At 40.2% G+C, this 288358-nt stretch overlaps 1 protein-coding gene across 3 annotated transcripts; it reads left to right on the forward strand.

The window, feature by feature from the left end:
- Positions 1-39563: 39563 nt before the first annotated feature.
- Positions 39564-159899, forward strand: LOC126259667 (ubiquitin carboxyl-terminal hydrolase 35). 3 transcript variants are annotated; one of them, XM_049956607.1, is made up of 10 exons: positions 39564-39751; positions 49581-49725; positions 83638-83843; positions 109024-109350; positions 112963-113330; positions 115376-115534; positions 140178-140368; positions 141034-141219; positions 155503-155750; positions 158182-159899. In XM_049956607.1, the coding sequence occupies exons 2-10, from the start codon at positions 49586-49588 to the stop codon at positions 159159-159161; spliced, it is 2805 nt and encodes a 934-aa protein (XP_049812564.1). In that variant the 5' UTR covers positions 39564-39751; positions 49581-49585; the 3' UTR covers positions 159162-159899. The 3 variants fall into 3 exon arrangements, with proteins under 3 accessions (XP_049812564.1, XP_049812565.1, XP_049812566.1); XM_049956608.1 differs by having other exon boundaries at positions 39564-39746; XM_049956609.1 differs by lacking the exon at positions 39564-39751 and adding an exon at positions 40067-40178.
- The last annotated feature ends 128459 nt before the right edge of the window (positions 159900-288358 follow it).

Below are 288358 nucleotides of genomic sequence, written 5' to 3' on the forward strand. Positions count from 1 at the left end.
CATTTCCTAATCTAATTCCCTCAGCATCACCCGACCCTATTCGACTACATTCCATTATCCTCGTTTTGATTTTGTTGATGTTCATCGTATATCCTCCTTTCAAGACACTATCCATTCCGTTCAACTGATCTTCCAAGTCCTTTGCTGTCTCTGACAGAATTACAATGTCATCGGCGAACCTCGAAGTTTTTATTTCTTCTCCATGGATTTTAATACCTACTCCAAATTTTTCTTTTGTTTCCTTCACTGCTTGCTCAATATACAGATTGAATAACATCGGGGAGAGGCTACAACCCTGTCTCACTCCCTTCCCAACCACTGCTTCGCTTTCATGCCCCTCAACTCATAACTGCCATTTGGTTTCTATACAAATTGTAAATAGCCTTTCGCTCCTTGTTTTTTACCCCTGCCACCTTCAGAATTTGAAAGAGAGTATTCCACTCAACATTTTCAAAAGCTTTCTCTAAGTCTAGAAATACTAGAAGCGTAGGTTTGCCTTTCCTTAATCTAGCTTCTAAGATAAGTCGTAGGGTCAGTATTGCCTCATGTGTTCCAATATTTCTACGGAATCCAAACTGATCTTCCCCTAGGTCGGCTTCTACTAGTTTTTCCATTCGTCTGTAAAGAATTCGCGTTAGTATTTTGCAGCTGTGACTTATTAAACTGATAGTTCGGTAATTTTCACATCTGTCAACACCTGCTTTCTTAGGGATTGGAATTATTATATTCTTCTTGAAGTCTGAGGGTATTTCGCCTGTCTCATACATCTTGCTCACCAGATGGTAGAGTTTTCTCAGGACTGGTTCTCCAAAGGCTGTCAGTAGTTCTAATGGAATGTTGTCTACTCCCGGGGCCTTGTTTCGACTTTCAGTGCTCTGTCAAACTCTTCACGCAGTATCATATCCCCCATTTCATCTTCATCTACATCCTCTTCCCTTTCCATAATATTGTCCTCAAGTACATCGCCCTTGTATAGACCCTCTATATACTCCTTCCACCTTTCTGCTTTCCCTTCTTTGCTTCGAACTGGGTTTCCATCTGAGCTCTTAATATTCATACAAGTGGTTCTCTTTTCTCCAAAGGTCTCTTTAATTTTCCTGTAGGCAGTATCTATCTTACCCCTAGTGAGATAAGCCTCTACATCCTTACATTTATCCTCTAGCCATCCCTGCTTAGCCATTTTGCACTTCCAGTCGATCTCATTTTTGAGACGTTTCTATTCCTTTTTGCCTGCTTCATTTACAGACTTTTTATATTTTCTCCTTTCACCAATTAAATTCAATATTTCTTCTGTTACCCAAGGATTTCTACTAGACCTTGTCTTTTTACCTACTTGATCCTCTGCTGCCTTCACTACTTCATTCCTCGAAGGTACCCATTCTTCTTCTACTGTATTTCTTTCCCCAATTCCTGCCTTTTGTTCCCTTACGCTCTCCCTGAAACTCTGTACAACCTCTGGTTTAGTCAGTTTATCCAGGTCCCACCTCCTTACATTCCCACCTTTTTGCAGTTTCTTCAGTTTTAATCTACAGTTCATAACCAATAGATTGTGGTCCGAGTCCACATCTGCCCCTGGAAATGTCTTACAATTTAAAACCTGGTTCCTAAATCTCTGTCTTACCATTATATAATCTATCTGAAATCTGTCAGTATCTCCAGGCTTCTTCCATGTATACAACCTTCTCTCTCGTATATCGTGCAAATAGTAAATATTCGCTGAATACGGCATATCCACCTAACGTACCATTGACATGTAAACACCATTCGATCATTACGTAATACAACATTAATCGGAATGGTAAGACTAGTATCGTCAAAACATGCGAATGTGAATGATGTATTCCTTCGAAGAACAAGTCGATATGCTCCTCATTTATGGAGAATGCCAACGAAATTCAGTGAGAGCTAGAGACTTATACACTGAAAGATATTCTCAATGTACTCTCCCTACAAGTCGTATATTTAAATATGTATATAATAAATTGAGAACAACTGGATCTTTAATGCATCGAAAACATATCCGGCAAAGGAAAGTTACTAACGAGGAAATAAAAATTGGTATTCTGGCCACTGTGATTCAAGATCCTTGTGTTAGTTCGCACAAATCGTTAGGGAATTTGGCGTGAGCCAGAATAGTGTTGTTCGTGTTCTGCATCGCCACCATATCAGTCTCCAACAAGAATTAACTGCTATCGATTGTACGTATTGCATTGAATTCTGCCGTTGGACTCGAACTTCAGATTCAGTGGGATGACACACTTATTAATTTGATTTTATTTACTGATGAGGTGACATTCACGAACCATGGAAATGTTAATCCGAATAACATGCATTACTGGTCAAATACAAATCCATGTTGGCTGCGGTAGGTTGCAAACCATAACCCGTGGTCGGTGAATATATGATGTGAGATTCTGGAGGACAGAATTATAGGCCCCTATTTCATCAAAGGAAATCTTAATGGTAGGAAGTACACCACATAACTTGCAACAAACATCAGGTCTGTTAATTGAAGAAATACCTTTAGGAACAAGGAACAATATGTGGTATCAACACGATGGGTGTCCGGCACATTTTTCACTGATGGCTAGAAATGAGTTAGATTGGACACGGAGGAGATGGGTCGTGGCCGGCTCATTCGCTAGCCTTGGCGCCTCTGGATCTTTTCTTGTGGGAATTCGTAAAAGGCATTGTTTTTAAAGACATTCCAACTACACCTGAAGCTATGCGAGAGAGAATTGTCAGAGCATGTGCTTCGATAAGTGCTGAAGTGATACGGAATACCACTCAATCAATGATAAGAAGATTGCAGCACTGCATTGATACCAATAGTTATCACTTCGAACACCTTCTGCAAATGGACGTCCATGCTATCTTTGTAACATTCGTTGACCTTCAAAGACCTTACTGTTACACATCATTGGATTCGTCCGATGGCTGCTATAAGAAAATAAGTACCAAGCTATAGCAGCCCATTAAAAAAAATGATCTTCATATATCTGACGCGAACCCACCTAGCAACAAAAAAGCAACGTCATAGTATGGCCCCCATTGTACCATGCAACTTTAGTCCCACTAACTTTTCAGCTTCTATCATACTTTCGGAGTTATTCTTGGTCGCAATAGTTAGTGACTCACCCTTGCGCATTCAGCTGGCTCTAGCTTCAATAGAAAATGGACATATATTATTTACGATACTTACGCGTTACGCAAACCGATTAAATAGTGTTGTTCCATTTTATTTTGCAATTTATTTTCCCTTCTACACAGATCGAGCTAACCACCATGAGCAGCAGAGAGGTACTGAACGCCGCTATGCTTCTGGAAGTGCGAAGCGTAAAGCAAGAATTGAAAAGGAGAGAGAGACTTATGCTGTTATATCTAAAACACGTAAACTGAGTTTGATTCTGCCAAATATACAGAAAATGAAGTACAAAATACAAAAGCTGTAGTTGATTGTAAGGATGATTGTTATACTACAGAAGATTCATCAGAATATGCAACTTTTTCCGATGTAGTTACGTTTTCCATAAGTGATATAACAACTGAACAAACGGCAAGTCTTCCCAGTTCAGCCATATCGTCTCCAAGCCAAACTGAATTGAGAAGCATAGGAACTCCTATTGGTCCAGAGACCTTGTCTTCAAGACAAAGAGAAGTCGAAAAAAATGTTACAGGTTTCTGATGTTACTGCATCTTCAACAAGTGAAACACAAAGTGAAAGTAAAATGTATTCTAACGATATTGGTTAGTGGCCAAACAACTCTGACGGACATTATTGGATTATGAAAGGCAGTAACGAAGTTCAACATATGAACAGTATTTTTTTGTCTTCAATGAAAATATACGAGAAGGAAAATAAGCCAAGATTATATAGAAAGTCGTTTTTCACATATAAACATAAACTAACGAATAAAACTTTCATGAGAGATCAGTTGTGCAATTGAGAAAGCACAGGGCGACTGTTTCGTGTTGTTTGCAAAGTGGCAGATTCTAATGGCTCGCCTCGGTTTGCAAAAGTCTGATTAGATGACTGGAAGAATGCAAATATTTTGCTGAAGAGACATGAAGAAAGCAGTTCGCATACAAAAGCGATAATTTTCCTGTTAGTTCGAAAAACAGGGATTCACTTGTCGATTCTCAACTTGTAAGCCAAATTGAGAGTGAACAAAAGTAGTGGCGAACACTGTTAGAACAAACTGTTGCAGTTATAAGTTTTTTTAGCTGAGCGAGGGCTAGCATTTCGAGGGAATGATGAAATTGTTGGCTCACCCCGCAATGGAAATTATTTAGGGTTATTAGAATTACTAGCGAAATTTGATGTGTTTCCGGCCCAACATATACATATTCATGCAATTAAAGCAAAGCGACATATGTCATATTTGTCAAAAACAACAAGCGAGGAATTTATCCATCTAATTGTATCAGCCACACTGGATCATATTATTTGCGAAGTTAAGAGATTCAGATACTATTCACCCTCATTGGATTCTACTCCTGATATATCTCATGTAGATCAACTGACTCTGATAGTGCGCTATTTCCTACCATCTGGATCAGTGGAAGAATTTGTGAAATTTTTGGGCATGGAAGGTCATACTGCTTAACAACTCTCCCAAAGCTTACTATCATTTTTAACAGAGAATGGCATTAACATCAAAGATTGTTGTCAGCAAAGCTATGTTAATGCCAGTAACATGAGTATGCTGAATATACAGAATTGTACAGAAGCAACCATTTCCTGTGATTTCCTTGAAAGCCTCTATACATTTTTTTCCGCTTCTACTTACCGACAGGGGCATTCTTTTCAAAGTACTGAAAAATGATAGAAATAAAAATCCGATTTTGAAAAGGTTATCGAACACTAGGTGGCCAGACAGAGTTGATGCTACAAAAACGCTTTTATTTGGCTTTCATAAAATCAAACAAGTTTTGAATGACATATCTACTATTATGCATCAGAAGGTAGAAACGGGAATAATGTGTGTCGCATGGAACAGATTCGTAGAATGCTTGCAAGCGACTAGTGTTTCGCTGCAGTTGTCTGATCAAGATCTGAGCACCGGATATGCGCTTTATAAATCCTTACATGAATATAACCAAGCAATGAGGTTCACATTTTCAAAAATTGAGGCAAAAGCCAAATCCATGACTAGTTGCAAAGAATATCAGCAACAAACTTCAAGATGACACAAGTGAAATACAAAGTACGACCATTTTAGTAAGTCAGCTACACTCGATAAAGTTGTAGAAAATCAAACAGCTGGAAAACCTTTTTAATTTCAGATGTTTATTGTGATAATTGACTATGTATTGGCTGCATTAGCTAAATGCATGGAGAAATACCATCACCTGACTAATATTTTCGGAATATTACGGGACTTTAAATCTCTTATAGCAGAAGAGATCTTGAAAGAACTAATATCGTGAAAGCTTACACAGATGATTTAGAAGAACCGCTAGGCAACGAAATGGTACAGTTTGTTGAGCTACTGAGAATGGACATCGCTGCTGCCATTGACAGAAACAAGAACGAAACTTTGGAACTATAAATTTACAAATTTTAAAGGAAATTCGTTAGGATCATGTTTTCCAAATTTAGCAATAGCCTTACACATTTACGAATCTTTAATGATCACCAATTGCAGTGGAGAACGTTCTATTTCACTGTTAAAGTGCATTAAAAATGAATTAACAAATATAATGTGTCAGAAAAGTCCAAATGACCTCAGTATAATGAACATTGAATACGATTTGCTCAGAGGCATTGATCTAACTTGCATTATTTCTAAATTTGCCGAAATTAAATCGAGAAAAGTTTATTTCTAACGACTTTGTTTTATTTTTCATCATAAACCAAACGATCTAAACAAGCCGTGGTCGCCGGCCAGGGTGGCCGAGCAGTTCTGGGCGCTACAGTCTGGAGCCGCGCGACCGCTACGGTAGCAGGTTCAAATCCTGCCTCGGGCATGGATGTGTGTGATGTCCTTAGGTTAGTTAGGTATAAGTAGTTCTAAGTTCTAGGGGACTGATGACCTTAGTAGTTAAGTCCCATAGTGCTCAGAGCCAAGCCGAGGTCCCTTGTCAGAATTTGCTAAGAGCCGCATGTTTGATTAATCCGGCACTGCCAAGAAGCATTGTAATCGCAACACCGTGTTTATTTTTTCACAGGTCTTGCAGCTCCCTATCATCATTTTGTTTGTCGGGTATTTCTTCCCACTGCATTGTACTCAAGGTAGCACAGTTTCACTGTAGACAATCTGCCACGGTGTTCCGTGCAAGCAAGTTGGGACATATGTCGGTCATAAACTGAGTAATAAATCCCGCCCAGCTACATTATCTCTGAGAACAATGCTCTGTTAATTGTTGGAAAAAAACATGTGAGAGTCTTATGATCGGTGAAAACTATAAAATTCCTGCCTTCCACAGCTGAACGGAAATGTTTGATCGCCGCAAAAATTGCCCATAGTTCACCATCAGCTGCACTCCATTTCGTGTGTTGCCTTGAGTGGCTTTGCGAAAAAAATACCAACGGTTGCTAGTGTCTGTCTGTCCTTTGATGCAGAGCCGCACTGTGCTGATTGTTGTCTGGCTTGTGTATATCATGAGAGGTATTTGAGGCTCACTACAAGGGGGTGCTAGAGTTGTAGCCTGAGCTACACATGATTTGATCATGTTAAAAGCCCCTTCACCTGCTGACGTCCATGGAGTTTTACGGTTTCTGGATGATTACTTGCCATTGAGTAGTGGATTAAGCGGTTCTTCAAAAAATGGTTCAAATGGCTCTGAGCACTATGGGACTCAACTGCTGTGGTCATCAGTCCCCTAGAACTTAGAACTACTTAAACCTAACTAACCTAAGGAAATCACACACATTCATGCCCGTGGCAGGATTCGAACCTGCGACCGTAGCAGTCGCACGGTTCCTGACTGCGCGCCTAGAACCGCGAGACCACCGCGGCCGGCAAGCGGTTCTTCTTACTGTGCTAAATGTGGAAGGTGGCGTCGGTAGTAATAGACCATTCTGAGAAATCTACTCAATTCCTTGAAAGTTGTCATTAGTCGCATGTTTTTTGTTGATTTTAGTCGGGTCAGAAGTGGCGAAAATCCTTTCTCAGGTACCGCGTTCGGTAGTATGCGTTAGGCAGAATTTACCACTATTCCATACTCTTACAGCCGTTCAAAGAGTAGGTTTAAGTATGACTTACATTTTTCCTTTGGCGCCGACAAAACGAATGTGTCATCCATGTAGCAGAAGAGAAAAAACGGCGCAGTACCTCTTGCATCAAGCTTTGCCAAATTTGTATTGCCTTTCTTAACCCAAACGGCATGATATTATACTGGAACAAGCTGAAGGGTGTAATTACTATGGTTTTCTGTATATTCTCTTTGGCTACTGGTATCTGTAAATACGACTTTACACAAGCTATTGTGTTGAATACTTTTTTGTGTGCAGCAGCACTACTCAAATCTGTGACATTAGGTACTGGGTACCTCTTAGGAATCGCATATGCATTAAGTACCCTATAGTCATCACAACTCTCAAGACCCATCTTTCTTACATACCAGATGTAATGGTGAAGCCAAAGGACTATTGTAACAAATTATGTTAGCTGTTGTGATAGTTCTTCAAAAGTGGTTTGTGCTGCTTGTAGCTTGTCTGATGGCAGTCTCTTCAGTCTACTGCTGCTGGTTGATCAGATTTTACGTTGATTTCGTTCACCATCGAATGTCTGAATCCCCTTTCCATTCTAAATCTATGTGAGATCTCTTGATATTTGTTCCAGAGATCAATGAATGTGTTGTCGTTGCTTGCAATTTTAATTTGTGTATCCACCTGCTGAACCTTCCACACTGCCAGGCTCACTGCTGTGTGACTTTGCTGGGATGCCAAATCGATTGCGACCAGTTTCCTGGAGGCCAGATCTGGTGTCGACGTGACAAAAGTAATTATTGATTATTTGATCTGTGACACCGGTCGTGATGAAGTTCCAGTCGATTTCGTGCAGAAATCCAAGGTGTACAATCCGTTCCTGCTCTCCAAATGTGACGATCCTTAATTCCTTCAGTGCAGTGATATGATGATGTGCCAGTACGATCGGCCTTTTCTTCATACTTATCATACTTTTTAGGGCACACACACACTTCCAACCGTGAGTCAATCAGGAAATTCTTACCGGAATTGTGATCATACACGAGAAGTCTGAACGCCTTGTGTGTCACTAATGTGCCACATATATTTCATTCTTCGCCGAGCGCACCCGAATCGGTGGCGGACATCGGGGCTCTTTACGAGGTGCATTCAAGTTCTAAGGCCTCCGATTTTTTTTCTAATTAACTACTCACCCGAAATCGATGAAACTGGCGTTACTTCTCGACGTAATCGCCCTGCAGACGTACACATTTTTTACAACGCTGACGCCATGATTCCATGGCAGCGGCGAAGGCTTCTTCAGGAGTCTGTTTTGACCACTGGAAAATCGCTGAGGCAATAGCAGCACGGCTGGTGAATGTGCGGCCACGGAGAGTGACTTTCATTGTTTGAAAAAGCCAAAAGTCACTAGGAGCCAGGTCATGTGAGTAGGGAGCATGAGGAATCACTTCAAAGTTGTTATCATGAAGAAACTGTTGCGTAACGTTAGCTCGATGTGCGGGTGCGTTGTCTTGGTGAAACAGCACATGTGCAGCCCTTCGCGGACGTTTTTGTTGCAGTGCAGGAAGGAATTTGTTCTTCAAAACATTTTCGTAGGATGCACCTGTTACCTTAGTGCCCCTCGGTACGCAATGGGTAAGGATTACGCCCTCGCTGTCCCAGAACATGGACACCATCATTTTTTCAGCACTGGCGGTTACCCGAAATTTTTTTGTTGGCGGTGAATCTGTGTGCTTCCATTGAGCTGACTGGCGCTCTGTTTCTAGATTGAAAAATGGCATACACGTCTCATCCATTGTCACAACCGACGAAAAGAAAGTCCCATTCATGCTGTCGTTGCACATCAACATTGCTTGGCAACATGCCACACGGGCAGCCATGTGGTCGTCCGTCAGCATTCGTGGCACCCACCTGGATGACACTTTTCGCATAGAAATGCCAACTCTGGAGGCGATATGTTCAACAGTCATTGGGCGATCCCCCAAAACAATTCTCTCCACTTTCTCAATCATGTTGTCAGACCGGCTTTTGCGAGCCCGAGGTTGTTTCGGTTTGTTGTCACACGATGTTCTGCCTTCATTAAACTGTCGCACCCACGAACGCACTTTCGACACATCCATAACTCCATCACCACATGTCTCCTTCAACTGTCGATGAACTTCAATTGGTTTCACACCACGCAAATTCAGAAAACGAATGATTGCACGCTGTTCAAGTAAGGAAAACGTCGTCATTTTAAGTATTTATACAGTTCTCATTCTCGCCGCTGGCGGTAAAATTCCACGTGCCGTACGGTGCTGCCATCTCTGGGACGTATTGACAATGAATGCGGCCTCATTTTATAACAATGCGCATGTTTCTATCTCTTTCCAGTCCAGAGAAAAAAATCGGAGGCCTTAGAACTTGAATGCACCTCGTAATGTATCCCAATACCATTTGGGTACAGGCAACATTGCGGTGCATTCTTGCCTACCTCCTCTTTGTGTGTCCCGATGGTGTCATGTGCGTGCACGTCAGTGTTAGCTGTCTCGTTCCATGTGCCGATGGCTTAATACTGCGCAAAGTGGCATTCATGCCACACTGTTAGCCACTTTTGTCAGCCTTATGTGACGACTCGTAGTGTCAGGTCTGGATAGGCGGCAACTACCTCATTAATTCTGCTACTGATTTTCGTGGCCATAATACTTTTAGAGACTGTTCTGGTATTAGGTCAAGTCCTGCTAAAGCGTGCAGGGCCCACATCAGTTGCTATGGTGAACCATTGCCCAATGGTTCATCCTCATCCTCGAAAACTTTCTAAATCTGAAGTTCTAGCGACAAAGTATCTTGAAGTATCAGCACTTCCTTCAGAGCCGCGTAGCTTCGCTGTGACAACACGTCTACTACTTCGTTTATAGAAAAAAATTATTTTATCTTATAAATTCTCTTAGCTTGCTTCACTTTATTCACGTAAGCAAGCAACTAAGATAAAGAATAACAAGACGAAAGCTCCATCATAATAATCACTCTGTGTTGCAGCAAGCGATCGACGTCTACTGCATCGTCCATTTTGACATTTGCGCTTGTCTATCGCTACAACTTCTACTCAGTTGTGGATTACTATACATATTCTGATTAATTAAATCAGTTCATGCCATGTGTCAACTGAGTTTTTTCAAATGTGTTGTTCACTTTTTATTTTGGTCACGAAATGTCCATTCCAAGATAATGTCCAAAAATTTCTACCGGTAATAATTTTGTGTCCATAAATTTCGTCCATACCATACATAATTTCTTGATAAAATTTAACCCCAGACTTGCTGCAAACGTGTACCATTGATGAACATCACCAAAGGTTTGTGATGTCTTCACAGAGATTAACGTGAGTAGCTATTAGGGAGCAATGCGAGAGGACAGTCGTAATAAGAGAGATGTAGAACTAATTTTCACTTAAGATGGAGTCAAGTCTTATTCTGATGTGTGATCTGAGGTTTCCTGGGGTACAGAAATCTTGAAAATTTCTCGGGTATTCAGCTGGGTAGCGTCGTCCAAAAGGCGCGATATTTCGGCAAGACGACTTCTTGCCATCTTCAGGTGTTCTTGGTGTCTGATTGATTTCTGATGGATGCCGACTATATATAATCTCCACCACTCTCCCGCAGCCTCCGTCTGGGCGCTTCCGAGTGGTCTGCGGCCGGTGGTGGGGGAAGCGCGGCGCCCCGCGACAGATTACGGCCACAGTCCTTCCGCGGCTACGGCCGCTTGCGGAACTCTGCCGTCGTGGTGACCATGCTTCTTCTTCTTCTTCAGGTGTCCTGACAGGAGCGGATTTCCGTGTAGACCGTCGTTGTGTTTTAATCACACTCAAAGATGGATCCCAGGCTTGGCTTTGCTGGAAACCGCTGTCTTTATTTATTAGTTCGTCATGCAGCCGAATCTCCACTGCCTCTTTGAGGAGACAATCCCAGAAGGTGTTCGATTGCTGTAACACCTTTGGCCATCGTAGTTCATGTCATGTCCATGTGAGATGCAGTGCTCTGCCACGGCGTACTTGGTCGGCTGTGCGTTTTCTGTGTGGCGTTTATGTTCACTACATCTCTCCTGTACCGTCCGGATGGTCTGCCCTATATACATTTTCCCGCACTGACAAGGGATGCTGTAAACTCCCGGTTTCCAGAGTCCTAAGTCGCATCCCTTGCCAGTGCAGGAAAATGTATATAGGGCAGACCATCTGGACGGTACAGGAGAGATGTAGTGAACACAAACGCCACACAGACAACGCACAGCCGACCAAGTCCGCCGTGGCAGAGCGAATTTTATGTTAGGGCTGGTTCACACACGCAACTAGTGTGGCGCCACAGCTCGTGGCTTTCTAAGGTGGCATCGTGAGCTACCATTCACACAGGATTCTTTAAATTCTACGTAGCTTTCAATATGGCGTCAGTTGAAATCCCGGTTATGGCATTAGAGCTGTGACAAGGGTTAAATACAAGGAAGGCGAAACCCAAATGTTGGATCTGAAAATAAATTTCGCACAGGGATAAATCAGGGGGCACAAACGTGTTTCTAAAAGAAATAACTCTCAGAGACGAAATTGCTGTGTGCAGTGGCAACAACCAACAGCTGGCATGTCAGTGTCATTTACAGATACTCCACTCTTTCAAGATTTTTGGATGTTACTGTATTCATCGATATAAGCATTTCAGTGACTAATTTTTAGTTTAATAGCTGCCACATCGCACTAGCGAGCTATTTGTTGCATATAATCCACAATTTATATAATGCTTGGCCTCACAAATCACAAAGTTTATACGATTTGCTTTTTTGGTTACATATATTAAGTTTATTTATTTATACATCCAAAAATCTTTCAAGTTAGGGTTATGTAAGTGGTTTGCAAATAATGACCGCAAGCAGTGCATGCGCCCACACACACACACACACACACACACACTGCTGCAGAAAAATCAAACATATGTTGCTTCTGTTCTTGTAGTTCCAGAAGCTGAGAAAGTGTCTGCCAACTACTGTTTTCACTTTTTTCAGTATTAAAATGAAAACTCACTGAAATGGAATGAATTACAGCAGTAATTACTCCACGATAACTGCAAGAGAATCCTCGTGTTTTGGAGTATTGCCATTAGGGAGCAGTGGTGGAAAGTACAACCAAGTTGCACTTTTTGTAACATTACAAAAGTTGCGTCTCTTGAGTTGCGCCACAAAAAATTGGGAGTTCACACATGCAACTGCAATATGCCACCAGCTGTGGCGACACTTTTGCTGCATGTGTGAACATTGCTTTAGACTGTGGTTTATACAGTAACCAACATTGGAACCTTTGTGCTACAGTGGCGTTTCCCAACATTTACTGAAATACATTTAATGACTGGTAGTTCAGATGAAGAAATATTAATGTAAAAATTATACCATTTCATTAATTTTTGGTTGATGGGACAGTGGAGAACTGCTGTAATGTAGCACTCTAGATGTAGCTGTAGAACTTTCTATGAAAGTTTATAATCAAAAGAGTGTGTGAGGTATGTGTGTAATGTATTTTTTCCCCATTAAGTCCAGGGAATGCCAATGCACTCATATAGAAATTATGATGAGAGAATAGATGGAAGACCACCTTCATAAGGACTTTGTAGTAACTGACTGATTTGAAAATACTGCAGAAAAACAGAAGAAAAACGAATAAGTCCCACCTGACAAAATAAAATGATAATTGTATATCCATTGGATTTTGACGATGTGTATGTTCTTATCTCCTTGCTATCTGCATCCCTTTGGAATTTACAGGGAACATGCATATGTATTTTCAAAAAAGCATTATTCCAGCCCAAATGCCAGCTATTGCAGAGATACTGTCTGTAATATACAATATAATATACAAGACTTAAAGTGATATTCCGTTCCCTGAATGCTGTGTTTATATTTGATGATTATGTAGTGGAAAGTCATGATCAAATATGAAAATACTTCTATTTCAGACGTCATTTAGGTTTAGATGTTATTTTATTTGAGTCAAAAGTACCCTAGGATTCCAAAGCAGCTAGTAAGTGATAACACACACATTATTGTTGCCTTCAATCAAAATAGTATGAATTTACAACACATTCATCAAGCACACATATTAAAGGACATGACATTAAATGGATTTACCACTTTTTATTGTAGAGAGTTGGCATCAAACACAACATACGTTGTAAGTGGTTCACATAGTAAGACAATCCAATGACTGTCAATATGGGCGAAATTTTGGGGAAAATTTTATATGATGGTGGTGTATATTGTAAAACATAGGTATTTATACCATTATACATCACGCTATGGACAAATTTGCATTAATATCCCTCCCCTCCACATTTAGTCTGAAAGGAGGCAGAACATCTGTCTATTTTGACATGAAAACTCAGGCCCTTGCTGTGAAAATTAAGACATTCAGCGATAGTATAAAACGTCTTAACATGAGAATTGAAACACTGAAAAAAAATCTCTGGGGTGCTAATACTCCAATCAGTTCTCAAGCCTTTCTGAGGTTGATCAACGAGTCTTCTGCAACCTGCTCAGTGTGTAACATGTTTGCAAAACAAATTTGTTGAAGCGCACAATGCTAACTAGAGAAACTACGATTGCTAAAGTTCAAGCCATTTGGAAAGATACCAGTTTCTCAGAGAAACGATTAAGACTGTTATGCTTTTGCTGCAAGTGGGCATACAGCGTTAGATACAACACTCTGCCCTTATGTTTGCTTATGTTGAACGCATCATGGTAGTAAGCATGTTAAACATAACAGTGATAATCAGATAGGCTTTATGGAGTCAGCTAGGAAAACTGTACTATTGGGTATAGTGGGTATGCAGCCATATTTAACCAGACATGTAATATTCTTAAGAACTTCAAATATCGACTAGTGCTTACGAAAATATACAGAAATTACAGTTAAATATTATGTGTGACTGATATATTGGGTTGGTCGATAAGTTTCTAGCCTTTTTCTATAAGTTTAATAAACACAACAGATACACATAACAGAGACTTTACTCATCAGTGGCCGGCCGCTGTCGCCGTGTGGTTCTGGGCGCTTCAGCCCAGAACCACATGGCTGCTAGGTCGCACGTTCGAATCCTGCCTTGGGCATGGATGTGTGTGATGTCCTTAGGTTAGTTAGATTTAAGTTGTTCTAATCTAGACACTGATGACCTCAAATGTTAAGTCCCATAGTGCTTAGAGCCATTTGAACCATTTTTAGTCATCAGTAATATATTGACCTCCACTATTTACAACAGTCTACCAATGCTGAAGTAACTTTTCGATTCTGCAAATCATATGGTTGTGATCAAAGAACTTAATGAACCACATTTGGAGAGCATTTTTATACACAAAGGAAGTTTCTTAAAGATTGTTCGACAGAGAGCAGAAAAGGTGAAAATCTCAGAGTGCAAGATCAGGTAACTAAGGTTGGCATGGAAAGACTTCCCAACCCCACACACTTATAATGCTTTTTGTCAGTCTGGCAGAATATGGTTGGGCGTTATTGCGAAATAGCATCACTTCACGCAGTGTTCTTGGTCACTGTTCGTGGATTCAGTCTGCAAGACGTCTCAGTTGTTTATAATAAATGTCAGCAGTGGTGGTTACACTTTGTAGATTATGTGGGCTCAACCATTCCTGTCTTTTGCCTATGTTAGTATAAATACACCATTTCTTATCACCAGTAACAATAAATAATAGGAATGGTCGGTGTTCACGAGGTAATTGAAGATGAGCTAGCAGAGATATACATATGGCCACCTGCCGATTTTTGTGATTTTGGCTTAGAGCATGTGGTACACATACACCCGTTTTTTTCTGAACTAATGTCAAAACGATACTCCTCAAAACGAAAAAAATTTCTTACAGTGCTCTGTCCATTAGCATTATCCCCATATACGGTGCAAGTGTTTTTGGCTGCCTTTGCTGCTGCCACCCCTCCAGTAAACTGAAAGAGAAAAATATATTGGAGATCTTGCAATCTCTCTACTTGCCACACCATTTTCTATCGTCCACAGCTCCACTCACTATCCCAAATTGAAGAAAAATAATGCATGTAAACTCAAACAACAACGGTGAACTACAAAAAAATTACAATTGATAAATAAACCCATAGCAGAATTCTAACATGCAAAACAAAAGTGCTCAAAACTTAAGTATCAATGTAATATATAAGAAAGAAAGTGGAGGAACAAAAAGCTCAAACAGTGCAAAATACAAAAACATTATTGAACTGGCAGTAGAGTGCAGAATTGGCAGCATCATTATCATTACATGATAAAAATTGACAATGATCTCCATAACGTTACAAGCACCCTAACGAAGTCTTAGAACAATTATGGCTGCTTCTAGCATTGGCCGCAGCTGGGAATACATCTCATTGGAATGAAGTCATTACAGAGCTTCTCATGTTATCTAATAATAGAGACCCTAGAACAAGAGCTCAACAAACCAACATGCAACACATCCCCACAAACATGTATTACAATATGACATTTAGACAATTTTGTTTTGTATATATGAGATAGTATTCATGAGACATTAAAGGTTTCAAGTATATTTTAATATTATTGATTCATAATTCAAATTCCCCAGGACCTTACCTGTGAAAACAAAGACTGGAAAGAAGTTTCACATGTGATGGATCAATTATTGCAGATGGCTACAAATCACATACTGACACACTTCAAACCAATCATGGTGGTGAGTTTTACAACCGATATTTCAAGGCAGTTCTGGAACAGTGTGGAATACACCATCACCCAACATTCTCCAAGAAGACGGCAGGTATTGTGGAAAATGTGAACACAATGATAAAAAAAGCATGTAAATGTGGTTTAATCTTCATGGCGTATATAAATGGAGTGACATTTTGCTGCAAATGGCTTATCAGTATGACCAAACTGTACACCAAACAATTGAAATAAAACCAAATTCCATTTGCGATAATGAGCTTCTGAATACTATGTAATGTCATACTAAAATTGTGGATCTATGCAAACAGAAATTGAGTGTAGGTGATTTACTACATATCTGAAACTACAAGACTGCATTCGAAAAATCATTTGTACCAAAATGGTCATCAGAGATATTAACAGTATCCAAAATTTAGCACAAATCGTGACAAGTGAATCAATCTGCTGAACGAAACTTGCAAACAACGCAATATTGCATATGTGAGAAAAATGAAGACTGTGAGACTGCAGAACGAATTTTAGCTGATAGATACAAAGAAATACACGTAGGAAGAGATATTGTTATAGGTCAGTATATTGTAGCACTTCTTGTTGATAGGGCGATCTGTGCAGTACTTAACTTGAGTTTTTGGTTAAATTTCAGCGAAATTACAAACATTACTCGATGTCCAGTGAATAATAATAAGAACAAGAAACTGTATTCAATCACCAATGGCAGCAACTAAAAGTGCCATGAAAGGAAATTGAATATAGTCATATAGTTTTATCACTATCTAGGACATCAGGTAAATTTCTTTGATTCATAATTACAGCATGGGTATGAATTTCTGGTATAGGATCTTTAGCTGGTGGCACAATAGCAATCCCTAAAAGAGCAAAATTGCAGAAAGCGCTCTGACAAAATGAAAGACATAACAGGAGATGGAATCTGTAGCTGTTGGAGCAGGACTACATTTAAAATCACACTGACAGGGGATAGACTGTTTATAAAAATGGAAGCTAGTAGCCGATAACGCCCAAAAAATAACTTCTGCTCAAATTCATCAATACGTTCTCCATTCTAAGATTTCACGGAGTGTTTATGATAGATAAACTACCTCTGGCCATGTGAAAATATAATTAAAGCATAACAGTAAATTTAGATGATGTGGGAGGACCTGGCACTCACTGGGTGGCATGTGTTAAAAGAAACCAAAGTAGTATCTACTACTTTAATTCATACAGGTATTTACAAAGAGTTATACCACTACCTTATCAGCAAAAAGAATCACATCCTCTAAGATTTTCAATGCTACCATAACTTCAATACATACCTGATGTTCCTCCTGTTGGCTACAAGTAAAACAACCATGATGCACATTAGTTTGTCACGTGAGCTTCAGGCGGGATGTCATATGCTCTGAGTTTAAAAACGCTATCATCAGTATTACATACAAATTACTTTCTACCAATTGAATTAAACAAAAGGAATTGGAGTACTGCATTTATAGGATCAGAAATGTACTATAGTGTTCCTAATATAACAGCATCATTCTACTTATGGAAAATAGAAGAGCTGGAGAGCTGTTTAAGTACCCCACAGCATATATGACATTGATGACTTAAACAGTCTATAGCAGATTTTAAACTTCATACACTTAAAATGGAAATAAAAATGATCATTGGAAATGATAATGGAAATGGAAATAAAAATGATCATTGACCTGAGAAATGAAAGTACAATAGGCCTGCTATCACGTTTATCAAAGGAGCAAATTTTGCAGTTGAATCCAGTTAAATTTTATGAGTCAGCTATATCAGTACATATACTACCTGTTAGCACAATATGTGTCGAGTGCACTACTGCAACAAATTCGTATTTCAACACAAATATTTGTGGATTCCTTTACTACAATTGGACAATGAAATAAAATCGTTGATGCATCACCAGTTTGGTATACCTCCCAGTGACTGTTCAGACAATCTGGAGTTAAATATTGTGGATCAAGACAGACATCTCATTGACTTTTACAGCAAAGAAATGATATGGTTACACTTGAAACAGTACGAGTGCATGAAAAAAATCCAACATATACAGCCAACAACACAACATTTCGCAGTGGAAGCACAATGTGTTACACAAAAGAGCTACTAGTGTTATTTAAGTCACTCTTCCTGAAACTGCCCAATATAAATCAGTATAACTATCCCAGTTGAAAACACACATCTGGTATACATCTCACGTAAACCTCTTTCTTCAGCAAGCATATGTGAATCATTTGAAGATAATGATGAAACATTGTTAAAAGTAATGAACAGATTGCTATACTTGAAGAAAAAGACAGTAAACAACCATTAGAGCACACAGCAGAATATAGTTCTCTAGTTAATGAAGTGTAAGATGTTAACGGCTTGAGTGAAGTAGTTAACGATGATGACGAAGATAATTAATTGTGTGTGTCCTTCGAAAGACGGCGTTTTTGTTGGAGGACGTGAAAACAGTTTACCTGTTGTTAACTGCACTGATAAGGAAACTTCAGTATCTAAAATTGAACAGAGACCGTCACTTAAAGGAATTTGTGTGAGGAAAGTGTCTGAATTTTTCAAGAACACATCTTTTTCTGAAAAGTCATTAAAATTTTGCAGTCGCTTGCAGCTTAATTGGTGGACAATTTACGAAAACGTGTTCTGTTGTCAGTTTAAAAACAGCAGCCTACACTTTTGTGATAGCGCTACAAATAATTTAATATTTGCAACACTCAGTTCTGACATACGACTTCAAAACTTCAACCCACAAATTTCAGTGTCTGATAAAGCATTTTGTAAAAGGTGCCACTAAAAATAAAATGATTTTTGAGCTTAGTTAAGTATAATATAATTTGCAGAAATGAAACATATCTGTAGCTGAATGAGAAGCATCAAAATTTCATAATGGAAGAGTCTCAAGTTCGAATCTCATAGGTCCAAACGTATTGCAAATAAGTGAGCGACACTTTTAATGCAACATATATAGAAATGTTTTAAGAGCAGAAATTTCTAACAAATAAAGTTTACTCATGTTGCTGTTGGTGTCAGGTCTAGGGTCTAGTGTTGCAGGGGATACAACCCGTCGGCTTTGAACAATGACGTCACAAGTCACCAGAGAGCATGTATTACAAAGATGAAAGAGCTGAGGAGAATGTTGAGAAACAAAGGAATGCGAGAGAGATAAACTTTATTTCACATATGTAAGGGCCAGTAGTATTTTCACGTTAACGATAACGCGTGTTTGTATCTTAGTATTTCTGTGCAATATACAATGGAAAGAAATGAATGAAATTACTAGCAAAGAATACATCACGTTACATGTATGTCAGTTGTATCTCGAAAGTCTTTCGAACTGTATTGCTTAAGTGCAGTACGGGATACAAGTTCAGCGTACTCGATTTCTTAGTTTCAAGTGGCATTGCTGTCCTGTTGTTCACTTGAACTATGTATCCCCTGCTTCGCTAAACCGCAAATGAAACACCCGATACAAATTAAAAGCTGATTCGAAGTGTGTTGCTTAAGTACAGTCGTAAGGCGATTTCTTTGTTTTCACTAGCATTACTGTCCTGTTCTTCGCCTGAACGATGTATCCTCCGCTTCAGTAAACCCTAAGTGGAACACGGGATACAAATTGTAGATGTGCTGTTTATTTCGTCTCCGCTATTACTAACAGTCCTTTCTTATGTACATATCAGTATTACTGATGACAGAAGGACCTACGTATGTAATATATGTATACCAGACTTCCATTGACCTCGATATATGTACACTGGTAACGAATAGGTGGAAATACACGTACATTACATTTGCAACCTGTTTCATTTTATACGTTTTGATTGTTTATTTAACCTTTGTGTTTCACTTGTTGAAAGGGAACTACACAGTGATTTTGTCAAAAGCCGAGAAGCGATTCTTCTTAGTGTTGTAGCTCCCTTCAGTAGCTGATAAGTGTTTTTTGGCTTTTTTTAAAAAAAATCTCATGAGATAGAATAAACAGATCCTACTTTATTAAGCAATCAGTAAAAAAACGAAACTGAAACATAACGGTTCTATTTGCAGTTTACCATTTTCGCTTTTGCTGTTATGTTTCAGTTTCGTTTTTTACTGATTGCTTAATAAAGTAGGATCTGTTTATTCTATCTCGTGAGATTTTTTTAAAAAAAAGCCAAAAAACACTTATCAGCTACTGAAGCGTCTGTATCTTAGGATCAGTTTATTCTATCTAGTGAGATTTTTTTTAAAAAAGCCAAAAAACACTTATCAACTACTGAAGCATCTGTATATTCTAATGGATGCGGGAGTTCCGATTCCTGGGGAGGTGGGTGGGTGTTATGCATGGCTAATCTATTCTATTTGCAGTTTACCATTTTCGCTTTAGCTATTATGTTTCAGTTTCGTTTTTTTATTGATTGCTTAATAACGTAGGATCAGTATATTATATCTCGTGAGATTTTTTTTAAAAAGCCAAAAAACACTTATCAGCTACTGTGCCTTGGACGCTAATAGTATCCCATTCGTTACTTGAGCTATATAGCTATACGCAACATTTTTATCTTGCTCGCGAATTGACATATATAGTGTCAGTGTAAAGGCGAAGTGAAGTACGGGATACAAATTATAGTTGTGTCGTCAGTGTAAAGGCGAAGTGAAGGATGTTGTTGTGATGGGGGTTTCGGAAGTACACATTCAAAAATGTCATGCTGATACTAGAGCTGGAAAACGAAAAAAGATCGCCAGCTCCCAAATTTCTGTTACGTACTTCGCAACACGGAAATACACATATTGGTGGAATAAGAAAGTGAAATATGGCAAAATAGTGAAATATAGATAAAGAAGGAAATGGAAAAGAGAACTTACCACACGGAAATATCGACGAATAACGGAAGCTCGCCTAAACAGACAGTAATGAAAATCACATAACCACACTCACAACAAACACATTACGAAATCTCTCTCTCTTCTCCCATACACACACACACACACACACACACACACACACACACACACACACACACACACACACACATTCACCAACCCCCCTTCCCTCCCCCCCCCCCTTCTGAAATTAACTGAGATGTTTGGGACGGTACATTTTGCCCACATGTTGAATGAAACATTTAAACGGGCAATATGCGCGCGGAATGCTTTGTCTCCAAGAATACTCATCTAGATGGCTTTGAAGAGTTGAAATCTGGCGTTTCCCTTTCCCTATGAGTGATTTTACCGCTGACCAGTACCCCTCTATGCTGTTAGTGCAGGCGCCTGTCGATAGAGATCTAAATTCAATGTTATAGTTTACTACAAGATGTTGGTAACCCCTATCCCCTAAATCCCAATAAGAAGAAAACCCGTCTGAAATAACAATAGATCCCTCTGCCACCTGATCTTCAATTAACCTAACCAAAACTTCCTTACTTCTATTTGGTACTACTCTAAAAACTACATCATTACAATGCTGACTTGAAACTACTGCCCCCCACACCCATAATCCAACCGGAGGTTCCCCTCTATTGTATTTCCTTTTCCCAAAATGAGATTCATCAATTTCGACCATAACGCCCGGCCCCCCCAACGGCCCCCTATATTTCATATATTCCCCACAAACCTCCCTACAAAACGAGTACCAGTCTACTACGATATGGTTACTGACATGACACTCATGCACACACAGCCATACAGGATATCTTAAACACCAACAATATGTGATTTTCATTATGTCTCTGAGGGCGAGCTTAGATTTCTCGAACCACGTCCCTCGTCTAATGGACCGCCACAACCGATCTTTGCTGCAGCGCCATACGAATAAGTCGTGAGTACGGCGACTCGATACACTCGTAAGGCGCATATGTTCGCCGCACTCACGACATTGAACGTATTCCGCAATGAGACCACACAATTGCAGGAAGCAAATTGTGGTCAACATATCTTGGCCCATAACTTCCCTTAAATCGTCCAGATTCATTGGGATAGACAAATCCATTCCTATAAACGAAAATAAGACACTACAAATTGTTCTATAATAAAAAATTAATAATCCACATTACCTCAATATCATTACGAAAAATATTAAGTACCGTCTGAATAAAAAACAAACAATTAAGTTAATTAAATCACACGTTTAATGATGTAGCGAATATCAAGCGATCGCTTTTAGATTAACATTCAGTTATTTTAATGATCGTGCTTATTAGAACACAGAACTGCTTTATTATCTATGCCTCGAAGTGAAGACATTACTATCAATGACTAAGGAATGACGTCATTGTTCAAAGCTGACGGGTTGTATCCCCTGCTTCACTAGACCCGAACTATCGATGACTCAAACTGGCTATGAATAATTTCGGATTTTAATATTTAAAACAAATGAAAATCAGTTGTTCTGCTTCACACAGCAAAATACTTTGAAAACATTAAGGAAAATGAAAAATGTTTCTGAAGGTGACAAAATTGATTAACTGCTTTTCGAAACTCAGATAGTAAGTCATAACATCAGCCAAAATAATATCTTTTGTAAATTAAAGAAATATAAGTGACATTTCTCATAAGAGATGTTACTTTGATTTAATAGAATAAAATTGAAAACAACATTGTATTTTATAGTTTGTTGTGATGTCACAAAACCTTTGTAACATTGTGTAAACATCCAAAAACACGAATCACACATTATATATCTGAAAATATGTATAACCATAGTTCGAAATAAAGTGGTATTGTAAGTTTCAGTAATTTGAAGAAGTTACATAAGATCTTCGTAAGTTATAATATCTCTGTCATGCATTTTCAGACATGTAATAGGTACAAAATGGTGTTATTTAAGGAACATAAATGAAAATTAATCATCCCATCAAAAATAGTGTATTTCTTTGTAAAATGTTGGCCAAGATTTTGAATGTGGCAAGATATTTGCTTATAATAACATAAAATAAGTCGAAATGTATGTGTTTTCTGAGAACTTTTACACATAATTTTCAGGAAAAGTTAAACAAAAATGAAATTTTTAAACAAACATAGTTCACATAGACTTAGTTACTGACGACGAAACTTGCGAAAATCACAGATTATTGATAATAAAAAAACATTAAATATTTTCATTAAAAACATTAAAAATTCTCATTTCCAAAGCTTTTAAATAGACATTACAGTACATATCTGGGTCTAACATCTCAAAGTGATATGAAAGGGAACAAACGTGAGAATTTTGGTAGGGAAGGCGAATGGTCGACTTTGGTTTATTGGGAGAATTTTAGGTAAGCGTAGTTCACATGTTAAGGAGACCTCATGTAGGACACTGGTGCGACCTATTTTTAAGTATTGATCGAGTGTTTGGGATCCATACCAGCTCAGATTGAAGGAGGACATTGTGGCAGTTCAGAGACGAGACTGCTAGGTTTCTTATGAATAGGTTCGAACAACACATTAGTGTTACGGCTTTGTTTTGGGTACTCAAATGGGAATCCTTGGAGGAAAGACGACATTCTTTTTGAGGAAGGCTGTTGAGAAAATTGAGAGAATCAGCACCTGAGTCTGAGTGCCAAACGATTCTACTGCCACCAACATACACATATGTAAGGACTGCAAAGATAAGATACGAGAAATTAGGGCTGATGTGTAGGCGTTTTTCCCTCAGTCTACGAGTGGAACAGGGGAGGGAAACACTACTAGTAGTGGTACATGGGACCCTCCGCCACGCACCGCACGATGGCTTGCGGAGTATTTATGCAAATGTATTATGTGAAATAGATCCATTGGATCACTATATTTTTTGTTTCGTAATTTTAAGTCATACATAGTCGTGTGAACGAAAATATGTGATACAAAATTTATCTTTTAATACTGTGTAATGAACAAAAACTTTTCATTGTACTCAACGTTTGACATGACTCCTTTTTCACAAAGACTTAGCATTCTTCTTTTTTTGTCATGGTAGGTATTATGGTCCTTTTCTAGATCATTTTAGGTCCGAAAACACTTCCCCTTTCTTGTTATGATGGAGGACTCGCAAATATATCTACCTACAATATATATTATTTCCTTCTGGCATGAAGGTTTGAAGTGAATGTATTTTAACATAGAAAAATATAGAATGAGGTACTTCTCATGAAAACATGTTCTGACTGGGATGTGCAGGAAGAGTCCAGTTAGGTTGGGTCATAGGCAGGCAGAGATTTCAAAATCAGATATTGGATTGCAAGGCATAACCAGGAGCAGATAGAGACTCATATCACAATTTAGTAATGATGAAGAGTAGGCTGAAGTTTAAGAGACTGGCCAGGAAGAATCAGGGAATGAAGAAGTGGGATGAGGAACTACCAAGAAAAGAAGAGATAGGAATGAAGTTCTCTGATAATGTAAATATAGCGATAAAGAATTCTTAAGGGGATCAACAGAAGCAGGCAGTACAACAATGTTCAGGGAAATTCATAAATACAGAAATTTGTCACTTAGGAAAGAAATAAGTAGGAAGTCCAGGGAAACTAACAGTAAAACCTACCTCAAAAATGTGAAGAAATGGTGAAAGGAATGATTGTTGCAAGGACTGACATAGCATGTAGAAAAGTCAAATTAAAGGCATAAAGAGTACAATGGGAATTCCACTGTTAAATGCAGAGGAGAGGCCAAATAGGTGGAAAGCATTCATTGAAGTCCTCTATGAGGGTGAAGACTTGTCTTATGATGTGACAGAAGAAGAAATAGGAGTCGACAGGGAACAGATAAGGGATTCAGTTCTAGAGTCAGAATTTAAAAGAGCTTTGTATGACTTAAGATCAAATAAGGCAGAAGGGATATATAACATTCCATCAAAAGTTCTAAAATCATTGAGGGAAGTGGCAACAAAACGACTATTGTAGTGTGTATAATGCAAGAGACTAGCGATATACCATGAAAGTTTTGAAAAATACATAATTCACATAATTCTGAAGATAGCTATGTATCCACATTGCTGACAAGGATATTACACAGAAGAATGGAAAAGACAGTTGTTGATCTGTTAGATGATGATCAGTTTGGGAAAGGTAGAGGCACCAGGAAATTTGGAGGAAAATAAGGGTAAGCTAAAGGAATGACATCGCTATGCTCAGTGAAAGTGAAGAAGAATTACAGAATCTGTTGAATGGAACGAACAGCTAATGCAAGAGTGCCCAATCAATGGCCTGTGGGCTGCATGCAGCCCGAAACAAATATCAGTAAACAAACGTGAAAGCTTGAACCATTTTAAAACGAACGAAACGTGAACATATTTGCCTGCAATGACGTCTTAATGCCCTAAAAGGCGAAATAGTTTTGAAATGAAGAAAAGAAGAAATTATTGAACATAAAACTTTTAGAGATCAATTATTAAAATTTTTATGTATTTAATACTTTTATGTGGATGGTAAATAACAAGGGCATGCTGAAAAGCAAAGCCTCCGAATTTTTTATGTGAAAACTTTTTAAATAAAACAAAATTTTTAACATTCTACGTCATTATTCTTCAGGCCAATTTATTTGTGGCCATCTGACTTTAAAGGGAGATCCGAATTTTTAAGTTACATGGCAGTGTGTAACACAACTACATTGCTGCATGAGAAACAGCCTGTTGTAATCTAGTTTCGAATTTGATGTGTTTATCCACACATGTAGCACCCTCTCTTTCAGAATGTCAGTGCCAGATCACACTGAGGGCTGTGACATTTGCAACAATCTGACACCTTGGGTTCATGGTCAGCAAACATCCTTCATGTAGTTCTGACTTGGCCCCATCAAATTTTCATCTGTTTCTAAAATAATACCCTTGAGGACTTGACTTTAGTAGTGATGAAGCAGAGCAAGCAGGGATGAGGTTTTGGCTCTGTCAACAACGTCAAACATTCTACAGTGACAGTATCAACAAACTGGTCTCTTTGTGGGAGACATATGTTCACTGCCAGGCTGACTAAGTTGAGAAATAAATATGTAGACATGTAGAACAGAGATGTAGAATGTTAATAAAGTTTGAGATATTCAAAAAGCTTTAAGGATTTCCACATCAGATATTTGGAAGCATTTCTTACCATTATCCCCACATAAAAGCTGCCCAACACAAAAATCGTTTTAAGGTGTTTACATCTTTTGCTAATGAATACACTTTAAATATTTACATTATTTTTATATGAAACTAATAAAAATAGTTTTGGACTTGTCAAAACGAGCGCTGCAGCACAATCAATATGAAAAATCAAAATTTAACAAGGGGCATCAATTTTAAATTTCTTACATGCGTACTTGTACATGTTATGTAACATACATACTCAACGTGACTAGAAATAATCTCATATGATAATTAAATCATTCTCGTTACTTCGAATAAAACATTTCCTTATACTTCCTCTAAAATTTGGTACCAATTGATGGAAATTAAAATATAATTAAAAATATTACAAACTTGCACGTATGTAGTAATAATACTTTCTGCTCTAGTATCTGATGTATTGGTCATGCCTTACATGCAAAACTATAGCATTCTGTTTTAATTTAACGGCTAACTAATGTAGATTTTTTAAATACAATCTCACAGTTTCAATTATGGCCTCCAGTGTTCAGACCTTTTGCTAAAAATCGTTGGTGTGGATTTAAAATTCGCCTTTTATTTCTATTTAATTAGACATCCAGGCTAGTAAGCCCCCTCTGGCCAGGGCACTTGTTCCCCATTTACCCCTCCCTCTTAACACCAGCCCCCCTCCCCCAGATAATATGCATCTGTTGACATATTTATTTTGAATGCAGAGCATGCATGGGGTCAAGTTGTAATCTGCTGCATCAAGGCTAACTGTCCACCTACCTTGTGTCTGGAAGGAGCTTGTATGTTGCAGCTCTACATTTCTTGATGTGAAGCTGAAAGAAACCTACTACTCAGTGGGCTAAGGATTTCAATCTTACTAAATGACAAGTCAAATTCAGATAGGGATGCCAGTGACTCATCAATAAACACATGAATCACATAGCTGCCAAAGCCACAAACTGCTAACAAGCGATGTAGTAAATGTTTGACAACAATGTCACACATGATATAATTTCAACATGTAACAATATGTATACATATAAAATCCATACATTTTGTAAAACTGGGTGTTAGTGTGTGTGTGTGTGTGTGTGTGTGTGTGTTTCACTTCTCCTAAACCACTGGACAGCTTTCAACCTAGCTTGGTATACTTATCCGTTACAGTCAGGCAGTAATCGCTGTGGGGGTAAGAACCACCTACCTGTCAAAGTTCAGGAGCTACGACGGCATAAACACTGAAATGCGTCAAAATGCCCCATCATGCATGTAATTTCAAACACTGCTACCACCGCATAAACTGAAGGAAATCCGTAACACCTAGCAGCGCTTTTGACAGATTTCAACTGTAAAGTGTAAATGTCTGTAGGCGAAAAGAAATAGCTGTCGATAGAGATGTGAAGAGACGTTTACATATTTGCATTAAAGAGATGCGAATCAGCTGCACGCAGTGCACAGAAACTGTTTCATAATGGCAAAGATGTATTGACAAATACATGGAAATGAAATTTCTTCGATATTACACTAGAAACACAGTTCATTTCTTTTTTTTGTTTTTTGTTTCAAATAGATAACTGAAAGAATGAATATCCGGGCAGTGCCAGGTTTGTCAGCTAAATCATATTATAAAAAATAGATGAAGCATATGTGTATTTTTGTATGTGCCACTTCTCCTCCTAAACCACTGGACTGATTTCAATCAAACTTGTTACACATGTCCCTTACTAAAAGGCAGCAGTCGCTGGGGGGGGGGGGGGTGTTTAGAACCACATACCTATCGTGTTTCAGGAGATATATGACATCATAAATACTGAGATCTGTGAAAAACTGCCACATTGTCCATGACATTTAAATTTATTTCTACTTCGCTACTGACTTTATTTACAAGACATTTTGCAGACAGTATCCACGTATGACATTGACTGTACCTACAGCATTATATCAATGTATAACTTACAGATGAGGAGATATAACGTCATAAACACTGCCAAATCATGTATGATGTTTAAATTTAGTACTTCTTTGTGATTTACTCTATTTGCAGTATATGTTGCAGACAGTATTTCCATATGCCACTGAATTTATCTAGACAAATATATCTTTGTTCAACACACAGTTCAAGAGATAAGATGTCATAAACACTGAGATGCGTGAAAAATTCTGCATCATGCATGAAGTTTTAATACATTTTTTCTTTATTACTAAAATATTCTTACAGTTGAATCAGCATATAGAAATCCCTGACACCAGGTAGCACCTTTCATAACTTTCAAGAAATGGCTGAAAGCGAAAATAATACCCATCTATAGAGAAATGAAGAGGCATTGCCATAGAGACATTTACAATACCATGTTGTAGACATGTGAAGCAGCTGCACCCAGCATGCTGGAAATATTTTTTATAATCAAGTTCTGAGTTAAATAAGCATTACAGAAAATTTGTATTTTGGTAGTATGTTTCTTAATTTAGATACTGAAATTATACATTTGTATGTTATGCTTGTTTCCTTGTATGACTGTTTCATAATTTCAAAGGTATTTTCATGAGCATATGGAAATTAAGGTTTTTCGATATTACACTACAAATGCAGTTCATTTTTTGTTTTCGTTACTGATAGAAAACTGGCGAAATGAATACCTGGGCGGTGCTGGGTTTTGTCAGCTAGAACTTAGTATAATTCACACACTAAAATAAATTTCCTATTTATAATCCATTCTGCATTGCAGAGATGTTGTTCATTGAGTTAATTACATAGAAGGTGGCGGTGCACATATAAGATTTCAAATATGTGGTCTACCATCAAAACCAAACCAAGCAGCCGCTCCCACTCGATACTGACCAAAACTCGACTACTACAGTCAACCCAAAATGCACGTTGTTGGTACATCAAAGTTGCATGATGTGCTTCTTCATCTGCATTACCTAATATTAAAGTTATCAAAGAATGTATATAGTGAAGTGATTTTGAATATATAGTGCATGACATCTTACAATAGGGGATCGCTGCAATAATTAACAATCAGATCTGAGTATATATAAAGTAACATTAGTAAACTGAAAATACGTCTACACCTCAGTGCACCTCTTTCGTCGTTCCTGAGTTAATATTTACTTTTCTTAGTTACAAATCGAGGTTTGGGAGTATATAATATGACTTCCAGAATCAGAAATTTTGTATGACCCACACTGCCTCTATTGTAGCATCAGCTACTGGATGTTGTGAGTATCTCCACAGCAGTCTTGCAAGGACTAATCGACCCCGTGCTGAAACGCGCGCTCTTCGTTGGATCTTCTCTCTCTCTCCGCATAATCCAAACTGTTGAGAGTCCGCTACTGCTGAGCAATACTCACGAATCGCTCTGAAAAGTGTTTCTTGGGTGAATTACGTTTCCTTATGATTCTTAATACGAATCTCAGTCTGGGATCTCCCTTTCCTACTATTTGTTTTATGTTGTCTTTCCATTTAAAGTCGCTCTTCATGGTTTCTCCTAGATATTTAAAGATATTTATCGTTTCCAGAAACGTGTCACAAACAGTGTAATTGTCGAGTAGTGGATAACTTCTCTTATGTATGGGCAATATGTTACATTTATTTGTGTTCACGGTCAACTGATAGTCGTCTGCAGGTTCACTTGCAGTTCGCTGCAGTTTTTTGTTGTTGCTACCTCCTTACACACAACTGCATTGTCTGCAAAAAGCAATCGTATGGTTTCCGACGTTATCCACTAGATCATCTGCACTGAATATATTGTATACAGCTGCAGTCCTATCACACTTCCGTGGGTTATCCTGAAATTACCTTTACATCTGTTGATTTTGTTCCATGAAGAGTAAAGTGTTGACTTCTTTACCCAGGGTAGTCATGAATCCAGTCACAAATTTGGACCAATACTCGGTAAGCTCGTATTTTTTTTTAACCAAACGAGAGTGCAGATATGTATGAAACACCTTCCTGAAGTCAAGGGTCACAGTACCAAATTGAGCATTCATCTCATGGACATTGTTTGCGGAATCCTTGTTAATTTTTATAGAGAAGATCTTCAACCACCGAGAACGTCATGATAAGTGAGCATAAAACATATTCCTGAAGTCATCAACTGATTGACATCAGCAGTGTAGGCAAACAATTATGTGCATCTATTCTATGACTCTTGAAAACAGGAATGAAGTGCGCTTTTTTCCGGTCTCTAGGTGCCCTTCATTGCTCCAGCGACTTACGACCTGCTGTTTTCCTGAGGGTCTCCGTTACCTGCCTAACGTTGAAGCTCCCAAGAACACCATATCTGTGCTCGGCATTTGCCTGTGACCCAACAGGAGAGGCATCCTGTGCTGGCTCAGGTGTGTTATCAACACTGGGTAGTACCTCATACCTACTGCTAAGGTGTAAGTAGACAATTGTGTTACAGTTTTCACGTTTCGTCCTCCCCCCAGAGAGACATGAAGATACCAGTGTCTGTCACAGGCCGGTAATACGTTGCCCATCGGAAGATGCAGTGATAAGAGGATTACAAGGTGTTGCAGGTTTCGCCAAGGTGGCCCAGTGTCGCTGCGGCTTTGAGCAATAGCCTGAAGCCAGTCGACTATTTTCAGACAGCTGCTAATTCCCCTTGTGTCCACTCACAACAAGCACAGTCCCTATCCATGTCGTACAGTGTGAAATAAAACTGTATAAAAGTAAAAAATTCAAACAAAGCAGTCAGAACTAACTGAGAAGGAATAAACAAGCCTGAACAAAATATGAATTTACCCAGCTATGGCGTTACTGAAGTTGGGATGCACAGAAAATATAAGTGAAAAGAATAAACAATCATTAAGATCAACTCTGCAAAGCTCCCACCATGGTCGCAAATCTGCAAGTTCTTAAATGAAACCTAAATTTCAATACTGAAAATGGATGTCTCAACAATTACTTTTCACTGGAAAGTCAGTTTGTACAAAGCCTACACAGAGAAATAAAACAGGTAAAAAATCCAAAGTCTTACAAAATGTAAATAAAACCGATACTCATGTCTTGCCAGTCACTACCAATCTTAAGGGCCCCACATATGAGCAATGTATCGCAGAGGACACATGAAGTATCGCTGCAGCCAGTTGCTCATCTCGACCCCGTCACACAAGACCAATTTGTCAAGAAATTTCGACCATTACTACGAACGCCACTATGTGGAGAAGTTCTGCTATGGAAAATGAATTGCTACATTTAACAGCAGCTGCTGTTGACCTCTATATCCACACGAATTTTGGCAAAAAATAAGTTAAAAATGTGAGTTATAGTTATTAAACTCGTTTGGAAACACTTTTTATTGGGAGCTAGAGGTTAATTTACGGAATATATTTCTTTTTTTTCTAGCGCCAAGTGGTTTACATACATTTTTCCAGTGTGCTAACGCAACTCGTTTTTCGTTCATTAGTCTTCACTTATTTTCGTTCAGCTGTCTTGTAGCTTAACTGCAGGTATTTATGCAGATTGTATTGCAATCTCTATGTGTCTTTAGCAGTGTGGTCAATAGCAGGACTGCTGCTTCCCATAACTCTTATTTAAATTGTATGAGGGGGAGTCAGATTATATGAAATGGCAAGGGACATGAGTATAGTTGTGTTATTGATTTGTTCTGAACTTTTAAATTAAAATATCCACTTAATATTATGTTACATCATTCTGTTTAGAAGCCAAAAACTAATTGATTGATAAATAACTCAAAATCATCAGATGGAGTCCAGTGTATCGTGAATATTACATTGAACTTCCCATCAATTCTCCTACTACAGCACAATATTAAAAATGTAATCACTGCAAAACCCCTTCATATGCATGGCAACTCTGGCCTCAACTTCACTCCTCGAAGTGGTTCATAGTCCCTGAATATTTAGAAATTTAAAGTAAAGTTCTTATCCAACATGGGCAAAGTGAAGTGAAACAGAACTACATAAACACATTCCATAACTACACAAACGAGTCACATCCAGAAATCACTGGTAACCAGCCAGGCAGCCATATTGCATGCGTGAGTCATCATATTGCCCAGAATTTCCACATGATCAGTAATCACTGACTGATCACTGCGACTGCCCATACATGTATGATGTTTGAAGCATTCGATCATCCATGAGGTGGGTCACTGTGATCTATTGCTAATATGTGGAGCCCTTTAGATTTCAATATTGTGAGCAAAGAGTACCTTCATTGAATGTATCAATAAATATAAAACATTTCAGATTCAGTATTGTGCAGTATTACATTTCTATGATCTCTGTTCTGTATGTACATCCTCTTTCATTTAAAAGTACATAAATGCACTGACCACAGTAGCATATGCTATATAAGGTTCACTGAGTGATTCACTATCTTTAGATTAGAATGATTTCCAAAACCATCTCTGATTAATATAGGGAAGACTTCACTTGACCGATCGATTTTACATAACTTTCAAGTTTTTAACTTTTTTCCCATTTATTTTTTTGTGAGGAGAAGGGGGGGGAGGGCATTGTGAGCCCCTCATCTTTGGGGGATCCAGTTTATCTAGCCTAGTTACACCCTGGTAATTATGAGACAATTTCAATCAGCATATTACTTGTGTATATTATGTACTTCAAAGATAAACAACTCATTAAAACATCAGTTTGTGTTATGCACATTGCCAATGAAGAGAACATAGTACCTAAAACAAATATTCTGTGGAAACGTCAATCCACAATAAAGTGAAGACAATGTTAAACCACACACATCACCAATTGAATACATGCAAAACTATAAAGAAGACACTCGCCAAACAGGACATGCAATGCACTGGCGGAAAAACAAGCACACAAAGACCATGTAAGTTCAAAAAACTAAAATACTCCACTCTTCACTTTTAAGTGATTGTTTTCTACCAATTGCATCATCACACAGCCCCTGCCACATAGAGTGGAGCTCCTGGGATGAAGGGATATTTCTGCTGTATGGTCCTGCGAACCCTCGTGCAGACTGGACGTAAAACAGAAGAACCTGGTGGATGTTCTGTGGAGCTTGATCTAGTCAGCACAGGCTTGGGGTGTGGAGACTGTTCTTGCGAGATTGTGGGTTTATTGGCTTCTCCTTGAGCGATGTAGGCATCAGGCGACAATAGGGAGCCTGACTCACAGAATCGTCGGCCTGGAGCAGGTAGGCAGCTTGATATGTTCAACGAAACCTGGGTGCACTTGCTGTTAACCGATATCATTACAGTGCACAGTGTATTCCTTTCGTTCCGGTACTGGGTGTGACCTGTGTAAGGCGTTTGTAAAGGAACTTTGACAGAGTCCATATGTGGCATAACGTGAAAGCACATAATGAGACTTTTTGGATGAAAATAAAGGGATCCGTGTGGGAGGATGCTGTGGATGGACGAATGTTGGAAATGCAGTTCTTCATTTGTTGTAACAAGAATGGAGGATTGCTAGATGGGTGGTCATGTTGTTAACTGAAGAAATTTGATGATTTCGCCACACACGAATTCCGCTACTGAAGCACCAGTATTATGTTTTGAGTGCAGCATGCAGACCCAGCAACACTAGAGGCAAAACTATCAATCAAGCAGAATCATGACACATTAAGGCAGATTTTAGAGTTTGATGCCAACGACCCACCATCTTGTTACTGGCTGGGTGATAACTGGTGGAATCTTGATGTGCAAAACAACATAACGACCCCAGTTCATAGAACAAGGTGGACTAAAAGTGACAGCCTTGCATCAGTTGCGTCAGCTGGACAGCTGAACCAAGAGATCCAAGTGCTTAGTAAAGTCAGTGCGGCTGTTTGGCCTCAAATGTGCATGATGGATACTGCTTCTATCAAATGGGTAGATCTATCAGTTTCTGAAATAAATGTACTTAAAAAACTGAAAAACGTCATGTAGGCTCCGTAAATGAACCAATAGGTTTTTGGAAATGGCATCACACCTTTGTTATTTGACAAGTCTTTATTCACAATTCCCGCGCCCAGGTTCCCGGGTTAGATTCCCGGTGGAGTCAGGGATTTTCTCTGCCTCGTGATGACTGGGTGTTGTGTGATGTCCTTAGGTTAGTTAGGTTTAAGTAGTTCTAAGTTCTAGGGGACTGATGACCATAGATTTAAGTCCCATAGTGCTCAGAGCTATTTGAACCATTTTTTTTATTCACAACACGCAGTCACTCTTGGTCGCCAACTGTATAAATCTATCAGTCACCATCCATATAGTGCAACTGGCTGCAGAAAGAGCGAGTCCAAGAATGTAATCAAATACTTGTTTCCGAAAACCTGGTGGAACTAAAGTGTACATTCGGTTTTGAGAAGTTTCACACTGCACTGGAAATTGTCCTGTGAAAGGTTCCACAGATAAGATCCCATATTTTTTTTCGTAATAAGTTCTTGTAACTCTGCATCAGTGCCTTGCACCCCCACCAGTCACCGAAAGTCGATGGTGACGGTCACCACATTAATTCTAGAAAAATAGTCAGCCACAGTATTATTTGCCCCTCATAAATGGCAGATATCAGTAGTAAACTAACTGATAAATTCTAAATGGCGGAATTGTCTTATTCAGAATGAGTTCCATAAAATTTTGAAAGGAAAGCACACAGGTTTGTGGTTAGTAAAAACTGTAGAGAGATGTGACTTCACATTCAGCCTGAAATGTTTAATAGCTTCATATACTCCAACAAATCTCTATCAAGGGTATTCCATCTAGCTTACGATACCGACAGTATGCCAAATAAGAACCCGAGCAGTGCCTTGTATGTCTTATTTGCTATTGAAGATCCGCCTCTCCGCTGTCTGACTAACATTAACAATAATAATGGTCATGGAAGGGATAGGATGCACTAAAAACAACAGGTTCTTAAACTATACTTGACATTGTCGAACACCAGTGACATCTCTGAGTCCAAGTCATGGGGCATTGTTCTCTTGAAGTTGGTCAGCACGACATGGCAGTGAGGGGTTCCTGTAAATTACGTTGTTTTGGCGTTTGTGTTCTTTAAATTCACATTACTCACTTGAAACTTTAATGGCCTTCATCTTTTTTCTCTTTAATGTTCCTTTGCCTCTACTGACAAGCACTCCTTCCATAATTTGTTCAGCAACGTTTTCTCATTAAAATTTTATGATGTTTCATCACCTGATACAGTAGCTCCAGACATCTGTGGTGGATATGCAACATCCAAATATTTTCTTACTTGTAATTCTCTGGAATGCCTTCTTGTTTACTTTTTACAGTATATCATCTCTGGTACCATTCCATTCCCTCAGCTCAGCTGTGATAATTGTGATAATGGATCGGTCAAAAGTCAGGTCAGAACTTACGGACTCCCAACTAGCAAAAAAATCCATAATCCTTCTAAATGAGGTGGATGCAAAGAAGAGATATCAGTCATGCAGTCCAAATAAACAAAACGTTAGGGCAGGCCGCAAAACACTTCCTCGATAAAATGGTGCCATATTTGAGTCACATTATCTAGTGCAATTGGCTTTCTGATGAACTCGAAAGGACCAAAAGGTGTGATCACTTCCATTTTCGATATATCTACAAGTATTATGGAAGTCTGATGATAGGCTTTCTGGTAATCGATGATGCTGAAAGCTGTGCACCTGATAAATCAACTGTAAAGTCCTGGAGGTTTTGAACAGAGTAACAGCCTGAAGTTGTTCCCACATTCAAAGTGTGTCAGCTCCTGATACGATCTTAGGAGCCGCCTTCAGTCTTCACCAAATGGAGGGTCAATGCCTACAGGCTGTTGGGATGTCGAACAACTTCCGTGTTTAATAAATCCTAAAATTCTTTATTTGTTATGGCATAATTTTCAGGTACTATCCTGCGAGCATTGAAAGTTACTGGCGGTCCAGCTTAGTTGGAAAGCGATGGCTAGTGTTGTGTGCCACACCAGGGAGGTACACAGACAACTTATCCCCATTGGCTAAGGACGTCAGGGCAGGAATGTTTTCGTTTAACATCTGCAGTTCAGTCTGAGCTTTTTTTAGGGCTTTGCTGCTTTTTCAATTCGGAAATGTAACACACCATTGTCTTTAACAATACCTGCTTTTAATTTTTTTAAGGTCCCTTATTTTCCAAACAATTCACTGTCAGTGCTGACTATGGGAATAAGTTCCTCTTGTTATTAGGCGAATTCACAGAATCCCACTGCGTTGCTGCTGCACCTGCAGCAGAGGTGTGAGCTTCCAGTTCATGAAGGCTGCTTGAACAACCTTTTACGTCTGTAAGCAATCTCACCATTCGTATGAAGTTCAGTCTTCCACATGTCAACATCAGTGGAGTAGGAAATCAGCCCCAAGAAAAGGTTCAGTGACAATTAAGTTCATCAACTCTATACTTTCTCTCAAAGTAGGAATTTTTGTGTTATTAACTGCACTGAACCGGGAGGCAACAAGGCAACAGAAGATCGCTTTTCTAGCTTCGCCAGTAGAACAGTGATACTGATGCCGAGTTGATTTAATGTCTTCATGTAATGCAGGTGTTAGGGACGTAAAAGTGACATGGTGTACCAAAACCGTTAGCAGCAGACCATCGAGTTGACATGTCAGAGAGTCACATTTTTGATACTAGGAAGCAATCCATTTTCTTGAGTTTGATTTTCATGACCTGACTCTGGATCACATGAAACATCGGATATTTTATTTGATGTGGCGGTGGAGTGTAGATACTTTACATTAAAGCAACTGACCATGCCTATACCTGGCCGCTGCTGTCATTTGTGCAGCTGCATGAGGGAGTGCATTTTCTAGCCAGTCGTCCAAAATGGAAATGATACAAACACCAGTTACGTAATGCCTTGCTTAGTGACGCCATGGCGAGAACTACGCCGGATGATGAGCTGTGGGCTGCTGGGACTCGCTGTAGTTTACCAGAATTGCCACTGGAGGCTGCTCAAGTCGTGCTGGAGCGAGCTAAGTTGCTCTAATCTGAAGTCGTCCACCGTGACTGCACTCACAATGCCATCGCCATTTTATGGAGCCCCACATGTTCTCATGAAACAAAATACTATGCAGTTGGTCAGCAAAGAGTAACTCAGAGATCAAGTTCACAGTATTATTTCAAACCACAGCAGATTTTACAGTGAAAGGCAACTGACTGAAACACACCTGTTATAATGTTACCTCACAAACTTGATGACACCACAATTCAGAAGGCAATTTATTACCAATAACTTCACTGTTCAGAACTTGTTGGATTCGAAGATCTATTGGTTAGCTCACTTGAGAAAGCAAGTTCGTAAAGTGTGTATATTTGCGAACAGATGGCATGTTATGAACAGTGTCAGAGAATAACAAAAGAATCTGAGTGTCTAAAGCACTGATGTTCACAACAAATTAGAGGTTGACATTACAAATACCATAGGCGATAAACGAAAGTTCCAAAAGCCAGAGCTATAGGTCTGGTTGTTATGGTATGTATTGGAGAGACGAATTTTCCTCACAATGCGGAGGATGTGATACAGTGAAGAGGTGAATTGTCTTTGGGCTACATATCATGTGAAGTACCTGGCACTTGTCAATGATTTGTTGCCACTGGAGGAATAGGATACACTTCCTCTGCGTTGCAAATGGACTGTCTAATGAGATGGTATTCACAATAGCTAGCTGAGTATCTTCATATTCAATTTGTTTTTGGTTCTTCATGGTCTTCTTCAGGAACATCACTTGTGGGAACACTGGTCCACAGTAAAGTATGGATGCTATTAAAATAACATGCTTGATTAAATCACCAAATGATTATGTGCGACACTACAAAGAAGATCATGACTAAACAGAATGTGCTATGCACCGGAGTGGCGGGAAAGCAAGTACACAAAGACGACATGAGCTCAGGAAACAAAGATACAATTCACTTTGTTGGTAATAATCTTAGACCAATTGCGGCGCCACAATGCTGATTTAAACTGTCATATAGTTAGATAATTATTTGACTGTTATTGGTAGACGTCTTCAGCATATTATAAGGGCCAGTGGGCTGGAATACTTGCTTATACAGGGTGACAAAGCATGGAGCATGGTGATGAGGGCCCATCAGGCGCTGTCGGCGCTAATGAGATAGCTTTAGCAAATTATACAGTTATTAGCTTTATTTTACAATTGCATTGTCTCCATTGCAGCAGCAATGAGGAAGTCTGCGGATGTAGTATGCAGTGTGGAACAATCTAACACGTGCAGCTCAGTGATTTGGTGAGGTCATGGTAGCTCAAGCAGCAGAGCAGTGCTGCATATTGTAGTTGCGTAACTGGCAACAGGCGTTGCTCTTGCAATATCGACGCCCAATAATGATACAGTGGCAGTATGATAGTTCATCAAACACCATCATTTTGTTCCCAGTGCATTGCTTGTTGAATTCTCCAAGATTTGACATCAGTGGATGAGAGGTTTGCAGCTCACAACAGACCAGGCTGGCTGTGATCCCTAAAGTAGTAGTCATCTGGCGAATGGAAGGTAGCACATTACAGGTCCAGCCTCAGTGTTGGGATCACTGTAACTGGAAGATTAGGGGCTCTGGATCCCTAGTATTTACAGTTGTCTGTTGGAAGCAATGACGGTATGTGTTGGTGAGGATGACTGAGGATGGGTTCGTTTTCTAAGTTCATCAGCAGTCTTCACTGCACCTTGGTGTCCCAACTGTGGCCTTCAGTCCTTCAACTTGGTGCTTTTCTGCAGTGTCAGCAGGCTGAAAGACGTCCTTCTGTAAGATTTATGTGTAGTTTGGCACCTTGAAGTGCTGTCAAAATGGTGTTATGTTGCTTGCATAGTGAGTTCATCTTGCTGAGTTGACGATTCATACATCTTGCTCAAACGACATGTGGCAATGGCTTCTGTCGAGTGTCCGATATTGCAGTATTGGGTTTCTGCCGATTTCTCATTCCGGTTGCGACAGTGCGCTTGAGCCTGCCTTGCATGGTTCAGCACTGGCTGGGGAAAACGTTTAAGAAAATTGCGTTCACCCAGCATATTTCTCTGCGATGCAACAATACACTAAGATACCAGTATATAAAATACTACTGCTTACATCAGTATAATTTAAAAACGACATATTTCCAAAATTTTCAGTTCATTGTCTGAAATCCACCAGTAACATGTTATCGACTTTTAGAATTGTAAGCGGCTGTTTTCTTGTGTGAGTCCTTGCGTCTTAACTTTTCGCGAACACGTATGCATTTGTATATTTCAATAAATTGAGCAATGGTCTCTTTACTGCACTTACGTGTTATTAGCCATTTGAGAATTCATTGTACACGGAAAGACGAGAGACACTATACGCAAGAAACAGATAATTCACACACGTCGCGCGCAAGATTTGCGGGGATTTCCAGACCACACGCTATGATTTATCAGCGCAGATATGATTTGCGACCACAGATTGGAGCATTGTTGCAAACCATTTATTCACTTCAATAATGATTTTGTTGTCATGTGGGAACTACTATACTGTCTCAGATTGAGAGAAATTACATGCTAATGCTTTATGCGGGATTACAAATCATCTTATTTTGTCCAAAAAATAGCTTTCGAGTATTTAACAACTATGCCAATAACATAAGTTTAGCGTAACCTCTGAACATCTCTATTTTATAAAGAATACTACTGAAGTTTGTATTGAAAATTATATGGCATATGCGATGTTGGTAAGCACCTGTCGCATGTATTTTGTTCCAGAGAACGCATTTACTTGAACATCTTTGGTTCGATTGGATTTGACAATTGATGTGATGAGTTTTTCTATTTTTGTGGTGTGTTTGTGTGTAGTTTTTATTTAGTTAGCAGTTAGCAAATCACTACGTACTGCGTGGTGATGTCTGCCATTTATCTTAAGGATTGATACTAGTCGAGGAAAGCCCGAGGCATAATTTATTATTTAGGTGTAAGGTGAGGTATGTTGAAATCTAGTGATTTGTGAAGATTAGTCACTGTAATCTGTTGAATACCTTTTGTTACAATTAGCTAAAAATTGAGACAACTGAGGTTGTAGAGACGGCCGTAAAACTAAGAAAGGCCCTCGGTTCGTAGTGTCATCTTTATTCTGTTTTTGTGTCACTTTAATACGCGGTAAGTCTCAGATGACGTTTCCACTGAGTGACACTGCTTTTTCAACCAGCTCTCTTTTGTGTAGAAAATAAGTTTCTTAAAAGGGCCGAAAGTAAATATTGTAGACGAAGCATTTAGCCCGAAAATGTGTTAATGTTTTATACTAAATGGAGGACATCGTTTAACTCACTCTGTCGCGTTACATTATGATACTAAGCCCTTGGCTTTGGCTCAGCAACCGGATTTTGTGATGCTTCCTTCTGAAACTCGAAGGTAACTGTAATATGCATATGTTACCTGTACTAAAATTATTGTTGAGTTCAATGTAAAAAAAAAGACAACTGGATTCTGCAATTGCAATTGCGTAATGCTAGTAAAAAAATTAGAACGATACTTTTACAGTTGTTGGTTATACAAAGTAATATTTTTTATTCACACAGACCAGATTGTGGGAAAGGTGTTACTGCAAGGATTGTCCATAACGTGAAGAGAGTCATCTAGCTTTTCCCTTGAACAACATTATGTTCATAAGTAATTTTCTTAACAGTGGTCACTAATATTTTATACTGTTCATTGCAGCATTATGTTTATAATCTCTTCTGAAGAGATGGTGGAAGAGTGCAACTGGCTGATAGTTGTGTTATCATTACTGAAAGCAAATGTATGTGGTGCAGTGTCTAGGGACTGATCTGTTGTTTCATTAATATGGTCATCAAACCAGTTGGAGCACTCTATACTCATGTTGTGACTGAGTCTGTGGGTTCTAAATCCCAAGATTGATTTGAGAACTTATAACTGCTGATTTCCTTGGGTGTTTATTTTATAAGATGCCCTGTCTGAAACAATGTGTATACAATGTAATGAACATGTCCCCTATCATGGTCACAGATCTTAATTCACTTATGTTTACTTTGTACACATGACCTACTGCAAATAACATGATGACCATCCAAGCTAATAATTAAGACTATATTCTTTCAACTGTGAATCATAGTTACTGTAAAAAGTAAACAAGAGGGAGTTCCAGTTAATTACAAGGGAAATACGGAAGCGTCCGATCCCGCCCGTCTGCTTTGACCCATGCCGTCACAAATATGGCGGAAACAAAAACAAACACACACACACTTTCCACAAGAAGCCTAATGACACTAACGGGACAAGCGCGGGAAATGGGGTGTTTTGGGTGGGGGGCAAAATAAATTTAAACAAATTTAGATGCCTTGCGTAGCTACAACGTAAGTGAAGACAGCCATGCATGAATACCCACCCACCTCCCCAGGGGTCGTAACCCCCGCAACCCATAGAAGATAAAGATGCTTCAGTAGCTGATTAGTGATTTTTGTCTTTAAAAAAAAAAAAAAAAATCTCACGGGATAGAACGAACAGATCAGAAAGATAAATATAATAAACTAAAACAGAAATTGGAGGAAACAGATAATTAAAATAAGTAATAAGTGTTTTTAAATTAAAAAAAAAAATGTCACGAGATTGAACGAACAGATCAGAAAAGTAAATAAAATAAGATGAAACAGAACTGGAGACAGCCACAATCAAACCAAACTCCGCCCCGCCATGACGTCAAACACGACAACACCCTTACGTCATGGGTCAAAGCCGATGCGTGGGATCGGACGCTTCTGTCGACCCATTACAAGTAAGAAAATGTTTGGATGTTGCATATCTACCACAGATGTCCAGAGCTATTTTATCAAGTGATGAAACATCATAAAATTTTGATGAGAAAACTTTGCTGAACAAATTGTGGAAGGAGTAAATGTCAGTAGAGACAAGGGAACGTTAAAGATTAAAAAGATGAAGGCCATGAAAGTTACAAGTTAATAATATGAATTTAAAGAACAGAATCTCAAAAACAATGGGAGATGAACTGTACAGAAAGAAAATTAACGATAGAGCTAATGTTGTCAAAATGCCTTTAAATTAAGTCCGAGCAAAGAAGAGCATTGAGTGTTATAAGATGTGTTGAATGTGTTGAGAAATAGTGATATCTGATGTGGTCAGACAATACCACTTTTACATTGGTTCCGATTGCTGGATATATATGGATAGCACCAGGGAAACATACAGTTCAGACAGAGTTTCTCAACGATGCTGAAGGTCCTGTAATGGTTTGGGAGTTGTGTTCTTGATTTTTTTTTAATCTCTCTCTCTCTCTCTCTCTCTCTCTCTCTCTCTCTCTCTCTTTTTTTTTTTTGGGGGGGGGGGTGGAGGGGAGATCTTGTGGTCACATTGCAAAGCAGTTTAGTAACTACATCCATGAAACAGAAAATAAAATCTTCTGGCTTGTTAGGCTGCATCATATTTCTTCTATATGACTGATGTCTTCCCCCATGAACCATGGACCTTGCCGTTGGTGGGGAGGCTTGCGTGCCTCAGCGATACAGATGGCCGTACTGTAGGTGCAACCACAACGGAGGGTTATCTGTTGAGAGGCCAGACAAACATGTGGTTCCTGAAGAGGGGCAGCAGCCTTTTCAGTAGTTGCAGGGGCAACAGTCTGGATGATTGACTGATCTGGCCATGTAACATTAACCATAACGGCCTTGCTGTGCTGGTACTGCGAACGGCTGAAAGCAAGGGGAAACTACAGCCGTAATTTTTCACGAGGACATGCAGCTTTACTGTATGATTAAATGATGATGGCGTCCTCTTGGGTAAAATATTCCGGAGGTAAAATAGTCCCCCATTCGGATCTCCGGGCGGGGACTACTCAAGAGGACGTCGTTATCAGGAGAAAGAAAACTGGCATTCTACGGATCGGAGCGTGGAATGTCAGATCCCTTAATCGGGCAGGTAGGTTAGAAAATTTAAAAAGGGAAATGAATAGGTTAAAGTTAGATATAGTGGGAATTAGTGAAGTTCGGTGGCAGGAGGAACAAGACTTTTGGTCAGGTGATTACAGGGTTATAAATACAAAATCAAATAGGGGTAATGCAGGAGTAGGTTTAATAATGAATAAAAAAATAGGAGTGCGGGTTAGCTACTACAAACAGCATAGTGAACGCATTATTGTGGCCAAGATAGACACAAAGCCCATGCCTACTACAGTAGTACAAGTTTATATGCCAACTAGCTCTGCAGATGATGAAGAAATTGATGAAATGTATGACGAGATAAAAGAAATTATTCAGGTAGTGAAGGGAGACGAAAATTTAATAGTCATGGGTGACTGGAATTCGTCAGTAGGAAAAGGGAGAGAAGGAAACATAGTAGGTGAATATGGATTGGGGGGAAGAAATGAAAGAGGAAGCCGCCTTGTTGAATTTTGCTCAGAGCATAACTTAATCATAGCTAACACTTGGTTCAAGAATCATAAAAGAAGGTTGTATACCTGGAAGAATCCTGGAGATACTAATAGGTATCAGATAGATTATATAATGGTAAGACAGAGATTTAGGAAACAGGTTTTAAATTGTAAGACATTTCCAGGGGCAGATGTGGATTCTGGCCACAATCTATTGGTTATGAACTGCAGATTGAAACTGAAGAAACTGCAAAAAGGTGGGAATTTAAGGAGATGGGACCTGGATAAACTGCAAGAACCAGAGGTTGTACAGAGTTTCAGGGAGAGCATAAGGGAACAATTGACAGGAATGGGGGAAAGAAATACAGTAGAAGAAGAATGGGTAGCTCTGAGGCATGAAGTAGTGAAGGCAGCAGATGATCAAGTAGGTAAAAAGACGAGGGCTAATAGAAATCCTTGGGTAACAGAAGAAATATTGAATTTAATTGATGAAAGGAGAAAATATAAAAATGCAGTAAATGAAGCAGGCAAAAGGGAATACAAACGTCTCAAAAATGAGATCGACAGAAAGTGCAAAATGGCTAAGCAGGGATGGCTAGAGGACAAATGTAAGGATGTAGAGGCTTGTCTCACTAGGGGTAAGATAGATACTGCCTACATGAAAATTAAAGAGACCTTTGGAGAGAAGAGAACCACTTGTATGAATATCAAGAGCTCAGATGGCAACCCAGTTCTAAGCAAAGAAGGGAAGGCAGAAAGGTGGAAGGAGTATATAGAGGGTTTATACAAGGGTGATGTACTTGAGGACAGTGTTATGGAAATGGAAGAGGATGTAGATGAAGATGAAATGGGCGATAAGATACTGCGTGAAGAGTTTGACAGAGCACTGAAAGACCTGAGTCGAAACAAGGCCCCGGGAGTAGACAACATTCCATTAGAACTACTGATGGCCTTGGGAGAGCCAGTCATGACAAAACTCTACCATCTGGTAAGCAAGATGTATGAGACAGGCGAAATACCCACAGACTTCAAGAAGAATATAATAATTCCAATCCCAAAGAAAGCAGGTGTTGACAGATGTGAAAATTACCAAACTGTCAGTTTAATAAGTCACAGCTGCAAAATACTAACACGAATTCTTTACAGACAAATGGAAAAACTGGTAGAAGCGGACCTCGGGGAAGATCAGTTTGGATTCCGTAGAAATGTTGGAACACGTGAGGCAATACTAACCTTACGACTTATCTTAGAAGAAAGATTAAGAAAAGGCAAACCTACGTTTCTAGCATTTGTAGACTTAGAGAAAGCTTTTGACAACGTTAACTGGAATACTCTCTTTCAAATTCTGAAGGTGGCAGGGGTAAAATACAGGGAGCGAAAGGCTATTCACAATTTGTACAGAAACCAGATGGCAGTTATAAGAGTCGAGGGGCATGAAATGGAAGCAGTGGTTGGGAAAGGAGTGAGACAGGGTTGTAGCCTCTCCCCGATGTTATTCAATCTGTATATTGAGCAAGCAGTAAAGGAAACAAAAGAAAAATTCGGAGTAGGTATTAAAATTCATGTAGAAGAAGTAAAAACTTTGAGGTTCGCCGATGACATTGTAATTCTGTCAGAGACAGCAAAGGACTTGGAAGAGCAGTTGAACGGAATGGACAGTGTCTTGAAAGGAGGATATAAGATGAACATCAACCAAAGCAAAACGAGGATAATGGAATGTAGGCAAATTAAATCGGGTGATGCTGGGGGGATTAGATTAGGAAATGAGACACTTAAAGTAGTAAAGGAGTTTTGCTATTTGGGGAGCAAAATAACTGACAAAGGTCGAAGTAGAGAGGATATAAAATGTAGACTGGCAATGGCAAGGAAAGAGTTTCTGAAGAAGAGAAATTTGTTAATATCGAGTATAGATTTAAGTGTCAGGAAGTCGTTTCTGAAAGTATTTGTATGGAGTGTAGCCATGTATGGAAGTGAAACATGGACGATAACCAGTTTGGACAAGAAGAGAATAGAAGCTTTCGAAATGTGGTGCTACAGAAGAATGCTGAAGATAAGGTGGGTAGATCACGTAACTAATGAGGAGATATTGAATAGGATTGGGGAGAAGAGAAGTTTGTGGCACAACTTGACTAGAAGAAGGGATCGGTTGGTAGGACATGTTTTGAGGCATCAAGGGATCACAAATTTAGCATTGGAGGGCAGCGTGGAGGGTAAAAATCGTAGAGGGAGACCAAGAGATCAATACACTAAGCAGATTCAGAAGGATGTAGGTTGCAGAGGTACTGGGAGATGAAGCAGCTTGCACAGGATAGATTAGCATGGAGAGCTGCATCAAACCAGTCTCAGGACTGAAGACCACAACAACAACATGATTGATGTTTCAACCCTTCTACCGGGAACTTCTTCTGGATCGTTTGGTGTGCACAGTGGACTGTACACTCGGTGTTTAGTCAGTTGTGGACACCATATGATCCTGAAGAAGGTCCCAGCAGAATTATTGAAATGTTGATCATACAGAAGAAACAGAAATGGCCCAGTGGGCCAGAAGATTGTACCTTCAATGACAATGGCCACAAAAGCCTGCAGACATCTATGAGACAGTTTAACATGACTCAATTCCTGGTGCAGGAGTTATTTTCAGTAGTGATTACATCTTCCTAAACAATATTGCCCATACTCACATTACTATACACCGTATTGGCATAATGAGCATGATGATAAAATCTGATTTTTTTCCCAGGTCAAAAGGAATGTTTGATACAAGTTGTTAGCTGTGGCCAGTGAGGTAATGTTAAAGGCTGCTGCCACATCACCTCTCGGTACATGCATTCACAATTTTGTTGATAGTTGTTGAAGTCAACGAATGTGAAAGGTGGGAAGGGGTAGCTGGTTGTGGTGACACATAGACCTGTAGCTTATCTGAAGTATAGGTAAGGTGTTAGGTTGAAAGGTAACAGTTTGGTTCTGAGTCAGCAAAGCCAATGTATGTGATAACTAAGAAAATCGTGGTTGTGGTGACAGACTGATCTGTAGCTAAGCCTATTTGAAAAAGATCAGTAACATCAAGTTATAGTCGCCATATTGTTTAAGGCGCAAGGGAAATTCCAACTGTGTTACATCCAAGAAAGGGGAGGGGAGTGGGTAAGAGCAAGTATGGTAGTAACTTCTTTGAGTTCACGTAAAACTGTATTTTTATAAATGTTGAGTGAATGTGCAGTTTTGAACCATGTTTGGATCTACCAAGTTTGTGCTGTTGGCTGAACACTGTGCAAATCACTGTGAAGTGTGCAGCAGAGAGTAGGCTATTTTCTATTGTACCAGTTATTTGGGCTTCTTTTTGTTCCATTCAGATATATTATGTAGGGCAAAATGATTGTTTATATGCCTCTCTGCATTCTGAAATTAGCCTGATTTTTATCTCTACTATTCTCTGAAAGTGATATGTATTGTTTTTTAATACTTTCCTACATTAATCACTCGAACTTGGTTCCCGAAAATTTGTAAGGGTAGGTTTATCTTCAAGTATCTGGCAGTTCTGTTTCTTCAGCAACTCCATGGGTGAAACAGCCCTGTGACCCTTTGTGCTGCCTTTCTTTTTATATGCTCTATATCCCTTGTTAGTTCTATGTGATATGGTTACTGCACCTTGAGCAATATTCTTGGATGGGCCATACGAGTGTTTTGTAAGCAACATCCTTTGGAGACTGATTGCATTTCACTAGCATTCTACCAATTTTGGTTCTCCCACCTGCTTTACCTTTGGTGAGTGTACGTGATGGTTCTATTTCATATCCCTACAAATTCTTACATCCAGGTATTTGTATGAGGTGATCAGTTTCAGTTGGGACTTGAATGACTTGCTGATATTGTTGTTGTAGGACTCTGTTATTTCATTTTGTGAAATACACAATTTTACATTTCTGAACATTTAAAGCAAGTTTTCAGTCTTTACTCTACTCCTAAATCCTGTCGATATCCATCTGGATATTTGTGTAAAATCAAACAGTAGAAATGTCAGTTAGGATATCAGCAACATGAGGAAAAAATAGATTGTTGCTTATCGTAAAGATTACATGTTAAGTTGCAGTCGGGCACAACTAAAAAAAACTTACACATTAGCATTCACCAGAAAAAGAAATACACACACATTCATTCATCCAGCAAGCACACCTCACACACACGACCACCATACCTTGCAGCTCGGACCAGAATGTGAGTCATGTAGAATGGAAGCAGCAATCTGAAGGGGAAGGAATAGCAGTGTTTTGCCATCTGCCGTCTGACAGAATGTGCAGGGACTAGACTGCCGTCAGGTTCAGTGTCTGGAAGTTGTGTGGTAGGTAAGTGAGGAAGGAGGGGGGGAGGGAATATGATTATCAACCACGTGTCTACCAAGATGAACGGCCACCACCAAACAGTGGCCAAGAGCATTGTAGACCACCCTGTGACACAACACGCTGCGTAACATAACATCCTTAATTTCAATGGGTGCTTCATTACCTGAGCCACCTGGGTCCTTTCCTCCACCACGACCTATCCTGAACTGCACACATTCTCCACACCCAAAATTATTCCGGCCTCAACCTACGGTAACATACTGTTCTCACACTCTCCACCCAATAGTTTTCACCCACTCTCTCCTGTTACCTCTTCCCTAATCTTGTCTTCCACCCTCTTTGTGTGCAGCCCTCTGCCAACATACCCATCCTCTTCCCCCTTCCCTGCTGCTTTCCTTTTATGCTCTCCATTCCCCCATCTTCTCCTTCCCACCTCCCTTCTCCACAGCCTACTGATGCTGCACCTTAGCAGTTTAGTTCCTGCACACACTGACAGACAGCGCTCTTCTCCCCCCCCCCCCCCCCCATTCTGTACACTGCTACCCCTTCCCCACGCCCTCCAGATTGCTGTTTCCATTCTACTTTACCGGTGCATTCTAGTCTGAGCTGCCAGAGATGGAGGTCCTTTATGTGTGAGGTGTGTGTGTGTGTGTGTGTGTGTGTGTGTGTGTGTGTGTGTGTGTGTGTGTGTGTGTGTGTGTTTCCTGATGAAGGCTGTAGCCGAAAGCTAATGTGAAAGTATCTTTTAGTTGTGCCTGTCTTCAGCTTATGTGTTATCCTTACAGTAAGTAGCAATCTCTTTTTTTCCTTACATTGCTCATTGCTGAATATATGTGTGGCTCCCCCCCCCCCCCCCCCCCCTCCAGTAATACACCGTTATAGGTAACAGCATACCTGTGAGAAAAACCTTTGCAGTCAGTATTGTATGCCAGGTCATTTATATTCTATTTGTAGAGAGAGGATTCCAACCCATCATTTTGGAGAGTGCGTGAAGTTATTTCTACATCTGTTGATGACTCGCCATCGAAGATGACATGTTGTGTTCTCCCACCAAGAAATCATAAATCCAGTGACAAATTTTGCTTGATACCATATGATTGTGCTTTCAATAATAAGCACAGGTGTAGTCAAATACTTCTCAGAAGTCAAGAAACACTACGTCTATCTGACTGTGTTGATCCATGGTTTTCACAATGTCATATGATAGAAGTACAAGTTGGATTTCACATGATTAATGCTTTCGGAACCTATGCTGGTTGATATGAATGAGGTCATTGTGTTAGAGATACCCCTTTACATTTGAACTTAGAATATGTTCCAAGATTCTACAACAAATTGCTGTCAAGAGTATTGGATGGTAGTTTTTTGGATCACTTTTGCTATCTGCCCTGTAGACAGGTGTGACCAGTTACCTACCACTGGGCTTGGTTTTTTGCTAAAGTGATTTGTCTCAAATTATGGTTAAAAGACGGACTAAGTCAGCCATAAATTTGGTATAGAATGTGACAGAAATTCCATTGGGTCCTGGAGCTGTGTTCAGTTACAGAATTTCATCACTTTTTTCCAACAACACCAACACTAGCATCTATGTCACTCATCTTTGCAGTGATGTGGATGTTAAGTAGAGGCAGTACTCCTGGATTTTCCTTTGGAAAGGAATGTTACAATGCAAGAGTTCAGCATTTTTGTTCTGACACCATCAGTTTCAGTTCCTGTCTCCTCCATGACTGGACACAACTTTGGTACTGCTATCAGCCTTTGCATATGACTACAATTTCTTTGGATTTTGTGAGAGGTCTTTTGGTAATATTTGGCTATGGTAATCATTTAAGGCTTCATGCACTTCTCTCTTGAGAGCCTAACGTGTTTAACTCGGTATCACTGTGTATAGCCCTGTGGTATGTTTTACACCTACTGTGCAACAGTCTCTGTTTCTTTGAAAGTTTCTATGCAGTGACTGTTGTGTAAACATGGTAACGACATATCTGCAGTGTTTTGGCAAGCTTCATTTATTTATTTAGTTATTGAAATTTGTAGAATTCTCTTGTTTGTAATATAATTGTATTTGTTGAATAGGCATCATGATACGGGACACCTTGAAAAATATGCTGAGCAGTTGTTTCCCTCAAAATGTCCTCGAAAATGTGGTGGATGCATTACTTGACAATGGTAATGAACTAAGTTCAGAAGACCAGGTAGCAGTATTGCATGCAGGAGTAGAGTGAGTATCAAAATGTGCCATTCTTCTGCTTGAATAAGTTGAGAATGAGTTTGCTGGCACTTGAAATCTATATAAGATGTAAATTTTATTTTTTAATTCGTGAATCTCTTGAAAATGAAGGGTGAGAATTTTGGATATTTTATGTGTATATTATTGCTATGTGCTGGTGGACCATTTAATTAACACAAACCAAAACAATTTTGAAAGATCGAAAATTTTGGTATCACACAGCACACTTGAATAAGTTACTTGGCAGTGATGTTGTTATTTATTATGAATAACAAAAGAAAAGGTGGTGTACAATTTTTTGTTGGGGATATGTCAACAAAGTATTTTTCCAGTGTGTATAGTTGTGCATTAGATACATGGTACTGAGTGCATTAGACCTCTGTGAAATGGTATTCCATAGTTATTGATTGGCAGTGAGATCTTGTGTGTAGCCTGTATGTAAAATGTGTTGTGTGTTAATAAAATAAAAGCTTCTATTTTGCCCCTATACAATTTTTCCACATCATTTTGCTGCATGAAACTAAGAATCCGACAACACTGAATTAAAGTGAAATAATAAATTTCACAGTGACATATTTCTGTCCAAAAGTGTGGAGAGGTTGGTACAAAGTTGCAGTGTGTACACAGTGATTAGATGTAGCTGTTAATGTAACACACAGATACTGCAAGTAGAGAGCGGCTTGTAGGTGATGAGAATTATGTAACTTCAAAATTTCCATTGAGGCGTATTTGCACTTGAATGACCTGTGGGACACCATACGGAATCAGATTTTTCTGCTAAGGATTGGAAGATGAAATCAAAAGTAATTCTTTTGACTGATACAGTAAATTATCTTCACACAGAAAAGGCTACATCAGCAAAGGATGCATGGAACAAACTGGAAAACACATTTGAAGATGGAGGTTTAACGAGAAAAGTGGGATTACTTCGCGAATTGATAACTAAAAAATTGAACAAGTGCAAAAGCATGAATGAATATATGAATAAAATAACTTCAATCTCAGATCATCTGAAGAATATTGGTTTTGAAATTGCAGAAGAATGGATTGGCACTTTATTATTAACTGGACTACCAGAGATATATTCGCCTATGATTGTGGGTTTGAAAAGTTCAGGAATTCCCATTACAGCAGATAGTGTGACGGTAAATATTCTACAGCACGTCAAAAATGAGCCAAATTCTTATGCTCCAAAGATAGAAAAAATGTCAGCTTTATATTCTAAATAAAAGAAGAAGAATCCAATAAAATGTTTCACATTCCAGAGAGTGTGGACATATTTCATCACAGTGTAATGAAAGGTTGAGCATTAAAGAAAAGAAGCACATTAATTCCAGTAGTCATGAGAGGAAAACTACCCATAAAGGTAAGCTACTTTCTTTTAGTGAAGAGAGTGATGAACAAGCAGAATAATTTCTAGATTCAGAAGCATCTGTGCACATTATTAAAGCTCCATCAGTTTTGTATGGTGTTCATTCTAGGACTGACATTAGAATTTTCACAGTTGATAGGTCTAAGTTAAATTGTGAACACACAGGAAAAGTTGATGTTAATATTTTACTGCTCATGATGTAAATTATGAGAAGAATATTGCAGCTAATTTGCTGTTGGTAAGAAAAATAATAAAGAAAGGTAACAAGGTTATCTTTGATATAGAGAGAGCCAAAATAATTGACTCTTGTGGCAATATTGTAGCTACTGCAACTAATGTAAGAGATATTTACAAATTAAATACAGTTCAAGATGCTGCTGAAACTGGAAATCACACTGTTTACGCTGCAAAAGGTTTCTTGTGGCACAGGAGACTTGAACATTTGAGTAGAAAAAGTATGGCCTTGTTGAAGAATATGGCAACAAGGATAGAAAATTATGGGAAGAATAATGTGCAGTGTGGGGTGTGTTTGCAAGGGAAGCAGGCCAGACTGCATTTAAATCGATTCAGAGCAGGGCTACAGAAGTCTTGCAACTCGTCCATACTAATCTCTGTGGACCTATAGGGAATAAATCTTTAGGAGGTAACTGCTATTTCCTGACATTCAAAGATGATTTTTCTCGACACATTCATGTTTACTATATAAGTGCCAAGGATCAAATGAATGACATATTTGCTGTTCGTTGCAAAATAGTCAAAACACAACTTGGGAAGAAAATTAAATTATTGGATCAGACAATGGATAAGAAGATTTAAGCAAACAATTTAAGGAACAGTTGAATGAAATGAGTATCAGGCATCAGACTACCATTCGTTATAGTCCCTCTCAGAATGGAGTTGGAGAATGTGCCAACAGAACCATTATAGAGAGGACAAGAAGTATGCTAAGCGATGTTGAGCTATCAAAGTGTTTTTGGGCAGAGGGCCTGTGAACTGCAATGTATTTAAGTAACAGATCACCTACCAAAGTTGTGAGACAGGACATATCATGAAGTATGGACTGGTAAGAAACCAGACCTAAGGCACTCAAAAGTCTTTGATGTGAAGCCAGGTTTCAGATTCCAAAACTGTTAAGAGGTAAATGGGATGCAAAATCTCAGAAATATACTTTTGTTGGCTACTGTGAAGATTCAGAAGGATACATATTTTGTAATCCTGTGAATAAGAAGATAACAAGCAGCAGAGGGATAGTATTTTTAGAGGATTCTAAACATAAATTAAAGGAAAATAGCCAAACTAATTCAGCCAAATATAAGGTGTGACAGTAATGAAAAAGAGATGGAAAGTGCAACAAAGTAAGGTAATGATAAAGAGCAAACTGATATACTACGTGAGAATGAAATTGAGGAAGAAGATTCAAGAGAGGAAGTCAAATTAAGGCATTCTACATGTGTAACAAACCCAAAAAGATATCCAGAGAACGAAATGTATGTTGCGCAAACCTGCCACAGTGAACCCATCACAGTTGATGAATCCTTGGCAAGTACAAATACTCTAAGTTGGAAAGAGGCTATTGAAAAAGAATTACAATAATTTTTGGATAAAGATACATATGAATGGGTTGACATGCCTGAAAATAAAAAGCCACTAAGAGCAAGTTGGGTATTCAATATTAAAAATCCTGAGAGTTCAATACCAAAATTCAAGGCCAGATTTGCAGTAGAAGGATATTGTTCGAAAGAGGGAATGGATTATAGTGAGACTTTCTCACCAGTGATGAAAAATTCATCATTACGATACCTTTTAGCTCTTGCAGTAAGGGAAGACATGTTGATTCATCAAATGGATATGAAAACAGCCTATCTGAATGGAAAGCTGGAATAGGAAATACATGTTATCCCACCTGATGAAGTTAAAAGATCTCATCAAGGGAAAAGGAAAATTTGACATTTGAAGAAAGGCAGGTACTGATTAAAGCAGAGTGACCATTGCTGAAATAAATGTTTACACAAAACTTTGGTAAAACATGTCACAATCAAAACCAGATCCAAGTATATACTATGAAAGAAGCATGGAAGAAATTACAGTCATGGCCATATGGGCAGATATTTTTTTCTTTGGACTAATAGTGAAAATAAAATTGACCTTCTTAGAAACAGTTATGGTCAAAATTTAACATGCATTACTTAGGAGAAGTTAATCACACTTAGACACGAAGATTCTAAGAAGTACCAACAGAGAACAATTGCGGATTGACCAATCTCTGTATACAAGAAAAATCTTAGAAAAGTTCAGTATGGAAAATTGTGAGTGTATTTCTACCCCAATGGAAAATTAATGCAAATCTATTAACAACTGACGAGGATAAGAAATGTAAGGAAGGTGTACCTTATTTGTAAGCTGTGGAAAGTCTGCTGTACTTGGCGCAGACTTCCAGACCAGACATTGCATTTGCCACAAATGCTGAAACAAGTTTTGTAATGATTCAATAGGAAAACATTGGATGGCAGGGTACAGTGATGCAGACAGCTGGAAACCAGAAACTTCATCACTAGAAGTTGCTTTAAACTAATGTGAGGATTGATATCTTGGTCATGTAAGACAAAGAAGACAGTTGCTTTGAGCTCTGTAAAAGCGGTCTTATCTTCCACTATCTAAGAAGCTCGGTGGGTCAGAACACTGATGGGTGACATAGAATTTCTTACAAAAGTAAAACAAACTGATATTTTGTGATACAGTAAAACCCCGTATTAACTAACCTGTTTTTAAGGAAATCCCACTTTTAAGGAATACTTTCATTGGTCCCGGCGATAACGCCATAAAAACAGTGTTCCTGAAATTCAGTTTTAACGAATTGCGCTTTCTTTTAAATCCCACTTTTAAGGAATAAGTGTGTTACAATTCGCAAATTAAGATACAGTCTGCAGCTGCACTTCTTGTTTTCAGACATTAAATCGTAACGTTAGGCTTTGATCATTTGCATTCTTAAAATCAATGTCCGTGTCAGCGTTCGGATATTGGTCTCGTATCGATAGTTGTGAAGTTATCGAGATTGGTGAATGTTAAACTGATAATTTGAAAACACAATTCTTCCGCACTATCGCGCTCCAGCTGTCGTGTCTGACGCTATAAAGTGAAAGCATTAAGTGTATACTGTAGTTGTGTAGTCTACTTACAGTAGTGTTTTTGTACATGTAATATGGCCAGCAAACAAAGAAAACTGATGATACAGCAGAAGCTAACAATTATTTGGGATTTTGAAGAGAATGAGGACTATATCCCTGAAGAAGATAGGAATGTTATAGATGTTCCTGAGATTGTGATATTCCAAGATTTTATTTCGTGTGTTGATAATGTACTTACTTCTACACCCACTATGGACATGAATGAGCTGTTTGCTGCTGATATTGGTGAAAAAACAAGTTGGTGGTGACAGTGGTGGTGGCGAGGATGTGGACTCACCAACACCAAGTTTTTCTGCAGCTGTGGAAGGACTTGAAGACTATTAGAAGGTATTTCTTATCCTTTGTTGTGGATGAGTCAGTTCTTAACAGTATTAACCAGCTGGAATGACAACTTCTAGCAGTACACTATGCTGGAAGGAAGCAGCAGACTACTCTTGTAGATTTTTTTTCAGAAATAAAGACAGTATAGCAGTTTTATTTATTATTGTGATATCTAATTCATTGAGTGCCATTAGCTAAATAAAATTTTCTCCTTTTAAATCAAGATACCAGTTGATGACTTTTGATGTGACCTAACTACCAAAATATCTTAAAAAAAGGGTATTATAAATATATCGAGTAGTTTTAAATTTGCCAAGAAACATTTTCATGTTCACTGTATTTTGGTGTGCAGCACAAGGTGAGTTTGTGATTATGGAGTATTTAAATGGCCTAAATAGCCTAGGTTCCAGTTTTGATTCTGGAACACTTATTTAGTGTATTTTGTCCTAAACCCTTATTTAAGGAAAACCCTCTTTTTAAGGAACAAATTTGTTGGTCCCCTGAGATTCGTTAAAAAGGGGTTCTACTGTAATATGGGAGCTATTAAACTTCCCTAGAACAGTGTCACCAGTGTGAGATCCAAACATATTGACATAAAACATCTCTTTATAAGAGATCAGCTGGAGAAGGGAAGTATAACCATCAATTATCTATGCACAGAAGAAATGTTATGAGGTCTCCTAACCAAGCCTCTCAATAAGGACAAGTTCGAGAATTTGGTGAAATATTATGGTATAACCTGTGATATGTAGTGTTCAGTACCTGAAAAATTTTTGTTCAGTGGGGAGTGTTGGGGATATGTGAACGAAGTATTTTTCCACTGTGTATAGTTACGTACAGGGTACATTGTGCCATGTGCCTTAGACCTCTGTGGAATGGTATTCTATGGCTCTTGATTGGTAACAAGATCTTAAACATAGCCTATATGTAAAATGTGTTATGTGTTTGTAAAATATAAGTTTTTATATTGCACCTAAACAGTTTTTCCTGGCCTTTTCATAGTGCCAAACCAAAAGAATCCAAAATTTTTGCCAGAAGGAAAAAAAAGAAATGGTCTTGGCAAGTATCTAATGAAACTAAATATTAATTTTATTGTAAATTATCAAACATGAAGGAAATTGTACAGTATGGAATGATCCTAAGGCATATTAGAATTTCAAATGACTGTATACTACTGATATGTGGAAATGTAGATTATGAGAATTTTTTTAAGAATAAGGAGGCATGCCAGATTAATTTACTGTAAGAAATTTAGCAGTTGCTTTACACATATATTTACACAAACCGCAATGGGTGTTGCAGGTGTGAGGAAAGCAAAACAAATCTCAAAAGGAATTAATCAGCTGTTAATGATGAGGCAAGGTTCAAGTATTCTGGGTGGTCCATTGATAGTGACTGGGCCAAATATCTCACGAAATAAGCATCAAACGAAAAAACTACAAAGAACGAAACTCGTCTAGCTTGAAGGGGGAAACAAGATGCTGCTGTGGTTAGCCCGCTAGATGGCGCTGCCATAGGTCAAATGAATATCAACTGCATTTTTTGAATAGAAACCTCCATTTTTTATTACATATTCGTGTAGTACATAAAGAAATATGAATGTTTTAGTTGGACCACTTTTTTCGCTTTGTGATAGATGGTGCTGTAATAGTCACAAATGTATATGTATGTGATTTCACGTAACATTCCGCCAGTGCGGACGGTATTTGTTTCGTGATACATTACCCATGTTAAAATGGACCGTTTACCAATTGCGGAAAAGGTCGATATCATGTTGGTGTATGGCTATTGTGATCAAAATGCCCAACGGGCATGTGCTATGTATGCTGCTCAGTATCCTGGATGACATCATCCAAGTGTCTGGACAGTTTGCCGGATAGTTATGTTATTTAAGGAAACAGGAAGTTTTCAGCCACATGTGAAACGTCAACCAGGACCTACAACAAATTATGATGCCCAAGTAGGTGTTTTAGCTGCTGTTGCGGCTAATCCGCAGATCAGTAGCAGACAAATTGCGTGAGAATCGGGAATCTCAAAAACGTCGGTGTTGAGAATGCTACATCAACATCGATTGCACCCGTACCATATTTCTATGCACCAGGAATTGCATGGCGACGACTTTGAACGTCGTGTACAGTTCTGCCACTGGGCACAAGAGAAACTACGGGACGATGACAGATTTTTTTGCACACATTCTCTTTAGCGACGAAGCGTCATTCACCAACAGCGGTAACGTAAACTGGCATAATATGCACTATTGGGCAACAGAAAATCCATGATGGCTGTGACAAGTGCGATATCAGCGACCTTGGCAGGGTAATGTATGGTGTGGCATTATGGGAGGAAGGATAATTGGCCCCCATTTTATCGATGGCAATGTAAATGGTGCAATGTATGCTGATTTCCTACATAATGTTCTACCGATGTTACTACAAGATGTTTCACGGCATGACAGAATGGCGATGTACTTCCAGCATGATGGATGTCCGGTACATAGCTCATGTGCGGTTGAAGCGGTATTGAATAGCATATTTCATGACAGGTGGATTGGTCCAACGCCTGACAACATGCGTCAGCGATTTGTCAATGCATGTGCGAACATTACGGAAGGCGAACTATTCGCTGTTGAGAGGAAATGTCGTTACACACATTGCCAAATGCATTAAGGTTGATAGACATCATTTTGAGCATTTATTGCATTAATGTGGTATTTACAGGTAATCATGCTGTAACAGCATGCATTCTCAGAAATGATAAGTTCACAATACATGTATCACATTGGAACAACCGAAATAAAATGTTCAAATGTACCTACGTTCTGTATTTTAATTAAAAAAAAAAAAAAAAAACCTACCTATTACCGACTGTTCGTCTAAAGTTGTGAGCCATATGTTTGTGACTATTACAGCGCCATCTATCACAAAGCGAAAAAAGTGGTCCAGCCAAAACATTCATATTTCTTTACGTACTACATGAATATGTAATAAAAAATGGGGGTTCCTATTTTAAAAAATGCAGTTGATATCCATTTGACCTATGGCAGCGCCATCTAGCGGGCCAACCTTCGTGCCATCTGGTTTCCCCCTTCAAGCTACCCTCGACGAGTTTCGTTCTTTGTAGTTTTTTCGTTTAATGCTTATTTTGTGAGATATTTGGCCCGGTCACAATCAATGGACCACCCTGTATAATAACAGAAGCATGGTAGAATAATGTAAATTAAATAAAACTTGCCTGAAAAGTTTTCAGGAAGGGGTGAGATGATATCTAAATAAACTTCTCAGAGAAATAATTTCTAACAATAAGGGTATGAAGAAAATAAAACAAAAACTTATATTGTAACAAAAACAGTCAATTATTGATAAAATTATTTAATTGGATAGATAAAAAATCTACTCACCAAGCTGCGGCAGAACACTCACGCCGAAGACTGTAGTGATTGGGTAGCTTTCAGATCCAGTCGCTCCTCCTTCAGCCTTTATCGGCATGACTACCACCAAATTATTGATTAGTATGAATGGTCATAGGCAGAGGGTACATACTGGCAACTCACAATATCCTGTTTCAGAGAATGCTCTACAACATGACATTTGTGACCTTGGTGTCTGTTTCGCCACATGTGCCATCTGGACTCTTCCCTCAGACATCAGTTTCTTAGAACTCCGCAGGTGGGAACTAGCACTACAACATGTCCTTGGTTCTCACCACCCACCTGGCCTTAATTTTTGGTAATTTCTTCTGCCTCAGCTTTTCTTCACTGTAACTACTCTTTGTTTCACACCATTTTAGTTTTCTACGTCTTTCATTGTCTTTCCCATCTATTTTTCACTGCCCCCTCCACTTCCATTACATACAATGCACGTAGCTTCTCACACTTATTAACTCATACACGATGTTTTAGTAGTAATCTCTGTCTTACATATTGCCCTGTCTTCCACTTTTAAGCTCTCAGGTTTTCAAATCTTGTCCGATGCAGCCCCCAACAATCAGTCTTTCTTTCTCATCCCGTACAGTAAGCCTCCCCTGACCTACAGTTCTGGGTGTCTTTCCCAAAATCTACCCCTTTCCTTCCTAGATCTCTCCAGTCCGTTTCTTTCACCCTTCTTCCTTCCCCTTCAACACTTCTGTCTGAGGAGGAATCCACTGGCTCCAAAAGCTTGCCAATCACAAGTCTTCGATGTGTGTGTTCTGCCACCACTTGGTGAGTAGATTTTTTATTTATCCAATTAAATAATTTTATCAAAAACTTATATTGGATAGATGTCACACTTCTTCAGGTGAGACAGCATGTGGTAAATTAACTACTACGTTTTATAAACTATAAGGTGCTATGGACTACAAGATGCACCTTAATTTTTAAGCAATTTTTTAAAAAAATAACAATTTTGCCAATTTTATTATTAGATTGCAAAGCCAGACAAAAAATACTTAGTTTATAGTACTGAACTGACCTTTAAAATTCATGAAAATCATTTGAACCTCCTCCTCGTCTTCCTCAGTCTTCATTGCCATGTTTCAACTTTTCATACAGAAGTTGGTCTTCATTGCCATTGAGAGTGTTGCTCATGTTGCACTTCTTGAAAGATTTAATATCATCATCTTCTCTCACTCTAGACCCCTACTGTTTTATACACTGACACATTTGGTCGATTGTAGGTCGTTTTTAAGCTTGCTTCAGCATGCATTCTTGTTGGGTTTCATCCATCATCCATTTGTTTCATTCCTCTCTCCTACACACTTCAAATGGTTTGTTTATCAAGGCATTAGGAGGTTGCAATTGTGAAATAAGTCCTCCCAGAATAACAGCAAGCTCTGTATATCCCTGTATCAACTTCTCGTTCACAGAACTTTTCAAATGACCACTAAACTGATCTAGCACAAGAAGAGAACTCTTCTTCAATAAAACACCTTTCCTTCTCTCCCCACTCTGTTAATCAATAATTTCATACAAGCCTCGTCCATCCAAGTCTTATCATGTATGTGAATACCACCACCTGGTGGTATTTCAGAAGCTTTTTACATTTTTTGTGCTTGAAAATGATCATTGGATTAAATTTAGTACTGTGAGCACAGCATGAAAGGTCAACAGTGTAGTGCATTTTTCCATGTCCACTTGTTTTTATAGTTACTGTTTTAGCACCTTTCATGGCAATAGTTCTGTTACACGGAACATCAAATATCAGAAGAGTTTCGACAATATCCATCATTTGGCTTATTTCCACACTGGTTTTCTTTCTGTGGTGAATAATAAAGTGATGGAAAGATAATATTTTCTCTTCATACTCTTGTGGCATTTTCTGAGACACTTTGGTTGTGGTTCGTGTACTAAGTCCATGACACTCCATAAACCTGTTGCACCAACCACCTCCACCCTTAAAGTCTGTTAAGTTCGACTGTAGCGCTAGCTTACGAGCATGTATTTGAATCATTTTTATACGAATTCCATTGCCATTCGGATGATGTCCTTGAATCCATTTCCATATGTCATCTTCTGGTTTTGGCCATTTTGCATTCAGTCCTCTCTTTGCACATTTAGTCTTCCTCATTTTTTCATCTCTTCTTTACTAGGGCACCAATAATGAATGTTTTTTTTCTGTTGGTGGCTGGCCAAAATACCTATCAGCAACTTGGTTTCCATGTTGTTCTGCATATGATATTACTTTCAATTTATAGCCTGCATCATATGAATACTTTTTATTTTCTCCCAGTACAAACCTGGCTGCTAGGTAACAAAAACATTTTACTGTTACCGATAACACAAATCACTTTCAATTTGAGTTCACTGGCACTGTAGACTGCATTGACACATCATAGGTTAGACAGTTCTGGGTTTGTGATAGTGGGGCAGAAGGGAGAGAGTGTTAGCAAGCTTGTAAATCCCCACAACTCATGTTTGTCGCATTGGTGCACTGCTTCTGCCAGTTGAACCCAATGTTGCCAGTTAGACAGAGTTTTCTCGTGGCATTGAATATATGGCCATTTTTAAGATTGGCAGAAACTTTAAATCAAATACTGGACTGATTTGTTTTTTTAATTTTGAGTATAAGGTTCACCTGAATTTTGGAGGCAATTTTTCAAAGAAAGAGTTAGTTATTACAACTATTTCACAAATTTTTAAATTGGTATGGGAGATTTTGTGAAAGGGCTGTGTATCGCCTCTTATGGCAATTTTTATTGGGGGAAAATTATCACAGTGATATGCTTAGAGGTGCAGCTCAGGTGATGTTTGAGCACTATTTAAGATCATTGCCTCAGTCAAACTTCAAAATATCAGATAATCTGCAGAAATCTGAAGGTGAAAACATTCCATTTCTCCAATGAAGAGTAAATCTGTTACCAGCTGTCCTCAGTGAGGGAGGTGGAATGTTCTCTGCACGTGAATTGAGAAATAGTTCAGTCTGCAGACCAGATGCATTTCATCACGTTGCATCATCTGTGCTTTGCCACTGAAAATGCGCTTCTCAGTTGTTTTAGTAACATCTGGTCTCTTAATACAGGGTGGCACAAAAACAACACATGGATTTCAAATTACTATGATTAGGTTTATTTTGATCACATATGAAATATATCTAGACCAGTACAACCTGACTTTTGTCAACCGAGTGAGGTGACGTGGTGGTTAGCATACTGGACTCGCATTTGGGTTGACGACGATTCGAACCCGCATCCGGCCATCCAGATTTAGGTTTACCGTGACTTCCCTAAATCGCTTCAGGAAAATGCCGGGTTGGTTCCTATGAAAGGGTGTGGCAAACCAGTGGGTCCGATGACCTTGCTCTTTGGTCCCCTCCCAAAACAAACCAACCAACCAACCAACTAACTTACTTTTATCCAAGTGTCCTTTAAAACAGCAGTAGCTTATTCACATGTTGCAACCTTCACAACATTGAATGCATGAAGTTTGTGACAATAGACTCTGCACTTCAAATGACCCCATAAGAAGAAGTCATAAACCGACAGATATGGCGAGCATGCAAGTCAGTGGGGATTGCCGAAACATAAGGTCAGTTGTTGAGGAAATATTTCTGGAACAACTGCCATGGATGCATTAGTCATGCCAGCTGTGGCTCCATCTTGTTGACCCCCAAAGCCTCAAGTTGTAATTGCCAAAAATTGCGTAACATTGTAACATAAATTTTATGATTTACTGTTACACTAGTACTGCCTTCTTCAAAAAAATAATGTCCAACAATTTCCACTTTGAAAATTCCACACCACACGGTCACTTTAGTATTGGACAGTGGTTTACGATGATTCTTTTGGGTTGTCTGCTGCTTAATAGCAGTTTTGCAAATTTACAGAACCATTCAGATAAAAGTGAGCTTGATTGCTCATCATTACTAAAACATCATCAGCAGTGAGAATACCAAGCATTCTCTTACAAAACAGTTCCCATAAATCAAGTTTGTGAAGCTTCTGTATGATCATAAATTTATAAGGATGTAATTGTAATGCGCAGTTGAGGGTGCACTGTAGCGAGTGACAAAGACATGCTCAAACTCGGAGCATGTGTCCTAGTGGAGCACCGCACAAGGATAGCCAGTCGACTTTTGCTTCATAACTGATCCAGCTGTGCAAAAAGAGTTAACCAAATGAAGTATTGCATTGTGAAAAGGTATCAAACCATGACACTGAACACTGAACTGTGTGCAGCAAAGCCATAGGACAATGATAACAGACTCATTACTTCTGAACTAACATTCAACAGTGTAAACACAGTGCTGAACGGCCCACCATTGTTAATGAAACTAGATGCTCTAACTGACAGAATAACAGCACTTGTGGGTGACTGACCGCTCCCCTCAACTTGAGCTTTGCAATTGAAATCCATGCTTTTCATATTGTTTCTGTACTATACCCACATCTGGAGACAATACTATTTCCTCCATTGAATGTTATGGATTACTGTAATAATGCAAACAGTTAAATAGTGTGTCACTTTCATCACTTGCATAGGAATCACTCTTGAGTCAATAGTAGTTTGGCGCAGCATATTGAGTCCTCAAATCTGAAACCCTCCAGAGCTGCCTCCAGCGTGGATTCAGAAGATATCGCTCTATCATTGATAATCTAATTTTACTGAAGGGAGCCATACAATAGCCTTTCCTATAACAGAATCACTTAGTATGTTTTTTTAACCCAAGAATGTGTTCACCACTTCGAAATGTAACAAACATCATCAAGATATGTGCTGATTCATTCTTGTGCAGTCATTACTTTGGGAGCACTACTTCTGCTAGAGAATTTGTTATGCTCTGTAAGGCCATTCCACTCAGGAAAAATGTGTTTCTGAAGACAGCATATGAAGTGTCCCTCATTTGCAGTAGACCTCAACGATGTTTATTCCACTGTAAGGAGTCGTGTTAAATGCTTACTGTTCATGGTTGGTTTTGTAGCCTTCTCTCTTCATCCAGCCTACAACTGACCACTGAAAGGCTGGAGGATGATTTGTGGTGGTTGATTTTAAGTTTTCACTGGAGATACATTTGTCTTAATTTTAACCACTCATGCTACATTTTAACCAACTAAACCTTAAATTAGGAGGCACTAATATAAGTTGTTCTGCAGATAGGAGAAAGATGCTGTTAGAAGTAAGGCTGTGACAGAGGGTTGTGAGTTGTGCTTGGATAGCTCATTTGGTAAAGCATTTGACTGCAAAAGGCAGATGTTCTGCAGTTAGAGCCCTAGTGCTGCACAAAGTTTTAATCTGTCAGGATATTGCAGATCAGTGTGCGCTCTGCCCTAGAGTGAAAATTCATTCTGGAGGTCTATAATTACCTGCATCTATCCATTGACCCTTTTTGAAAATGTAAATGAGCCGCAAATTTTTCCCTAATTGCTTTGTACACTTCATTGCTCCAGTGAGTGACCTATGATAAACTGCCGCTAGAAAGTGAAAATGTTATTTTGCTCACAGGTATCTCATTCCCTCGAGTGTCTTTCCAACGATGAATTATCTATTTTGATTTTCTATTTTGGGACATAATTTAGTAGCCATTTGTCATCTTCTGTTTGTGTCAGATTGCTCACTGAGTTGCAGTAGGTGGCTATAATCTCCTTATTGGTTTTATAAAAGACCAAAACTGCTTAGAATTTTCTTTGTCAGATCAATTGGCCAGATTTTACTTACAGATGCATTTAAAGCTTTTTGCATTCATTTCCATGAGCTCATTAGGCAACCTTCAGCTCTCATTTGTTAACAAGACTTTGGGTTTGCTTTCGTCTTGGAAGAAGCTCTCTTTGCTTTCATAGCAACTTTCTAGTATTGTCCAAAACATGCCAAAACAATGAGTGTGTGTTACATTAGTTTTGAGATAAAGGCAAATGAATATTTAACAGGGTCTTAAAGGTCACATAAATGGTAATTTAAGAAATTGATTTGTGTTTGATTTATTGTTACCATAGTTGCAAATTCTGTCGTATGGCATTTCCCGTGAGTTTTTCTTTTGCCTTCAGCTGTGGTTCACTACAATATTAATTTAAAAGACTCCATTGCTTCATATTGTTGCATATTGAGTAAGCGGCCAATTCCCCGTAGCAGCCAGACGAGCAGCCAGTGAGTTGTGTGAAGCCTTTGCGGTGGTGTGTATGATGGACCATTGACACATTTGAGAGTTGCTACAAATGTGTTTTTTTTTTCCATTGTCCTTTGAGGAGTTGCATAGTTAGAGATCAGTGATTACCTTGATTAGCTTCCAGCCATTGACATTTGCAGGTTCAGTGATGATGTGTTTTTTTGCTGATGTTAGCTGTTGCGAAGGGAATATGAGCAGGGACTAAAAATTTCTCCCTATTGGTGATATATTGTTGTGGTTGTGTATTATTCCCTGAGAGAAATTTGTGTGATGATGTTTTTTAAGCTGTGCTTAGCATTGCTCTAGGTGTTCTTTAAATATTTATGTGGTTTTAAGTGCTGCACTGATTAGCATGGCACCTGTTAAGTGTGGAGTGCTGATGACGTGTTGTTGTCATTTTACCATGTACAAGTCCATTCTTGTCAGTAGTATTCATGAAGGACAGTTTTAATTTCCTTAAAAGCATCTCCATTGATGGGGCTTGCCTTTGGTTGCAAGTATATCCTTAAATTGCATGTTAGCAAATAGTAATAGGGTGACATTGCTCTCGGTTGTATGACAGCACACAGTTGCCAGCTCACGTATTGCTTGTGGGACCGAACAGGTGTTTTAAGTGGTATGCTACAGAGTGTGGTTGCTGGGTTATCAGGGCTGTGCCTTGCTGCTACAATGGAAATTGGTAGGGTTATTGGTGTAGCTGATTTGGATTATGCAGTTTGTCAAGTTAGTCAAGTTTAAAAGATGGAACCAAGATTGATTCGTGACTAGATATCTCTGTAAAGAGGAGTTGATGTATGAGATTACAATTAGAGGGGATAAACCTCAGGGAGCTGCCTTGGAAATATTGGAGCATGTGGAGGGTGTTGGATCAAAGCCATTAGTAGCACTGCCAAAGGGGGAACAAGAGATAAAATTTACACTTCATATCATAGATAAGGCATTGAAAGAACTTGATATTCAAGACCTATTGGTTAATAGTGTTCCATTTGCAGGTCAAGTTAAAAAGTTGGGTGTGAAGCTGGAACATTGTAGGAACCGAATTAAGGATTTGTTGTTAGTGACATGCACTGCATCTAAAAGATAACAGTTGGTGGAACTGCAAGAGAGACGTTTTATGTTGTCCTTGTGGTTAGTGAGTTTTAAAGTGGGCCCAAGAAAAGAGGCAGTTTTGGTAGAGAAAACTGCAGGGAATACTGGGGTTGGTCACTTTAGTAGTTGTTGAACCTGTTTCAAGCTTTTTTACAGGAAGAAGGTGAATTTTCAGTAAGTTCCATTGCAGAGGCAATAGGTTTCTATACTTTTTGGTTAAATTGGAAGAGAAGGGTGGAGCCTTAAATGTTAGACAGGAATAATTGTTGCAACTAATAATCATGATGATTAACGGGAGTTGGGGAAGGTGAAGAATAGCATTAGCCAGTGTGAAACTTTGCATGTATTTTGTAAGAGGGTATCCAAGCCATGCAGGAGTTCATTTATTTGCATTATGAGCATGTGCAAGGGCTTATAAGAAAAGTTTACCTGCTATGTAGGTAGTCAGATGGAGTGCGAGAATCTTATACCCAGAATTAGTCAGAATGTTAAGACATGTTCTTGAGGGTATGCAGCCAGAGGACCGGCAGAAACTGGTATTTTGTGAAAAGCACTGTGATTTTGTTACCTTGAGTGATATGGTTAGTCACGTGCCGGGGGGTTGCTTATGACAGTGAGCGAAGGAAAGAGAAAGAAACAATGGAAGCCAACTATGTGAGAATACCAGGTATGCAGTGCAAAGTAACTTAAAGCATTTTCCTCATGGTAGTCTTGGCCACCTAGCCCGGCGCAACCCTATAGGCAGAGGCAGGAGAGTGGAACAGTGACAGCTGACTCATAGCATGTGGTGGCAAGGGGGAGAACTACGGGTTGAGTCAGTTAACAACCATGAAGGAGAGACAGTCCAAGCAGCTTCCATATATATGCTGTTACACTAATAATGAACCAGTGTGTGGGTTTGTGGAGTCTGGCAGCGTCGTAACGATTTTGGGTCAGGGGTGGGTTAGTAGAAATATTCGTTGTTTGCAAATGGAAGAAGATTGAACAGGAATCAATGAAAATAGTAGTACCAGACAACACCCAAATGGAGGTCAGAGGCATATTACTTGACTGTTTGAGAATACAATGCTTTATGTGGAAGGTTAACTCTCACAATTCGGCTCTGAATTGAACTTTTGGGAACGGGCGCTGATAACCTCGCTGTTGTGCGCCCTAAAACACTAATAATCATCATCATCTTTATGTGGAAGGTTAAAATTAGGGTAATTGCTAATTTGTCAACTCCTTTTACTTTTGGCGTGGATGTTTTGAGGAAGATTGGGAGAGTTGTTGACTGTGCCGGCAGTGCTTATTATTTCAGGTTTGTCCAGAATTTCTGGTTCTTGTTGTTTGAGAATGATGATGGCCAAAAGGAGCTGATACAAGGAAATACTCCAGACGTGGATGGGGAGGCAACACCAATAAATGAGATGTCAATGAAGAGTTTGGAGTGTTTGAGTAATAAGCAGAGACTCCAAGTTTGTGACCTATGAACAAGTTTTAATGGTGTCTTGACCATAGAATGGGAATTCACTTAACTTGTAAATATAAAATAGAGCTCACAGGTCAGACTCACATTAGGAAGACACCGTATTGATTATCACCACCTAGAGTAAAGGCCTTTAAAAGGCACATTGAGAAGCTGTTAGAATGGAGGGTTATTACACCATCAAAATCACCTTATGTATCATCTTTTCACTCTGGTGAACATACTACCATCTTTCAGTTCGAGACTGATAACCAGGCATTGAGTTGGGTCCTGGGCAGGCCTCATAAGACCAGGTGAATAGCGCCATGGGTTACCTGAATATTGGCATTTAGGCTTGAGGTTGTGCTCATTATTGGGCACTGAAAATTGGGTTGCCAGTGGTGTTAGTAGACTAGTTAACCCGGAAAATATTGTGGAACAGGATATGTTACCAAGCAAGCATTCTCATCCTGAACAAATTAATTTAACTTCAATGCACTTTCCATTATTTTATGAAGGTATTAGGCAGTATCAAGACCAAGGAATAGTCATTAAGGCCATTAAGGATCAACTAATTAGAGGCGAGTTGGTGACTCCATACTCACTCAGGGAACGAATGTGGGACAGTGAAAGTTGATGGAAAGCCTAAACTGGTAACATCAACGGAGCTAACTTCGCATGGATTTAAATATTTTTGTGAATACCCAATGGGCAGACATGTCAGTTATTTCAGAACCTGGGAAAAAAATCACAATGGTTATTTGGAATGGTATGGGTAAGGATATCAAGGATAATGTAAAGAATTATAATATGTGTATTGTGAGTAAGCCAGTGCAAAAACTAAGATCAATTTCCTGGCATCCACCCCGGCAGAGAGCCCCTTTGAAAAATTATATGTGGGCTTTGTAGGAATGTTGCCTGGAACTCACATTTGTCTAAAGTATATTTTGGTCTATGTTGACATGTTTTCAGATTCACTTGGTTGTTTACCTCTAGGGGAGCCACTGTACAAGCTGTGGTGAAGGGTTCACAAAAAATATGAGCTGTGATTGAGCCTAGTAAGGCTATCATTAGTGAGAACGTAACTTCCTTTTGTGCCCATTTTTTCAGCAATTTTTGTTTTGGTATGGGCATTAACCGCATTACAGCCACTCTCTACCACTCAAACACATCATGTGCCAAAAAAGTTAGCCAGAACCTTTGGGCATCGATTGTGTATCGATGGATAACAAAAGTAAATGGAATCAGTCTTTGCACTTGATTCTGCTATCGGAAGTTTTTTCAGTAATGCCTTGTTAACACACATTTACTGAAGGTTATAGCTTCTTTTTAAGGATACTTTATCAAAGGCTTCTTTAAATTCTCTATTGTAGAACACTTAAAGAGGTTTGTTTGTTTCATAGTGGAGGATACAAATATTGTGCAATGGAATTTTGGGGATGTCTTTCTGGTCACTTTGAAAGTTTAGGAAATCATTGTACAACATAGCTTGGATGATGAAAGGACAAGAATTCCTCCTGCCGCTTTAAATGATTTGGGCCAATCCTTCATGGTGGTACAATGACACATACTTACTTTTCTTCTTCATCTTGGAATGAATAGTCACACTCCATTTCTGTGTGACCTGCTTCAAAATGCATGATCTGTTGACTGTAAATTTGGATGGTTCTTCTTGTACAGAGGTCTTCTGTTGATCTTCACATCCGACATCCTCACTTGTAGTGGTAGTGCTATGATGCGAACATAGACAGATGCATGTGGCAAATTCAGTTGACCCCTTTTAGAATCTATCTTATTCCATAAGTAACAAGTGCTGTCTTGATTTCTCGGATTATATATGGTCAGATTATATACTGTCAGTTTTCTGTGGTAGAATGTTTAGCCACAAGGTCCCTTTGGAATGTTCAACATGGCATGTAGATCAGAATTTACAGCTACAAAACTTGGATCACTTTGTGCTAGCATTCTGCCTTCAATGTGCTTTTCTTGAGCCAGATCACTGCTCTGTAAATGTTTGTCATGATGATCTTGTTTTAACAGCATCTCATTCTTGGTCAGTTAATTAAATGCAGGAAATTTATGACACTTATCTTTCTTTGGTTGAAAGAATCTGAATAATTAGTCACGGAATATATAGCTGTATATTTTTTAGAGATGCTTGCATGCTGTTGTCTTCTTCAAATTGGCTTTATAATCGCCATACACTGATGTAATTTTCAGCCCTGAATGAAAATATCTTCTTGAAGACTTCTGTTTATGATAGTATGACTTGATGAAAGGATAACTCAAGAAGCACCACCTTATAAGAACATCTGACAGTTTATCTGGTTTATGTTTGTCACTTTTGTCTTGTTCAACAATGCCCTGTTTACACTTTCATGACTACTCTGACCTACTTATTGGCCTGACCCATATACTTTTATGTACCCTTAAATTATTTCTTAGCTCTAATGTCAACACTGCTTTCAGTGCCTCGATTTTACCATTAATCTACATCTACGTTACTACACTGCAATTTGCATTTAAGTGCATGGCAGAGGATCCTTCGAACCATCTTAAGACTATTTCTCTACCATTGCACACTCTGATAGCACACAGGAAAACTGAACACTTAAATCTTTCATGCAAGCTGTGATTTCTTTTATTTTATTTTGATGATTATTTCTTCCCATGTAGGTTGGTGACAATAAAATATTTTCACATTCAGAAGAGGAAGTTATTGGTTGAAATTTCTTGAAAAGATATCACCACACCAAAAAATGGCTTTGTATTAATGATTGCCATCCCAACTCACTTATCATATCCATGACACTTTGTCCCCAGTTTCATATACTATGAAACGAGTTGTCCTTCTTTAAACTTTTTGATGTCCTCCATCAATCCTGTCTGGTAAGGATCCCATACAGCACAGTAACACTCTGTAATAGAACAGACAAACGTAGTTTAGGCAGTCTCTTTAGTAGACCCGTTGCATCTTCTACAATCCTATGAATGCTCAAGTCTTGTGGGCCAAGAGGCTTCCTCAGGGTGAGTGAGGGCAGCTGGCTCAGGGTCTTTGTCAGCCACAGATAGCGCCCGAAACCTGTTCATCAGATGAACTGGGGAGGCCTTTCGATCAGCCCCCCTCCCCTCCCCCTCTCGTAAAATATTTCCTGCCTTCCCCACCATGAAACAATTTTGAATTTTGATCATGGGAGAGGGGTTATTCTCAGTGAAGGCAGCACCCACGTCAGCTACAGTAGTGGATTGATTGACGGACACAAGGGATGTGTTGGCTCTTTGTCACATCCCCACGTTTAGCCTCCATCAGCAATGCCCATTGGGAACAGCCTCAAGGTGTGTGACCAACGCCAGCACCGCTGGCTTGGCCTAAGCAACAAGAACTGCAGTAAATGCATTACTTATAATAAATAATATTGACTATAGCAGATAATACTTCCATTAAATTATAAAGTAAACCCTAGAATCTTTTAGAAAACAAAAACTGAAAACAAAAGAATTATAGCTTATGACAGTGTCAACTACATGACAACTTCATCATTACACCATCACCTAAGTTATATGGTTTATAATATCTAAAGGCTGTAATGGCAAATGTTGTTATTTGGTATTTAATTTGACAAATTGCACCAAAAAGGCACACTTTTGGTTAATCATCATTGTGCCATAGTATTGAAACAGTATACTTTTATAGCAAGCAAGTTACAACATGAGCAGCATCAGTTACGAGAAGCCTGGATCTAGTGATATGTAGTTTCCTGTCATTTTATTATAACAAATCCTACCAAATATGACACATTTTCATAAGACCTTCAATGTGCTGGGGCTCTGAAACAGCTTATATTCATACCTCATGCACTCTAATATAACAGCCACCAAATACTCTGTGACTTCATACACTATGGCATATCCTAAATTCTGCTTGTAAAGTAAAACTGTTGCTACATCTCACTGTCCACATTCCTCTCTGACAAGGCAGTCTTCCTTTCAGACTTTGCAATGTAGTGGAACATGGTATTCCCAGCAGTGACGTCAGACATCTCCCCAAAGTTGTTCTTGCCGAGGAGGTGCCTCAATATGGAAGTCCTTTATGAATTGCTAGTGATGCGAGCGCATTCCGAGAACTTCTCACATCACAGATGTGCCAGACATTCAAAAAATCAGTGAGTGCTCTTATTCTCCTTGGATTGGCACAGGCTCGCATCACCTTTGTGTAGGTGCCCCAAGACTGTTATTTATTGGGCTGCAAAAAGTCACATTTTCAGATTGACAGAGGACTGCATTCTGATGTACTTCATGGTTGTTAGTCAGACATAAAAAGACAATGTCTTCCACCATATAGTGAAGACATTTCATCCATTTAAAGTGTTGAAGCAGGCTTTCCATCAAATTTTTGAAGATGGCTGGAGCATTACATAGTCTAAATGCCGTAACTTCGAATTCATGAGAGTCCGTTAGTAGTTATGAAGGCAATCTTTTCCCAGGCAGCCTTGTCACCCTCCATTTGCCAATAACCTGCATCCATGTCCATAGTTGAGAAATACTTTGTTCCATTCAGTCAGTCTAGGACGTCCTCAATGCAAAGCAATAATAGCCATTTTTTTCCATGATTTTGTTCCCTATTCTGGATATGAAAACATTCTTAAATTGGGGAAGAATGGCAAACACCAGCAGACTTTTTCCCTGGGTCTAGTCATATGTTGCTGCCATTTCAATAGTGGCTTCCTCCCCTATGCTGTCTGTCGGGTAGCAGAGTAAGATTCTTAGTCGATGGCACTAAGCTGCCCTTTGTGGACTGGTTTGGCTGTCCCCATACACATACCTTTAGGTATGAACTGTAGCTGTTCGTGACAATCAGTGATATACAGTTCTCCTTGACTACCTATTATGCTTAGTACCTTTTTGCTTCACAATTTAACTGAGCATCTAGACTGACAGCTGGAACTTCTCTTGTTAATGAAAAAATAACAGCATCCTCAATGGCAAACAGCCGCCTACAGCAGTCTTTGTTGTGTGTGCTTTTTCAAACAGTTTTGTCATTCTGGAGCTCTGATTTTTCACAGTCTGTGACTGCTTGTGATGTCTGCAAGAGGTCTCATCAGAGAATAACAGTGTGGCAGTCTGTTCAAATGACAAATTTGAAGAGCTGTGTTCCATCATTAATAGCTGTTCTTGCAATAGATGCGCACCTGTTTGCTGAATGCATTTCCTATTTGCGACTTTCAGAACAGTCGCTTTCTTATAATGGAACAGTCATTTTTAGTTGGCAACAATAAGCACTATACATCACAGAAAAGGAAGCCCTTCAGTCAACTAGCACCCAGACAGGTTGGCTGTTAATGACAACATAAGTGTGATTTTGAGACTTCTTGGTGACTGTTGTGCCCTCACCTCCCTAGATGGTTGCCTTTCTTAGTTTCCTTGAGTTTGACAACCTGGCAATAGCTGGTGCCTCTGTAGGGCAATGAGGAATGGCTACAATTTGTTGACGAGGGATCTCATCCAGTGTACAGCGATCGGCTTTGTCAGTGGGTTGATTATAATCATCTACATTTGACAGGTACAAGTAGAATAGCTGTGATGGTTGACATCTGACAGTGTAGTAGCCATCAAAAACTCATCTTCTTTCTGTGCAGTGGTGCACAATGTGTCCAGACATCATCATCATCATCATCATCATCATCATCATCACATATTGCTATTGTGTTGTCCTCTGTCCTCGAAATGTGTGTTCTTCTGTGGGGCTTTACCTTTGGTGGAGGAGTTGTTTGTAGCCTCATTTTTTGGGGGCTGGGTTGTTGCTTGATGGCTGCTGCAAAAGTCAGAGTTGGCCATTTTCATTCTTCCTGGAGTGCTCAACAGGAGGGAGAGATTGGTGCTAAAGATTGATACACCTCTTCTTCAACAATCTCTATTACCTATTGACATTTATGGTTGCTATCTCTTGCTACTCAGTCTGTCATTTCTGGCTGTTACAAACTGCTATACCTATATGAGAGGGACAAAAAGTCATGGTGGCATTCGACAATAGCAATAAGGACCACATTCTGGGATAGGTCATACATCTTTCATCTGACTTTCTCTGTTGCTTTCCTTGATGTGCTGGCACCACTTGTGAATTCCTCTGTTGCTGTGAAATCCTTTACCAGAAGAGATTGGTACATATCTTCTGTGACTATTTCATCCAGTGAGATTTTGTTGGCTTCTGTCATATTCTGATTCAAAATGTGACGTATGGCTAAATTTATTGTGTATGTAAGACTGTGTTATTTCTCCATGATACTGGAGCCTATTTCACAATAGTTCTTCTGCTAAGTAGACTTGCTGGTGATTGTCATCAAATGGTTTCTTGAGTTCGGCCTGGAATTGGTCTTAGCTATTAAGCTTGTCTTTGTTGATATTGAATAACTTCTGGGCAGTGCCATCCAAGTAAAACTAAATGTTTGCCAAAAACTTCACTTCATCCCATCTATTCTATCAACTTGGTCAAATCCTGTCAGCCAATTCATCTAATCCTGATCAGCATCTCTGGAAAACACCAATGGATGCCTATTCTGCAACCAACATGTTGCTGTTTTGTAATCCATTGGTTTCCTGACCATTTGGACCTTGCGAATGACATATTGTTTGTATTCTGGCTCCTGCCTGTGTAGGTGATGGCTTTTACATTGCCTAATTGGAGCCACAATTGTGTATGTGTTTTGAAGTATCCAGGGGCTCCACCAAACATTGTCACATCATAACCACAATCTGAATCCAAATCTGAAAGCAAGGTCGTCAGTGCAGTACAACACTTATTCTTGATGGGAAGTATAGATGATGTTCGTGCTCACACACTCTTATTCTCTAGCACTTCATAAAAGAATGCTAGAAATATTCAACTTTTGGTCTAAGTCCTTCATCAGACATAGAAAACTTTCATACATTCACAATGCACAATTCTTACAGACATAGCCACTGTCATCACTGGACTCTTTGGGTACTGAGGCCCGACCACAACTGCATCTGGTGGCATGAGCAAGTCTACTTGAGGTGGGTAATGGGGGTATGAAAGAGGTGTAGGGCAGAGTGAGGTGGGATAGTAGGGTCTGTGGGTGCATGCAGGGATCTGTTAGAGACAGGACAGGGCTACTAGGTGCAGCATCAAGAGACTGTACTGTGCCCGCCATCCCTATCCCGCTATCCCTTCCCCTCCCCACCTCACCCATCTTCCATATCTCCACTGCCCACCCCCAAATAAAGTGCTGCTGATCTCAGCCGCAGTCAGGCTTTAATGCCCAGAGAACCCAGAAATGACAATGGCCATGTGTGTGGGAGTTGTGCTTGTGTGAATATGTGAGAATATTTTTTTACATTGGATGAAGGACTTTGCCGGAAAGCTGTGGTCGTGGTGGTGGTGGTGGTGGTGGTGGTGGTCGTGGTCGTGGTCTTCAGTCCTGAGACTGGTTTGATGCAGCTGTCCATGCTACTCTATCCTGTGCAAGCTTCTTCATCTCCCAATACCTACTGCAACTTACATCCTTCTGAATCTGCTTAGTGTATTCATCTCTTGGCCTCCATCTACGATTTTTACCCTCCACGCTGCCCTTCAGTACTAAATTGGTGATCCCTTGATGACTCAGAACATGTCCTACTAACCGATCCCTTCTTCTACTCAAGTTGTGCCACAAACTCTTCTTCTCCCTAATTCTATTCAATACCTCCTCATTAGTTACGTGATCTACCCACCTTATCTTCAGCATTCTTCTGTAGCACCACATTTCGAAAGCTTCTATTCTCTTCTTGTCCAAACTGGTTATCGTCCATGTTTCACTTCCATACATGGCTACACTCCATACAAATACTTTCAGAAATGACTTCGTGACACTTAAATCTATACTCGATGTTAACAAATTTCTCTTCTTCAGAAACGCTTTCCTTGCCATTTCTAGTCTACATTTTATATCCTCTCTACTTCGACCATCATCAGTTATTTTGCTCCCCAAATAGCAAAACTCATTTCCTAATCTAATTCCCTCAGCATCACCCGACTTAATTCGACTACGTTCCATTATCCTCGTTTTGCTTTTGTTGATGTTCATCTTATATCCTCCTTTCAAGACACTGTCCATTCCGTTCAACTGATCTTCCAAGTCCTTTGCTGTCTCTGACAGAATTACAATGTCATCGACGAACCTCCAAGTTTTTATTTCTTCTCCATGGATTGTAATACCTACTCTGAATTTTTCTTTTGTTTCCTTTACTGCTTGCTCAACATACAGATTGAATAACATCGGGGAGAGGCTGCAACCCTGTCTCACTCCTTTCCCAACCACTGCTTCCCCTTCATGCCCCTCGACTCTTATAACTGCCATCTGGTTCTGTACAAATTGTAAGTAGCCTTTTGCTTCCTGTATTTTACCCCTGCCACCTTCAGAATTTGAAGCAGAGTATTCCAGTCAACATTGTCAAAAGCTTTCTCTAAGTCTACAAATGCTAGAAGTGTAGGTTTGCCTTTCCTTAATCTATTTTTTAAGATAAGTATCCAAACTGATCTTCCCAGAGGTCGGCTTCTACCAGTTTTTCCATTCGCCTGTAAAGAATTTGTGTTAGTGCTTTGCAGTCGTGACTTATTAAACTGATAGTTCGGTAATTTTCACTTGCTTTCTTTGGGATTGGAATTATTATATTCTTCTTGAAGTCTGAGGGTATTTCACCTATCTCATACATCTTGCTTACCAGATGGTATAGTTTTTGTCTGGGCTGGCTCTCCCAAGGCTATCAGTAGTTCTAATGGAATGTTGTCTAGTCCTGGGGCCTTGTTTCAACTCGGGTCTTTCAGTGCTCTGTCAAACTCTTCACGCAGTATCATATCTCCCATTTCATCTTCATCTACATCCTCTTCCATTTCCATAATATTGTCCTCAAGTACATCGCCCTTCTATAGACCCTCTATATACTCCTTCCACCTTTCTGCTTTCCCTTCTTTGCTTAGATCTGCGTTTGCATCTGAGCTCTTGATATTCATACAAGTGGTTCCCTTTTTTCTCCAAAGATTTCTTTAATTTTCCTGTAGGCAGTATCTATCTTACCCCTAGTGAGATAAGCTTCTACATCCTTACATTTGTCCGCTATCCATTCCTGCTTAGCCATTTTGCACTTCCTGTCAATCGCATTTTTCAGACATTTGTATTCCTTTTCGTGTGCTTCATTTACATGCATTTTTATACTTTCTCCTTTCATCAATTAAGTTCAATATTTCTTCTGTTACCCAAGGGTTTCTACTAGCCCTCGTCTTTTTACCTATATGATCCTCTGCTGCCTTCACTACTTCATCCCTCAACGCTACCCATTCTTCTTCTACTGTATTTCTTTCCCCCATTCCTGCCAATTGTTCCCTTATGCTCTCCCTGAAACTCTGTACAACCTCTGGTTCTTGCAGTTTATCCAGGTCCCATCTCCTTAAATTCCCACCTTTTTGCAGTTTCTTCAGTTTTAATCTACAGTTCATGACCAATAGATTGTGGTCAGAGTCCACATCTGCCCCTGTAAATGTCTTACAATTTAAAACCTTGTTCCTAAGTCACTGTCTTACCATTATATAATCTGTCTGATACCTTCGAGTATCTCCAGACTTCTTCCATGTATACAACCTTCATTCATGATTCTTGAACCAAGTGTTAGCTATGATTAAGTTATGCTCTGTGCAAAAATCTACCAGGTGGCTTTCTCTTTCATTTCTTACCCCCAATCCATATTCACCTACTACATTTCCTTCTCTCCCTTTTCCTACTATCGAATTCCAATCACCCATGACTATTAAATTTTCTCTCCCTTCACTATCTGAATAATTTCTTTTATCCCATCATACATTTCATCAATTTCTTCTTCACCTGCAGAGCTAGTTGGCATATAAATTACTGTAGTAGGCATGGGCTTCGTGTCTATCTTGGCCACAATAATGTGTTCACTATGCTGTTTGTAGTAGCTTACCCGCACTCCTATTTTTTTATTCATTATGAAACCTACTCCTGCATTACTCCTATTTGATTTTGTATTTATAACCCTGTATTCACCTGACCAAAAGTCTTGTTCCTCCTGCCACCGAACTTCACTAATTCCCATGATATCTAGCTTTACGTAACCATTTCCCTTTTTAAATTTTCTAACCTACCTGCCCGATTAAGGGATCTGACATTCCACGCTCTGATCCGTAGAACCAGTTTTCTTTCTCCTGTTAACAACATCCTCCAGAGTAGTCCCCACCCGGAGATCCAAATGGGGGACTATTTTACCTCCGGAATATTTTACCCAAGAGGACGCCATCGTCATTTAACCATACAGTAAAGCTTCATGCCTTCGGGAAAAATTACGGCTGTAGTTTCCTCTTGCTTTCAGCCGTTGGCAGTACCAGCACAGCAAGGCCGTTTTGGTTAGTGTTACAAGGCCAGATCAGTCAATCATCCAGACTGTTGCCCCTGCAACTACTGAAAAGACTGCTGCCCCTCTTCAGGAACCACATGTTTGTCTGGCCTCTCAACAGATACCCCTCCGTTGTGGTTGCACCTATGGTATGCCTATCTGTATCGCTGAGGCATGCAAGCCTCCCCACCAATGACAAGGTCGATGTTCATGGGGGGGGGGGGATTTTAGGTAGCACTAATCATTATAATCGTACATGATATCTGAGATCTTAACCAACAGTTGATAAAAGCCTTAACTTCTCTGCTGTATGTGTCTGAAAGCTATATGAGAATAATCTGATAGTATATTCACAGTTGACCAGAAACAGTATTGAATATTTAACAGTTTCACTAATTTCATTGATAATTCTATTTTTCCATTTCACGGATTTAATAGCTTACTGGTATTGATGTCACTATATTTTAGCTTGCAGTGGTTTTATTCATAAAGTTACATATACAGTTGATACGGCTCATGCTTTTAACAACCTCAATATTTCTTATTACCGTAGAGTATTATTAATTATTCACACTGATCAGGCTGAACATTATGACCACTTACCTAATAGCCAGTAGGTACACCTTTGGCGTGGATAACTGTGGCGACACACACACACACACACACACACACACACACACACACACACACACACACACACACACCACCTAATTCTGAGGTGGGGGGGGGGGGTTGTTGGGAGGGCGATGAGCACTGAAGCCACGTTCAACAACTATATCCCAGGTGTGTCCAATTGGGTTTAGATCTGGCAAGTTTCCAGAACATCAGTTGGAATTTGACACAGTGTTCTGCAAACCACTCCATCACACTCCTGGCCTTGTGACGTGGCACATTATATTATTGAAAAATACCATTGCTATCAGGAAATATGATTGTCAAGAAGAGGCATGTGTGGTCTTCAACTAGTTTACGATACTCTTATGCTGTCATAGTGCCTTGCATGAGCTCCACTGGACCCATGTATGCCCACATGAATGTTCCACAGAGCATAATGGAGCTTCCAGCAGCTCGTCTCCATCCTGCAGTACAGGTGTCGAGGAGCTGTTCCCCTGGAAGATAACGGATTCATGCCCTCCCATCAGCAGGATGAAGAAGGTATTGGGATTCATCAGATGATGCAATGCTCCACCATGGCGCCAACGTCCAGTGCTGATGGTCATATGCCTATTTGTCACAGTTGTCAATGTTGTGGTGTTGACATTCTCACATGCATGGGTCGTTGGCTGCGGAGGCTCATCATTAGGAGTGTTTGGTGCACTGTGTGTTCAGACACACACTTGTACTCTGCCCAGCATTAAAGTCTGACATTAAATTTTGCCACAGTTCACCACCTGTTCTCTTTTACCAGTCTGCCCAGCCTACAACATCCAACATCTATAATGAGGGGTGCCCACCCAACTCCACGATGTCTGGACATGGTTTCACCTACGGTCCTCCACATCTTGAAGACACTCGCCATAGTACTCCCATAACACCTGACATGTCGTGCAGTTTCTGAAATGCTTGTGTCGAGCTTGTTTACCATCACAGTTGCCCTAGGTCAAACTCAGATAGATCACCCACCTTCCCATTCTACACATGGACAGGATGCTTACTGATACTACATGCACTGTGCATGTGTCTGACTATTAATCGTACCTCGCCAGGTGACACTGCTATCGCTGCGATGTGTTTATATTGATAGTAGGTTTTTGGTCATAATGTTCTGGCTGATCAATGTATATCAACAATATTATGAAAAGGATAGATTGTTACTCACCATAAAGATTACACTTTGAGTTGCAGACAGACTCGATCAAAATACTGTTGCACATTTAGCATTTGGCCAAAGCCTCTTCAGAAAAGAAATAGCACACCCATTCACACAAGCAGGCACAACTCATGTACACACGGCCACTATCTCTGTTCGCTGTGGCCAGAATGCAACTCTCACATTGAAGAAAAGCTGCAATCTGGAATGAGGGAGGGATAGCATGGTGCAAGTGGGAGGAGAGATCGCTATCTAGTGGAAACTGTAAGGACTAGATGCCAGCAGGACAAGGCTGCCTGGCACAGCATTGGAAGGCTGTAGGGGAGGGAGAAGGGGCGGGGGTGGTTTGAAGTGGGATAAAAAGGAGAATAGAAGGGGAAAAGATCAGTGAGTGCCTTGGTAGAAAGTGGTGCACAATGAGGGTGGGGGGATGTGAATTAGGAAGTGGTGATAGGACGGGGGATGGAAACTGCAGGGTGAAGGGTGCGTGACTGAAGGTTACCATTGGTTGTGGCTGAGATAATTTAGAGAGCAGAAAATGGATTGTAAGGATAACTTCCATTTGTGCAGTCCAGAAAAGCTTCCAGTGGAGATGAGGCTCTAGAAAGTCCAGGTGTGAAGCAGCCATTGATATCTAGCATATTATGTTCAGTTGCCTGTTGTGACACAGGGTGGTCCAGCTTGCTATTGACCACAGTTTGGCAGTAGCCATTCATAGTAGTGGAAATCTGGTTGGTAGTCATACAAATATAAAAAGCAATGCAATGATTGCAGCAGAGGCTGTATATGACACTGCTGCTTTCACAGGTGACCAACCTCTGACAGGATAGGCTAAGCCTGTTACATGGCTGGAATAGGAAGTGCTGAGTGGGTGGATTGTGCAGGTCTTGCACCTGGATCTTCCGCAGGGATATTATCCCTATGGCAAGAGGGTGGGATTGGGAGGGGCATAGTGGTGGATTATGATGTTGTGGGGGTTGGATGGAAGATGAAACGTCCCTTAAGGAGGGGTTGGAAGGATCTTGGGTATGATTGGTGTCCTTCATATCAGGGCATAATGATAGATAATCAAAGCCTTGATGAAGGATGCGGTTCAGTTTTTCCAGTCCAGGGTGGCACTGGGTGATGAAGGGGGAGGGGGGGGGGGGGGGCGGCATTCCCTTATACCTGGCTCTTGGGAGTGGTGCAAGAACTGGAGATGTGTGGGAAGATGGCATGGGAAATCTGTTTGTGGAGTAGGTGTGGGAGACAGTGCCTGTCTGTGAAGGCCTTTGTGAGACTCACAGCATGCTGGGCAAGGGAGTTCTTGTCACTGTAGATATGCCATTTCCACTAGGCAGGCTTTATTTTTTGGTGTGCAGGGTGCTGCAACTACTGTCCATCTTTCAATCCCTGCAACGGGAACACTTCTTTGCCAACAGTTCCTACAACCAGAGCCAACTTAATCCCTAAACTGAACATTGCTTCTCCCAGTTCATGCCATCATCCAACTGTGAGCCTTCCTCCCTCCCAACCACCCCCTGGTCCCCTTCCAGGAATTTGTTACCTCCAACTTGGCCTCACCATCAGTCCCTAAGTACCTTTGTGAAAACACCAACCTTTCAGCAGAAGACAGCCACACACAGCTTCAAGACAGATCCTGACCTCATCATCCTACCTGCAACAAAAGTTCCCCACTCTCATTATGAATTGCAGTGACTACCCAACACCTCCACCTTCAAATCCTGCTAGCATGATCCCATTCCAGAAGTCCAACATTACCTCCAATCCCTGCTTAATACCTTGGCCCCTTCCCAGAAAATCTGCCCCAAATCGATTTCCCACCTCACCTGTATGACACCCTATGCATCCACCTTCTATATGCTCTCCAAAATCCACAAACCCAACAATCTTGGATGTCCCATTGTAGCTGGTTATTGTGCCCTGTTGAAAGAATTTCGGCCCTCATTGACCAACACCTCCAATCAACTGCCCAAAATGTAGCCTCCCACGTCAAAGATACCAACCAATTCTTTCAACGGCTCTCCAACAACCCTACCACACCTTCCTGGATCCCTACTCATCACTGTTAAGACTTCCCTACACACCAACATCCCTCATGCCCATGATCTTGCCTCTATGGAACTTTAACTCTCCCAGCATCCTTCAGACTCGAAACCCACTACTTCATTCTTGTCCCCTAACACACAGCTACACACATAAATGCACAGCACAGACATGGGCACCTGCAAGCAACCTTCTATGCCAGCCTGTGTAAGGGCAGTCTAAAGGAAACCTTCCTAGCCTCTCCAAACCCCAAATCCCTGGTTTGGATCAGTCTTATTGACAATATCTTCATGATCTGGACTCGGTGTCAAGACACCCTATCCCTCTTCCCTCACAACATCAACACCTCTCCCATCCACTTCACCTAGTGCTCCTCAGCCCAGCTTGCCACCTTCCTCCTCTCTAGTGGCTTCATCCACACCTATATCCAAATTAAACCCACCAATTTCGATAGACACCATCCTTCCCACACAAAAAAATCAGTTCCTGGCCACTTGGGGACGGTGTATCTGCAGTGACAAGAACTCCTTGCCCAGCATGCTGTTAGTTTCACAAAGGCCTTCACAGACAGGCACTACCCCCACCTACTACACAAACATATTCCCCATATACCCTCAATCCTCCCCCCCCCCAAGAACCAGGTATAAAGGAGCCCCCCCCCCCCCTTTTGTCACTCAGTACCACTGTGGGTTGGAACAGATGAGCCACATCCTTCATCAAAGCTTTGATTATCTATCATCATGCCCTGCTATGAGGGACATTGTACCCAAGATCCTTACCATCCCACCAAAAGTGAGGTTTTGTCTTTCATCCACTTCCTGTTTCAGCCCTGCCACAGACTTACCATATCCCATCAGTTTGGATCACCTTTGAAAGCAGTCATGTCATGTACCAGTTCTGCTGCAATCATTGCACAGCTTTTTATATTGTCCACCATTATGAATGGTCACCAGCAAACTGTGAGCAAGAGTGAGCTGGGCCACCTTGTGGCACAACAAGCAGCTGAACATAACGTGCTTGAGTCCAGTGGCTGTTTCACACCTGGGGCATCTGGATCCTGCCCTCCACCACCCGCTTACCTGAACTGTACAGATGGGAGTTATCCTTAAAAGACATTTTCTGCTCCTAAAATTACCCAGAATCAACCTGTGGTAACGTTCAGTCCCCACATCCTCCACCCTACAGTTTTTGCCCTCTCTGTCATATCACCTCCTCCCAGTCCGTATCCCGTCATCCTCAGTGTGCACTGCTCACTGACTGCCACTGCACCCATTGATATTAAACCATTCTTTTCTCCTCCCCCCTCTCTGTTACTGCTCCTCCCCCTCCCTCCTCCATAGTCTCCTGATGCTGTGCCTGTCAGCCTTGTCCAATTGCCATCCAACCCCATGCTCTGGCAGACAGCGCTCTTCTCTTCCCACACCTGTACTCTGGCTTGTTTCTCTCCCTTCCCCACCCCACTCCAGATTACTGCTTTCATTCAATGTGATAGTTGCATTCTGGCTTCAGTGGCTAGAGGTAGTGGTCATATGTGTGTTCCCGAAAACTCAATGTGTAACAACCTTTTCATTGCTCCTGACACAGCTCAGTGTGTTATCTTTACATTGAGTAGCAGTTTATCCTTTTCATAATATTGTGGATACTCCAACGTGGAATACATATGCCACAAACGGTACCCGAGTTTGCCATAATCTCTTAATATAACATCCACTACTCGGACATGGTATTCTGATAAGTTTCATTTTCAGCATTGGCTGGTTGCTACTGAAGCAATTTCTTTGTTTTATAAACTACGGTAAATGTTATACTGTGTGCTCTTTGCATGTTCTGCAATTGACGGTCCTTCCTAAGTTGCGTGAACAATCCTGTTGCAAGTGAACGATTGACTTTAAATTTGTTGTTTACATTACTCCTGAATTCTGCTTTAATATCTTTCATTTGTAGTATAATTTCTGTGTAATTATTTATTAGTTTGATGTGAAAAAATGCTTTTCCTGATCATACTTCATATATGTATGACATCTGCATCTGAAGTTTACTGGTATAACCCACCCAACAGGTCTTTACTGTTAAGAAGTCAGTGTTCAAGTGTTTCTTGTGACCAGTAAGAAATACTGGTTGCAGCTACATTCTCCTAAACATTATTGCCAATGGGTGATGCAAAATTTGACATACTCGAGAAAAATGAACACTAATTTTTACTCAAATAGAACTTAATTGTATAACAGGAAGGTTCAGTCAAGAGAACCAACAAATTATGAGACAGAATGGCTGCCCATTACTTACTTCCAGGAGACAAAATGTTTAGTATGCTAATGCACACACAAAGTGAAACATTTTCTGACTTTCAGAATCAACTTTTCTGTCCTTAGAAAGGAGTGGAGGATAGGTTGGTGATGGTAAAAGGAGGACAGATCCAAGGTTGAGAGGGACCCAGAAGGGTGTACCTATAGTGAGGGTGGGAATAAACAGTACTATAACATTAAACTTTTTTTTTTTTTTAGCTACTCTGTGTCTGCACTGTATAGTGATTTTTTTCAGTCATTCCACTGTTTGTATTCCAGCTATTATGTTTCATTATGTTACAAAATAATTGATAATTCAATTAGTTGAGTTCATTGTTTGTATACAGCATGATTTCTGACCACTTTTTTTTTCAGCCTTGTACGCAACAGTGAGAATCCCCGAAACATCACTGTAGGGTGGAGAATTTTAAGATGTTTGGCAAAAAAACCAGGTGTGTGCTTTGGTTCATTGCTGAATGCAACTGTTATTAAGGATTTGTTTATAGGCACCAAGCCACCAAACAATCCTCAGGAGATACTTCTACTTGTAGAGTGGTGCCTTGAGAGGGGGAGCGATCTAGGTAGGTTTTCCAGAATTAGTGATACATGTATTGGAATACATTTGTATAATAACTTAGTTAATGTAACACACTTCCAGCTTTCAAGGCGTAATTTCTAAATTATTTAGAGTTAATTGTTTTTGTATTGAGGTAGAAATCTATGCGATTTAATTTTGTTTTGTATCGTTGTAGGAAACGAAAGCCAGAGTAGTGCTCAAAAACAAATATCTGAGAAAAAAAAGCAATATATTTTTAAGAAAGACTCCTTCACAGGTTGACAGGCATATTGTCGTGTAATCCTTTGCTTGAGGAAGAATCCTCAGTAGTATATATTGAGGCACACTAGCAGTTATAAGTCTCCATTCATTGACTTAAATATTGGCAGTAATGCTTGTTGTCTTTATCCCAAAATAATCATTTACTATCACTTTGTGTTCTTATATTAATTTCCTAAACACAGAAGGGCCACAACATTCAAAGAAGATGGTAATTAATTAATTATGCTATTTTTGCTGCCAATTTAAAGTTTTAATAACTGCACATAGAACTGTGGCAATAGTTACCATTTTTCATTATGTCCTTCATTTTTTCTCATTTGTGTATAAAACCAAGTAGACAGCCTTCTGCAATGAAGGAAATACTGAGCTCAGGAAGGTGAAAGGAGATGGGGGGAAGAGGGACATTGTGGTAGGGAACAGTGCAAGTGATGATACAGAGAACTACAGTTCGTCACCCCTTGTATTCTCTGTTGTTTGCGCCAGTGAGAAACATTGAGCTGAACATATTGCTTGGAAACACACACTATTACCACAATGTCACTTTTATTGCAGCTTCTATCAAATTAGAATAATAAAGCTCTATTGTAAATTGTATTCAGAACTTGAAGTTGCATGATCTCCGCTCCAACATTATTCCCAATTAGCAAGTGTTACAGCCAGTTGGTGTGCCAGTTAGTTAAGTGTAAAGCTATTTAACTTAATGACATCACATCACTTTGTATCACTTTGCTTTTAGTGCAGATGACAAAAGAATTTACTGCACCAAGTTTGAAGCTAAGATTGAAAATTAGTTACTAAAGTAATGTACATATGCTTGAAGTGAAGTGATTTTGGCAAAAGTTTTAAAAATTAAGCTTCTGATGTGTCAGAAATGAAAATTTTATATTCAGTGTGTTTTGGCTATGTGGACTTGAATCTTTAAAGTGAAAACTGTTCAAAAACTGATGGTTACCCTGTGAGTAATATGAATGGGTATTGATAATCACTATGAGAGAGAGAAAGTAAATAAAGGGATTAGAAAGGAGACTAGAATGCTAGAATGGAAGATTTAATTGTGGCCACAAAGAAAATGAAATTGTGGTTAGGACAACGTTCTACCAGACAAAAGTGTAGCAGACAAGTCAAGAATGTTCATAGTTGAATTTGATGAGATAGGAAATTATGTAGATGATGATCTATTGGAAGGTGAGTAGATGTCACATGAAAAAATACATTTTATTTAATGCTGTGGACATGGAAGTCTTATGATATAACTTGAAGCTTAAGTACTCCAGACAGCTCGACATATGAACTTTCCAGCGACATCTTCTGGTCCGTTGCTCATGGACCCTCCTCTCGTGTACTCTTTATTTAAGGTAATGTGATGGAGATATTCTATATGTTCATTTTACGCAAGATAACCTTATGCATTTTGGTTTATTTTGCAGCCCTGTAGCAAGTACATGTCAACTGTGGATAACAGGAGGCTGGTGGAATGGACACCAAATTTCGTTTTATCCATTTACAGGAAAAATATGAGTGTGCCGTTTTAAGTGTTCATTGATAACTTAGAATGAAGGACTTCATTTTATACTTTAAATATTTGCTGAAGTATCTGGGCCTCATATTTGATAAGCTACCACACTGCGGGAAACTGTGTGCTCTGTATCTCAGTGCACTTTATATTTAAAAATGTGTTGTGCTTTGGGCATGGGGTGTAGTGTGATTTCTGGCCATGGGCTTTGCAACCCATGATGTCAACATGGTGTTTCAGACCACAGATACTCATGTTCAGAAAAAACAGAACACCTTGAGATAGGATGGTCATATTCACAGGATACATACATTGGTATGTTCTACAAAAATGATTAGCATTGCAGTCACCTCATTTCAGCAAGTGTCCTGTTGCTTAGTAATCACAGTGTCTGCCTTGGGCCCTGATAACTTGTCCCAAGCATGACGGCATCAATGCATGTAAGGCACAGGTGAAGTCCTGTGGTATAGCCATCCATGCTGCATTTACCTGTTCCGAAATTCATCTGTGGTGGTTGGCATTGAGTCTCAGTGCAGCACCACTCATTTCACCACATCCCACATATTTCTTATCGGTGATCTGAAGAGCCAGGGTAAAAGGCTGTCATCGTGTGACACCAAGAAGGCACGTGTTCATTCAGCAACATGTGGACGTGTATTGTCTTGTTGAAAAAAAAAAAAAAAAAAAAAAAAAAAAAAATCTGATGTGTTGTGCAGAAAGGGTATGGCTATGGGTTGCAGAATGTGTAGGTCACACTGGTCACAGTGCCCTGGGCATGCACCCAGCTGTGACTTGTGGTTTGTACCCAGTAGAACCCCACACCATAAGGTCTCGAGTTGGCATTGTATGCCCTGTGTAAATGCAGTCACTGTGATGACGCTCCCTGTGTCCACAGCAAACCAAAATATAGCCATCATTTTCAAATGAACAGAACCCGGATTCTTCCAAAAGCACTATCTGATGCCATTCTTGTTCCCAGAGATGTCTCTCCATACACCATTGGCATCTAGCATGTTTGCACATTTGTCAAAGGTAGGTGGGGAAGTGGACAACACACACATAAGCCATGCTGTAATAGACGGTGATGGGCTCTCGCCCTTGATAGTGTGCGATGTGTTACATTGTTCCACTGATGCGCAAGAGCTGTGCAGATCTGTCCTCGGATGAAGTGTCGATCTTCTCGGAAGGGGGGGGGGGGAGGAATCTGGATGGTACAACCTGACCCATCTCACAGTGTTTGTGGCCTTCTGTGAACCATTCTTCACACACCACTTGCAATGCTGAAACACTTCGTCCCATACGACCAGCAATTTCCCAGATGGTTGTATCATATTCTCTCGTGCCAATAATACCCCATCTTTCACACTCACTGGTTTAATGTTATGGTTCATGCATACATCTCTGAGGCATCCTGATGTTTGCTCAAGTCACACTGATCCATTACCTTCAGTTTATAGCAACAATGTGAGCCATGATATCGATGAGGACATTGAACCTGTAGGCCGACATGGTTCAAATGCTAATCATTTCTAAAGAACATACTAATGTATGTGTCCTGTGAATATGAACGTCCTGTCTCTAGTCTTTCAAGGTGTTCCATTTTTTATCAACATGAGTGTATTGTAGCTGTGGGTTTTCAGACTATCAAAGAAAACTGCAACAGTGGGGCAGGCTCTGCCAGTCGTTTTGTAATACGAACATCCCTTCCCATTTTATAATTATTAAGTTTTTATGTTTTTTTTCTTCTGCAATGTTACTGCAGCAAATGATTAAACTTCTTGTCTTATTTTTTGAATTTTAATTTCTCACTTAACTTTTTCTAAGAAAGCCAGAGATTTTAAACACCTTAAAGCCTACGATATATTTTAACCCTTTGTTTGTGATCTTGTGTATCTTTTTCCTCTGTTTTGAAGAGGAAGATAAATGAGATCTCTTTTAGTTTCAAATATAGCTTTTACTGCTTCCTCTTGTAGCTTATTAATCAGGAAGTATACATTCCAATGTTTTTGATTTATTAAGGAGTTTACTTTCCTAAGCCAACAGCATTCGTGGTTCTGTGCCACTGGTGAAAAACATTCCCCATTTCAATTGGTATTCTGTGGTTTTCAATCTATTGATTGGCAGACTATATGGTCAATTTACTGACCTTTTCTCCACTGGGCACTTGCTCCATTATTAACACCTACACTTCATCATCACTGTTTCTTGGAAGATGTCACAGTGCAACACATATGTGACAAAACAGCCAGGCTTCTTTTTAGTCCCTCAGCTTATCCCAGTTCTTGTATTTTCTTCCACAAACATTGGTTGAAGTGAAAACTGCAAATGGAAAGGGTTGTTTTCATAGCTTTAATTATAGCAATTTCAAAGTCTAGCTCTGTGGTTCTCAGTGACATCCAAACAGCTTGTTTTTCAATCCAGAAAAAGTTTTTCATGTGTGTTTTGACTGTAGTCTGAGAGCAAAGCAAATAAATCAGGAAATAACCTTTGTCTATTCTTCTGTGCTTCCAGTGTCAAAGTGTATGGTGTATAATTGTTTGAACTGTCATATATCCCGTACAGAAGAACAGTCTCATTTTCACACAGTAGTTTTTTCTGCATTTTTGCAGCTGAACACCAGAATTCTTTTGTCAGAAGCAGACTCCTTGTCAATTTTCAAAAAACTATTACCTTCAGTTAATTTCAAAATGTCTTTGCTGAGTTGAGTCTCCGATCTTGTACCAGGGTTCTGATTCCTCCCAATAGCTGTCCTCCTTGCTTTTCATCGGATCATCATAATGTGTCATACTTGTGACAAAATCTAAACCTTTGTCTTTCAAAATCTTGGAATTCAAAATCTGGAAAACAGGTATTGTCTTTTCTTCAAAAACTCTTTTCCTGTAGTTACACATTCATTTCGTAATCTGCACATCTACTATGTGAGGTCGGCAAGAATGTTGCTGATCAGCAGTGATTCTGTTTGCAATTTTTAAACAGCTTCAGCACTTACTCCGTTCAGAATTAATGAATGACCAGTTTGTAGACTCATCACATTTTCTGTGCACTTGGTAGCGATGACCATTCTTGAGAAAATATGCATGTGAAACTATATCAGCATGAAGGCTGTCAGTGAGGGCACTGCCTGACTGATGTGATAACACATCTGCTGCTGGCAGATGACTGGCATAAAACAGCCATGGGGGAGGTCCTGGTCGAAAAGCGTACTACGCAGAACTGATTAATCAGAAGTCCCACAATACCTATGGCACTGCAGCACCTATAAAAGGGATGGAAACACTACAGTCCGAAAGCCCATATAGGTGGTGGTGGTGGTGGTGGTGGTGGTGGTGGTGGTGGTGGTGGTGGTGGTGGTGGGGGGGGGGGAAGGGGGGGGAGGTTTTGGTTGGAAAACCTACAGTGCAAAACTACTTGGTCGGAAGTCCCATAGTGCTCGCGGCACTGCGGCATCTACAAAATGGCCAGAAGCCCACTTTGCTGGATGTGGGAAGGAAGCCAAACATGTATTATTAATTTTTTATAAAATCAGTGTATAGTGTAAGCTTGCGTGTGGATTCATGATGTATAGATCAGCCAGCTCATCATGCCTGCAGGTATTGGATGTAATTCAGTATGGATGAATTACTCTAGCCGCATGAGTATTTAGGACCAGCCCCATTCCCAGAAGCTACATGGAGGCCAGCGAGCTACCATTTTTCAGTTGTCAGCAATTGCACATTATGTAACAAGCATATAAAATTCATAGCCTACTGTTGTGGTACACAACACAAAAGAACACGTGTTTTTTAATCTGTCTATTTGGTACAACACATGACGGCAGAACATAAAATAACTTGAAATTGCTTGATACAAGGTCAGTAGCTTAACAATGTCCAAATCTTGAGGGGTGCATGATGATTAGCAGTTGACAGCATTGTGTAAATTGAGTTCTGGAGGCTTGAGTTGGTATATGTACAGCCAAGTGTAGATATCACTGAGATTGGTGGCGCAAGTTTTGAGTTAGCACATGCAACCAGTGTTGTAGATTCGTGCCAGACAGTGGAGCCGCTGGCATCGATCCCTGCATCTGCAACATCTGAGTCTTAGCTCAGTTCATTGAGTAACATCTGTGGTGTGCTGGCACAGCCAGTTGCCCCTTGGCTGTTGCAGCATATGGATCAGAGTGAGATGGACAACGAATAGTAATGGTAACTGTGGGTTTAGCAGACCTGCCAATGGCATTTGCATTCCATACCAGTGCTCACCTGGCCATGGAGTCATTTTTCAGTGATAGAGCTGACTTTAATTTCAATAATGGGTTTCGTGAATATTAAGCTTTTATTCCAAGGTTGTAGTAAAACTCCCTTTTGGATTTTTAGGAAGCGACTAAATCGTTTTGAATCTGATGAATTTTAAAAAAGGAAGTACCCTAAACTTGATTTTTTGGTCGTACTATAATATTTTAACTGAATGGAACAATTTTAACTCCGTGAGCACAGGCAGGTTAAAACTGTTTGATTTTCTTGTCCTCTCGCTGTCTTGCCATTCTTTAGGCTCCTCATCAAATGTACCCAACAGATAGAATGGTCCAGAACATTGAAATACTCCCTTATCCTGTTACAACAGCAAGGGAAGATACTAGGGCACAAACAGATAAGAGGAAATGGGCAAGCTGATGTTGCGGCCAAGGATTCATGAAGGGGTGATAAGAGTTGAATGTGATATTCCACTGTGGTCTGTTGTCTCCTTTTTGAATAAGGTTCTCCTGTCAATGTGAGCAGGAAGGTTACAGGTGAGTGGGAGGCTGCTGATGGTGCAAGTAGTATTGTAATGTTGCACAAACACAGTGTAAGAATTTCCACTAACCAACTTTCATTTTGCTTCCACTTAAAGGAATATACTAAGGCACTGAGTGATGCAGTAGTTGAGTACACACACACATAACCAAGGATTAGACTAAGGCACAATATAACACTGAAGTACAAATTTACCACATAAAAAACATTAAAATTACCAAGGGCCCAGTGCGTCGGGTTATATAAGGCTATTTTGCAAGTGTCACAGCACTTGGTGCACCATCTGTGCTGATGTGAGGCAGCCCCTTTAGGCTGGCTGTGGAGGTGCTCACTGTTTAATTATGTGTGCTCACTCTATAGGGTTACAACACTCCTTCCCCCTTGGTGGAAAAATGTTCACTGTGGTGATGTCCATGTCTTCATCAGAAGAGTACGACTGCCAGAGCAGGTGTTCTGCCATCACAGGAGAATACGGTGTGGAATGGCACAGGCGTGGACAGTTGTGCGTGGACAGGTGTGATGCTCACTCCCCTGCAAGATGTTGGTAGGAGGCACCAATGGTAGAGGCACTGTATCAATGTCCACATCCAGGTGGGCAGTCAGCGATGGAGGCAGCAGAGAAGACAAAGACAACGGTGGCAGCAGCGGTGGTTAAGGGGCTGTGGAGATAGAGGCTAACTACTTCACCAGGTGGTGGTGGCACCCAGAGCAAACACGGTACTAGAGCTGGAGGGGGTACAGACCATGCTGCGGGGCCCAGCGTGGACATTGGAGGTGGCTGCGGTAGTGGTGGGGCTGTGGCATGTGGTTGGTCAGTGTGGATGGAGCGGATAGTAGTGTCGTGACTCCAAGCCATTGGAGATGCACACACAGGAGGTGTCAGCTTTGACAGTGGCGAATAACTGCTGCTATCCACTTAGGGCACAGGCCAAACCTAAAGTTCCAAGTAGCAGAACCTTAATGGAACTGCTGAGAGACGGATGCCAGCAGGAGGCCAGGTGGCAGCCTGAGCAGATGAAGCAGCGTGCGGCCTGCAGCAGTGAAGCAGCTCTGCCTTGCTACTATTGCCAACCAGAGTGTACCTATACGAACTCGAGAACCTATCGAGTGCTTCCTCAGGAGAAGATTGTACGATATATCTTTTCATCTTAGTTTTTAAAGTATGGGCCAGCCACACCACGACACCATTGGACTGAGGATGAAAAGGAGGGACCATAACATGCCTGATGCCACCCTTTGTGCAAAAATATTCAAAATCCTGCGACACAAATTATAGCCAGTGTCAGTCACAAGCATACTTCCAAGAAAAAAATCTTTGCGATGGTCATGAGCTGTAGCTGCTGTGGATGTGGTCGGGCAGCAAATGATATAAGGAAATTATGAGAAAGCATCAACTATTACAAGCCAAAAGGAGTTAAGGAAAGAACCTGCAAAATTCTAATCAGATGCTGGATTGGGGCCAATCGGCAACTGAGAAAGAGAGTCCACGTTAGTGTGTTGTGCTGTGGGTTGGAAGTGAATCTTGTAGTTTTAGCGTGAGAAAAGCAGAACCCAGCATTGCAGATGATGGGCTACTTTGCCCGTTAGATATGCTGAAGGATGGAAATGAGAAACAAGAGGTTTATGATCATTAATCACATGAAATTTAGGACTTTATAGGAAAACATGGAATTGTTTTAATGTGTACACAGTAGTTGCAAGTTAATTCAGGGTTTTGGAAGCGTACACAATAGGGCGTTTGGAACTGTCCATGTATTTGTGCACAAGAATGGCCCCAAGCTATACTGGAAGTTGTCTGTGGCAAAACAAGATGTCGGCATGGTTGAAAGATAACCAAGCAAGGGGCTAAGTGTAATTTTGACATCAACAGCATAAAAGCACACTTGCAGGTAGGCGACTAATGAAAAGGAACACTTTTACCTAAGAGGGGGCTGATCTGCTGCAGCCACATGGAGAGGAAACTAATGGCAGTATGGAATCTTACCAAGACAGTCATGCAACTTTTTGAGGTTAGTAGGATGCAGCAAAGCTTGCAATGGTATTGACATGCTGGTGTCAAGTCTTCATGCCAGCATGCTAGACTACAAAACCAAGACTGATGATAGATGGCTGAAAAAAACTGTGATTTCAACCTGGCGGCCTGCAGCACCGCCAACAGCCCACAAAGATTTCACAAGTATTCATCTGTTACGGAACTGGAGACAACAATATCATCCAGGTAATCAATGCACCCCAGCACAGAGGCTGTGAGTTTCTTCAAAAATCATAGGAAAATGGCAGGAGCGCTAGTGTCACTGAATGGCAGGCACTGGTATTGGTATATCCCACAGGGGAAATTCACTACGAGGATAATTTTAGAATTGTCATCCAGAGGCAGTTTCAAATAGACTTCTGCAAAGTCTATTTTGAAAAAAATATTGGTGTCCAGAAAGCCATGCCAGGAGTTCAACCTGATGGAGTAAGGGATATGTGTCAATAATATACTGTGAATTTACAGACTTCTTGAAACCACCACAGAGCCAAAGGTTGCAGTTAGATTTTTTTTATAATTCCCACTGGAGTAGACCATGCACTAGAGGAGACGGATGTGACAGCACCCAAGTAAGCAAGTCAATTGAGTTCAGAGTTGAATTGCTCCTGCAAAGCTATTGGGATTGGACGGTCACAAAAAAAAAATTGGTTTCATTGGGATGTGAGTTATGAAATCAGTAGCACACCTGAAACTTCTGGAAAGAGTGAGGAAAACTCCAGGCAGTGTGTGTTCGGTTGTTGGTACAGAACTTGATCCAGTAACAGATACACTTTGTCTGAAATGGATAATACAAAAATTTTGAAGGCAGCTAACTGAAATAAGTTTTCAGTGTTGGCGTCATCCACCACTGAAAAGGTCAAAGGCTGAACAACTTGTTTATGCACTATGGGAGTAGAAAACTGTCCCAATATGGGTGTGTGGTGTTTGTTGTAACTCACCAACCAACAAGGGACAATGCCAGTCTGAGAATTTTACAAAGTCACTAGTGCACCTGTATCCACTTCCATTTTTAACCTTTTGTTCATAACATATACTTAAGTGTAAATTTTGTTCGGGGCTACCATCACTTGTGAAATGCTATTCACATCCCTGTTATCAAGTCTGATGAAAGACGTTGAGAGTTGAATGTAGATGCAATATGCCGCCCCCCCCCCCCCCCAAATTCTTGTTTACAATAGTTGACCATCACCCAGTGCTTTGGGCATGCATCTATTTAACAAAACAATGAGAGCACGAAGGGAGATGAGCACGCGGCCACTTTTTTTTTTACCCTGGCCGCTATTGCTGTTTATCATGGTGCCGCCCCATGTGTTGAAGAGACTGCGATTGCAGGGCTGCGACATCATTCTCCTTCCATGAGGTAACCAACAGTGGCAGAGGAGGAGAAGCAATGATTGCTATTTCACACCAAGGTTCTATCATATTTCCAGCTTCCATGGACACTTCAAAAGACTGGATAATGTTAAAAAAATATGTGAGAGAGGAATTTTCACATTGTAAAGCACTTCAATGATCTTCTCTATTAGGCACCAAGTGTAATGTAGCATTACAAACCATTGGCTCAGCATATGAGTTCCGGTGAGCTTCAGCAGCAAACTGGCAGTAATGACTAAGCCTGTGAAATTCTGCTGCCCGAGCTCTGTATGGCTGTCGCAGCCACTTTTGACAGTGGTAGAACTCAACACAAGCAGCAATAACAAGAGTACATTTGCAGTGATACATACAGAGCATCTGACACACTTCATCCAAAGAGAGACTGGCAGGTTCCTGAAGAGGAGCTAGCAAACCCAAAAGGTGATAAACACGAGGAGCAATCTTTGACAGAAAGAAAGCTTTATGCACATTGGGTTTGGTGACACCAAAAGCTTAGAAATGTTGCCGAAAGAGTTTTTCATATACTTTACAATCTTCTGCAGAATCATCATGAGGGGAAGATGGTGGGGGTTGCGTCAATGGCGGTTAACCCTGCCGTGTCAACATTACTGCCAAATTGTGTATTACCATGGGGAGAGCCTGATGCTGGTTGGTGAGAGCTCGCTGCTGTTCAACAAGAGATTTAAGAAATTCTTCCACTGACATATTGACCATCGTGAACCTTGAAATGAAACACCCAGAGTAGAATACCATACTCATTGCCAAAAATATTGTAACATTGCACAAAAAGAATATCAAAATTATCACCAACCAGCTTTTATTCCCCTTCCATATGAAAGAATATACTAAGGCACTGAATGACGTAGTAATCAGCACACACACATGTAACCAAGGAGTACATTAAGGCACAGTCTGTGAAGTATATATTTGTCATCTAAACATTAAAGTGGCCAAGGGTCTGGTGCACTGGCTTCTATAAGGTTGTTTTGCACATGGTGCAGCACTTGCTGTGCCATCTGTGCTGATGAGATGCAGCCTCTTTAGGCCAGCTGTGGAGGTGTGTGCTGTTCAATTATGCATGCTCACTGTATAGGATGACAAGTAGTAGTTACCAGGTTGTGGTGTTCCTCCTTCCAGTTACAAAGGCAGGATGAAGTGATGGTTTTCCATCTCCATATAGGTTGTGGCCCTGTCGCGGATGGCTTTTTACTCTGTCAGGATATCCCATCCATGTCTGGTGGCTGTGGAGCACAAATTCCAGTTCACCACATTTTAACTGAGTGGATTTGGTGTTCTGATGTGAGAGCAGTAGTAAATTTAACAGTTTTGGTCTGATGCCTGTAAAACATGGACGTGATTGGCCTACCTGAAAATCTGCCACTTGTAATTTCACAGGCATGTTTTCTCAGCATTGCCCTTCATTCCTGGGCATACTTTTATGTTTCCTGAGTGATTGAGGTTATCATTATAGACTGCAGTTCAATTATTAATTGCTGGATAGTATGAGCAAGCTGTGGAAGCTTGCATTTCTTCTTTTCTCTCCAGTATACTATTTCTGCACTACACGCGTTTAGTTACAGTAGTATGGTTACGTTATTCGACTGATAATGGTATTCCTCTGAATTATCGTATGATTTTGAATATATTTAGCATTATTTTTCTTTGGAAAGAGGTGGTGTTAGTTGTTGTTTCGTACAGACCCATTGCTTTTCTGATCCTGTCTGGTATGTCTATGGCCTGGGAATGTGCACCCCACACTCGATTAGACCAGAGTAGTAGACTGATTAAGTTTGAACAAAGACCAGTGAGGTATAATACTTATAAGAGTGCAATCTGACTCCCAATATAGGGAGTTCCCCCTGCAAAATGTCAGTTGTCCCTTCGAAGGATTGCTGAGTTGGCCAGAGGATTGCAGTGTCTGAGCCAGAGTGGGCAATGTAATATACTTTCTAGTAATGATATTGTATTGGTTGCTAAATGTAAAAAAAAAAAAAAAATATTTATCACATATTGATTGAAAGACCAATGAATTGTTAGTTTTTCTCTGAACTGAACCTTGATTTATATCCTAAATGTTATTTAAACAGTAAAGCAAAAATCTGCTTGGCAAAATAATGCGAGTAATACTATGTTACTGTGAATTTCTTGTCACTTTCCACTCAGTAACTGAGATTAATGAATTTGCATTATAACCTCTGTAACATTTTTAAATGCATGTGTTAATGACAGGTTTGATATTGGTAAGAACTCTGAAGCCAAATGTAATGGACTCCACCAGTTTTGTTATTAAATTAAAACAATATATTGTGGTGGCAGTTTGCCTATACTTACACTGCTGAATGTTAGTACTTGTCCAAATACAAGACAAGAGTAGTCTTGAATGAAGGTGGTTTACTCCTTTCACTGGTATAATTTACACTAAAGGCAGATGGTGCCCAGCAGTTTTAAAACTTGGGCACGTTACTCTTTGGAAGGTGGTGATATCAGCTATTCCTACTAAGCAAGTACCCAGTTTTATTATTTAAGTGACACTACAGCGGCTGAACCTGGCTAGGCATTCTTACTACAAGTGTGGAAAGAAGTGTGCGGCTACCACGCTACTGTTTCTTTAGACAGGCATGGTATGGATCTTTGTGTAAAAGATTTCAGAGTAAACATTTTCCACCACTCTGATCTCTTGTGACAGAAAATAAAAACACCTACATCCGTCCTTATGATTTTATTTTATTTTATTTTGTTGCTACCAGTTTCGACGCTTCATTGCATCATCTTCAGCCTTTTTTGATGTGGTACAGGTTGATACAATCCCCATACATAACCCATCTCTGGCTGAGGGAGCCATTGAGGCCATGTACTGTGAGTGAAGTGGGTGAAAGAAAGAAGAAATGGAGTGAAAGGAGAGAAGAGAAAATCATTATGATTGGAATGTGGAACATTCTGAGACTTGTACAGCAAGGCAAATTAGAAACAGAGGGGTAGACAATGGAGATTATAGATTTAACTACTCAGGGCATGAGAGAGCTGATATTTATGAACTCTGACTACTAATAGGCAAGAGTATGAAGGGAAAAAACTATAAAAGGAAGATATGTAAATGAAATATATGATGTGACTGAAAGAAACAATAAGAGACTTAGTACTCATACAAGTATATCTGCCAGCTGAGCAACATCTCAACGAAGAGGTAGAAGAGTGTTTTGAGAAGATAGAAAAACGAATGAAAGAGGATAAAAGAGGGGAGCATATATTAATGTTATGAAAGATGCAAATTCAACAACGGGTGAACGCAGAGGGGGCTAATACATTGAGAGTTATGGTCTTGGAAGAAGGAGCAAGAGAGGGCAGAAGTTAGTAAACTTCTGTTTTCTTTGAGCACCACAAAATGTGATGGTACACTAGGACTGAATGATAAACAGTACCAAATTGACTATTTAGTAAATAGTTTGAGAATGCAAAATGTTGCCCAGGAGCAGTACTTGCTCGGATCACAATTCAGACAATGGAGAGCTGTGTATTAGACTAAAGAATGTCAGTAAAGCTATGAAAAGAGAAATCCTGAATTTAGAAACATTAAAGTAAGAGGGAAAACCTATGGGAGTACAAGGCTACTTTCTAGAAAAATTAAAAAAAAAAATCAGTGTCAGTATCACTGAAAGATGAGAAAACTTAATAATTTAAAGTCAGCAGCAAAACAAATACTAGGAACAGAGAGAGGGTATGGAAAGTGTGGAGAATATATAAAATGGTCAATAAAATGGAGTAAAGGAAGACATGTAAAAATTTAACACTGAACAGGTAAATGAATGTACAAGGTTTTTAGTAATGGATTATGAAGGGGGAGAGACTGACTCAGACAGAAGTGGATTAAGCAGAAATATAATTACATTGAATGATAGAGAGAGATGGCAGTTATGACTTCATGCAGAAAGAAGCAATGGTGTTGATGTGTGGGAAGGAGGGATGAGAGAGTTTCATGGACATAGAGACACAGTACATTGATGATGAATGATCCATGTGGTTTAAAGGAGAGATGGAAAGAATGTATTCAGTGGTTAAATGAAGGTGAAGGAAGACAAGAGACAGAAAAACTCGATTAGAAAATAGAAAGAATAGTGAATGAAGAAGAGAAGAGCTAAAAAAAAGGAAAAGAATATTGGTTGCAGCTCTTAAGAAGATTTACAATGTAAAGGGTAGAGGGACTGATGAGCTTCCAACAGAAATATTAAAAGCCGTAGCTGCAAAAGGAGAGGGAGGGCTGTTGAGAATATGCGGGAATATATACTCAAAAGGAGAGTTGTCTAATGGCTTCTGGCATTCAATCTTGGTGCCCATACAGAAGAAAAACAACAGAAGCAAATGTGAGGAACATAGAACCTTAAGTTTGGTACAATGTATGTACTAAGAGTCCTAAGAGAGAGGTGAATTGAAAAGAATAGAAATATTTATGCTACTTTTATTGGGTTGGAAAAACCTTGTGATAAGTTGAGGTGAGGTAGACTCATTCTCATTCTAAACAAACACAAAATTGATTGGAGAGAAAAAAAATTGATTAAGAAGTTATATCACAAGCAAAAAGCTGAGACAGAGTTGGCGGAGAACTAACAAAGGGAATGGGAATAGGCAGAGGAGTCAGCCAGTGATGGTGCCTTGTACCTACACTGCCTGTCTACCTAGAAGGGATTGTAGCAGAGTGGATGGATGGAATAAGAGGTGTGTGGCAGAAACAAAAGGGTGGAGTGTCCTGCTTTGCTGATGACATGGTAGTAGTGGTGAAATGCAAGAAGGTGCTTAGTAAAATAGTGCAAGACCTGATCAGCAGATGTGAAATGTGTGGAATGAAAATAAATAAGGAAAAAACCAAAAATATATTGGGAGGAAAAGGAGAGAAGACTAAAACAAATTGCAAAATTCAAGCACTCGAGGACTTACAATGTGGCACACAAGCAGTATCAAAAATAACGATAGCTAAGGAAACATTCAAGAAAAAGACGAAATTTGTATGAGGGCCACTGTATAAAAACCGGAGGAAAAGATGAACCACATTCTGTATATGGTGCATAGTTTTACATAGTACAGAGACCTGGAGATTGTAAAAAGATGAGACACTGGAAATGCGTGGATGGAGGAAACTAGCCAGTTTGAGTTGGGATGGCAGGATGAGGAATGAGGTGGTGGTATGAGAGATGGAGAGAACAGTAATTTCAGAGACACTATAAGGAAAAGAGTAAAAAAATGAATAGACTACATTTTGGAATGCCAGTGCTTACTCCAGCAAGGAATTGAATGGGTTCTAAAAGGGGGGGGGGGGTGTTAGAGTATACAAAGAAGATACCAACTAATGGGCAGTGTCAGTGGGGAAGCCTATAACTATGTAGGACTAAAAAGGAAAGCACAAGACAGCGAGAGGTGGTGAAGTACTATGCCTGGACCTGCCCCAGACAGAAATGCTGCTGGTGGTGGTGGTGGTGGTGGTGGTGGTGGTGGTGGTGGTACTCTGCAGATGACATGGGCTATGTTCAAGAAGGAAGTTTGGAAAGTTTAGGAAGACAGTATTCGGGCTCTTACTATTTTTATTGAGATTTCAGTTGAAACTGCTTTCAGTGTGTAATTCCAGAGTAGTTTTATTTTTAAATGCGACTATTTGTGGTAGGGTCATACGAGAAAGGCAGGGGTCATGCCACTTCAAGGACAAGCAGTTAAAGTTTTTCCCATCGTTATGACACTTGAAGACAATGCGAGACCAATTGTGATTGCATACTATATGGAAAACTGGACAGCCACTGATTGTATGCCAGATAAGACCTCTATCAGGATAGATACAGTGTAAGCATAGACAAGAAAAGTGCATGTGCAGGAATTTTTTCTTGTACTTCTGAGCAAATAACAAATTCTATGATATAAACGTGAAGGAACAAACTAAACTGTATGACCAGCTGAGCATAAGGGAGTTACGAAGCACGAATATCAATTCTCCTACCGATATGCTATTGAAGTGAAAGGGAGTTGCCCTTGATGAGATGAGTAGTGTGGGCTCAGAGAGGTGAGAAACCAACTGGAAAAGTATGATGAAAAGATACTAATTGCCAATGTATTGAGTGCAAAGTCACACAGTTTGAATTAAAGTGCTTCAAAGTTGCTTGTACAAAGTAGAATATTTATTTCATAAATGGTCCTCAGATGTTTTTTGGTCCTCAGATGTTACTATTGTACAAAAGACAATCCTATTGCTACTTTAATAAACAATTTGGTTGTTTTCTAAAAAAATTCTGTACACATGCTCTTGATCAAATTTTCCTCTTTTCGTGAACAGTGTTATGAAGAAAGTGCTTCATGGATATACAAGGGTGAGATACGTATCACTTTTAATAAGAAAGTCTGCATTCTGCATTAATATAAAGATTATGAATATGCCATAAACATTCTAGAAACATGCTGATGCAGGAAACTAATTTCTTTCAAGAAGTTTATCATGACTGTGGAGCTTGTTGCAACTAAAATGTTCTGAGTTACTGTAGCTGAAAATGAGGTAAAAGCAGCCAGGTTTTCAGCATAAATTTCAGTGTGGCAGCGCAAAACACAAATTGTTAATCGGAGATTTGCCTTGTGTTTTAGTCAATGATGAAGTGAGAATGGATTTACAGTTTATGGATTCCAGCCTAAATAGAAATTGAATTTTCTTTTGAAATTGACAGACTCACAGTAACAGTATTTTGGCTGTTAATAAATATTGTACTTATCACAAGAGTAAAATATGACTAATAGAAAAGTTCAATAATGGACCTGTGACTTCTGTTTTACTACAATATTACCTGATGGTAATGTTGGTGGGTGTTGAATAAAATAAAGTATTTACCTGCATGTTTTTGTCTTTCTTTGCTCTCTCTTTATTACTTGGTGTTCCTCATGCCCAAGTTTTGTGAAATTTTAGCACGAGTTTGTTTCCCTAGTTATTATGTTGATTATTTTCATATGCAGATTTTGTTTAGTCAGCTCTCAATAATACTGGAACACTTGTACGATGCAGTAAGCGTGTCAGCTGGACAAGACTAGAGGCCTAGTTGGCCTTGCATCTGCAGGAGGCTTCTGGAAACTTAAGGTTAGAATGAGAACGTGAATTGTGGGTACGACTGCATGTTTGACCTCCATAGGAAGGGATTGCCATTCTTGGTCCAGAGCTGCTCTCAGCATGACAAGTCTCTGAGAACAAGACAACGTACAGCGACTTGCCTTTAGGCTGCAGCCCAAACATGTCCTGTGAGATTGAGGAGAGGAGAAAGTACTTTTGTAAATTTCTAAGGCCTCCTGTAGACTCGGACAGTCGTAGCTCATTAGCTGAAAGTCGTGGGAATCTTTGTGTTTATCTGAAGATGTATCACCACAGTTATTGATTTGTAGTGAAATGTAATGCCAAAGCTCTCCCAGGTGATGAGTGGCAAACACATTGCTGGTGATCCCTCATGCATATTTTGAATCTTTCTGTGCTCAGTCCTTTATGATAATACCATTCCAGTGTTTCTAGCAAGCACATAATTGCGTATCAATCATTGGTGCCTCTCATAACTGTTAACTATCCTATACTTAACCTTCTTGCTCTTTAAACAAAGAATGAAAAACATATTTGGTCTTGTACAGGTGTTACATCATTATTGTCAAACTGCTATGTGTTCTATTTTCACTTCCATCTTTTTGGAGCCTGTATTATGCTAGATCTCATAATGTGTTTCACGCAAGTTTTTTTGTCAGCTTGTTAGGAGGAGAAGTCCCCAAGAAATTTTTTAAAGGATTTGATCACTGAAGTATATTGCATTCACATACTGTTTGTTCCATATGGATATAAAGCCAATATTGTAACACGGATTTCATTGGGTGGATATCCAAATAAATTTTAAACAATTAGGTGACTGAAGGTAAAATCTTAAAGGACATAAGGCTACATCATTTTCTTCTTCAAATTTTTCTACTACTTGATTGATGTTTTGGCCCCTCTGTGGGGATATTCTTTAGGATCATGTGGAGTTCATGGTTAGCAGAACACTGTTAGCTGGTAGTGTTCAGATAATGTCAAATGTCAAGAGATTCTAGAGAAGATCTCAGCAGAGGCATCCAAACATCAATTGATTAGAAAAACTTGAAGTGGAAAATGATACAGCCTTGTATTCTAGAAGATTTTTTTGTCAGTGATGGTTTTACCTTCAATGACAGTGGCCACAAAATCCTGCAGACTCACATTAGGTGACCGTTTTGTTGAAAATGAGCTTGGGTTATTTTGATTCAGGAACTCGGGATGACCCATTTAGTTGTGACTGTTTTTTCAGATAATTGCAGTAAAGTCTGGCTTAACTTGCTGACATTTAAACATCATTATTGACAGACTGAATTTTGTAACTTAAACCTAGTTTATGTGACGTCATTGCCTTGTGCCACATGTTGCATGAAATTAGTGGCATGCAAATGGTTTCATATAAGTCTGTAGACATGGCGCTGTCAGTAAGAGCCGTATATTCTTGCGTAAAATGAAAATTTTAGCAGCTGTGTGAGTTGTGGCGGAGTTAATGCTTATTTGCGTGAGACCGCTACATAAGACAAAAGATAAAAAAATTAAGAAACTTGTTTGGGCTAGTGACTGAATCAAGAAAAGACGTCAGCTCAGTTGCTCAGTGACCTAAAAGTTATTTTAAACATCTTAGGACGTTACCAGACCAGTCCATGTTTCTTTTAAATACATTTAACAATCAATAAAGAAAAATAAAAGTTACTGTAATGTGTGAAAAGAATGTGGAAGTGGAGTTCATTGGCCAAGGACATGGAGAAGCATAATTGCTTTGGGAGGGGGAGGGGAGGGGGAGGGGGGGGGGGGCGGGGGCTGATACACGCAAACTGGCAGCAATAATTATTTGAAACGGGTTGCATTAGGAAGAGAATGGTTTTCCACCTACTTGCTTACAGATGGAGCTGTACCTTGACAAAATTTAAGAGTTTAAAAATATATACAAATACTACAAATTTTGCACTACAGATTGTGAATGTGTAGCACTGATATAACTTTTTAAATAAATGAACATTGAATAAAGAATTGAGCTTAGCAGATTTGTGTATCCTTTCCACCTGTACACAGTTTCCCTCAAAAAATGAACCAGCCAACTTGAACCATGGGATTTTTGTCTTGTAGTCGTGGACTATTCCACTGCTAGATATTTTGCGTGCCTGTGTTTTTCTTAGTTCATTTGTACAATATTCCTAATTGAATGCATTATGCCCTGTAGCACAGACATCACCAGTCCTTCAACATTCAGATAGCATAGCATAGGATGGTCTCAAGTGCAGCAACACGTCGCTGCCCGTTTTTGTAGTCAACATAATTGAAATCTCCCGAACACCTGCGCATAGCAAAGATGTCCAGGAAGTCAAGAATTTCTTCCTTTCCCCACTTCATATTTCAATTTGTTTACACTATACTGACACACCCCACCTCAAAACCTGTGCAAGTGGTGTCGCCAAAGTTGGAATGAGATGAAACTGCTTAGTTTCATCAGTAAGTTGTACAAACGTGTTCCGCGCGTGTGCAACAGTCAGGTAGCACAGTCACATGTAACCTAGTGTCTTAGTGCAAACTAGACTTTGGATAACACCATTTTAGAAGCTTTTGCTGTGTAGTAGTTATAATATTTCAACAGTGGCAGTTTGCTGTGTACATCAGTGTTCCTGCTGTGCATGTTCTTCATTTAAATGAAAAGAAAGCTTTTCTGGAATTTGTGCTTTTGTCATTTGCAATGTGCAACAAAATTAAGAGATCACTTTTTTGAAACTGTAGAAATGTCTTCGATTCTAATGTGTGAGTTCAAAATTTAGCTCAAAGGTGCACACAACCTCCCTTTGTAACAGTGCAAAAGCATGGCACCCAGCGACATCACTCATGAGCTCAGCGATGCTTCAAACACCAAGGTGTCAACACATGCAAAAAAAGACCACAGCTCAGAAGTTCATGTGTGCTTTAAGGTGGGTTAATGATGTCACATCGACACTAAATTTTACCACATTTATGCCCAATGCCACCGTGGATGTGTCATAAGATGGGAAGGCCACCACACTCCCTCTTACCCATATTTCACTCCTCCTTTTCATGCCTCTGTGATGGAGATCAGAACCATGACACCCAGCATTGAAATGATGTGATATTCTTATCGATAGCTGAGAAAAACATTTCAGACCTACTGCCACTATACTGCTAGCGTAAAGACACAGTCAATGCCTTCTGTGCACGATAGCAATCGAGATACTATTGAAGACAGTGCTGCCAAAGCAGAGTTACTAAAAACAGCCTTCTGAAATGCCTTTACAAAAGAAGACTAAGTAAATATTCCAGAATTCGAATCAAGAACAGCTGCCAACATGAGTAACATAGAAATAGATATCTTCGGAGTAGTGACACAACTTAACTTAAATCACTTAATGAAAGCAAGTCTTCTGGTCCAGACTGTATACCAGTTAGATTCCTTTCAGAGTATGCTGATGCAATAGCTCCATACTTCACATTCATGTACAACCTTTTGCTCAACGAGAGATCCATACACAAAGACTGGAAAGCTGCAACAGCTCACACCAATATTCAAGAAAGATAGTGGGAGTAGTCCACTAAATTACAGGCCCATACAATTAACGTCGATATGCAACAGGATTTTGGAACATATATTGTGTGGAAACATTATGACTTACCTCGAAGAAAACGGTCTATTGACACACAGTCAACATGGGTTTAGAAAACATTGTTCTTGTGAAACACAAAATTTGAGTGCTATCAACAGGGATTTCCAATTGATTCTGTATTTCTGGATTTCCAGGAGGCTTTCAACACTGTACCACACAAGCAGCTTGCAGTGAAATTGCGTGCCTGTGGAATATCGTCTCAGTAATGTGACTGGATTCGTGATTTCCTGTCAGAGAGGTCACAGTCCATAGTAGTTGACAAAGTCATAGAATAAAATAGAAGTGATTTCTTACATTCTCCAAGGTAGTGTTATAGGCCCTTTGCTGTTCCTTATCTATATAAACGATTTAGGGGACAATCTGAGCAGCTGTCTTAGATTTTTTGCAGGTGATGCTGTCGTTTATCAACTAGTAAAGTCAGCAGAAGATCAAAACAAATTGCAAAATGATTTAGAAAAGATGTATGTATGGCGTGAAAATTGGCAACTGACCCTAAATGATGAAAAGTGTGAGGTCATCTACATGAGTGCTAAAAGAAATACATTAAAATTCATTTACATGATAAATCAGTCAAATCAAAAGGCCATAAATTCAACTAAATACCTAGGAATTACAATTATGAACAAATTAAATTGGAAGGAACACACAGAAAACATTGTGGGGAAGGCTAATGAAAGACTGCGTTTTATTGACAGGACACTTAGGAAAGGTAACAGATCTACTAAGGAGACTGCCTGCACTACGCTTGTCCATCTTCTTTTAGAATACTGCTGCAGAGTGTGGGATCCTTACCAGTTAGGATTGACGGAGTACATCGAAAAAGTTCAGAGAAGGGCAGCATGTTTTGTATTATCGCAAAAGAGGGTAGTGAGTGTCACTGAAATGATAACAGGATTTGGGATGGACATAATTAAAACAAAGAAGTTTTTCGTTGCTGCAGAATCTTCTCACAAAATTCCGATCACCAACTTTCTCCTCAGAGTGTGAAAATATTTTGTTGACGCAGACCTGTATAGGGAGAAATGTTCACCATGATAAAATAAGGGAAATTGGACCTCATACGGAAAGATAGAGGTGTTTGTTCTTTCAGCACACTATATGAGATTGGAATAAGAGAAAATTGTGAAAGCACTTAAATGCGATTTGCAGAGTATCCACGTAGATGTAGAATCGGCATGAAAGTTCTTGATAACGTTTGACACTTCTACCAACCGTTGGCCATTTCAACCCTACTTTAAGGATATCATGGGACTGCATCATCATTGAACATGAGCTGACCTCTTTGGGGTATACTGCGACCACAAATTTTGCTCCAGTATATGGTACCCACATTCCTTAGTTGAGCACATTATGTATGTACCTTTTAGAAACTTCAACACACATTCAGTCTCTTTGTTGCTCAAGCACTTCAGGGTTAGGCAGCCCCTTTGAAACCCTTTAGGTGGGATGTAACTGCCTTTAGGCACTAGATCAGCCACGAGGTTGAATGTGTGTCCCAAGTATCTGAGATGTAAATTTGTAACATGCTCAACAAAGGCTTGTGAGTAACTCCAAGGGTACTGCTGAATTGGGGGGGGGGGGGGGTCTCAGAGGAACCCTTTGCCATTTTATTCATGCTTGTGTTAATATTGCAGCTTTCCATGATCACACCACAGGAGGGTGTGAAAAAGTAAAGATGAAAAGTGCAAATACACATTTCTGCCTTGCATCACATTTAAATTTCATAAAATGGATTTGAAAGGTCCCTAGTGGCTCCACACTGTACACTGGAGCAAGAATTGTGGTCACACTACACTTCAAAGGGATCAGAGCACATTCAATGGGATTGTGGCCCCACAATGTTGTTACAGTAGGTTTGAAATGCCTTGGCATGGAATCAGTGTCGAACCTTGTCAAAAACATCGTCCTGCTCCTCATCTCACTGCCAACTGTTAATATTGGCTGTGAATTTGTGGGAATCAAAGCCCCACAAGAAGGGATGGTTTCATTGACACCCTTTACGTCACCCTCTGTGGTCTTTTTGTGTCGATGTTTTCCTTGGCCTCGTGGTGGTTGCCTCCATCACAGAGGTGTCAAAAGAGGGACGAATTTCAGATAAGAGCGCATGTGATGACCTTCCCATTGTGTGTGACGTGTCCATGGTCGAGTTGCACAGAATTGTGGTAAAATTTCGTTCCAGTGTGATACCATTAACCCACCTTATAGCTCCCATAAATATCTTGGCTGCAGCATTATTATTATTATTATTATTATTATTTATTATTATTATTATTATTATTTTTTTTTTTGCATGTTCGACTCCTAGTTGTTTGAAGTGTTGCTGAGCTGGAGGGTGACATCGCAGGTCATCATGCTTTTGCATCATTACAGAGGAAGGATGTTGGCACCTTTGAGCCAAATTTCAAACTTATGCGTCAGAATGCAAGAAAATTTTGCATTTCAGAAAAGTTATCATTTAATTTTGTTGCACAATGTAGTTGTATGTAGACTCAACGCTGGTGAACATAGAACACGAGGAATAAGAAAGGACAAGTTCACTCTAAGTACTCATAATACAATAATGTAGGACTAGAATATGTTGTTGTTGTTGTTGTTGTTGTTGTTGTTGTCTTCAGTCCTGAGACTGGTTTGATGCAGCTCTCCATGCTCCTGTGCAAGCTTCTTCATCTCCCAGTACTTACTACAACCTACATCCTTCTGAATCTGTTTAGTGTATTCATGTCTTAACATTTAAAACACAGTCAACCAGAAGTATCTGATTTAAGAAATAACAAGATTTCTTTTCTAAATTTTGAAAACAGAATTTGATTTTTCATTATTTAAAAATACGCTATACCTGTCAATTATCTGATATATTGCTGGTGTGAGATGGAGAGCCAATTCACTCTGAATATAGCAGTGGTGCTCAGAAAGAAGGTATTTGTCAACCGACAGAAAATAATGTTCAGGAGTGGGATCAGAATGTGATCCACTTTGCTGCTGACGCATTTGTACTGAAACCTTCAGACTTTTTCGGAAGGTAACTTGTTACATGTTGAAATGAGGGTTGACAGGTGCAAGAGGTTGGAGTGAACTATGTAGTGGTTAATAAAAAAAATAATAAGAAGAGAAGAAAAGGTTGACAATATGGAAGAAATCGTGAATAAAAATGTTTTTTTCAAAATCGTTAATGACCGTGAAAAAGGGGAAAAATGAAAAGCAAATCGGACTTTGTATTACAGAAAAGCTATCGGACTTCGTTATTAGGAAAAGCTATTGTTGGGGTGGTCCTTGTGGCGTTTTTGAGCAAAAGTTAAACCAATTTCCAGTACAAAACTTACTGAAAAGAAACAGAGAATAAAAAAATGTAACTGACATGGGGAAGTGGCGTAGATAAATCATCCTTTACCAGGTTAACTTGTCTTCTTTCGGGCGGCGTCCAGGTCTTCAATTCTGCGTGAAAAGTCTGCTTCGAAATCTTGCAATCGTCCAGGAATCACTAATTTATACCAATTAAAATCATCTTGATACTGTATGCAATTTAATTCACTTTGCTACTTCCATCCACCGAATTTCTTAACAACTTCCACAATGTCTACACATTACAATCAAATCAAGACAAGCTAATAAGTTTTTTTTTAACGTCTTCATCAGATCACATCTGCCTTAAGCTTCGGCTAACAAGAGACAATTGAAACGGTTACAATTTTGGTATTTTCTCGGCCGTCGAGCGCTCATACCGCTGCAACGGGATATTTTTATCTGAGGGAACGAGTGTATCGCGGCGAAATTCAAAGCCCCGCTACAACTAGCTGCAGAGAATCATTCAGCTTTTTGAAAGATGGTGAAAGATTATCATGATATTGTGTGGCAACCAATTAAAAATGATACAGTAGTTCTTGATCTTTGCAAGTCACGCCAAAAAGGAAAAACAACAAAACATCACATGAGTGACGGGAGTATATACCTAGGCTGGTGGAAATGAGTGGGTTTTTCAGCATCTAGGGAAATAAGAGCAAGGACATACAGAAGTACTGAATGCTGAGAAAGTATACTGAAATATAGATTGTGAAATGAAAGAAAAATAGCACTGTGGAATGTTGACAGAAAAGTGAGACAATGCATTTGCTTGGTGAAAGCAGTGAAGAACTGAGAAAAAACAGATAGAAGTGGAGGGGGAAGTAACAAATCTAATTCTAAAATTTGAATATATGTGTGTGGGTGTGGAGGGGGTGGGCAGGGGTGGAGAGACCAAAACTTGACTCCACTAAAGAGGTTCAAATGGATGTAAGTTGTAATTATGCAGAGATGAAGAGAGTTGTGCAGGATAGACTAGTGTCGAAGCTGCATCAAAGACAGTCTTTAAACTAAAGAGCTTGACAGTATGTAAAGTTACTTAAATGCAGTTAAAATCACATTTTTTATGTCTTCATTTTCTGTACACATAACCAAGTTCCAAGAATGTTCGTCGGTTACATTAATTATGGGCTTCTAGTTGTGTAAATTTGCTCTCAGTTCAGTTATTGTGTTATATAAAACTTTTTTGCAGGTTTAGAACCAACGGTGCAGCACTGTTTGACAGACTTTTTACGCTTGGTTTCATTTGATGACAAACTCTTGGCTGATGTTTGTGTATTCTTGAACCGTCATCCAAAATGTTTGCCATGTGAAGAGGAGTTGAAAAAGTTCTGCGAAACGATAGTAGCATGCCTTTCATCCTTTGCAACACCTGCTGCTAAACGTGAAGCAATTCGCCAGTTTCATGAAAATGTTTCAAAAATTGGAGATTTTCTAACTGATGCTTTGAAAAAGCGGCAGAGAAAAGAAATTATTTATTCTTGCCTGAAGATAGTTTATACAGCTATAGCTAATAAAGGTATGTACAGATTTTATAATTATTGTTAATCAATTTCTGTAAACATGTGACATTTCTGAGAGTTGTTTTGTATGAAGATACATACACACAGCATTCCAAGCTAGCAGTTTTAAAAAAACTAAATTCTGTTCAGATAATTTCATTACATGGTAAATTTGAAAAATAAAGTACAGTGCTCATGGAATATTAACAGTGCTGTCAGTGGACTTGTGAGGATAATGCTATAGCAAGAACATAGATGATTTATGGAACATAGTACTTTATAGTGTGATACGATGAAGTACAGGTTGTGCGTAGCACTGAACACATTTACTGGACAACAGTAATACAGGTTACAGATTTGGCTGAGCACTTGTTTTCTAATCACTTAAATAATACTGCTTCTTCGGCAGTGTGTGCCAGGTGGCTGACCCAGGTGACCTCTGTAAGCGAGCTTGTGAACTGTATGGATGCGTGATCCCTCAAATCATGCGTGGCATGAGTGAAAGTACATACCACCTCCCTTCAAGGGGGTGGGAACCCACATATGTGTGCGAAAACACTAGGCACAGAAAAAATTTGTGGTACAGAGAAGAAACATGCTACAGAAAATAGCACTGGTACTGTGGGAAAAAAAGCACTAGTTCCACAAGGGACTGAGATTACGAGTTGTGGAAAACACCAATGATGGCACTGACATCCTTTACACTGCCCAGTGATGGTGACTGCCACAGCATATGGCGGGCAGTCACTGGCGAGTAGGGGCGGAAGTGATATGGGGGAGGTTCGGTGTGCCGGCCCTCTCTTGTGAGAGGCCATAGGGCTGGACTGGGAATGGCATGTGTATAGCGGCATCCTCATTCATGTCGCCAGTCAATGCCGGAGGTGTCTGCGAGTCTGTAGGAGATGACAACCACACAGGACCCAGTAACGGAGGTGGCGGTGGCTTCAGTGTCAGGTGCAGTGGGGGCTGCACCAGAGACGGCAGTCGAGGAGTGGGGGTGGAGGCAGGAACACCAGATAGCAATTTGCCAGGCAACAACCTCCTCTGTGGTGAGAACCAGACCATCTGAGATACAGGAAGAGGCATTGGTGGTGGTGGGGGCCGAGAGGCAGTGGGCGCTTGATGGCGGCAGTAACTCAGGTCAGCCAGAAGCCAAAACCAGGAGCCCAGACAGGGGTACTTGGCTGGAACTATCACAGAGCTGGTGACGCAAGTGGATGCAGCATCGGATGCATCAGGTGAAGAAGGGTCTGCAGTTGGCATCCATGTAGCAGCTCCACTAGGCTCTTGTCACCCACCGAAGTGAAATGGTATGAACTCAAAAAAACAGTCTAAAGCAGCTTCAGGGGACCTGCCAAATATATACTTCCGCATCTGAGTAGTAAATGTCCAAACCATGTGTTCAACCTCACAATAAAATTGAGGATAAAACAGGGGGTGCTATGAGATGGTGAACACCACTAGTCTGCCAAAAAGATGCAAATTTGAGAGAAACGAATTGGGGGTCGTTATTGGTAACCATAGTATACGGAAGTCTCTAAATTGCAAAAATCTTAGGACCGAAATAGTGGCTACTGCAGATGTGGATGATCAACGTGCCACATGGGGAAACTTGGAATAGGCAGCCACTACAGTAAGCCAATACTGATTTAGGAAGGGCTCAACAAAATCAAGATGTAGATGCTGCCACGGGTGCTGCAGTGTTTGCCAGGAGGAAAAAGGTGCCCGTGGGCTGCCTGATGCTGAACAGAGTTAGTGCAAGCAGCAATAAGCCATGTAATGTCCCTCTCTATGCCCAGGTAATACACATGCTGGTGAGACAAAGCTTTGGTGTGAGAGGTCCCCGTATCTTCATTCAGAAGCCGTGGCACAGTATGGCGTAAGGAAGTGGGAATCACAACCTGGGGAGCAGCATTCCCTGTAGCAAACAAAAGAACCCCATCAAACAGAGAAAAACAGTTCTTTAAGTAGAAGCAATTACACGCGAGATCCAAGGCACTGTCCAGGGCTTTTTCCGGCTAGCAGTGCTGCACAAAAAAGATATGACCTGATTAAGTACAGGATCCATGGCAACAGCCGATGCTGTCATGGCACTAGTGATGGTAAAACCACCGACTGCATTCTGGTTCTCAATATCTAAATAGAAGCAAAGCAAGTTGTCCGATCGAACACCAGATCCGGCATTGGCATGTTGTGCTGTCAGCTAGTAATGGATCAGATAATGATAACAGGAGAGGAAAAGAGCCCACTGCTGCAAATGATGCACTGCCTTGTCTGTCATGGAAGCTAGAGAGTTAAAAAGAGCAACCAACAGCTTGTGATCTGTGATTAACTGGGGCTTAGAATTAAACAAAAAGATGTGAAATTTCTTGAGGCGAACACAATCGCTAAAGTCTACTTTTCAGTCTGAGAATACTGCTTCTGAGAATTGAAGTTAAAGTGTTAGAAGTGTAAGCAATGGGTCGTTCAGACCCGTTCGTGTGTTTGTCTGCCAACATCACACCGAGACTCTCAGATGCTGACCTGGCTGACCAGTAGAAACTTAAGATAGTACACAACTTTACCTAGAAACACCTCCAGTTCCCTAATGGGGGTTGGCCGCAGCAAAGCTGCAATTGCATCAACATGGTGATGCAACAGCTTGACCCCTGTGCGAGAAATCTCAAAACCTAAGTACTTGATTGATGGCTGTAAAAGATTGCACTTGAGACCTGCATACTGCAAAACAGAAAACAGTGATCAGAGATTTCTAAGGTGGTCTTTATTGGAAGAACCCAAAACAATATCATCGAGGTAATTGATGCAGTTGGTCACAGGCTGTCATCTATACATACACTCATCTAGATGAATGCTAGACTGGTAGAATATTAGCAAATGATGACAAAATATTTTTCGCAAAAAGGTGCTGTGTAAAGGTGGCAACATATGCTTAAAAGCAAGTGATTTTAAGTCACAGAACAAGTAAAAAAATAGTGTCCTATATGCTTTCTGTGCACTCAAGTATTTACCAAAAGTGAGCTATCAATGGTACAAACTGGAATACAGAGGGAGACAAAGCTTCAATAATTTTAAATTCCAAAAGTAATCATTCATTTACCTAAACATAAAAATTCACAATGTAATGCCAATTATTTTCAATGCCATAAATATGAAAAAGTTCTATTAATATAAATAAATACAACATTTTCATACTACTTTATTTATAGAAATACACATTTTATTTACTTTTCCTTCAAGTAAGATGCACAATTTGTCTCTAAAGAAGTTGGCAACCTTAGTTATTGCTCTTGTACAACCAAAAAAAGTTGAACAAATAGATGAAGATGTTTCTTCCCTGAAAATTAGTGAAAAGACTCATATAACCGACATAACCATAAGAGACTTGTCAGTCATTTGTTTCACATAAAATGAAATTACTCCTACCTGGAGAATAAATTAACATCCCTATAGCTGACATTGCCACAGAAACTAGTTTTATACTTTTCATTTGACTGAAAAACGTGACTGAATGAAGAAACAGTTGACTGGCCAGCCCATTGTTAGTTGTGCCATTGCTAATGAAGATAAAAAGTATTTTATTTTCTCTCTTTCTGATTTTTAATTGTGCTTTGTTTTAATTATTTTTCTAGATGACGGCAGAGAGCCTTCCCCTAGTTTGGCAGTTGTCTTGGGACTTCTTGAGCCGGAGTTCATTAGATGTGAAGTAAAAACTGTGCTTGATAACAGCACATCTCATGATGTAGTGAGAAAGGCATTGCAAATATTTTGTCACTGGCTGACAGTATGGCCCAGAGCAACATATGTCAATCTATGGATAGATGCTCTTATAAATGAACTTGAAGAAAGAGAGATGTACAGCATTCTTAATGAAGTAACTCTTGAAACCATTGATAAACTCTTTGGATCAATGCAGTTACCTGCCTTACGGCAAGGAGTGGAGACTATTGTGTGGCATATGCTATTCTCCAATTTATACAATCACGAAGTGTTTCGCAAGGTAAATTTAATGAATGTGTACCAACTTTACAAACTGAACAGAGTTTGCTTTATAAACTTCATTGTTGGCAGCATATTTGTCCAAAGGGAAAAAAAAACACATAATTACAGACTGAGAAATGATTTTGTATTTATAGAAACTGTGTAGTTTAATATATTAGTTTTGCAGTTTGTGCACTGTGTGTGGAAATTAAAGTAGCATCTTCTTACGGAATATTTAGTCCATACATTGTAATTTGATACTTTACATGGGATCTGATTTTGGATATTTTATAAGAATTCTTTTACCCATTTGTTCAGGGATTTGTAGCTTTTTCATTATGGGATGATTACAGAGATCACATAACAAAAGTTAGTGTAATGTGCACTACAGAAATGCACTGAAAAATGCCCTGTGTGCAATAGTAAGTGCACAGGTCTGTTTCCAAAGTATTTGTTTAAAAACAGTTAATTTATTTAAAATGTTGTTACCAGTATAAGCAGTGATATACATTTTCAAAGAATTGGAGACATCTGTAAATTGGAAAAGTAACACCCGTCTGTGAACACAGTGACAGTAAGACCTTGATTTTACCATAACTTTGAGTAGCTGGCTAGATGTAGTTGTGTACACAGTAGACACGATGCATTATGTAGAGTGGTCAGAAACAGTGTAAAAAGCTTGTGAGAGTGCTGCATTGTTGGTTGTACTGAGAAATAATGTGAAGAAAAAATCAAATGTGTTCTGCTGTTTCTGAGTTAATTAGTATTGACATTAGCTAATATGCCATTACATGTGCAAATTCAAGCAGCTTGCCAGATACCGTTAGTGTCCGTTGTTATAGTGTAGATGATAATGCAGGAGACTACTCAGTCTTTGGCTAGGGTTGCTGTCTCATGCCCAATTTTTGTGTCGTTTTCATGTTTGGTTAAGGAAACCAAATGAAGAATACACTTGGCAACATCATCCCTGGTGAGCTGCTTGAATTTGTGTGTGCAACAGCTTGATTTGCTAACTTAAATGCTAATTAATTTTGAAGCGGCGCAAAGTATCAAACTTTTTTTGTAACAGTTATATCTCAGCACAACCTACTCTCCAACACCCCAAGCTTTTCAGATTGTGTCCGACCACCCTATAGATGTGTACCTGATAGTAATCAGATCAGTGGGGGCAAGCATCCTACCCCCTCCCACCACCACCACCACCACCACCACCACCACCACCACCACATCAAGTGTCCACCACAGGAGCCTCATTCAAAGAATGCAGCTGCTGCCGGTTGCAGTTGCCACACGCCCGCATCTCGTGGTCGTGCGGTAGCGTTCTCGCTTCCCACGCCCGGGTTCCCGGGTTCGATTCCCGGCGGGGTCAGGGATTTTCTCTGCCTCGTGATGGCTGGGTGTTGTGTGCTGTCCTTAGGTTAGTTAGGTTTAAGTAGTTCTAAGTTCTAGGGGACTTATGACCACAGCAGTTGAGTCCCATAGTGCTCAGAGCCATTTGAACCATTTTTTTGCAGTTGCCACAGGGTTCACTGTCATCACAAATTTACTGAATCATAACATTCTGCCATACTGGCTGCCATTGGATGGATTAAAATACCCCTTTATTTTACAATTATTACTTGCAGTTTTGGCTGTGAAGTCATTTTCAAATGATTATATGTCAACATGAGATATACTTGAATTAGTGCAATCATTAATTATATTATTCACTGGTAGAAATGTAATAGTAAATAATATGTGAGTTTGCTACTATTATAAGTTAGAAAGATTAAAGTATCTTTAATCATTTCTGCTCAACAATAAATGATTTAAATGTACAGCATTGTGATTTCAGTTAATATTAATATAAATGATTGCAAATGTAATGTGATACATACTTGTAAAAGTGTTGCAAAATATACCTTCAGGCATATTTTCTTGATTGTATAATTGCAATAAAACCCTTTAAAAGTAGTAACATTTTGTAAGGTGAATTTTGCTGTCTGCGGTGTTACAGATTCTACTTAAAATGTGTTACATGCTTCACCATTTTACCAATTACTACAGAAATTTGTTTGCTTCCAGATTTCATCAAAAATTCCGGGTGTGGTAGCACAGTTAAAACTTGAAAATAGTAATAATGCTAGTGCTTCCCTTCGTTTTCTGTACAATTACTGTTGCATCATGTATGAAGAAATACCAAATTTCAAGAAAGATTATGAAGAAGTCGTTAAGGCAATGGAGGTATGGATGCTAAACATGTACTACTCCTATGTTTCAAATGAAGAAGGTACCTGACTATTTAAATCATCTAAAGAAGAAAAATTATGCTCATGCTCCTAGATACAACATACTATTGTTTGTCTTCGTAACACCACGATCGTCTTTGCCACAACTGCCAATGTTGCAAGCATTTTTGTTTCAGTTTTTATAATGTGTAATTGTGTATTAATGCTCACCATGTCCATTACTTTTATTAAAATGTATAAATTTGCCAAGTGCCAAATACTTCAGGGAACTCAAACAAAAACTACTTGATAAATATGATAATCAAATTAATCATGATTTTTGGGCTGGTGAGTTGCGTCTTTGAGATGGACCTGTTTACTGGTAGCAGTTCATGTTTGACATCAGCTCTGTAACAGTTATAATATTTTGTGATAAGGTTGGAAAGTGATGGAGGAAAATGATTTTGTTGACAGGCCTGCGAAGTAGAAAAGGTAAAGCTTTTATAAACCTGAATATTGGCCTTTACTGGGCATGATGTTTTGGATATAGTATAGCATTCCTTTCCCCCAATTTTTGAATGGGCGTACTAAGCCTGTTGTTAGGTGGATCTACAATGTGATATGACTCCATATAATGGTACAACTTGGCATTTTTCACATTAAAAAATTGTTGAAATAGGTGAAAGAAGTGATAAGTAGCAAAAAATTGCAAGACTAGCTGGGTATTGAGCCCAAGGCCTTTAGATTTGTAGTGTGGAAGTTACCCACTGCTCTACTGACTCACCCTCTGCCCAATGCCCCCTTAGCAGTATGCTGAGGATATTACAGTTGTTATGTTGCTGAAGCTTAGAGAGGATCTATCTTTCCGTATATGAAAGCCTGTGTCATCAGTATCATTCAATATTAATTGCACGAATGCAAAATGATTTTTACTGTGAATGGGAAATCTGTCTTGTGTGGGCCGTAGTGATAGGACTGCCACAATAGTCATCACACCCATTAAGAAGGTTGTCAATTTTACTGTTACGGAGAGGAGTGCATTTCAATGGATAGACAATTTTGCTGGTAGCTACTCTCCAGCCACTGCAATGTACTGTAGTAATAAAAATTGTATTTATATTAGGACTTCAGTACAACCTAGTGAGTTCTTGAGAAACTGTAGTTAAAGAAAAGGCCCCTCTTCCCTCGCCCAAGATTGTACCACAGTACTGAGGCGGTCATACAGTTGGACAAAGATATTAGCAGTGGAAGTTACAAGGTGAAACTGGGACGATATAACTGGGCATGGAAAATTACAGTCCTTCTGATGGTAATGCTGGACGATTACGGTTAATTTATTTTTCAAGATATTGCTATATAAACATTGATGTTCCGTTAATTGACTAAATCACACGTTTAACTGAAATGACAAACCCAAATGCAGCTGTCTTAATGCACACTTCTAATAGCCTAATTATATGCCTGCCAAAAAAATAATAAAAAAATTACACTGAAAGGTGAAATAAATTTCAAGAAATGTTGTCAGAGTTGCTGACACTATCTCTGATTGACCACTGCCACTGTGGTCTTCTTGTTACCCTACTTCAAGCTTTGTCAGAGATGTAGCTGTTATTACAGCTGTGAATACTCCAAACCTGTAGTCTTAATTCAATGTAGCACTGTAGGCAGTATTTTGCTTCCTTGCCTGACGAACTGCAATATGCTCATGTAGTGAGAGCACCAGTTCATGCTCAGCACCAAATAAGAGATTTCTTCCACGCCGGTGACGATCAGCTGCACTTCACAACTTCAACTACATACCTTGCCATATTTGTGTACTCCTTTTGAACAACACACACTTTGATAACAAAATAATCAATTTTTGACAATATAATGTAAATGGATGGATAAAAAATTGGCTCACCAAGGATGCCAGGAGAACACGCACATTAGGAAAAAAAGGTTTTATTTATGCAACTTTCGGAGCCAATGGCTCCTCCTCCAAGTAGAAGAGTTAAAGGAGAAGGAAGAGGGGTGAAGGGAAAGAACTGGAGAGATTTAGGAAAAGGGGTAAAGTTCGGAAAAGTCACCAGAACATTGGGCCTGGGGAGACTGACCAGATGGGATGAGAAGGAAAGACTGATTGTTGGGGACTGCACCGGGTGAGATTTGAGAACTTGAGAGGTTAAAGGTGGAAGACATGGTAATATGCAAGACAGAGATTACTGCCAAAACATTGTGCATGAATTAATAATAGTGAAGAGCTGCGTGCATTGTATGTAACAGAGGCAGGAGGGGGACAGCAAAAAATAGACAGGTCAGAAAATGAAAGATGTAGAAAAAACAGAGTGAAGAAAGGAGTAGTTACTATGAATAAATGCTGAAGGAGAAGAAATTAACATAAATTAAGGCCAGCTAGGTGGCGAGAACCAAGGACAAGTTGTAGCGCTAGTTCCATCTGCGGAATTCTGGGAAACTGGTGTGTCTGAGAAAAATCCATGTAGTGCATGTGGTGAAACAGGCACCGATATCTTGACCGTCATGTTATGTAGCATGCTCTGCTACAGGATATTGTGTGTTACCAGAATAAACCCTCTGCCTGAGCCCATTCATCGTGACTGCTAACTTAGTGTTAGTCCTGCTGATGTAAAAGGTTGAACAGTATTTACATAACATCTGGTATATGATATGTTATTTCACAGGTGGCTCTTCCTTTGATGGTATGTGTTTTGCCAGTCACTCGGCTGATATGAATCGTGGTAGGAGGGTGCATAGGGGAAGTCTTAGTGGGGATGGTCACAGGGGTAGGAGCCATAGGCTTGAAGATGGGTGCAGAAGGAGCATAAGGTCTGACAATGATATTGATATTGTGGAGATTGGGAGGGTGACAAAAAGCTTTTCTAGGTGTGGCGGGCAAAATCTCAGACACAATGGATCTCATTTCAGGGCATGATTTTAGGAAGCCTTGTCAAAGTAGCTGATTAATACATTCAAGACCAGGATAATTCTGAGTGACAAATGGAGTGCTCTGAAGCTGGTTTGTTTGGAGGGATAAGCAGTAATAAGACTGGATGTGATGGCCAGGGGAATCTGCTTTTGAACTAGGCTGTTGGGGTAATAACATTCAGTGAAGGTGGAGGTGAGAATGGTGGCATATTTCTGTAAAAAGTGTGCATCCAAACAAGTATGTTTGCCTCGAATGCCAAGGCTGTTTGGGAGGGAATGTTTGACATAGAAAGGATGGCAGCTGTCAAAATGTAAATACTGTTTGTTGTTAGTAGGTTTAATGTGGACAGAAGTGTGTAGCTGGCCTACGGTGAGGATGATATCAACATCAAGGAAAGTGGCATGGGATTCAGAAGAGGACCATGTGAAATTTAAATGGGAGAGAAGGTATTTAGAGATTCCAGGAATTTTAACAGGTCAGCTTCACCATGAGTCCATACGGCAAAGATGCCACCAATGTATCTGAACCAAACTGGGGGCTGAAGGCTTATGGATTCCAGGAAACCCCCACCCCCTCCAAGCAACCCATAGAAAGGTTGGCATAGGAAGGGGCCGTCCTGATTCCCATGGATTTTCCCCTGATCTGTTTTTATGTCCGTCTCACAAAGGTGAAGTAGTTGTTGGTAAGTATAAAGTTGATTAAGGTGAGCAAGGATGGTGTAATAAATTTTGAATCAGGTGGATGCTGACTGAGGAAATGTTCGGCAGCAGATAGACTATGTACGTGGAGGACCTGGTATAAACGGAGGTGACATCAGTGGTGACAAGCAAGGTGTATGGTAGGAATGGAATGAGCAAGGATATCAAACAATCTAGGGTTGGTGTGTTTAATACAGGAAGGAAGTCTCTGTACTACAGGTTGCTGGTGCAGATCAACTAAGGCAGATTTACGTTCAGTGGGTGCTTTGAAGCCAGGAACTGTAGGATGGCCAGGATGATAGGGTTTGTGGATCTTACAAAGAAGGTGCAAGATGGAGGTGCATGGTTTGTGTGGGATAAGAAGTTCTATGGATTGAGTTGTTAGCAATTCTGAGGGGACTGAGGTTTTAAGGAGGGACTCCAGGTCAGTTTGAATCACAGGGCTGGTATCTCGATGGCAGATGCTGTATGTAGAAGTGTCAGACAGCTGGCATAGACCTTCACTAACCTACTCCTGTCAATCAAATACAACAGTGGTAGATCCTTTGTCTGCTTGTGGGGGGTGGGGATATTGATGGAGTCATCAGCTTTTAGGGAACACAGAGCCTGGAGTTCTGCAGAGGACAGGTTAAGGTTACAGGGATGTGAGGAAGGTTTGTGAAGAAGTGCTGGATGGGAGAAATTCTTGGAAGGATTGTAAGGAATGATTTTGAGGTAATGGTGTTGAATCCACCAACACAATTTGTCAGAACTTGGCTGGTGGGAACTAGAGCTACTATGTGTCCTTAGTTCTTACCACCTACCTGGCCTTAATTTAAGTAATCAGCATTTCTTCATAGTAGCTACACTGTTCTTCACTCATGTTTTTCTACATCTTTTATTTTCTGCCTTGTCTATTTTTTCGCCACCACCCTCTCACTTCTGTTACATGCAATGCACTTAGCTCTTCCAGGGTTGCCACTAGTTCTGGAAATCAGGGAATATCAGGAAATTTCAAACATGTCAGGGAAATCAGAGAAATATCAGGGAAATTAAAAAATGCTGGTAAATCTTGTTTTTGTTTTTGTTTCTGCAGATGAAATGGCTTGTTTACTGAGATGTGATGCATCATCACTGGTGGCTTGGCACAGCTGAGTACGTGCACTGCTTCCCTACTCCCTCATTCTTACTGCTTCTCCCCTTCCCACCATTCCCGTCAGCTTGCAGTCCGTGTTGCCACCACTTCTTGCTGATAACGTAGCAGCTGCCAATGAGAGGCAGGGAAGTGTGAGGAGTGGTTTGTTTGTATATAATTCTCAGAAACTATTGACACAGCGGCCGGAGACGGCAGTCATGCGTGTGAGTTGTATTGGAGTGATTATGTGAAAGTGTGTGTGCTCTCGCTTTTTGACAAAGGCCGTGGCCGAAAATATAACTATGAGAGTATCATTGTCTTTTCTGTGTGCCTGTCTGCGGCTCAGCGATCATCTTCATGGTGAGTTGTTACCTATCCTTATTAGTACTGATTCTCAGAGTATTCACGCAAGCTGTTGCTTGGATTGATCACCGCAGTCTCATTTTGTCATCGTATCTGTGACACGTGAATAGTTGGTCACATGATTGGACTTCCATGATGGACCAAAACTGCAGGCCATTTCTGTGGGTACCTCTAACGGATGGGGCCTGCCAATCTGAAGTCTATCATTCCCATTAAGGCCCTGCCCATCAGATCTAGTCTCACTGATCTGCCCACAGGCCAGGTCTGTTTGTGTGTGGCGTAATGTGGCGGATTTTTGTCTTGGACCCAGGACTGTGGTGCTCCTCGGCAGGCCAGAAGCCACAGGCGATGGTTTCAGGAATTGTGACTGTCTCATCGCAAGTACATTGTACAGTGCAGCATTTTATAGACATTTTATTTATTCTAATACATTTTGGCATTTTGAAAGTATTCCGTATACTAGAAAGTATGAACACAGTAAGAAGAAGAAAATTGTGACAGTCACTGGCAGTTTGTGCTCTATGTATTAATATATTTCTCGAAAGAAAAATCACATAGTATCTGTAAAATAAAATGATTGTGTGGCATTGATGGCCGGGAGGCCCCATCCAGAGAATTTCGGGCACTGGGTTGCAAGTCTTCATTCAGGTGATGCCACATTTGCCAATTTGCGTGTCAGCGATTGCGAAATGATGATGAGGACAACACAATACCCACTCCACGAGCAGAGAAAATCTCCAACCCACCTGGGAATCAAACTCTGGCCCACTGTGAGGTAGGCAAACATGGTGCCACTCAGTTAAGCAGGCGGACACACAGTACCTCTAAAATAATATATATAATGCAGTGGGTAATAACTGACAATAACGAACAAATAGAACCAACATTTTATTGGTGGTTATCTATAGTGTTGATTTACACAACTATTTCCCGCTTTATACACTTCTTTCAAGAGGCCTACTTTTCTCCGAGGTTATTTCTGAAACCAGTGAAGGTATTTTAAATCTGTCTTGCAACTCTAAGGAAATGCATATTTTTGTCACCAAATGTGTTTTGTTTTATTGAAGTCAAATAACATCAGTGGTCTTAATGAAACGCACATACCGTTTGGCTAGCTTTCTCATCTAAATACAGTTCATTACAAAAGATTTTGATGTTAGTACTTAAGATTTTTGCTCACACAGTTAGAAATGCAGAACTCCCTACATTTTTTTGTCAACTTATGCCTTTACTCACCCATGAGATCTCAAAATTTGTCATGGAAAAGTGCTAAAACTTGTCTAGAAATCAGGGAATTTCACTTGGGGAAATTTGTGGCAACCTTATTTACATTCTTACTAACTCATTCACGATGTTTTAGCAATAATCACTGTCTTGCATAGTACCTTGTCTTCCACCTTTAAGTTCTCAGGTTTTCAAATCTTGTCCAGTGGAGTCCCCAGCAATCAGTCTTTCCTTCTTATCCCATCTGGTAAGTCTCTCCTGACCCAGGGTTCTTGGTGACTTTTCCGGATTCAACCCCTTTTCCCAAACCTTCCCAGTTCCTTTCGCTTTAGTCCTCCTCCTTCCCCTTCAACCCTTCTGCTGCGAGGAGGAGCCACTGGCTCCAAAACCTTGCATAAGCAAAACTATTTGCGTGTGTTCTCCTGCCACCACTTGGTGACTAGATTTTTTTATCTATCCAGTTACATAACTCTCCATGAGAAGTTATGTTTCTGATACTTACGAGTATATAGAGACCAGCTACAGAGTATAGTATCTTCATTTAGCATGGATATTGATTCAGCTAATGTGTCAGACATGTCTACTTCTAGCTTGTGAGATGGGTTGAACTTCTGATTTGTGGGACAAAATAAAAATTGGTGCTGTGCATTGGATAGCAGTTTGTTCTGTCTTGCGAACCTCTCTCCTTTATGTCATAGTGGTATTGTACTATTATCTTACTGTTTTTACTGCTTTCTGTTGTGTTTTTATTTCGGACAGACAGATTATGCTCAATATTTTGCTTGCACTTTGGTTTTCGAATTCCTTCAGTGACTTTTCCCCTATACAACAAGATGGTTGCAGATCAGCACATGCAAGGGACTGCTTTTCTCATTCTGTCCAAGGTATGCTGCAGAAAACAAGGAGCTCCTTTTGCTACATGAAAACATATTTTGTGCGCAGTCGACACCAATTCACGAACAAATTGGTGTCCGTCTTGCACTGGTGCAACTGTAAAAAATGCCAATAGGACTTATCTTTTGAAGTGAAGTGTTTACTGCAATGTGCTGGGATGTTATTGGCACAACTCACACAGCTGCTTGGTATTTTGTGAAAATAGCTATCTGGTCCTGATGCTTTATTGATCGCTTCGTACAAAGAAGGCTCATGCCTGCGTCATATGACCAGCCCCCATGCTGTCAACCACTATGCTGTCTGTTGCTCCCATCACTGTTAGTAGCATAGCAAATTTTCTACCACATGCACTGTCTTGATACTGTATTTGACGTGTGTAGTGTATTTGATCCAGCAGAATGTAATATTTCCCGAGGACTGCTGTTAACTAGTTTTTTCCCAGAAATTGTAACACAACTGTATCTGTACCTATGGTTCTTCAAAAATAGCTTTCCTGCTGTGTTCTTTGCACTTGATACTTCTTGCAGTATTTCGATTAGCAACACTGCAAGTACAGGATAATAAACAGTCCCCATTATCTCTCAAGTACTGGAAGATGAAGCTTGCACAGGATAGAGTAGCATGGAAAGCTGCATCAAACCAGTCTCAGGACTGATGACCACCACAACAACATCATAGCCGTTTATTTTCCAAGACATCTTTGTATGCAACACTTTGTTACCGTATTTACTCGAATCTAAGCTGCACTCGAATCTAAGCCGCACCTGAAAAATGAGACTCGAAATCGAGGAAAAAAATTTTTTCCCGAATCTAAGCCGCACCTGAAATTTGAGACTCGAAATTCAAGGGGAGAGAAAAGTTTTAGGTCGCACCTCCAAATCGAAACAAAGTTCGTCTAGTTGTAATATGAGACACAATTTAGGTCGAATGAATGACGATACAGCTGCAGTAGTTTGGTTCGAGTCGTAAGCTTAGCAGTTACAGTTGACCAGGTAGCCATTGCTACGCGTCACGCGCTCCGTCCGTATTTATACGGATATCCTTCCTTTTTCACGTGCTTCGTCTGGTTTGAATTGATTGCTTATTTTTCTTTGATCTGGTAAGTGCCGTTCTCTTTGTTATAGGTGTTTACATCACTCCAAGCTGAAAATGCATTACTGCACTGTGTCATGCATTGTTTGACGCTTTCTGATAGTGCGTGTTTACGGCCTGTCGCTGCTCGCGGCGTGGCTTGCTTTTGTGCGCGCTACCGCCGCTTACAAATAAAAAATAGAGAGGAGTCGTCTCATTAGCGAAACATTTGTTGTTACTTACACTACTGCTTTCTTCGATAATGATCAACAAGAACCAAATAACAGACTGCGTATGATAGATGATGTTCTGAACGAAAGTTTAGCGAAAATTTTTCCCCGTTCCAAAATCTTTGCAGGCGCCTCTTTAGTTCATTACATTCTGCACAGAAATTAGAGTCATCTTAGATTTTTAAATCTAGTCAGTTGCCGTGCTTCATTTCTGACTGTATCACTATCAGGCATAAGAATAATACGAATATAAACATGACATGATATGTATATTCTTCCGCGTTTGCTGTTGTCTCACTCTAATTTCGTAGTTTATTAGGCAGACAGGATTTAAATGAGATAGTAGCAAACACGAAACAATACATGGCAAAATGTTTATATTCGTATTAATCTTATGGCGAAGAGAATACTACATGTGATTCACAATTCATAAAAGTTCCTATTAGCAACCATCTCTTCTCACAGGTAGGAAAAAATTCAGAACGTAGAGTTGGCCATATTGACAAACATCCCAAACAGTCTTGCCAGTCGGATTTTCGTAGTACATTGAAATGCTGCTACGTTTGAAGAACAACAATACAGAATTTGTATTTACTTCATTGGATAATGTACCAAAATGCAGTGGTCGAAACTCTGGGCGGAGGAAAAAGGCTCGTCTTCCACTTTTTTTTTTTTTAATTTATTTACTGACGCAGAGGTTTTGGTGCCAGTATTTATCTTTGTGCCTACAAAGCATGCCTGTGTGGCACTACATATATTCAACGGCAGAAGTTAGTTGTGGCGGCACCCACCAACATTTTTCAGAACTCCCGCTTGCTTTGCACTCGATTCTAAGCCGCAGGCGGTTTTTTGGATTACAAAAACCGGAAAAAAAGTGCGGCTTAGATTTGAGTAAATACGGTAATTCATAAAATCACCCCTCTTTTTGAAATGATAAAGCCAAAAGCAGCTGTTGTAGTGCTCATTTCCAAAACTGTTGTTTCTTGACATACACAAACTCTGAAAATATGCTTACTAACAGAATGAATTTGTTTCCACCCATTCACTACCAAATGATAATAAAGATATTTAACCACTATTGCTACTAATGAGGCCTCAGAGTATACATGCAGCCTGAGTGGGTCAGCTGTACTAATTTAATCCATGTTGTACTGTTGCCAGATCTCAACTGCCTCACTGTAGACAGGAAGACACATCTCATCCTGAAGATCTAAGCTTGACTGTCACAGTGATACAAATTATGACATCACAGAATTACTGAATTAAGTGTTCTGCTTTTGTTTTCAATTTGCAGTAATTTCTCTAAAAGAATTTTAAGAAAATCATCATTCTAAACATTCTCTCAGTCTTTCTCAGTGTGATTGATTAATGGTGTGCTTCTGGCTGTTTAGCCGAGTTATTAATTTCCACTTTATGCATGTAATTTTACAGCTGGCCCTACCATCTTCTACATGTGCTATGAGTTATGCTGTTCTATATGCTCACTGCCTTGGCTGCATCCATCCATCACAAAGATATTCGGAGCTGACTAGTCCATATTTTCAGTGAAGGAGAGCCTTGCTGAAGAATTACAACATGCACGAATATTGTTCCCAGTGAATGGGAACAGATGTTGGAGTCAAGATCAATAATGCCCGAAAAAATATCGAGACACACTAATGAAGAGAAGCTAAGAATTTCTTATCTGCCTTATGCTGGCCCAATATCTGAAAGGATTGGTAGACTTCTACAGAAACATGGCATCTAATATTTTTCGCTCCCATCAACAAACATAAAAAGTCTTTTGCAATTGCAAATGCAATGCGTTATAGTATTGACGATGATCTAGGTCTCAGAAAGCAGGGTGTGTACCATGTTCCATGTGAATGTGCCATGTTTTACTTGGGGCCGACTGTGAAAAAAGTCAAGGACAGAGAAAGGTATATCAGTGCCACACTGGAGTAAAACAACCATATAAATCACTTATCACAAGAGTGGTGCCTTGAATATAATCATGAAATGAAATACAACGAAACAAGGATCATATTGCAGACCTAAGTTCCTGGGACTGTGTGATTACATCTACACCTGTATTTTGCAAATCACCATGTGATGCATGGCAAAGGGTTTGCCCCATTGTACCAGAAATGATGGTTTCTTTCTGTTCTGTTCACATATGGAGTGTGGGAAGAATTATTGTTTGAATGCCTCTGTGTATGCAGTAATTATTCTAATTTTGTCCTCATGATCCGTATGTGAGCAATAAATAGGGGATTGTAGTATGTTCTTAGTATCATCATTCGAAGCTGGTTTTTGAATCTTTGTTAATATACTTTCTTGGGATAGCTTGTCTATCTCATTTAGTATCTCTGTGACACTGTCCCACAGATCAAACAAACCTGGGACCATTTGTGCTGCCCTTCTCTGTATATGTTCAATATCCCCTGCGACTGCTATTTGGTACGTACCCCATGCAATTGAGCAGTATTTTAGAACCGCTTGCACAAGCGATTTATAGGTAGGGACAGGAAAAAATTGGTGGAACACTTAACTTCCATTCGTATCGTAAACCACGAAACTATCGGTTACGTCGCGGCTTAATCGTTCGGCTACTGTCTTGTCTCAAGTGATCACATTTCTTCAAGACTTATATCGTTGCTGTGTTATTAACCACATTTAATAAACATTGGCGATGTGTTTGAGATAAATTTTCATTGTGCCATTGCTTTGAAATGAATTTTTCCTGACCCTTTTTATAGGCAATCTCCTTTGTAGACTGATTGCACTTCCCCAGTATTCTGCTAAAAAACTTATGTTTACCATCTCCCTTACTCATGAATGGGCCTATGTGATCATTCCATTTTATATCCCTACCAGGTGTCACACCCAGGTATTTCTACGAGTTGAACATTTTCAGTGATGATTTGCTGATATTATAGGATACTACAGTTTTTCATTTTGTGAAGTGCACAATTTTACATTTAAAGGAAGTTGCCCATCTTTGCACCACTTTTAAATTTTATCAAGATATGACTGAAAATTTATGCAGCTTCTTTCAGATAGTACTTCATTATAGATGACTGCATCAGCTGCAAAACATCTGAGATTACTATTGATATTGTCCACAAGGTCGTTAATATACAACATGAACAGCAAGAGTCCCAATACACTTCCCTGAGTTGCACCTGAAGTTACTCCTACATCTGACGATGGCTCTCCAACTCCCTACCATAAAGTCCTCAATCCAGTCACAAATTTCACTTGATACTCCATATGATCATACTTTTGGCAATAAGCGTAGGTGTGGTACTGAGTTAAAAAATTTTCGGAAATCCAGAAGTACTAAATCTACCTGCATGCCTTGACCAAAGCTTTCAGTGTGTGACGTGAGAAAAGTGTGACTTGGGTTTCACATGTTCGATGATTTGGAATCTATGCTGGTTGGCATGGAGGTGGTCATTCTGTTCATCATACCTCATTCTGTTTCAGCTCAGCATTTGTTCTAAGATCATGAAACAAATTAATGTCAAGGATATTGAACGGTAGTTTTGTAGCTCACTTCTACTACCCTTCTGCATCTACATCTACATATATACTCCACTATCCACCAAGCGGTATGTGGCGGAGGGCACAATTTGCGCTCAAGTTATATTTACCCTCCTGTGTTCCACTCGTGGATGGTGCGAGGGAAAAACGACTGTCTGAACACCTCAGTATGAGCTCTAATTTCCCTTATCTTTGAATGGTGATCATTGCACGATTTGAAAGTTGGTGGTAATAATATATGCTCTACATCCTCAGTGAAAATCGGATTTCGGAATTTAGTGACCATCCCCTTCTGTTTAGCACATCGTCTATCTGCAAGTGTGTCCCACTTCAAACTTTCTATGAGATTTGTAATGCTCTCGTGATGGCTGAATGTACCAGTCACAAATCTTGCCGCTCTTCTTTGTACCTTCTCAATTTCTTGAATTGGGCCCAATTGGTAAAGGTCCCATACGGACGAACAATACTCTAAGACTAGATGAACTAACGTACTGTAAGCAGTTTCTTTTCTTGAAGGACTGCATCGCTTCGGGATTCTGCCAATAAACCACAATCTAGAGTTCGCCTTGCCCATTACTTGCGTAATCTGATCATTACATTTGAGATCATTTCGAATAGTCACATCCAGATACTTGACGGATGTTACCGTTTCCAAAGACTGGGAATTTATTTTGTACTCATACATTAATGGGGATTTTCGCCTTGTTATACGCAGTAGGTTACACTTACTAATATTGAAAGTTAACCGCCAGTCATTACACCACGCATTTATTTTCTACAAATCCTCATTGATTTGTTCACAACTTTCGTGTGGTACTACTTTCCTGTAGACCACAGCATCATCAGCAAACTGTCTAAGGCCGCTGTCAATACCATCAACGAGATCATTTATGTAAATTGTAAAAAGCAGAGGACCTATTATGCTGCCTTGGGGCACACCTGAAGTTACACTTGTTTCTGTTGAAGTCACCCCATTCAGGACGACATATTGCTCTCTGTCTGTTAGAAAACTTTCTATCCAACTGCATATGTCATCAGATAGACTGTAAGTGCCCACTTTTTGGAGCAAGCGACAGTGCAGAACTGAGTCGAACGCCTTTCGAAAGTCTAGAAATGTGACATCAACCTGGGAGCTGGTATCTAGAGCCTGTTGTGTATCATGCACAAAGAGGGCCAACTGTGTTTCGCATGACTGCTGTTTCCTAAAACAGTGCCGATTTCTGCAGATGAGCTTCTCAGAGTCTACAAAGGTCATAATGTCTGAACACAAAATATGTTCCATGATTCTACAACAAATTGATGTCAGTGAAATTGGCCAGTTCCCCTTTTTATAGATTGCTATGACCTGGGGCTTGTTGCAGTCCCTTGGAACTTTCTGCTGTTCCAATGCTCTATGGTAGATGATGGATAAGAATGGTGCTATATTTGTAGCATAGTCAACATATGATGTTATGGGGATACCGCCTGGGCCAGATGCCTTCCTTGCATCTAAGGATCTTCACTGTTTTACAATCCCAAATACACTATGTCAGCCATCCTTGCATTTGTTCGATAATTGAAAGAGGGAATGATGCTGCAGTCCTCTACCGTAAACGAGTTTTTGAAAGCTAGCTTAGGGTTTCGGCCTTCTGTTTATCATCATCCGTTACATTACCCATACTGTCAGCAAGAGACGGTATTGAATTATTTGTAGCATTCGTAGATTTCACGTACGACCAAAATTTTTGGGGTTATTTTTAGAATCTATAGATAAAATATTGCTTTCAAATTTGTTAAAAGAATCTCTCATTGACCTTTTGACAGCTGCTTTCATTGCGCATAATTTCTGTTTGTCAGCTGGTCAGTGACTATGTTTAAAATGACTGAAAAATTCTCTGCTTTCTCAGCAACTTCCTAATATGTTTGTTGTACCGAGGTGGATCCTTTCCCTCTCCTAAATTTTTGCTAGGCACATACTTCTCTAGCACGTGCTGGACAATATCTTTAAATTCTGACCAAAGATGCTCAATATCTTTGTGTCCCGCGGTGAATGCTTGGATCTGTGGATCTTATTCATTAATGACACTTTTATTTGCTTTCCCGAACAAGAAAACTCTATACTTTTTTTTGCAGCTTCCACTGACATAGAAGCCACGACGACATTATGGTCGCAAATACCTTCTTCTAGATTAACTTCCTCAAAAAGATCAGGTCTGTTTGTTGCCAAGATATCTAATATGTTCCTATCTCGAGTTGGTTTTCTAACCAATTGCTCAAGACTTTCCCTGAGACGTTCTGCGACTGTTGTTGCGGACGCTGTTGGTCTATAAAAACATCCTAATACATTGGTCAATCCTTGTCTGATTGACTGCTTTACCCAGACTATTTCACAGTCTGACCCAAAATTGATCTCAACTGTGTTTAAACAGCTTTTAACTGCAATGAACACACCACCTCCCATAGCATCAGTCCTATCCTTCCCAAACAGTGTCCAAACTGAGTTCAAAATTTCACTTCTATTTATGTCTGGTTTCAACCAGCTTTCGGTATCTAATACAATATTGGCATTGCTACTGTTTATTTTGGAGAGTAACTCGGGTATCTTCGACAATTTATTAACATTAAATCCTTTGGAATGACCTGTTTAGGTAAACTAACAATTTTTACAGTTGGCACACCCACATCAGTGTCATGAACTGGTAATTTTTCAGGCCAACGGTTTGTATCCCATGGGGAGGAACCTAATCTAAAAAACCTCCATATGCACACCACAAGTACTGTGCTACCCATGTAGCTGCTTCCTGATATGTTGAGGGGCATCCTATAACCTTCCACCCCATAGCGTAGGTCGAGGAATCTACAACCATTTTCGTCACAGAGTCGACGTAGCCTCTGGTTTAGATTCTCCGCTCGACTGCAAGTCAGAGGACCCTGGTCCACCCTGGGTACGATGCTGCAGATCATCAGCTTGGCTTTCACTCCTCGAGAGATGGAGGCTGCCTTCACCAGTTTAGCCAGTCATCGAAAGGACCCAAGGCTTTCCTCGGAACCCCGACAACAGGCATCATTGGTGCCGACCGTTCATGTGGATGCGTGTGACATAAGCTTTTTTTCCAAGAACTGGACACGGGTTTTTGTTCAAGGGATTGTAGTTGAAAAGAGAGGCTAACTCAGCAGCAGATTCAGTTTAGAATCTGACGGGGATTTCGTCGGGCCCTGGAGCTTTGTTCAGTTTTAATGATTTCAGCTGTTTCTCAACACCACTGAGACTGATACTTACTTCATTCAGCTTTTCAGTGGTACGACAATTAAATTGCGGCATTTCTCCTAGGTTCTCCTTTATAAATGAACATTTGAAAATGGAGTTGAGCATTTCAGCTTTTGCTTTGGAGTGTTTATTAAGTGGCTGATGACTGCTGTATTTGGCTAGTGTGGCAATGTTTTGACTGCTTAAGCAATGTATGTCTGAGACCTATTACTACATGCAGCTACACCTACCACCACCACCTTAACAATCGTTTATTAGATTGGTGTAGATACTCAGCCATGCAACTCTAATGATTTACCACACGGTCCAGCTATGCTGTGCCCTGTTCTTCCTCGGCTTGAACTTCTTTCTTTTGTGCAGTGAAGTGGCTGTAGAACAAAACACTGTTTCTTTACTTAAATAAAATGTAGACTGGTTCCAGTTAACTCTGTGTATTATCACAAACTTTCACAAATGTTACATGGGAATCAATTAATATTACTGTCTCAAAGACTTGTCGCTAACATTCTGTCTGTTAATAGTACACACATCAAAAAAAGTTTTGCATTACCCCGGTTGCTAGAACTCTTGAAGATACATGTTTACTGTGGATATTGTATCACAGACACAGTGTCTTTGACTGTTCCGAGATGTCATTAAACTGCCCAAAGATGTAAACAACCATGCATGAGCAGTATCTATTAGACGGACAGGGTCCAACAGCCGATCAGTTCCAGTCATTCCACCAGGAAGGAGGTACACAGCTCTTGTTGTCTGTAGTGCACCCATGCCTGGACAGTCAGTACCGCAGTTTGATCGTGTCCACATTGTTACTTTGTGCCAAGAAGGGCTCTTGACAAGGGAAGTGTCCAGGCATCTCGGAGTGAACCAAAGTGATGTTGTTCAGACAGGGAGGAGGTACAGAGAGACAGGAACTGTCGATTACATGCCTCGCTCAGGCTGCCCAAGTGCTACTACTGCTGTGGATAACAGCTACCTATGGATTATGGCTCAGAGGAACCCTGACAGCAACGCTACCATGTGGAATAATGCTTTTTGTGCAGCCGCACGACATTGTGTTATGTCTCAAACTGTGTGCAATAGGCCGCATGATACGCAACTTCACTCCCGACGTCCATGGCAAGATCTATCTTTGCAACTGTGACACCATGCAGCATGGCACAAATGGGCCCAACAACATGCCAAATGGACTGCTCAGGATTGGCATCACATTCTCTTCATCGATGAGTGTGGCATATACCTTCAGCCAGACAACTGTCGGAGACGTGTTGGAAGGCAACCCGGTCTGGCTGAATGCCTTAGACACACTGTCCAGCGAGTGCAGCAAGGTGAAGGTTCCCTGCTGTTTTGGGGTGGCATTATGTGGAGCTGATGTCGCCACTGATGGTCACGGAAGGCGCTGTAACAGCTGTACGATACGTGAATGGCGTCCTCCGATCGATAGTGCATCCATATTAGTAGCATATTGGTGAGGCATTCGTCTTCATGGATGACAATTCGCGCCCACGTCATGCACATCTTGTGAATGACTTCCTTCAGGATAATGACATCGCTCGACTAGAGTGGCCAGCAGGTTCTCCAGACATGAACCCTATCGAACATGCCTGGGATGGATTGAAAATGGCTGTTTATGGACGATGTGACCCACCAATTACTCTGAGGGATCTACGCTGAATCTCCTTTGATAGGTGGGACAATCTTGACCAACAGTACCTTGAGGAACTTGTGGATAGTACGCCACAACGAATGCAGGCATGCATCAATGCAAGAGGACATGCTACAAGGTATTAGAGGTACCAGTGTGTACAGCAATCTGGACCACCACCTCTGAAGGTCTCGCTGTATGGTGGTACAATATGCAATGTGTGGTTTTAATGAGCAATAAAAAGGGCGGAAATGATGTTTATGTTGATCTCTATTCCAGTTTTTTTTGTACGGGTTCCGGAACTCTCAGAACAGAGGTGACGCAAAACTTTTTTTATGTATGTATATAACAACAATTGCGTATACACTTCATGTTTGTCTTCCGTGGTGCTGGAGATCTGCCATGGTACCAGAACTCCTTTGTTACTCCTTGCTCTAAAGAGATGCTCTCCAACAGGCAGACTTTGCAGCTGTGGAGCAATATTTTCCCATGGTATGTGGCCTGATGTTTATGAACTAATTGCGATCATGCACATCTTTACTCCAAGCTCTATATTTGACGTACACACACATGCCCTTCCATAAATGGCAAGGGTCACTACAGCTTTGCTACTTTCAATTTCAGTTTCAGTTTCTGTTTCGTCCGTGAGTGACTTTATACTTACTTTGATGCCACTAACAGCCTTCACATACGACCATAATAATTTCTTTGGGTTTTGTGAAATATAATTTGACAATATTCTGCTGCGGTAGTCATTGAAGGCACCATTCTTTGTTTTCTTGAGTGCCAAATGCGTTTCATTCAGCATCTCTCTATCTATAGCCCTATGCTTTGTTTTGAACCTATTATGCAGTAATCTCTGTTTCTTTAGAATATATTTTTTAAATTGAGCCATAGTTCCTCTACATGCTGCTGCCCTGTGCTGAAAGTTTCAAATTTCTCATTGAGATATGACACTACTGATTTTTTATCTAGTTTACTGACATATATATATATATATCTGTTTATTTTAGTGCTCCTTCATACTTTGGTACTCATTGTTGCCACAACTGTGTTGTGGTCATTGATATTAGTTTCAGTGTGGTCATCCACAGAGAAGTCAGGTCTATTTGTTGCCATTAGATCCAATATGTTTCCATTATGAGTGGGGTTCATAACTCTCTGTTCTTGGTAGTGTTCAGAGAAGGTATTTATTAATGTTTCACAGAATATATTATCATGCCCACCACCAACAAAACTGTAATTTTCCCAGTTAATTGTTAGATGGTTAAAGTGTCCACCGATGATTGCAGTATGATTGGTGAACTTAACTGAGATTTTCTCTAAAGTTTTTGGATATATCAGGAGATGAGTCTGGTGGGCGATAGAAGGATCAAGTTATTTTATGCCCATAATACTGACGCGGAGGTGTCCCCAATGGTGGAATCAACTTTTTGAAAACAAATGTGCAGCTGTATAGGTTAAGATTCGGGGTCACACACTGCAGCCATTCATCCTGGTGGACTCTCATTTGTGAGTAATTGATGAAAAAAGTTTTGGAATGTTGTGTGACCCACATCAGCATTAAAAAAGTTGCATCAGTTTGTTTGTGTCGTGTAATGGATAGGGTAGCTTCACGTGCTAGAGGTGTGAGTTCTCATCAGGTGCAGTAATCCTTTTTGTTTTTAAGTGTTTATTAAAAAGACTTTGATCATTATATTTATTCAATTGATTGGTTTGGCCAGTCCCACTGCTGGGGCCAACTCCTTGTGAGTCTTGTCCAATTAATCTCACATGCAGCTTCAATTTCTATCGGGGTGGGTTTGAGTTTCTTGTCTACTGTGACAAATACACCAAGTCCATTTCCCATTTGCCTATCCTTTTGATATATACTTAAATTTCCCCAAAAATCTCACTGCTATCAATTTCAGGCGTCAACCAGCTTTCTGTACCTGGTAATATGTGAGCATCAGTGATTTTCATGAGCGCTGTAAACTCTGGCACTTTGTTACAAATACTTTGGCAGTTCACCATAAGAATTTTCATACTCTCACTTCTGGTAGGCATTTCTCTCAATCTTAACTCATAATCATAGGTTTCCTACAGCTATCATTATCTGGATTGGATGGAGAGTCACCTAATCTAAAACACCCTTGTCTGGTCCCCCCCCCCCCCCCCCCCCCCCACACACACACAGTCAGCTACCTGAGTAGCAGCCTCTGATTGGAGTGCAAACCAGATATATTTAGAGGGACCCTACAGTTCTCAACCGTATGGCACATGTCCAGGAAGCCACAACCTAGATGGCACAGAACCTTCGAAGTCTCTGGTTCAGTCCTTCCACTCAACTCAGAACAAAGGGCTGTGTTCAGTTCTGGAGACTATGCTGCAAATTGTGAGGTTCATTGAAATTTCACGCATAAGGCTGGTCTTCTTGACCTTATCTGCCAGTTGCTGGAATGACCCAAGTAATTCCCTCAATGGCTGCTGGAATAGCCTCTTCAACAAATTGCGTGAGTGCCCTAGGCATATGCACTGGGTGTGCCTGGTGCCCTTCCATGTCCTTTGCTCTGCCATTTCCCTAAGGGATACCATCATTCACCATACATTTGAAATTCTGATGAGTAATAGACCCTACCCTTTTACGTTGGCATCCTCTTGACATGGACAAAGCAGGTTTCCTCAAAACAGATGAAGTAAGTCCCACCAGCTCAGTTTCAGTGATAGACAGCACGTCATATTTGTTGGTTAGGGGGATCAGTACAACACCCTCAGTCCTCTTAGCTCTATTATAAAAATGCCACTTGCAGTCAAGTGGACGAGTAATGGCAGATCTTGTACTATCTGCAGAGGACACAGGATCCACATAGAGGATAGTACTTGAGGTACCTCTCGTACCGGTATCGCAGGTACACGATGCTTGGGAGCTCTTCCAACTCACCAATTCACAGCAGCTGCCAATTGTTTGACAGTAGTCAGACTATTTCCAGCTGCTTATGAATGTCAACCCACTCATCCAGTGTAGGATAGCAGCAACCACAGTGGGGCTGCATTTTGGCTGGTGCAATGTATTACAAGGCAGTGAATGAATAACGTAATGCTTGCTGATTATCTTTTAATCTGTTGAGCTAAAAAGTTGCTAATTCTCTATAAGAATAGAGGCAAATACACAAAATGAGATCTGTGTTAAGACAACACCAAAACCTGTGGTAAAAGCTACTAATTTTTCAAAACTTTTTGAGGTTAATTATAGTTGTTAGCAAAGTTAATTTACAATCACTGCAGATAATATATAAGGCTAGTCCTTTTTAAGGGAAAACTAGATGTAACACAGAATGAGATTTTCACTCTGCAGCGGAGTGTGCGCTGATATGAAACTTCCTGGCAGATTAAAACTATGTGCTGAACCGAGACTCAGCGAAGGTCCCGAGTTCAAGTATCGGTTCGGCACACAGTTTTAATCTGCCAGGAAGTTTCATAGATGTAACACAGTATGCAAAATAAAATATCTGCTACAGTAGCTAAATCACAAATACCAATTTACTACAAATTACTTGTAAGTTGTGCATAGGACAGTGGTAGCTTCCGAAAATTGTCAGAAACACACATTTATTGGCCTTGATATACAATGAAATTCAGAGGTGATATAATCTTTGGCAGAACTGTTAATCACAAGCACTGATTTGCTATGAAATAAGTTACATATCCAAAACATTCATATTGGTAACTTACAAAAATATAGTTCTGTAAGCATCTGAAAATTCTCAAAATTAATCTATTTCTTACATAGTTTTACAATAAAATAGTGTGTGTTTGTTTTGAACGAGGATAGGCCTGCTGTTCTCAAATCTTTTAAAAGAGCACAATTAACTTAAAGCCAATAATTGATGAATGTTCGAAATTTCATGATATATCACATTACAAATGGGTATTGGTATAGTCACAGAAAGATTATACAGAAGCGATGTGAACAGTAAAATATGCAAATTTAGAACTTAAAATTGGCACATGAATCTCATACATGCAGTCTCAAACAAAGGGAAATTCTGAAGTTGACTTTCATATGTATAAAGAAAAATGCATATTGCATGGATTTTTCGCTTAGCTGTTTCTGTGCAGACTCCTACACTGGCATCCCAAAGAATAACACTGCAGCATCAGTTTATCTTGGTCAAAATTGCTAAAATGTGCAACATCAACAAAGCACATCTTCTGCCTGCAATGCAATGGAATTAAGAAATCCTTTGAAATAAAGATGTCCAAAAATCTAACAAACAGGGATGGAGGTTTCAGTTTAAACAGTGCTTGGGGTGCAGCTCTCAGTTTATTAAGATTTTGCGTCATCACATCCACTAGAGCTGCAAAACATTGAAAGAATGAGTTCTAAGGAATGTCATTACAGGCTCTGAAACGCAAAAGAGCTTAAAAGAGTGTAGTGGGCACTGTGAGTTGAACTCGCCTATTAATAGCAATGTGAGACCAACAATAGTCCACAACCTGCTTGGAATCCAGGTAACGAGTAAACACAACATCGCAACTCGCAGCACTTCAAGAAAATAACTGGTTCAGCCATTGAAATATAGTGCATAAAATGGAAACAACATATCAGCAGAAACCCAGAAGCACACCATTAAGTAACTGCAAAGTCATTCATCTTAACAAACAAATTGTATATGAGTTTTAATCTAACTTATTGTAGTGTGAAACTTTATTGCATTGCACCTGGAGCTCAGCAGGTTACAGATTAGCTCAGTATTCATATAAATTTACCTCTACATCTACAAGACACTCTGCAATCACACTTGTGTCGGGCAGAAGGTTCATATAACCACCTTTAGATTATTTCTCTGCTGTCCTGCTCTGATCCATGAGGGAAAAACGAACACTTAAATCTGTGTGAGCTCTGATGTCTCTTATTTTATTAAAATTATCATTCTCCCTATGTAAGTGAGCATCAACAAAATATTTTTTGCATTCAGAGGAGGAAGTTGGAGACTGAAATTTCATAAAAACATCTCATCACAATGAGAAACACCTTTATTTTAATGATTAACACCTCTAATCATGTATAATATCTGTGACACTCTCTCCCCTATTTTACCATAATACAAAATGAGCTGCCCATTATTAAACTTTCTAGATGTTCTGTATCAGTCTTATCTGTTTCAAATCCATATCATGTAGCAGTGCTGCAGAAGAGGATGAACAAGTATAGTGTAGACAGTCTACTAAGGAGACATGTTGCATCTTCTAAATGGTCACCCAATAAAATGCAGTCTTTGGTTTATAGGGTGCAGAAAAATTTCCGCTACCAGTCACAGCGGAAATTTTTCTACACCCTATAAAGGAACAGCCATGGAGATAAACAGCATCCACTACGGATAAAATTCATTTTGTCTTTGGTTTGCCTTCCCCACAATTTTATCTGCATGATCATTTCAATTTAAATTGTTCTTAATTTTATTCCCGTGGTATTCAGTTGAATTGACAGCCTTTAGATTTGTGTGCTTTATCATGTAACCAAAATTTAATCGATTCATTTTAGTAATAATATGGATAACCTCACACTTTTGATTATTTAGCGTCAACAGCTGCTTTTCACACCATGTGGGTATATTATGTAAATCATTTTGCAATTGGTTTTGATCTTTTGATGGTTTTACTAGATCACAAATAACGGCGTCATGTGCAAACACTCTAAAGGTGCGTTTACAACTGTGAACCTTGTGGGTAGTCGATGTGCGGCTGTGCTTTCCCCCTTGTGCACGTGTCTCCTCATCTGGTATGGGGAAACTTTTGCACCCCCTTGCGCACAGTTGAGAGACGTGTGTAATTTTGCACCGGTGCGTGTACACCTTGCCTCTTCGTGCAAAGGCTGCTCGCACCTAGTGCGGATGGGAAGTCGCACAGGTGTAAAATGCACATTAAGAGAGCTGCTCAGATTGTTTTTAAAATCATTAGGGAGCCTATAACACTTCCTTGGTGAACACCAGGTAACACTTATGTTTTACTTGATGACTTTCCATCACTTACTATGAGTTGTGACCATTCTGATAACAAATCAAGATTCCAGTTGTATAAATGACCGAATGTAACTGTTAGCTGTTCTGAAGCAAAATTTCTGTGAGTGTGTTTATGGCAACTTTGATAAGATGAATACATATCTAAAAGTCGGAAAGTTTGGAACTAGAAAATTTGAAGGTATAAGAACCAGTGCATCAAAACTGCACCCTGCACCCTAATAAACATTTTGGAAAAAAGTTTTTTCCCCCTCTACATAGGCTAGAAGTTTACCAGAACCTGTTCATGGAAATGGTCCCATCCATTATTTCAGTCGTGTGGACCAATCATTCTTTTGAGAAATTAATCACACAGACAAATAGATATGCTGTTCCATTATTGTTACAACCAAACAAGAATTCGATATTACTTGAACTGGACAAAAAGCAGATGGGTTGGACAACTGATTAATTATTTCAATTAGGTATTTTGTGAATAGTATGAACAAAAGTTGTTTTATAGTGTCCACTGTAGTGATTAATTACTTTTGAAGTTACAGGAAACTTTCCAATTTACATTACCGGTAACTTTTGTTGGGTGTCAAATTACAAAAACAAAACTTCTACAATCAATTCTAAGACCAGCCTTTGAGGTTTTTTTTTTGTCACCTGTCTATTCCTCCATCTCTGACAATGATTTGTGCATGTGAAACATGTCTAGTTTCACTGTAGTTTCTTGTAAAATTGTTGGTCCCCCAATAATCAGCTGAGAAAATCCCTTCAAATGTTGGAGGAAGGCAAGGACATAACAGCTTCAGTAGACCACACCTTGAAAAGCACTGTGGTATGCAAACCAACCAAAGGGTTAAGAAAAGTTGTTTCATATATGTTCTATCTGCATTTTGAGTTATTTTGTTGTGCTCATCACACACTGCACACAAGTAATATCTAATAACAGATGTAATTACAAATACATTCTTAATGACAACATTTTATTGTAAAAATCATATTTGGCTCTCAGATAGTACTGCCATCTCAGTGATGCAATGAACATATGAAATACTTCATTGTTCATCATTGCTATTGTCACCACCACCACCACCACCACCACCACCAGCCATTTCAAATCCGTGGTAGATAAAAGCCTCATTCAGGCTTCCCAATATGTGACATTTTTAGCTATCCACACCAGTGCTGCCCTTTGTATTTTATATAGTCAAATTTCCACCTCCGGCATGAATATTGTCTCAGTCTTTTCTCATCGGTTGGAATCCAACTGGGAACTTCCTGTATCTATGTACCATCCACTCACCTGGCAACATATCTATCCCCCTCACCATCTCTCAATTTCATTTTCATTGCTGTCAAAATTCCTGACTCATATCATAAATATGCTAAGTAACCTCGAAAGCTGACTTATTGGAAAACCAAGTGACTCATTTTAGAACCTTTCAGAATGCCAGCATAATAATTTAGTTAACTAGCCCCACAGGTCATGTGTACAGTATATCATAAAATTGTGGACTCAAACTGTTAAACAGATAGAAAAACCACACAGTTCTGAAATATAATTCAGAGAAGTAAACTGGAGCACACATTGAACACATTTTCCACCTAACTTAGTAATTCATGTTCTGGAATGAAGGTGTTAAGACACTGAGGCTGTTAAATAGAATGGTTATCATCTCTGCACAGTATTATATGTGAAGATTTTGACAAATGAAATTGATTCTTATTGCTCTAGGAATTGTCAACAATCAGAAGATTTAGTAGGTCCCAGCTTAGTATCAAACAGTGGAAGTCACCTTTAAATGGATTAATGCCTGCTCTTGAAGTAGCTCCTATATATCAACTAACAGGACGTGTTGGTCTTTATAATCTTGGCAACACTTGTTACATGAACAGTATACTGCAAGCACTTTTCATGACAAACAGGTAAGAGTCTTTTCTTTTATTTTTATCTTGAAGTATGTAGATGTAGTAGGCTAACAGAAGGTACCATAGTAGTGCAAATTTAGGCTATTTGGGAAATATCTTGAAATGATAATATGAGAAATCATAGAGACACTGAGCAGTTGTAGAATATTTAAGAGATAATAAATTACTTAGCTTTTACCAAATTTGTATTACTTTTGTCATGTCAGTTGCCACTGATAACAACATTTATGTATTCTGAATTGTTCACAACTGTAGCTTCCAAATTTTTTAAAATATTGTATGAGGATGAACTTAAAATCATTTGTATGAACAGCAATACTGAACCCAGTTAATGTTCCTATCGGCTTAATTTTTAAAAAGAAATCATAACAGATTAGATCATAATTCCGCTCAAAAGATAGAGCTTTTAGATCATAATTCCCCCCAAAAAATGTGTCACTAGGGTTAACTACTACTTATTATTAGTGGTGACGAGAAAGGATCAACAGATATACTCTCCTTTTCAATGCACATTACAGCTGTATTGCATGCATTATGTGCATGTGCTTTTAGCAGTATTAATCAGTGATAGAAATAATTTTTTTCTAGAGTGTGTTCTTTCTTGTTGTTTCAATATCAGATATAGTTTAGTAGATAAATGATGCATTTATACTTACTTCCAGGTTTTGTTTTGGCTTGTTGTCCAAAGAAAAAAATTACAATCAAGAGTTAATATGGAAGCTTCAGACACTTTTTGCTTTATTACTTCATTCAAAAAGACCAGCATTATCGCCAACAGATTTGCTAGCCATATGCCGACCGCCTGGTTTTTTACCAGGTCACCAGCAGGACAGTTCAGAATTTTTAACGTAAGTCTGATTTTGTGTGATTGTGTTCAAATGTTTGATTTATTTAAACAGAAGGTAATATTTTTGTAAGTTATATATACTGTACTACCACCAGGTATGATACATACAACATATTACTCTCACATATTACGTGACAAGGAGTGGAAAATAAAAACAAGACGGATTTACTGTCGCATGTTGGAGCACTTGTTTAAGAATGTTGTTGGGAAAACAACAAATAAAAACTCAATAATGACTCACACCTTGGACATACTGCTTAGTGTTAAATTGATTTACAGATACAAAAATGGTCCAAACACATAATATTGTAGCTTCCACATATCTTATGAGACTGTTGAAACATTTAAAAACATGTTTATTGTGGAAGGCTTCGATAAGAATTTAATTTTCAGCCTCACTTCTCATTGAGAAATTTTATTGCTATTGGTGACTGAAGAACTGACGGTAAGATTTGCAGAAGTCCTCAAAATTTATCAAAATGGCACACTATTTGACACAGAATTTATGATGCAGAGGAGCAATATTCAAACCATGATGTGACAAATCTAAAAGTTGTTGGTGCCTTCCAAATCAGTGATCCGTTTCCTCAAAAAAATCACTTTGCTGAGAAATGACTTTATCTGTAATGACAGATCTGACAAGACATTGTGCTTTAAAGTTTGTTGAAGTTTGAGATTTTTGTCATAAGGGAAAACTACATTGCTTTGTTAACAGATTGTAGCAGAGAGTATGTTAGCAGTTTTCAGCATAAGATTTGGAAGTGAGAGAGAGAAGATGAAGTGCAGTGAAAGTAATTCATGGTGTCAGAAGACTGATTTAGATTAAAAAGCAGCTTCTTACTTGCAGATCAACTGACGTCTCTTAACAATAATAAATGGCAGCTTTTCAAATAATGAGGCCAAAAAGCTTATTAAAATTTGGGGAGCTTCTGTTTGAAGCTGTAGGTTGGTAATTTTCACGTCATCTGTGTTATTTGTAGTCTGCCAAATTTTGTAGTGCTACATCATTGTTTCTCAAAGAACTGCAGGTCCTGTTTTCAAACTGTATTTCCTAGCCGTTAAGACAATTTAACTACAGTTTACAGGAACTATATTTCGTTTGTGTTACCAGTAAACTTACAGAAATATTGGAGATATTTAATTGTAATTTTAAGAGAACAAAAAGTTATCCAACACCAAGATTAAATTCAGAAACCGTTTTTAAATTCTAACCTACCAGAAAAGCAGATAATTGCTGTTTTATGGACCATCTCAGTGTTCTTGCAGATAAGACCTTTATTCCTTTAGCTGCTGCACAGTCCACCCATGCTGCTGCTCTGGGTTCTTTTGGAAGTGCTTTAACTCAGTTCATATAGTATTTCAAGGAGAAATTCCTATTAATCCTGTATAGCTCTTTCATTTCACTTTTCATTGCACCGGTAATAACCTTCTGGTTCATAGGCCCCAATATAAATCCAGTATAGTAAATTATGAGATTAGCTTCTGCAAGGACTTCAGGAATATCTGAAATAATTTTTACATTGCAAGGTCAACTACAAACCTCTCTGTACAAGCAACATTCCAATCAGTACACTACTTCTGGGATGACTCGCAACACACAATGGCTTACATTTGTCATTTTGGTGGAAATTAAGCAGAAATAGAACATTGGGAAATGCTGACTAAAGCATTCTGTACTTAAGTGCAATTGTGATTCCCTACTGGTTATGTTTTCATGTTTTCTGGTGCATTTTGACAATTTATTATTTTCAGGATAGTTCATGTGTTCTCATACAAAGCCGACACAGTTAGATGCAAATGATTAGGATTTAAAACCTGTTGCAACACATTTTCTGTATCTCATTTGACAAGTCTGCAGACTAAGTATTTGTAATTACAATTAATAGTTATGAAAATTATTGTATTATCAAATGAATAAGTCATTGGTGAATCACTAAGCTAGCCTTTTCTGAGTTAGTTGTAGCTCTGTTTGTGATAGTCAATTTTCAGAGCTGCTGCATTGGGTAAAGCCTTGTAATAATTAAGACCAATACTTGTGCTTTGTCAATATAACCATTAACCAGCTTTCCAAATGCCTGAAATGCCAAACACACAACATCTCACAGTACAAGAAGAGACATCTTGGGCACAGATCATGTTACTGGTGATGATAAAAAAATGTCATGAGCTTCATCTTCCAAACATTTGTGTTCACTCTCATTTGAGCTATCCATGAGAACTATTTAAATTGGAATCATTTGCCATAGACATTTCTGCTGCTCCTGTCTGGCTATGTTCCCACTGCCCACTTCACCTAAATCTTCACTTATTGCACATTTTTCAGTAAATCCACCTCATCTTCACTGTCTAGCCAGTTTTCCATACTTAGTATCATTTCAGTGCTCTCTTTGACTCTACAACTGTCAGATGATCTTGCTTCTTCTATGCACTGCTAAAGAAATTTTACATTATTATTATGTAGCGTATGGCTAATATAGACATATCATGAAATTAAATTACATATACATATTATGTACATATTGACACACAAGAAACATAAGTTTGTCTTTACAACTGAATATCCAGTCCTTCAATCCAGTGCATTGCATCTAGAGTTGCTAGCAGGAAGTCCTCGTTGGCGCTGTGATAGGCTCGAATCCTGCATTCACTGACAATGTGGTGAACAGTCTGGTATGGAGCCCCGCAGTCACAGGTTGGATCAGGCAGCTTCTTCCACTTAAAAGAGAGCATCCCTGCATCGGCCATGGCCGGTACAGATTCTGTTGAGAGTAGTCCAGGTCTTGCGTGGTAGGAAGTTTAGCACCTGAGCAGATGTTATGCAGGTGCACATCTGTCACTGCTTCCCACCGACCTTTCCATTCTTCAAGAGGTTTGAAATCCTTAGCAACCATGTCAGCAGCATCTCACAGAGTTGGATGGTGTGGTTTCAGTCTGTTGCGATTTAAAAGTGGCAGCTCGCTATGTACGGGTAGGTTAGAATTCCTGGAGATCTTGTGGAATTCTCTCATAAGGGCAGTACATCTGCGTAGAGCAGGAGGCATTATACTGGTTAACAGTGGAAGCCAATAAACTGGAGTAGATCTGATTGTGCCAGATATTATGCGCATTGTTGTATTCAGCTGTGTATCAACAAGCCTTGTATGACGACTGTTAATCCAAACAGATTAAATTTATTGAAACATCTTTGCACTGTAGTATATGTTGTACTTAATGTGCAGTTCTTGAATGCTTTCCAAGTGTTTTTGCTGAAGACCAGGGATAATTTATGTAGGGCTTTGTCTTTACCCTTTGTCACACACTAGCATTAAATCAGACTATCAGTGTTTGCTGTTTACCATTTGATTTGCCTTGACCATTTTTATCATCTCTCTCCAAGCTATTTGTCGTTCCATTTTATTTAGTCTCCATTGCTGTTTCCACACCAACTCTTATTTTGTAGGTTCTAGTCCCTGTTGTGGTCCACTTTTCTGTGATGGCATTTTCCGCAAGTGTACCAACTTGCTAAAATTGGTCTTGCCATGACTTTGTGTAATCCTTTCACAAAATACTTCACATCTATATGCAATTGCAGGAAGCACAAGCTCTTGGGGCCTGCCCTGCATGCATGCTCCAGCTTAGTGGACTGTAATCTTTCCATAAAATACTTCACTTTTATGTCTGATTGCTGGATGTATGAGCACCTGGGACATGCCCTGCAGGTTTGCTCAGGCTCAACTCACTCACTCCTTCATGCCAAACAAACTCCAGGCATCAATTTCTCCCTTCTAGATGACAGAGCACCCACATCAGCGATGTCACTGCGCTGTAGCAAAGAAGCATAAGGGTAGATTTGATCCTTCAAGTATTGGATTGATATCTATACCCTTAGAAACCATCCATCCATTCCATTCCTTTATCCGGCCAATGCTAGGTTGGGACTGGTATATGATACATTTCCAGCTAACCGGAGAACCAACCATACATGATCAAGTGTACCCAGGCAAGTGGGGCTCTGTCTGACTAGACAGTTACTTCCCTAACTGCTTGTGGAACTTCCATGAAGCCTAAATCTCTTTCCTATACTCCAACAGTTCTGTTGGTCCACTGGGCAGTATTACCACACAAACATAAAGAGACCTCATGTGCATAGGCCGCCTGAGATGACTGAATATGAGAGAAATAAGTAATATTAATGGACCACATCCTGTGGTAAACAATGTACAGGGTGACAGTTATTGAACTATATGAAATAAAATTGTCATACCATACAAACGGTTTGTGTTAAGCTATTCAAACTGCACAGTTGGCCGCAGGGCATATAATGAGTATTAGTATGTGCTGTATGGTTTGGTTTAGCGACAAAGCCCACTTTCATTTGGAAGGGTTCATCAATAAGCAAAACTGGCACATTTGGGAGACTAAGAATCTACATTTAGCAATCGAGAAGTCCCTTTACCCTCAACAGGTGACAGTGTGGTGTGTGATGTCCAGTCACGGAATAATCCGTGCGATATTCCTTGATGGCACAGTGACTTACCGAATGGTACATGAATATTTTGGAAGATGATTTCATCCCCATTATCCAAAGTGAGCCCAATTTCGACAAGATGTGGTTCATGGAAGATGGAGCCCGACCCCATGGAAGCACAAGAGTGTTTGATGTCATGGAGGAGCACTTTGAGGACCACATTCTGGCTCTGGGGTACCCATAGGCCACTGGCATGGGCCTCAATTGGCCGCCATATTCTCCGGATCTGAACACATACAACTCCTTTTTGTGGGGCTGTATTAAAGGCAAGATGTACAGCAGTACCTTCAAAACCATTGCTGAGCTGAAAACAGCTATTCAGGTGATCATAGACAGAATTGAATTTCTGACACTTCAGTGGGTCATGCAGTATTTCACTATTCGTCTGCACCATATCATCGCCAATGATGGCAGGCATATCAAACGTGTTATAATGTAAATCCGAATATCTGTAGTGGTGTTTACATCTTGAATTAAGTGTGTTCACGCTGTAATTTGTAACTCATTTACGTTTTTTTCATATAGTTCAGTAATTGTCACCATGTATATATTGTTGTTAAAAGGTTTCGAAAATTTATTGGAAATATTATCACCTTTTATATCCATAAAGCTGAGGAGGGACTTGAAGGGCAACTTAAATCTGTCAAGAGGCTGCACAGTGTTAACATTCCTGATAGACACACTGAGAGCAACACCAAACTCTTTGCAGAATATGCTGTCACAATGAGCTACACACTGGGCTCCATTACTGTAAATGAGGTGTAACATGCCAGATGGTGGTATGTAGGTGCACTAATGTTACTAAGATTCTTGGAGGAATTCCTTTCTTGTGTACCCTGGGAAGGCCGTATAATCATGGCGGCACTGCTGTTTAATGAAATTACGTGGCAAGCCAGACTCTTAAGAAGAGTCATCACCTTCCTTTTGATTTTACTTGCAGGGTCGACATCTATCTGTCTGTATGCAGTGTTATTCAAAGGCTCGAAAATCAGCTTATTGCAGTCCATACAGTGCCATGAGGACTGTAGTGTTGCCGTTGGCAGCGGGCAGATCTACATCATATTAATACAACCTACCCTGGATTTTGGGACAATGGTAAGGCAGTTTTAAGAGAACTGTTTTGTTGGTGCTACTCTCCTGTCTGTCACAAGTGTCTGTTTTACTTTCTGATGTTTGGTTCTGCAATTATCATAATTTCACTGGTAGAAAAGTTGGTTGTTGGACTAGCGGTGCAGATTTGCACATACTGTTACAGATGCAGGTTGATGTGTCCTGCTCAGTTGTCAAAGTAGGGATGCCAACACTAGTCTCCTGTAGACGATGTTTCATTGCCGGGGCATACGACTCCATGAAAGTTTGAGGCTGTGTTGCCTTAAACGATTCTTCACATCAGAGTGTGCAATGCACGGGCTGACTTTAATCTTCTGGATTTACTTCTCTTCTGTGAAAACAGGACATTCTTAGTCTTAGGTGCAATTGACACACCTACATACCACCATCTGGCAAAGTACCTGAAATGTATTCTCATTGAACATGTGGGGAAGTGTGAACATCACATCCACAACTCCACTGATTTTGTACATTGCCTCAGTCAATTGCGACTCCAGGATATGGATATTATTGTCAATTTTGATGTATTTTCCCTCTTTCCAAGAGTTCCTCTTTCTGATTGCTTTGCAGCTAATCATTAAAAAAGTTTGAGGATTGTTTCACAGAAGTTTCTAGATACATTTTGACAGCAATAACTTTATCTTGGAACTCATCTATTTGGTCTGTGTTTGCATAGAAAAACAACAATTACAGAAATTGAGTGCGCCTTAATGCAAAACACCCTGTTATTTGTTTACTTGTTTATTTTCCCAAACTAGTTTCAGCAACAAATATCACCATCACCAATGTTTTTTTTTTTTTTAATCTCATTTATTGTATGTTATAGCATGTTTTTGAGAATTATTGTCACTGTTTGCGATGGCAAAAGAAAAAAATCACAGAAAATATGTTGCAAACAGTGACAATAATTCTAAAAAACATGCTATAGCATAAAATAAATAAGATTAAAAATACCCACTTATGATGGTGATATTTGTCGCCAAAACTAGTTTGGGTTTGTAAACAAGTAAACAAATAACAAGGTGTTTTGCATCAAAGCAGTCTCAATTTCTCTATATTGTTGATTTTGACAGCAGCTTATTTCCTGTTTGACAGAAAATATTACGAATGAATGGAATTCACAGTTGTGGGTAGTCTGTTATCATATGTTATGGAGAGCATGTACTTCAAACATTTTGAAGCAGACACATTAGAATCTGGCAATTTGAAATTAATGTGTTTCTTTCATACTTAAGCAACATGTTTGTGATGTGACCACATGGAATGGAAAAGCTATAAGAGTTTCTGGAACATTTAAACTCTGACCATCATAATATAAAACTCATGACTGCACGTATAAAAAAGGGCCAACTACCTTTCCTCGACATGTTAGTTAAGAGAACAGTGGAAGCATCCCTGGGTCACTGTGTACATAGAAAATCTACACACACTAACCTATCTCCACACCTCGTGCCGTCATCATCCGTACACAGAAATTCGGTGCTTAAGACTCTGGTCCATATAACTTGAACACTTTTGGTCAAGGATAGCCTTGCCAAAGAGTTAAAACACCTATGAAAAGTGTTTTGAAGCAGAGGGTACTCAGATCATCAAACGGAACAGGTGATGCAGTCAAAATCAAGAACACCTGAGGAAGGGATTGAGACAGACCGAGAAAGAGAAGCCAAAAATCACTTATCTACCTTGTGCCGGCCCAGTATCTGGAAAGATCGATAGACTCCTATGGAAACATAGCATCCAGTGTATTTCACTTCCAAAACAAAACAAAAAGTTCTTTGTAATGTTAAACTCGATCTAGGTATCAGAAAAACGAGTTTGTATCATATGCCAGTGGAAATGTGGCATGTCTTATGTGGGGGCAGACTGTCAGAACAGTCAAAGAAAGATGCCAGGAGCATCAACAATATACCCAACTAAAACAAGCAAGAAAATCAGCTGTCACCAAGCAGTGCCTTGAACATAATCGTGAAATGAAATAGTATGAGACCAGTGACATTGTGCAAACACAAAGTCTTTGGGACCACCTAATCAAGGGGTCTATTGAAATAAGGATGTCAGAAACTTAATAAACAGATATAGAAATGGAGATTTCAATTTAAGTAATTCTTGCGGTCCAGCACTCAATTTATTAAAATCTCACTGGCCATCACATTCCCCTGGGGAGAGAAATGCTGAGAGAATTTAAGTTGATATTCGAACTCGGCTATAAGTAATGGCGAGAGAGCAACAATAGATCAGTCTGATCGTAGTCCAGGCAGTGGGTACACATAACGGGAAAACTAGCAGCACCTGAAGAAAATGGCTAGGTCGGTCATCTAAATGTTCTACATAAAATGCTTACTTATTGTTTATGCTGTTTTTCGTATCTATGCTGCTCTTTTCTATTGCTACGGTATGTGGCATGTCTTATGTGGGGGCAGACTGTCAGAACAGTCAAAGAAAGATGCCAGGAGCATCAACAATATACCCAACTAAAACAAGCAAGAAAATCAGCTGTCACCAAGCAGTGCCTTGAACATAATCATGAAATGAAATAGTATGAGACCAGTGTCATTGTGCAAACACAAAGTCTTTGGGACCACCTAATCAAGGGGTCTATTGAAATAAGGATGTCAGAAACTTAATAAACAGATATAGAAATGGAGATTTCAATTTAAGTAATTCTTGCGGTCCAGCACTCAATTTATTAAAATCTCACTGGCCATCACATTCCCCTGGGGAGAGAAATGCTGAGAGAATTTAAGTTGATATTCGAACTCGGCTATAAGTAATGGCGAGAGAGCAACAATAGATCAGTCTGATCGTAGTCCAGGCAGTGGGTACACATAACGGGAAAACTAGCAGCACCTGAAGAAAATGGCTAGGTCGGTCATCTAAATGTTCTACATAAAATGCTTACTTATTGTTTATGCTGTTTTTCGTATCTATGCTGCTCTTTTCTATTGCTACGATATTCAAAATTAATTTAATCATAACATAACAAATTATTTTAATTGGCTCTTGGTGCGTGTATTGCTTCTGTTTTTCGTTTTATTTATTTCTGCTGGTCATTTTCAGCATGCACTGAAACCTTCAGACATTGAGTGTTTCGGTTTAATTTTGTCAAGAGGCCATGTCCTTAAAACTATTGATATAAATGTACAAGAGATATAGGAGCTCTAAATGCATTACATGTCAAGATTTTCATGAGCTCGGCACCTGAACTATGATTTTATAGCTGTTTAGACTTATGGGAAATGACCAAGATCTCACTGCAAGTATTTCGTTGTGTTATTTATTTATACTATTTGAATGATAGAGCTGGTAAAGGGTTGGTAGGTGTACAGGTTTGGAAACACACAGTAATAATTAGTACTTTAAAAATTCTTTCAGCAAGTAAATTGGAGAGATAAAAGGCAAGAAAATATAATGAGCACCAGTGCAGAAATTGTCTCTGGAGTGACATAAAATGCAAGAAAAAAATGAAAAATAATTCTCTTTGGTTTTTTATTCTGGTGGAACTGTAACATCAGAATGATGTGGAAAAGTGACGTGTAATAGGTTATCATAATGCCATTGCAGTAAATTCTGTTACCCAGGATAATGCAGACTTGAAACTACACAATAACCAAGAAACACACCTTATCCAAAATCTCACTCTCTCTCTCTCTCTCTCTCTCTTTCTCTTGTGAAGACTAGTAATTACTGTGTTAACAAAGTAAGCTATGTGTCACATTTGAAAGTCCACTACATTAATTATGCCTCACTTCTCATAAGCTGACATCTTATTTTGAAACGAAATTTAAAACAAATTATAGTGCATGTTAACAGTGTACAAAAAAACAGATTGCTACTTACCAATAAGAAGACACTGTAAGTTGCAGACAGGTACAATTAAAAGACACTGTGCCTGTCTGTAACTTAATGTGTCTTCTTTATGCTGGGTAGCAATTTGTCTTTTCATACATTGTTGATATTCCTTCCTGGAGTTTCCATTGTTTCATTGCATATTACTTGCTTTCAGTTCATTTTTGGGAAGTAATTGCCTAATTTCTTTTGTTTCTGCTTTTCGTTCACATTTTCCTAATGACAGTCCTTACTTACTGGAGAGTCAAAACATCGCTATAATTAAATGAACTTTGCCTTGTGTATTCTAATAATAGTCAGTCATTTCAGTACTTCAATGTGTGTGATAACAGGTTCCTCCTCCGTCTTGTTTCCTCTACTTAACACTTCTTGTTATATCTGTGTCACATAAGCCACTCGAATCCTGATTCATAGTGATAGCTATTTAATCACTCACAGCTGTTTTTGTCATAATCATCATAACCTGAAGTTTGTTTCACAAGTGCAGTCCAATGTGTAGTGATATCATTTGCTACTCTAACCTCAAATTCCAGTTTCATTAAATGGTTTTGCAGTTTTCTTCCACAAGTTAGCTATTTTTGCTATCTTCGTGTTGTCCTAAGTCTTGCAACTACTGTGGATTACATTGAACACATTCAGGGATGCCCTGAACCATGATATCTGAATCTTCTTGCACAATCTGTTCCATTAAAATTTGACCGTTTATGTTGTTTCATAGCTGTTACCTCACCGTGGTTCATTGGTACATGACTGACAAACGCAAGGTAAAAGATACTTCACAAAAATCATTATGCCATTCAAAATGAGCACATCATCTGCAGGATGATGAGGTCCATTGTAAATTAAATCAACAACTCTTTAGGGTAAATCTTTTCCTTCCAAATAGAGATGCACAGTAAAGGCAAACATAGACCAGAACCAGTCTCTGTAGATAGTCCTGTCCATCCAGGTTCCTTTCTGATGCATGTAATAAAGTGGTAACTTAATTATTCCTGTACATGTGTGCATGTTTTTTCCCCAATGAGTGGCTTCAGTGTTCAGGAACTTGTACTTCCATCTGAGAGAATAACATTCATGCAGGAATCCCCTTCCAGTCCAGCACAGTTTCACACACACACACCTAACATGTCCCAGGAGAAAATAGTTCTATTTCATGTAACTAAAGAAGTCATCCCAAAATGCATCATCTGAATCTTTGTTGGTACTAAGAACCTTGCCGCCGGCCGGAGTGGCCGTGCGGTTCTGGGTGCTACAGTCTGGAGCCGAGCGACCGCTACGGTCGCAGGTTCGCATCCTGCCTCGGGCATGGATGTGTGTGGTGTCCTTAGGTTAGTTAGGTTTAATTAGTTCTAAGTTCTAGGCGACTGATGACCTCAGAAGTTAAGTCACATAGTGCTCAGAGCCATTTGAACCATTTAAGAACCTTGCCCTGAGGAGCAATTTCCAGAATCATGTAGTGTTTTTTAAACTGAGTCTGCCATTCTGATGACTTGAAAAATTTTTCTTCAGTCATCAGAGTTTCGTAGAGCTCTCCTACCTTCTCTGTTAACATTGGACCTTATGTGGAACCTCTGCTTTCCTCACCTGGAACCATAAGCGCAATGCTTCATCTAGTTCCATGTAAGTTGAAGTTTTCAGGCACTTTCACTGTGACGAACTTGGCTGCCATCTTTGACTGTAAAATTTAACATCATTTCTTTATTTCTCTTTCAGTTTCTCACTATGCCTATCCCATAACTCTGATTGAGTTTTGTTGCTAATTGCCCTTTTCTAACTTATTTTTGATACTTAAAACAACAAGTTTGCAAATATTTATCTTGTACCAAGAACATGTAAATCATCTGCAAGTACAACAACAACAAGAAATGTCAATGATTCAGGTTAGAAGCTATGGTATTATAGAGGTATGTCAGCAGGTAGGAAAGTAAGATTGTCACTGCATTTGCCCTGGCGATGTTTAACAGTATACTTTCATTTTGTATCCACGTGGAGTGAGAATTCTAAAGGGAACCATCCAAGAAGAAAACTTAAATCATTTTCTTTCACTGTCGTCCTTGGGTGAGTTGAAATTTATCAACTACTAGCTCCTATGGAATCATATAGACAGGAAATTGGCGGTGAATATGTTAAAAAGTTAGATTCCTGCATTTACAATGAAGATAAAATGGAAAACAACGGAGAAAAAAATCAGGGACATCATATGGTGGGATTGGGGCCCATATTGTCTTCCGGAAATAAAACAAGAGTCTCATGCATAATAATGTATTCGAAGCAAAAATAGTTGTTCTAAACATAACAGAATAGTTACTTACTTTTTTTTTTTCCAAAAAATGTTGAACTATACAGACAATCTGCAAACCAGATAATTTGCAGGCTCATAATTGGGCACTTGATATTTCTTTATTATTTGTTTTCATTTCTTATCTTTTTTCTTTCATACATGGAAAACCATAATTACTGACTTCAGATCTATGAGCCATCACTCATCTGTACTACAACAGTTCTGTTACCATGTGTGTGTGTGTGTGTGTGTGTGCGTGTGTGTGTGTGTGTGTGTGTGTGTGTGTACAAATGCTCAGTTCAGTTTTTATCTACCTCTGCTTTCTTCTCCTACACATCTCTCATTTTTACAACAGGGTGCCCATGTTAAACTTTGGCAGTTGGGGCACAGACAAAAGTGATAAAATAGGCTGATAGTAGTGATAATACAGATTAACTGGAGATTGTGATGAAAGGTTGTAATACAAGAATAATAAAGAGTGAAAGAGGCTTTGCTAAATACTTGGTTAGGAAACTGGCAAATGGTAAACAAGATCAGACAAACTGAATAGTGAGGATGGACTGGGCAGGCTATTTCAGAACTGCCAGTTTAACTATTTTCAGTCAGTGTCATACCAGACAAATCTGTGAGTACGATATTGCAGTGCCTGTGTTATTCTGCTTACAATGCAAAGTTTCTTTGGGCATGCATGCATACATGCAATGTAATACATTAAATGAATTTGCAGTTGTGAACAAGGACAACCATCAGCTGTAGAAGGAATGACGACAATGAAAATTTGTGCCAGACCGGAACCCGAACCCGGATTTCCCGTGTATCATGAGCGATTGCCTTAGCATTTGGCTATCCGTGCATGACTCATGGCCAGACACAAACTTCATGCATGTGTGTCCAAACGAACTTTGCATTGTAATCAGAATAATGCAGGCGCTGCATATCGTATTTAGCTGCTGATACTAGGCAAGCGACTTTCAAATACAATGTCTGACCTGTACAGGAATATACATAATGGATGTACAAGTTCAGGTCATAGATGCATGGTTGATGACATTTGGAACTTCGGGTCTGGCCATGGATAGCCAAATGGTAAGGCGACCACTTGCAATTAGCGAGAAATCCAGGATTGAGTCCCAGTTCAGCACAAGTTTTCATTGTTGTCATACCATTCTACGGCTGATAGTCATCCTTATTCACAACTGAAAACTCATTTAATGTAAACCTGAGACTGAATTATTAAAAGTAGCAAATGGTCACTTATATATGTGTCTAACAGCTGTTGTGCAGTCAGCCTATCAAGCATTGTTGCATGTTTCCTCTGATGCTTGTTGATCAAATGAGTGTTGAGTGAAAACAGCAGTGGATGTGAGATGGTTAATAGCCGGCAAACTTTGGGGCACCTGATGCAGGTGTACGGTACTCCTTCTGTGTTGTTCTGTAGCAACTCTGGGAACATAACTGTGATCTTGAATGTCTAATTGTACTAAGAAACTTACTACAAATAGTACAAACATTAAAAGTAAGTGAGCACAGACTACTTGCTAGAATGTGTTTTTAATGATCAAAATAAATGCTGACAGTTTTTATAAATGTTTTCTTTCTGCCAATGTATATGATGCTGTAAGGAAAACTTCACTTCAGAATGTGATAGGTTCACCTTTATTTATTATTGAAGGTTTATTCTAATGAGCAGTTTACATATATTTGAATATTTTGCACAAACCTTCATTCACATACTTGTACATAGGTATGCCTCAGTTATAAACCTCCAGCCTATTTCAATAATCACTGAGAATAAATAAAGCAATTTCCAACTGATTTTATTAAAAGCAGAGATTCCATCTCATAGTCTTTGGCTCTCTCACACCAGAGCTTGATTTGTGAATCTCTCTAACTGGTAGACATTGACGAGAATATGATTGTGAATATGCTATTTTACCACCTTGAGGTGGACACTTTTTCTCATTGACAGTTGGTTGTATGTGCTTTCATCATATACGAAGAGTTTAAATGAGCAGGTTATATGCCTACAACCTTCTTATTTTATAGCTCGATGTTCGTATTCACAACCATGGCTGTGCCGTATTCAACCTGTGATAGACCATGCCTTAATGTACAACATGCTGCTGGACTATCCAGCCAAGAAACTGCCCTAGGCAATATGCATACTTAATGTTCTCTAAAAGGTGCCTCAATATATTTGAAGTGGAATTAGATGTGATGGCATGTACAATTGTGCCTAAAAGGACTGTCCACTGTGTTTTTGCCCTTATGAACACAGCTATTGCTGTCTACAGATTTTGATTTGGAGAATTAGGGAGATAAGATCATATGCATATCTGATTTGCTTTCGTCTTTATGCCAGTGATGACCTACTCTGAAAGTCATTTTCTAACTATTTGGTTTTCTATTTTGTGGTGTCATTTTATTTCAAGTGCTTAGCCTATGATATACACAGTTTTTTTGGTATGCCATAGTCATTAGTTGTTCACAAAGAAACGTTCAGTTTGTTATTCAGTATTATTTATTCTGTTGTGTTGTAGGTATCTTTTGGATGTGTTGCATGAGCAAGAAGCAAGGTTTGTTAAAAGTGAGGGAACTGGAGTTCCAACTCCAGCAGTCAAAATGGAAGTTGACACCGGAGGAGGAGGAGGAGGAGGAGGAGGAGGAGGAGATGGAAAGGAAGAAGACAATTGTATGGGCTCTATTTCTCGTTGGACTACTGAAGAGGATCTTTCAGATGGTGGGGTGCTTGAAAGGAAGGCACAGTCATTAGCAGACTGTAGTCAAGGTAATTATATGCTATGTGATTAAATGTGTAGGTGTTTGAAGTTAAAACAATATACAAATGTCGAAACACAAAATTAAGGGCACAACGTGCCACTAATTGTACTGTTGAATGTCAAATTAGTACCTTTCTTTATAGCCGAGATGCTGAGTCACGATAGGCACAATAAAAAGATTCACACAGTTATAGCTTTCGGCCATTAAGGCCTATGTCAGCAGTACACACACACACACACACACGCAAATGCAACTTGCACACATGTCTGCAGTCTCAGAGAGCTGAAACTACTCTACATTCCAGCTTGGATTTTCCATTGTTTGATTAGTACCTTTCTTTTAATTTACCAACAGAAATTTGTATTATCATCAAATGGAGGTAGTGTTCTTTTTAATAGTCAGCACATTGACAAAATGGTGTACACTGCACCCGTTAACATGGTCGCTGAAGCATGCTTAGTCAGTGATGCTTGAGCTGGAGGTAGCCTTTTCAAATCTGGGTGATAGAACTTCTTTTAATTACTAGTATTTGCTACCAGTGAGGGGAGAAATTGTTGTACAAAGTTCTTTTTCCAGTGTTAAGTGTTAAATCACTAACCTTCTCAGTGCATATCACAAAGTGAGGGCAAGTATCATTTGACTGTGATCCGTCAGTCCATTGGGAACATTGAGCTTGATGGTTTCCTTGTTAGTGTTAAGAGATGTGCAGGCTGTGTACCAGCTCAAGGTTTCCCTCTCTCCCTTTTTCTCTTACTCATCAACAACACATGGGATTAAACTTCACATGCATTCATTACAGTAATATACACTTGACAAACAAAACAATCTCACAATTTGGAAGAAAGGTGGCATTGAAAGCCAAGAAAGAAAATCTTTCGGAATGTGTGGGTTAACATATCCCTCACGCTCTTCTAGTCAACAATGTTGTGCAGCTTTAAATTATATTATCAAAGTAGCATAAAAAATTGATAAACAGAGTAAGGCAGTATCTTTAAAAATAGAGGTATATGAAGACAAACTTCTTCAGTCTCTATTATATTTGGAGATGAAACTTTGTTTTAGATATTTGGAATTATTTGTTTCATCAGTAATTTATGCAACAAATTAATATTTATTTCTGCATAACATTTATCCTTGTGCTACAGTTATTTGAAATTGATTGTGTTTAATGGGATGAGAAAAGGCTGCAGCCAATATTTTTTTTTAATTTTAAGCTGTTGGTAGATATAAGCTTTAATTTTTATGGACTGACAGCTAAAAAAACGTTTGCTATTGAGTTAACATTAGAAATGTTGTCTATAGTCACTTGCAAATTACAAATAGCAGTGGAGTTTTGCATACATAGTAAATTTTCACCATGTGCCAGTCTTTCTTGCCTTTCATGATTCAGCATCAGAATGCATTTCATAATAAAAATATTGGAAATGTTTTTTGGGCATAATACACAACACACTTTCAAAATATTCCCATTTATGTATCATGCAAAAAATAGTTGGTTTTTAGGTGACATATGATGAAAATTTGTCCTTATATCTTCAGACATTTATTTCAGTGCAAATGGAAAATATTGCTCCTTACCAGTCAATAAAACATTAACTGAGAAGAGCGTAATTGGAGCTAGAGGTTCACTCATGCAGCAGATGTCTATGCAGAGATTAATTAGGAAGTCCCTGGGGATTAAAATTCAGGGAGACATAATAGAAAAGAATGAGAGGGAAATAAACGCGAAAATATTCCATCACTCAACAAAAGTTTGTAATTGTGTTGAATGGCTGGGGGGCTTTTATTTTCGTGCCATTTCTCTAGAGCTGTAGTTTATATCACACCCAGGTTTGTGGCCTGAGAGACAGTGAAATGCCATTGTTTTTGCGATGTAGTTTCCAAGAATGTGACAATTATGTTAACTCAAGTGAAGAAAAAATGCAAATTTTGACAATGCTTTGTTGATCTCTGCCTTGTTTCTCATACAGGATGTGCCCTCTTAGGCTTGATTCTGAGCAACATATGCCCATTGAGTCCCTTCTCCCAATCAGTGCCTCTTTTAGGTAGAACCTCTGGTTCCTAACACTAGGACTGCTGTAGTATATTTTGTACATTCTGTTGGCTATGCTAAGAACTGTGACTCCTGAAGGATAGTATTGACCACCCCACATCTGTCCTTGGAAATTTAACTGTTTTATTAACAAAATGTTCATTAATTTAAAAATGATTTAGAACATATTAATTGTGTCATTTTCTTTTCATAAATGCAAAGTTACGTAACACAGCGTGTCATAAATGTAATAAGAAGGAGGAAAAAAAAAATCCTACATTACTTATATTTAAATGAAAAGGTTCATCATATTTGCAACAATTTTAGATTGTAACCAACATTTTAATGTTAAAATGTTTCATATTAATATGTAAACAATTTTTTGAATTCTTCTTGTTTATTGCAGATGGCACTGACTCAGAGAAAACAGAGATTCTAAGCAGCACATTGTCAGGATCAGCAGATAGTGGAATCCATTCTGTGTGTGGTGATGAAGCAGGTGTTGCAGGAACATTAACAGAGATTCCTAGCTTACACCTAAGCCTTGTTCATCAAACATTTGGTGGAAAAATAGTCACTTGTAATGAGTGTTTGACTTGTCATTCACAGTCCGTCCAAACAGATACATTCACCGATCTACAGTTGTCTTTTCCCCCACAAGAAGAGGACAACAAATATGTGTTAGATGTGCAGAATTTGCTTGATTATTTTGTTTCTGCAGAGAAACTGAGTGGAGATAATTGCTATAGGTGTGATAAGTGCAGTGCATTGACTGAGGGACAGCGGTCTGTTAATATTTTGCAAGCACCGTCTCATCTTATTCTTACAATAAAACACTTTCATTATGATAGTACCACAATGCAACGAACAAAGTTACTTCACAAGATGCATTATAATGAAAGATTATTTGTGCCTGTTGTAGCTGCTGGACAGCAACAGAAACACTGTGAGACATATAATTTGTATGCAGCAGTTGTACATTCTGGAAGGAGTGTGGATTCAGGACACTATTACACGTTCTCACGAGACCAAAGTGGTTCCTGGTTTGTATTTAATGATGAGTCAATATATCCTAGTTCTCTTGATGAGCTAACAAACCTTAAAGCAGCAGATACTCCCTACATATTGTTTTATGCATTACCAAGTGAAAATCTCCAACTGGAAGTAGGCTCACACCCACTAGAAAATCTACAACCTCACCTGTTAGAGGTAGTTCTCAAAGACAATGCTTTATTCATAGAACAAAAGAAAGAAGAAAGGCGAAGATTGTCTATGGGAACTATGTCTAAGACTTGGTATAATCAAAGAAAACCGGATGATGACCCTCCAAGCAGTTGTGGTGGTGGATCATCATTTAGTACATCAGCCAACAGAGTGGTATTTTAAAGATATAGAGTGTTTATTGTCTGTAATTTTTTTCCTGTATTGTATTTTCCTTTGCTGTGTGAATTACCTCATTATATTTATTACAATTGTCTTTCAGCAGATGCAGTTATGATGTCTGTGTTAATACTTGTTATACTTTGCACTCATTTCACAAAATATGCTTTTCATATTTATATGTTTGACAGAGGTACTGAAACTGTCTTCCTTTAGCAATTTATATATGTATATAATGTTCCTGTTCAGCTTTGACATAAGTGAGCTATTAAGAATTGGCAGGAAATGTTCATGAAACATTTATATTGTATAAGAATATTGAAAATTCAGCCTATTTTATATGCAGAGAAAGATTTTTGTGAACCGTATGACATTTGCAAAGGGTTTCTCTTTTGCAGATCAAAATGCGGAGCATAGTAAACATAAATCTTTTTTTTAAGAGCTGTTTGTTTGGTTGGAATTATTATTTCGTAAGTTGATAGTGAAGTGTTTCTTTTATACTGAAGCAGATTTTTCAGTGGATGGAGGGTCTAAATATGTAAGAAGCTGATTCATTAGAAAGGTTTAATGGATAGTACTTCTTGTGGAATAACAGTGATCTGATGGAAGTGAGTATGAAAAAATAGACTGAATATAAAATTCACTTCAAAGCTTTCTGTATATTTTCTAAGGAAGTGAACAAAGTCATCTTTAATATTCGATTGTCTCACTTTTTATGTGAAATAAAGAAGTCTTTTTCTTGTATTCTGATTCTACATCGAAGCTATATGAGTGATGTCTTTTTTCCTCTCTATGTATGTCAGATTTTTATGCGCATCTGCCATATCAAGCAGAAATTTTTGTATTTGTTTTGTAAAGCAAAACAAATCATACATTTACTGACGAATGAAGTGCTAATGTGTCATTTTTCTTAGTGGAGTGTACCTGAGATGTTTATTTGTGGCAAGGTTAAGTTGTTATAACTGGATGGAGACTCAGACTTGAATATTTGCCTTTCATGGGCATTGCTTTACAAACTGAGCTTTCCAAGCACACTCCATGGACCATTTCTAAAGCTTCAGTTTGCCACTAGCTACCCTCTGTACCTTCCAAACTCCATAGAATCCTGCCTGCATTATTGACATCTACGAACAAAGGGCAAGGTAAAATACTGAGTGAGATGTGCCTGGGCAGCAAAATTTCTAATGCATTGCTTGTGAAGAGTAAATACTGAAGTTTGAGACCCCATCCAGATCACAATTTTAACTTGTCATAAATGTTCATTAGTGAATAAATATTGTTTCAGTAACAGATGGTGTTCAACTTGTTGCAAACTGTACACTGAGTGCAAAGATATTTGGGCTAAAAGTTTGGTGTCTAATAGAAAAGAACGTAACTTCTGTGTTCCTATTTTCCATGTCACAGATGTGGCCATTGTTGACCTATGCTGTTTGAAAAGAATACATAATGCAAACAGCAATGTTTTATATACAGTTATCCAAAGAAGGCAATTCTATATTGCATAATTCATATAAATGTTTCACTGACGTTTTTCGCTGTCCAACCTTTACAAATATGACAAAAATCCTGGTGCTGAGGAGAAAATTTTCATGAACAGTGTTTGATTGGTAAGGGGAAGAGAGGTAGTGGCATGCATTTCATAAATGCCAAATTGTTTTTGTTTTAGTTTAAATTCCGAATGTATCTGCAGTAGTACATTTAGAGAAAGTGTGTCAGACTGTTGATAGTGGTCTGTCCACCATGGTAGTAAATGTTAAAACCTCCTAGATTATACAGAGAGATTGTGATGGTGTAGGCTTGAGAACTGTAATACTGTAATTCCCCATTTAAGAGATTTTCATCTTGACTCCTGTTTAGGACTACATTTTCAGATTAAACTCACTTGATGCCTCCATTCTGAAATCTTACTTGGTAACCTTAGTTTCATTTGCAAGTAAATTAAATATTTCATTTGATGTGTAAAGGATTTCTACAAAAAATTTCATAAATAACATTCATTGATTATTAATTAATATCAATATGAAGTGTAAAACTACTTTCAATCAAAGCCATTGTTACAATATTACATTTTGTCTTTACAAGAACAGCGACTGTCTGCCAGTAGCCCTGCAGAAGTTCTGGACTCTCAAGGTATGAAAAAAAGGCATTGGTTCAACGTCTGCTAACGGTCTGGAGAAAATGATTACAAAATTTGAAAAGACAGGTTGTTTTGAAGTGCGATGTGGCAGTGGAAGGATATCAGTTGATCCAATGTCTGTTGAAGATGTGGCCACAATATTAGAGGTGGATTTGAGTGCTAGTGTGCAGGCATGTAGTGCATGGGGAATTGAGCAAACACTGGATAAGATTGTGAGCACTGTGCATTGAAGCATCCTGCATTGCTACCGATATAAAGTAACCCATGTTTAGAAGTTGCTTCCTGCTGACTTTCTGGCAAGATAAATGTTCACTGTGGAATTTCTTGCTCACATGGAATTGGGACAATGAATGGCTTTGGAACATTCTGTGGACAAAGCCCATTTCCATCTCAAAGGACATGTAAATATCCAGAATGTGGGGAACGGAAAAGTTGCACGCACATTAGCTGGTACCAATTCATTCTGCAAAGGCGATTGTGTGATGCAGGTTGATAGCATCGTTTATGAATCTTGTAGATACTGTTACATGTACCATCACTTGTAAATGCTATGAGACACTTTTATGCACCAACATCATACCAACCAGAGTGGTTTTTCACTCTTCAGTGTATGCTGCTATGAAACTTTGTGGCAGATTAAAACTGTGTGCCGGACCAAGACTCAAACTCAGGACCTTTGCCTTCTGCAGGCAGCTCTCTACCAACTGAACTACCCAAGCACGACTTGTGACTCATCCTTGCAGCTTTATTTCGCCCAGTGCTGAAGCCATGAGGATGGGTCATGAATCGTGCTTGGGTACCCCAGTCTGCAGAGCACTCGCCCACAAAAGGCAATAGTCCTGAGTTCAAGTCTCCGTCAGGAAGTTTCATGTCAGCTCACACTCTGTTGCAGAGTGAAAAATCATTCTGGAAGAATCCCCCAGGCTGTGGCTAAGCTACCTCTCACCAATATCCTTTCTTCAGGAAGTGATAGCCTTGCAAGTTTTGCAGGAGAGCTGTGAAGTTTAGAAGGTAGGAGATGAGGTACTGATGGAAGTAAAGCTGTGAGGACGGGTCGCGAGTCATGCTTGGTTAGCTCAGTCAGTAGACCATTTGCCCAAGGCAAAAGTCCTGAGTTTGAGTCTCAGATTGGCAAACAGTTTTAATGTGCCAGGTAGTGTCATATAAACTCTTCAGAAGTGTGTAAGTGTGGGTATGATCATTTTTCCACGCATTATAGAACCACTGAAGCAGCTGCTGCAGAGGCATTTTGGAAATGCTGGAGTTATCAACCATTCTTTCCCTTCAGCCTGGCTCTCCAGATCATTTAATTTTAATCCGTGTGACCTCTGGCTCTGGGATTACCTGAATGATGTTGTGTTCAGTGCTCCGATTATGAACATAGCTGAATTGAAGGGGTACCTTGCACAACACATTCTGAACATGACCCCCAAGATACAAGTCTGTTGTAGAAGCTGCTGTTTCTTGATTTCAAGGTATGGCAGCAACTGGTGGACAGCATACAGAAACATGTCTTGTGCCAGTCTCATGACATTTTGAAATCAATGTCATTTTGCTTTTTATTCAGTTTTTGCCCTAAGAACAATTAAAAACTGATTTATCCCTTGCAATGTGATATGATGTTGCTGTAGTGGATGGGGTTAACTAACTAACTGTACCACAATAGTTGACTGCCAAACTTCAGCAGTCTTGCACATTGGACAGTGCAGATGCAGATGGTGGAATGTGCAACTCAAACTTCAGCCATCAAATTGTGATTCATCTGTCATTTGTAGCTAACCCTATTTATGTTAAGACACGGCTGCATGTTTTGGTAAAATTTTTGTTAAAATTTTGTTCCATCTTGTTTCCCCCCCTGCATCAATAATATGCTATTCAAATTTGACATCTTTATGCAGCTTTTCGAAACTGGAGCTGTAACTACATTAAAGACACTAATGGTTTGTACCCTTATGTGTAGTTCTTCCCAAACAAGTCAACCACACCCTAACACCAATTTATGGTTTGAAAAGTCAAATGATAAAATAATTTCATGGTATATTGTTCAGAAAATCAGACAAATAGCAATTTCATAAAAAAAGACTGCATATCATGTAGAGTTATATACTCACTATGTAGAAACACACACTTCCAGTTCCACAGCCTTTCACTGCCTTGTAAGACAATAGAGAGGGATGTATTGAGCAAAATTAAAAATGAAGAGCAAGCCGCTTAGACTCCAGGATAAGAAGGACTTGTGTGCAAGATGATGGGAGACAAAGATGAAATGGCAGCAAGGGGAAAATATTGGAGAGAGGTGGCATATGTAATTACAAAGTTATTGGCGCTAGCTCGAAGATATTTACAGAACTTAATTAGGTACATTTCAGCATGGCAATAGTAAGGTAAATTATTATTGATATAGTAATTTGTTTACATATACTGATTTTCAGTATGCTGCTCTTTACCTTGACGGAATCCACTCCAGGGTTGGTCTCTCTCTCTCTCTCTCTCTCTCTCTCTCTCTCTCTCTCTCTCTCTCCCCCCCCCCCCCCCTCCCCCTCTCCCTCCCTCACTTTTCTTTCTCCCCCCCCCCCCCCCTCTATCTTTCCTCTCTCTCTAAGTGATGTTAATAATATGAACATCTAATAGATATGATTATTCACAAGACATTATAAAATAACCATATAATCCATTCTGTTTTTCATATTAACCAAAAAGTGTAACAAGATATGTACTACAAAACACTATAACCTTTTTCTCTCAAAGTATGAACCACAACTAACTTATTATCCAATGCATTCAGATGTTCACCTGTAAGCTTCTTCAAACTGTAGTAACTGTATAAACCAATTGTAGAAAGTACCTGTTGAACAGTTGCTTTTGGCTGAGTTTACATGAGCAGAACGTTTGTGGAACAGCAGCTGTGAGGGCCAAAAGAATTAACTAGGCAATGCAGTATGGTAGACTGCGAAGAGGGGCCAGCTGATTCCAGTCTGTACTGGGAGTGGAGTGGCCAGTTGATTGCATGCACTGTTACATTCTCTGCTCTGAGTTCGTGTCTGCATGTGTCTTCCCCAATGCATGCTCTAGATTTACACACACGACACAGAATCTGCTCTGTAGGAATCAACATGGATTCCGGAAACAGTGATCGTGTGAGACCCAACTTGCTTTATTTGTTCATGAGACCCAGAAAATATTAGATACAGGCTCCCCAGTAGATCCCATTTTCCTTGACTTCCGGAAGGCATTCGATACAGTTCTGCACTGTCTCCTGATAAACAAAGTAAGAGCCTATGGAATATCAGACCAGCTGTGTGGCTGGATTGAAGAGTTTTTAGCAAACAGAACACAGTATGTTGTTCTCAATGGAGAGATGTCTACAGATGTTAAAGTAACCTTTGGCGTGCCACAGGGGATTGTTATGGGACCATTGCTTTTCACAATACATGTAAATGACCTAGTAGATAGTGTCAGAAGTTCCATGCGGCTTTTCGCGGATGATGCTGTAGTATACAGAGAAGTTGCAGCATTAGAAAATTGCAGCCAAATGCATACCTCCAGAGGAGATCATGTATGTAAAATTAGAGAGATTCGAGCGTGCACGGAGGCTTTCCGGCAGTCGTTCTTCCCGCGAAACATGCGTGACTGGAACAGGAGAGGGAGGTAATGACAATGGCATGTAAAGTGCCCTCTGCCACACACCGTTGGTGGCTTGCGGAGTATAAATGTAGATGTAGAAAATTAAGTTATGGAGAAAAGATATTGTGTTTCAGACATAAGGACTGATGAATACGAGGACAGAAACTAGAAAGATATGACATGAAATGGCGTTTGCTTTGTATAATTTCTAGATTTCACAGAGCATTCGTGTGGAGAGAGAAAATTTGTTAGTATGTGTTCCTTTTCACATTTTCATTATTGTAATAATATTCTGGATTACACAGTCAGTCAGAATTGGAGAAGAATTAATATTCCAAATACATTACTCATTTTTAGTTATAGAATTGTCGAAGTGACAAGTTTTGAGATACTCGTACATTTGTGTTGTTGTTTACATCTTGCTTCTTCGGACAAAATCCGACTGACAGACTAATTCAATTGCAGTTATGATGGAGATGATAATGTGTTTTTATTTATTTATTTATTTATTTTACATGAAACTAAAAACTGGACATCAAATAATTACAAAAATTTGAAATGATGGGATTTCTGAAGTATTCCGAGTGTGACTGATCGATGGTTGCTTTCTGGGCCAACATGTAATACACTGTAATTGTAAAAAGATAAATATGTAATTTGTTAATTATGGTATTTTATTGTAAATATGCACAATAAATGAAATGAAATGAAAAATAGGATTGAAGCATCGCTGGGGGCATGCATTACAATTCTTTACAAGGTGTGACAAATGATACTGTTCAATCACTCATTTCTCAAAGTAGTGACAGTAATGGCTTGGATGCCTTTGCATCACTAGAATTAAGCCACGATTGCCTTGGGCAGTTCCATTATTGGAAAGAGTGATTCTTACATCAATAGAAATAGAACATTAGTAGGGTTGCCATAGGTTCTGGAAATCAGGGACTTTCACACACATCAGAGAAATCAGGGAAACATCAGATAAATTTGAAGAGAAAAGAAACACTGGAAAAATCTCGTTGTTTCAGTAAATGGTTTGATTATTGAGGTGTTGTGCATCGTCACTGGCTGGGACAGCTGGGTACGTGTGCCGCTTCCCTACTCCCTCATTACTACTGCTTCTCTCCTTCCTACCACTCCCCTCAGCTTGCAGTCAGTGCTGCCAACAGTTCTTTCCGTTAGCCTAGCAGCTGTTTTGGATCTGATCTTCAGAGACTGTAGATACAGCAGGCAGAGACAGTGATCATGTGTGCACGAGTTGTGTGCGAGTGATTGTGTGAATTGTGCGTGAGTGATGTGTGTGTGCTCTCGTTTCCTGACAAAAGCTGTGGCTGAAAATTTAGTTTTGAGAGGGTGACTGTCTTTTCTACATGCCTGTCTGTGGCTTAGCAATCCTCTTTATGGTGAGTTGCTGCCCATCCTCATTATTATCGATTCCCAGAGTATTTTAATGAGTTACCTGTTGCATGGATTGATAACTGTGGTCTCATTTCAACTACATGTTGTCTGTGGCTTGTGAATAGCGGCCACACGCTAGCTTTCTGTGAGGTGCCAAAACTGCTGGCCTTTTCTGCGGGTATCTGTAATGGATTGGGACTGCCGATCTGAAGCCATTCGGTTGCCACTAATGTGTGGGCTCTGCCCATGGAATCTAGTCTCACCGATCTGCGCGCAGGCACAGTCTGTTTGTGTGTGGCATAATGCAGTGGATTTTCATGGTTTATCCATGGACCCAGGACTGTGGTGCTCCTCAGCAGGCCAGAGGCCATGGGCAGTCGATTTCAGGAATTGTGACTCTCTCACCTCAAGTACATTGTACAGTGTGGCATCTTATTGACATTTTATTTGTTCTGGTACATTTTAGCACTTTAAAAGTAGTTTATGTGTTAGAAAGTATGGACGGTAAGAAGAAGAAAATTGTGTCAGCCGCTGGCCGTTTGTACGCTATGTACTCATGTATTTCTTGAAAGAAAAATCTTAAAATACCTCTAAAATAATAGGTATCACACAGTGGGTAATAACCAAGAATAGCGAACATAGTAGAACCAATATTTTATTTGCGATCACCTACAGTTATGGTTTACACAGTTCTTTCCAACCTAATGCATTTCTTTCAAGAGGCCTACTTTTTTCTGAGGTTATTTCTGAAATCAGTCTAGGTATTTTAAATCTGTCTTGTGCATATTGTTGTCGTCTCATGTGTTTCGTTATATTGAAATAAAATAACATTAGTGGCCTTAATGAAACGCACATACCATCTGGCTTGCTTTCTCCATCTAAAAACAGTTCGTTACAAAAGATGTTGAAGTTAGTACTTAAGATTTTTGTTCACTTCAGAAGCACCATCTGCTTGCAAGTGTTAAGACATTTCCTCGTTTGCACTATTGTTTCTTGTACTGTAGCTGCAAAGACAACTTATGTCTTAACTTACCTTTGAGATCTCAAAGTTTGTCAGGGAAAAATGCTAAAGTTTGTCTGGAAATCAGGGAAATATCAGGGAATTTCACTTGGGTAAACTTTTGGCAACCCTGATTAAACAAACCATATTCACTAAACACTGCTCTGAAACAATTTCAGTATAGTCTGATAAAGAGTCAACAGTTGCAGATCAGATTGTTGCATTATGTTTCCAAAGAATTTGTACTTGCACTCCCTGAAATTATTAGTGAAGATGGAACAATGAAATTAACAAAGATAGAACTGTGAAATTAACGAAGCTGTACATGTAAGAAATAATGCAAATGATATCTCATATTCTACATGCAAAACCTTAGATTTTGCTAACCTGCCAAAGCACTTTACCAGCCTTACTTACGTACTTACTCACACACTTCTTTCTCTTTCAGCCAGTTTGTGACAGATTCAAATTTTATCACAATAAATATGTCTTTAAGTTGATGACAGTCTGTCTCACTTACAATTACGCAGAACACAGTATGATATAGTTTGTCAATAGCAAAATCTAGTTACACATTCATTGTTTGCTGGAACACATGCCATTTGTTCAACAATATATGAACAAAAACAGTTACTGAATGAATGTTTCATGAATGAAACTGTTAGCAAAAACAAGAAAAATGATGCATACTGTGTAGATCTAATTCTGCCACTGGATCTGTAATAGCCTACCTCTAGATTTAAAACTCTTAATGTTAGCTTAGTGTGTGGCCTTAGACTCGCGTGGTGAGTCATAGCCTGTAGCGGCTGACCACCAATATACAGTACATCACCTACTTACTTTATATTGGAAACAGGGTGTGGATACCCTTCCAGTTTAAAGAAGATTCCACATTTTAGCTAAATTTAGTGCACATCCATGTGTGACTTAAAATGCATCAGATGTAAATCAGCTAGCGATGTTCTTCACATTGTGAAATGTATGTTGTGAGGTATATAATTTTGATGTATCAGAATAATTATGAGCAATAATGAAAAGAGAGAGCCAGTCCATTGTCAAGGTGTGATCCGAGATCATAAGATGCAAAAGAATCCATTTTCTTATCAATTAATTTCCTCAATGTCAAGTAAGAAAGATATTTAAATTATTAAGTGCCACATAAAAAGTTTTATTGAAAAACTAACTACAGAGACACATTAGCTTTGCATCATTTACTTGAAACAATATTTAGAGACACAGCAAAGGACTCCATATTTTGCTCTCTGCATTCTGTTCGACAGCCAGCAACAGTGTTACAGGACTCAACGTCATGTCGCAGTACATCTGCCACTGCGGAAACATTCCACTTGTATGGCTCCAGTCTTTGGATGGTCTCTGGCTTTGGTAATGTATGGTCAGTCTTTCATACAAGGGGAAAAATTCTAAATTCATGTATCTGTATTGGAACACAATTGATGATTATGAACCAGAACTATATCCCCACATTGAATGTGACTGGTACAACCTTATTTTCTGTGTTTCTTCCTAATTTCCTCTGCTTTCTACAACTGGCTGTAAGTGTTTCTCCTTGTTTCCTCTTTGAAGGTTGTCTCTTGTTAACCTATGAAACTACTTCATCGGACACCATTTTGTTTGTGGAATGTGATAACTCATTCAGTACTTTCTCAAATTCCACAACCAGTTGTGCCCACTATGAATGTATTTCTGAACTATAACTTCATGCTAATTGTTGTAATTCTCATATCACTTTTGTTAATGGATTCACTTGAAGATAGTAATTGGGTATCAGTATGTGTTTCCTTCCTTCACATGCTACAAATTTCTTGAAGGCTTTCCTTTGGCATTATCTGATAAGAGCCTCCCTAGTTTACCAGTGTATTTAACATATTGATTGCCATGCGAGTTAAATATAACTTGCAACCAGTGACCTCTTTGGGCCGCATGAAGTAAATGCAACTAACGGACATTTTTCCATTTAAAGCTCCATGGTGCAGTTGTAACTCACATGAGCGTGCTGTGACTTGGGTTTATAGTAGGTTATGGCCCCAGTAACAAAGAATGTTCATGGCCTACGGTTTTCAAGAGCTCTAGAGTAGTTATTGACATTTGAATTCGTGAGTTGTATATAACTCACATGGCTCAGTCGTATTGGACTTTTCTTCTTTTTATTATTTATTTATTATTTAGTTTGTCATATTACTTACACAGTAGATTGCAAATCACATACAGTTTTATTTACATTCTTCAGCTCTAATTGCAACAACAATGAAACTGAAAAATTTGGGTCATTCCACTTAGTTTCTCTAACACCTGTATGCACTGTGCTTTATGAAAAAACACTCTTTGCAAAAATATGAATCACAAGTCTTACATTTCCCTGCAGTTTGTTTGCTTTTCTTGACAGCTTGCTCTTATCCAAATTCATTCTTCTTGTTTTCGTAGCCCACTGTTCACCTACATCTAGCTGCTCCTATGTTCACAATTGCACAATCTGCAGGAAACGCATTAGCTTTGGTGAGAGATGTCTCAGGCTCATCGGCATCTTCTGTATGGAGTAGTCTCAAAGTCACTTCCTCTTTGAATTCTGTGATTGAGATCATCTCATTATTGATGTATTGGTAAATCACATGAGTATTTACCAGTGCTGACTCTGCCAACAATTCAATTGCAAGCTTCCTGTACCATTTCACACCCCACCTTAGACAATGCGAGTATGACATCATTTGGTCAGAAAGATCTATAAAAGACTTTGGCTGATTATAGTCAATAATCATTGCTGGTTTTTTCTTTGTGCCCTTCCTGGTTAGAACTTCTGCTTCTTCTTCTCCATGAACAGTACCCAGCATCAGAACATCCCTCTTATCTTTCCATTTCAGTACTACTACACCTCTGGTACTTTCCTTTGCTTTGTGTTCCCCCCCTCTTCAGTTTTGCCTGTACTACATCTTGAGGATTCAGCTTTCTGTTTGATATTAGAGTACCAACTAAATGTGTTGCTTGTTCAAGAAGCTGGTGTGCTAGATGAACACTTCTGTAAAAATTGTCTGTGTGTAAGATTCTGCTCTCATTTAGTAATGCACTCATAAGGCTCATAAAAACAGAAGTGGCAAGAGGAACACTAGGATTCACATTCCTCCCACAGTAAACTTCCATATTCCAGGTGTAGCCACCATTTAGACAAAGTTTGAACAATTTAATTCCGAATTTATGGCGCTTATTCTTTATATACAGAATGAAACTTAGTCTTCCTCGAAATGGCCCAAGTGTTTCGTCAATGCAAACTTCTTTCTCCGGCCCAACTGCACTTTGAAATCTCTGCAGTAATCTATCAATAAGAGGTTGAATTTTGAATAAGCGGTTTCCCGGTGGGCACTTGTTGTTATCAGAAAAATGCCACATACGTAAAAGCAGTTCAAAACAATTGCATGACATAACATTTTTTACATTGTTGTGACAGAGCATATTTCTTGACCAATAATTAGGAATCCTCAGTTTTACATTTAGTGACATCCATAACAAAAAAATCCTAAAAATTGTTCAAGTTAAGTTTGAATGACTTTCTAAGTCTTGTTTTGCATACAAATTAGTTTGGTGAGTCACATGTTCTAAAATTTCATCAGTTACAAAATATTTGAAGAAATCATATAGTGTCTTGCCTTTGAGAGTTAGTGCAACAGAAGCATTTACACCAGAACTGGAATGAATAAATGTAAAGTTTTTCATGTTTTTACCCGTAACTGGCCCCCAGACAATCTCATTAGAATTTGTTCTATGTGTGTCATTGCCATCTTCAGATCTTTCTGATATTATACTTTAATTGAACCTGAATCAACTGCAGTAGTTATGGCACTAACACGGTTAGAGGTGCTTAGTTGTCTGGTTTTTACAGCTGTGCTAGATGTCAGTGGTGAGATACGGACGCGCTCCGTGTGGAAGGTGGTTACTAACCACCTTGCACACGGAGCACGTCCGTATCTCACCACTGACATCTAGTATCAGCCGCACACAGTTGACGTCAAAAAGTGTATGGGCGCGAAGATGAAGTTGTTACAACGTTGAAACTAGTTGCCTAAATAAAATTGACACCTTAAATACAGCAGGAGGAATTTCTTCATTTTTAATATAAACATAAGCCTTCTGGTTGTTAGTACCACTTTATCCAGAAGAGGAAGAAGAATTCGTCTGAGGAAGTTGGCATACACTGTGCCGTTTAGACTGCCATTGATGAAATAAGGGCCAATAATTGTAGTATCCGACACCAGACGTTAACTCTCCATTGATGCTGATTTTCCACCTGTCTAAGCCAGCGTGGGTTGTCGCTGGACCATTAACGCATGCTCCTTGTACCTGTCCTTTGTTTGAGAAGGAATATTCATTGGTAAACAGAACATTGCAGAAGTTGTTTGGGTTGGCAAGGATTTGCTGCTGTGCCCACTGACAGAACTGTACATGATTCTGGAAATCATTCCCAAGCAATTCTTGATGTAGGTGTACATGGCAAGGATGGAACCGCTGACGTGTAAGAATACGATGTACACTTTTTTCAGGAATGCCAATCTTGTGTTCAAGCTGTTGTGTGCTCACAAGTGAATTCATAGCAACGGAAGTGAGAACAGTAACTTTGGCAGCTTCATATGTGTGAGTGCTATGACGATTGCGTTGTCATCAGATGAAACTTCCCGTTTCTTGAAGTGTCACAACAAGATGAGAAAACATCCATCGGGAAGGTGGGTTCTTGTCAGGATATTGCACTCTGTGCAGTTCCGCTGCCTGCATAGCATTTCACCTACCTTCAACAACAACAATAAAAGGAATGTTATGTCGATGCAGTTTGTAGGAAGGACAGCCTTTACTGTACGCTTACTCTACACAACAGTATTTAAAAGGACTAAACTACTGTACTAAATGTACCCATACATAAGAAAACAGTGTTGCAATTACTGTTCCGCTAACTTAAATTCCCCATAGATGAGTAGCATTTCTACCTTCTCTTCGTTGGTGTACATTCTACTCACACAACTCTTCAGCTGACGATAAAAACCATAAAACTATATGCCCTGCTGATGGCAATACCCAGCTTTCACATTTGCATCCCACTTGAGTTTCTCCCATATCTACTATTAACATGAGCTTACTCTTAAAGTGCAGTATTCAGAACCTTATTATAATGCAATCCTTGATCTAATGCTTGTACCATTTAAACATGTATGACTGTGTTCATTACAGAAAAAAGCATCTGCACAGAGACTTACGTATTTCAATAGCAAAATAAGCTTTACACATTTTTCAGACACCAACCTGATGCATTTGTTGGACAAAATTATTGAATCACAGCAGGGGAAAATTTCAATGGAGCAGTTGTTCAAGAAAATTGTAGCACAAGATTATATCAATATGCATTTCAGCTACCAGTTGTGATGTTTTTCTACTAGGTGCTTTTTTCTGTAATGAACACAGTCATACATATTTAAATGGTATAAGCATTAGATTAATGATTGCATTGTAATAAGGTTCTGAAAACTGCACTTTAAGAGTAAGCTCATGTTAATAGTAGATACCAGAGAAACTCAAGTGGGATGCTCAGTGTGAAAGCTGGGTGTTGTCATCGGCAGGTTTTATGGTTAAGAGTAATTCTAATAAACTCATCTTGGAAGATTAAGGATGACTCTTTTAAAAGGGGATAGGTGTCCTGTCTCCCAAAAAAGTTTGGCCTGCGAGCTGTAAATTCTTTTAAAGCATTATTCCGGATGCTGCCAGGCAATAGAGTCTCGCTCAGTCCCATGTGTTAATCAAGTAGGCCACTGGGAAGTACTGCTGGCATTACGTCAAACTCTCCAGCCAGGTGGGTTTGGAACACTGCCCACAGGCAAAGTGAATGGAGCAGTTTTGTAATTCAGAGTGTCCTTAACAAATCACAGTTTGGGTTTCAAAATGGTTGCTTTACTGAGAATGCCATTTACACATTCATTCACCAAATTTAGCAAGCATTAAATAATAAAATGGTGCCAGTTGGTATTTTCTGTGGCCTCTCTGAGACATCTGTGTGAATCATAGTATTCTCCTAGATAAATTGACTTTTTATGGCATTGATGTTATAGCGAACCACTGGATAATGTCATGTCTAACAAAAAGTCTGCAGAAAGTTGTACTTAGTAAGTCAAGCAATATAGTCCAGGGACATAATTCTGACTGGGGAGAAATTATGTATGGGATTCCCCAAGTTTCAGTCTTCACTTCTGTTCCTCATATATGTAAATGATCTTCCATCTAGTATATAAGAAGCAGAAATAGTCTTTTTGCAGATGCATCTAGCATTGTAATCGATCCAAGCATAGCACAGAAACAGAAGAAATGGTGAACAAAGTTCTCAAAAGTATCATTGACAGGTTTTCTGTGAATGATCTCACTGTCAATTTTAAAAAGACACAACATATTCAGTTCTGCACATCTAGAGGTACTATGCCAGTGATAAGTGTAACACATGGTGAGGTAATAATAAATGTGGTGGAAACTTCAAAATTCTTAGAGGTCCATATTTACGAAAACTTCAATTGGGGAAAAACTCACTTTGGAATTCTTAAAACAACTTAGTTTAGCCACATCTTGGGCAGAGACAAATAAGTAAGTTGAAATATTTTTCATATTTTCACTCAATAATGTCATAATATGGAATAATGTTCTGGGGTAACTCATCTTTAAGAAATAAAGTCTTCATTGTGCAAAAATGTCCTGTAAGAATAATATGTGGTGCTCATCTACAGTTATCACATAGACGTCTACTTCAGGAGTTGGGTGTTATGATTACTGTTTCATGGTATGTTTATTCCCTCATAAATCCACAACAGTTGAAAAGGAACAATGAAGAACATAACCACAATACCAGAAGGAAACATGACATTCATTACTGCACATTAAGGTTGTTTTTAGCACAAAAATGGGTGCACAATGTTGCAACACAAATTTCTGATTGCTTAGCCAGTGATATAAAATGTCTAACAGAGAGCAAAGTAAAATTTGGTAACAAACTGAGAAAGTTTCTCATTGACAACTCCTATTCTGTAGAAGAATTTCTGTTATTGCATTGCGTAAAAGGTGGAGGGTTGCTAACTCACATCTGCATACCTTTCTTTCTTTTTGGAAAAAGAAAAAAAAACAAAACAAAACTTAGAAATATTCAGAATGTAACTGTATATACAAATAAATTTGTGATGTAAATGTAAAAATCACCCATTCCACTTCATTACAGTTTCTCATGAAAATGATCGATGGAACATGTAACTAACTGACCAACTAACTAACTAGCAGTAAGTGTACAAATAATCAAGCCTAGAGGCTCAGATTATTCACTTGCACCACCATTCTCTCTGCGTCTTAAACCTGAAAGAATGACGGTCTGTTGAGTTTCAGAGACACTGTGACTAACTTTGGTGATGAGCATCACCTGGCTGCTTGCCCACTGATCAACTTGCCAAGTTCCAGTCTGAGGCACACTGAACCCATTACATAGCAGCTGGTGGACTTGGAAACTTCACTACATGAGAAGCTGGTGTGCAGCCAGCCTCTGCCAATGATGGGATGCAAGCTTTCTACAATTTGGCTGGGGGAGGTGTGCTCTTGCGGCCTCCTAGGTGTCATCGGCCATTATCCTTGTCAACCCCTGGTGGGTGATGGCCCATTGCTGCTTGACACTGAACATCGAATGTTGGCTGTCGCACCCAAGTGCATAACATGGGTACTGTGAGTAAGCACATAGGTACATAGCCAGCCAAACTCTGGTGGCCACACTTGTTTCTTTGGCTGCTTGGGGTCACACAGTGCCTGGTAGCTGCCACCCATTACACAGAGCAATGGACATCTCAGGCTCTGTCATGTCATCAGTGCATTTCACGCATGCCCTCTGGGCAGCATAGAGCATGCCGTCCCTCTGTACATTGTTGCTGGAAATAAACATTTGTTAATGTTACCATTGTTTCACTGTGCATCCCAGTGTAAATTGAACCTCACCTGCACCATTTTTCTTGCCCAACCTGATGCGTAGTGGCCCTGAATAGGGCAGGTCCCTACAGTATCAAGGTAGCTGACTAGATCCTGTATTTCCTCCAGAGAAGATATAAACTTTACTGAACATTTACTTTGTAAATTTCCTAGACACATGTTTAGGCTCATGTTTGCATTGCTAAAATGCATATATTAGAAAACTGCTGGAATAACAGTTCTGCTATGTAAATGTTTGTCCTCCTCCTCCTCCTCCTCCTCTTCTTCTTCTTCTTCTTCTTCTTCCTCTTCTTCAATTCTGCAACAGAATCCATGGCTAGTTAATTTGGGAGCATTGGAATAGAACCCTTTCTTGTGAATGAGTGGCTCATGTCCAACCAGCATATACCTAATGATTCAAATGTCTGTGAGCACTATGGGACTTAAAATCTGACGTCATCAGTACCCTATAACTTAGAACTACTTAAACCTAACTAACCTAAGGACATCACACACATCTGTGCCCAAGGCAGGATTCAAACCTGCGACCATAGCAGTTGCGCGGTTTCAGACTGAAGCGCCTAGAACTGCTCAGCCACACAGACCGGCTACAGATACCCAATGAAGTATGTTAGACATGGCACAAGTATAAAACCATGTTCTTTATAAGTACACACTTCAGCACTCTGGTGTAGCATATATGGCTGTTACTTCAATTGTTTTTTACAAGTATCTCAGTATCTGAACCTAGTGTGGTTGCTATTGCCAACATGTGACTTGTAGTTTTTATGTTGCAAATTGTATGTCACCAAATGTAACTCATGCCTTTACACCAATTACAAAACATATATAGTGCAGAATCTTAGTGGCAATTGTAATGAACCAAGGTTTGAGCTATTTAAATTCAATCTTTTGATATCACCTTTCCTTTGAATACTTTGAGGCTGCTTTAGTTGGGAATTACACGATGCTGGTTTTTGTGAGAACTTGATCAATAAAATAGTTTATGGCTGTTACTGTTTCTTCATTTATTTTATGTTGACAAGAATGTTTTGTATTTTAAAATTCAAGGATATGAAGACCCCATTTCTACATAAGATTTTAAAAAAATATGCTAATTGCATTTCACAGTAACATATGAGTTTTTATTTTACATATGTTCAATACAAATTGCAGTTTATATATCTTTCTTTGAAAGCAGTTGATAGATCAGTTGTTACGTAGGAATATTTTTAGTCAAGTTAACATGCCAGGAGCAGGTGAGTTGCAGGCAGCTCGTTTGTTGTATCAGTTGGAAGTAGATGTTAGCACTTGGTGCATACTGCCATGATGATGTACAGTTTGTATATATCATGATTTTATGCTTGGAAGCTATTTCTAGTGATTTTGTTTCCCAAAAATTGAGAGTGTGATTTCATGTTGTTGAATGATATATGGAGTGAAGCTGAATTTCAGTTCATTGGAACATTGTGAAATCACTATTACTTTCATCAACTAAAATGAAATGTTGTATTTCAAGTTATTATGGAAATAAGTCAATAAACGGTTGTATGTATGTGTTGCAACCACAGAGTATTCATTTCTAAAATTAAAACCTGGATCATACCACCTGGATACTGTTATTTCAATGAGCATTAATTCAACATGGAGCCATAAACAGACGAGTACTAAACAACGTTGCTCTTTGTGCCGCCATCTTTCTCATACGCTATGGCTTTACTGTACTAGCAAACACACTTGCATCAAAGGACAGTAATTACTATTTTAAAGATTCTACATTGTGTGTTTATGAGTTACTGAGGAGAGAGTCATCACAATTGTTGGCTCTGTCTGGAATAATTTAAAGATGATTTGATCACAGTTATGGATTTATATGTTTCAGACGAAGAAGGTGACATTACATGTGAATTTTGAATGAAGAGCACCATTAATGAAGGTATTTCTGAAATTCATGAACTTATGGTCAGATCGATCTCAAAATTAACAATCAATAGTGGCAGATAGTAATAAAACAACCAATAATCAATTGGACCGCAGTTGAAGATAAGTGACTTTAAATTTTTATTTTCTTAAGTTTTATTTGTAACCTCGTAGTCATCACTATTGCAAAAACTGGTATCAAAAGACCTTGAAGACAATGGGATTGCTGGAAATTGTTAGGTCAAATTGCAGATAGTTTATAAGAATGAAAACTCTAAATCTTGCAGGTGTATTGACAGTATTTTCCATTCAAGTAAGTGAAAGTTTCAAGTTTTCCAAGCTGAAAACAGTGCCCAAGTAGGTGAATAGTTCGGTGCCAGAGTTAAATAGTGAACAACTACAGTTAAAACTTAAAGAATATAATGACCAGTTAAAATTGAGCAGTGAACAGTTGAAAACAGAAATAACAAGGACAATTAACAACTAGAATCAAGATTAATATAAAGCAACAGTGAATAGTTTCAGGCTTTCAAATATGAAGTTAGTAACCAGGTAAAAGAAAACAGTGAGGAAGTAGCAAACCTGAAGGTGAAATTCTAGCAAATATTAGTAAAATGGAGAAGTTAAAAGTCTTCTTTGAGATTTGCTTACAGGACATGAGTTCCAGGGTGGAGGCAGTTCAAAACAGAATGGTTATGTAGGAGTGACTAATTGATATGTGACAAGTAGAGTTTATCATTAGCTTCTCATGTTCTTTGTTGCTTCTTGTTCTCTCTAGCTCATTAATGTTTTCACACATTTATTTTGTGTCTGTATTTAATAACTTGTGGATAGGTGATGTGCTACAGTCTGTACAGATGTTTACAGTCACGACTATCATCGATAACGTACTGTACGTCACTGATGGCACCATCTAGGGTATCAAAAATGTGATTGAGGTTCTGCAACACACATCTGCTGTACTTCAATCACTGGATTCCACACCACAACTGTGCCAGTCATGGCACCAGTTACAGTGAAGCAACCACAGAACAACGTTTTGGACAGCCATATGATACTGTTAAGTGAGATTAAACCAGTGGTGTCATACACTGTTGACACCACACTAGACATTCTACATCCAGAGGTTGACAATAAAACATGCAACTCCCCTGCCAGTTCACAGCTAGCTCATAGACAGACCCTCTGCTGAACACACGAGTAACCCCACCACAGAGCTGGCTTAAGAACATGCCGCACTGATGCAAGCCAGTCTATTTGTGAAGTTCATTTGGAGCCTTCACCAGTGTTAGTAGCTTGCCTCTCCGTTATTGTTATCATTAATGATGAACGTTCCCGTGTAATGGACTAGTGTGGACTGCTATTTGGACTTGCAGAAGAAAGTTAAATAAACAATGTTACATACTTACAGTGGTTATGTGTGTGTGAGCTGCATTTGCGTGAATATGTTTGTGTCTGTTGTTTATTTCAGATGAAGGACTTCTGGCTGAAAGCTTACGTGTTCAGTAGCCTTTTGTTGTGCATGTCTATGACTACATGGTAAGTAGCAATCTGTCCTTTTCATAATATTGTCATTGTTCTGTTTGGCATTTTCCACTGTTTGATTTCACTTGCATATTGTGTGGTGGTCTTCAGTCCGAAGATTAGGTTGATGCAGCCCTCCATGATACTCTATCCTGTGCAAGCCTCTTCATCTCTGAATAACTACTGCAACCTTCATCCTTCTGAATCTGCTTACTGTATTCATCTCTTCATCTCCCTCTGCAATTTGTACCCTACACACTTCCCCCTAACACTAAATTGGTTATCCCTTGACGTCTCAGAATGTGTCCAGTCAACTGATCCCTTCTTTTGGTCAAATTGTGCCACTTCTTGTCTGCCCAATTCTATTCAAGGCTTCCTCATTAGTTACATGATTGAGCAGTATCATGTGCTTCTAATTGAATTGCAAATTGTTGAAACCAAATAAGTCAAAATTTTCAGTTTTTGTTGTTTGACTGAATAGTACATTTAAGAGTATAGCCTATCATTTACTGTTGAAATGAAACATGTGATTCTCCTACAAATGGCAGAAAAGGAGGTGCACTTTACACTGTTTGTTGTTGAAACCAAATAAGTCACTGAATTATTTCTTTTCAACAGATGCTGCTCATTCCTGCACAGAATCTGTTTTCCTCCAATACTACACATTGTTGGTGAAATTATCCACTTCCTTTGTTGTAGCACTAACAGTCACTGTTGATGTTCATCGACTGGCAGTTGATTGTATTACTATGGCTCCAAAAAGGAAGAACAATAGTTTCGGTTATGACAGAAATAAGGTAAAGACAGCTCATAACAAAGGACTGCCTTATCAAAATTAGAGAGGAGATTAGATTCCAGGGAAAGCAGTTAGAGAATCTTGCCGGTAAATATCAATCTTTCTTGGAACAACCATGGGAAACTGTATAGATATAAATGTTATCAGTATTACCAGCAATACCACTCTTATGTCATTAATTTCCTTTCAGCTGCAGAATGAAATGTTATGACTCCATTGACGTATTCAGCTTAATAATATTTTAGCAAGATTTCTTGATCTTCGTACCAAAGATGCTCAGGACTCACATCTGCAGTGCCTTATTGGAGCAAAGGAAATAAAGCACAGACGTCCTCAGAAATCTGATGCAGAATGTTGTGAAAACTGTAGGGATGCAATGTTTCTTTACCATATAATGCTTGGGAGTGAAAGGAAACTGGTTTGCAAGAAACCTTTCCTGAACGTACATGCAGTGATGAATTCATGTGTATTTCAAATCTGTATGTCGATGGATTAGTAAGACATACTTTTCACTTAAGAAAAAGACATGAACCCATCATTCCGTGATAATGGACAGCATTCCAATGGCCTACCCAAGAAACCAAGTACCTGTTCCATAAAAACATGGGAGAACTGCTGGATATCAATAACTTCCTGCCATGATATTTCGGCGCAGAGTCTTCTGGCCATCTTCAGGTGAATGCCACTGTAGTAGCACTGGCGAGTACGCGCTGAGCTCCGCTATTTAAAGCCTTCTGAGGTGACATTGCGCATGTGCTGCTCAGTGCGCGCATTCATAACGGCTCCGTGCGCTGCGCCTCGCGCCCTCCACTGTGAAAGCCTGGCATATCGGTGTCAGGTCGATTTCCATCTTTATTCAGATAACTACGTCGACTACGAAGTTTCTCTATAACAGGATTCCAAGCAGAGTTCAGCTGATAACCGCTATCTCGATTGATGAGAGTCCCGTTGTCAGACAATGTTATTTCCACAGATTCATTGATAATCGAGCTCCAAAAGTTTGATGTATGGGCCAAAATTTTTGTGTCGTTGTAATTCATGGAATGGTCTGTGGAAATACAATGTTCGGCGATTGCGGACTTGGTGGGTTGGAGAAGGCGAGTATGCCGTTGGTGTTCCACAATGCGTTCCTGCACAGTTCGTGTTGTTTGCCCTATATATGATTTGCCGCATTCACACGGAATTTTGTAAACACCTGGTTTACGCAGGCCCAGGTCGTCTTTAACGGATCCCACCAGCGATGAAATTTTGGAAGGAGGGCGAAAGATGACTCTCACTTGATACTTTCTCAATATTCTGCCTATCTGTGAAGAAATATTCCCAATAAATGGTAGATAAACAGTCGACCTGAAGGCCTCTTCCTCTTCCTTGTTCCGTCGTTTGTAGGTCTTCATCACTCTGTTCACTTGCCTAGGTGAAAAGCCATTCTTCAAAAATACTTTTTGCAGGCGTTCCAGTTCTGTCGGCGTCAGAGATAGTATGGGCATGGTGGACCAAGGTTTTGAGAACGCCCATTGTTTGTGCTGGATGGTGGCAACTAGTAGCTTGTAGATACAGGTCTGTATGAGTGGGCTTTCTGTACACCGAGTGACCAAGTGTGCCGTCACTCTTCCATCGCACCAAGATGTATAAAAATGGCAGACAACCATCTCTCTCTATCTCCATGGTAAACTTTATGTTTTCATGTATGGAGTTCATGTGACGTAAAAATTCTTGGAGACGGTCCAGACCATGAGGCCACACTATAAAAGTGTCGTCAACATACCGCCAAAATACTGTCGGTTTAAAAGTGGCAGAGTTGAGTGCTCTCTCCTCAAAATCCTCCATAAAAAGATTGGCCACCAGGGGAGACAAAGGACTCCCCATGGCGACACCATCAGATTGTTTGTAAAATTCGTTGTTAAATATAAAATATGTGGAGGAGAGAGTGTGCTCAAACAATGCCTATTTCTAGAATGAAGATGGAAGTGTGAAGGAAGTCATTGAATATATGCCTGCTGCAAGTAGATCATTCTATGGAGAAATGCTTTCTTGGCCAGTGATAATATCTATAGAAAAATCCAATGAACAAAATTATATTACAAAACCATTAGTCAATGGCCTCTCAGACCATGAAATGCAGTTCCTTCTGTTGAATGTTAATACTGAACAGGATATAAAATCTGAACTCAAGGGTAATCAATAAGCCAAAAATTGATTATTTTAGGACACTCCTCAGAGACATTCACTGGAGTGATGTTTACAGCACTCAAGGCATGAATGAAAAATCTAACACTTTTGCTAATAAAGTACTTACCTTATTTGAATACTGTTTCCCTCAAAACTAACCAAGGTTAGAGCAAAGTCTACAAAGAAGCAATGGGTTACTCAGTGAGTAGAGGTATCTTGTAAAACAAAAAGAAAACTGTATCTGTCAATCCGAAACAGTTCTGATGTTGATACTATAGCGCATTACAAGAAATACTGCAAAACATTAAAGACTGTAATACAGACATCAAAGCAAATATATTACAAGGAAAAGATAGTCATATCAGATAGCAAAATAAAGACAATATGACATATAGTGAAGGAGGAGACCGGTAGAACCAGACATGAAGAGGAGCAAATAGCATTAAGAGTAAATGATACATTAGTGACAGATTTGTATAGTGTTGCAGAAATTTTTAACAAACATTTTATAACTGTTACGAAAAAGATGTGGTTGTCAGTTTCTGTAGATGCTGCCATGGGATAGCTCAAACCAGACATTTCAAGTAACTTCCATAACATGAATTTGACCCTCATTATGCCAGCAGAAGTAATGTCCATCATAAATTCTTTAAAATCAAAAACATATAGTGGGTATGATGAAATATCAACAAAGTTAATTAAAGAATGTGATTCTGAGTTAAGTAACATATTAAGATATCTGTGTAACCAGTCATTTATCAGTGGAATATTTCCTGAATGGTTGAAGTATGCTGAAATTAAGCCACTGTTCCAGAAAGGAGATAAAGAAATAGTGTCAAATTTCCATCCAGTTTCACTTTTGCCAGAATTCTCAAAGATTTTAGAAAAGGTAATGTACAATTGGCTTTATAACCATCTTATCACAAATAACATACTATCAGAGTCACAGTTCAGGCTTCTAAAGGGTTCTGATATTAAGAAGGCTATCTACACTTACAGTGGAAATGTACTTAATTCATTAGGCAAAAAATTGCAGGCAACAGGTATGCATTGTGGTCTGTCAAAGGCATTTGACTGTGTAAATCACAATATCCTTTTTAGTAAATTAGAATATTATGGTGTAACAGGAAATGCTGCAAAATGGTGCAAATCCCATATCTCTGGCAGGAAACGAAGGGAGTTATTAGGAAAGAGACATGTATTAAACTATCAGGCATCATCAAACTTGGAACTAATTACATGTGGGACCCCACAAGGTTCCATCTTAGAGGCTTTACTTTTACTTGTGTATATCAATGGCCTTTCATCAGTAACATTAACAGATGCCAAGTTTGTTTTGTTTGCCAATGTTACAAACGTTGCAATAAATAGCAAATCAAGTGTAGTCTTACAAAGATCAGCTAATAAAATATTGTGGACATTAATCACTGGTTCCTAGCCAATTCTTTGTCACTAAACTTTGAAAAAACACACTACAAGCAGTTCAGAACTTGTAAGGGATGTCCCACACGTATATGCCTAACATACAATGACAAGCAGGTAGAAGAAATGGACAGTGTTAAATTTTTGGGATTACAGCTTGATAATAAATTAAACTGGGAGGAGCACAACACAGAACTAATGAAGCATCTTAACAAATCTCTATTAGCGATCTGAATTGTGTCAGACACGGGGGATATAAAAATGAAAAAGCTGGCATACTATGCTTACTTTCACTCCATAATGTCATATGGGTTTATTTTTTGGGGTAATTCATTAAGCCAAGCTAAAGTTTTCCAGGCACAAAAATGTGCAATAAGAGTTATAAGTGGTGTGAACTCAAGAACATCCTGCAGGGGCCTGTTTAGGGAACTAGGGATACTAACTAATGCTTGCCAATGTATTTATTCCTTAATGTAATTTGTCTTTAAAAATATATCACTTTTCCAAACCAACAGCTTAGTTCATGGAATCAATACTAGAAATAAGAATAATCTTCACAAGGATTTAAAGTCACTTACTCTTGTACAAAAAAGTGGGCATTATTCAGGAAGACACAATTTCAATATCTTGCCAGTAGCCATAAAAAGCTTAACAACTAATAAAATTCAGTTTAAAAGAAGCCTATTGCCAACTCCTACTCCATTGATGAATTTCTCAGTAGAACCAACTGATTTATGTGTATCTTAACTTCTGCACCATTTCAGTGCAGTAATGTGTTCATTGTAAATAAGTATTGTAGTAGTTCTATTATAAACAAAACAAACAGTTTTGGATTTGAGGTCCGCCAGTTACGCAGATCCCAAAATTTTAACTGTAAACACGGCCAATACAAAAGATGGATAAAACAAACATTTTTTTTTTAAATTTTAAATTTAGTGCATTCATGTGATCCTAGTACATGAGTGTTGTAAAATGATCCTTTCATATAGTATTCATTATAAAAATGATGATCATTCCACTTGGGACCTGTGGAAGGTACATTAGCTTATTTGTTTTAGTTATAAATATTTATCATGTATTTTTTTCTGGCATGTTCTACATCCTGGAGGAGTTCCTCACAATGGATCAATTGGAATGAAAGTAAATCTAATCTAATCTTGACTAAAATTATAACTAATGTACAACTATTCATTATTGCTGTTAAAATAATCAGTTTGTTCTATTTTGCCAGACCATGCTAATGTATTATGAAGTGTTCATACGATTAAATACTAAAAATGTAAAAAATATGATTGTAAATTGCTGAAACCAAATTAGTCAAAAAAACTTTGATATCATTAAATGTTGAAATGATGTACTCTAAGTTAATTATTTCTTTTTCAATAAAAGCAGAATGAAGTCACTTTCAGTTCTGAAAACTCCCAGTAATGTAGCTGTAATACATATGGCAGTATTCAGTTTTTTGTTTCTCCTGAAAAGTGTAAAAAAATTACTTATTTGGTTTCAACAATTGACGATTCAATTATTTTTCTCAGCACCCACCTGTTCCTCAGCATCCACCTCTGGATTGACCCAACAACTGGTGATCAGATAGTACCTACAGGTGTTCCAAGCTTTACCCCATGCTTGCCTTTCTTTATTTTTTTCCTTCTTTTCTGTGCCTCTAATTCATTTTTTTCAGAGGTTGTCCATACTTTCTCATTGTAAATTGTGCATGTATTGATTGTGGCTAGTCCTATGCAAGAAATGTCAGTAGAGGAGATTGTTCAGATTCGGGTGCAGCAGATGCAGAATTTGATGGAGTGCATGAGGTATGGTTCAAGTACTGAGCACAGCTTGATGCACACATTAGAGGCAACCTTATTTTCTAGCAAGTGACAGAGTGTCAGTGTAAAGGCTTGCCCACAAACTTTCCTTATTGCCAGCCCTGGAACTGTTTCTTATGGAGAATTATTTGCAACACCAAACAAATATTTTGATGAACAGATTCATGTGGCAGCTGCATGTTACAAACTCTTTCATTTGCAGAGGCAACTTAATCAGATTTGTAAGCTGTGGGTGTTAGACTTAGAGGGGCTTACACACCATTGCAGATTTAAGTGTGAGGTTATTATAGTGATGCAATGATCATGGATGCCACTATTAAAAATGTGTCAGATTTTTACATATGCGAGCAGATTCTTAAGTATCCTGATCATACTTTGCAACAGGTTTTGGAATTACTGGAGCATCAGGACTTTTATAAGAGTGCAGTGATTGACTTCGATTCTGCTCCTGTTTGTGCTAGACAGAATAATAGTAAACAGGTTTTGTAGCATGCAAAGTCTCAGACAAGGCAGAGATGTAAACATACCCAGTGTGCTAGGCAGTAGGCTAGCAGTGTTAAATCTTGCCCTTGGTATTTAACAGCAGACAAATGCCAGATGTGCCCCTGTCATGATGCTAAGTGTTATCATTGTGGTAAGTGTGGTCACATTCAAGCGGTCTGTCTAGAAAAATGCAAGTCCAACATGTACTTTATGTATTCTCCAAACTCTCAGTCAATGAATGTCAGTACAATTTTTTCAAAGCCAAGTAGTGACTCTAGTATAACACAGTGCAAACCAAGTACAGCACCAGAGAAGTCACACACTTCTTCTATTCAGCATCAGGCAAATAAACTGTTTGTCACACTGCAGATTGCTAGCTGCAAAATACTCATACAATTGGACACTGGTGTATCAGTGACTAAGATGAACAGAACCACTTACAAACTATTAGGCAACCCAAACTGCATAAGTCACCGGCAACTCTTTTTGGTTTGGGTGGGCATGAAATTCGTATGTTAGGTATTTGCAGCCTACTTGCCACTTTTCGTTGTGTTACCAAGACAGTTTCATTTACTGTTGTGTGTTTACATGCCAGTGAAAACATTTTTGGCATAGATTATTTTGATTTGTTTGGTTTGCACATTCAATACCATGTTCTTTCTGTTAACTCTTTTGTGCCTATAGACAGGGTAGCTAAACTGTGTGATGAATTTAGTGATATTTTTCAAGATGGTGTAGGCAAAGCTAAATTTTGAGGCTCACATTACCACTCCCCCTGTGGGATTAGGGGTTAGAATAGGCTGAGGTATTCCTGCCACTTTTCAGCCTAATAATTTATGGTCCCCTTTTAGGGCCTGGCCTCCACATCTTCCATATTTTTCTGAAGTGTGGGCCATTTGGGGAAGGACACCTTATGTGGTGTATCATTTATCCAATATCTCCTGCACCTATTGTTGTCATGGCCCTGCAACTCCACATGTGCTCCAGGTATTTAAGCAAGGACACCTCATGGGGTGCATTATCTGCCCCCATTGTCTGATGTCCTCTTCTGCACCCATAATCATAATGTATCTTTCACACCCGATATCCAGGATGGTATCCAGTCCATAGTGGAGGGGTTATCATGTACCCTTTTGGTCATAGCCCCCTGACTACACAGGGATGGCACTGCCGATGCCTGAGCTGCAACCTCCCACGTATGCCAAGGTGTAGCACTCCCAGAAATGGCCATTGCACAAGGTGGCCTTTGCGGTGGCTGAGTGGTGCCCATGGAGAGAGCCCTGATCAGAGTGGGCGGCATCAGGGCTGATGAAGTTGTCTGTTGCTGGTGGTCGATCTGTCCCAGCAGTCTCTAAGTGAGGTATGGAGCACTACAATGCTGGGAGCTACGACCCCAAGTTGTTCCCTTTCCTGGCTACAATAGGAGGAATGCATGGCTCAAGATCATGAAGAGGCATGTTCTCCTTTATACTTAATTTGCACTAGGTCTGATGGGGAATCCTTTTTAACAACAAAGCCTCTTTTTTTGTTGAGCACTTAGAAGACAATTTTGGTGAAGTGGCAAGAAAATCCAAAATGAGGAACGGTTCAGGTTTGATACGAACAGCATCCCCTGCCCAGTCACATGCATTGTTTACCTGTGACAAGCTGGGTGACGTACCAGTCTCCATCCCCCAGCATAAGAGCTTAAATATGGTCCAAGGGATTATATCCTAGAGAGATCTCATCCTCCAGTCCAACAATGAGTTGTGCACCAATCTTCAGCGATGAGGTGTTGTGAGCTAACATCCCAAAGATGTTCAGGCTCACATGCAGTTTCTCTTTGTAGAAATGTCTTGGCTCAAACTCGTCTAGGGGATGAACCACACATGTTGCATTACACACCATAAATTAGACACTTGTGACCCTTTGGTTAAATGGCCTGGCTGATGGCAAGTTTGTGAAATACAAAGTTACCGAAACTTATAATAACAGTAATAATAATATCGGCAACTAAATTAACGACCCATAAATGATGTAGGCCACACGGTTGCGACTTTGATAGAATAATGTTTATTCAGAAAGCAAACTAATAGCAGAAGTGTCTTATTTAGTGTTACTGCTACACTTGAGCACATATCCATTTGACACAGTTTGATCATCTACAATCTCATCGGAACATACAAGTTGTCTATGCAAAAAGTTAGAGTTCACACCAGGCGTGCGGCTGCTCACCCCTAACAGACTGAGTGCCATGATACCACACAACGCAAAATTTTCTAAGTTGTTTCACTTCCTATCTGCCTAAAGATCAACCATCCGCTTTCACATCTCAATCCGAACTGTCCACTTTGGTGTCTCCAGCCGAACTGTACTGCCGGCCGGGGTGGCCGAGCAGTTCTAGGCGCTAAAGTCTGGAACCGCGCGACCGCTACAGTCGCAGGTTCGAATCCTGCCTCGGGGATGGATGCGTGTGATGTCCTTAAGTTAGTTAGGTTTAAGTAGTTCTAAGTTCTAGGGGACTGATGACCTCAGCTGTTAAGTCCCATAGTGCTCAGAGCCATTTTTTTTAACCGAACTGTACTCTTTGGTGTCTAGACCAGAACTGTCCCTCTCTGCCCATCCCCAACTGCATTTCCCATGCGCTGAACATCTTTGCTCAACTGACTGGTGCAGTTTTCTTTCCTGAAGCCATCCGTCTGATTGGCTACAGCTTATTCTACATTACTTGACATTTTAACATATTTAAATAATCAAAGCTTGACCACTTTCACATTCTAAATAAAGTAGCAATAATATCCATTACATAATGAACATTAAATTTTTAGAGTTTTGGTAGGTACTGAGTCCCATAAGCCAACTTCTTACAGCACAATAACAATTTATTCAGATAACGTTCACAGGTTAACATCACGGTGCAAGAGTAAACACTCGACTTCTACCAACTCTCTAGGCGAAGCAGCTCCAAAGGTCATAAATATAGCAAAGACATATACATAGGTATGCACGAAAGTACAGGTTATTACTGTACGATCGCTACAAATTCTTTTTCATAAAACCAATACAATTTCCTTCTTAACTTTGAATGTCACAGCCAGTAACTTTGCACCAATGTGCTTTCTGACAAATAAATAAAGAACAGAAGTAACTATAATGCACTAGACTTTACAACAAATATTCTATTACATAATGACTCAAAAAGGTGTCATGCTGTCATCGTTCAATGTGTTTTGTGTGGAGGAAATGATGATCTGATGCTTAACTGAAAGTACTGATAAATTAAATTTACTGTATCTATTAAACAAATAAAGTTACAGAGTTGATATTTACAACGTTAGTCATTTTAATGATGCACTTCTACATGAAATGTTGATCGTTAAGATCAACCAAAGCATTAAGATTTTAGCATTCAGGTCTTTGTTACAAAAGTTGTTAATTTCACTTTAACAGTAAATCCTAAACTGTTATAGATATGATCAATATTCAAATTTTATTGGGATTACCATGAAAATTTATGGAGGATGGCAGATTAAAATTACTGTGGCTTGATTCGCTGCATGACTACAGAATTCAATAGTTTTCATAAATATTTCCCTTTATGGCCAATCTTAGGTCCACCACATTTAACACTGCTACATCTCCTTGGCCACAATGGCTTCTGCCATGTTTCCCTATGATGTAGGTTCTCATCTGTCCTACTTGCGCACTACAGCACTTAGGCCTCAATAGACAATAGACGCCTGTGAATTTCCCCATCTCATGGTGAATCTGCGCCCTTTGTGGTACACGGTCCTGGATGACAGGGTTTGTTTCACAATTCCTGTAGGCTGACTCTTTGGGACATATACTTAAATGAGAGCAAAATGCTTGTTAACTCGCAGTGTACACTTCATCAGTTGTGTGTATAGGGTTGGTATCAGTGCCTTCATCTTCATCTAGGCAACGGTAACACCACCAGCGGCACCTCGAATAGTGGGCCCTCAGGGCTGCCAGATTATGCATGCCCTCTTGTTTGCTGCTTCAGGAGAAATCTGCCCAGACATCAGGGACATTGTCCCCACTCCTTGACTGGAGAAGCAACAGCCCCGTCTGGCTCCTCTCACAAGGAAGGGGTCCGTTGGGACATTATCTTCTAAGGCTTCTGTTGTGGTGAAGTTGGACAACAGCCAGTGGCTGAAGGAGCCACAAGCTGCTGATAGGGCATCGCTATCACTGGTTCCTGAGACACAGTCAGAGAAACTATCCCAACCAGAGAAATCAAAAGAAAAGTGGGAGGAGTGAAAGAAGAAGCCTCTCAAGAAGAAAGAGAGCCTGGTGGCCCCCACACCACCACTTCTGGCAGGCTCCAATTCTGAGGATGAGTTGGAGATCCTAGTGTCCCTTGAGGACCTAATTCTCCCCGGAGCCTCAGAACCAATGGACACAGAGGCCACCGGCCCTCCACAGGTGGCAGAAGGTGAAACTGAGGCATAAACTGCCTCCTTGGTGATCTCGTGCCTTCCCAGACAACAGAAAGCATCATCCTCCAGTGGAATTACGGTGTTTTTTTCCCCCAACTGGATGAGTTATGACAACTCTTAAACATCACACCTGCTTTTTGCGTTGCGCTTCAGGAAACCTAGTTTCCAGCAATGTGGACCCCTGCCCTTTGTGGCTATCTGGGGTATTACAAATATTATACTGACTGTAACACGATGTCAGGTGGGGTACGTATATATGTCCTTATCTCTTTACATAGTGAACCTGTGCCTCTTCAAACACCTTTAGAAGCTGTGGCTGTCACGGTGAGGCAATTAAGGAAATTACTGTCTGTAACTTCTACCTTCCTCCAGAAGGTGTAGTAGCCCCATGCCCTATATTGGCTGCACTAATTTCCCAACTCCCTTCACCTTTTCTATTTCTGGGTGATTTTAATGCCTATAACCCTTTGCTGGTTGGAACCAAGATTACTGGCCAAGGTAAAGATGTCAAGCATCTCCTAACTCACCTCAACCTTTGCCTCCTACATAAAGGTGCCCTCAGTCATTTCAGTGTGGCACATGGCACATACTCGGCCACTGATCTCTCAGTTTGCAGTCCTGGCCTTCTAACATCTATCCACTGGACAGCTCACAATGACTTGTGTGGTAGTGACCACTTTCTGCTCTTCCCATCATTCTCCCAGTGTCACTCACCTGGAGACTTAACCAGATGGGCTCTTACCAAGGCTGACTGGCACACTTTCACCTCTGCTCCTACTGTTGGATCTCTGTTGCATAGCAACCCTGATGAGGTGATCCAGACTATTACTACTACTATTGTGTCTGCAGCTGAATTGTCAATCCCTTGTTCCTCATGTTGCCCCTGGTGAAAGACTGCCTTGATGGTTGCTGTAAATAGCAGCAGCCATTAGAGACTGTAGGAAGGCCCTCCAACATCATGACCAACACCCATCCCTGGAGCACCTCTCTGCCTTCAAATGGCTCCATACCCAGATTTGTCAACTAAACAAACAGTAGAGGCAGGTGTGTTGGGAATGATGTCTCCACCATTGGTACATGAACCTCTCCTCCCTAGGTTTAGACAAAGCTGAGACACCTTTATGGATATCAGATCCCTGTAGGTATACCTGGAATTTTCACACACGGCGCTGCATATACGTACCCAGCTGCAATCGCAGAGCATATTTCTGATTGTTATGCTTGAACCTATGCATCTGAGAATTACCACCCCACCTTGTGTACCAGTACCCTAAAACAGCAGGTGGAGTGACAATATCTATCTTTTGCTATACACCACCCAGAGCTGTATAATGCTCCATTCAGTATGCTTGATTATTGTCCTGACACATCCTCTGGGTGAGACCACATCCATCACCAAACGATTAAACATCTGTCAGTGGATTACCAGTGCCACCTCTTTGCCATCTTTAACTGCATCCAGAGTAATGGCAAGTTCCCATCAAAGTATCATCATTCCAGTGCTAAAACCTGGTAAGTACCTGCTAGTTATGGATAGGATAGCTATCATCCCATTAGCCTCACCAGCATTCTGTGCAAGTTACTTGAATGCATGGTGAGCTGGTGGTTGTGTTGGCTCCTTGAGTCATGGGACCTTCTGGCTCCATCCAGGGCAGTTTTCACCAAGGTTGCTCCACCACTGACAACTTAGTATACTTGGAGTCTGCCATCTGAATGACCTTTTCCCTCTGTCAACACCATATTGCTGTCTTTTTTTGACTTGACAAAAGCCTATGACACCACTTGGTGCCACCACATCCTCGCTACATTACACAAGCAGGGCCTCTGGGGCCTGCTCCCTATTTTTATACAGAACTTCTTGTCACTCCACACCCTCTGAGTTTGACTTGGTACATCACACAGTTTTCCCAATATCCAAGAGAATGGGGTCCGATAGAGCTCTGTACTGAGCACTCCATTCTTTTTGACTGCCATTAATGGTCTCACAGCAGCAGTGGGCTGCTCAGTATCACTGTTCTTATATGCTGATGACTTTTGTATTTCGTTTTGCTCATCTACATTTTGTGTGGCTGAACGTCAACTGCAGGGAGCCATATGAAAGGTGCAGGTATGGGCCCCCTCTGATGGCTTTCAGTTTTCAACCACAAAGACTTGCATATTGTACTTTTGTTATCATATCATACCGTTAACCCACATCCAGAACTTTACCTCAATGACCATCTGCTCAATGTGATGGAAATTTATTGCTTTTTAGGACTTGTTTTTGACACCAGCTTAACTTGGTTTCCCTATCTTTGTCAGCTTAAGGAAAAGTGCTGGTGGTATCTTGACATTCTTTGATGCCTAAGTCTTACCATCTAGAGTGCAGATCACCCTATACTGTTGCAGTTGTATGAAGCTCTTGTGCAGTCCCGTCTGGACTATGGGAGAATGGCGTATGGTTCAGCATCGCCTTCAGCATTGTGGGTGCTGGACCCTACACACCACTGTGCAGTTCAACTTGCAACAGGAGCTTTCTGAATGAGCCTGGTGAACAGCCTACTTGTGGAAGCTGGGGTTCCTCCATTGCAGATCAGGTGACAACAATTGCTCACAAATTAGGTCATGCACATTTGCAGCTGACCTCAACATGCTTTTCCCTAACATGGCAATCTATCTCCCGCAATGGCGACCCAGATCAGGGATTCCAGTTGCAGTCAAAGTCCGATCCCTTCTCACTGAACTCGAGTCTTTCCCTCTACCACCTTTCCTCTGCGCCCACTCATGTATACCTTCATGACCTATGCCTTGGCCACAGCTTTGTCTGGACTTATCGTAAGGCCCAAAAGCCTCAGTTCTTCCTGAGACCCTCCGCCACCAATTTTTCCCTCTTCTCAGCAAGTTACAGGACTCGGAAACAGTCTGTCAATGGTCACTGGTCATGGTGACTTCACTTACACTCATGCTGGACATACTGATAATGCTCCTTGACAAATAGTGCAGTGTTTTCACTGCAGAGTAGATAGACAGCTCTCGTACTCTTGAGCATGTCCACTCCTCTCCAGGCAAGTCCTTCCTCGTTTATTGTGACTCCTTAAGCAGCCTACAAGTTCTGGACCAGTGCTCCCCTTGCCATCCTTTGGTAATGACTATCCTGGAGTTTCTTTAAGCCCTTGAAAACTGTGGACATTCAGTGGCCTTTGTCTGGACTCCAGGACATGTTGGAATCCCGGAAAATGAACTTGCTGACCAGCTGGCCAAACAGGCTACCTCTAAATTGACTCTAGAGGTTGGAATATCGGAGACTGATCTCCAATCAGTCTTATGCTGCAAAGTTTTTGGACCTGGAATACCACATGGAGCACCGTAAGTACACCAAATAAACTGTGCACTATAAAGGAGATGACAAATGTGTGGAGGTCATCCATGAGAGCCACCTGCCAATTGTCCTTTGCCAGCTCCACATCAGCCATACTTTGCTGACTGTCAATCATGTGCTCCATTGTGAGGAGTCACCCCAGTGTTGCTGCAGCTCTCGATTGATGGTAGTCCAAATTTTATTGGAGTGTCCCATTCTAGCCACCCTGAGGCTGTCCTTTAATCTTTCGGACATACTGCCTATGGTGTTAGGTGACAGTGCCTCAATGGCTGATCTAGTTTTATGTTTTATTCATGAAGGGGGTTTCTATCACTCAGTCTAAAGGTGGGTGTGTGGCCTTCTCTCCCAGGCCTTCACCTTACCTAAATTTTCACTCTTCCTCACTCCCTCTGGTGCTCTCTGTTTTACTTCATGTTCATCCTTTTACCATCTTTGTTCTTCTTGCCTTTTGCTTTTGGCTTGGAGATTTAGTGTTTTACAGAGTGGCTGGCTCATCCTTTTTTATCCTTGTGATTAACCGGCCCAGGCCATCTGCCATATTGTTTTAACATCTTCTACCACTTTTTTCATTTTAGTTAAATTTAACACCTTCGGTTTGCTTCTTTCATTTTCTCCTTCAGTGTGGTTCCCAATTAGGTTTGTGCCTTTTTTCCTTCTCCAGATTTCAGATGATGAGATTGTTTTGGAGAGTCGTTTTAATCTGAGGCCTGTTGGAATAAGGAAAAAGGGACTGATGATCTACATTTTAGTTCCTTTACTCTCCAAACTAACCAACCAGCTCACACTACCACAAGAGACGATTGACAACCACAGTTTTACTGAGAATGGCACATCCCTCACACTATCAGAAATCAGGTGGCACAAGTACTCTTATCTTGGCAGGACACTGGTGTAATTTACACTGTAGCAGCCAGTCAATGGTGATCACATTTAGTGATAATAAAGAAACCCTCAAGCAGGTTACACTTATTTGCTGATTTCCAGCCAACAGTAAATCCAGAATGTGGCTGACTCTCTTCCTTTGCCATGGCCTGAGGAACTCATACATAAATGTGGTGTAGGTTGTTTCTTGTCCAAGATTGATCTTCATGATGCTTATGGACAATTGCAACAAGTTTTCATGATCAGCACCCTATAATCGTGTGTCCCTTAGGAGATTGCAGCTCCATTACCTCATCTTTGATGAAAGAATGTTCTGTTTGAGTGGATTAGAGAGTGCATTTCAGAAACTGAAAGTTGCTCTACTGAGCAATCATTGTTTGGTACATTTTAATCCTGGTAAGCTGGTCATTCTTGCTGTTGATCTATCCTCTTATATGATTGGTGCTGTCCTCTCAATAAAGTTGGATCATTAGACAGGCTAATTACCTTTGCAAGACTCAGTGCAAATACTCACAGACTGAGATGGAAGCTCTTGCTATCATAGATGGGGTGCCTAAATTCCACCAATAATTACATGGCAGAAAATTTTACTTGATGATGGATCGCAAGCCTCTCACCTCATTGTTCAGCACTTCCAAACCAGTCCCTTTACACACAGCACAAAAATTGCAGCATTGGTCTCTGCTCCTTTCAAATTATCAGTACAAAATTGTGTACAGGCCAACAGCTAAGCAATTGAATGCAGACACTCTCTGTGCCTCTCAGTTGGTGCTTATTTGGCATTTGACACTTCTGAAGATTTATGTTTGCACATTGATGTTCAGGCCAATGAAGCACTTGATGGTTATCCCATCAACCGCTGATGGTTAGTCCAGGCAAGGGCTATGGACGCCATTCTCAAGATATTGTTGCAGTACATCTGCAGTGGCTGCCCACATTCAGTTAAGTAGATTGCTGATCCAGTTGTACTTGCTTTTTTGCTCTGCCCAGCAAGGTGTAATCTTATTATACACAGACAATGATCACTCTTGAGTGGTTGTGTTACACTTTCTTCTGAAGGAAATCCTTTGCTCCTTCAACAAAGACACTGGGGCATTGCACACACTAAGCAGCTGACCCAGCACCACTGCACACTCACCACATGGACACTCAAATTGAACAACTGACTCAATTAACTTCACAATGTTCAGTATGCGTGGAACATCAGGCTGCTCTATCACAGAAATTTTTAATTGCCTTAAGTCTAGCACCTTTGTCAGCAACTGCATGTTGACTTTGCGGGTCCCTTCTGGAATTCTTGTTAGTTTATTGTGGTAGATGGCTTTAGCAAGTTTCTCTTGGTGGTACCCACACAATCCACCACAACAGCTAGTACTATCAAGACTCTGATACTAACTTTTGCATCAAAGGTCTACCAGAAGTGTTGGTTTTGCACAGTGGACACCAGTTCACATCAGCAGAATGTTAGCAGTTTCGTGATGCCAGTGACATGCATGTGGCAGCGGCACCTTTCCACCCTCAATCTAATGCTGACTCAGAAGGCTTTGACTGAACATTCAGGCAACAGAGGAACAAGTTACGCACTTCTTGTATGCAGGAGCAAGTGTTAGTGCTCTTCCACTCATCATACCATGCAACAGCAAGTCACTAGTGGAACTTTTGCATGGATACCAACATAGGACACTGCTTCAGTTATTGCATTCTCCACAGTGGTCGGACCACTCTCCACAATGCTCTAAGTTTAATTTTAATAATGTCATCTTTTTCAAAGTTTTTGGCAGACACAGGCACTGGGAATGAGACATTATCAGGAAAGTCTTGGACCTTTCTCTATATGTCTTACAGGATCTCACTGGGCTGCAGAAGCACCATCAGAATCAGCTTTGCTTGTGTGGGCTGTGTAATACTGTATTGTCATGGATTTTTCATGCAGAATTGGTGCCCAGGAGCCAGTGACCATCAGTGCAACACCATCACTGACACCACAGTGCCAGCAGCCCCAGCAGTAAAAGGTAGGCCCACTCTTGAGTGGGCCACCATGACCCTCCAGATGCTGTTGGGGCTGGCCAGAGGAAGAAGATTTTCTGTCCCTTGCCTTGGACGTGCAACTAACGGCTGGTTTTTGGTATGTGGGCAGCAGCTTGTCATCAAATTAGGCTCCTGCCTCCTCAGTGGCACCTGTGCTCAATCCTCCCCCCACTACTGCTGCTATTCATACACTATTGACACCACACTAGGCATTCTATCTAGAGGTTGACAGTAACATTTGTGACTGTCCTGCTCATCCACAGCTGGCTTGTAGACACAGCCAGTGCTGCATGTGTGAGTAGCCCCACTACTGAGCTGGCTTAAGAAGATGCCACATCAATGCCAGCCACTCTAAATATGGAGTTCATTTGGAGCTTTCACTGCAGTAATAGTTTGCCTTGCTGTTATTGTGATTGTTCTGATGGCTATGCCTGTGTAATGGACTAGTGTGGGTTACTATTTGAACTTGCAGAAGAGAGTTAAGTAAGCAGTTTACATATGCATTACATGTGTTTCTTTTTATTTTACTGTCTGTTGCATCACCCACCTGTTCCTCGGCATCCACCCTCGAACCGACCCAACAAAACCCAATGTGAATACACTCCCGGTCCCTCCAACCGTGCTGGTACCGCAGCCAAGAACAACATACTTTCCACCCATTGGCTCTTGCAGCCCTTCCACTTTGCATTTGCAAATATAGGTCCCACTGTTGATGCAGTATCAACCAGAAATATAGTTTACAATAATGGAGAACATTTTCACCCAGCAATAAGTCTGTAACATCCTCAAACAGTTCACCTTAGTGATCAGTAACCTTGATCAGTCATCTACTTCCTTGGTGTTGGATACCCCTCCAGCATGCCTGCAATGCTCTCAAGGTGGCGCTGATCTCATGGTACCCCAGATCACGTAAGAAACAGATTGACCGTCCTTACGGCGGAACAGGCAACCGTAAAAATAGTTTTCCCGTCGGTCAACAGATGTCGCAGGCGACGCTACAATGCTAACTGACCTGTCCATGTCGCGGAATTGGCAACGCTGTATCTTCGGTGACGTGAATGACGCTGATTTGTGTTCGGCTAGAGCATTGCGCGCGAAATGCATTCGTCACACAGCTGACTGTAGACCAGATCGGCTATGGTTTTTCCCGAGTTTTCAATCGAAGAATGTAAATTAGCTCCTGTAATTCTACAAACCAAGTTTATTTCTACTGTAGGGATACTTCTCACAATCATATGCGAAATGAAATAAATGAAAAGTAACAGACAAATATTTCTCGTGAGTTACTGTTTAAATGCAGACTGTATTGCAGTCGCATAGGTTTTACACTCGCCGTCTATTTCCTCTTTGTTATACAGCTCTTCTGATATGGATTATGGGGGTAAAAAAGATCTCCACGTGCAGGTTAACACTAGAAAGTTTTCAAAACCTTCTCAACGTCTTTGTAATATAATCCGATAATTTACTGACAAATATTGCACTGAGCAGTGGGTTTCACGTCCTGACATTACCAACATAATTATTTATTTTGCATAGAGTATGTATATGGATTAGGTGAGTTATAACGACAATATATTTTTCACATTGAGACTGTAAATAAGTTTAAGAAACAGATTTTGCTTCCTTTTTAAGTATTTCTGTAAGCGTTCTTAAGTATAACCACATTTTGCATTTGATTACAGTTTGTTGTAAACGAATATAATTTCATGTACGCACTTAACAACGATATCTTCGAAAAAAATAAATATTGTGAAATTTTAAATATCGTGAGTTAAAAAAAAAAAAAATCTGTGATGGTAAACATCTTAACTTTGCGGTCAGCACATCTACTATTGTCACAAGCAGTACTGTTTTGCTCAGATCTAACACATTACTTCTTTCTAGTTAAACGTGGTATAACGATCAAGGAAAGGCAACGAAACTTATTTGTGCAGCCTAACGGAGAATCTTTATTTGGTACTTAAATTCAGTATGAATAAACTACATATTTTTTATAATTTTCAGTTTTGAGACAGTTCTACTACACTTGTCTTTGAACATTGTTCTGCAACTGAAATACAATTTACATTTCACAAGATGATTCAAAATGAAAAGTCTGTGTTCTCCACATTCCTCATCGTCCAACCAGTGAAAGTTTTCAAGTTTTGATTTGATGTAATTAACAATCCTAAAATTTATATTTCTCTTATAAATCAACTGTAAAAAACAGGACTCATATGCCTGTAAAGACATTTCAATAATGTTGCTAAACTCAACAGTTGGAGCGCTGAGTCCCACTGAAGAATGACACAAATTCCCAGTTGCGTATTTTTTATGGAGAATAAATAATTCCCTCTTCTCTTGAAGCTCACTGCTACAAGTAAGTGTCTCCTTACATTTCAAACAACCATACCTTTCGATGCATATGTGTGCTAAGTAGCCAGCAAAATATGCTACTGAACACTGTTCAGAGGAAAGGTCTTGCTGTGAGGAAGACAAATACTCGTCGGTCTCGATGGTACTCCCTTCTTCATCCGTAGAGGAACCAGGGGTGTTCGGAATTCCGACCTTTCCAGAGCTCTCCAACAGCTGAGATTCATCACCTTCTTTTTGCAACTCACAGTTGTTCAGTAACAGCATCTTGTCAGTGTCATTCTCACAATTTGAAGCGTCAGAAGGCTTCATTAGTGAGTTAATAGTGCTTGTTCGGAACAAGCACCTTAGTGTTCTAACTGTTGGATTACGGTTGTAGCCTCCTTTCTGACAGTACACAGAAAATAAATGCTCAAGAGCATCTTGATTCATTCTGCTGGTCAGTACAAATTTAATGCCGACAGTTTGTTCCTCAAGGAAAAACTGAGCAATAGCATTCACAGTCTGGATTAAACCCGTAATGCATGGTGGTGTCGTTATTTTACCTGTCTTTTCTTCAATTTTATTTATGGTACTTAAGACATCCTTTGCATTCTGTAGCGTTTCCATTACTACTGGACATTGTTCTGATAATGCACACCTATATGGATTAGAGGAAAATGCTGTCCTGCTGTTCAAAACGTCAAACAAGCTGTTCATAAATTCTATAAAAGTAGCTGTGCTCTCTGCTGTATCACTCTGCAATTCTTTAGTCGCTACACAAGTTCTGATAGCTGCAGCAACAGAGTGGCTGAGGACCTGGACTGCCATTTTTACATTCATTTTCTGGAATGAATCAGGTTGCAAATGACTATCAGTGAGTTTTACCAACATTCTGCTTTTTTTGTTCTTCTTATCAATGTCATATGTTTTCCTGACATCTTCGAATGTAACAACAGCATTGTTGAAAATGAAGTCGCCACTAAGCAGATTGTTTCTTATGCTTTTGAATAAATGTGGGACATCATGAATGTAAAACAATTTCTGTCCATTTACAATAAAATAAGGTTTTTCAGGCGTAACATCTAAATGCTTCACAACACTTCGATTACTAGCTCCCTGATCACAAACGACTAATTTTGGGTCTAGGTTTGCATTTTGCAATAAAATAATTAGTTCCTGTAAGAGTCCCAATAAATCCACATGTTTTACTCCTGAATTAGACAAAAAATATGAAACAGGCAATTTCCAGTTACTGTAGATGCCTCTAATCATAAAAACAAGTGCATAATTTGCAGGAAGTGGTTTCCTTCCCCTATCACCCAAAGCTTCTAGACCTTCTACTAAATCAAGATCTTTTGCATATTCCAGATGACGCATTATCGAGATCTCATCAAAAGATACTACACGTGCCTTTTCTAAATAAGTTTGTGCCTCAAATTTCTTGCTAAGTTGACTAAAAAGGTTTTTATTAAACCCTGGTAGAAATTTTGTGTCGCCAATCCATCGTCTAATTGTGGACAGTCCAGGTAATACGATACCCAATTTTCGCAAAAATTTATATGCTGCAGGAGGTTTGTAAAACAACATCAGAGAGAGATTTTTCTCGATAGAAGACCATGGGCATTTTTTGCTCTTGCACTGCATTGCAGCCAGTGCCCTGGAGTAATCAGATGGGAAGCAGAAACTGCTTAACACATGGGCAATATTATTTGAGCTCCTATAATGCAATAATCTACTCTTAACTTTTGACAAGTAGGAAGTTTTGTTTTTCAGTGATCTGTTCATGTTATGTATTTTCTGTTTCAGTTTTTGCTTTCTAGGGGTATCCTCATCATCACGACGTAACATACAGAGTTTTCTTTTAACTTATCTCGCAGGCATTTCTATTTCTTTCAGGTCTGGAAATGGTTCACACTTTTGTGGTGTTGCGTTTGTTTCTACCAGAAGGTGACTAGCTGCACTGTATGTTCTCCTTGGAATGTTCACTTTCAGTTCAGGTGATGACAAACTATTCTTATCACTAGTTCCCTCACATACTGCTGAAGAACCAGTGTCAGATGTAAATTTTGCAGGAACTGCTGTGTGCATAAGCCGTTGTCTCGTACTGTTTATGAATGACTTTTCATCAAAATGGACATCACACAGGAGTCTATTGTGCAGTTTTCCTGGGTCCATATCCAGCAGTTTGACATTGCCTGTAACAATAACTATCTATCAGAAAAATACGATATATGTATATACCATTAACACATTTAGTAGCTCAGTCTACATTAGCATGATAGAAAGGAATCTTTCATTAAATATTTGCTAAGAGGGATCTTTGTGTGCACCCTTTTTTGGACTTTAAATATTATGATTAATTCTGGGAATGGGGTCCTATGGCGTTTTAAGCCTGGTCAACACTGAGCGAACTAAAACAGGAAAAACAGGATTCTCATATGTGTAGACGAATTTGAGCAAACGTCATTCAGTCGTGTTTGGTTCGTAAACTTTACTCGGTGCCCACAGTGCCTCTGAAGTTCCTGCAAAAGTTAAGAAACACTTGATTTCTAACCTCTTCTGCGTGACATTACTTGCTTCGTAATTTGCCTATAATGTTGTTTCCCCATTTAGTGCTTAGCTTTTCACAGTGAGAAACAATTAAGTAGCGAAAGCATAACATCAATGTTTGCAAGTGTTTGCGTGATGAAATGCTGATTCTGTAGTGTTCAATTCCATTCACCACTGCGAGACAATAACATTCAGTCTTCTTCGGTACGCATTCGGTAGTGTTAGTTAGTGTTCAGCTGGCTGTCAGTTTTTGAGCAAAGCATCAAAAGAAGTTTGCCTCGTGTCCCCTTTGGCGTTACCAGCACGGAGAGTACTCGTCTTCTTGCGAACTGCTTTATGTTGCTGCTAGTAAATTTCCTCGTCAGGTGTAATGAGGAGCCAGCGAAAGGCATCAACCGACATATGTGCAAAATTCTGGAATAAATCTAAAGAAGGCTGGAGCTGCAATTCAGTGTTAAGTGCATTGACACTACTTCCAAGCGTTTCACATCTACATAACAGATTAAGCCACCAACATATATATTTTCCTACGCCACTTTGTTTGCTTTGTCAAAACCTTCGGGCAATATAATCTTACCTCAATATCAAAGATTTACATTGTAGCTGTAACTAGAAGTTTGCGCGGACAGGAAAAATGCCGCCGTCCGTATGTGCACCGCATCCACAAGATCATTATCCACATCTGCCAAGTTGCGTATCCGCATTCTCAGATATTAACGTTTTGTAAAGCTGTTTAACCCACCACTGCTCTGAAAAGAGACTTGTGCCTGGCCTGAAGTTTTGTCTGCTGATGCCCGCACTCAGTTACGATGCGAATTAAGGCTGGACGTATTTCAGTGACAGTCATTTCAAATTTAAATTCGTTTACTTTGCCTGTAACTTATCGTAAATGATATAAGAGTGGCACAAAACGATTAATTTTGGATTGTTGTTGAAAGGGGGCTGCAAACGCGGTAATATATAAGTGAAAGTGTGTTTTTCGAGCATATTTTGGCGGTGTCAACTTTGAAGAGCCACAGACGGCAAACCATAATTAAGTTAAAAATTTACTTTGTACAGTTTCAAGATAACCCGCAAATATTCGCAACAGACGTACGCTTTTATCTGCAACACAGTAATTACTAGGGATATCCGCACTCGCGCAGACCTGTAACTATAAGTAGTGTTTCCAGAATGAGATTTTCACTCTGCAGCGGAGTGTGCGCTGATATGAAACTTCCTGGCAGATTAAAACTGTGTGCCCGACCGAGACTCGAACTCGGGACCTTTGCCTTTCGCGGGCAAGCGCTCTACCATCTGAGCTACCGAAGCATGACTCACGCCCGGTCTCACATCTTTACTTCTGCCAGTATCTTGTCTCCTACCTTCCAAACTTTACAGAAGCTCTCCTGCGAAACAGTTTTAATCTGCCAGGAAGTTTCATATCAGCGCACACTCCGCTGCAGAGTGAAAATCTCATTCTGGAAACATCCCCCAGGCTGTGGCTAAGCCATGTCTCCGCAATATCCTTTCTTTCAGGAGTGCTAGTCCTGCAGTTTCGCAGGAGAACTTCTGTAAAGTTTGGAAGGTAGGAGACGAGATACTGGCAGAAGTAAAGCTGTGAGACCGGGCGTGAGTCGTGCTTCGGTAGCTCAGATGGTAGAGCGCTTGCCCGTGAAAGGCAAAGGTCCCGAGTTCGAGTCTCGGTCGGGCACACAGTTTTAATCTGCCAGGAAGTTTCATATCAGCGCACACTCCGCTGCAGAGTGAAAATCTCATTCTGGAAACATCCCCCAGGCTGTGGCTAAGCCATGTCTCCACAATATCCTTTCTTTCAGGAGTGCTAGTCCTGCAAGTTTCGCAGGAGAGCTTCTGTAAAGTTTGGAAGGTAGGAGACGAGATACTGGCAGAAGTAAAGCTGTGAGACCGGGCGTGAGTCGTGCTTCGGTAGCTCAGATGGTAGAGCGCTTGCCCGCGAAAGGCAAAGGTCCCGAGTTCGAGTCTCGGTCGGGCACACAGTTTTAATCTGCCAGGAAGTTTCATATCAGCGCACACTCCGCTGCAGAGTGAAAATCTCATTCTGGAAACATCCCCCAGGCTGTGGCTAAGCCATGTCTCCACAATATCCTTTCTTTCAGGAGTGCTAGTCCTGCAAGTTTCGCAGGAGAGCTTCTGTAAAGTTTGGAAGGTAGGAGACGAGATACTGGCAGAAGTAAAGCTGTGAGACCGGGCGTGAGTCGTGCTTCGGTAGCTCAGATGGTAGAGCGCTTGCCCACGAAAGGCAAAGGTCCCGAGTTCGAGTCTTGGTCGCACACAGTTTTAATCTGCCAGGAAGTTTCATAGGTAGTGTTGTTTTCAAGTGAAAGCTGTGTGAGGATTATTAGTGCACAGATAAAAAAAAAATGCTATGCTCGTTCTCTTCTATTCTCCTCCCTTCATTCCAGTATAAATGCTTGTTCACACGTATAAACGAATGGCAGTGAACATTGCCGAATTATCTATGAATACTCATTGGCAGCAGTGTAAACGAGGTTTTACACTCCTTCATTTCGTTCGCTCTAGTATATACCAGGATTTAGAGGGACTGATGACCTAGCAGTTAGATGACGGCTATTATTCATTTATTTCACTGTTGCGATTTCAGCTCTAGAGCCATTTTCAAGTACCAAGGGAAAGGACTTGTAAGGTAATGCTTCTTAAATTGTTTACCAAATGTTACCACACTATGCTTTGCATTTTGTTATCCATATCTTATATTGGTTGCAGTTTTCATATTGCACACAAAAATGCCTCTACACCCAAAATCAGGATAGTGAAGTGAATAAACAGTTTAAAAAAGTCCAAATCGCAGCAAAGATTTCATTTAAAAATTATATGATATGATTCTTGTACAGGAAGGGCTGCCACGTTATATCAGAATATAAGATCAACAAAATTTAGATAGGATCGAATGCTTAGGGCTCTTTATTAGTTATTACTCCTAATTTATTGATTTACCTGAATTTAAAATCCACTCGTGTAACCTTTCTTTATCTTTGACGGGAAATCTGAACAATTTCAATTCAGGATTTGTTCGTCTACTCCTTCCACAGTTGATATAATCGCAGGCCCTCGGCATGACGACTCGATCCACTGCCACTGGTATGTCAGAAACAGCTGTACTTCACAGACGCCAAATAGTGGAAAGCTGCACGCGTTCGGCCGATGTTGCCACATTTTTCACAGAACGGAGTGCCATCTAGCGGTTGATTCCACAAGTAAGGGTGTGACGCTGTTGCCGCCTGGTGGCCGTTCCCTGAAAAGGGTTGCCTCCTAGACCAAGCGATGGGGCAATCTGTTTCTTACGTGATATGGGATGGCACACAAAACCATCAGAATTCTGGAGACATTTGTGGACAACAACTGATGCTGGTTTCAATTTGGATGTTTTGTTACTACACATGTGCCAACAATTGCCACCACATGTTCAGCTATCCTTAACTGTTGTCAAATGACAGTCATTTGGAAGTCGCCAACACAGTACAAGCCTTGCTTAACTAACTTGCATGCCATGGCGACTGCCATGACAACTCGTGTTCCTTCTGCCAATTTATTCTGGACCAGTCAAACATGCTGATGCTTCACTGTGACATTGCCTCCACCCAAAAACTGTAGAGCATACCTGAGGACCTCAAAATTTTCCATGCCACAACTGAGAAGCTGGTTAAGCAGTTAGAAGCATTGCAACTACAGGCTGGGGCTGCAGAGAGTGTGCATACACACCATGCCCTTCTGCACCAGTCACACAGTTATGAGCTACCTCAGGTGGTTATTTGCTGGTTTTACAGACATTTTGGTTGTAGGTCTACAATGTCCATAAACAATGTTTGCACCCAAATACCAAAAAACAATCTGGTTCAGCCACAACACAGAGTGACATTCGTGTACAGCACTTACCACAGAAGACCCATCATGGATTTAAGATACACAACCTTTGTCGGACTGCTCACTGTGCTTCCAGCTGCAGTACAACAATGGGTTGTTCACAGCATGGCTACATCTCACTACATGACAGAGTCTGTTTGGCACTGACAACTCATCAGACTTATTGTTTTTAAATGATGTGGTGTCAGACATCAGCATACTGCCAGCCACAAACTAGCTGGATGCTGAACAAATCAGCAGGGATTTCTTAATGGCAGTTAACACTTCTGTCATACACATGTATGGTCACAAGACTTTGGTGTTTGACATAGATGCACCGATTGCTGCAAGTGGACATTTGTGTTAATTGACATTGCCCAAACTGTTTTGGGTACTGATTTCCACTTTGACTGTAGATTTACAGAATGCCCATCTGACAAGTTCCGTCAGTGGTCACACTATTCCTAGTGTAACATTAAATTAGATTCAGTTTTCATTCCATAGACACAAAAAATGAGATGATTCACATGGGTGTGGGAGATTGTCAAAATAGGTGAATACAATGCGGTAAACTGGAACAGCTAGTATTTATGGAATTAACACGCTGTCAGATTCAAACATTGTTATGCATTATTAATAAATTTATAATACACAAAATACCTAATCTTGACTGTTATGACCAAGTGCTATCAAAACTGAAATCTAACAGGCATTTTTACTTAAGCTGGCTTAACGTCTCTGTTAAGATATTCGTCTATAGAGTAGGAGTTACCTATCAAAAAGTCTTTCGAACTCAGTTTAAACCATGCTTTATCTGAAACCAAGTTTTTAATGGTTGCTGGCAATTTATTGAAAATGTATGTTCCTGAATATTGGACCCCTTTTTGAACCCAGGTAAGTGATTTTAGGTCTTTATGTAGATTGTTAGCGTGTAATTTTTTTGAATGAATTAAGCTGAATACTGCTTCATACAATGAAAACTGTGCCATTATTCCCATTGTATGAAATGGTTTTGAAAGTACTCTTTTATATTTGTTAAAAGCCATGGTTAATTTTTCTCAGGGCACTATCGCCAAAAATATCATACATATCCCAATGCAAAGACATCCATCTTACTCACTATGGATTAAAATTCTTTCTTTAATATTATGCGATAATCCATTTAAACAATGCTTAATTATTTTTTCTGTGAGGCTTGATGCTCCAGGCTAGCTGCCTATGTGCAATGGCAGCGTAAGCATTTATAGATATTACTATTAATAAAGAACTGTACCTCTGGCCTGATATGAACTGGAAAATATTACAAGACACTGTTTACAGTTTATTGAGATTATTCTTTCTAATACTTTTAGCCTTAAATGACTGTTAAAAAAACTTATATAATTTTTGTCATCAATGGTGTCACTACAATAATGAGCCTACACAAAATGGCCAAGGCAACATTTAATTATTACATACTGAATCATATGCAGGATAGTTACTCACTACTGACAAAAACACACATTACAATTATTAATTTCATATATATTCAACAAAATTCTATTACTACTACAGATAATTGTATCAGTTACAAACTGTGAACAATTAGTGTCCATCAGCTAGAACATCAGATAATGAAACAAAAAAATACGGTCATTCTTCTTGTACAAAGGGACAAAGATAATAATAACTGCTATTCTAAGAGTGCAGATAGCACTTCTCCACTGTTAAGTATCAACAACTAATTTATACTCTTTTTTTTACCAGAGGCTATGCTATATTGTTCTTATTCCTAGTATTGATACTATGTATCAAGCTATTAGTTGGAAATAGAGAGGTATTACTTGCAACAAATTTCATTAAGGAATAAATATACTGAGAAGCAGTGGTTAGAATTCAAAGTTCCTTGAACACGTTTTTACATGATGTTCTTGAATTTATACCACAAATGATTCTTACCACATACTTTTGCACCATAAAAACTTTTGCTCAGTTTGATGAGTTGCCCCAGAAAATGATCCCATACGATATGATAGAATGAAAGTAAGCAAAGTATACAAAATTTTTTTATATTTGTATCTCCTACATCTGACATAATTCTCACTGCAAATACAGACTTGTTTAGCTGCTTAAGCAATTCTGTGGTATGCCCTTCCCAACTGGATTTAATAGAGTTGTAATCCTAGAAATTTAACACTATCAACCTCTTTGATCTGCAGGTCTTCATATGTTATATGCATGCTGGAAGGAGGAAATCTCTTACAGGTTCTGAACTGCATGTAGTGAGTCTTCTCAAAGTTCAATGACTGTGAATTAGCTTTAAACTACTTATTAATGTCAGTGAAAATTTGATTAGCAGCTATTTCTAAATCTGTACTTGACTTGCTACTTATTAGATTAGATTTTATTTACTTTCATTCCAATTGATCCATAGTGAGGAGGTTCTCCAGGATATAGAACATGTCAGTAAAACAACAATACATGACAAATATTTACAACTGAAACAAATAGGCTAATGTACCTTCCACAGGTCCCAAGTGGAATGATCGTCATTTTTTCTTTAATGAATACTATATGAAAGAATCATTTTACACTCATTTACTAAGATCGCATTAATGCACTGAATTTAAAATTTAAAAAAGTTTTTATTTTATTTATAAGATGATAAACATATAATAGAACTTCTACAACACTTATTTACAATAAACACATTACTGCACTGAAATGGTGCAGAAGTTAGATACACACAAATCAGTTGGTTCTACTGAGAAATTCATCAATGGAGTAGAAGGAGTTGGCCACCAATAAATCCTTTAGGCTTCTCTTAACCTGAATTTCATTGGTTGTTAAGCTTTTTTTATGGCTGCTGGCAAGTTATTGAAATTGTGTATTCCCGAATAATGCCCACCTTTTTGTACAAGAGTAAGTGACTTTAAATCCTTGTGAAGATTATTCTTATTTCTAGTATTGATTCCATGAACTGAGCTGTTGGTTTGGAAAAGTGATATATTTTTAAAGACAAATTTCATTAAGGAATAAATACATTGGCAAGCATTAGTTAGTTTCCCTAGTTCCCTAAACAGGCCCCTGCAGGATGTTCTTGAGTTCACACCACATATAAATCTTATTGCACATTTTTGTGCCTGGAAAACTTTAGCTTGGCTTGATGAATTACCCCAAAAAAGAATCCCATATGACATTACGGAATGAAAGTAAGCACAGTATGCCATCTTTTTCATTTTTATATCTCCTGTGTCTGACACAATTCACATTGCAAATAGAGATATGTTAAGATGCTTCATCAGTTCTGTGGTGTGCTCCTCCCAGTTGAATTTATTACCAAGCTGTAATCCCAAAAATTTAACACTGTCCATTTATTCTATATGCTTGTCATTGTATGTTAGGCGTATACTTGTGGGACATCCATTACAAGTTCTGAACTGCATGTAGAGTGTTTTTTCAAAGTTTAGTAACAAAGAATTGGCTAGGAACCAGTGATTAATGTTCACAAATATTTTATTAGCTGATCTTTCTAAGACTACACTTGATTTGGTATTTATTGCACTGTTTGTCTCATCAGCAAACAAAACAAACTTGGCATCTGTTAATGTTACTGATGAAAGGTCATTGATATGCACAAGAAGAAGTAAGGGCTCTACGATGGAACCTTGTGGGGTCCCACATTTAATTAGTTCCCAGTTTGATGATGCCTGATAGCTTAATACATGTCTCTTTCCTAATAATACCCTTCGTTTCCTGCCAGAGATATAAGATTTGAACCATTTTGCAGCATTTCCTCCTACACCATAATATACTAATTTACTTAAAAGGATATTGTGATTTACACAGTCAAATGCCTCTGACAGATCACAAAATATAGCAGTTGCCTGCAATTTTTTGTCTAATGAATTAAGTAAATTTCCACTGTAAGTGTAGATAGCCTTCTTAATATCAGAACCCTTTAGAAGCCTGAACAGTGACTTTGACAGTATGTTATTTGTGATAAGATGGTTATAAAGCCAATTGTACATTACCTTTTCTAAAATCTTTGAGAATTCTGGCAAAAGTGAAACTGGATGGAAATTTGACACTATTTCTTTATCTCCCTTCTTAAACAGTGCCTTAACTTCAGTATATTTCAACCATTCAGGTAATATTCCACTGATAAATGACTGGTTGCACTGATGCAATGTTTGTATCATCTGCAAACAATAGAATTAGCATCTGGCAATGTAACAGATGAGAGGTCATTAATGTACACAAGAAAAAGCAATGGACCCAAGATGGAACCTTGAGGAACACCACATATAATTAATTCCCAGTCAGATGAAGACAGACTGCTTACTGCACAGGTATTTCACAACGACACCCTTTGTTTCCTGTTAGATAGATAAGACTCAAACCATTTCTTAGCATTGCCAGTGATATGATAATATTCTAATTTACTTACGAGAATGCTGTGGAACACACAGTCCAAGGCTGGGATCATTTGACAACACACACCATTCACAGCACGCAAAACTTAAGTATTTTTGTCTTGAACAATGATTGGTGCTACTATGAGTCCTATTGACGCATCTTGATAGGTGAACATGGAAGAGGATTATGAAACAGTCATGTGTGAAACTACTTAGTTATATCAGGAGAACAGTCTTTTAGAAGATACTCTGCTAGCAACAGAATGTGAACTACAAACAGTCTACTAAACATTAGAGAGGCTTGTGACACCTGCAGTGCAGCCATGTTTATCACAAAGGAGCATCCTCAAAAACACAGCAGACATATTCATACTACCCCCCCCCCCCCACCTCCCACCCCCACCCGGTCTGCCACTTTCATCACATGTCCATCGAATTGCACGGGAATGGGTACATGAAACCAATGTCTCCATTGAGCGGATTAAGCTTGTCTGGGATTTACCATCTGACTAAATTTTTTCAAAACAGACTCTTCCCTCTACTGCCAGGCTATATGTTTAGGGAAACTGATCACTGATTCCAAGTTATATGTTGTTAATAACACTTCTAGTTCACTTTTCCTATCAGAATTACTTAAAAAGTTGACATTGAAATCACCACAGATTAATAACGTCTTCTTTTTGTCTGACAGACAGCATAATAGGGCGTCAAACTTTTTTATGAACAGCTCCCAGTCTCCCAATGGGGACCTGTACACTGTTGCTAATATCAATACTACATTATCTAGCTGAAGTTCACATGTACAAACCTCACAGTGCTGATCAACACAAAATTTGCTTACTTCTACAGTTTTGAATTTATACCCTTGTTTTATGAAAATGGCAACACCTCCTTTATCCATCCTAGAGCTACAAGTGTAAGATGTTAAATTATACCCACTTATACTGACACTATCCATGCTCACAGTTACAAGGTGTTCAGACAGACACAGTATATCAATCTCATTCTTATTTTTGAGATTGATATACTCTGTCTGTCTGAACACCATGTAGACCACACTATCCTTACAGCTAGTGTACAAACAGAATTTATCAAAGAAACTAGTCAAAATGAAGAGAACTGCAAGAAAATTAGAACTGTTATTGAATAGGAGGATGATAATATTAAAACAGAAGTGAACAATGTAAAAGAACATTCAGGAGAGAAATTGTATGCTCAAACTGTTGAAACTAAGGGAAAAATTATTAAATTAGATGTAAAGTTATGTGATGTAGAATAGCTTGTAACCAATGATATGATTGTGTTAGAGAATTAATTGTCCAATACTGGCAAAAAGCTAGTTCAAATTCAAGAGGGTATAGTGTCTACAAATCTGTGCAGTGACAGTGGTGTTATGTGGGCCAACCTTCCAGTGAAAAATTTTACTAGGGACAACTTACATCTCACAAAGGAGCATCCTCAGAAACACAGCAGACAGTGAAGCCACAGGGTGTGACCCACTCAGAATGATGCATTATATTCATGCCACCCCCCGATCTGCTGGTTTCACTGTAAAAATATTTTTATGGCAGGTGTGATAGCCAATTTAAAAATTAAATTGGTCAGAAAATATCTGGGTAAGCAAAGTTGCAAGTGATGTTCTTGTTCGAAATGTTGCAAGACGGTTTGTTGAGGGGAATCCAATTTGTGGATCAATGCTGCTCAAAATTTGTACATTAGAGAGCCAAAACAACTAATGTAAACAGAAAGATGAAAGTTGTTAAAGAGGATGATCTAAGAAGCAGTGAAAATAAGAAGGAACATTGATATATGAATCCTAAGGTAGTCATGAGATCTATTCATGATATGTACTTGGCAAACACAGGTCCACTGCTATGCAGCATTGTTTATGGATTTTCAGTCTACTGTGCTACGTTATTTCTTCAATGTTTCTTTATATGTTATCTTTTGCTGTCAGTCTGTCTTCTCTTCAGTAGGTAATATTAATTTTGTGGGAGAATAAGAATGCCTATTAATAGAACACAATTTCAAAGTATAACAAGGAAACATTTTTACATTTTTTGTCTACTTATTGAGGATTTTTTCTGGTGTTTTTGTTATCTATATTTAAAAAATGCTACATGAAATAAAAATTTGCATACTTCTATATTTTTATTATGTTTGAAGCCAAAAAAGTTCATATGTATTTAAAAATAACTATTACATACTGATGAAATTTTCACTGTGTCAGAGAATAGTCATGTTTCATTAATGAAATGTCATTACTTTGTAGAAACATTGTAGTTCTTCAAAAAGATTTTAGATCTGTCCTCAATTATTTGCATGAAGTGTGGTCATTTTGCCTTTTTGATCTATTTAGTACATAAATGTGGAATATATATGATTTTTGGCTGTCTTTAGGGAACTATTACACTTTTTTCAAGAAAGTATGAGTTGGTTGGTTGCTGTTGGAAAAATATTAAAAATTTTACTGTTGCAGTTCAATTGAAGAAAGCATACTGTTGTGAAACTTGGGTGTTGGATAACATAATTTTTAAGAAAACTTCTGAAATTACTAATAAATTATTTTGAGAATTCATGTAAATAATGAAGCAAATAGGAATATTTTATGTGATTTTCTATGCTGGCAGAAGATTCACTAATCCATAGAGAAAACTCTATGTGGCAAGTATTGCTACCCCAGCTGGGCGAATACATTCTTCATTTTCTGTTTCACTCTCTTCTTCTACTTTTATGTCAATTGTTATAAGAAAATGTTCATTATCTTCTACTTTTCTTTCAGTAAAATTCATTATTGTTTGTATATATTTTGTAGATATTCATTCTTATGTCTCTTTTCTGAACTACTTAAGTGTAACATAATTTTGTCAGTTCCTATGTCTTGAATTCAGATACAGATATTTTTGTGTAATTTTTATTGATTTATGATGGAAGCTGGATGTTGGCAGGTCTGATTCAGAAGTAAGAAAAACTGGGAGTTGGAGAGATTGTCTGTATGGAACAACTTTTTGCTAATGTTGTACAAAAATTACCATTTTTTTTGCTATGTGATGCCTGAAATTGAAATAAACACCTAAGAAGAGTTTTACTGTTCCTGAAAAAGAATTTAAAAGTTATTTTATCACTAGCCCTAAATCTCACCTATCACTCTCTGTGAAAAGGCCTAATTTGATGAAATAGAGCACCACTGTTATACTAGAATAGATGTGTAAATATTGAATGTAATAAAGAGGATATGTAATTATTTTTGACTTTTCAGAGTGAAACTCCTTTGAATATTTTATGTAGTAAACAGGCTGGGCAAATTCTTGTTGCTTCAGAGAGTGAAATTCATCTGGATCTTGTGTAAATTGGTTGCAAATTTTTCTATTTTTTTTTATGTAGCAGAGTGAAATGCCTCTGTCAATATTAGTGCATCACTACTGAGTTTTAAAAAACCCAATGGATAAGTTATGTGTAGTGGATAGATTATTTTGTCAAATTTTAACCTATATTTGTTCTAACATAAAAACACCAGTTTTGTGCTTCTAGAGTGAAGACTTCTGTTTCAGTAATAAATCATGTATATATACTCAAGAGTATTATTTGAAATTTTGCAGACATGCCAATTTTGCATTTGTATTTTCAAATATATATTTTTATGTAGTTTAGCTTTATTGCGTCTTGTTTAAATACTGGTATTTTTGTATTAGAAACTACGTCCATTTTTCTACTTGTCGATAGGGTTTCTCTGAAACTCAAATTTCTGTATAAACCAAAAACATTTATACAAGCCGGTACTCAACTTTTTGATACAGAAATGAAACTTTTTCAGATATGTGTGTAAACAAAATTCAAGTAAAAGACTGCTCTATGAAATGGATGATAACTATACGGAATTGAAAACCACACTAATCCAAAGATGTGACATGCTGAAAAGACTGAGACTTCAATGAGGAGGGAATATGGAGTGAATGGTGATAAAACAATAAAATAATAAAAAATAAAAAAGGCTGAAAGACTTTTCATACAATATGAATAATTCAACTTCATTCAAAATTATTTAATTATTTGTCAGTTTTGTGATACATTTTATTGTGAAGAACAGAAAATTTTCTGTAACTTCTTTCAAGTATTGTGCATACAGTTCCATTGCTGTGCTGGAGTACTGGCTATTCGTCGAAAGGGAACTGCAATTCGAAAATCAGTATGGAATGTATATGTTGTAGAACAGTGTAGTTTCGGTGGTACATTTGGTAATGGTGGAGGCAGTAACAAACAGCAGTACTGTTCTGTAATAGAGGACTGACAAGTGTATTTGTTGACTATACAAAAAAATAGGTTGCGCATCAATTCCCTTGCTCTGCTGTAGTACTGCACATTCATCGTAAGTAAATTACATTTCAAAAATCAGAATGGGTTGTATATGCTGTAGAAGACTATAGTTTTTTAATGGAACATTTGTTAACAGTGGGAGGCAGTACCAAAGAGCAATACTCTAATAAAAAAAGGGGATTGAGTGGTGTATTGTAGACTATCTTTGTTATTGGAGACTCCTACACAGACGAAAAGCAAACTTACCTGTGCTGGATCCTTGCTAAAGTTGCTGAGTCAACTAAGACTGGATAGACCAGATGATGTGCCCAAGCATGACTCACAACCTGTCCTCACAGCTTTACTTCCACCAGTATCTCCTCTTATATCTTCCAATCTTCACAGTTCTCCTGTGAAATATGTAGAGTGAAAAATTCATCCTGTACCCCACCCCCCTCCAGGCTGTGGCTAAGCCACACCTCCACATTAGCCTTTCTTCCAGGTATGCTAGTCCCACAAGTCTCACAGAGGAACTTCTGGGAAATTTGGAAGGTAGGAGAGGAGTTATTGGTAGAAGTAAAGCTGTGAAGATTGGTCATGAGTCACATTTGAGTGCAAAAGATGAAGGTCCCAAATTCGAGTCTCGGTTTAACCTACGGTTTTAATCCACCAGGAAGTTTCATATCAGTGCACAATCCACTGCAGAGTGAAAAATTTCATTCTGGAAACATGCCCCAGGCTGAGGCAAAATATATCACTGCAATATTCTTTCTTCCAGGAGTGCTACTCCTGCAGGTTTCGCGGGAGAACTTCTGTGAAGTCTGGAAGGTAGGAGGTACGGTACTGACAGAAGTGACGCTGGATCTACAGTTGTGAGTTGTGCTAGGGTAGCTCAGTTGGTAGAGCACTTACCCATGGAAGGCAAAGATCCTGACTTGTGAGTCTCATTCTGGTACACAGTTTTAAACTGACAAGAAGTTGCAAGACTGGATATGATGATGATACTGGGAAATATATTTGTTTGCAGTGCTAGTTAGTTAATGATTCTTTTGTGGGATCACAATCATTGAAAACATTGCAGATAAATTTGGGTTTTGCAGTGTGCATCACTTTACTGCACAAGGACACAATATACCTGTCAAGCTACGATATAACTGTCACTTTAATACCTCTAAATTTCCTCCCTAGGTGGCAGTATCTGCAAATACAAGCATCATGTATAATGAAGGGGTTTATCGTCAAGAAAAAATTCAGGGGAGTAGGTTGTGGTGATATATTACTCTATTGATGGTTACATCTTTGTTTATGCAGTGTCTGTATCTTCATATTTTGATGTCATTTGAACATACAAATGTGGCCAAAGGAACAGACACTGTTCTGATCACTATGGCTGTAGTAAATTATATGAAATGGATTTGCATTTTGTGAATACAAACTGATGTCAGCTGTTTGCAGCACATGAAGATATGTCCCCCACCAAACCCAAATTTCCTGCTTATCATGAGCAGTTGCCTTAAAACATCAGCTAGCTGTGGCATATGGAGGTTTGGATTGGTCCTGGGGCCATGCTTGGATAGTTGAAGTGGTTAAGACAACTGCTTGTGATAAGCAGGAAATCCAGGTTCATGTCCTGGTCTGGCACAAATTTTGATGTGTCACAAAAAGCCGACATCAATGTGTATTTGCAAAATGCAAATCCATTTTGTATGAAACACCACTTCCTCACACACATCTTCTGAAATGACTAGAATGAGGAATTATGGCTGTTTATCAACAGCTATTGTTTCCATGTGAATGGGGCAGGAATGGTGTTCTGATTTTCTTGGTATAGACCTGTTATAGACACTAGGATTATCTGAAACAGCTGTTGTACTTTGAATGCCATTTGAGTTCCAAAGAAACATACATAGTTCATACAGGAAGCTAAAGGAGACAAATTTGCACAATGTCAATGTGGGAGGATGGGATCTCTGCTCTAGTCAAAATCAGATATCATGCAGATACTATGTTAAGTACAGTATAATTAAAATTAAAGATTTCTTTGATCACTGCTCTGGAGAACTATAAATCTAGCTCTGCCATTAAAACTATTGTGTTCAAGATATACAGCAAATTTTGTCTTCCTAGTTTTGAAATGCCTTTTTGTCATCTCCAGTCCTATTTCTGTAATTGTTAACACTGAATTTTGGCAACTGTCCAACAGGGCAGAGGGTACTGGGTACAGATTTTCTGTCAATAATATTACAAAACTCCTATTTGGATAAACTTAAGGGGGATAGTTATGAAAGGTGCATCTTGTTATCCCATAGATCTTATAAAAATGTGGCAATGTATCAAATGGACTTAGGCAGATCGTTAATAAAGAAATCACTTCAAGGTTACTGGAGGAGATGGAAGAGAGATATGCTGCTCTACCATAAATCCAACATTGAAGTCATTAACTGTCTGATACCATGTGGAAAAAATTAATACTGTGCTAAGTCTGTACATATCTCACTGCTCTGCATGTAATATTGTTAATGAATACAGACCTTAAATTGTTCTCTCTCTCTCTCATTCCTATTCTCTCTATGCAAGATATAGTGTACCTCAAACACACCCGTATGTTCAAACAAACATCCTATTGAACTGTGAAACAGACAAATGCTAACAAATCTTGGCCACATCTCCCAGCCTTGTCAGTTGCAATTTTTTCTCTCTTCTTCTTCTTCTTCTTTTTTAAATAATGTGGTCTGCATTTCAATGGGAAGACACAGCCAATATTAATGTCACTAGTCAGTGTTACACTAAGAAATAATGCTAGGGTTATAAATGTGTGCACTAAAGCTCAAGACTAGCCAGAAGAAAGGGATGGTTTTTCTACCCTCTCTTGGTGGCATTATAACGCTATTTGTTTATGGTTTATTTAAATTTGTGTAATTTTTTACTTTAAAATTTTCGCATGGTGGTACTATATTTTCTGTATATATAAAGTACGCTATACTGCAGGTTGAAGTTCTTTGCATTGTATGTGAGTAATGTATGTAAAATACTATGTAAATTGTTTATTATGTTAAATAATTTTCTGATGACATTTTGTATTTAAAAATATTTGTGTCTATAAACTGTTCATGTTGATGTAAATTGTAAGAAACAGTCATGCTTAGGAGCAATGTAAGAAATAGGTGTTATGTAAAAGGCAGTGTGTTTTTGTTTGAAATGAAAGTGGCTCTGAGGAGTGGAAAAGGTGGCAAGGGCAAATTGGCGCGCTACTTAGAGTAAGCACGGGAAGTAAGTCACGCTGTCTGTAGGCAGCAGTGATTGATGCAACACTCTTGTGGAGCAGGAGAAGCTTTGCCTGATGATTTGCACAAAAATGCTTCGGATGAAGACTGCAAATGGTTTATGGCATAGCTGTGAGTTTTTGGGTTACTGTATGTAAAACTGAACGATGCCAAGAAGAGAATTTGAGCCCATGCAGCAAGATACCTGCAGGCCATATTGTGGGTAGTTTAGCCACTATAGTTGTTTGCCACACCCAAACCTACAGCCACCAGATAAGATTCTTTTGGTACTCTACTTTTGTACAGTGTTAACGATTAATTTAAACTGTGTTTTATAAGTGAATAATCATCCTTGAACTTTTGAGAAACTTGTTCAATCTGTTATTTCATCCTAATCATACACCTATTAAGATTCCTTCCTGGTGTTTGATTAATTCAAGTATCCTGTTTTACAGACTTATGAAGTGCAAAGTTAATATAAAGAGGTGCCATTTAAACTGTTTCTGTGTATATAATGAGATATATGAGTGAGGGACTACATCCTGTTGTAATGAAATTACGTCTCAGTTGTGGAAGAGTGTAAATTGAATACAGTGAATTTAAATGTAGTTTTGAACCTTAGAGTTAAAGAGTTCATAAATATTTTCATCTCGAGCAATAGTTAAAGAAGAGTTGTCTTAGTTGTTTCACTGAAAGGCGTAATGAAAATTTTAGTTAGAGTAATAACACTGCCATGCTTTAGTACATTACAAAGAAATAAAGTCAAACTATTCTTGTTCTAAAAGTTTTCTTAACTACTGCAAAATGTTATAGTAAAAGTTTTCTTACATAAGATTCAGTCAGAGTGAAACAAAGTTACTAGAATCTGTTAAATGACTATACAGAGTTAGTTCAAACAGTAATAGCTTTTGAAAGTAGATTCCAGTAAGAAAGTTTTCTTGAAGTGAAATGTTCAGTATAAAAAATATGTACTTCAGCATATAAGCATTTTAGTATTCAAATTTATTGGTTATGGAAAGTGCTATTCTAAAGGTCCCCTCTGACCAATTTGTTTTAGCTTCCTTGAAGTTATCTACTGGGCTTTTTCTCTTTTAAAAATGTAATGTATAAGGATGTAGCAGTCAAATAATTCCAGTGTCTGTACCAACATTGTTTACATGGAGTAATATATATTCAAAGAAGCAACTTAAACAGTAGCAAGAAAGTAGGCAAAATTCATACTCCTGCTTTTCCAATACTTCATTGTTTCATTGCCTGGATAGGCTGACAACTGTAAGCACATATTTTAAATCACTAAATGAACTTGGAACTGAGATGTTCTAACTTCAATATAATAAGACTATTCATATTGCGTATCTTTCTAACCAATGGATAAGAGCCTAGGAAAAAGACTTGAATAGTCTGATTTACTTATCCATTAGACACAACACAAGGTCAAATCCTGTAAAAAGGTTAGCTCTATTGATTAGCTTTTCCTAATAAAAGGACTATCCTCCAATACTGTGCTTTTTGGTAAGAGGGTTATACATGGCAACATAGAGACAGGGTTTTCTGTTATTTAGGTAAAAGAATACTAAATTACCATAATAGTGGTAGGGTTATATACGGCACCTGGTGACAGTACCTTTTACAGCAGTTAAGAGTCTGTAAGTAGTTAAGCACAGTTATACATTTTACAGATAAGTAGGATTCTTTTGGAAGAAGGATAAAGGTCTCGGGGACATGAATTTGTTAAAGCAGTTAGGAGAAAGGTACAGCAGTATAAATTATTACATATGTGGTTCAAGCAATTATTAAAAATGGATGAAGATAAGTATATGCAGTATAGAAAAGTAAAGCAGGAGGATACGAGTGATGACACTTCTGTAAACAGTTATCGGGAGCAGGACAGAGAGAATCGATTTTACTGATGGAAAAGCAGGTAGACAATATTAATTTGCAGGATAAGACTTCTATGCTGTTAAGCCCATTACATATTAAGAAAGAAGTAGATTCAGCGGAGGAATACAAGGGGGTAGACAAAATCAACAAAATGAACAACTGACTGATTTGTATGCATTACTTGACACTACGCATACACAGCTGATAGCACAAAACAAGAACATTTCAATTTTAAATGAAAACACTGCCAGCATAAACGAAAAACGTGAGAAACACAGTGAACAAATCGAAAGGAATAATCAAAAGTTAGAAAAAGTTAATAATAAAATAGGTTTTCTGACAGAGGAACTTATTAACACGAAGAAAGATGTGAAAGATTTAGGTGAAACTGTTACTAATATACAGGCAGAATTGTGGACATTGATGACAGGTTTGAAACCAAAGTAGAGAAAATACAGGAACAGGTCAAACCTATGGTAGAGTTGGAGATTGAGGAAAAGTTTTCCCATGTTAAGAAAGCAATAATGGAAGCGAACAAAGAACAGATTGTTACTATCTCAACCAAGACACCTCTAATCCAGAGATATAATTTGAGACAGGATACTATTGAAATGGGCTGCAAGAAGCTGGGTGAAAATCTTAAAATCACAGTGAAGCAAAGTCAATGGCTGGTAATGTTCAACCCACCATCCCCTGGATAGCTTGGGGTCTGGAATAATCAGTCCTTGGATGGGGAAAGTCAAGAGGCATCAGTTCTTGGTACACAGTAACCTGATGAGAGACTATAATGTCATGGAGTGCACAATAAAACCCCAGTGGGAGATCACCTTGCCCCTGAGACTTCTTCAGGGCTCCCATACAGAGAGCATCATCAAACTCATCATTATATTATTTCCCTAGCAGTGACCTGCTGCTTTTGTGGCACCTTGCTGTCAGTGGACTTCGACCACGCCTTTGAAAGGGTGAGCCATGGCTGTGTGACAATATACATATCACCATGCAACTTCTTTGGGAGCCTCTTTGTGGGTTCTGATCAATTGACATGCTGTGCATCACGTTATTATTTCACAATTGGTCAGTCATTCGTTGTCAATGATACTTTTTGCCATTGGTTTTAAGCCACTATTATGTGGATTGTGGAGCCAGTTAACTGTGCTCACGATGAGGGGACATACAGTTATCTGTTGGATATACATGGATGTCCTGGTCTACTTGGTTCAGTCTGGGGGTGAGGTGTGTGGGGCGCTGGAATGGATCACTCAGTTAGAAACTGCTGTAGGCATTCATATGAATTTGAATAAGTCTGGTGCTTTAAATATTGGCGGTGGTATTCTGGAAGGGAATGTGGCTCCACTGTGGTCTATGGACACGCTCAAGTCACCTTCACATGCAATATATAGAGAACGGCCGCAGATGACTATAAATGTATCCTTCAAGTGATCTGAATGAGACTCCATAGTAATCAGCTCTGAGCTTTGGACATGGTATAATTGGCTGATTTTTTCATCTAGCGTCTGGGATACAGCATTTGACACACATCTTACCAATGCCAAAGGTGATGGTGAAGAGGTTGCTAGCAGCAATTGGCTATTTCATGTGCATAAGACTTTTCTTCAAAGTTCATTATGACACACTTACTCTTCTCCTTCAGGAACGAAGCCTTGGTTTGCTAACGTCCATGTTATTATGGCTGCCCTCTATGTCTGCACCATCAAGCTGGCTTGTCAGGATCCCTGATTGATGAAATTGTTGCTCCATAAGCTATTGTGCCACAGTCGCTTCCATTCCCACCTTTACCCCTGTCCAAAGACAAATGCAGTGAACTGGACCAAAGAACTGTCAGTTCATTATTTGTTTTAAGATAGCAACAAGAGCTCCTTGAATTTTGGGCGTTTCTCCAATATCGTCGTACCACCTTAATTCCCCATTCGAAATATCGTCTATATTATGTGAACTTTTTGGGTAGTGTTTTCATGACTCTTCCCCACGACTGGGGTGTGCCAGGTATGAGAAGGTAAATTCTTATTTGGTGTTGTTCCAGGCTTCGAACCATGGACAGGACTAAGGAATATTTATTGATGTGACGTGTCCAAATCAAGCCTGCTGGGACTTGGTGACCAATGTGAAACCGATCATCTCTTATTGGTATGTGGTCGCTATTTTGTTTCGTTTGCCAGGAGAGCTTTCCTGTACTAATTATTGTTGTTTCTTATTTTGATGATATTCTCAGGCCTTGAACGAATCTATTATATGTTGATATTCTGATAATAAGAAAGTGATACTATTAGTGGCACTGTAATAAATTCAGCAGTATGTTATATTTCTGTACATTGTTTTATACTTGCTGCTGAAATAAGTTAGCTGCTGGTAAAAAAAGTGGTTAAAGTGATCGCTCCATATTAAAAAAGATAAAAAACAGTTAAGATGATCGCTGTAAGTTGAAAAAATTGTCAAGGCGACCGATCACACAAGCAGGAAACCTGGATTTAGGTCCCAGTCTTGCACAACTGTTCATTTGTCACAAACAGCTGATATCAAACCGGATTCGCAAAATGCGATTCGTCATGAAGATGCCAATTGAAGGAAGAAGACCAGCAGTGTCCACAAGTGCCCCTCCAACAGACAGTGCGACTACATCCAGATTCCCAGTGGATTAACAGTCACTGGTTGCTGCTGCAGCAACTGCAGCTTTTTCTATGTTCATTGGTCCATCTTCAACGTCATCAGATCATGCAGTAGTGTGTGGAGAGCATCCAGTAGAGCCTCTGTAGCACCCGACAGCGACAGTGTGGTGTTGGAGAAAGAATTGTTATGTCCCAATTACTGTCCATTGACGGGAAGCATGTTGCTAGGTATAATATACCCCATCCGAGTTAGCGTTTGAGTGTGGATGTGCCAAGGACTATATATCCAGACCTATGTTCGAAGACGGATCCACCACACGCCACATCTGCAATAGGGTTTGCAGTTGGACCAACCACGCGTTACATCCGGATACGTATTCTATGTTAGAACTTTGGTCCACCAGCGGAAGGAGCGGGATCCTGGGAGCTGTCTGCGAGGCACGTGTATGTAGGTGCGTTTGCGCTGGACTGTTATTCTCTCCCATGTAGACTGTTCAGTAGACTGCTTCTGCACATTTCGCGCTTTTATTTAGTTGAAGGAAGATCGATTGTGGCGTGTGCATCTAGCATGCGTAAGACACATTTGCCTGCTCTCTAGACATTGGAAAGATCTTAGTTGGCTTGTAAATTATAGGGATGATTTGGGATCTGTTACATCACCAACATCGGTGTCCGAGAGTGGAAATAACAGTTTCCTCTATTTGTTTGTAGTTACTCATTGGTTTAAAGCACGCTGCACCTCGCTAAGTTTGGGGTTTGTAAAGAAATAATTTCCAGTCTTTACCATCGTGGGAATTATGTTGGGCTAGCGATCGGTAGGATGCTGCCAAGTGCTTGATATCGAGAAGTACCACGAAAATGGTCTAATATTATGGCGAACCATGCGAAAATACGTGTGTACTTGCGATCCCCAAGTCTGGAGATGTGCGTAGAAAAGCGAGCAGAAACAGTAACGCGTTTGTGCCAAGGGGAATCGATCCTGAATTTGTAGACCAGTTCTGAGGTGCTGTGGGCACCCGTCGGGATGCCCTAGTGCTGAGAGGAGTATATATACGGTACTGCCCGTCTTCACGGCATATGTGTGAATGATGTAAAAGGGATGATTTTGTATGGCAGGGGATATGAATTGTATGTTTACTACATTGACACGGTAGGCGGTAATATATTGCTGGGTTGGCAATCGGTTTTGTGTACTAATATTCAAGCTCCTGTCCTTGGTGGGCGAGCATTGTAAATGCGTAAGAGTCTTCCTGTATTTGACAATATGTATGACACTTTGGGAGGTTTAGTTGTCGGTGCAGTATGGTGATCAGTGTAAAATAGTTTATTGACGCTGAAAGACTCGTATGCAGAAAGAAAGAAAAGGCTGACGGCACTTCCCTAGGACTGGGGAGCATCGTGACATATAGCTGGTGCGAGTGTAGGCATACTATAATTTTTTTGGGAGCTGTACAGCTATAAAAGATAACTGCACTGTTTGTGTAAAATGTGTATATATTGTATCGTAAAGTTTCCTCTATTTGTTTGTAGTTACGGTACTCATTGATTTACAGTACGCTGTACATCGTTAAAGTTTGTAAAATGAGTATATATTGCATTGTAAAGTTACTATGGTTTATGTTATGGCATGACTAGAGAGGATGACTATGTGTCCTATCATGAGGGACGTATGGATTCAGCACATCAATAACCGCAAGGATATGAGAGAGATTTTTTACGTGAAAAATTATAAACACCATAGATACTGAGATTCGTTTCAGAAGCACAGTCGTCAAGAGGAGTCATTACCTGTACATTGATCGGTGTCAGAATGTAGCAGAAATTGTAATCTTTAATTGTAGTTAAACTGGTAAATATCTTCCTGGCTTCCAATATTCTTGTGAGTCTCGTATGTATTTGATGATCTGTTGACAAGTTTGTGGGTTTAACAGTCGATGGAACTTAGCAATCTGTACAAAGTAATTTTACCTCTGAAAGTCCCAGAAAGAAAAGGTGGATGGTGCTTCGATACCGGTGGCATCAGTAATTCGGCGGGTAAATTCGATAAGAGCCAATCATAATGCTCGATTCATTCGCATCCTTTGTGCTAGGATATAGGAGCCTCTACATAACGATGAGAACATTTGCGTATGTTGAGAGCAGGGAGGCTATCACGTCAGGTCCGCGAGGAAGACTGCATTTGGCGTTATCTTCGTAAATGGGTTCTGTTAGGGTAAAAATTTTCGTGCATACAAGCTGAGACATCAAGAAAGCGAGCGTTAACTATTTCTGGGACACTATACAATTCCCGAGGGGTTGACTTAGCTGTTATTTTTTACAAAGCCAAGTGACGTAAGAATAACATTGAGAACATTTTAGATGGCGAGTCACCACGCGGACATTTCGCAGCGAGACGAAGTGTGAGCCATGCTGGGCCGGATACGCACGGCTGGAACGCGTCACACATGGTCCGTTACAAACACTAGTGGGAAAGCAGCCTGTGCTATTCTGCTATCAGCGGTGAAGAAAAGTGCAGCCTTGAGGTGTCTCGAGTATGAGACAGACGTGAACGTGTCTTGGAGTCCTGTGACGTTGGTATAACCGTGACTGTATACTTGGAAACAGAAACAACTTTCCCCAGCATCCGGCGGCAGCTCGTGGCTGTGCGCACCCCCTGGAGTGTGTGTGCTGCCACCGGTTCACGTTGGCCGCATCGACCACACGTGCACGCGGCTCAGCTTGGAGTGTCTGTGCTCTGTAAATAAGTCTTCGCTCCCATCTGATCGCATCATCGTTGGCGTCTATGTGAACACGTATTGCGATAGGAATTTCTCTGGTGTATGAAGAAAGGGCTGTCATCGCCTCATGCCTGAGGGCACCTGTGTGTAGTTTGACAGCTGATGGCCACCGTCACTTCGCGGGGGGTGCTTCCACGCGTTTATTGCATTATTTTGTGAGCAGGTCTGTAGGCTGCATTATGTGTTACTTGGACAGTTTACGACTACTGAGTGTGTCTACACATCACTGTGCTGCATTATTTAGGATGAGTTTGCCAGTATGTACTGAAATTATTTCCTTAATTTAGGAGTTGTTTGCATTTCTTGAGAGCGTTATTTAGAAGTTGTTCACAGGTCTGTGGGCTGTGTGACCTGCCCCCAATCACATCAAGGCTAGTGTTTTGTATCAGTGTGATAAATGTACTCCATCCCTAAATAAACTGTTCCAAAATAAATAAAGTGCAGTCCTTCCTTACTCTATACAGCAGCCCAATGCAGGCTGAGTCATTTTGGCGCAATTTTCCCCCTAAAGACCACTATATTAGATTACATCAAAGGAGGGATAACAGCACCATCTGGTGGCCGTATTGTTTACTAGGTCAGTTGGAGTCTAGATCTCATGGTGGAGAGACAGCCTGCAAAATAAAGACATGTGTCCAGAGTTGTTTTCCCCCCCATGTCCACCCACCATCTTGGATTACGTCACAAAACGGATGACAGCACCCTCTGGTGGTGGTACTGAGTACTAGACCTCGTGGTGAACACACTGTTTGATGCCATCTTGGATAGCAGTACTTGTGTTGTCACCTGACATCACGGTAGCGCCCTCTGGCGGTGGAAATATGTACTAAGTCAGTTGGGGTCCGGACCTCGTGGTGAACACACTGGTTGCCGCCATCTTGGATTACGTTGAAGATGAGAGCGCCCTCCGGTGGTGGCGATGTGTATTAAGTCAGTTGGGCCCTGGACCTCGTGGCGAACACACATGCATGAAATTGTTTAAATAAAGACTTATCTCCAAGTTCTTTTCCCACAAATCCTTAGGAGGAGGTGGCGGTCGGCGACTGAGGTTAGTTCAAGTGTCCTTTCTTTCGCGCCATTTTCTTAGATTAGCAGCGAAACCCAAGTGACCTTTGTTTACTGCCAAAATTCAAACTTGGGGCCATTTCATAGGAGAAAGTGGCAGTCAGGTGACTTAGGTTAGTGGAGGTAGCCCAAGTGAGCTATCTTCCCGCGATTTTCTTTGCTTAGTAGAGATAACCGTGGCGTGATGCATTATCCTGCTGGAGTTTGAACTTCCCACCATTTTTCTGGGGGAGGGGGCTGTGGAACTTTCCTGCCAAAATTCAAACTTCTCGCCAAAATGCGCCATCTTGGATGACGTCATGGCAGCCATCTTGGATGACATCATGCGCTGTTGCCAAGTCTACATGCCGCCATCTTGGATACATCTGGCAAGAATTCAGTGTGTCCTCGTGTCCCCCTTGCCGAAATACTTTCCTAGTGTCATTTAGAATCATGTCACACACTGTGCCCTTTATTAACTTGACAAACAACACACTACACACTATGGATAGATATATGCCAACAAGATCGTTATAGCCAATCTTAACAACATGTCGGAGAAATTATTCGATTTGAAGTGTTTTCAGACGCGCACATTCACTCGAAAAACTAATCTTCATTGTCGATTTACGATACCAGTATGCCATTCTTTTTCGAAAGGAAACATAGCACGCAAAAATGGCTGAAGCACACAAACAATAGAGTACGAGCTCCACAGCAAGGACATAAAGAAAGACGTCCTTTCAAGTTCACAGTCGAAGGCAGACTTATTTTCATCTGTCTGAATACACCTCCAGGACTGACCCAGACTTGCATACATCACAGAGGCTACAACCCTTTCGCTCGCACATTTCGTGATTCCTGCACAGGGAGAGATAAATATATTGTCGTCATTTTAGTCCATCGAAGCATGTGCTGGCCACCCGGGGTAGCCGCGAAATTGGAGGCGCCTTGTCACAGTTCGCGCGGCTCCCCCTCGTCGGAGGTTCGAGTCCTCCCTTGGGCATGGGTGCGTGTGTTGTCCCTGGCGAAATGGTTTAAGTTACAGTAAGTAGTGTGTAAGCCTAGGTACCGATGATCTCAGCCAATTGGTCCCATAGGAACTTACTACAAATTTAAAAAAAGCATGGGTTGTGGGCTCCATGACACATGAAAGTTTTGGTCGGTCCTAGAGGCATACTTGGAAAGCTGGAATCGACAGCTTGCGTTCAGTGGGAAATCCGGGTTCGAGTCCCAGTCTTGCACAAATTTTCATTTCTCCCAAACAGCTGATATCAATCCAGATTCACAAATTGCGAATCCATTTTGTAATAATTACTACTGCTGTAATAGTCAGAAGAGTGTCATCTGTTCCTTCAAACATGCATGCATGCATGCAACCATCATTAAAGGAACTATCCTAATTTCTACTGCTACTATCGTAGTTCTACAAGAGGCGAATTCAAGGGCGTTTCGCTCTTTAAAATTCGATTGGTAGTTTCGGAGAAAGTCAAATATTTAAAAGTTAGTATTTATCAATTTTGAGCATGGAGCCTAATGCTGTCTTAAGTGGAAGTTCGTGACTTCACACCAAACTAAGGAAATACATCACGTCAGGTAAGGTAGAAACATTATGTTGCACTGCTGTGACACCGGCGTTCATTTAACCTGAGTCACTCACAAGTGTTAAGTGCTGGTTGGTTTGAAAAATAAATCTCTTTCAGAAACCAAGAGGAAGGAAATAGTTTACTTCTTTACTCATAATGGTACCTAAAGAAATGATGTCCAACAAGAACAACAATTCAGCGAATGTGCAAAATATTGGTATTTGAAGATCAGTGGAATACTACGCAGAGAGTGAGGAGAAAGCCTGCTGCAACAATGGAGCAAACCAAATAGATGTTCTGGCAGCCATTGCTCATAATTCACTTGTTAGCTTCAGAGAAATTGCGAGTGTCTCTGGAGTAAGTCAGCCCAGCTTTGTTCGCATTTTGCGCAAACTGCTTCCGTCCACGTCATGCGTCGCATCACCAGCAGATTAATAAGTGGAACTGCAGATGGCGCACGGAATTCTGTTGTTCACTTCTGATGTGATCTTCGGACAACAAGTTCTTTGTTAAAAAATTCTCTTCATTAATGAAGCTGCCTTCACAAACCATGGGAAGCTGGAAGTACGAAATATGTCTTACTGGGCCGCTGAGAATCCACAGAGGCTGAGGCATGTGTGGAGTGTGAGACTAGGTGGCTGGTCCTTACTTCATCGTAGTAACCTTAGTGGGTAAAAGACACAATTTCTTACCAAGTACTACCAGCTGTCCTAGAGGCAATACCACTTGAAATATGCAGATGTATGTGATACCAGCCTGATGGTCCTCCGGCTCATTACCACCTTGTGTCTAGGATAAACGCTCATCCAGCACTTACCTGGTCGCTGTGTAGGTCGTGAAGGCGTTATCCATTGGCCTGCACATTCCACTGATTAGATGCCACTGGGCTTTCCCCAACCGGACCCCGCACTTGTATCGCTCCCATAGGTATTGCTGCGAAGACTATACTAATCACAGTTTTTTTTCTTAATTGTTATTTTGACACCTTATACAAAAGGTGGGCCGGCAGCAGCAATATTACTCCGCTCTTCGGCCAGAGTCAGTACAAATAGCAACAATGAAGACACAGAAAAACATAACAAAATGGTGGACAAGAAACAGTAGACACATGAGCAAAAAAACACGGAGCTGTTCAAAGGTTTAGTAAAAAATAAAAAAAATGGTCAGCACTGTAAGCGAACACTGATGACTGAATAACACACGTGAACGATGGAGTGTGGGGCAGTGAAAACACTGAAGCACTAACACGACAGCACACACACAGAACCGACGGCGATGATCTCCGGCGTGCGAATTTTCACTTGACGTGTGCGAGTCTGGGGACATGCCAAAAGGGGAAAAGGTGGGGGAGGAGGGAGAGGGGAGAGTGTAGATGCCAGTGGCAGTGGAGATGGGAGGGGGAGGAAAGAAGGTACAGGGGTAGGGGAAGCCCGGGGGGAGGAGGGTGGGAAGAAGGGAGGAGGGAGAGAAGGGAGAGAAGGTGCCCTAGGGAAACACAGGGAGGGGATAAGGAGGATAAAAGTTGATAGGAGGAATAGATGGAGGGAATGAGGGCATCATCAGGGAGGGGGAGTTGGTGGAAGCCATCTTGGGAGAGGGTATGGAGAGTGGAGAGATGGAGAGCAGGTGGGACGTGGGAATACAGGCGCGGCAGCGGACGGGGGTGGGAGAGGATGGGAGAGACAAGCACGTGAGGGGGATCAAGTTTACTGGAGGTGTAGAGGATCCGTATCCGTTCGAGGAAAAGGAGGAGGTGCGGGAACGGAATACTAATCACAGCACACACAGACGCATTTAAACAGTTATTCTTCCCGTGCTCCACACGAGAATAGAACTTTAAGAAGCCATAATAAGTGGTATAATGCAAGGTAGCCTCTGCCAGGAACTTTGTAGTGGCTCGCAGAGCGTAGGAGCAAAATTTATTTCGATTATATAGTTATATCGTTTGTAATGCTGTTAAGTCCCTTAGGGCGAGGAGATGAAATTCTTTTGTGCTGTTTTTCCATTTGCGTATACAGGGGGTAGACAAAAGTATGGAAACACCAAAAACACAATACATTACAATATAATGTAGGGAAAACGTTGGCGTTCAGATAGCTTCCAGTCATCTAGGAATGGATAAGTGAAGGTCCTGTGTGGTTTTCAAGGGAATTTAATACCGTTGTCCATGCAAAGTAGTGGCAAAGTCAGGTAACTATGATGGAGATGGAGGTGGACAGCGGTGACGCACCCTTCTCTCCAAAGTAGACTATAAAGGCTAAATAATATTAAAATCCTACCCTGGATGAGATAAAAACCAGAATCAGACACCTTAAACAGAATAAGAGTCCAGGTGAAGATGGAACACAGGCTGAAATGATCCTGGCAGGAGGAGAGAAATTTGCAGAAAAAATACACCGACTGATACAGACAATATGGACCAAAGAAGAACTACCAGGAGAATGGAAAACAGCTCTGATTTGTCCAATACGTAAGAAGGGCGACAAACTGAAATGTGACAACTTTCGAGGAATCGCCCTGCTTAACGTCTGCTATAAGATCCTGTCTAATTGCCTCATACATAGAATTCAGCCAGTGGCAGAATCGGTGATTGGGAAGTACCAGGGAGGTTTCCGGCCAGGACGGTCAACAGTAGATCACATCTTCGGCAGCTCACTGAGAAACTGGGTGAATATGGTAACGATTTGCATATTTTATTCGTTGATTTTAAGAAGGCCTATGATTGCATACATCGCAAGAGCCTGCTCAACTGTTTAAGGAAGTTTGGCATAGCAGAGAAACTCATCAATCTGATAAAGATCTGTCTGAACGAAACACGTGCAAAGGTGAAGATCATCGCGTAACTGAGGAGTTTGAAATTGTGACAGGACTCAGACAAGGAGATGGGTTTTCCCTTATCCTGTTCAACTTTGCCCTCAGGAATATCGTACGCAAGACCTTCCAAGAGAACGAAGGGATTGAAATCGAAGGAAAGAGACTGGCATACTTGACCTATGCGGACGACATCTGTTTACTCTCTAAGTCGGAAGAGGAGTTGGAGCAAATGACCAAAGCGCTAAAGCAGGCTGCCAGAAAATTTGGGCTAAACATAAACGAAGCCAAGACAGAGTACCTCGTTATGACACGTGGTCATTGTCAGAATGCTGATCATCTACAATCACTGCAGGTTGGGGACCAGTCCTATAAGAGGGAGGAAGAATTCAAATACCTATGGGCACTTTTCACTGAGAACTCGTCATGTGAAGCAGAGATCAATGCCAGAATACAAGCAGGAAACCGATCTTACCACAGCTTAGCACAACTGCTTCGGTCCAGATATCTCTCCAGACAGTTCAAGATTCGTCTGTACAAAACCTTGATTCAGCCTGTTGTTCTATATGGCTGTGAGTAATGGAGTATCCGGTAACAGGACTCCCATAAGCTCCTTGCTTTTGAGAGAAAAGTGCTTCGGTAGATTTTACGTCCGGTTCTGGATGCAGATACAGGAGAATGGAGGATCAGATACAACCAAGAGCTTGAGGAACTATACCAGCAGCCCAACATATCAGGAACTGTCAAAGCCAAGTGAATGCAGTGGGCCGGCCATGTGGCCCGTATGCAGGATCACAGATGGCCTCGGAAGCTCCTGGATTTCACACTTACAGGAAAAAGACCGCGAGGGAGACCCAAGAAGCGTTGGAGGCATGGACTCCATGAAGATTTAAACCAAGTGTCAATAGATGTGAACGGATGTCGGATAGCAGCAATGGACAGAATGCAGTGGAAGAGGAAACTTGTAGATGCGTGCGGTCCACTGGGCCTGATCACGTAGTAGTAGTAGTAAATGACTGTTGTGGCTAGGGGAGATGCGACAATTCATCCTCGTTCTCACAAAATCAGTGCTGAACGACACAGGCCGTATGAATAGGGACGCTGCCGTCTTGGAACACAGCCTCACCACTGGAGAACAAAAATTGCACCATGGGATGGACCTGATCAGCCAAAATGAATACATAATTCTCAGCAGTAATGTAACCTTGCTGAGCAACCATGGGGCTCTACGATATTGCTGCTCAAATCACCGCCGAACCCCTGCCGTGTTTCACGCTTGGGTGGTAAAGTGGGCCAGAAATTGCAAACATTGTGATACAAGACTCATCCGATCAAACGACTTTCTTCCATTTCTCCGCAGTCCAGGTTTTATGACTTCGGTGTCACGTTTTCTTGTTAAGGACATTTGTATCACTGATGAGTGGTTTTGGAATTCCATCTCCCCGCTAACGGAGCTGCGATTTTTGCCAGTTTCCTGTATGTGGTATAAGTCTTTGATACGGTGTCTCTTAAAACACCAAACAATTCGGCTACCGTGGTTCTGGAAGCACCCGCCATGCGAGCACCAACAATTTGCCCACTTTCTACTTCACGTACTACACTCACATCTCTACGGAACACTCTTCTGACAACGACCGACACTCGTCGCGTATTGAGGTCAATGCACAGGGGCCGTTCGTGATCAAATGCAACAGCGCAACCTGCGCGCTTGGCTAGAGTCTGCATTTACGTTCAAGCCTGCATTTCCCGCGCTATTTTCATGTCTTTGTCCACCACCTGTAGTTATAGCCTACCTTTCATCTGATTCATGGCTTTGCGCATTTTGTTGACCATTGCCTTATACACTACTGGCTATTAAAATTGCTACACCACGAAGATGACGTGCTACAGACGCGAAATTTAACCGACAGGAAGAAGATGCTGTGATATGCAAATGATTATCTTTTCTGAATATTCACACAAGGTTGGCGCCGGTGGCGACACCTACAACGTGCTGACATGAGGAAAGTTTCCAACCGATTTCTGATACACAAACAGCAGTTGACCGGCGTTGCTTGGTGAAACGTTGTTGTGATGCTTCGTGTAAGGAGGAGAAATGCGTACCATCACGTTTCCGATTTTGATAAAGGTCGGATTGTAGCCTATCGCTATTGCGGTTTATCGTATCGCGACATTGCTGCTCGCGTTAGTCGAGATCCAATCACTGTTAGCAGAATATGGAATCTGTGGGTTCAGGAGGGTAATACGGAACGCCGTGCTGGATCCCAACAGCCTCGTATCACTAGCAATCGAGATGACGGGCATCTTATTCGTATGGCTGTAACGGATCGTGCAGCCACGTCTCGATCCCTGAGTCAACAGATGGGGAAGTTTGCAAGACACCAACCATATGCACGAACAGTTCTACGACGTTTGCAGCAGCATAGGCTATCAGGTCGGAGACCATGGCTGCGGTTACCCTTGACGCTGCATCACAGACATGAGCGCCTGCGATGGTGTACTCAACGACGAACCTGGGTGCAAGAATGACAAAACGTCATTTTTTCGGATGAATCCAGGTTCTGTTTACAGCATCATGATGGTCGCATCCGTTTTTGGCGACATCGCGGTGAACGCACATTGGAAGCGTGTATTCGTCATCGCCATACTGGCGTCTCACCCGGCGTGATGGTATGGGGTGCCATTGGTTACACGTCTGTCACCTCTTGCTCGCATTGACGGCACTTTGAACAGTGGACGTTACATTTCAGATGTGTTACAACCCATGCTCTACCCTTCATTCGATCCCTGCGAAACCCTAAATTTCAGCATGATAATGCACGACCGCATGGGTCAGGTCCTGTACGGGCCTTTCTGGATACAGAAAATGTTCGACTGTTACTCTGGCCAGCACATTCTCCAGATCTCTCACCAACTGAAAACGTCTGATCAATGGTGGCCGAACAACTGGCTTGTCCGTGTTGAAGCTGCATGGGCAGCTGTACCTGTATACGCCATCGAAGCTCTGTTTGACTCAATGCCCAGGCGTATCAAGGCCGTTATTACGGGCAGAGGTGGTTGTTCTGGGTACTGATTTCTCAGGATCTGTGCACCCATATTGCGTGAAAATGTAATCACATGTCAGTTCTAGTAAAATATATTTGTCCAATGAATACCCGTTTATCATCTGCATTTCTTCTTGATGTAGCAATTTTAATGGCCAGTAGTGTATTTAAGTAGTTGTTCACTTGTCCTTTCCCTTGTCCCCAATTGCGACGTACCTCATCCTTCACAACCTTTTTTTTATGACCAATGTGTTCAACATTTTCCACAATTTCCACAGGTTTCGACATTTATAAATAAATATTCTGGCTGCATAGATTTAGTTTTATTGAGGCTAGCGTTGTGTTCCGAGAAACATAGTGACAAAATTTCTGTTGCAGATGGTTTAGACAGTATGATGCGAAAGAAAAGCGGTATGACCTGCTTACTGACTGGTCTGTGTACCCGTGAATGCCATCGTGACATACCTCCCGTCACCCCTCATTTCTAGACTGATAATGAGGCAACCAAGTTCTTCACTACAGTTGAAGTTCGGTGTCTGATCTTTCAGCGACAAAGCTACGAATATAATGAGGTCACCACGATTGTATCGTATACTGCGTGTAGTATTTCAGTTTTACAGAAATATATCCGAGCTTCTCAATTTTGATTTCCAGATGGCACATATAAATTAACGATGGTGGTTCTTGCTGCTACACGAGATATGCCGCGACCATTGTTCAAGCATTTTCGCTTGCGTTACTTCGAATCATTATTTTGTCATTGTAGCAGTCCAGTGGTGCAGCGGTTCCCGAAGTATTATACTGCATCGTAGCCAATTATTTTATGTAACTGTCCAAGAAACACTTATTGCACTTGTGCAGTATCGACCGCCGCAGCAGATAAATATTCCTTTACGCATTTTGTTTTATTTTTTCTTTGCTTTCTGTAGATGTTCAACTTTGCTGTGCAGTACGTTTGTTTCGAAGTTTGTTATGATCTGATGGCATGACAGGAGTATCATGCGCGAATATAACTGGGCTCTATGTATTTCTCTCGATTATTATGGTTCATATTATCTGAACTGGTGGAAGCTCTGCTGCTATTGGGCTGTTGTTATGCAGCCTATCTATCTACGAAAGTGTAATAAAAAGGAGAAGGTTTTAATTTGTGGGTGTAATACGTTCCAGGGGGAAGATGCTAATGAAACTGTCTCCCCACGTCATCAGTCCAACTGAAAGGATGATAGCTGGGAGCGTGGCCGTCTGATTCGACAGTTAATCACCCTTTAGGATCTGTTATTCTTTCATCTTCTTTCTTCGGTTATTCTTTTGTTTCCTAATAAGTTTTTATGCTCTTACTTTAATTCTTGAGACATTTCTCCCTCGTAGATGTGGCGTCAAGATCCCGTACTTTTCTGCAATTTCTTCATGCACTAGTCCACAACCTCAGTATATCGTCTAAATCATGGAACCATTTTAACCACCGTAGCCTGTCAGTTTTGTTCCTTTAATGCACCTTGCATATAACTTACATTACTGGCCAGAGACGGCTTTAGGCCATTAACAAATGTCTGCAATACAATACAAAAAATACAGTACATGGGTAAGACGTATTTGTCGCTAACTGATTGAGGGTATAGAGAAGATCCAACGAAGAGCCGCGCGTTTCGTCACGGGATCGTCTAGCTGGCGAGAGAGCGTTATGGAGATGATAAACACTGGCAGACGTTACAAGAGAGGCCTTATGCGTGACGGAGAGATTAACTGTTGGAATTTTGGGACAGCACTTTTCAGGAGGAGTCGGACAACATATTACTACTTCCCCCCCCCCCCCCACCCCCCCCCCATACACGTTTACAGCCAATACAGAAGCTTACTGACAATCATTCTTCCCACGCACTGGAAAGGGGTTGGAGGAAAATACTCATCGTCATACACCATTACGTGACTTGCGGAGTATTTTATTTAAATTACTTCCGTGATACTGATGATGTTTGTTTCGTGTTGTGCGTTCCCAATTACACACATGTGGAATGTTACAGATGTAGTCTTGTACATACCAATCAGCTTCCAAGAATAACTTTCACAACACCTCATGTAGCCAAAAACCCTATTAACAGGTGACTTCCTGACTCATGCACATTCATTAAGCAGCACAACATGTACTTTTCCGCTCTCATACGTAAACATAACTGTCATAAATCGCGGGAAGCATGCGTGAACCAAATAGCATTCTAAGACCTGTCACTTTGCAGAGACAAAGTTATCGTCAGAGGGAGCTGCAGTCATATGACCTTCAGATTTGTGTGTAAATCTTGTTAATTCTTATAAAGTTTTACATAATGGATATTAACAGTGCTTATAATCATTATATGCACAATTACTGCTTCAGTGATGCTCCATGGTCTTAATATATCTTTTTAATATTGGTCTCAGTATTATATGCCATTGCCGAAAATAACGTCTATGCTTGTCGTCATTACACAAATTATAAAGTGGCCCAACAAAATGGTCCATCATTTAGACCAAATTTTTATATTTGCTTTGCGATGGATTCCAGTGGCGCGTTGATCAACTTGCATTTGTATCACTTGGTTCGATGTTTCAGCGTGGAATTTTTCTCTACTACAGTAGTCGGTCCTGGCGCCTGGATGTGGATCTATCTCCATTTCCGTTGCGCTATCCCGTTTATCGATATTTTGAGGAAAATTATCATTCCTCTTCGTTACCTCTACCTTCTCTCTGAATTTTCCAATTTACATTCGTCACTGTCTAGTGCTGCGCTAACAGTGTATAACACTACAACACAATACGTCATAGCTATCACTTAATTTCATTTTTCGATCTCGATATTATTTTCAGAACATAAGTGTGTGTATTTTATTATTTTATTGTCTGTGGTTATTAATTGAAGGAATGTAAAGTATATTTATGACAAACTAATAAAAACCAGTACTGTAAAGGAATGTAGTAGACACACTGGCAATCTCAGGGACCTTGCATTATGTAGGATCCAGAGATATCGTTAAGAGCATGGCACTAACATAATTGAAACGCAAAATCCCCAAGACTGGTGAAGTTTACAGAAGCTCGAAATTTACGACGAACTTCAATGCGAGATGCTTTTTAGCAGTTTCCACAACTCTCTCTCTTCCTCTCTCTCTCTCTCTCTCTCTATCTGGCCGGCCGAAGTGGCCGTGCGGTTCTAGGCGCTGCAGTCTGGAACCGCGAGACCACTACGGTCGCAGGTTCGAATCCTGCCTCGGGCATGGATGTGTGTGATGTCCTTAGGTTAGTTAGGTTTAACTAGTTCTAAGTTCTAGGGGACAAATGACCTCAGAAGTTGAGTCCCATAGTGCTCAGAGCCATTCTCTCTATCTCTCTCTCTCCCTCTCCCTCTCCCTCTCTCTCGCTCAATCTGGCTGAAAACGCAGAGAGACCTGGTCGTATGTGGTCGGAAGTAAAGTACGCAAACGGCAATATGCAATCAATACCTTCGCTGCGCAATAACAATGGTGATGTTACTGATGACAGTGCCACTAAACCAGAGTTACTAAACAAGGTTTTCCGAAAGTCCTTCACGAAAGAAGACGAAGTAAATATCCCTGTATTCGAATCAAGAACAACTGCCAACATGAGTAAACTGAGAAGTAGACCTCGTCGGTGTAGTGGAGCAGCGTAAAAAACTTAATAAAGGTAAGGCCCCCACTCCCGATTGTGTACCAGTGAGATTCCTTTCGGAGTATACTGACACAATAGCCCGATACCTAGCAGTCATACACTATCGCTCGCTCGTAGAAAGATACATACTCAAAGACTATAAAGCTGCACAAGTCACTCCAACACCCGAGAAAAGAAATATGGGTAATCAACTGAGTTACAGACTCGTATTTTAGATTTTCGGAAGGCCTTTGACACTTTCCCTCACTAGCGACTTCTAATCAGATTGCGTGCCTGTGAGTATTTTCTCAGTTGTGTAACTGGATTCGTGATTTCCCGTAAGAAAGGTCACAGTTAGCAAAAGATGATGGAAATTCATCTAGTAAAACAGAAGTAATATCTGGCATTCCCTAGGAAAGTGTTATAGGCCCTCTGTTGTTCCTGATCTACATAAACGTTTTAGGAGATAATCAGAGGTGCCCTCTTAGATTGTCTGCAGATGATGCTGTCATTTACCGTCTTGTAAAGTCATTAGATGACCAAAACTAATTGAAAAATGATTTATAAAACCATCTCCATGGTGCAAAAAGTGGCAATTTCTCTAAATTATAAAAGTGTGAAGTCATCCACATGAGCACTAAAGGAACAAAGTAAATTTCGGTTACACGATAAATCACACAAATTTAAAGGCTGTAAATTCAACTAAATACATAAGGGTTACAATTACAAATAACGTGAATTGGCGCGATCACACAGATAATGTTGTGGGGAAATAAAACCAAAACGGCGATTTATTGGCAGAAGAGTTAGAATATGCAACAGGTCTACTAAGGAGACTGCTTACTTTACGCTTTGACCGCTACGGTCGCAGGTTCGAATCCTGCCTCGGGCATGGATGTGTGTGATGTCCTTAGGTTGGTTAGGTTTAAGTAGTTCTAAGTTCTAGGGGACTGATGACCTCAGATGTTAAGTCCCATAGTGCTCAGAGCCATTTTGAACTTTACACTTTTCGGTCCTCTTCTGAAGTATTGCTGTACGGTGTGGGATCCGAATCAGTTAGGATTGAGGGAGAACATCGTAAAAGTTCAAAAAAGGGCAGCTCGTTCTGTGTTATCGTGAAATAGTTGAGGGAGTGCCTCGAATATGATCCACGATTTGGAGTGGCAGTCGTTAGAACAAAGGCGTTTTTCGCTGCGGCAGGACCTTCTCATGAAATTTCAATATCAACTTTCTCCTCAGAGTGTGAAAATATTTTGTTGATGCCCACATATACAGGGAGAAATCAGAGCTTGCACGGAAAGATTTGAGTGATCGTTTTTCGGCGCGCTGTTAGAGAATGGAACGGCAGAGAAGTAGCTTGAAGGTGGTTCGATGAATCCTCTGCCAGGCACTTAACTGTGAACTGCAGAGTGATCATGTAGATGTAAATGTAGAGTAAAAAGGATTTGCAAACTTACAGTCGTCGAGAACGGACGCTTAGTGGCTGTATTAGCGTGCGCAATTAAGTGCATTATCGATAAGGTATCCTGATTGCGGAAAGACGTTGGAAATTGACAAGTAGACATTTATACGGCCGACTGTTCAAGATCTAATCAAGTCGAATCGGTAAAATGAATCACTGGAGGAAGAGTACTGTATGGTTAAAGTTAATACAAATTGATCGTTACTGAAGGACGAGCATGTTGCCAATTATTGTTGTCACAAAATGCATCACGTCGCGCCGTCTGCAACCCCTCACAAAGTTTTTATTTATTTAATCGTATGGCTAGGGCCCCCTGTCGGACAGACTGTTCGCCGTGTGTCGGTCTTTCAATTTGACGCCACGTCGGTGACCTGAAGTCGATGAGGATGATAGGATGATGATGAGAACAGCACAACACCCAGTCTCTGGGCGGAGAAAATTCCCCGAGCAAACCGGGAATCGAACCCGTGCCCAGAGGATTGACAATCCGTCACGCTGACCATTCAGCTACCGGGGGCGGACATCACAAAGTAAGACTGTGCTATTTCACAGTGTAGTTTTAAGACTTTCAGTGCCGTAGATCTAATATTTGCGAACATTATAGTGTTTCCCAGTTTTCCAAGTTATCAAACATCAGTGGAATCCTTTCCTATCACTATTGGTACCGAATGACACATCATTAAAGACACATAATTTGACTTAAAAGAACTGAAATGCACTTGCCATAAAAATTTAAATTTTGTTATTTCTTGAAAAGACCGACAGTAATAAGTAACTGAAGTTCCTTCTTCATTGTAGTACGTTAATAATTTCATGACTTTTGCTCAAGTATGAGATGGCGACCGTGCATTATCATTCAATAATTAGTAATTCAGTCAATTTCGGTTACGTATTTGATTATAAGCTTGGCTAACTACATGTAAGTCATTATTACACACCTTGTTTTCTGTCATTGTTGTAAAATAATTATTTGTGCTTTAAAGTTCAATAGTTCACCCGCCGGATTTCTTTTGGTCAAATCAATATTCGGAACTGATGCCTTTTCTACAAATTACAGGACGTCAGGTCGCACGTGTCATTAAAATGCCGGAGAGTGCTGGGCGGCTTACAAGTGCTCGTATTAGTTGCGTCCGGAGTGGACGCTTCCATGGGTCTATGGTCACTTACTGCTTGTTCATTCAAGGTTATTTTACAAATAGTTTCTTCAGCAATTAGCATAGGTGCAAACACAAAGGCACTCTCAGACGCGGCGGTTGCACTGCAGCGGAGTACCATATGCACTGCCCGCCCGGCTAGCCGCGTGGTCCAAGGCGCTGCTTCCCGAGCGGGAAGACGTGTCAGTCCCTGGCACGAATCCGCCCGGCGGATTAGTGTCGAGGTCTGGTGTGCCGGCCAGTCTGTGGATGGTTTTTAAGGCGATTTTCCATCTGCCTCGGCGAATGCGGGCTGGTTCTCCTTATTCCGCCTCAGTTACACTATGTCGGCGACTGCTGCGCAAACACTGTCTCCACGTACGCGTACACCATAATTACTCTACCACGCAAACATTGGGGTTACACTCGTCTGGTACGAGACGTTTCCGGGGGAAGAGGGGGGGGGGGGTGGTCCACTGGGGACCGAAATGCACAATAACCCTGGGTTCGGTGTGGGGCGGCGGTGGGTGGGTTGATTTCTGTGGCCTGTTGTGGGGGTTGTGAACAACTGAGGGCTACGGCGGGACGAAGCCTCTCAGTCGGTTCTAGGTCCTGGGTTCAATCCATCCATACACATTTTCCTTGACTTCCGGAAGGCGTTTGATACAGTTCCTCACCGTCGCCTGATAAACAAAGTAAGAGCCTACGGAAAAACATACCAGCTGTGTGGCTGGAATGAAGAGTTTTCAGCAAACAGAACACAGCATGTTGTTCTCAACGGAGAGACGTCTACAGACGTTAAAGTAACCTGTGGCGTGCCACAGGGGAGTGTTATGGGACCATTGCTTTTCGTAATATATATAAATGACCTAGTAGATAGTGTCGGAAGTTCCATGCGGCTTTTCGCGGATGATGCCGTAGTATACAGAGAAGCTGCAACATTAGAAAAGTGCAGCGAATTGCAGGAAGATCTGCAGCGGATAGGCACTTGGTGCAGGGAGTGGCAAGTGACCCTTAACATAGACAAACGTAATGTATTGCGAATACATAGAAAGAAGGATCCTTTATTGTATGATTATATGATAGAAGAACAAACACTGGTAGCAGTTACTTCTGTAAAATATCTGGGAGTATGCGTACGGAACGATTTGAAGTAGAACGATCATATAAAATTAATTGTTGGTAAGGCGGGTACCAGGTTGAGATTCATTGGGAGAATCCCTAGAAAATGTAGTCCATCAACAAAGGAGGTGGCTTACAAAACACTTGTTGGACCTATACTTGAGTATTGCTCATCAGTGTGGGATCCGTACCAGGTCGGGTTGGCAGAGGAGATAGAGAAGATCCAAAGAAGAGCGGCGCGTTTCGTCACAGGATTATTTGGTAACCGTGATAGCGTTACGGAGATGTTTAATAAACTCAAGTGGCAGACTCTGCAAGAGCGGCGCTGTGCATCGCGGTGTAGCTTGCTGTCCAGGTTTCGAGAGGGTGCGTTTCTGGATGAGGTATCGAATATATTGCTTCCCTCTACTTATACCTCCCGAGGAGATCACGAATGTAAAATTATAGAGATTCGAGCGCGCACGGAGGCTTTCCGGCAGTCGTTCTTCCCGCGAACCATACGCGACTGAACAGGAAAGAGAGGTAATGACAATGGCACGTAAAGTGCCCTCCGCCACAGACCGTTGGGTGACTTGCGGAGTATAAATGTAGATGTAGATGTAGATACACACACTGTAGGTACTGTTGCTTCCGGGTGGGATCTGTTTACTAATGCAGTTATTACGCAACAGTCCGCGCGATCCGGAAACAAAACATGCCTTTGGCTGGCCACAATACAATACACAACCCTGCCCCCCAACGATAAAAACGATGGTACGCGCTTTTCTGAGATCGCTTCTTACGCGATGTCGACGCGCAATCTACATGCGGGGAACCATTTGTCATTTGTCACACTCAGTACATTCCCATCGCCAGGCAGTCCCCGAATAATTTCATCACTTGTATATTCAAAAGGCAGAACATCTGTCACAATATTCCTAACACCGTATCCAGCATGGTGTATGACAATATATCATTGTTGTTTCCATCTTGACTAAATTTTGTAAAGAGGCTCTTAAAAGCAGATAGACACTGATAGTTTCTGTCATAGGTACACTGCAGCGCATCTACACGCCTGATAACAGACATGAACTATTACAACTTGTAATGGTTCTCCAACCCCAGTTCTCGATACCAGTAATATCGTACTACTTTTCTGCGAAGTAACAGACATATTTTTGTGACAATATTCACATTTGGTTTTATTAATGTATAGGTACTCCGATGTATCGACATATTACAGTGATATGGTTCTTGTGTGTATTCATTTATGTGGGACTGTCATAATCTTTGACTTACTAGTAACCGTTTTGGCGCGAATGCGCACAGAGCAGTCTTTGTTTCACTTTGCAGAAGTTAAGTTGTTATTTCGCTTCGTAAAAGAACAGTCAAGTCTTGTGTTTGGTTAAAGTGGAAATTAAATATATGAAGATTGATACAAAACTGTTTTCTTGGTGATGTGACAATTAACAAGCAGTATATGTGAATTTACAAGAAGTTTAATAAAAATGTGGATCGTGGACACCAAGCAAAAAATTATTTCTACTATACCATTGTTCTGATCTGGGATTGCTTGATCATTAAGAATTTCCTGAAAAACGCATTTGTTAGGTCTTCAAATATTGCTAAAATACAGACCTGGACCTTCTAGCAGTCAAAGTGGAATCATCCTAGAATCAACAAGACGAGCCATAACAACTTCGACGAAATCTACGTGGGAATCCATTCAAGATAAGTGCCAAAATTAATGACTTTTTTACAGTGACTTCATTATTTCCATTCTGACGATACCATCCACAGTCAATAACTTTGTTGTTGCCCGATAAAGCGAACATATGCTGCTTGAGCAACATTATTAATCTGATTTCTAACCTACTTTGCAAGTGGTGGTATTGTTAGAAACTGTTGCCGCGCGGGGTAGCCGCGCGGTCTTGGGCGCCTTCCCACTATTCGCGGGGCTTCCCCCCCCCCCCCCCCCCCCGGCGGAGGTTCGAGTCCTCCCTCGGCCATGGGTGTGTGTGTTGTCCTCAGCGTAAGTTATTTTAAGTTAGATTAAGCAGTGTGTAAGCCTAGGGACCGATGACCTCAGTAGTTTGATCCCATAGGAACTACCACAAATTTCCAAAATTACAACTGTTAAACAGTAAGATCAGTTAGCTTACAAGGGAACCATACGAGCTTCGCCTTACCGATTGGATTCATGTTGACAGGATGTGTACGGCGCGATTAGGGATTCAAGATAAACAGGAAGGCGCAGCTCTCAACCGAGAAAATCGAGTTTAGAAATTTTTTAAACCGGTAGGTGGTGTTTTCTCTGGAGGATAACTCTGTGAGGTTGCATGACACACTGAAGACACTTTTCTAACGTGTTTCCCTGCGGGGTACTATTTAGTAAGTAAACCAATCTTATTTAGAACACAACAAGTATAACAAACAATTTTTATTTCTTTATTAACAAGAGATAACAACAATAATGGAACACAATTACCTCAATTATAGAAAGGGATTAAAATATTCCTGCATTGACAAGTAAACAAAGAGCTCAGAGAGGGGGTAGGTTTCACACGGGACGGCCACCAGCGGCAAGCTCTTGGCTTCCAGGTATATACCTTTATAATGCCCACATGGCGACAGCGGCACCTCCCACTGAGACAGAGAAGACGGTTCTCCAATGCGCCACAGAATGTGGGTGGCTGCACGAACAAGGCAGTCTTTGCCCCTGAAGGATACAATAATAGCCTTCAGGTTCGGTGAAATTCAGAACAAGCTTTTTCGTCACCGTCTCACTGCACTGCAGAAGGGGGGGGGGAGGGGGGAGGGGAGAGCACCCGCACCTCATGTTAGTTCAAATGGCTCTGAGCACTCTGGAACTTAAAATCAAATCTGAGGTCATCAGTCCCCTAGAACTTAGAACTACTTAAACCTAACTAACCTAATGACATCACACACATTCATGCCCGAGGCAGGATTCGAACCTGCGACCGTAGCAGTCGCGCGGTTCCATACTGAAGCGCCTAGAACCGCTCGGCTACACCGGCCGGCCCACCTCATGCTGGAAAGTTGGCCCTCTCGGAAGTTAAAATCTTAAGAATTTTGGCAGAGGGACGGCGGAATACCTCCACCGACCACTGATGTTTAGCTTTGCTCTTTTTAGAGGAATTCCACACCGAGAATGAGAACTTTGCGACTTTAGCAACATCTAGAAAGAGAAATGCTCATTGGTATATGCGCCATGACTTCAGATGGCAGCCAGGAGAGGCTTCCTTGACAAGCATAATATGTAACAACATGCGGGATTAAACAGATTTTTTTTTTCGTTTTGCAATACAGACTCTGTGCACTGTGCTCTGTCCTGTGATTGGGAGAGGCATGCAAGAAATGACAGGAAGTGGGGGAATGCAGCGAGAGACTGGCGTCATTCCTTTTTTCACTCTTCAGAATTCTTTTTTTTTTATTTTCTGAGCCGGGAGGACTGCTTTACGAGATTAACAGGCGTCTTTATGCCTGGCTGCCCTTGCAAACGGACAGAAGGTACTTCTGCTTGATAATGTGTGCTTTGGCTCTAATAAAAGTGCGGATTTATTCAGGAACTTCACTCAAGATGATGTGATTTGCTCTTCCATTAGAAGTGTTTCTTCACTTTGTGTTGAACCATGCACAGGTTTTTGGTTTTGCTCTGGATGCGCACCGTCGTCCTCTTTAACTTAAATTGGGATAGGACTTTTTCGGAAAATTACTTCAGCGTAGGGCAGATTTAGTCATGATTCAACCACTACCAGACGAGTTTGTAATTTGTAAGCACAGACTCCATATTCAGAACTACTAGTAGGCACGGGTAGGAGTAGTTTGTGCTAAATGCCAGACCTTAAATTGAATATCATAGGATCAAATTTATTCCTTTAGATGCGGTTATCAGGTTCTTGCATAAGTTTGTCAGACTTTCAGTTTCACGTGAGTAGTGTGGCGTTTCAGATACGTACACAAAAGTCAGACAACCGTTAATAAAATAATCACTATAATCATTTTTTGGCGTAGAAATGCGACCCTGCCAGGATACGAAATTTCGTGATTCTCCTGTGAAGCAGCCATTAAATAAATTTAATTTTGAATGTGCATCTAAAATTCAAAAATAAAATTTTCTTTCAAAGATGGTAACCCTCTGATATTAATAGTGTAGTGCTGGTGCATTTTGTAGACAGATGTGGTGTTTTCAGCTTGGTTCTCTCGGTTCTGTCCTACATCTGAACGTTGTTATTTGGCGTTGTACTTTGTCGTTGAGAACGCAGAGACGTTTTTGTGATAGGCAGATTAATTTGTATCTGGGTTACATGGTGCTCAGTAGATATACATTTTTATTGTCTGTGTAAGTTTTGTTGTTGAAGTAAATGTTAACTAGGAGCAGAGCTAGTAGTAAAAAAAAAAAAAAGGTTCAATTGGCTCTGAGCACTATGGGACTCAACTGCTGTGGTCATAAGTCCCCTAGAACTTAGAACTACTTAAACCTAACTAACCTAAGGACATCACACACATCCATGCCCGAGGCAGGATTCGAACCCGCGACCGTAGCAGTCGCACGGTTCCGGACTGCGCGCCTAGAACCGCGAGACCACCGCGGCCAGCCGTAGTCAAAAAATAAAATCAAGTCAATAGTGCAGCTAATAACATGGAGCAAGCGCAGAATAATTTTCAGATTGAAATGCCAGAGGTGGAATTACTTATACTGGCAGGACAGCCAAATCCTGTCGGTTTCGAAAATGGAGGAAGGGGTAACGTCGAAAGACAGGCCACAGCTAGCGAAATCCGTGTCACCTCGCCACGCAGAGCAGGTAGCGGCAGGCGCGTCGCAGACCGCAGGTCACCTTCCGAATAGGCCTAACTACCACAGAACTTGGAGTCAGCTGGACCCCCACTAGTCTGACGCAGATAGCGGATTACCGCAACTGCCTGCAGCTCAACTCAGTGGATGCTGTCAGCGCAGCTTCCTAAGTGAGACGAGTTGCCAGCAATCCTGTCACCAGAGCAGACTGTAAACAGCCCTCCACTTTCCTTAGACTCTATATGGCGCGACAAATTAGTAACATCACGTCGGAGAAGGAACAGAGAAGAACTCCGCCTTTATCTTTTTCCAACTGTCCTAAATGATTGTATCGATCTCGTGATATTCCCATGAAATTTCCTGTGCCGCACCTTGTAAATGGGATCAGACAGCACGACCTCTATTTCACATCCTTGAGGAAACGCGAAGAAAAGGTCCATAAAACAAAGGTGAACTCGTCTCGTACTTCTGCGCCAGAAGTTAGCTTAGCATGAGTGATCACTTTAAGAGGAACTCTGCCTATTCCACTTGCCATGGGACAATGTTATTCTGCTCAGTGGCAATAACGACATGTCTTTGCTGCCTACACCTATAAGAAACTAAATCTGACATTGTCTATGAAGAGGCCGGTCTGTCAACTTACGCCGCGCGGGATTAGCCGAGCGGTCGATTGCGCTGCAGTCATGGACTGTGCGGCTGGTCCCGGCGGAGGCTCGAGTCCTCCCTCGGGCATTTGTGTGTGTGTGTGTGTGTGTGTTTGTCCTTAGGATAATTTAGGTTAAGTAGTGTGTAAGCTTAGGGACTGATGACCTTAGCAGTTAAGTCCCATAAGATTTCACACACTTTTTTTTGTCAACTTACTTCATCCTTAAGGAACCGACGGCATTTTCCGGTGGCCAAGCCTACGAGAACTTCGACTGAGTAGTACGCCTGTGAAGGAGGAAAATAACGAGCCTGCACCTTGTAAGTATTTATTGCTGCCTTCAACCAACTTTCATCAGTATAAATTCTTTTCCTTCACCGAAACAGTAGTGTGCCAGTAACTAAAGTCCCAGTGTTTGTCTGTGCTTCGTAAAGATAACTATTGCTCACGTAAACTCGTGTGCAGACAGTAAGAAACCAACTGAGTAGGATTTATCCTCGTGTTTTTCTTATTTTCAGTGGACAATAAATGGACGTCCATAGTAACATCATTTTTATTTGTGTCATTCATTTAGTTTCAGAACTAACGTGTCTAAAATGTATTTATCTGAGTAGGATTTATCCTTGTATTTTTCTTATTTTCAACGGACAGTAAATGGACGCCCATAGCGAGGTAATTGTAATCTGTGTTTTTCGTGTAGTTTCAGAACTAATGTCTCTACTACATGTTTATTTGTGTCTTCACATGTGATGAAAGAGAATGATGTTTAGATGTAACTGTCAAATGTTACCACCCATCCTGGAGCGTAATTAAAAATATAGTAGGGCGCAATTATGTCAAATATTCGAAATTCGTTTTAGAGGACAATATATTGCTTTGTTACACTATGTGTCAAGGGATAGTAATATTTTTCGTGAGTTCGATTCTAGATATATAACAATTAGTTACTCAAATCAAAATAAAAGTTTCCCCTAATTATAGTTGTATGAATGGGTTGCAAGATACTACGTAAAGTTTCTTTGAGTGAATGTTGTATGGAAATCATTATTTAAATCAGTAGAGCGCCATCCTAATTTGCTTTTAAACTTGCTTGCTCTTCTGCCTCGAGATATTATTTTTGTATTAACGCAAAATAGGGGAGATAGTGACAGATACGTGGATTGGAGTGGCAATCATTAAAACAGAGGCATTTTTCGTTGCGCCAGGATCTACTCATGAAATTTCAATCACCCATTTGCCCGTTGCCGGCCACTGCCATAGGCAGACTGAAACTGTGTACTGGATTGCGAATCGAACCCGGGACCTTGCCTTCCGCAAGAAGTACTCTTACCGACTGTGCTATCCAGGCACAAACAAAAAGCTGCCCTCATAGCTTAACTTCCGTCACACTTCTTTCCTACTTCCTAATTTCATAGACGTTCTCCTGCCTACCTTGCGTGACTAGCACGTTCGAAGAATGGACTACTAGTCCCGCAAGGCGCGCATGGGGAACTTCTGATAAGTTTGGGAAGAAGGAGAGATCTATTGATGGAAGTTAAGCTGTGAGGGCAGGTCATGGGTCGTGCCTGAGTCGGTCGGTTAGAGAATTGCTTGTAAAAGGCAAATTCTGCTTTCGAGTCTCAATCTGGGACCCGTGTGAAATCTACCAAAATGCTTCGAAGCATTTCGAAGAATAATCATATAGCTTTTGAATGTAGACTTCCGCGATGTACATTACTAATTAAAAGCTCTCGGGTTTACATTCGTGTGGCCCCGTTAAGATACCGCAACGTTTCGACGAGTATCATACACATCATCGTCGCCGAAGGACGGTGAGGCCGACACTCGCCAAAATGGTGCGATGTTTTAACGCTGCCGCGTGGCTGGAAAGACAAGAACTTTTCATCAGTCATGTATAGGCTTCCTGAAGTTAACTGCACTGAAAACATTAGAGCATATTTCATGAAGATGATGACGAAAAGATAACAGAAAAAGTGAAGACATTTGCCATGGCCGGCCGAAGTGGCCGTGCGGTTAGAGGCGCTGCAGTCTGGAACCGCAAGGCCGCTACGGTCGCAGGTTCGAATCCTGCCTCGGGCATGGATGTTTGTGATGTCCTTAGGTTAGTTAGGTTTAACTAGTTCTAAGTTCTAGGGGACTAATGACCTCAGAAGTTGAGTCCCATAGTGCTCAGAGCCATTTGAACCATTTGAACATTTGCCATGTAACTGTATTCAAAATATTTAATGAGGAAAATCTTTGAATGAAGAAATATAATATTTAATGGAATGAATGAAACTTGAAAGCAGTATGTTTAATTTCCTTTCATTATCTGCAGGTCTGATACATTTCCCTTGATCCTCTACGCATATATTTTAATGAAGCTGTTCTCTCTCAATGTCTTTGAGTTACATTGGAATGACTCTGTATAGATTGTGGTCGAGCAGAGCTATGACAGCTGGAATTCACATTTTAGCAAAGCAATCTTTGGGCTGGTTTCCCATGTGTACAGTACGAGCGCACCAGACAGTTATTCATTCTAGTGTCTCTTCTGGATCTGTGTGTGTCTTACGGTGACCGAATCGCTGACCTGCCCTAAGTTGGAAAGTGTCCTGAAAGGTATTAATGCAGCATGTTCTATTACTGATCCTTGACGCTCCCAAATTTATTCAGTCGACCGACAGAGTTTTTAAGTCACTAAGCTGGTGATCATCTATTCTTTTGGGAATATGAGAGGAATTGCGGTTTTGGGGTGTGTCTTGGTGCTCGGTTCCTATTTGAGCTAGGAACATGAGGTACAAAGTTTTTTAGTTTAGTCCAGAGCAACGGCCATTTGTACAGCAATTCTAACACCTGTCTTACTGTAACTATGTTATAGTATATTAAACAAGGTTTGAACGACGAATCAGAGCTGGCGTCCAGGCAGATTGTGCGAATCGATTAATTCCTTTTGCAAAATAGTTTAATTGGGCCGAAATTAATGCTCAGATAATGGTTCCATTTGTTTGTGCACCGTTCGGATTTTACTTGGAAAAAGAGTCACCCTTAAATAACTTCGGATTGGAGCGAGACTAATGGTTGGAATTAGGTTCACCGATGTATCGGAACTTTTTCTAAGATAAGGTTTAACCGTTTGAAGAATTTCTTCCTTCGTTTGGAGTTTACATACAAAAAATATTTTTTCTGGATGTTTCTGAAGCGCACCACGTTTTAACTTTAAATTTATACAAATCGGTTCAAACTTCGCACGAAATAAACGGATAAAGTCAAAACTAAATGTTTTCCCCAATATCCGTGAGATACGATGAATTCAAGTCGAGCTACATGTACCACGTAAAATCCGTCCTTATTTGAACTGAATGAGCGGAAACGGATTAAAGTGAATCAAATAAGCAAAAAAATGCGTTCTTATGATGAAATTGAAAACCGGCTTTCAAAAACCTATCTTCAATCGGATTTTACGTGCAAAAACACGTTTTTTGTGAGTTTTTAAAATGCGTGCCGCTTCTGTGTTTCAGACTTGTGCGAATCGGCTCAGATTTTTTTAGGAAGGTAGATATATACGTGGTATTAAAGCTCATCTTGTAATTTTTCGAAAACTTCATCCGTTGGCACGATATAAGCAACACGGTTCGAAAGGTAATAAAAAAACCTATACCGGATCAGTCGTTGCCCGAGTCAATAAATATCTACATCGGTTGCAAGCTACAGTAGTCTAATGTCAAAATTATGGTGGACTAAACGTTGAGAACCAGCATGAAAAATGCTCCTAACGTAGCACAAGAAAGGCGAATATGTCTTGGGCAGAGTATGGGATGTAAAAGAAGGGTACTAATTTTTTGACTTATCAGGCAGCTTCGAAGACATTTAAATCGAACCATTTTGACATACTGGCGCTTTTTTACGAGTTAACCGTACTTCCTCTGCGCTCTTAGACCCATCCAGTGTCACATGTATGGTGATGGCTGTAAGAACAAATAGACAAAAATTTATGTTTCTAGAGAGTGGGATGCATCTACAATAAGAAGTATCCGAGAGGGGGGATGCATCTATAATAGGATGTATCCAGGAGTGGGGATGCATGCGTCGTAAACTTTAATGACACGTGGTGTCATATTGCACGATATGATAAATACCATATTGGATGACAATCATCACGGCATTTATCACGTTATACGGCAAGACCTCATTATCATGTTACTATACTTGACACGATACACTGTATGACATGACATGGGCACAAATAGTAAGAGGAAAACTATGTCAAGATGGTTTGATTTGAACGTCTTTGAAGCTGCCAGATAAATCTAAAAGCTAATTCCCTTCTTTCACATAGCTAACGTTGCCCAGGATATATTGGCTTTTTTGTGCTACGCTAGGAGCATTTTTCATTCTGGTAGCACTTGTTATAGCATGGGGTTACACGCACTTGCGTACAGCTAGTGGTGTATGTCACTTACTTTTAGTTCTGCTCTGCCGTCTTCAGGCTGAGGACAAGTTTGATGGGGACCGATAGCCTTTTTAGTCTGGTCCATTCAACCCAACAAACCAAACAATCAACTACTTTGATGTAGCTCTCCGTACTGGTCTATCATGAGTAAACCGCCTCATCACACCAAAACAAAGTTTTGCATCTCCACGGTTCCGAGACTTTCGGAACCTGTACAGAAAATTGGAATAGAGATCAACACAATCATCATTCCGCCCTTTTTATTGCTCATGAAAACACACATTGCATGTTGTACCACCATACAGCTAGACCTTAAGATGTGGCGATCCAGATTGCTGTACACACCGGTACCTCTAACACCCAGTAGCACATCCTCTTGCATTGATGCATGCCTGTATTCGTCGGCCGGCCGAAGTGGCCGTGCGGTTAAAGGCGCTGCAGTCTGGAACCGCAGGACCGCTACGGTCGCAGGTTCGAATCCTGCCTCGGGCATGGATGTTTGTGATGTCCTTAGGTTAGTTAGGTTTAACTAGTTCTAAGTTCTAGGGGACTAATGACCTCAGCAGTTGAGTCCCATAGTGCTCAGAGCCATTTGAACCATTTTTTTTTGTATTCGTCGTGGCATACTGTCCACAAGTTCATGAAGGCACTGTTCGTCCAGATTGTCCCACTCCTCAACAGCGATTCGTCGTAGACCCCTCAGAGTGGTTGGTGGTCACGTCGTCCATAAACAGCCCTTTTCAATCTATCCCAGGCATGTTCAATAGGGTTCATGTCTGGAGAACATGCTGGCCACTCTAGTCGAGCGATGTCGTTTACCTGAAGGAAGAAATTCACAATATGTGCACGATGGAGGTGCGAATTTTCGTCCATGAAGACGAATGCCTCGCCAATATGCTGCCGATATGGTTGCACTATCGGTCGGAAGATGGCATTCATGTGTCGTACAACGATTATAGCGCCTTCCATGACCACCAGCGACGTACGTCGGCCCCTCATAATGCCACCCCAAAACAGCAGGGAACCTCCACCTTGTTGCACTCACTGGACAGTGCGCCTAAGGCGTTGCCTCCAAAGATGTCTCCAAAGATTGTCTGGTTGAAGGCATATGCGACGCTCATAGGTGATGCAAACCCTGGACGATCCATTCGGCATGTTGTTGGGCCCATCTAAACTATGCTGCATGGTATCGTGGTTGCAAAGATGGACCTCGCTATGGACGTCGGGAGTGAAATTGCGCATCATGCCGCCCGTTGCGCACAGTTTGTGTCGTGACACGACGTCCTGTGGCTGCACGAAAAGCATTATTCAACATTGTGGCGTTGCTGTCAGGGTTCCTCCGAGCCATAATCCGTAGGTAGCGGTCATCCACTGCAGTAGTAGCCCTCGGGCGGCCTGAGCGAGGTATGTCATCGACAGTTCCTGTCTCTCTGTATCTCCTCCATGTTCAAACAACATCTCTTTGGTTCACTCCGAGACGCCTGGACACTTCTCTTGTTGAGAACCCTTCCTGGCACAAAGTAACAATGCGGACGCGATCGAAGCGCGGTATTGACCGTTTAGGCATGGTTGAATTACAGACAACGTGAGCCATGTACCTCCTTCCTGGTGGAATGACTGGAACTGATCGGCTGTCGGACCACTTCCGTCTAATAGGCACTGCTCATGCATGGTTTTTGACATCTTTGGGCGGGTTTAGTAACGTCTCTGAACAGTCATAGGGACTGTGTCTGTGATATAATAGCCACAGTCGACGTCTATCTTCAGGAGTTCTGGGAACGGGGGAGATGCAGTACTTTTCTTGATGTGTAGTTCAAATGGTTCAAATGGCTCTGAGCACTATGCGACTTAACTTCTGAGGTCATCAGTCGCCTAGAACTTAGAACTAATTAAACCTAACTAACCTAAGGACATCACACACATCCATCCCCGAGGCAGGATTCGAACCTACGACCGTAGCGGTCGCTCGGCTCCAGACTGTAATGCCTAGAACCGCACGGCCACTCCGACCGGCGATGTGTAGTTACTGTACTGTAGCCCACCTACGTTTGAACTTGCTTGTTCTGCCTTAGTTTCTCTCTATAATATTTATCCGGTCCCTCCTCTCTCCCCCCCCCCCCTCCCCCCCCCAGCCCCATTCACACACACCTCCTTTTATTGCCAAATTGGCGGTTCTTTGTTGATTCAGAATGTCTCATCTTAACTGTTCCAGTCTTTTAATGAAGTTGTGCCATAAATTTCTTCTCTCCCCAGTTCGATCAAGAACTTCCTCATTGATTACACGATCTACCAATCCTCTCGTAGCACCATATTTCAAAAGCTACTTTTCATTTCTTTTCTAAACTATTAATCGTCCTATCTTATATTTCAATAAATATGCTTGTGATGCCGAGGTTATATTTTTTATCGCCATCGTTTTCTTTTCGGAACAGAGCTTTGCGCTGATGTACTCTTCGCCTGGTACTAGTTTTCATTACCACGATCGACCTATAAACCCTCCTCAAGCAATATTTATCGACTACATGTTCTTTCTGGAAAGAAGATTTTGAATTTATTTTATCTGGACAGCATACTGATAAAGGCGAGGTTAAGCATTGGGCTTAACTTAGCTCATGTTTTGTATAATTCATTTCAGTGAATTACACACATCAGCCGTTTACGGGACATTGATAGAAATCAAGGGGGAGAGTTGAAAATGTGTGTCCGGCTGGTATTCGAACCCGGAGTTTCTTGCTTACGAGGCAGGCGCTCTAAGTCCCCCCCTCCTCTTTTTTTCATTTCGTTCGTTGTATTTGGTCGTAGTGGACGTCACATGATGCCAGTTGAAGGTCGTTGTTCATCCCTCCACTCAGTTTTTATTACAGAGACCAGCTAGCTCTCCGACCGAACACGCCGAGCTACCGTGCCGGCACCCCTAAGCCACCGAGGACTCAGGAATTAACGCGGCTGCGCGGCTTATTCCAAGCACGTCCCCTAGCAGACCCATATTCTCAGCTTACTCCACACACTACGAAAGTAGTGCTCTCTGCCCATTAATCTCAATGCTCGTGGCAAAGGCCTATTCCCGCATCAATTCGAGCATATGCGTGCATCCGCACATAAATGAACCTTGGCGTATCATCGCCGTAATTATATGTGTACGGTGTCTTTTCTTTCTGACATGTCAGAAAGAACAGACACCATACACATATTTTGTATAATTCTTGTTATGATTTCCGTTAGTCTTTCTGGGTGTATTTCCTTCTTTTTGATATTGAAATTCATATAACTGCTTAAACTTTCCCGAACCTGCAGACACGTGTTTCCATCATGTGTATGCAATATGAGTCTGAAATATATAATAAATCTGTATTATGTTTTCGACAGCGTGCTCTCCACTGTCTAACATGATCACAGTGCCTCCTCCTGTGGGCGTGATAAGCATTAAATTTCATTCCGTTCAAAACGAGAAGATATTTATCTTTCATCCAGTAAATAAGTAGCCAGATAAGCAAAAACAATCATTTGAAATTCTTTTTCTCAGGAACGGAGTGTTTTAGAGGCGACACACGCCGCGAAAGCTGAAGGAATAATACGAAAAATGGGGAATAGCAGTTAACACAAAGAAAACGGAATATTTAGCAGTCAGATAAAATAATGTAGAAGACTTATACATCGGCCGGCCGCTGTGGTCTAGCGGTTCTGGCGCTGCAGTCCGGAACCGCGGGACTGCTACGGTCGCAGGTTCGAATCCTGCCTCGGGCATGGGTGTGTGTGATGTCCTTACGTTAGTTAGGTTTAAGTAGTTCTAAGTTCTAGGGGACTTATGACCTAAGATGTTGAGTCCCATAGTGCTCAGAGCCATTTGAACTTATACATCAAAATAACAAAACTCAAGGGATGCAACGCTTTCATATACTCGAGATTATCGCTGCCAAGTCATACAGGAGCACAGTTGACATAAATAACAAAATAGGCTACGGAAAACAATCGCTAAGACAATGAACCCCATTCTACGCCACAGGCGTTGAAAATCATCCAAATCCTCTATAAATTAATTATTGAGATTTAAATGGGAGAGAGAGAGAGACAGAGAGAATCAATAAGTCGGAAATTTGAATCTGTCAGAGACCGTGACCGCACTTGGGAATGGATTAATCTGCGTTCGAGTCCGCGCCCGGCAAAAATTTCCAACTTTCGTCATTGCATTACCACAGTGCCCTGTGCGGTTTGAAGTCACGAATTCCCGCCCATCACTTCCCTTTCTTTCCCCGTTCTCTATTTCACATAAATGTATGCACCAGCAATTCATCACAAGTGGTTGCTGTACTGTCGGACATGTTCTACAGAACAAACACTACTGAAATGTACACAAAAATTTTCTCTAAGAAACTGCTTCCTGAGGGAGTGTGTGTGTGCTAAAATCTGCATTAGTGGCAGCTGCCACTTTCAGGAAACAGATTAACATCGTGCAACTGTGCAGCTGTTACATGTCTCAGTTCTGGCGAGGTGGACTCCAGATGGAGTGCGTGTTTCTGGGAAAGCTTCCGAACAGTCCACGAGTCTCAAGGATCCTCGCAACCAGCGTTTTCCTTGACTCATCTTGTCATTTTTCGCCCATACACTATGCAGTCGTCAATGGATCCTCATTAGAAATCATAAGACGCATAGGCATACAGTGAAGACAAGGTTAACTAAACTACGATATCTACAAATACCAAGCATAAGTAATCAAAGTGGAAGATCGAGAAAAAGAGATTTGCCTTAAGTAAGATATTATACTGTTTAAATTGTACGTCAAAGAAGTACTGTAGTAAAATGAAAAGAAAGAGCCGCGCGGGGTAGCCGCACGGTCTACGCGTCTTGTCACGGTCTGCGCGGGTCACCTCCATCAGAGGTTCGAGTCCTCCTTCGGGCATGGGTGTGTGTGTCGTCCTTAGCGTAAGTTAGTTTAAGGTAGATTAAGTAGTGTGTAAGCTCAGGGACCGATAACCTCAGTAATTTGGTCCCATAAGCCCTTACCACGAAAAAAAAAAAAATGCCACCTCCAACTTCCTCGTGCGGCTAGGTATTTAATCAAAGGCGAGATCCATAGCTCATTTATACGAACAAAAACTTTTGACGTTGATTAGTGTCAAAATCATTGGCCAAATAAAAATATCAAACAGGAATTATGCTCTGCATGTTGTTTGTATTTTTTAACTGGTGACGTTTTCATCCATCTCATAACGTCACCCTGCATAAAAGGTTGAGGATCAGGACAAGGAAATGCTGATTGTAAATGAATATTCCGTCGTTTACTGATAACAGTAACCTTATTGTTCAAATGGTTCAAATGGCTCTGAGCACTATGGAACTTAACATCTGTGGTCATCAGTCCCCTAGAACTTAGAACTACTTAAACCTAACTAACCTAAGGACATCACACACATCCATGCCCGAGGCAGGATTCGAACCTGCGACCGTCGCAGTCTCGCGGTTCCGGACTGCGCGCCTAGGACCGCTAGACCACTGCGGCCGGCTAACCTTATTGTAAGAAGCTCACAGCAATTAATGGACAGTTCTTCTGAACTTTTCAAATTTCTTCACTGCTCGACATTTCGATATCTCTACTGGGGTATTGTTTAGGGTTCTAATAGTGTCCCGGGAGCGCTGGACACTGCCGAAGGATAGCGTCACATTCAGTTATAAAAGTCTGTTTTCCAGCGATTTTCCGGGGAAGAGAAGCTACTGGGAAAAATCTTGAGGTTACTGTTAGTGGGCCGTCGTCATTGAGTAAATACTGGACGCCGACACTAAAGAGAGCGGCGACGGGGAGGGAGAGAGGGGAAACAAAATGTTACTGTTGTTGTGCCCACTTGGATGTTTCCTTGCAGCTGTTTATGTCCCTCTCTGGCCGTGACTTGGTGTTTACGTTCGTGATAACGGATAGCCACCAAGGCGGCATCCGGTAGTCGTCACTGATTTCCCATCCGGGAATCTGGGGTAGAATTTTTATTCATTACGGGAGTCTCGTGAATTTCTAGAACCGAATGCCTGCGATTCTACTAAATCGAAGATTAGCGTTGCCGAACACAAGAGAAAACACAGTGGCTTAGTAAACACTGGAATAATACCACTTTCTTGTCGTGGCGGCGATCTCAACATTGTTTTGTAATATCGGAGGATCTGAACCTTTTCAGGACATTGCCGATCTTTTCGCTGTCGCTTCCTTGTATAGCTCTTAAATGAACTACAGAAAGGGACAGATCCAACACTATATACGCTATGTGCATGGCTGGAGTTTACCCTCCCGGCACTTGTCCCCAGTTCCCACCTTTGCCTCCTGCTAAACTTAGTTTCAACATAAGTTAGAGTTTGTCTTGGACAAAACGGCTGCATTCAGTTTTACATAGCAGAGCAATTGTAGTAGAGCGCGGAGAAGATGGCCACGCAAAACTGCAGCTGTATTCTTCTATGGTCTCAGGTGCAGAATAATCACTATTTCACTCGCGACAAGACAGGAAAAAGTAGTGAATATCAAAGTGGAGAAGGTATTGGGGCCTTCTTAAACTAGATGGAGCGCAATCCATCGCGACATGTAGCTGTAGAGGTTTGAGTTACGCTGTACAGTTGCCACTATAGGCACAATAACTTGTCAAACCAGTTTCGTACAGCCTTACACTGTCAAGAGTTGGTTCTACCAACCAGTTTGAGGGATGTCTTGAAAGCTTTCCTACATCCACGTTCACTCTAATAATACAGAAGGTACTTTCCTCTAAGGCATAACCGTAATCCATCTTCAAAAAAATTATTGACTAGACTTATTTGTTTCTCTTGTCAGTAGCATTCATACGTCAAAGAGTTGTGCGGTAATAATTAAAACAGAAATATAAAACAGAAATATATAATAAGTTATGCATATACACGCTGAGGTGAGAAAAGTCATGGGATAGCGATATGCACATGCATAGATGGCGGTATTAACGCGTACACATGGTGTAAGGCGGAGTGCATTGGGGGAGCTGTCATTTGTACTCAGGCGATTCATGTGAAAAGGTTTGCGATGTGAGGTTATGTCCGCACGACGGGAATTAGCTTTGAACGCCAAATGGTAGTTGGAGATAGACGCATGGGAAATTCCATTTCAGAAATCGTTAGGGAATTCAGTATTCCTAGATCCACAGTGTCAAAAGTGTTCCGAGAATACCAAATTTCAGGCGTTACCTCTCACCACGGACAACGCACACGCCGACGGCCTTCGCTTATTCGACCAAGAGTTTGCTTGGTTGATTTGGGTGAGGGGACCAAACAGTGAGGTCATCGGTCCCATCGGATTGGGAAAGGACGGGGAAGGAAGTCGGCCGTGCCCTTTCAAAGGAACCATCTAGGCATTCGCTTGAAGCGATATAGGTAAACCATGGAAAACCTAAATCAGGATGGTCGGATGCGGGTTTGAACCGTCGAACGATCAAGAGCGGCGGCGTTCGTGTAGAGTTGTAAGTGGTAACAGACAAGCAACACTACGTGAAACAACCGCAGAAATGAATGTGGGACGTACGACGAACGTATCCTTTAGGGCAGTGCGGCGAAATATAGCGTTAATGGGCTATGGCAGCAGAGGAACGACGGGAGTGCCTTTATTAACAGCACGACAGTGCCTCAAATGGCTCTGAGCACTATGGGACTTAACATCTATGGTCACCAGTCCCCTAGAACTTAGAACTACTTTAACCTAACTAACCTAAGGACATCACACAACACCCAGTCATCACGAGGCAGAGAAAATCCCTGACCCCGCCGGGAATCGAACCCGGGCGTGGGAAGCGAGAACGGACAGTGCCTCACCTCGATTCACTACCATATCGGTTGGATCATAGACGACTTGAAAACGGTGGACTGGTCAGATGAGTCCCGATTTCAGTTATTAAGAGTTGATGGTAGGATCTGAGAGAGGCACAGACCCGACGAAACCATGGACCCAAGTCGTCAACAAGGCAATGGCGCCATGATAGTGTCGGTTGCGTTACATGTCTACTGAGTCCTCTGGTCCAACTGAACCGCTAATTCACTGGAAATGGTTATCTTCGGCTACTTAGAAACCATTTGCTCCCAAACAACGTTGCAATTTTTATGGGTGACATGCGGCATGTCACCAGGCCACAATTGTATGCGATCGGTTTCAAGAACATTCTGGACAATTCGGGCGAATGATTTGGCAACCCAGATCTCCCGACATGAATCCCAGCGAACGTTTATGGGACTTAATCGAGAGGCCATGTCGTGCAAAAAATCCTTTATCTGTAACACTTTGGGAATTATATACTGCTGTAGAAGCAGCATGGGTCAATATTTTTGCAGGGACGACCAACTACTCGTGAGACCACCTCGCATTGCTGCACTACGACGGGGAAAAGGAGGTCCAACACGATGTTAGGAGGTATCCCATGACATTTGTCACTTCAATACATAATGGTAATTAAAAAGACAGAAGTAGCTATTACAAGTGTATTAAACGAATCAATATTTGGCCACATACAATGCGTTGGCAGATCTTTGTCAGTGTTTGTAGCTTGGCGCAGAGTGCACTGGAACAGGTGGTCTACAGTTTGTTCAGCACCATACTCGCTCAGCGTTTACTCCACTGTGTAGCACCATCTACATCGGTTGGATCTGCATCTTGTGCTTCGAAGTCGGTTGAGTGTCTTTCAAGTGGCCCAGTCTTCTGCGTGGCAAGGAGCGTTCTCTTGTCTGGTACCATCCAGTCTTCGATGTGCTGGCTCCTAGTGCGCCACTCATGAAGTCTTGCTTGCTTCGTCATGCAGATCTGTAGGCTCTGCTATGCGCTATTTGGACAGTTTACGAATACTGAGCGTGTCTACGCATCAGTGTGAAGAATTATGTAGGAGCAGTTCGCTATTGTGTACTGAAATTACGAGTTGGGTGCGTGCGTGTCTGTGGGCTGTGAAACATGACCCCAGGCACACGAGTGTGAATGTTTTGGATCTGTGTGATAGATATACTCTATCATTAAATAAGTTGTTTGAAAATAAATAGAGTGTACACCATCCTTACTCTCCCCAGCAGCCCATCTTGGTTTAAGTCACGAAAAGAACGACAGCATTCTCTGCTGGTGGTACTAAGTACTAGACCTCGTGGAGAACACACTGTTTGCCGCCATCATGGATAACTGTACTTGCGTCATCAGCTGGTGTCACGGTGGCGTCCTCTGGCAGCGACGAAATGTACTAAGACAGTTGGGGTCTGGAGCTCGTAGTGAACACACTAGGTGGCGCCATCTTAGATTAGGGTACTTGCGTCATCACCTGATATCACTTCAGCGTCCTCTAATGGCATAGATATGAACTAAGTCAGTTGGGCTATGGACTCAGTGGCGAATACACTTGGTGGTGGTGATGCCTCTAATTGCTTAAATGAAGACTGGTGTATGATTTCGACAGTTGACGATTAGCAAGGAGAGTCTTTTAGATGGATTATTATTTAGACAATTTAAGAGTTGTTTGGCTATCTCAACATAAATGTATTGCATTATTTAGGATTGGCTTGCACGTCTGTAGGCTGTGCAATGCGTTATTTTTGACTGTTTACAATTAGCAAGCGTGAGTGTAGAACCTTATACATGAGTTAAGTAGGAGTAGTTTCCAGGTCTGTATGCTGTGGGACATGTCAGAGCATGTGTTCTCTGATAAATATACTCCATCCACAAATAAATTGCTCCAAAATAAATAAAGTACACTCCTTCCTCTCTCCATCAGCGTAGTGCAGGCTGAGTCCTTTTACGGCCCACCCCTAGGAAGAGGTGGCGGCCGGGTGACTTAGGTTAGTGGTGGTGGAGAGCTTGGTTTGCAACAAATTTCTTACGTTGGTCGCGAAAGCCCAAGTGACCTTTCTTTACTGCCAGAATTCAAACTCGGCGACGGTTCCTAGGAAGAGGTGGCGGTTTGGACTTCGAAAAGTTGTTGAAAGTATAGTGAACAGGTTTTCTTACCCATATGAAGTCGAATCACGTGGCCAACAGTAGTGCAGCATTCTAGGGGTGGCGGCGGGGGGGGGGGGGAGGGGCGAGGGGGGGGGCGTGCGTGCTATGTCATGAATGAACACCACGCTGATGTGGGAAAATGTGGTACTTCTCATTTGATCATTGAATACTGAAATTGTAAATTCAATTATTGAATATGATTAAAACTAATTGGAATTAAGTACTTAGGTAATTGATAGGTTAGATGTGTGATTTGGGTGTTACTTTAGTTAGCATATTTGCTGAAGACTATGTCCGGCGTGTGTATGGATGTGGCGGCCGAGGGTGTGTGACGTAAGCAGTCGGATGCCTGTGGGCCAGTGGCGTGGCGTGTGTCTGGTTATAAAATGCGTGCGCGGGAGAGAGAGCAGACGATCTTGCATCATCACGCGACTTCACAGTAGTGTCCTCTGGTGTGCACGATATGAAGTAAGTCAGTTTGGCTATGGAGGTTGTGGTGGATACATCGGGCGCAGCCATCTTGAATGACGGTACTTGCGTCATCACCTGACGCCAGGAGAGCGCCCTCTGCTGGCAGTGATATGAACTAAGCCAGTTGCAGTCCAGCTGCAATGGAGAATACACCTGCCCGTAATTGATTAAATAATAAAGACAAGTACTTTTTTCGCGCCATTTTCTTTGTTTAGTAGAGATAACGGGAATGTGATGCATTATCATGTTGAAATTTGAATTTCCCGCCATTTCCTGGGAGGGGGGGGGGAAGTGGGGTTAGGTTAGTGGAGGTAGCCCAATTGACCTTCTTCCCGCCAAAATTCAAACTTCCCGACAAAATCCGCCATCTTGGATGGCATCAGGGTGGCGCACTATGGTGGCGACGATATGAACTATGCCAGCTGCAGTCCAGACTCAGTGGCGAACACACATGCTTGAAACTGGTTAAATAATAAGGACATGTCCATTTTTCTCGCCATTTTTCTTGGTGTGATGCATTATCCTGCAGGAATTTGAACTTCCCACCAATTTTTCTGGAGGGATAGGTTAGTGGAAGTAGCCCAATTGACGTATCTTCCCGCCATAATCCGCCATCTTGAATGACGTCATGCGCTGTTGCAAAGTCTACACGATGCCGTCTTGGATGACGTCATCGCCGCCATCTTGGATAACGGTACTTTGGGCTAGAACTGGCCTAGCCCCAATACTCCTGTAACGCTACTAATCATATACTTTCCTGTTCCATTTGCAGAATAGATCGAGGGAAAAACGACTGTCTATGTGCCTCCATATGAGCCCTAATTTCCTTTCCCTTTGCGTCTCTCACGCGAAATGTACGTCGCCAACAGTAGGAGCTTTCTGCAGTCAGCTTCAAATGCTGGTTCTCTAAATTTTCTCAGCAGTGTTCCTCGAAAAGAACGTCACCTGCCCTCCAGGGATTCCCATTTGAGTTCCCGAAACATTTCCATAATACTTGCATGTTTGTTTGAACCTGCCAGTAACAAATCTAGCGACTTGTCTCTGGAGTGCTTCGATGTCTTTCTTTTATCTGACCTGATGTGGATCGCAAACACTCGGACAGTACTCAAGAATGGGTCGCAGTAGTGTCCTGTATGTGGTCTCCTTTTGAATCACACTTCCCTAAAATTCTTCCAATAAAACGAAGTCGTCGATTCGTCTTCCTTACTACACTCCTTCCACACTCGTTCCATTTATTATCGCTTTCCAACGTTACGCCTAGATACTTAATAGACATGACTGTGTCAAACAGCACACTACTCATGCTGTATTCGAACATAATGGGTTTGTTTTTCCTACTCATCTACATTAATTTATATTTTTCTACCTTTAGAGCTAGCTGCAATTTATCGAATCAAGTAGAAGTTTGTCTCAGAAGGAACCCCTTGAGTGCGACATTGCAAGTTTAATCTTTAGTAAGGCTCATTTGAAAGTGCTGTGTCACGATTATGACATCAAAAATCTTAGCTGTTAATTACTCACCATGTGCTCTAGGAGAGCGACAGAACATGAGTGTGCGGGAGGAGCAGAGATCAAACTTCTATGGGATGTATGTATTACACTTCACAAAATGGTCATCGTCGATGTTCCAGAAATGTTCAAAAGGACGCACTATCAACACCGAATGAGTAATGGTGCTCCACAGGGATTATGAAGATTCACACTGTCTAGATCGAAGGCGAACAATTTGGGAGTTACAAATCGTGCAGGGCGTTCAACTATTAAAGAATGCTTATAGAATCATATTGGTGTATGGGATGATGAGGAGTGATGGAATGTGATGAAATGCAACCGATGCAAAACAGTCTGTCGAGGAGCTTATCGTGGAACTGGCTATCCTTTAAGGCGTACCTTCAGATAGTGTGGTAATACGTTTTATAGGCACGGAAAAAGCAAACATCCAGAGGCTGAATTTGTCCAAAGATTCCAAGTGGTATGAAATGCGTCACATACTTTCCATGAGGGATGGGTTGCTCTAAAGGAGTGTGATTTTTATACACAGACCAGGCCTCAAGCAGAAGAAAGTTATTTTGACCAACTATTGGACAAAAGCAGTGCTCATACCACAGCTGTAGTTCTCTTGCTCCCATTTTCCCCCACTCGCTTGCTGAGACATAAATATTCCCTACTGCCCTTGCAAGATCACGCACGTAAGAAAGAATCGTAGGGGCAGAGCACCTCCAACTTCTCACAGCACAATAAATAACTTTTAGGCCAATTTACCATCCACATTAACAGTCGCCACAACTGAATACGGATGCGTTAAGGCACTGATGTTAGTTGATCTTGAACAACTCTCTCGGTACCTCTAATTTCCACAATTTCCTTGCTGAACGATGGGATTAGTTTGCTTATCTCATCCACAACTTTCATGGCGATTCTGCAATTTGCTGTGGATCGTCAGGTAGACGCTTTTTTGAAATTTCGTTATCTTACGTGTTCCAGTTCTGTAGCACTGTTTGAAGTAATGCATTTATCCACTACTTCACTTGACAGCAACATAATCCGTGTCGCGAGCAATGTGATGTACATAACGTAATAGGTCGCTATTTTTGAGCGTCCTGGAAATACGCAAACACCAGTTTTTGTAACGAGTGCGCCTTGTCCTCATTTGAACATCCGTAATATTTGTTATGCAGTAAACGGTCACATTGCTGCGGACTTATTCTAAATCTGTTTAAAATTGTATTTTTACTATTCTGCAGATGATCTTTCATGTCCGTAATTATGTATAGTACCCACCCCTTGGTCGATTTCCTCTACTACTGGAGACGGGATTTGTAGCTCCGTGTCCGACAAGGATGATGAACTACAAGGCTCGACCCGTGTATCAATATCAGTTTCACTTACAAATCACATATCATCAACATTGTTCTCCTTATGCATTTTCCGCACAGTGGACTGTATACGCCACCACACGTTGCACTGACTCATCTTCCAGAAACGCTAGTATTTCATCTTGCACTTCTCTCTCATTCTGCGAAACTTCTTTTGTTCCTTTGTGACGAAATATCAACTTCGGAAACTGTTGTTGTAGATATAATGCAGTGTTTGTTTTGTTTACTATTGCGGTTGCTTTGCTTTGTATCAAAACCACTGTAAGTAGGCTGCTTAGGTTTTTATGTTGGTAACATCACGTAGCGCTCTGTATGAAAATCGCTGACTGTTCTGTGTGCAGTCTGTGGCTGGTTGGCATTGTTGGAATATTCGCTATTGTGGTTTGGGCAGTTGGATGTGAACAGCGCGTAGCGTTCTGCAGTTGGAGGTGAGCCGCCAGCAGTGGTGTATGTGGAGAGAGAGAGTTGCCAGAGTTTTCAGAGGTTACTGTAAGTGGACGATCTGGACGTATGTCTGCCAGAAAAAGGAAATTTGAAAGATGGTGGTAATGAATTGATATATATATATATATATATATATATATATATATATATATATATATATATATATATGAAGACTTTTGAACATTATTAAGGTAAATGCATTGTTTGTTCTCTATCAAAATCTTTCATTTGCTAACTATGGCCATCAGTAGTTAGTGCCTTCAGTAATTAGAATCTTTTATTTAGCTGGCAGTATTGGCACTCGCTGTATGGCAGAGTTCGAGTAACGAAGATTTTTGTGACGTAACTGATTCATGAAAGGTACAGGTCATTGTTAGTCAGGGCCATTCTTCTGTAGCGATTATTGAAGTCAGACTAAATTGCGCTAAAAATATTGTGTGTCAGTTTTGTGATGATCAGAATAAGTAAAGAGAGAAATGTCTGAGTACGTTCAGTTTTTATCAGCTGTTTGAAAATCAAATAATGTAAGAGGTATTCCACCACTGTGATTTTTAATTTTTTCTAAGGGGACGTTTCATATGGCGACGCTGCCAGGATACCTCAATGGAATCTTCTGATTTTTTCTTGTAGTTTGTGTAATCAGTGTAGTTATTTTTTATTGCTAGTGCATAATTGTAGAGAGAATCTCCTTTGTAGTTGCAAGTTTTCTTTGTTGTACTGTAAAACAGTTGTGGCATGCATGTAGATTTGCACCAGGTATATCACAGTTGTACTTGCAATTAATTAGATATTATTTTCAGTACTATTTTAATGTGTTTTCTTATTTTACTCTTTAAACTGTGCTTTTCTGTGTTATCGTGTGAAATATTGTGACAATTATGGCATGTGAAAAACGTGATACTAGGCTCCAAAGTAAACTGAGAAATGACAGTGAAGACGAGAGTAGTGTGTTAGCATCACCGTCTAATGAATTAACTAATGTTCAACATAGTAATTTGGTAATTGTGCATAGGGAAATGGACCAGGCAATAAATAATCGTGTAGACAGTGAAAGAGCTAGTGAACAGGGTAGTATTGTCGATAGATCGGTCGGCAACAGCTCGCCCCAGAAACCCGAAATGACAGGACACTATCTTGCAAATGCTGTAGATTCACGTTTTGCGTCCTTACCTTTTTCTCAATTAAGTCAAGACACATTTTCTGCTTTTCAAAATACGAATGTTGCTGGTGCAAATGCACTGCCGAAAAGCGTAGAGCAACATGTTCCAGACACTAATACATTATTATTGTAATTAATGCAACAAATGAAACAAAATCAAAAACAAATGGAACAAAATCAGAGACAAACACAGCAACAGCTTCAAAAGTTAGACCCCATGATTGAACAAACACGTGCTGAGTTACTTAAAATCGAATCGAAATGTGAAAAAAAAAATGTGATGACGTAAAAACACAAATTAGTGAGCTTTTTTAACCTATTTTTTCGCACCATGAAAATGCATTACAGAATCACGAAGCAGCTATAAAAGAACTGCAAACTATTGTTCATGAAAATCACGACACCTTGCAAGCTAAAACTGACTCAGTTGCATCTACCGATTCGGTTACACTACTTGCAAAAACTCAGGAAAACTTAAAGGACACAGTAGATGCTCTAAAACTTGGTTCTCTTTTGTAGGTATTATTGAAAGTCAGATTACGTTGCGCTAAAAATATTGTTTGTCAGTTTAGTGATGATCAGAATAAGTAAAGAGAGAAATGTCTGAGTACGTTCAGTTTTGCACAGCTGTTTGAAAATCAAATAACGTAAGAGGTTTTCCAGCACTGTGACTTTTAATTTTTTCTAAGGGGACGTTTCACCACTAGCACTGCAGCACTATTGTGAGTTACTCGTCGGCTAAGCTGTCCAGCTACTTTCTGCAGCCTCATTATGTGCTCACCATTGTATACATCCAGCTCTGCCCCCTGTTGCCTTTAGCAGTCAAAATTTTGTTTGCATGGTAGACAACGTATGGGCCGTCGAATGTCGAACACATCATTGGCCTTTTGCAACCTCGAACTCAAGGTGTTCCTTGTAAGTAAAGTTGTATACTCCTACAGTCACTCAACGGCGACACCTTCTCGTACACCACAGCACCATCAGCAAACAGTCGCAGATTGGTGCTCACCCTGTCCGCCAGATCATTTATGTATACAGAAAATAACAGCGGTCCTATCGCACTCTCCTGAGGCACTGCTGACGACACCGTTATCTCTGACGACCACCCGCCGTCAAGGACAATGCACTGATTGCTACTGCTTAAGAAGTGTCTAGGGGCAGCGTCTTTGATTAGCAATCAAAACGCCTTCGGTTGCGGGTTCGAACCCTGACACAGATTTTGAATAACAATCATCAACAATAGTGGCCGAGACTTCCGGCATAAGAAGTTACCCTCAATCTGTCAACGACCTTGTCAAAGGTAAAGGAGCGGACAGAGGCTCAGGGCACTCTCCTGACCTTGGGGTGGGAAACTGCCCCTAAAGGCGGAAAATTCAGCAATGATCAACTGCATGAGGATGCTGAAGGCAATGGAAACCACTGCATTAAAGGCACATAATGTGTATCCACAGGACATGTGGCCTGTTATTGAAAAAGTGTCATGGTGATCTCTTCTTTGGCATAAGATTCCGGAATAGCCCCCCATTTGGACCTCCGGAAGTGGACTGCGAACGGGGAGGTGACCTTGAGAAAAAGACTGAATAACTAAGGATAACGTTGTAGGAGCCGGGGCATGGGATGTCAGAAGTCTGAACGTGGTAGGGAAGCTAGAAAACCTGAAAAGGGTAATGCTAAGGCTCAATTAAATATAGTGGGGGTCAGTGAAGTGTAATTGAAAGAAGACAAGGATTTATGATCGATGAGTACAGGGTAATATCAACAGCAGCAGAAAATGGTATAATGGGAGTAGGATTCGCTATGAGTAGGAAGGTAGGCCGGAGACTGAGTTACTGTGAACAGTTCGTGATAGGTTTGTTCTCACCAGAATCGACAGAAAATCCACACCGACAACATTAGTTCAGGTATACATGCCAAGTGGAAGGCAGCGGATGAAGAGATAGAGAAAGTGTATGAGAGAATTGCTCGGGTAATAAAGTACGTAAAGGGAGATGAAAATCTTATAGTCATAGGGGATTTTAATGCAGTTGTAGAGGAAGGAGTAGAAGAAGGAGTTTCTGAAGAAAATGGGCTTGGTACCAGGAACGAGACGGGAGAAAGACTAATTGAGTTCTGCAATAAATTTCACCTAGTAATATCGAATGCTCTGTTCAAGAATCACAAGAGGAAGAAGTATACTTGGAAAAGGCTGGGAGATACGTGAAGATTTCAGATAGAGTATATCATGATCAGGCAGAGATTCTTAAATCAAATACAGTATTCTACGCCGTCTCCAGGAGCAGACGTAGACCCATATCACAATTTACTAGTGATGAAGACTAAGCTGAAGTTTAAGAGACTAGTCGGGAAGAATCAACGCACAAGGATGTGGGATACGGAAGTACTGAGGAATGAAGAGATACGCTTGAAATTCTGTGAGGCTATAGACACTAAGATAAGGTATAGCTCAGTGGGCAATTCGGTTGAAGAGGAATAGACATCTGTAAAAAGGGCAATCACAAAAATTGGAAAGAAAAATATAACTAGAAAGAAGGTAACTGCGGAGAGACCATGAGAGAAGAAATACTTCACATGATCGACGAAAGAAAAAAGTACCTCCGGGAGATTCAGGAACACCGAAATACAAGTCATTGAGGAAAGGAATAAACAGGAAGTACAGGGAAGCTGCTGCGAAATGGCTGCATCAAAAATGTGATGGTCGGAAGTACTGTCTCAGCATACAGAAAAGTCAAAACAGCCTTCGGTGAAATTAAAAGCAATGTTGGAAATATTAAGAGTGAAATACGAATTCCACTGCTAAGTGCACAGGAGAGAGCGGATAGGAGGAAAGAGGATATTGAAGGCCTCTATGAGGATGACGAATTATCTGATGACGTGACAGAAGGAAAGAGAAGTCGATATCGAAGAGATAGGGGATCCAGTATTGTAATTTAAAACAACTTTGGAAGACTTAAGATCAAATAAGGCAGAAATGATAGATAACATTCCATAAAAATTTATACAATCAAATGGTTCAAATGGCTCTGAGCACTATAGGACTTAACTTCTGAGGTCATCAGTCCCCTAGAACTTAGAACTACTTAAACCTAACTAACCTAAGGACATCACATACATCCATGCCCGAGGCAGGATTCGAACCTGCGACCGTAGCGGTCGCGCGGTTCCAAACTGTAGCGCCTAGAACCGCTCGGCCACCACGGCCGGCTTTATACAATCATTTGGGGAAATGACAACAAAATGACTATTCATGTTGGTGTGCAGAAGGTATGTGGTTGGTGATAGAGCATCAGACTTCTAGGGAAACATCATCCACACAATTCGGAAGATAGCAAGAGCCTACAAGTGCGAGAATTATCGCACAATGTGATAGAGCATCAGACTTCTAGGGAAACATCATCCACACAATTCGGAAGATAGCAAGAGCCTACAAGTGCGAGAATTATCGCACAATGTGATAGAGCATCAGACTTCTAGGGAAACATCATCCACACAATTCGGAAGATAGCAAGAGCCAACAAGTGCGAGAATTATCGCACAATCTGATTGACATCTAATGCGTCCAAGTTGCTTACAAGAATAATATACAGAAGAGTGGAAAAAAATTGAGAATATGTTAGATGACGATCAGTTTCGCTTTAGGAAAGGTAAAGGCACCAGAGAGGCAGTTCTGGCGTTACGGTTGATAGCTGAAGCAAAAATAAAGAAAAATAAAGACACATTCATAGTATTTGTCTACCTGGAAAAAGCGTTCGACAATATCAAATGGTGTGAGATGTTATAAATAATAAGAAAAATGGAGGTAAGCTATAGGGTATGACGGATAATATACAAATGTACAACGACCAAGAGGGAACAATAAGGGTGGAAGATCAAGAATGAAGTGCTCGGATTAAAAAGGGTGTAAAACAGGGACGTAGTCCTTTGTCCTTATTGTTAAATCGAAGCATCGAAGAAACAATGGCAGAAATAAAACAAAGGTTCAAGAGTGGAATTAAAATTCAAGGTGAAACGATATCAATGATAAGATTCGATGATGACATTGATATCTTCAGTGAAAGTGAAGAAGAATTACGGGATTTTCTGACTGGAATGAACAACCTAATGAGTTCAGAATATGGAGTGAGAATAAATCGAAGAAAGACGAAAGTAATGAAAAGTAGCAGACATGAGAACAACGAGAAACTTAACATCAGGTTTGGGGATGACGAAGCAGATGAAGCTAAGGAATTTTGCTACTTAGGCAGCAAAATAACTCATGACGGACGGAGCAAGGAGTACAGAAAAAGCAGACTAGAGTAGGCAAAAGGGGGAATTCCTGGCCAAGAGAAGTGTGCTAGTATCAAACATAGGCCTTAATTTGAGGAAGAAAGTTCTGAGAATGTACTTTTGGAGCACAGAACATAATAGTGAAATATGGACAGTGGGAAAACCGGAAAAGAAGGGAATCGAAGCATTTAGATTTGTTGCTACAGGAGAATATCGAAAAGTAGGTAGACTGATAGGGCTAGGAATGAGAAAGTTTGCCGGCCGGGGTGGCCGAGCGGTTCTAGGCGCTACAGTCTGGAACCGCGCGACCGCTACGGTCGCAGGTTCGAATCCTGCCTCGGGCATGGATGTGTGTGATGTCCTTAGGTTAGTTAGGTTTAAGTAGTTCTAAGTTCTAGGGGACTGATGACATCAGAAGTTAAGTCCCATAGTGCTCAGAGACATTTGAACCATTTTTTTGAGAAGGTTTCCCGAAGAATCGACGAGGAAAGGAATATATGGAAAACACTGACGAAAAGAAGGGACAGCGTGATAGGACATCTGTTAAGAATTTAAGGAATAACTTCCATATTACTAGAGGGAGTTGTAGAGGGTAACATCGATAGAGGAAGAGAGAGATTGGGATATATCCAGTAAATAATTGACGACATAGGTTGCACGTGCTACTCCGAGATGAAAAGGTTGGCGCAGGTGAGGAATTCGTGGCAAGCCTCATCAAAGAGTGTTAAAAAAAAGGTGTACTCTTGCCGCTAACGTATTTGGGAATCTATACTGTATGCTCATACCTTAGTTAACATTCAGCATTGGGGTACCGAGTCAAATAATTTTCGCAAATGTAGGAATATGGAATATGCCACTGCCTGTTACACTAGTACACGATATCACGTGAGAAAAAGGCAAGCTGAGTTTCGCACGAGCGATACTTTTTAAATGCATGCTCATTTGAGGACAGAAACTTTCCTGCCTCAAGCAAATTTGTTGTATTCGAACTGAGAATATGTTCAAGAATTCTGCAGCAGACCGATGTTAAGGACATTGGTCTGTAATTTTGCGAGTCCGTTGTTTTACCCTTCTTATATACGGGTGTAACCTGCATTTTTCTCCAGTCGCTTGGGACTTTGCGTTAGGCGAAAGGTTCGCGATAAATGCAAGCTAATTAAGGAGTCAGTACTCTTTGTAAAACCAAATAGGGTTCCCATCAGGACCAGGCGGCTTATTTGATTTCAAATCTTTCAACTGTTTTACTGCGCCAACGATGCACATTACCGTGTACTCCATAAGGTTGTTTGTGCGATGGCCATGCGACGATATGTTTGTACGATTACGCTACGTGAACGATTTATTCAATGCGAAATTTAAAACTTCCGCTTTCCTTTTGCTATCTTCTACTGCCAAAGTTGACTGGTCAACGAGTGACTGGATAGAAGCCTGAGGCCCATTTGTTGATTTCACGCAGGGCCAGAATTTTCTCAGCAAGATTCTTTGCTAAGGTATGACGGTGGTATGCTTCACGCATCAATCTTTTACATACACACGAACCTGTAATAACTTCTGCCCCTCGTTGGGAGAAATGCGTTCGTCACCAGGGTGACCTTGTTGGAAAATAAATATCTAGATACGAAGAATAAAGACGTAGAACGTTAAAAGTCTTTTTTAATTTTAAAAGCTTTAAAAGTGTTCACGTAAAAAATTCGGAGGCTTTATTTTTCAGCACTCCCTCGTATTTACAGCTTTGCGGGCGGATACCTTCCGTCGCAGCAATCTTCGCTTAGCTGATGGAGTTAAGTCCAGTCCGTTACCTGTGTGTCAATTGTGTGAACTTTTGACCTGATGGAATTACAGTTTCCCGAAGACATATTCAGACTCACTATGTCTTCAGAGAAATATAGTTCTATCAGATCAATATATCACCTATGCATGAGGTAAAGACAGGATTTCCCCATTACTTACAAAGCTCAGGTGCTGTTCCAAGATCGGAGAACCTCGGCAATATTAACGATTTAAGGGGAAAATCAATATTTCGTGAGGCGCGAGTTGAAGTTTGTGCTAGGGAGGGCATTTAGATTAGCCACAATGGCGTAGTGGATAACACATCTGCCTGGTAAATTGGATACCTGGGTCCAAGTCCCGGCCTTAACACAAATTTTAATTCTTTGCTTGAGCTTCTCTCCTTATGTAAAATTTGTCATATGTGTGGTCGTATTTCACTGTTTGTGTATCGTATTTTCGGAGACGCAAGTTGGAGACTAGCCAATCATTTGCCTAAACGAGCGAGGGGAACCACCTCAAAACCACACGTAGACTGGGCAGTGTACCAGCAACGATCGTTAATTGGTCTAGAAGATTCGATCCGGGCTTGGCTCGCCTTCCTGTCTCACTGCGCATTACGCTATACCAGCAGGTCTTCAAACTCTACTGCGTGAACAGTTTTGTCGATGATCTTGGATGGCTTTGCGCTTTGGACAACACAGTCTGTCGTATCTTTATATCCAGAGCAGTGCATTTCCCAGTTGGACTGACACTTTTGCGAAATCTTTCTCTCCACATTTGTATGAACTATCTGCCACTACACCGTGCTGTACCACACATTGAATGTGTGTCTGCAAGTTCCAGCAAGGAGTAATGCAGCATCTACAACAACAAGAGGTGAAATGTAAAGAGTGGTAAACTCAGCCGTGGCCACAACGTAGACGAATGCGTATTATTTTGCATGGTAGCGTCGTCCATGTCAAAGCGGGAGACAGTTTCTCCTCGCGAAACGTAAACGCTTAACAAAAAAATGGCTCTGAGCACTATGGGATTTAACTGCTGAGGTCATCAGTCCCCTAGAACTTAGAACTACTTAAACCCAACTAACCTAAGGACATCACACATATCCGTGCCCGAGGCAGGATTCGAACCTGCGACCGTAGCGGTCGCGCGGTTCCAGACTGTAGCGCCTAGAACCGCTCGTCACTACGGCCGGCTAAACGCTTAACAAACACGTGCCACAGACGCACAGCTCATTCAAGATCTCTTACGTCCGAAATATTCGTATCCGACTTATGTCAAAGTACTCTGTCCATGCTCCTCTATCACATGCGTAACTTTAATCCTAAAATTTGGAGCACTCTGTATCCAGTGGTGCCATCCAGAGTCGAATCAAGGAGTTTCGGTGGGAGGGGGGATCAGCTCATAGAAAGATAGTGTCTCGAAAATCTCTAGCGTAAACGAAGATACGAAGGCGTTTCCTTAATATATAATAATACCAACTACAATAGTGAGGGAATTTTCGACACTGTCTGAAAGCTATATTGCAAAGAATCTTTTTTCTCCCTCTTTTGAGATTAAGATGGAACAGGTGGATTTGCCTCTAGTCCCGCCACTCCGCTTCGGAGGCACGCGAAAAGTGTATCAGCTTGTAGCACTCCCACAGTATTGCTTGTTATAAAGTTGTTCGGATTGGTTTGCTATGGAAATTATTTGGCATCGAACTTTACTGTCGATGATATCACTGGACGGCAAACTTACGCCCTAGATACACGTGTCATACTGTTGAAGTATCTAACTATACGCCCAGTGACACGTGTGCTGTTGAAACTTCTATTATTCGTGCATATCATTTAGTCACAAATAAAAGTCATTAAAAGCTTTTTGAATTAAACACAGTTTAAATGAACATTAAACTTATTGTGCCTAAAGCTCAAATACAAATATTCCTGCATTTCATAACTCGCATTCACAGCACAGTTTCACTCTCACGTGTTTCATATTAAGGCATTACTATTAGCAGGGAAGTCTCTCGGCTCGAACAGGAATACGTTGTTCCAACTGTGTTTAGAAGCTTTACGTATCATTGTGGTTAGTGAAAGCATTCGATGAGTTAATCTTATTTTTCACACTATCATACTTTAAAAATGTACATGGGATTCCTGAACAAAAATGCATGAAACAAAATACAGAATCACAGTGGGCAAAAGCAAGAACTGTACAGTCCTCAGAATCACATTCTTGAGCTGCAAAGTCAAATGTTACGTGGATCACATTCTTGAATTCAGCAACATATGCGAGAGGATTTTACCCAACCTCTTGCCAGGGTCGCTGAAGCATGGTCTGATACACTTGAGCTGACATCTGGTTATGAATAATAGAATGAATTTTCATTATGGAAATTCTGTTTCCTAGTTTAGTGTAGAAGTCATTACAGAGAGTCTTTATAGAATTTGTTATCCTTGTGACATTTTATTTTATATTGCCGGAAGAAATATATAGCCAAGGGCTGTACGGATTTTGTTGTATTTGGCGGAATGATCTTGCATTCAATACTTTACCCGCAAATGAATCATTTACTCGTACTATTGATGTGTCATTGTCAGCACTTCAGGAGTCACAAACTCGTATACACTTCTGGTTATCTGTGACATTGCTATTAGCAAAATTCATGAAAAATGATTTTAAATGGTGTTTTGACATTTTCCCCACTTGTGTTAGCCTCCAAATGTATGTTAGGTGGAAGAAGATCTTTAATAGTCTTCGTAACTTTCGAGCAGAAACTTTTTCCTGAAGACAAATGGCTTTTTTTATTAGGTCTCCACTCACTGAAAGTCCAACCTTTATTATATAACTATGAGTTGTATTGTGTGCAGATTGGGACAGGCAACTGTTAATTTTTTCCCCTTTTTTACATAGTGATTTAGATTAGTTCATAATTAAACCTACTTTGATCAGTGTTCCAAACGCAGTGTGGCTGTACTGGAAGCTTGCAGTTGCCTGGTTTACTTCTTCGACAAAACGGGCCCAGAACGGAGAATATCTCGGTCTTGCTGTACGTCTCTAGCTGTCATGAACGCACTGATGTTTCTACGTCACATTATGTATTCCTTCTTGAGATGGCTATAAAAAGCTGTAGAACATTGAAACTTTCTATGTCCAATTTCTCTTGCTTTTTACATTGCTCAAAATTTCAGGTGCCAATAATGGACACATTTTCGTTCACTCCTTGCGATGTCAAACTGGGACAGAACGTGTTGTTTTATTTCCAGGTCTTTGATTACTTTGTTTCCTCGAAATGGATGTTCATTGCGTCTTTTTTTTCCACGTAATCAAATATTAATTTGATGTCCAATGTGTTTTCTATAGATGGATATCTCTTCAATAACGAGCTACAGGTCGTCACTTTACGTGGAGGTATTTAAGACGTTCTTCGGAAGTTTTCGTTAAAATACCAACAGTATTGGATTTTTTTCTGGTAAAAGTTCGCCGACCTCTGTGACCGAGCGATTCTAGGCGCTTCAGTCTGGAGCCGCGCTACCGCTATGGTCGCGGGTTCGAATACTGCCTCGGGCATTTACGTGTGTGATGTCCTTAGGTTAGTTAGGTTTAAGTAGTTCTAAGTTCTAGGGCACTAATGACCTCAGATGTTAAGTACGATGGTGCTCAGAGCCATCTGGTGAAGGTTCATAGTCACCAGAGTTGTTAGCTTCTCTCTGAGGAGTGCTGTCTCCGCGAGTGCCACTAACACTACAGTCCTTAACACTATTAATCGCGTTATTCATCTATAAAGTCGTTCTTTTCATCCACTATCCTATACAACGTAGCTTCAGTTGAACAGTCAAATGAATACTCACGATTCTGAATAATCAGAGACACCAAACACATTGCGAAAGTGTCACAGTCCTGTCCTGTACCGTCCTCCGTTGTATAGCACCCTCTTAACGTGGATGCCACAATGTTAATGGTTTCAGTTATTTTTGCTGGGTACAGGTACACTAGACGCGTCAACTACTTGCTGAGGTGACTGAGTGTTTGGCTCGTTAACCTCCCCTCCTCCGCGACTGCAGGCGCTATTGTGTACAAACCAAGAGCACCTCGATCACAGCCCGTCGCAGGCGAGGTTAGAAATGTGAGATGGGTCTGTGTATATATGTTTAAACACAAATTCCTGTTCGGGCCGAAATACATGCCTTGTTATGTTCGATATGTTCGCCGTAATACGTTCGTAGAATATTCTTTCAACCAATACGAAACTCATCTTAACTCACACTCAGCACAATTATGCCCTCGATTACGCATTTCGCGGTATGGGTGGGAAAAACCGACCGGTTAAAACCAATACGGGTATTTTAGTTACAGACCAATATCCTTAACATCGGTTTGTTGCTGGATTCTCGAACATATTCTCAGTTAGAATGTAATGAATTTCCTTGAGACAGAGAAGTTGCTGTCCATGCATCAGCACGGCTTTAGAAAGCATCGCTCCTGCGAAACGCAACTCGCCCTTTTTTCACATGATATCTTGCGAACCTGGATGAAGGGTATCAGACGGATGTCCTTGACTTCCGGAAAGCGTTTGACTCGGTGCCCCACTGCAGACTCCAAACTAAGGTACGAGCATATGGGATTGATTCCCAAGTATGTGAGTGGCTCGAAGACTTCTTAAGTAATAGAACCCAGTACGTTGTCCTCGATGGTGAGTGTTCATCGGAGGTGAGGGTATCATCTGGAGTGCAAAGTGAATGCAGGGAAGTGTGATAGGTCAGCTGTTGTTTTCTATCTACATAAATGATCTTTTGGATAGGGTGGATAGCAATGTGCTGCTGTTTGCTGATGATGCTGTGGTGTACGGGAAGGTGTCGTCGTTGAGTGACTGTAGGAGGATACAAGATGACTTGGACAGGATTTGTGATTGGTGTAAAGAATGGCAGCTAACTCTAAATATAGATAAAAGTAAATTAATGCAGATGAATAGGAAAAAGAATCCCGTAATGTTTGAATACTCCATTAGTAATGTAGCGCTTGACACAGTCACGCCGATTAAATATTTGGGAGCGATATGAAGTGGGACGAGCATGTAATGACAGTTGTGGGGAAGGCGGATAGTCGTGTTCGGTTCATTGGAATAATTTTGGGAAGATGTGGTTCATCTGTAAAGGAGACCTCTGCTGTTCCTGATGTATATAAATGACCTGGGTGACAATCTGAGCTAATAGAGAGCATCATGACTGATACAGGGATTAGTGATCACAAGGTCGTTGTAGCTAGGCTCAAAAACCGTTTCTTCCAAATCCACCAGAAACAAACGCAAAATAATTTTATTTAAAAAAGCGGATAAAGTGACACTAGAAGCCTTCCTAAGAGACAATCTCCATTCCTTCGGAACTGACTATGCAAATGTATACGAGATGTGGCTCAAATTCAAAGATATAGTAGCAACAGCAATTGAGAGATTCATACCTCATAAATTGGTAAGAGATGGAACTGATCCCCCATGGTACACAAAACAGGTCCGAACGCTGTTGCAGAGGCAACGGAAAAAGCATGCGAAGTTCAGAAGAACGCGAAATCCCGAAGATTGGCTAAAATTTACAGACGCGCGAAATTTGGCACGGACTTCAATGCGAAATGCCTTTAATAGGTTCCACAACGAAACATTGTCTCGAAATTTGGTAGAAAATCCGAAGAAATTCTGGTCATATGTAAAGTACACAAGCGGCAAGACGCAGTCAATACCTTCGCTGCGCAGTGCCGATGGTACTGTTACCGACGACTGTGCCGCTAAAGCGGAGTTATTGAACGCAGTTTTCCGAAATTCCTTCACTAGGGAAGACGACTGGAATATTTCAGAATTTGAAACACGAACAGCTGCTAGCATGAGTTTCTTAGAAGTAGATACCTTAGGGGTTGCGAAGCAACTCAAATCGCTTGATACGGGCAAGTCTTGTATACCGATTAGGTTCCTTTCAGATTACGCTGATACAATAGCTCCCTACTTATTAATCGTATACAACCGCTCGCTCACCGATAGATCTGTACCTACTGATTGGAAAATTGCGCAGGTCGCACCAGTGTTTAAGAAGGGTAGTAGGAGTAATCCATCGAACTACAGACCTATATCATTGACGTCGGTTTGCAGTAGGGTTTTGGAGCATATACTGTATTCAAACAGTATGAATCACCTCGAAGGGAACGATCTATTGATACGTAATCAGCATGGTTTCAGAAAACATCGTTCTTGTGCCACGCAGCTAGCTCTTTATTCGCACGAAGTAATGGCCGCTATCAACAGAGGATCTGAAGTTGATTCCGTTTTTCTGGATTTCCGGAAAGCTTTTGACACCGTTCCTCACAAGCGACTTATAATCAAGCTGCGGGCCTATGGGGTATCGTCTCAGTTGTGCGACTGGATTCGTGATTTCCTGTCAGGAATGTCGCAGTTCGCAGTAATAGACGGCAAATCATCGAGTAAAACTGAGGTGATATCAGGTGTTCCCCAGGGAAGCGTCGTGGGACCTCTGCTGTTCCTGATCTATATAAATGACCTGGGTGACAATCTGAGCAGTTCTCTTAGGTTGTTCGCAGATGATGCTGTAATTTACCGTCTAGTAAGGTCATCCGAAGACCAGTATCAGTTGCAAAGCGATTTAGAAAAGATTGCTGTATGGTGTGGCAGGTGGCATTTGAGGCTAAATAACGAAAAGTCTGAGGTGATCCACATGAGTTGCAAAAGAAATCCGTTGGAATTCGATTACTCGATAAATAGTACAATTCTCAAGGCTGTCAATTCAACTAAGTACCTGGGTGTTAAAATTACGAACAACTTCAGTTGGAAAGACCACATAGATAATATTGCGGGGAAGGCGAGCCAAAGGTTGCGTTTCATTGGCAGGACACTTAGAAGATGCAACAAGTCCACTAAAGGGACAGCTTACACTACACTCGTTCGTCCTCTGTTAGAATATTGCTGCGCGGTGTGGGATCCTTATCAGGTGGGATTGACGGAGGACATCGAAAGGGTGCAAAAAAGGGCAGCTCGTTTTGTATTATCACGTAATAGGGGATAGTGTGTGGCAGATATGATACGCGAGTTGGGATGGAAGTCTTTAAAGCAAAGACGTCTTTCGTCGCGGCGAGATCTATTTACGAAATTTCAGTCACCAAGTTTCTCTTCCGAATGCGAAAATATTTTGTTGAGCCCAACCTATATAGGTAGGAACGATCATCCAAATAAAATAAGAGAAATAAGAGCTCGAACAGAAAGGTTTAGGTGTTTGTTTTTCCCGCGCGCTGTTCGGGAGTGGAATGGTGGAGAGATAGTATGATTGTGGTTCGATGAACCCTCTTCCAAGCACTTAAATGTGAATTGCAGAGCAATCATGTAGATGTAGAACACTAATACGACCTATTCTTGAGTACTGCTCGAGCGTTTGGGATCCCTATCAGGTCGGATTGAGGTAGGACATAGAAGCAATTCAGAGGCGGGCTGCTAGATTTGTTACTAGTAGGTTTGATCATCACGCGAGTGTTACGGAAATGCTTCAGGAACTCGGGTGGGAGTCTCTAGAGGAAAGGAGGCGTTCTTTTCGTGAATCGCTACTGAGGAAATTTAGAGAACCTGCATTTGAGGATGACTGCATTACAATTTTACTGCCGCCAACTTACATTTCGCGGAAAGACCACAAAGATAAGGGCTCGCACAGAGGCCTATAGGCAGTCATTTTTCCCTCGTTCTGTATGGGAGTGGAATAAGGAGAGAAGATGTTAGTTGTGGTATGAGGGACCCTCCGCCACGCAGCGTATGGTGGATTGCGGAGTATGTATGTAGATGTAGATGTAGTTCCGAATAACCTATATTTTTCGGTATTTATTTCGTCTCCGTCATAACAGGTGTTTCTTATTTTTCACTAATAAGTGAAAACGTCGGAAGATGAGTTATACATAGCAACAGTGCCAAATTTTTCGTTTTTAAATAATTTATTTTTTAAAAAAGTAAATTTGTTTGTAAAATTTGCGTTGTTTTTAAATATTGTTTTATTGCTAGAAATTGGGAAAGCCATCAGTGCTATTTTGATAACAATACTATCAGAAACGAACAACAAACACAGGCATAAGAATTGGTGCAGCACGGCTGAGACAGTAACTTCGCCGTTTTTGTGTGTCGTAGTGTAAGGTAGGCGTAGACGTGCACTGTGCACCACTTGCTCCACCTGGTCTGTATGGAACTTTCTCGCTGTCGTCGCCGGGCATCCGTTGTGTTGCAGAATAGTATCACCCCTAGTCTGGAAATATTTTTACAAAGTGACGTAGGAATGAAGTACAAAGCTTGATTTCCTTTGAAAGATTAAAGATTTATCTGACGTATCTAAGAAAGAATAAAAGAGAAAGGGATTTATGGTACCAGTAATAAATTAAAAACTTAACAATAGTTCATTCATGGTATACAGTAGAAACAGAAAGTAGCTGATGTTCTGCCCGTGTCTACGTAATATGCCTTTATCTACTTATCTAACAATAGTTCATTCATGGTATACAGTAAAAATAGAAAGTAGCTGATGTGCTGCCTGTGTGTATGTAATATGCCTTTATCTACTTATAGCCCTTGGAAAAAAATTAAGAAATGGACGTATGCCTTTGATGGCCTGGGGAAGTTCGACCTCTGAGTCGCATGTCTTCTCAGCTGATGCCACACTGGGTGACTTGCGTGTCGATGATGATGAAATGGTGGTGAGTAACGGAGAAAATCTCCGATCCGGCCAGGAATCGAACACAGACAAACGTGTGGTTCCTGAAGAGGGGCAGCAGCCTTTTCAGTAGTTGCAGGGGCCTTGTAACACTAACCAAAACGGCCTTGCTGTGCTGGTACTGCGAACGGCTGAAAGCAAGGGCAAGCTACAGCCGTAATTTTTCCCGAGGGCATGCAGCTTTACTGTATGATTAAATGATGATGGCGTCCTCTTGGGTAAAATATTCCGGAGGTAAAATAGTCCCCCATTCGGATCTCCGGAAGGGGACTACTCAAGAGGTCGTTGTTATCAGGAGAAAGAAAACTGGCGTTCTACGGATCGGAGTGTGGAATGTCAGATCCCTTAATCGCGCAGGTAGGTTAGAAAATTTAAAAAGGGAAATGGTTACGTAAAGCTAGATATCATGGGAATTAGTGAAGTTCGGTGGCAGGAGGAACAAGACTTTAGGTCAGGTGAATACAGGGTTATAAATACAAAATCAAATAGTGGTAATGCAGGAGTAGGTTTAATAATGAATAAAATAATAGGAGTGCGGGTAAGCTACTACAAACAGCATAGTGAACGCATTATTGTGGCCAAGATAGACACGACGCCACGCCTACTACAGTAGTACAAGTTTATATGCCAACTAGCACTGCAGATGATGAGGAAATTAATGAAATGTATGATGAGATAAAAGAAATTATTCAGGTAGTGAAGGGAGACGAAAATTTAATAGTCATGGATGACTGGAATTCGACAGTAGGAAAAGGAAGAGAAGGAAACGTAGTAGGTGAATATAGATTGGGGCTAAGAAATGAAAGAGGAAGCCGCCTGGCAGAATTTTGCACAGAGCATAACTTAACCATAGCTAACACTTGGTTAAAGAATCATGAAAGAAGTTTGTATACATTGAAGAAGCCTGGAGATACTAGAAGGTTTCATATAGATTATATAATGGTAAGACAGAGATTTAGGAACCAGGTTTTAAATTGTAAGACATTTCCAGGGGCAGATGTGGACTCTGACCATGAACTGTAGATTAAAATTGAAGAAACTGCAAAAAAGGTTGAAATTAAAGGAGATGAGACCTGGATAAACTGAAAGAACCAGAGTTTGTACAGAGTTTCAGGGAGAGCATAAGGGAACAATTGACAGGAATGGGGGAAAGAAATACAGTAGAAGAAGAATGGGTAGCTTTGAGGAATGAAATAGTGAAGGCAGCAGAGGATCAAGTAGGTAAAAAGACGAGGGCTAGTATAAATCCTTGCGTAACAGAAGAGATACTGAATTTAACTGATGAAAGGAGAAAATACAAAAATGCAGTAAGTGAAGCAGGCAAAAAGGAATACAAACGTCTCAAAAATGAGATCGACAAGAAGTGCAAAATGGCTAAGCAGGGATGGATAGAGGACAAATGTAAGGATGTAGAGGCTTATCTCACGAGGGGTAAGATAGATACTGCGTACAGGAAAATTAAAGAGACCTTTGGAGGAAAGAGAACCACTTGCATGAATATCAAGAGCTCAGATGGAAACCCAGTTCTAAGCAAAGAAGGGAAAGCAGAAAGGTGGAAGGATTATATAGAGCGTCTATACAGGGGCGATATTCTTGAGGACAATATTATGGAAATGGAAGAGGAGGTAGATGAAGATGAAATGGGAGATATGATACTGCGTGAAGATTTTGACAGAGCACTGAAAGACCTAAGTCGAAACAAGGCCCCGGGAGTAGACAACATTCCATTAGATCTACTGACATCTTGAGAGAGCCAGTCCTGACAAAACTCTACCATCTGGTGAGTAAGATGTATGAAACAGGCGAAATTCCCTCAGACTTCAAGAAGAATATAATAATTCCAATCCCAAAGAAAGGAGGTGTTGACAGATGTGAAAATTACCGAACTATCAGTTTAATAAGCCATAGCTGCAAAATACTAACGCGAATTCTTTACAGACGAATGGAAAAACTGGTAGAAGCCGACCTCGGGGAAGATCAGTTTGGATTCTGTAGAAATGTTGGAACACGTGATTCAATATTGACCCTACGACTTATCTAAGAAGAAAGATTAAGGAAAGGGAAACCTACGTTTCTAGCATTTGTAGACTTAGGGAAAGCTTTTGACAATGTTGACTGGAATACTCTCTTCCAAATTCTGAAGGTGGCAGGGGTAAAATAGAGGGAGCGAAAGGCTATTTACAATTTGTACAGAAACCAGATGACAGTTATAAGAGTCGAGGGACATGAAAGGGAAGCAGTGGTTGGGAAGGGAGTGATACAGGGTTGTAGCCTCTCCCCGATGCTATTCAATCTGTATATTGAGCAAGCAGTAATGGAAACAAAAGAAAAGTTCGGAGTAGGTGTTAAAATCCATGGAGAAGAAATAAAAACTTTGAGGTTTGCCGATGACATTGTAATTCTGTCAGAGACAACAAAGGACTTGGAAGAGCAGTTGAACGGAATGGACAGTTTCTTGAAAGGAGGGTATAAGATGAACATCAACAAAGGCAAAACGAGGATAATGGAATCCAGTCGAATTAAGTCGGGTGATGCTGAAGGAATTAGATTAGGAAATGAGACACTTAAAGCAGTAAAGGAGGTTTGTTATTTGGGGAGCAAAATAACTGATGATGGTCGAAGTAGAGAGGATATAAAATTTGTTAACATCGAGTATAGATTTAAATGTCAGGAAGTCGTTTCTGAGAGTATTTGTATGGAGTGTAGCCATGTATGGAATTGACACACAAACGATTAAAAGTTTAGACAAGAAGAGAATAGAAGCTTTCGAAGTGTGATGCTACAGAAGAATGCTGAAGATTAGATGGGTAGATCACATAACTAATGAGGAGGTATTGAATAGAATTGGGGAGAAAAGTAGTTTGTGGTACAACTTGACCGTTCTGCAGGCATCAAGGGATCACCAATTTAGTACTGGAGGGCAGCTTGGAGGGTAAAAATCGTAGAGGGAGACCAAGAGATGAATACACTAAGCAGATTCAGAAGGATGTAGGCTGCAGTAGGTCCTGGGAGATGAAGAAGATTGCACAGGATAGAGTAGCATGGAGAGCTGCATCAAACCAGTCTCAGGACCGAAGACCACAACAACAACAAGAGGTAGGTCTACGGTATATGGAAATACTTACTTATTCCGGTCCGGCGCTGGATGCATTGTTCCGTGTGTGCAGCTCTGTGCTGACACGTTTCTTAGCAGGAGAACACGGCAAATGCTATAACCAGATTTCCCAGGAATATCGCTGAGTAGAAGAGGGGCCAAAATAAGCGAACACGTGTCTCGGCTTATCCGTCGATACTCTACCGTTTCTGAGAAAACGACTGCCAGAGTTATTAGGTACCCTGTGTGCCTTTTAGCAAGTAACTAACTAGTTCAGCCGAAGCTACACAGTGGCTAGCGTCGTGTCTCCACGCTTTTGTGCCCCACGTTCGAAACCCGACTATCATTTTTATTTTTGTTTTTCATTTACCTTACGTTGTCCTTATTCGTCAACTAATAGTGTCTCTGGCGAATAATTTTAATAAAATTAATGAAAGACAAGCTTATTTGAAATTATTTTCGATGAAATTCCTGTAGTGTACCTTGATTCATAGTACATTGCAAGCGCTAGTTTTTGGAAAAGCGATCCGTTATGCTCGGTCTGCCGCGAAATTGTTGCCAATGTGTGAAATCTGCAACCATATTAACGTCGTTTCTGTCCTGAGTGAGATTCATACGAAGAAATGTGACTCTGGAAATCTGCGTTCGCGACCTGCTCATGGTATTCGGAACCTGGGCACTTTATTAGACGCACTACGGTTTTTAAGCAAATTTCGATTTATATCTAACTAAATTTGTTTTCTTAATGCATAAATTGTGATAAAATGTTTATGTATAGTCTACTTCATAACTAAGGTGATGATGCTGACGATGTCCCATACTCCTTGACAGAGCGTAGGGGAACGATGCGGAAGACCCGCACCGCCGTACTAGGCAAGGCCCTCGTGGAGGTGGTTTGCCATTGCCTTCCTCCGACCGTAATGGGGATGAATGATGATGATGAAGACGACACAACAACACCCAGTCATCTCGAGGCAGGTGAAAATCCCTGACCCCGCCGGGAATCGAACCCGGGACCCCGTGCTCGGGAAGCGAGAACGCTACCGCGAAACCGCGAGCTGCGGTCAATTAAAGTGATATAACAAATAAATAAAACGTAGTATTTGTTGAAAATATTTTATTTCAATAATTACAACAAAAGTTAAAATATTGTGAAAGTGAAAACATTAGTTTTAATATCTTGTTGAGCCACCTTTTGCAGCTATGAGTCGTGGCATGCTGTCGATGCAGGACTGTACTGTGTCCTACCTTTGTGGATGATGATACCACACATGGATGATCTTCTCTAAGAGCTGTGTTTTGTTGTGATGACATCTTTTGCCACCTCACTCTTCTTTAGTTCCCATACATTTTCTATGGGGTTCATGTTGGGACTGTTACCGGGCCAGTCTAAGAAAGGGATATTTTGTTCTTTCAGAAAAGATTTAACTGATCTGGCTGTGTGACAGGGAGCTCCATCCTGCATGAAAATAAATGGTTCCCCGTTCGGGAACCATTCTCTGAGCTGTGGTATTAACCGTTTTTACTGGTCCTGCCTCATTGTGCCTTTAACCACGTAAAGACGTCCTGTACCCTTGTCACAGATGACAGACCAAATCATCTCCTTAGTTGCGTTTTTTACAGTCTGAATAATGCAGCCTGCATTAAATATTTCTCCTTTTCGACGGCGCACATACTGAGATTTGTTAATTAAAATTTCAAACGTGCTTTCATCGCTGAAGCATACCTGTAAAAATCAAGAAACATAATTAATATACTAAGAATAAATGTACGTAGGTTATATCATATCGTAAATAATAATTTTATAGTTAGATTACCGACCTCCAGAAGTCCGCATACTTATCACACCACTGTTAAGCCCACTTCAGACGCTTTGCTTTCATTGTGACTGTTAACTTTGGTTTTCTAGCGGCTCAACAGCCCTTGAAATCGATATCCTTCAACTTTCTGCGCACAGTGCGTTCAGATTCATACACATTGGCCTCTTACAGTTGAGATTTTCTCTGTTCATTGTTGCAAATCTATTTTCTAGGCAAATTTTTTTGAGAAATCTTTCTGACCGTGGGGCGAAAATTGGTTTTCTTCCACATTTATTCTTTCTTCTGGGGCTCTATTCTTCACCTAAATCAATTTTCTTCTTTACGCGCCTCACAGCTTCTGACATTTCCAACCTTCGTGAAATTTCCCGACTGGAATATATTTTCGTATTAACGAGGGCTTTGACTTCAGCTTTTTTACGTGGTGAAATGTTCCCTCTTTTACCCATTTTTAAAGATCACAATTATTTATATCTGGCTGTTAAGCAATCATTTGTCATGTCGATATTACGAAATTGATAGTCATAGCGAACAAACTATTACACCAAATTCACGCGAGAACGCCACTGAACAGGTCCTTTCCTCTACGCTGTACTCTGCACATTGATACATACAATGAGCAGCGTTGCCAACCCCAGGAGATAAAATTATGGCATTTTGTATTTAAAATTATCGTTTCTTATCTAAAATTATCGTATATTGATAATCTTAAAAAAACAAAAACAATAATGCTGATAATATGACGTACACAATATTTGTTTTCAATCGCGAATGGCAAAGTCTCCTCATCTTTTAAAATTTTTATCCATAAAACCTCCTAATTACGAACCAAACGTCTCTAATCGCGATGCTAAGTACTAAAAATACGTTCAGAACCAGATAAACTCGGAAGTGTCCAAAGCATCACAGATTTTATGCAAGGAAAATTCGCTAACCCCGATCGAAAAGTAGCACTGTGTACGTAATATAATTAAAAATAATAATATAATTAAACTCACCCTAATAAGCACCGTTGTCGAACTCCACATCGGCGAAATGGGCGTCACTACCCGATGAGATTCATTCTTCTTAGCATAAATGTTCGACGTGTCATTGATGCAATCATTGCACTGGTTGGTTCGAACGGAAATTCTGCATGTGGCAATGCTCTCCACAGATCATCAATCATGCCTTTTGTCTTTTCGAGGAAAATCCTCTGAACCGACTTTATAAGTGGAACAAGCGTTGAGGGCCTTGCAGCGCTTTTTGACAATGCTATTTCTGGTGTTAACCAACTCAACATTTTTAGCACAGAATTGTTGAAATCATACCGCTTTTTTATCTCACAACAAGATACTATAAGAAACTATTGCACTCTGCAGTAGAAAACAGTCACTTTAGATTTTTGTGAGATGTTTTCAGATTGGCTCATGAAATCCATCACACCTACACGTAAATACATTCGCGTATAAGGCACAAGTTGGGCTGGGTTTGCTGGATCTACGTCTGTCAAATCAGTTTCATTGATATAATCAGGAGGCATATAGCAGAGAAGGATTTCTTTGTACGTTTTGCACATTCTATCATGCAAAGAACAAATTACTAATTTCTCGCTTTGAAAATATTGATTCAGAGACACAAATTTCGGTAGAATCCACTCGAGAAATATAAAAAATACACGTACAAAGTTGTCCCTGAGTGCCTTTGCTAACTGTTCAGCTGCATACAGTCTTCCTTCTTCCCACTTGCAAGTGAAAAATAATTGCAATGCATTCTATTGTTCTAGAATACGTGAAACAACAGTTAACAAAGATAACCATCTTGTTTGAGACGGATGCAGTATCTTGTGAGGTTCGACATTACAAAACGGTTGGAATTCCACAAACTGGGCCATTCTTTTTGAACTATGCTTAAAGAATGAATATGTATCCCTTGTTGTGTTTTCACATAGTCTTGGTAATTGTTTGCAAGCCTCACTTGCACATAGGTGCAATGAATGACATATACATTTCTGTATAAAAATACCAGGAAAATCTCCAATTTTTCGACTAGCAACAGAATTATCTTTCCCCATAATTGTGTTGCACCCATCCGAAGCAAATCCTACTAAATTTTCAGGAGGAATATTATGTACTAACAAGGCTTTACGTACGAGATCGTACAAACGATTAGCAGTGGCACCTTCATGAGCGGCCTCTGCATTTTTCTCGTCAGACAGCTGTAACAAATGCCAAAATTTAGTAAGTATTTTGGAGCTATCTTCATCAAAATACCACACACAAATACACAAATTTTTCGTAGCGGAAATGTCGGTAGATTTAGCAATTATGAAACTGAACTTTTGTCTCCGTAAAACTTCATTCAGTTCATCCAAATGACATTTACCTATGACATTCTTTATCACCCCTGTGGCTTTTGTTCTACCCAACTGCAAGTTCTCAACTATTTTAGAATCGGGAAAGGCACTTTTAATTACATCTGTTAAGTGATTGGCTGTATTAATAGAGATGTTATGTTCTGCCAAAAATCCACATAGCAATATTTCAGCCCTCTTGCCCTGCTTATTAAATGTATGAGACGATTTTGATTGTGATGAAAAGTCAAGTTTCTTTTGTAGAGACCCGACACATTTTACGGCACTTAAGTGTTTTTTCCCTTTAGCGTGATTTTTCACTACAGTCAACTCAGCACTGAATTCACATCTACAAACTTTACACCGAGCTTTATATGCATCATCACTAACAGGTTGTAGCCAAACCTTGAAAGATAAATCAGTCAACCATTCCTTTTTGAACTTTTGTTTCAAACGTTTTAATTTCAACTCACCACACAGCCTCAATTTCTTCTGTGGGGTCCGCGGAGAATCTACATCACTGTTGTCAATTTCCATTATTTATATTTGAATACACTACTACAGTATTTATTTAAGGAACACCACACTTTAATTTCCCTTAAGAACAAAAAATAATATTCTTTTAAGAGCACAAAGACAACTCCCGTGCATTCAAGTCCCAATTTCACCAGCAACTGATGACGATGGCCTTAGCCTAATAGCCCATATTGTTGTGAAACAATATTTGTTAGGCAGTAAGGGTATTCCCCGGAAGCGAATATACAGTGTAAAGAGTCGTTGGACTGTTGCGGGGAGTGGACGAGAGAAAAAGAGGAAATTGCTTATATTGAATGGAGTATGGACTTAAATATATGAAAACAGATTATTAACGTATGAAACTACTACAAGTATCAATTTATTTTCATTTTAAATCTTCTCAAAAATTATCGTAGATTCCGCAATTATCAGCAATGTACTATCGTATATCGTGTTCACGTTGTAATTAGCGTATATCGCGATAATTTATCGTATGGTTGGCAACGCTGACAATGAGTCTACAATCCAATGTCACGCAACAACAATAGATACCAAATTCAACAATGTAATAAGTTCCCTGAATAGCTGTCATAAATTTTCCGATTAACCCATTGAATACTAATTATTACAAATAACATTAAAAATGTGCGGTGTCTAATAATTCGGCTGGGGACTGTATTTTTCGGATATTACTACGATAGTTATCATCCAAGGAAATGCAACATGTCTTCCTAACGAATAAACGTAAGAATAAAATATAAGAATTAACATAGGAATTGATGTAAGAATGAAATATAATAATACGAGAATTTAAAAAGATTGTAACCCTTGAAAATACCATATACATATGTATTAAAAAATAAATGAATGGCAGTGTGAAACACAGCTATATTTTTACAATTAATATGATTCCCTCGTATCCCCTAACCTGATAAGAAGCATTCATGTAGTAACCTTCTAGAGACATGGGGTAGACAAATGTAAAAATAAAAAAATAAAATGCAATAAATAAAAAATAGTCGGGTTTTGAATATGGAATGCAAAAGCGAGACGCCGTTGTGCCACGCTTCGCACTGGCATAGTCGCCT

The sequence above is a fragment of the Schistocerca nitens genome, chromosome 5 (assembly GCF_023898315.1).
Source record: "Schistocerca nitens isolate TAMUIC-IGC-003100 chromosome 5, iqSchNite1.1, whole genome shotgun sequence".
Lineage (NCBI taxonomy): Eukaryota > Metazoa > Arthropoda > Insecta > Orthoptera > Acrididae > Schistocerca > Schistocerca nitens.

Excerpts from the sequence above, each read along its gene's own strand:
- LOC126259667 (XM_049956607.1), top strand. The coding sequence starts at position 49,586 with ATGATACGGGACACCTTGAAAAATATGCTGAGCAGTTGTTTCCCTCAA. Across the intron at positions 141,220-155,502 it reads GACAGTTCAGAATTTTTAAC|GTATCTTTTGGATGTGTTGC; the intron begins GTAAGTCTGATT and ends GTTGTGTTGTAG. Across the intron at positions 155,751-158,181 it reads ATTAGCAGACTGTAGTCAAG|ATGGCACTGACTCAGAGAAA; the intron begins GTAATTATATGC and ends TGTTTATTGCAG.